We start from the raw sequence: 233,214 nt of genomic DNA on the forward strand, positions 1-233,214 counted from the left end.
ATGTTCACGGTGAAATTAATAAAAAGAATATGCAATACCTGTGATTTGATCATCTACAGTAGACGGATCCCAGCCGAATGGTTGTTGCTGGTAAGCTAATGATGTGGTATAGTGTATGGAGAACAGGAATGGTTGGTCCATATTCAACAACAGAAACTTGTGGTGAGGGCTTCTTGGATTTTTCTTGTATGTACGCATTGCCTGCATTGTAGAATTATTTTCTTGTAGTTTACGGTTATTACAAGCATGAGAAAACAGTTTTTCGTTCTGACGTTTCAGGAGAACACATGCTCCCTTCATCAGACATTTGTTTTCATTTTGACTAAAGATACAGTTATAAATATATATATAAATACAGTTATAATAATGGTTAGCAATTTTTTAAACAAAAAGAATCCGTTATATAATGGATGTTGTCAATGTTACATTGTTGTAATATAGCAACCTAACTGTGAAAAGAAGCAGTCTGTTTTATTTTTATTTCAGATAAAAAAATTGATCACATTATTCTTATGCTTGTAATAACCGTAAACTACAAGAAAATAAAAATACTCCTTGGATTTGTTAAGTGAACAGGTTTTTCATCCTTGTTTATGGGATATGGCACTTTTCCAGAGTTTTGAAACAAGACAGAGTGTGACCACACTATGTGGACATTGTGGAAATTTCTTCACGGTAAATTTCTAGGAAAATTGATGGGCAGACGGGGATCTATTAAAAGGCCTCCACATTCCTCAGATCTAACATCTTAGGAGGACTTTTACCTTCAGAAACATTTGAAGAGAATGGTGCATGTACTAAAAGTCCGTGATATTGACCATCTGAGAGAAGGCATAGTTGCTGCTTGCGATGATGTTGCAACTGCTACATTGCCAAAAGTTCTATGAGTGTGAGAGACGTCAACAAGTGTGCTGGCATGAACATTGACAACATTATAATTTGCATATATCGTACGTGAAAGATATGCTTATAACTTTTTGCTGGCTAAAGATACTTTGGGAAAACCTTCGCCGCTTCATTTCTCGTGAAATTCTAGACTGATTTGATATATCACATCACCCCCTTTCCTTTGAAATTTTTGCGTTGAATTCAATATGGCGGTCAACAAGCCGGACCTGCACTTGACACACAACTAGTGATCTCGCTGTGCCTAACCTATTTCTTTCATGACCAGATAACTCCTTTACATTTTGTAGGGGGTGTTATGGGACTTTTGACTCGTCATAGTTCATGTAATGAAGCTTTTGTGTCACATAGTTACACATATTATTTTGTATCTTCTGATCCCATTGCAGTCCCAGAATGATTTTTTGATATGTTTTTGTGTATGGCATGAGGTACCAAATATATTTTTTTCACGATTTTTGGTGATGCCAGGTTTTGAGATACTCAAGGTCACGTGACAAAATTATATTTTTATCGAAAGGTAAGCTTGTTATATATCACTGGAAAGCTGATCAATTCCCTGTGCAATAAGCTTTATTTGAGCTTCCTAGGCGAAATATGGGTTGAGTTACAGCACATTTAGTATAGCTAAGTGGGCTCAAAAAGGGCAATTTTTGCGAAATTTGACCTTGAATAATTTAACAATTACAAGACGCACGAGACTAAAAATGTTCATGGTTACTAAGTTCCATGCATAGTTTCAACTCCCCAAATTTCATGAAAATCGGAGTTGGGTCAGGTTTTGGGTTGTGTTTATTTCATATGGAATGACTCTAATATCATATTTCCATTGTTGAATTGTGTGACAATGTTAATATTTCAGGTTTCATTATGTATTTTTATGGTCGAGGGATACACAGGGCTCAAAAAATCCCAGTTGCCAGGTCGCCATGGTGACTGAAAATTTCAGCCTTGCGACTGTGATGTTTTGCTGTAATATTGCCGTGTTTTAAATTTGCATGTACGAAATTTTGAAGATTCTAAGTTCAATTTGTAGTACAGTGTAAATGATTTTTTTATCAACATTGTGAACATTCCATGGAATCAGTAACAATTTCTTACTTTGTCCCCCACCACCATCTTCCCGCTTTGTCTTGGCAAGCACTTTGTAATTAAATGCTTACATGATTCAGCCATGTTTTGAATTCTGTGATGTTACTTATGCACAATTGCTAGTAGGTGGTTTTCTGGCACCTGATTTTCAGAGCTGGTGCCTCGCTCTGAAGAAGATTTTTCGAGCACTGGGGATACACACAAAATGAGTCTCATTTCCAAATATTGTCGCTGCAGCATTGCAGTCACAATGGTACATATACATGCAGAATTTTGCTGATTCTTTTCCAATACACAGATATAATTTGCAGAAATTGAAACAGCATTTGTGCATTGTGCCATGTGTTTAATGTTTAAAATAATTTAGAAGCCCACTGCATGCAAAATGCGGTTATAATATGTTTCTTGAGTGTGGGAGGATGGAACTAGCTGAAATTTATTATTAATTTTGTGAGAAAACATCACGATATCATTCAATGGCATGGCGATGGGTGTGACCTCCAATGAAGAATGTGGAAATGTATGTGATGATCCATGGAGCAATGGAAATTTGGTGCATTCGCTTGAAAAAAAGATTGTAGTTTTAAAGAAAATAAAGAGGTAAAATTTCCCATGCATATAGCACTGTGCCATGAAGGCACATTTAGGGATGTGGGTGTAGGCCCCCCACACATTCTCGATCTTGTCCATTTTGGATGTGATGTGATCAGCACCATGCTCTGGCCTCTTTTACCTCCCAGGGTTCCCCCCAGGTACCCATTGATTTGAAGCTGGTGAGCCCCAGAACTGCTTTATGTAGGGACAGTGCGGAAAAATTCTGACCTTAGATCATTCACCCTGGGAATCGAACCCAGGTCTCCCACGTGGCAGTCAGATTTGAGAGAAAAGACAATTCAGCATCATGTCACTTCCCTGCATTTTCCACAATTTCACAGTCATTTCTTCGCAAAATTGTGCCTAATAAACAAGTTTCAGAATCTCTGTTCATCTTTCATAAGTTGTACACACGAGATAAATTTAAATCATGCCATTCCAAAGATAGAGCCAACTAAAGTTGAAGTTTCTCAAAAATTTGGTTCAAAACCATAATTTTTGATACATTTCATCTGATCCCCTGTTATATCAATACATTTTCTTTCACTTTTAGTATTTGATTAGCAAATTTGCAGCAGGGCCCATTCTCTTCAAATGGAACTTTTATGCAACACCCCCTTCTGAAAATATATTGGTACAAATTAATAAAGCCTACTACTACAGTGTGTTTCAAAAGTCATGCAACCCACAATTTGGTTATAACGTGAAAGCATGAGAGATGTTTAAACTGAGTTTTTTGCATTATAAAGCTTCATTCGTTCTGATATGTTTCACCACTTAACATTATCAGGAAATTCTAGAAATCTGTCAGTGGCATAAATTAGCTTTAAATTATTTCCAGAATGCCACTTTTGGGTGAGTAAACTATGTTAGAAACTATCATTATTTGATAACTGGTGTCATGTTAATCTACAGTTGCTGCAGTTTGGGACTGGCAATTGTATACCGGGTGTTTCAATAAATTTTATATCATTTCGTAATTTAATAATGCAAATGATCCGAAAATTCAACAGTATGTGTAGAAACACCTCAAAAGTCAATGTGTAATGTATGTTTTTTACTGGGAAAGAAAAGGTATTTTGTGTCTTAGAGTATGCTCAAACACAATCGAACAAGACTGCAGCGTACATTTGTGAGGGAATTTATCAAAAATGCACCAACTGCAATGCAGATATGGACATGGCACAAAATGTTAAAGAGGATGGCTCTCTATGTAGGGAAAAAGGATCTGGACGTCCACCAGTACCGGACGAGTTTGGGACACATTTGTGCAAAGACAGGAAGTTCATAAGAAGAGCAGGTGAGGAAAACCAGATTCCTTCGATGACAGTTTGGTGTGTCGTAAGGAAACACTTGCGAATGACACCGTACAGACTGCAGCTCATCCAGGCCTTAAAGACAGAGAACAAGCGAATGCTCAAGCTATTCTGTGTCAATATGCTAGAGAAATTTGAGGCAGAAGGCAACTTTGGTACATGTCTTGTTTTTACTGATGAGGCCACATTTTACAAGAATGGCCAAGTCAACAAGCATAATGTTTGCATTTGGGGCGAAGAAAATCCCCATGCCACACTCGAGCAACTGAGAGACTCACCAAAAGTGACTGTTTTCTGTGCCGTCTCCAAGAATCATCTTAATGGGCCATTTCTCTTTGTGGGAAATGTGACTGGCGATGATTATCTGCAAATGCTTCACACCTGGCTCATGAATTCACTCATTGCAAACGAACATGAACATTTGATTTTGGAATAGGACTGCACACCACCTCACTGGAAACTCAATGTGTGGGTGTATCTCAATCAGAGACTGCCAGGGCGATGGATCAGATGAACACTTATGAATAGAGCCTGGAAGTTCAGGCATTTATTTTCGTTAAAATAGGCAGGCAAAAAGGCATTTATAATGTGGAAAATAGGCACTAAAAATGAAAAAAAGGCAAAATAAACCGAAAAAAGGAACATTTGGAAGTCGCTTACTTTTATCTATAATTTCTGGCAACATGTTAAAATCTACATTGGGAAGAGCATTTCAATTTTCTCCATCTTGATTGCACATAACTACAAGGTGTTTTTTTTAATTACTCAACATTCATTGATAGTAGTCTGTCAGAGAGAATGTTTTTGATAATAGAAAATGATATTTCTACTTCGACAGAAGTTATTGGAGCATACATAAAACAAGCTAATGTAGCTGGACGCATTTCGCTAACAGCATTTTCACCTTTTAGAATATCACAAATTGTTTTCAATTGTTTCAAGTCCTCATTTGCACTCGCTACCCGCTTGCACTTTTCCGCAACAGCTGACCCCTTTTCTTCTAGCACTTCCATCATCTGCTGCATAGGTTCCTCGTACATTTTCATGGATGCTACAAGGTGTTTTTTTAAGTTTTGTAATTGTAATTGTCTCTCGGAATGCACCATAATGTGCAAAAATAAACTTGAATAGCACAGGAGTTTTTTCACTTCACGAATTGAAGCCGCTTCATTTTCTGGAAGAGCATCTATCACCTCACTGATTTTTTTAAAGGTTGTTAGCATAATATATAGCTGCTGATATCCAGGTTCCCCATCTGGTGAAGACTGGTTGCGGAGGTAAACTAAGCTCAGATGCAACTTCCTAATTTCAGGTTCGAGAGGGAGATTTCAGAAATATCTTCTTTGTGTTCGAAATCAACCTGTCCACTTCAGCAGTCAATCATATACAAGGATATGTTAACCGAAAGACAATATCCTAACTGAGCATCAAATACATTTTTCTCACACTTTTCTCCTTCAGCAATGTTGAAACACACACGAGTTCAATATTACTTACTAACTAACTAACTCTCTAGCCTTCTTAAACCCGAAGGTTCATGGCTGCAGCAACACAGGCCTTCCATGTTACCCTATTTTGAGCAAGTTCTATATACTCTTTTCCATCCCTACCGATTTCCCTTAGGTCCATCTCAACGTTGTCCCTCCATCTTCGTCTTGGCCTTCCTACAGGTCTCTTACCATCAGGTTTCCCAACAAGAATCCTGTAAACTCCTCGTTCCTCTCCCATTCGTGCCACATGGCCTGCCCACCTAAGTCTTCTTGATTTCATTATTCTAATAATATCTGGACATGAATACAAATTATGTAGTTCTAAATTATGTAACCTTCTCCACTCACCAGTCTCCTCAATATTACTTAAATAAGGCTAAAATTATTCACATAATAAACGAAAGAAAAATAAATGCCAACAACGTTTTTTGGGAGAAAAATAATTTATATACACATTTTTTTAAAAAAAATGGTCAAATTTAATTGAAAAAGACAAAAAAAAAGGCATTATAATTAAAAATAGGCAGTGGGGTCCCAAATAGGCAAAATGAAAAGGCTTCTAAAACATTCGAAACAACATGAGAAACGTATGTCCGGAAAAAATGTATCAATATATGCAGTAGATGAAAAGAGGCATTTTACCAAACTTCCAGGCTCTACTTATGAATAATCATTTGCAACATCCACCTACCTTTGAATTTGTTATTGAAATTTTTTATGCAGAAATCTTATTGAGTTGAGCATTACACCTGTGTAGTTTCCTTTACCTTGACTATGTAGTTACGAAGATATTTACATCTGTAATGATATCAAATTTGTTGAAACACACACTACATTTAGTTAAAAGTACCATTTTAATGGTTTTCACCTTAACACTAACAGGTCCAAATTTTGCCCACCGACCGTACATTTACGTGAAAAACCATAATTTTGCCCAAAATTTGACTTTTATGAACCTGGCAACACTGTCAATGCATGCTAGCTGGCATTAACTTCTTTTATAATCGTGCTGAATTATACTTATGTATACAGTTTAACATGTGGTATACGTATGTCAAGGTGATGAGAAAATAGTACGTATAACTGAGAATTACTTACAAATCAGATTTAGATACCATGTCATATCATTATTAAAATACTGTAATTTTGTCTATTTTGAAGAACAAGATATACATAATACAAGTTATTTCTGTCGTAAAGCAGTAAATTAACGAATCTAAAAGTTTGATTCTTATGTTTTATGTGGATTAGTGTCTACTTCCCGTGTAAATTTTACTTTCTGTTCAAGCCTGTAACTTTTCCTCTCCATGGCCGACCAGTAGCAACTGAAAAGGAATCACTGTTCTGTTTTTATTACTGAACAAGGCAAACATCAGCTATTGGCATCTTTTTAACATGTGTACTTTCGTATCACGATTGCATACAAAAGAAAATGTGTCTCATGTTCTGAAAAACTGAGCCAAATCTTTCTCCTCTGATATCATGCCTCTCCTTGCCATCTCTGTGACCCCGCCACACTGCACTCATTTTTCACTCGAGACAGACCTCCACCATGCCCGCCTATCCTATTTCGTATTTTTCCCATGTTTAACACTGAATTACATGTAAATGCATTACATACAAATACGGTTTAATTAGCACATTTTTAAATTATATTTTACCAGGACCTACAGTAATTTACGTATAAAACAGAATTATGCAGAACTGAGTTACATGCGTAAAGCAGTCTCAACTGTAGTTGTATATATTAATTTGGGTATCAACCTCATTGCAAGTCAGTTATGTATTTGCACCTGATCATTCTGAAAAAACTAGTAAAAGCAAATCTCGGATGGTAACATGCTATCAAAATATATTAAGTGGCTGGTATCATAATAAATAATAACGGAACTTGTTATGTATTAAGTACAACTGTTAAGGGCTTCTTTTGAATGTCCATATTGTTTATTTTTTTACGCAAAAGTAATGAGTAGCGCACAGGAGTAGCTGTAGCTAAGTTACATTTTTCGGAAGAGTAGTTGTAAATGTAGCAGGGTACTTCTAAAATGTAGCATTCTGATCAATGGTTTCATATTCATTGTCCAAATAACTTATACAGAAAGAAAAGAGAGAAAATACTAAAACATAAATCTAAGAACATATGTTTGAGGCAATTCTTACCAAATATATGAAGAACAAGAATCAAGAGAGAAAAATAGTTTTCCTGGCAATGAGCAACTATTAACGAACCATGAGTATACACAAATTCAGGACAATCAAGAGATATATACACTGTTCTAAACAATAAGCACCATTAAATGAACTGCATTATTCCCTTCATTACCAAAATCCCCTTTGTGGTGGGTACGTAAACCTACATTTTAATGAAGGGTGTTCCTGTGAAGGCTGCAGCAAGTTATACTTCAGGTAAGTGTTTAGCTGCTAAGTGAATTTGAACATATCTTCTTTGATGCTGGGATGTTTTTGAAGATAAAACTTTCAGACCATTTTGCTGAAGAACTAAGTAAAAAATTATCTAGTTCCTGTGTTACATGACCGAAAATCCCTGATACTTCTCAGAACATTGAGAGTGATTAACTAATTCCGAAAAAGACACAAATATTGAGGATCAAGATTTTGAGTATACCCTGTCCTAGCTATCTCTGTACCAAGGCTGCCCATGGCAGGAGATAGAGGCAGTGGTCGGAAGTAGCACGCTACTTGTAGCGTCGCTACTGTAGCCAGCTACAAAATTTGTAGCGGTAGCTGTAGCGGCGCTACATTTTGAAAATTGTAGCCGTAGCTGTAGCGAGCTACAAAATTCCTGTAGTTGTAGCGAAAATTTCGCTACAGCTACATTTCTTCTCTGCATTATGAGGAAACTTTTGAAAGTGACCACAGTGTTAAAAAGAAAAATCGACAATAACGCTTACTTTTGGAGGAGGTTCATAAAGACAGTCTATTACATGGAAATACGTATAATCTAGATTATAAATATCTTGATATCGCAGATTATAGGTATCTGCGTAATATATTTCATTAGTATAGAATAAATCTAATATCCAGATAACTAAACTGAACTACCATATATGAATACACTCTGTAAAAGAAAATTAGCATCACTGTATTCTTATTACGGATGTTGACAATTTTGAGTTTCGCATGCATGCATCTTTCCTGCACAACTTGAAATCAATTGATTGAAGTATTGGTCTGGATTCACTGCGTAGTGTGGTGTTATTCTTATGTTGATTTAGTGTTTGGAGTGTCCGCTAGAGGGTGTTGCAATCAGTTACTGCTGCAAGGCTTTGTAATCAATTGTCAGGAATCTGTAAAACGATTGTTAGTAGTGCAAATTGTGACGTGTTTTATGTTGCAACTACATGTTCATTATTGACAGTTTGTATACGTTATCATATTTGTGAAGTGTTCTGGTGCTGTGTAGTGTATTTGAGCGTGTTTTCTCGAAAAAAATGGGCAGAAAGTGTGACATTTCACCACGTAAGCAAGGAATGGTTCTTGCTTTGCATATGGATGGTCATTCTCAGAGAGAAATTGGTCGACAACTTCAAATGCATCAATCCACAGTTAGCCGCTGCCTGCAAAAGTAACAAGAACATGGAAAATCATCACTGAGAAGTCATTGTGGCAGAAAGAATAAGACATCACCTTGACTGGATCGTATGATAAAGGACATGGCACTGAAGAACAGATGAATGAGTTCACGCCAAATTGCACATAAACTTCAAAATAAGGTGGGAGTTAATCTTACTCATGCTACTGTAGTATCCCGACTAAAGAAACAGGGTGTTTCTAAACACGTCCCACGTAAAAAACCCAGACTTACTGACGCACATGCAAAAGCTAGACGTGAGTTTGTCACACGTTATGGTGCATGGAATGATGCAGATTGGGAACATGTGATATTTTCTGAAGAAAAACGATTTAAATTGCTGGGGAATGACAGCTCAATTAAACTGTGGATGCGGAAGGGAGAAGAACTTGCAAAATCTTGTAGTTTATAAACTCAAAAGTTTTGTGGCAGTGTAATGATTTGGGCATGTTTCTCTGCAAAAGGGATTGGCATGATGCATATTTGCACATGGACCGTTAAGGCTGATCAATATCTGGAAATCCTGAATCGGAAAGTTCTACAAACTGCAGGAGATCATTTTTCTGGACAGAATTTGGACTACTTTATTTTTCAAGACGATAATGAAACCTGTCACAGTGTTCAGGTGGTGAATAACTGGTTTCATGATATGAATATTGAAAGACTTTGGTGGTCACCCAACTCTCCTGACATGAATCCTATAGAAAACCTGTGGGCTATGATGTGCCAAAAACTTGGTAATTAGACGTACAGGTCAAAAGAGGAACTTATGGCAGCAATTGTACATGTTTGGAATGAAATTGAGGTCGAATATTGTCAAAATCTCATTCATAGCATGCCTCGAAGGTTGGAAGCACTTAGGAAGGCCAGGGGTGGCCACACTAAGTACTAGTCAATGTATTTACTTACTATCATTTCAAATTAACATATCATGATGCATTTAAAACCTTTGTTCAATCTTTTTACTTGTAAAAATTGTCTTTGTGCAAAAACGTTCCACAAGCTATATTTGCAATAATTTTGATATTAGTTCTGTCAAGTGCATTATGTACGTAACTATGACTTAAATAATAAAAATATATTGTACAGATATAGTGTTTTATATAATTGTTAGGAAAACAAATCGACAAGTCGAATTAAATCAATAAAACAACTGATAATTCACGAGCGAAATGCTGACGACCAAAAATAATGAAGTGATGCTATTTTTTTTTACAGAGTGTATATTCTGGCTAACGGTTACGTTTTTTTAGCTGCATCGCTACTTTGGGGAGAAACAATCCTCATTTGCGGCAACCCAAAAAAAAAAAGGCCTCATTTGCCATAACAAATCCTGTTGATATCCATGGTGTAAGAGGCAGGTAAATCTCTGTGTAAAACACAAATTGCAGCGCAAAAACGAGCGATCCAGTCTCCACTACAATGACAAAGCAATAGTGCCAGCAAGGAATGGTTCAGCATTAATCATTGTTAGTATATAGGACCTCACCAGCAAGAAATTATTGTTACAAGAATGATAGAAATACACTTTCTGGAATTACAATTATTTTCGATATAATATTTTTTCAGAAATTTTAAAAATGCAATACGTTTACAACACTCGAGTTTGCACACCACTTTCCTCAATATATTTTATGATATCGTAAAAAGTATGTATGAGATATTGACTTTTCTGCAGAAACTATAATTTTCTTTAGTTAATATACAGTTTCCAAATGTATGTAATTCTTCTACTTTTACGTCGCTTTTCTGTACCTTTTGCTAATCATGGCAATGAGGATGAATGGTTTATTTTGTTATTCATCTTATCTAGAGTCGCTTTCTGCCACTTTTGGCTAATTGTGAGAATGAGGAAGAATGGTGAATGATGATGAGCAGTGTAGGGAATGGAGGAGCAGGAGGATCCATCCTCCCAACTAGGTGTCTTTCCTAGTTTTTGTTGCGAGTCCACTTTATGCACAGAGACAAGCTAATCCAGACTGGATCTGAACCACTATTGCCTCCCGCCAGGTATCTAACCTGGAGCCCTTTGATTACAAGGTGACAAAGTTTCCACTGTCTCTTCAGGGAAGCATTCCCAACAGGAAACTTACATAAAGCATACCTCCACCTGTCGCTCATTTAGCTATACCAAAGAAGCACCCCCCCCCCCCAGCTATCCGCAAAGTTAGAGCAAACATCTAACGAATTACGCTCGTATAATGATCTACGATCGTATTTTCCAGTAAGTACAACTATCATACTAGGGGCTTTTTTTTAAATATCCATGTGCTTTTTCAAGTTTTTTATCTTATGCAGAAGTAGCACAAAAGTAGCGAGTAGCGCACATGAGTAGCGAGCTCCTTTTTGGACAAGTAGCGGTAGCTGTAGCGAAGCTACTTTTAAAATGTAGCGTTCTGATCACTGGATAGATGGGGGGAGATCATGCGGGCAGAGCGAAGCAGTACACATTACTGGGAGGGCTGATAACTGCATTCACTCCCCCTCCATGCAATCCCGTTCCTCTCATGTGTTAATTGGTGGCGCCATCTCATGTTACTGCTTGCGCAGAGACTCATTTTCATTCACCTGCTCTAGAGATTATTGGACAGAGTGTAGTTTTGCCCTTCTGTGTCCATAAAAGCAGCAGCTTTAAAAAAATCCTGGGGTTGTAGATATCCATCAGACGTTTCCCATGGTCCTTCACAGCACAAGGTAAAGATGTTTCCAGAAACCTATTTTGGAAAGAACCTCTGACATTTTAACATCCTCTGGCATGAACTCTTCAAGTATCTAGGAATAAATCGTCAAGATTTGTGTTACTGCTTTCTATGTTAATTTTTCTCAGTAAAATCAAATTTAAATATGCTTTTAGTTTTTAGAACTCCAAAGGGGGAAAAAAACACATTAAATGCAGATGGATTTAAACAACAACAAAATTCTGAATACCACGTAACGTTATCTGTGGTGTGGTCAAATTATTTTGATAGTAGATAGCCAGTGACAACTCTAATTAGTGAAGGACATTCAAAAATGGTTCAAGAAAACTGAAGTTCAAGCTCTGTACATACACTCCATGAACCATAGACTACACTTAATGATTATCAATGTTGTAAAAGTTTGGAACTTGAAAACTTAACTTCAAGGCTTGAAAATTTTGTACGTGCTTGTCTTCATCTAGTATCTATGCTCAGTCTGTTTGTGTCACTGTTCAAAGACACAGTTAAAGCACCTGTGCCCTACAAGATGGACAAGGCACTTGCAGTGAAAAATACATTTAGCGTTATTGTAGTGTTTCTTTCAAAGTTGTGAGTGGGAACAGTTTTTCACAGGAGGAAGCAAGATGTTTACTTTACCAAATAAACTTTTGCTACAATTATGTGGTCTGTTCACTACTGGTTCACACAAAGAACATACTCTATGTGATCAGAAGTATCCGGACACCCACCTGAAAATAAAGTACAAGTTTGGGCAACCCTCCATCGGGAACACTGGCAGTCAATACAGTGTTGGCCCAACCTTAGCCTTGATAACAGCGTTCACTCTCACAGGCATACTTTCAATCAGGTGCCGTAAGGTTTCCTGAGGAATTGCAGCCCATTCCTCGCAGAGTGCCAAAATGAGAAGAGGTATTGATGTGGATCGGTGTGGTCTAGCACGAAGTCGGCATTCCAAAACATCTCAGAGATGTTCTATGGGATTCAAATCAGGACTCTGTGCAAGCCAGTCCATTAGTGGGACATTGTTGTCGTCAAACTACTCCCCCACAAGCCCTGCAGTATGGACGGGTGCTCGGTCGTGTTGAAACACACAATGTTCATCCCCGAACTGGTCTTCGATGGTAGGCAGCATGAAAGCTGTTAAAATGTCAACGTAAGTTTGTGCCGTGACATTGCCATGTAAAGCAACAAGGGGGCCAAGCCCTCTCCTGGAGAAACAAGACTACACTGTAACCCCGCCACCTCCGAATTTCACTGTCGGCACTATACAGGCTGTTAGATGTCGTTCACCAGGCATACGCCACACCCACACCCTACCATCGGATCGCCACATTGTGTTCTGTGATTCATAACTCCACACAACGGTTTTCCACTGTTCTATGGTCCAGTTTCGACGCTCCTTGCACCACACGAGGCGGCGTTTGGCATTTGTCTGTGTGATGTTTGACTTATGGGCAGCTGCTCGGCCATGGAAACCAAGTTGCCACACCTTGCGCCAAACAGTAATGGTGCTTGGAGTAGATCCTGATGCAGTTCGGAATTCCTGTGTGATGGTGGTGATGGATGATTGACGATAATGCTGTACGACCCTCTTCAACACTCGATGGTCTCTGGAGGTCAACATGGAAGGTTGGCCTGCATGCTTTTGGGTTGAACACATCCCTTCACTATAACATCGGAAACAGTGGACAGAGGGATGTTTAGGAGGGTGGAAATCGCAGACACAGACTTCTTACACAAGTGGCACCCAACCAACCGAGCACGTTGAAAGTCTGTGAGTTCCTCAGACCATCCCATACTGCTATCTCACATTGTCTCTAGACTACTGAGTTCTCTGACCATGTGTTCCATGCGGTAGATGGTAGTACTGTACCGCCCTCTATGATAAACACACGTTTCGCGTGTGTCCGGATACTTTTGATCACATAGAGTATCTTGTAGTGGCAGCTGGTGAGCATTGCATTCTTCTGAGCAGGTAAGCTGAAAAAAGGGCTATAACTAGGGTGGTATTTGAATGGGGTTAGGAGAAATTCTCCAGTTGTCACGTGCTAAACTGAACTCAGCAACGCAGAATCGCTCCACGTGACACCTGTCACGCGGATTAAACATCACATGAATTATAATACGGTCAGGATAAGTGCCTACAGTCGGAGTTACCAAGAATAAACCTAGGAGGATTTGATTCATGCACCTGAAATGACGTGACATAGTACTACGGTGGTTCTGAATATACACATATATTAAAGCACAGATAAATAAACAGTACATCTTGCCCTCATTCTCTATCTCTCTCATTCATACACACACTCCATGGCATATTGCGACAATATGGCAATTACAAAGGTTAGATTCATTAATACTTTGACTATACTCATGCTATTTCTTGACTGCATTGCCGTTTAGTATTTTAAGTATAAAGTGAATAATTATTCCTCATGCGAACCCCTTTTATCTTTTCTGAAGGTATAAATATATTCAATGAACTATTGTTTGCTGTTAACATAAACTCTGGTCTGTAACATTGATTACTCCGCCGGAATAACGATGTCTAGGGATGCCATAGCACTGATTTAAGTTATGCAATGATTTGATTTACGCAGATTCGCGGTAGATTGGCATCATCTCTCTCGCACACGCACATGGTTGGATCTTACCTTCGCTGCATTCCCTCTGACCTGGGTTGGGCGAAAGTGTACCTACAGTTCTGGAAGACGTCCGCACTCCAGTGTTGCCCTTCACGGTTATCCTGGTTGGCGAAAGTGGATCAGTCGGCAGCTCCATCTGGCATCATCGGATCCTGGCTTCACTCGTTCACTTCGCAGGGACGTCCAGGACGGTACACGTACACTGTCGACTCCATACAACAACTTGCGCAATAATAGGTCAGTTCTTCGCGGTCACTCGTAAGTACAGATACGTGGCTTGGGCAATGAGACGAACATACGCGATGAGCTATTCGTGGTTTCACATGGATATCAAATGTTATTAACTTTTACTACTTAGAACGTTGTTTCAGACGATTGACACAGGTGGACGTGTCTGGCGTTATTCTCACATAACCACACGTATGTGCACGGATGCGTTGACGGCGAGGGGGGAAACGACCCCCTGGTTCTACTCTGCTCTACTCCATGGCTCTAAAACACTCACTCGAGGAAAAACAAATCCAGACCAGCTAGGTCGCGCGTAGCTCACACTCAGGTGGCGATTCTAGGCAAAACTGTGTCTCGCTATTCCAAATCATCCCTTTTATTCCAGATTTGAAGGAGGTGACGCCTTAGTCTCTGTGATCAGGTGCTTGTTTATTGTTTCTGGTGCTTTGACCGTTGTCCTCCTATCCTGGTCAATGCTCACTCCGGTCCTTAACCTCTGGTAGCAGCCCCTCGTGCAGAGATTAGGTTAAATCCTCGGCTATTGTATTCGACACGTTCAGAGAGGCCAACTAGTAGGGTTCCGTCTCCCATTGAATCCAGCGATGAATCTTTAATAATTCATAACTCCCGTAGTTTTGTTCTGATAAGGCTCAAATCTTGGAATCAGTACTTTCAAGATGTGGTCTTCCGCTGGTTAAAATCTCATCCAATTCGATCCATTGGTTTAGAAGTTGCATTTTTCTTGCTATTCCCATAAGAATGCATGTAAATCCGAATTCGGGCGAAAAACGGTGGTTGAGCAAGTTAGTGTTGGCTAAGACAGTCGCTAGACACCTTTATTCGCGACGGATTTTAATATTACCAATTGCAATTAATTCCTAATAACGGGCAATCAGATAAATTACCTGTTACTCAATATTTTACCGTTATACAGTCTGGTTGCAAAATTTGGCCCTAAGGAAATATTATGTACATGCATGTTTGTATGTGTATCCCAATGATTCTTAAAAGTTACCGAAGTACTCTATGGAGATTTTTCGAATACCACACTGGCTGTAACACTTCACATTTATAAATGTGCTTAGTTTACAATAGTAAAACAAATCCAAGTGCTATAATACTAAAACGTTAATGCAGTCAGTACTTACCTTATTTGAAGGGAAAATGATTATTTTTAAATGTCTCTTTTTAAATAACCTCTTGAACTGTTTTTTTTCCTGTTATAATATTCTGAAGAATGTTGCTCGTAAACTTCAAGGGAAAGTCAGTAAGTAGGTCACAAACTCATGTGGGATAGCTGTAAATAATAGTGAGTAGTTTCTAAAGGTGGCATTAGGTGGCAGCACAATCCAGCTTGGTGATATTCAGTTAGGAGGTTAGAGTATAGAAGGTTAGGAGCAGGGGCGCCGACTTCTCAAAATTATTGGAGGGGGCTCTGATCACTGAAATAAATTAATGAATGACTCGCTCTTTCCCTTTTTTAAGTTTTGGCCTCAGTGTTCGGAATCTCATAAAAGCCCATGAATTTCTCAAAAATATCAAATTTTTTATTCACAGTTCGAATGCAGAATATTGATTGTCCACGGATGGATAAGTCACAAGTTTCGTCAGCCATAATGTGGCCGCGGTGGCTCAGTTGAAAACGCGTCTGACTACCATGCTAAAGATCCCGGGTTCGATCCCCGGCCGGTTCAAATCCGGGAACTTTTCTAACGTTGAAAGCGGCCCCGGCGCCTACCCAGCGTCGAATAACATGGGTACCTGGGGAAACCTGGGGGGTAAAGGCGGTCAGGGTCGTGGTGCTGATCACATCACCCCCACTCACGGCCGAATCAAGAAAGTGTGGGGCGTTACCCCCACACCCCCTATACGCCTTCATGGCGTGGTGCTAAGCACAGGGGAACACTTTACTTTTTTACCTTTCTTTATAATAGCAAAATATTCCCGACTTTTAACATTTGCTACCACGGAGCGCAAAACAGATCTCCCTAATATATCAATGATCTTGTTCTGAATGTCATGTTAGAGCCATTTGTAGCCCAAAAGTTCCATCCACTACCCTAGTTCATGCACATCGTCTTTTGAAACTGTTTTTAGTAAAAATTTTAACAATACTCATAATTGCATACTTAGTATATACCTAGTAATAAGTCATGTGTTTTGCTGTCTCTGGTCATAGCCCCCACAAAGTTGATGGTTTAGCGATCTGACCCCCCAAATTGATGGTTTAGAACATTTCAAATGTGTACTTAAAGTTAAGTTCATGTGGCACAATACAGATTAAACTTTACTAGAGAAGCAAAATAATACATTAGATCCTCTAAAGCAAAATAATTTGGGGTGCTCTGCCTCCACATCGTTAAGATTGGGGGGGGGGGGGCTCGAACCCCCCCCCAAGCCCCATGGAGTCGGCGCCTATGGTTAGGAGTCACTAGAGAGCAGTGGCGTCTCGTGGCCTCAAATTTGGCCGGGGCTTATTTTTTAAAGAATTTAAAAAATAATAACAATTTGCATGAATTACAAAAAATAGGTATTTTTTCTTCTAGACTACAAAACTGGACTTACTTTTTTTGAAAGAATATAAAATGTAATGACAAATTACATGAATTACAAAAAATCGGGTATTTATCTTCTTCTAAACTACAAAACTGGACTTATTTTTTTAAAGAATTTAAAATATAATGACAATTCACATGATTACAAAAGAAACAGGTATTGTTGTGAAACATACCTTTCTACGAACGTTGACTCCTGTTCTTCTGCTCAGCAAATTTTATTACTTTCTCGTTGAAGCCCTGTATGTTTGAAATGTATTCTTTCTCTATTGTAAGCAAGTGCCAAGGAATTTGGTCTGTGTTATCCCATTGCATTTCTTAAGCAGGTTTTAATACGCTTCAATGTGCTGAAACATCGTTCAGATTCAGCTGTTGCCACTGGAGTTATTAAAACTATGCTTGTCTTTTGTACTGTTTCTGAAAAGGTACCCTCTAAATAATTTTAAATAAAAAATGAATGCAATCTACTGATAGAGTTTATGTTTTTCAACTCTTCACTACAATAAAGAACACGAAGTTCCCTCTTCTATGAAGGGATAATATATCCGGGAAGATGCCTCTGTTTAAAGATTGTTCTCTTTCATTATATCCTCGTAGAGCAAGTTCATGTCGACCATAGAATTTTCAGCAATCGATAATTCTATTTAATATATGCTTATTTTTCCGGACAAATTCATTGTGTCTTGTAATTGACAGCCTATGTCCTTCATCAATTTGTGTTCGAACATCAACCCTGCCAAACTGAGTCAAACATAGCGAATGAAAGCCACCAAAACACTACAGAACAACACGCGAGATCGAACGCGACGGAACGGAACTAGCCCCGAATCAGCACTCAAATCCATTTCACTCTTCCCTCCTCTCTCTGCTAGCATGTGACCTTCACTGTAGCGTAGGTGGGTGTAGGCCACGCCTTCCTTTGCGACGTGCCCCGGAAAACGATAATTGACATCAATGCCGCTAGGAGCGCTGTCGTATCCATTGCAACAGACGATGAATTTACGTGGGTAAAAATCACCTTTTAAAAGACTGTTTGATAGTTATGCGTTATGGTGATTGATAATTACGTTAATACGTCCGTTTTTCTTTAAGGGCTAAGCCCCGGAAGCCCCAAGGGACGAGACGCCAGTGCTAGAGAGCAGACGCACGTATGGTCAGCTCAGTTTTAAAATGGCGACTGTGCTCAAGTAGTACGTTAGAACAGCAGCATGCTGTTGTAATTTTGTGTGTGTGTGTGTGTGTGTGTGTGTGTGTGTGTGTGTGTGAGAGAGAGAGAGAGAGAGAGCAAAAGGGCTTCCTGCAAAGGATATTATTCATGTGGAAATGTTTGTTTACGGTGATAAGTTTTTGTCGCGTAAGGCGGTGCACAACTGAGATGATAAATTCTTGCAAGGATGGTCATCCTGTTCAGATTGCGACAGGCCCAACAAGTCAGCGGGTGGAGATGATGTGAGCTGACAGAAGGAAATTGAATAATTTGCTTAGCTACTTGAATATCTGCCTCATAGCCCCGACTTAGCCCCTCACTTGTTTTGGGCCCGCTAAAAATCACCGTGGCGGCAAACGTTTTGCGGATGATGAAGATGTTAAACATGAGGTGCGACTGTGGCTTAGACAGAAGCCCAAAGACTTTTATGCAGCAGGCTTTGGGGCACTGATACAGCAGAACACCACACAAGATTCCAAACATTACAAAATGCGATGTGACTCTGTGCCCAAACCGAAAAATGAATGCCGGAATATGTTTTGGACACAAAAACAAGTGAAGTATTAAAAACAGTTATCTTAGTTTCTCATCCTTCTACCTCAGTCCAAAGGGGAACGAAGAACTGATGTTCCCAGGAAGGAAATTAACCAGGAAATTAACTTTGAGACTGCTTCCTGCACTTCATCTGACGCGAAACGCTGACCCCTAGGTCTTGTTTGAGAGGACCGAAAAGATGGTACACAGGCTGCCAAATCGGGGCTATAGGGAGGGTGAGACCACACTTTCCACTTGAATTTCTGCAGTAAATCCTGTGTGACACCAGCTGCATGGGGGGTTAGCGTTGTCGTGAAGAACAACAACCCCATCACTCAATCTTCGATCTTTAATGGCTTTTCTCAGCTTCTTTAGTGTCTCACAGTATGTTGCAGCATTGATTGTTGTTCCTCGGGGCACAAACTCACTGTAAACAACGCCTTCGGAATCGAAGAAGATCGTCAGCATGACCTTTCGACAGGTTTTGGCTTTTCTTGGTGGTGGCGAGGCGAATCCTTGTGTCTCCATTCCATTGATGCCCTCTTTGTCTCGGGAGTGTATTGGTGCACCCAGGATTCATCTCCTGCGATGATTTTGCTCAGAAACTGTGGACCATCCGTGGAGTAACGCCGAAGAAATTACAGCGCAGCATCAAAACGTTGATTTCTGTGCCCGTCGGTTAACAAGCGCGGCACCCAGCGAGAGCACAGTTTACGATAACCCATCTGATCACGAATCAGCATAGACACACTACCATAGGATATGTTCAGTTCACTTACAATCTCTTTAATTTTCACGCGGAGGTTAGCAACAATGATTACATTCACACGCTCCGCGTTGTCGATAGTGTTCACAGTTGCAAGCCGCCCTAGACGGAGTTCCTTGTTCACGTTCGATCTTCCCTCTTCGAACATCTGGCACCATTTTGCGATCATGGGGCGTGGCATCGCATACTCACCATTCACCTCGACAATTTGGCGATGGATTTCACTCCGATTAAACATGTCATCCTCACACCTTTATAGATATACCGTTTATCAGAATCTCTTAGAGTGCAAATTGTCTGTAGTTATGAATCCAGTGGGAGAGCCTCCCCGATGGCGCAGTGGTACCATCGTTGCCTTACTGTACATAAAGTGGACTTAAAACATCAACTCAATCAAATTAATCATCATCAAACAAAAAAAAAGCTGACTTAACTTTGTCATTAGAAAGCAAAAGGAATTACTAGAGCTCTTGAAACAAAAAACTGTGATCAATTGAATAAAATTGTGCAAGGTATGGTAGGATTGTGGGAGGGAGACTGGCAGTCGGGATATAGGCAAAGACCCTTCGAGGGCTGTCGCTCCATGGGTTATTATTATGATGATCAGGATTTAGGGGAAGTTAGGGGGCAGCAGCTCCGGGCCTTCACTGGGAAAAAATTGCTTGAGTTTGAGTTTGAGTCCCATTTTTACGACTGAGGCTTCGTTTCTGAGATAGGAGCCTCGCAAAAGGTGACAAAGTGAACGTCACACCTAACTGGGACGAATACTATCACAGATAGAGAGACGGTTCCAAGGGAATCATCAAAGAATCGTATGTGCTCAGTCCGGAAGTCACTATGAAAAGTTCACTGCACGCATGCGCAATGGAGTCCTCAAAGGAATTGGGGATTTCAAGCAACAACAATACATGGAAAGGGTATGTAACGCAGGAAGAATGACCGTGACAATGAGAAATGCGTTAAAGACAACACATCCCGACCTCAAACATCAAAACATGAGCACGGAACACAAAATCCGAAAAGTTCAGCACGGTTGCATACCCCAGTTACACGCGAGGAATGAAGGAATCATGTCATGTGGCATACGAGAGACACATAACTCCACCAGGAGGAGGGAAAGAAAAACACAATATCAGATGATTGCGACAACGTGTATTTTTACACGCGACAACTACGTAATACCCCCCCCCACACACACACACACAACAAACAACAAATGCTACAATGTCTTCCGCACAGACAGTGCGTGTCACTGTACACCAACTGAAGATGTCACTTTCACCACACAAAGCGGGTGGGGAGCAATACCAAGAGTGTTCTCACTGGGATTTTCCGAGGGCGATAATCACAGACGGTTTTCAAAATGTCTGCCGTTCACTTCTACGCAGAGATGACAGCGACGAATCAAGGGTTGTCGAGTACAAGCAAACAAGCCAGGTGCATCTGCTACCGTCGCGGCGGCGACGTTGATGCGAGCAACAAGGTCCTCAGCTGATGTGACAGGTGTGTCGTATACGAGGGTTTTCATTTCTCCCCAGAAGAAAAAATAGAAAGGGTTGAGATCTGGCGACCTCGGTGGCCAAGGCACAGGCTCATCCCTACCAATGAACCTATTGCGAAACACGTCGTGCAGGAAATGTCGTACATTACGATCGAAATGAGCTGGTGCCCCATCGTGTTGGTACCACATTTCTTGTCGCAGTGCCAAAGGTACGGTCTCCAACAGTTCAGGCAGAACCTCACTAAGAAATGCATGATACGTGCGACCATTCGGGCGAACAGGAAGAATGTATGGTCCAATTAAATGATCATGTACTATCCCGCACCACACATTCACTGAAAACCTGTGCTGGTGATGGGCCACAAAAAGTGCATGTGGGTTGTCAAAGTCCCAGACATGACTGTTTCTACTATTGAAGACATCCATTCTGGTGAAAATGGCTTCATCTTCCCACAATACCTTTGCCCCGAAGTGAGGGTTTGTGTCCAGCTGATGCAACAACCATTGGCAAAACTCCATACGAGGGCGAAAGTCACGAGGTAACAGTTCTTGTACTTTCTGCACTTTAAAAGGGTGCATTCCTTCCTCTGACAACACTCGCCAAACTTTCACATGGGACGTGTTTCGTGCCCGAGCGAGCACGCGCGTACTGGTGCCAGGATGTTCTGCGACCACTGTTACACATCTTCTGCAAACTGATGTGTGCGTACACTTCGGGGTCTTCCAACTTCTTGCCGCGGTGGTAACACTGACCCTGTTTCACGCAGTTGACTGTCCACTACCTGAAAGAAGGCGTGAGACGGTAAACGTCTATGTAGAAAGCGTTCTTCATAAAGACGCCTTGCCTCACGGTTATTACCACGTGCCTCCCCACGCATGAGATGCATGTCTGCTACCTGCTGGGTCGTATACGCAGCCATCTGTGTAATAGGGAGCTGGAACTGCAAAGTATCGTTTATGTTTAACACTGGCACACTGCACAAATTGGCCGTATCACCTTACGAACACCACAGACCAATTGTAGCGATACTTGACTTGCCCACTCCACCACGTCAACTTCTTTCAATACAGCATACTAGTACTCTTCAATGCGTATGACAACCTAGAGCGAACTGCTGATCATATCCCAGCACCTGCAACACGATTGGGACGACTGCCGCAGAGAACCAACCCTTCGAGTTCCTCTCGCGGGTACAGCAGTCATGAAGGACAAACGTAGACTACGAGAGCCAGACTTGCCTGCGCAGCGCTTCCAAAACTGGTCTCTTTTACGTCACAGTGATCGCGTGCGAACACTCTTGGTATTGCTCCCCACCCGCTTTGTGTGGGGAAAGTGACATCTTCAGTTGGTGTACAGTGACACGCACTGTCTGTGCGGAAGACATTGTAGCATTTGTTGTTTGTTGTGTGTGTGTGTGGGGGGGGGTATTACATAGTTGTCGCGTGTAAAAATACACGTTGTCGCAATCATCTGATATTGTGTTTTTCTTTCCCTCCTCCTGGTGGAGTTATGTGTCTCTCGTATGCCACATGACATGATTCCTTCATTCCTCGCGTGTAACTGGGGTATGCAACCGTGCTCAACTTTTCGGATTTTGTGTTCCGTGCTCATGTTTTGATGTTTGAGGTCGGGATGTGTTGTCTTTAACGCATTTCTCATTGTCACGGTCATTCTTCCTGCGTTACATACCCTTTCCATGTATTGTTGTTGCTTGAAATCCCCAATTCCTTTGAGGACTCCATTGCGCATGCGTGCAGTGAACTTTTCATAGTGACTTCCGGACTGAGCACATACGATTCTTTGATGATTCCCTTGGAACCGTCTCTCTATCTGTGATAGTATTCGTCCCAGTTAGGTGTGACGTTCACTTTGTCACCTTTTGCGAGGCTCCTATCTCGGAAACGAAGCCTCAGTCGTAAATATGGAACTCACACTTTTTGCTTGTTTTCGTGTGAGGAATCACCTCCCAAGCATTGTAACCGACCTTTAGAAACACCCTGTATATAGTGTGTGTGTGTGTGTGTGTGTGCGCGCGTTCGCGTGCGCGATTTGTAATTAATACACTTACAAGATAGGTCTAAGTCTCCCCCTCCGATTTCCATGAAACTTGGCAGGTGTATAGAGCGGCCCAAAGATTTGTTTCGGCTAAAAAACTATTTTAGGGGGGCAACCCCCCCCCCAAATGTCAAGATGAGGACAAATTGAAGTGGGAATTGACCCCTGTGTCCCCCTCCGATTTCCATGAAACTTGGCAGTGTATAGAGGGGCCTAATGAAAGAAATACGTGTTTTTGTGTTTCAGCTAAAAAAAAACGGTTTTAGGGGGCAAAACCTCCCTCAAATGTCAAGATGATGACAAATTGACGCGGAGATCTGACCCCTGTGTCCCACTCCGATTTCGATTAAATTTGGCAGGTGTATGGAGGGGCCCAAAGGAAGAAGTACGTGTTTTTGTGTTTCAGCTAAAAAATGGTTTTCGGGGCAAACCCCTCCCCCCCCTCAAATGTTAAGATGAGGAGAAAATGAAGTGGGGATCTGACCCCGAAACCACGTAAATATTGCATAGGAAGAAACAGAGGGCATAGGGTGCCTCTATGCACCTGCCAAATTTCATGGAAATCGGAGGGGGACACAGGGGTCAAATGCCCACTTAAATTTGTCCTGATTTTTACATTTGGGGGCGGGTTGCCCCGTAAAACAGTTTTTTTAGCCGAAACAAAAAAATCACGTATTTCTTCCTTTGGGTCCCTTTATACACCTGCGAAGTTTCATGGAAATCGGAGGGGGACACTTAGATAACCTCCCTTGTTAGTCTTACACTTTTTAATTATATAACACTCCATATATTATAATGATCTATTTTAATTTGCAAAACTGTAACTGTAGAACAATTGTATAATTTTTGTATAACATTTCTATCTTGTTAAATGTGTTAAAGGTTTCATCCTGGAATGGAATGTCTCACATTTATGTGTGTTTCCATTTCCAATACATTCGAATGTATACATATTCGTTTCAATGGCATTTACAAAATCACCTCTGACATTTTATGTTAAACAAGTAAGATTTTTTTGTGCACGAGTGTGTTAGCCGATGCGTAGCAAAGTATTTTAGGAACAACACTTGAAAAAAATTCTTGTAGGACTAACTAATGAAAAATTTCTTTGTAATCGAAGATCATAATACCTTTTAAGGTGTGGTAATATTATAATGGGATTGAGATACCAAACTTTCGGATCCGGAACTTTCGGATTCGGATCCAGACACGAAACTTTCGGACCCGGATCCGGTATTTTCGGATCCGGATCTGGAACTTTCGGATCCGGATCCGGAACTTTTGGATCCGGATCCGGATCCGTTTGGCCATCCCTAGTATAAATCCCGGCCTGCGTAAGATTAAAAAGAAGTATCTAAATAAATAAATAAAAACCTCATCTTAACGTTGCTTCCTCCACCATTTCGACTTTTTAATTAGGTCTACATTGAAATTGCAGAAGTGTCTCTTTCCTTATTTCATTACAATTTTTACATACCTATCATCTTCAAATGTCTACATGGTATACAAAGTAACAACTTTGTATTTATTCTACTAATAAATACTAATAAGAAGTAATCAAAATAATCACTAAAATACCGAGGTGTATAGATTGTCATGTAACAGTTATGTGTGTTTGGAAACAGTTACAGAATTACTGAATTGACAATGGGTGGCTAATTCTATTTAAAAATTCTTGTTCCACATATATGTTTTGCCTCAGTTACGTAATCATGCGATTTTTCTTGTGATTAACTTACGTAGAATTAAAAGAAGAAGGGGTGGGAAAGAAAGCTTTGTTTCTTGGGCGTCATAGAACCAATCAATCACGATGAGAATGGTTTAAACTTTACAAGCCTCAGAGGTTGAGCCGAAAAGGCCAATAGAATCTGTAGATGCAGATGAAGTAATGAAAGAAAGTTATGTCACGAAGTATCCATAAGAAATTGTTGTTGTTTTGAAGTCCACTTTTATGTTCAGATAGGCTAATCGGGACTAAACCTACAGTTTAGTATGGAGTCCGAACAAGTGTGCATTGTGCTTCCATCAGAGGAGAGGGCAGTAGAACTTCTTCATTATAAGGCGACAGGGTTATACCATTGGAGAGAAAAAATATATACAGAAAGAATTCACACGAATCGTGTCATTTTATCACCACATTTAATGTATTTTCAACAATTTCCCCCCAAAACCATGCTATTTGAAGTAATACAAGAAGGACCTAGGGTTTAACGAATTCTCGCTAAAGTTTGCAACTATATAGCACAGACGTTTTCGAGTCCCCTAGATATGCTGCACTCTGGTGCCAAATGCAAGAAGTATTGCCGCTTGCATCAGTGTTCGCACAGGGAAGTGAACATCTTCGGGGTATAGTGGCCAACAGCCTCTTAGCTGTCAGCTCTATGCAACACGCACAGCAATTGTGTTCAACGCCCTTCGTGGAACACCGTGGGAGTCAGTGTTACCAACTATCTTGAAAAGTTATCAGACGTGAAAGAGGTAGCGTCAGAGTAAATTGTGTGTATATACTCGTACATCAAACAGTATTTCTTCGAATAAATATACGTATGTGTGCGTGCATTTAATATGTACGTAATTCAAGACATATACATGAGTGTTCACGTGCTCATGCGAACATTATCAGGCGACGAGCCTGGGTATGAACTAATGAAACTTCATTTTTGGAGGAGTAAGTTGGTGCTGACTCGACTGATTTGTTCTATGTTAAGTCACTTTTCTCCTCATTTTGGCTAATGGCGGCGATGAGGTTCAATGGTGATTAGATGAAGGTGACGAAGGGCGAAAGCAAATACACGCACACACTGAAAATACAAACCCCAACAAATTATTATTTTGACTGAGGTTCCAGGCGCAGAGGTTCGTTTGCCTGCAAGATTATAGTTTACAGGGTGTACTGAACAGGATAGAGGTTGACATTTGAGTCTGTTCGAAAAGGTCACGCCATACAAACCAAGTCATCTGTAAAAAAGAGATCAATTTCGATGAATTCCGTTTGTTCAAAATCACTTTCTACAAAATGTAAACTCAGTGCATGTGTTCATCTAACCATACGTGTGCTACTTCTTCCGCATGAGTAACGAAGGCTTACTTCAGAAAACGAATAACAACTTAACAAATAATCTCTTCAAATCTTAACAGATTTTTCAATGTTACTTGATTATTACTTTTGGGCGATGTTTTGTCAAAATAGCGTTTCATAAGCCTGTGGATACTTTATACAGAATGAACAAAGAATTTGTTTTTCCGTGTGTGCGTGTTCACATTCCCAATAACATATTAATTTTAAGCCAAATATTCAGTGTCTGCGATTGGACGGAGCGAGGGGGGATGTTCCTCTCGCCACATTTTGCCACTTGTTGCACCCGCACTATGGCCTCTTAATGCTAAAACCTTTCTACCAAATGAACTAAACTGTCCTTGCTCCCAAGTTTTGGCACCCGATCGCCGTTACTGCAAACATTCAGACACATTTGTTAGTTGTAATAACCTTGTAAGCCAAGAGAAGTAATCATTAACCCCCAAGTTTGTCAAAAACTCATATCATGAAAATACTATGATCAGGAACATGCATTTAAATTACGAAAAAGTAATTAAATTCTTCACCATTGTCTACCATCTCACTTTCTATCACTGTCGTCAAATATATACAATGGAGTGAGTACGTGCCTTGTATTTTTTGCAATCGAAGGACAAAATGTGATGCGACCAATTCACATTTATTTCACTACATTGACATGAAAAATGTTATTATAATTTATGGCTGTGCATACACAAACACTTCCTTGGAAAAATTGTTTCCATCGGAGACAAAGCAAAAAGAAGTGCAGCAAGATGCGAGAATAGATTAATAAACAAAGAGGAAATACACTAAACACAAAAACACACACACACACATGTGATGTGATTATATGTGTGTGTGTGTGAATCAGAGACGTCGTTAGGGGGGCACGCGGGGACACTGGCCCCAGCAAACGTCCACGTGTCCTAGGGAAACTGTTCTGTATTTGCTGGAAATTTTGCTGAAAATTTTACTTTGATGACAAATATTGCAAAATAATTCTTCATCTGGCCCTGCATTGGCACCATGGGCGCCGAAAGAACGACACAAACAGGAAGATTTATCTGCGGGTGGCTGGAACTTTCTGGGTTTATTATTTTAGGGTTCAGAAAAGATATCCCCATGCGTTTCAAATTCCAAGAACAGAATTCTATTGCTTGTCCCTTTTTCGGCACGGGAATGAATGACGTAACGGTTCTTTTCACATGCACTCGACCCTCCTGCTAATGACCTACCCTGCAAAGAAGGAAAAGGCCACTTTCCGAAAATTCGGAGAAACATCGAAGCGGTCGGTTCATCTGTTGCTTTGGTGGACAACTGATATCTGTCAGATAGTTTGAAGTAGGGTTTGTGGTCTGATCGGTGGTTAACTTCTGTAAACACGAGAAGATAGAATCACGAAGTGTTTGTAATCTCGATTTTCTACATCGCGAGTGAAATGTCGAATGATAAGCTGCCAGATTGTCTTCCTCTGGAAACAATGGATCAGGATCGATTGATCGACCAATTGTCCAACACATTGACGTTCTAAAAAGAGAGTCTGACTACCACACAATATCCTGGGTTCGACTTCCAGGGTGATTGAACTCATGTATAATGAAGAATAAGCTACGTTTCAAATAAGCAAGAAAACTAGGTATGTAGCAATTTTATTTACAGCCGCCGTCTGCATGCTCTGTAAGTATTATGTTACAAAATTTGTATATCTTTCGGACTTTCTGTGATTTTTCTTCATTTTGCCTCCACCTGCAAATGCGGAAGTTGTTGCTGCTTAGGTGGCAAAGTTGACTAGACATACAAATATAATTAATCCCTAGTCATACAGCGAATAATAGTTATATAATATAATCATGAGTTATGGAGAAGCAAATTACTCATCAAGCATTTTCTGTTTATATTTGTTGTGCAGTGGTTAACAAGGTGAACTACCATGACAGGGGTGCTGGGTTCGAATCCCGGACTGGGCGTGTGTGTTCTTTATGATGGTCTTCTCATCAATTTCACATCACTCCTTTTCATCTTCATCTTCACGATTAGCCAATAAGTTTCAGAAAAGCGAAGTAAAATAAACCAAATCAATCATTTATATATTTCTACATTACGCCGCTTTTGTACCTCTTGGGTTAAATGCGACGATGAGGATGAATGATGAGCCGAAGGAATGGCGATGGGATGACATGATACAACTATACCTGTCCAATGTCCGAACCTTGGACCTCTGGTATCGTAGCGTGTTATACTCAGTGGAATTCTTATGAAGAAAAATTGTAAAAATAGGGTGAGAAGAAGCAAATTTGTACGATGCATAAAAAGCCATGTTTAGTTCTAAAACCTTCCAATTATCGAGTTCGTGTTTTAAGTCCACTTTATGCACAGTAAGGCTAATCGGGGATCAGAACCACTATGTGCCTCCACCGGGTATCGAACCCGGGACCCCTTGATTACAAGGCAGCGACGCAACCACTGCGTCATCGAGGAGGCTCAGAAAAACTTACAATTAGTCAGTAAAATTAATATTTATGGACAAGGCCTGCGAAGAGTTCTTTCATTCCGTTGCTCGTGGTCATCACATCGAGTCCCATAGTTTCGAAAGCAGAATTTGCTTCCATATCGCTTTCAAGTATTTCCCAAATGGTCCTCACGATGTTGGATCAGCACAGAAACTTTGGAACTAATACAAGCAGGCACGTGCCAGGGAAAGGGCTCGGGGGCTGCAGTCCTTTCCAGAAATCCTACAAATATCTGATTTTAATGTGTAGTAGTAATTAAATTTACTTCATTAACAGTATTAAACATATTGTATATGGTTAGTTGCAATTATACCAAGAAATTCATATTCAGCGCATTTACTCCAACCTTTTCGTCTTTAGATGGCGTCTGCCGATAAGGGATAAGCCCCTTCCGAAATCAAATTCGGGCTACCGGCCTGACCACCAGGGATCGAACCTTAGTAGTGTGTTTTATGCTACAACCAGGACGAGAAATGATGAGTCCCTCTCAGGCAGATTTGCCTACACTTAAAACAAGCTCAACATGCCCATATGAGCTTTTTGCTCAAGTGTGGAACCCCGTCTAATCAAAGATTTTTGTAAAAATGCCCTCGGGAAGTGCCTGTGAAATGATGAGGCCCCTCAGATTGATTTGTCCACACTTACAAAAGGCACTTCTGTCAGATTGTTGTCCATAATCCTGTCAAAAATATGCCCCTCTTGATATTTTTTTGCCCACACCTAAAACTAAGCTCCCCTCACCCACACCCACCCACATACACACCCACACCCACTCACACATATTTACTTCCGGTCCACTTCCGGTCCACTTCCGGTTCACTTCCGGTTCACTTCCGGTCCACTTCCGGTCCACTTCCGGTTTGCCTACTTCCGGTCCACTTCCGGTCCACTTGTGGCCTATTTCTGGTTTATTTATATTGCATCATGTTTTGCAACAAATTATTACCTAATATTATTCAAAAAATTATTAGACATGTGTTGTTTTCTGATTGGCTGGTTATGACTTAAAGTGATGATGTGTTATATTCTGATTGACTTATTGTTTCAGATGTTTTCAATGCGGTCTGTGCTTAGGCTATATAAAGAGATTTTGCATTGCATATCAGCCAGTATTGTGAGAGTTGTTGAAGAGTAAGGGTGTGTTGTTGCAGTGCTGCTCATATTTTTTAAACACAAAAATATTGCAGATTTGTATAAATTGAATTACAAATTTATTTGATTTAATATACAGAATTTTTAACAACCTGTCATAGGTTTATTAAGTATAGAGTTTTGATTTGAACCCCAAGAAATTTTATATAAATACCAAAGCCAAAAATATTAACACACATATACACACACTAGGTATACAAAACACACTGCTGAACCCAACTGATATTTTTATTAAGCATAGAATTTTGATTTGGATCCCAGGAAATCTTATATAATAAACAACAAAAATGCCAAATCAAAAATATTGTAATCAATGCAATAAGAATATAACCAGCCCCAATTGGGCCAGGCATCAAAGGAATTGTAATCCAGACAAATGCAGAACTCCCACAAAAATTTGCCCTAAATGCCACAGAAAATATAATCTGGAATATTTCACATATAAACATAAAGGTACTTGTTCTGCACAGTCATCAACATTGCCCCCTCAACCATCTACATCTGGTCTGAAAAGGAAGCATGAAGCACCTGTTAATGCTAGAGCAGCAAAGCAGCCACGCTATGAACCCATCCATAGCAGTTTTAACGGCCAATTAAGGGATCACCGTTTTGAATCAGAGCCAAAATGTGACATTAAGAATTTTTTGAACAGTATAAATTCTGATGTGCAGGCAATTCTAAATGCACAAAATGGCTCATATAAGCTGTCCCTCAAATTGTTTACACAATATAAGAAGCCAAATGGCACAAAATTTACACAGCCCCACATAACAGAAACTGTAGCTGTATATTCAAATGCAAATTCAGACAAAATAATAAGCAGTTTGATAGATCAATTGAATATTAAACACTCTGAATTTGCAGCAAAAGAGTCTGGATTTAGCCTATGCGGATCTCCACACAAGCTCTATGTTAATATTTCTGAATTCAGCCCATTACAAGGTTCCACATATGTGCCTTTACCTGCTAATATTAAAAACAAAAAAGCTGTGCTTAACATAGAAAATAATGATCAGAAATGCTTTCTGTGGTGTATTTTAGCTGCTTTGTATCCAGTTTCAGATAATCCAAAGAGAATAGTTATTATAAACAGCATGAAAATGATTTTGATGAAGCAATGGAGGGTTTAGAATATCCAATGTCTGTTCAGAATATTGATAAATTTGAAAAAAAGGCCAGGAATATCAATGGCAAACAATTATCTATTAATGTATTTATTTATTCTACTGGCCGTGGCAATTGCTTGATAGCACCTCTCAGAATCAGTACATTTGATGATGATTCTGCTGTTCCGATTGTTCTGCTCTTAATTGAAGGGGATGATACACACCATTATACTCTGATACATAATCTTGAAACTTTAGTCAGAAAACAACTAGACAAAACTCATAGAATATTCAAGTTGTGCCGAAGATGTTTGACTGTATTTGATGGTCAAAAAATGGTAAATGGGGTTCGGGGAAAAAATGCAGAAATTGCTAAAAACAAGTTAATTGAACATTTAAAATACTGTGGGAATCATAAACCTGTTCATATGCTTATGCCTAACCCAAGTGAAAATGCCAAATTCAAAAAGTTTGAAGCCTTGTTGGAACACCCAGCATATATAGTCTGTGATTTTGAATCAAACCTCAAACCCCTTGCATTCTGCAGCCCAGATCCTGATGAATCCTCAATTACATCATACCAGTTACATGAGCCTTCTAGTTTTTATTATGTGATTGTACAGGATGGTGTTGTTAGTAAAGAATATTTATACATGGGAGCAGATGCCATCAAAGAATTTGCAGATAGAATAGAAAATGAGTGCCATGACATAGCATCTAATGTCTTATTAAAATCAAAACCTATGTTGCCTTTAACAGAGGATCAGATTGAAGATTTCAACAATGCAGAAAAATGCCCGGTATGTGATTGTGAATTTTCAGATACAAATATCAAGGTGAAACACCATTCTCATACAGATGGTAAATTCTTAATGGTCCTGTGTAATAGCTGTAATATTAAGATCCAGAGACCAAAATTTGTCCCCATATTTAGCCATGGAGCATCTAATTATGATTTTCATAATTTGATCAGGTACGAGGGGTTTGACAAGCAGAATTTAAATATTTTAGCTGAAAATAATGAGAAATATATTGCCATTAGCAAAATAATTAAAGTTAATGGTGTTCCTATTCACTTAAGATTTCTTGATTCATACAGAATTCTGTCTGCTAGCCTGGCTACACTGGCCACTCAATTATCTGATGATCAATTCAAAATCACATGTGCTTTGTTTCCAAATCAGGACCTGAAATTAATTAGGCGGAAGGGTGTATATCCATATGATTATGTTACAGATTTTTCTAAATTTGATGAGTGTTCTCTGCCACCACAACAAGAGTTTTACAGCAAAATCAGAGGATCTGGAATCACTGATGAAGATTATCACCATGCCCAGTTAATGTGGAACAATTTAAAATGCCAGACATTTGGTGATTATCACAAGGCTTATTTAAAACTTGATGTCACTCTCTTAGCTGATATACTTCAGGCATTCAGAAAATCTTCCATGCAAAATTATAAACTGGATCCAATGTATTTTTACAGTGCTCCGGGCCTAGCATGGTCTGCAATATTTTTAAACACTAAAATGCAATTGGATCTGATCCAGGATCAAGATATGTATCTGTTTATAGAACAATGTATAAGAGGAGGCATGGTGCAATGTTCTCAGAGATATGCCAGAGCAAATAACAAATATATTCCTGATTATGATCCAGCACTGCCATCAAATTATATACTGTATGTAGATGCCAACAGCCTTTATGGTTATGCTATGATGGATAAACTGCCATATGCAGGGCTTGAGTGGTTTGAAGATTTCAATATTGAAGATCTTAAGGATTTTGATGACAGTAACTATGGCCTGTTCTTAGAGGTTGATCTGACAATTCCTGATTATTTACACAACACATTTTCTGATCTGCCCCCAATTCCTGAGGTTGAGTGCTCATCTGGCTCTAAACAGAAGAAATTGATGATGACTCTAGAGCCAAAACAGGGTTATGTCTTATATTACAAAAACCTCCAGTTTCTGATGCATCATGGTGTTCAAGTAACCAAAATTGGCAAAGTTTTGAGGTTCAGGCACTCAAGATGGTTGAAACCATATATTGATACAAACACAGAGCTTCGAACATCTGCAATGAGCCAATTTGATAAGACCTTGTTTAAATTGATGGTCAATTCAATGTATGGCAAAACAATTGAAAATGTCAGAAAACATATTGATGTTAAAATAATTACTGACCCCAGCCGGAGCAAAAAATTGATAGCAAAGCCCAACTTCAATTACTGAAGAATTTATGATGAGAATATGGCACTTTTCAACATGAAAAAAACAAAGATTAAGTTTGATAAGCCTATTTATGTAGGGGCTGTGATATTGGAATTGGCCAAATTACACATGCTGGAGCACTATTATAATGTGTTGAAGCCTTTTTATAAGGATCGTGTAAAACTGATGTACATGGACACAGATAGTTTTGTTCTTGATATTCAAACAGAAGATGTTTATCAAGATATAGCACAGCCTGAATTGTTTAAATATTTTGATACCAGTGAACATACAGAGATTCAACCCCACAACAAAAAGGTGTCTGTCAAGTTAAAAGATGAGACACTTGGTGATGTTATTGTGACATTTGCTGGGTTAAGGGCCAAGATGTACAGTTTTGAAACATGTAGTGGCGCTGTTGCCAAAAAGGCCAAGGGCATTGGCAAAAGTGACTGTGGACAAAGAGCTTGAATTTGAAGATTATAAAAATTGCCTCAAATCATGTAGCACAATCAGAACATCAGAATCCAGAATTCAGAGTGTGGATCACTTGTTGACTACAAATATTGTAAGAAAAGTGGCTCTGGACCCACATGATGATAAGAGATGCATTTTGTCATGTGGCATACATACTTTACCATGGGGTCATTGTGATTTGAAAAGTGGCAAACAATGCCCAATTACAGAGCATGATTTGAAATAAATAAACATGCCTATGAACTTATTTGGGTTCACACAACAGGCTATTATGGACCTGCCAACACCACAACCCTCTTCTGATATAATATCTAAACTAAGTGCTTTGTTAATTATTCATCTGAACAGCATACTTACAGATGTTGATGATGAAACAGGTCAAATATTGTACATATTTAACAATAATTTAAATCATTACCAATTACCTGTAGGTGGTCAATTGCAATTTATTACAACCCCTGAGGGTAATGTCAAGATTTCAGTAGAGAGAAATATTTATAGAATTAAGCACTCAAACATGATTTCTGGCACTGTATATACTGTTTCTGCTGGTGACTGCTTATATATTGAGGTCCCGGGATCATATGACAAGCTTATACCTTTTTTTATAGAATTAAGAATCAGATATTCAATAATAAATAACCACTAAAACAAAAATGCCCAATGATATATTTGGCCATACATGACTTGAAGATCAAAGTGATGAGATTGATGCTTGATGTCAGAGTCAAAAAATTAAGAAGTGATTTACAAACTTTACAAACCACACTCAATGCCAGTCTTCAACTAGAAATTACAAATTTACAATCACAATGCATGGACCCTCTTCTTAAAATTGACTCAGAACTCAAATTATTGATTCAGAAATATACTGATTTGGCCACATTGGATAATTTTCAAAGTTTAGAAGAGGCTGTAGCAGCTCTTCAAGCCAAATTTAAGACCCAGGCCACCAACTCTGAGCAATTGAAAAAGCAATTGGAAGAGCAGATTAATAATGTCCAGACAGCTCCAAACAATTGCCAAAAGCATAAAATCACAAGAAGATTTTGATCTAGTGATTTCCACTCTAAAGGAAGAGATTCAATCACTCCAGATACCTAATCTGGACCCTCTAAACAATGCCATAGCCGAGGTTAAAGAAAAAATTGAGACACTTGAAAATTTTATGAACAACTTGCCATCTTCTGATGCTTTGAGTGCAATAACTCGGAGTGTTGCCAACATTAAGCTGCAACTTGAAACATATGAAGATTTTGGAAAAATTCAAAGTACCATAACCCATCTTGAGGGTACAATAGCAGCAGTGCAAAGTGATTTGACAAATGTACAAGAATCTCTAGAATCCCGATTGCCTGGTATTGTAGATACACTTGTCAGTGTCCAGCAACAGATCACAAAGCTTGAAAACCTAAACACTGAATCTGAGCTATCTCATTTTCATCACTTGATCGATGATATCCAAACAAAACTTGAAATTTTACAACAATCAACACTCACTCAGGCAGATATAGCCCTGCTCCAAAATGCTATGCAAAATGTGGCTGATGCTTCTGAATTAAATAATGTGAAATTGGCACTTGAATCTTTGCAAAATACTGTAACAAATCTGCCTACATCACAGGAACTTAAAAATATTAAGAGAGCAGTGAATCGCATATTGAAATCAGAAGATATCAAGAATATCCAGACAGAGATCAAACAACTTACTCAGACAGTTGCCACTCTACCAACTAATCAACATATTAATGAACTGCATGCCCTGTTTGAGGATATCAGAAGACAGGTCCATGATCTTACTGCTCAAAATTCAAAATTGGCAGTTATTGAAAATTTGCAACAAATTGTAGCTAATATCAAGCAACAGCTAGGGACCATGGAATCCAATCAAGCAAATGCTCTATCTGTTTTTGCCACCCAGCTTCAAGAGATTGTGCAACAACACAAGAAACTTATTGTGGACATAAAAATCAAGCCAGGCCATGATGATGTTGTTAGGACTATTAATGAGCACCTTGAATCTGTAACAAGCAGATTGCTTACAGCAGAAAAAGAAATAACAGGCATAATTGAGAATCCAAAACATACAGTAATTCTTGAATTGTACAGCATCCCCAACAAAGAATATGATTCACCATTTACACCAGGTGGCAAAATATATATGCTGTCCCCTGCTCAATTTTATTACCAGTTTTTTGTTGGGGGCACACTGAGACCAATCAAGATCAAATATTGGCTTCAACCACATGCACACCACTACCCCACCTTATCAATAACAAATGCTGACAACAAACCAAAAATCACCAGTGTAGAGTTAGAGGATTTTACAGATCCCAATACATTAGAAACATCTTTTGCTGAAGATGATGGCTCTCTGGAATTTCATATACAAATAGGAGACAAATTATATTTACAAAATCCTGAATTATCAGCTGCTGAACACCCCATAGTTGCAATATTCTTGTTTTCATATTATGTCTAGACAAATTATTGTTGATGAATTACACAGACAAACCAGACATAATTATAAGAGACTGCCAGTAGTCACAAAAGGCATAGATGATTTATGGCAGTGCGACTTGATTGAGATGGCAAGTGGACAGCTGAAAAACTTAGACAAAATCAACAAGGGCTACAAGTATCTACTCACTGTCATAGATACATTTTCAAAATTTGCCTGGGCTGTGCCACTCAAATCCAAGACTGGAAAATGTGTTACAGAAGCCTTCAGGACAATCATCAATCAGAGTGGAAGATCACCGCGCTATTTGCAAACAGATAATGGCAAAGAATTTTATAATTCTGTGTTCCAACAATTTATTAAAACCAAGTCAATACAACATTACTCGAGTTACAGTGATCTCAAAGCCTCAATTGTAGAGAGATTCAACAAAACCCTAAAAAATCTTATGTATAAACAATTTACACTTCATGGTTAATGTAAATGGATTAATATTCTTCCAGAACTTCTACATAAATATAACAACTCGGTCCATTCCACAATCAACATGAAACCCTCTGAAGTAACTTCATCTGATGAGCAAAAATTGATCAGGACTGTTTATTATCCTAGATACCAGCCAACAACAAGAAAAGCCAAATACAAGGTGGGTGATCAAGTAAGAATCAGCAAATATAAGCACTCATTCAAAAGAGGCTTTACAAGAAACTGGAGCACTGAATTATTTACAGTGGTTTAAGTTAAACCTGGGACCCTTAACACATATATAATAAAAGATCACCGAGGAGAAATTCTCAAAGGCAGATTCTATGAAGAAGAACTCAGCAAAACTAAACAGCCTGACACATATCTCATAGGAAAAATCATCCGCAGAAAAGGGAACAAGTTATTTGTCAAATGGCTAGGACTTCCAGAACACAGCTGGATCGATGCAGACAAAGTGATAATATGAGCACCTGGGATGTTATAAAGAGGCTGCCAGAACCTGAACAGCAGATTAAGAGAAATGGCAAGTTGCTGCCTGAAAATATTAGATGTCTTATTGTTGGGCCATCGGCTTGTGGTGAAACTACACTAATGATTGATAATTTTTTATTGGCACCCAACTGGTTAGACTGGAAAAATAGGCACTTGTATGTCTTCTCTAAGAGCTTGGAACAATTAAAATATCAGCAGCTGATGAAGCTATATGATGGATTGGATATTGCCACTTTTGAATCAGATGTTAAGCCACTCCATGAATGTCTCGATAATTCTGTTGTTGTGTTTGATGACATTATACTGGATAATCAAAACAAGGTTAGAAATTTCTTTACACAGGGGCGACACAAAAACATTGATTGTTTCTACCTGGCACAGACTTTTTCTAAAATTCCGAAGCAGCTGATCCGAGACAACAGCAATTTTATATGTGTGTTTCATCAAGATCATACCAACCTCAAACACATACATGATGAATATGTAGGTGGGGACTTCAGCTACAATGATTTTTCCAAGTTTTGCAGTAGGTGCTGGAACCAGGACAGTTATGGGTTTGTCACAATTGATATGAGTAGTGGGATTGGCTATAGGATGAGCACCACTTACAAGTGTAGAAAAGAAGAGGCTATTTGATTGAACAATCCGATTTGCCTACACTTAAAACAAAGCCAAAAGGGGCTTATACCCCAATTCTTCAGGTGTGATATGCTCTGAATTTTTAAAAATTTTGAATTCTAGTGTAGAAAGGAAGAAGCCTCAACAGATAGATTTGCCTACACTTAAGACTATGCTAAGTTCCATATGATTTTATTGTTTATAGTGTGTTTCTCTGTCAAAATTCCTAGGATTTTGAATTCTAGTGTAGAAATGGTTATCCCCCCTCAGATTGATTCTGCCATGTGTATATTAATATAAAGCTCATGGCTCCTGGGTTCTGAGACCCAGTAGAGAATGGCGCATAGCCCCATGGTTTTTATTGCCTTGTAAACAAGAGGCTCGGGTTTGAGTCCTGATAAAATGTGAAGCCTCCCCTGAAGGCAAAATGTTAATATTGTTGCCTTGTAAACAAGAGGCTCGGGTTTGAGTCCTGACAAAATATGAGATTGAAATATATGTGGCAAAATAATATGTCCACACGTGAGATTTTGAGAATAATTATTGTTAGTTGATATATAATTGATAGCTCCCAGATCTGAAACCTGGTAAAAAGTGTTATACAACAGCATAAAAAGCAAAATTATTCTCTATTGGGGATCACCAAGGCCAAGTTACTGCTGTTGGATATAAAAACACTAGCTCAGCCAAATACTATATATTCTCATTGCAAAACATCCCCGATCAATACAATAAGACATGTGCAGGTGCCTGCATGTTCTTCTAATCTTTTGATCAGTCACATGCCCCGGCCAGGGCAATTAATTGCACGCCTGGGAGATTATATCTGCTGACATATAATTTTCCCCCGAAAGGACACAGTGTAGATTATATCTCTTGCATGCCCATCCATCAGTGTCATTAACTCCAAGGTGAATTCTTAGTTGCCCGCTTCCATGTTTGCCTGAAAGAATTCAGTTGTGTTAATATGTACCTGAGAGGGGCTCTGAATATTTACTGCACATTTCAAAATCCCATTTTGAATTCTATTTTAGTTTTTCTGCAGAATAGGCAGAAGTACTGTGTTATTTGAGCTTCTCTGCAATATGCAGATGTGGTGTAGACATAATTCCTTGGCCTATATGTTCTACAATCAAAAGGCCACAGGTTCGAAACCTGGCAGAGTGTCTGAGCCTCCCTGACAGCAAAATGTTGGTATTATTGCTTTGTAATCAAGGGGATTCTGTGTTTGAATCGGCCCTCTAGAATTGTTCTGTGACTCTCTCATTTCTTACATCATAAACATATGATTTTTCACCTATGAGAATAACACTACATATAGTGTCATCAGGAATTCACAGATAATTTTAATGTTTGTCCTGTCATTCACCACAACTTGTTTTCTTTTTGAAGTGTTGATTACAAACATGGGTCTCTGTGCTTTGAATTCATCTGGTGTGTAATACATATCAGTATTGCCAGTAGTGACCCTTTTGTATGCTGTAAATGCTTCATATAATTTAAGGAAATCATCCTTGGAAATGTCTAAATTATAATTTTCTCTAGGAAATACCTCATTTCTGCCATTTTTAAGATATATGTTCTTGATGTTGCAGTTATCAAATCTACTTGAATTTTTTTCCTGATTATTGTGTCTTCCATTCTGAAACAATACCACCACAAAATCCGGCATGTCATATTGTATACTGGAGAATGAATTTGTAGCATCAAACTCATAAAAAGTACCAGTTGCGGGCTTCTGTACACATTGATATGTATAAAATTGTAAAGGTACTTGTGGATTTTTTATTATATCTGCTTTGTATTTAAGAGCATAACTGGCCTCATATTCAACAACCGGGATTCTTAGCTCCATAGTCTGAATAATGCATTTGCCTTCATCAGGTAGGGTATTGGGCAAAGCTTCCCCTGTAGAGTTTATTGCACTGTACCTCATCAAAGCATTATTATCATTGGCAGCTCTTCTAAATGTGATTCTTAAACCACCCTTCCACATAATATCTTTATAATCTGAGAAGAATCCTGGCAACAGGCGCATGGGGAACAGCACTGCGTGGCTTTTAGATATAATTTTATCACCAGCCTCAAATCCACCTATTTTGTAGTAAGAAGCGTCGGTTTTGGATAATTTTAGTGTGGCCAAAGCTGTGGAGGTAATGCCGGGATAATACACTCTGTTTATAACAACACCATGCTTTCTGATCTCAATTTCAGAGAACAGATGCGGTACAAAATTATCTACCAATCTTATATTTGAATTTGCCGGATAATCTGTTCCATCGAGCTTTACATCATCAAATTTGATGTATAGATCTGCTCTGTGGGGGTGTATAAAGCCATCCCCTACATCAAGATCAACCTCAATCTCTGTGTTGGGTTGATTTAAATTTGCAAATGTCCTCCTGTTTGGGGGGAATGATTGTAGCTCATAACTCTCAATATTTTCCATTTTTTTTGTATGTATTTTTATTTAAATATTAATCTCTATGATAGCAGTTGTTGTGGCTCCAGCAAAATCAACTAATTCTTCTTTTTCATTAGTGACCATCAATTCAATGTAATCTATTCTATTATGGCACACAGGAAAATATAATGTTGGGGATGGATTGTAGATGATGGGCTCCATAAATTCAGAATTAGGTTTGAATGTTGCAATGATGCCAGTTTGTTTGTGAGTGCCTATGGCATTTGATTTGGTGATCATACCCTCAGCCACATTACAGTGAATATTCAGAGTCTCTATGGCTAAGAATTTAGGTATATTAATAGCAGTGTGTTTGATGGCCGGTTCAAGTTTTGTGTTGTTCTCAAAGCCTAACAGCTCTCCTATAGTACCCATATCCACTGTTTCTGTAGCAGATACAATCTCTACTCTGTGAGTGACAGAATTTTGACTTAACACTACACCTCTGGGTAATTGAGCATTTAGAGTGGACAGATTATACTGCCCTGGAGTGATGACAATTTTTTGATCCCCTACTGCAATTTTGTTCTTCTGGTGTGTAATATTAGGGATCAAGTACATGCCATAAAATGCTCTGAGAGCTATTGTTTTGGGATACACTATATCATCATGCAATTTGAGTTTCAATATTGAATTTTGGCTGGTGAGATGGAATACCCCCATGATGTTTCAGATACAACAGGGCTTTTTGAAAATTTTCAATTGATGGTTTATTTATTTGAGACATATATCTAAGAACAGATAAACACAAATGTCCGCAATTAACATCTTTGAAATTTTGAACACGGGCATTATTGTAATAAAGATTAGCTGAATTTAGATATTTTATTAAATTTTCAGGTGGAACACCTCCAAATGAATCAAACACAAATGCCTCATTGTTTAAATATTTAAGATAACAAATCCAGTGAGTGCCCTGATTTTTTTACTTATCCAAATTAACAATGCCACACTCTTTGTTGAGTGGTTGCTCTGGCAAAGAATCAGACATGTACACACCTCTAAAATTTTTGTTGCCCAGTGGCTTGATTAAAGCTTCAATATCTTGGTTTGTAAGCGGCTCTTGTTTTTTTTAAACTTATTTATGGCTCTCTTAACACCTTTGCCTTGTTTCTCCATGACCAGGTTATGGCGCTTCAATTCATCTAATTCTGCCTTATTCTTCTTGGCATCTATTAATGTTTTTGCTATGGCAGCTGATCCCCCAGCCAAGCTCCCAACAGCCCCAAGTGCTGCTAAGATGGCAGGGATGGTAAATATAAATCCCCCACATGCGATTTTTTTCTTGATTGCTGTAATTTTTTTAATTGGGGGGTACTAAGCAACAATTTCATACCATGTCCCTTTGCAATACAAGAATTTTTTTTCTTGCGTTGCTTTTTGGTCAAAAGGCTATCAATAGGCCCAAGAGATTTGAGACCTGCATAAGGTATTTGATACATAACACCCTTGGCCTTCATTCTAGGTTTATTATATACATATTCACAGCCCCCACCCCAGTTTTTGTTTGGTGCTCATAGCTATGGTGGTTCCCAATGCTGCTATTTTTTCACTTAAAGAAGCATCTTTGCTTACAAATCTACCAAATGCAGCCTCTTCTAATTTTTTGTCTGCAACATGTCTCTTGTCAAGATCAGAATGTGTGTTGTATGCTATGTCATGGTCTCTACAAGCAGCATCTAGAGAATTAACACCAGGATCACCTCTGTTTAATCTATGGGCCAATTTTGTGCCTGGACCACAATACTGATAGCCTGGAATATGTAGTTCAAATGGCAGCTTGTTTATAATGTCATTAACCAGGCCCCGACCCTCTGAAATATTCCAAAATTTAGGTGGTAGAGTATTAATAATTTTTATGAGATATCCAATCCCCTTAGTGTCATTCACTATAAAATTAGATAATTTTGTGCTTATCATGTCCATAATTCCAACCTTTTCATTGTAAAAATTGTGGTTCCCAGCATTTTCCACCCCAGCTATCACCAATAACCTATCTACAAGTTTCCTGACATCATCAACCCACACAAATTCTTTAGGCAGGGTGTTGTATTGTTTGATTCCACTGCCAGTCTTGATCTGTGACCATATGGGCTTGATTAAATTATTGTATTTTGCCCCACTGCTAGACTTGACTCTTTTTTGTGTGGGATCATTGTTCTGGTATAGAGCATCTGATTTTATTAATATTTCTTTGTAATATTCATAATCTTGATCTGTATAGCTGCCAGGCCTTTTCCTAGTCATCAGTTCCCACAACCCAGGTGTGCCGGAATATTTAACAAAACCACCTCTTTGTCCAAGATGAGATTCTGAATATACAATCAGATCATCTCCCATAAATGTTATTCTGAAATTGCCAATTCTATGTATGATGCTACCATCACGCTCTGTGTCAGCATATAAGCCAAAGACCTCATCTTTGTTGTCTTTAGGTGTGCTTAAATATTTTTGAGCAAGAAGACCCAATTCAATAGGATCCTGTGTAGCTTCAATTCTTCGAGGAGCAACAGGACTAGGTGTATGAATACTGGAAAGTGTGGTGATTGGATAATCTAATATGTTCCTTGCAGCTACAGGTACAAGCTCTGTGATCAAATTTTGATTTTGCTCTGTAACAGTTTTGATATTTTTACTAATTCACTAATAGCATCAATGATAGGCTGTTCTGTTTGTTTGTGTTGTTCATAAATTCCTCGGTTCTGTGATTTCCATCCTTTAAATCTTTTTACAAGATAATCTCTTAATTTAAGATCATCAATGATTGGCCTTTTCATGGTTATTTATATATGTTTCAATGTCTAGAAAATTGTTGATTTTATTTCTATATTTGCCACTATTGGGTGTTCTTGTCATATCAATTGTGACAAACCCATAACTGTCCTGGTTCCAGCACCTACTGCAAAACTTGGAAAAATTATTGTAGCTCAAGTCCCCACCTACATATTCATCATGTATGTGTTTGAGGTTGGTATGATCTTGATGAAACACACATATAAAATTGCTGTTGTCTCGGATCAGCTGCTTCGGAATTTTAGAAAAAGTCTGTGCCAGGTAGAAGCAATCAATGTTTTTGTGTCCGCCCTGTGTAAAGAAATTTCTAACCTTGTTTTGATTATCCAATATAATGTCATCAAACACAACAACAGAATTATCGAGACATTCATGGAGTGGCTTAACATGTGGTTCAAAAGTGGCAATATCCAATCCATCATATAGCTTCATCAGCTGCTGATATTTTAATTGTTCCAAGCTCTTAGAGAAGACATACAAGTGCCTGTTTTTCCAGTCTAACCAGTTGGGTGCAAATAAAAAATTATCAACCATTAGTGTAGTTTTACCACAAGCTGATGGCCCAACAATAAGACATCTAATATTTTCAGGCAGCAACTTGCCATTTCTCTTAATCTGCTGTTCAGGTTCTGGCAGCCTTTTTATAACATCCCAGGTGCTCATATTATCACTTTGTCTGCATCGATCCAGCTGTGTTCTGGAAGTCCTAGCCATTTGACAAATAACTTGTTGCCTTTTCTGCGGATGATTTTTTCTATGAGATATGTGTCAGGCTGTTTAGTTTTGCTGAGTTCTTCTTCATAGAATCTGCCTTTGAGAATTTCTCCTCGGTGATCTTTTATTATATATGTGTTAAGGGTCCCAGGTTTAATTTGAACCACTGTAAATAATTCAGTGCTCCAGTTTCTTGTAAAGCCTCTTTTGAATGAGTGCTTATATTTGCTGATTCTTACTTGATCACCCACTCTGTATTTGGCCTTTCTTGTTGTTGGCTGGTATCTAGGATAATAAACAGTCCTGATCAATTTTTGCTCATCAGATGGAGTTACTTCAGAGGGTTTCATGTTGATTGTGGAATGGACCGAGTTGTTATATTTATGTAGAAGTTCTGGAAGAATATTAATCCATTTATAATTACCTTGAAGTGTAAATTGTTTATACGTAAGATTTTTTAGGGTTTTGTTGAATCTCTCTACAATTGAGGCTTTGAGATCACTGTAACTCGAATAATGTTGTATTGACTGTCTTTTAATAAATTGTTGGAACACAGAATTATAAAATTCTTTGCCATTATCTGTTTGCAAATAGCGCGGTGATCTTCCACTCTGATTGATGATTGTCCTGAAGGCTTCTGTAACACATTTTCCAGTCTTGGATTTGAGTGGCACAGCCCAGGCAAATTTTGAAAATGTGTCTATTACAGTGAGTAGATACTTGTAGCCCTTGTTGATTTTGTCTAAGTTTTTCAGCTGTCCACTTGCCATTTCAATCAAGTCGCTCTGCCATAAATCATCTATGCCTTTTGTAACTACTGGCAGTCTCTTATAATTATGTCTGGCTTGTCTGTGTAATTCATCAACAATAATTTGTCTAGACATAATATGAAAACAAGAATATTGCAACTATGGGGTGTTCAGCAGCTGATACTACAGGATTTTCTAAATATAATTTGTCCCCTATTTGTATTTTAAATTCCAGAGAGCCATCATCTTCAACATAGGCTGTTTCTAATGTATTGGGATCTGTAAAATCCTCTAACTCTACACTGGTGATTTTTGGTTTGTTGTCAGCATTTGTTATTGATAAGGTGGGGTAGTGGTGTGCCTGTGGTTGAAGCCAATATTTGATCTTGATTGGTCTCAGTGTGCCGCCAACAAAAAATTGGTAATAAAATTGTGCAGGGGACAGCATATATATTTTGCCACCTGGTGTAAATGGTGAATCATATTCTTTGTTGGGGATGCTGTACAATTCAAGAATTACTGTATGTTTTGGATTCTCAATTATGCCTGTTATTTCTTTTTCTGCTGTAAGCAATCTGCTTGTTACAGATTCAAGATGCTCATTGATGGTCCTAACAACATCATCATGGCCTGGCTTGATCTTTATGTCCACAACAAGTTTCTTGTATTGTTGCACAATCTCTTGAAGCTGGGTGGCAAAAACAGACAGAGCATTTGCTTGATTGGATTCCATGGTTCCTAGCTGTTGCTTGATATTAGCTACAATTTGTTGCAAATTTTCAACAACTGCCAATTTTGAATTTTGAGCAGTAAGATCATGGACCTGTCTTCTGATATCCTCAAACAGGGCATGCAGTTCATTAATATGTTGATTAGTTGGTAGAGTGGCCACTGTCTGAGTAAGTTGTTTGATCTCTGTCTGGATATTCTTGATATCTTCTGATTTCAATATGCGATTCACTGCCCTCTTAATATTTTTAAGTTCCTGTGATGTAGGCAGATTTGATACAGTATTCTGCAAAGATTCAAGTGCCAATTTTACATTGTTTAATTCAGAAGCATCAGCCACATTTTGCATAGCATTTTGGAGCAGGGCTATATCTGCCTGAGTGGGTGTTGATTGTTGTAAAATTTCAAGTTTTGTTTGGATATCATCGATCAAGTGATGAAAATGAGATAGCTCAGATTCAGTGTTGAGGTTTTCAAGCTTTGTGATCTGTTGCTGGACACTGACAAGTGTGTCTACAATACCAGGCAAGCGGGATTCTTGTACATTTGTCAAATCACTTTGCACTGCTGCTATTGTACCCTCAAGATGGGTTATGGTACTTTAATTTTTTCCAAAATCTTCATATGTTTCAAGTTGCAGCTTAATATTTGCTACAATCCGAGTTATTGCACTCAAAGCATCAGAAGATGGCAAATTTTTCATAAAATTTTCAAGTGTCTCAATTTTTTCTTTAACCTCGGCTATGGCATTGTGCAGAGGATCCAGATTAGGTATTTGGAGTGATTGAATCTGTTCTTTTAGAGTGGAAATCACTAGATCAAAATCTTCTTGTGATTTTATGCTTTTGACAATTGTTTGGAGCTGTGTCTGGACATTATTTATTTGCTCTTCCAATTGTTGTTTCAATTGCTCAGAATTGGTGGCCTGGGTCTTAAATTTGGCTTGAAGAGCTGCTACAGCTTCTTCTAAACTTTGAAAATTATCTAATTTTGCCAGATCAGTATATTTTTGAAGCAACAATTTGAGTTCAGAATCAATTTTAAGAAGAGGGTCCATGCATTGTGATTGTAAATTTGTATTTTCTAATTGAAGACTGGCATTGAGTGTGGTTTGTAAAGCTTGTAAATCACTTCTTAATTTCTTGACTCTGACATCAAGCATCACAATCTCATCACTGTGATCTTCATGCCTTGTATGGCCAAATATATCATTAGGCATTTTGTTTTAGTGGTTATTTATTATAGAGTATCTGATTCTTAATTCTATAAAAAAGGGTATAAGCTTGTCATATGATCCCGGGACCTCAATATATAAGCAGTCACCAGCAGAAACCGTATAAACAGTGCCAGAAATCATGTTTGAGTGCTTAATTCTATAAATATTTCTCCCTATTGAAATCTTGACATTGCCCTCAGGGGTTGTAATAAATTGCAATTGCCCACCTACAGGTAATTGGTAATGATTTAAATTATTGTTAAATATGTACAATGTTTTGCCTGTTTCATCATCAACATCTGTAAGTATGCTGTTCAGATGAATAATTAACAAGCCACTTAGTTTAGATATTATATCAGAAGAGGGTTGTGGTGTTGGCAGGTCCATAATACCTTGTTTTTCAAACCCAAATAAGTTCATAGGCATGTTTATTTATTTCAAATCATGCTCTGTAATTGGGCATTGATTGCCATTTTTCAAATCACAATGACCCCATGGTAGAGTATGTATGCCACATGATAAAATGCATCTCTTATCATCATGTGGGTCCAGAGCCACTTTTCTTACAATATTGCTAGTCAATAAGTGATCCACACTCTGAATTCTATTTTCTGATGTTCTGATTGCGCTACATGATTTGAGGCAATTTTTATAATCTTCAAATTCAAGCTCTTTTTCAACAGTCACTCTGCCAATGCCCTTGGCTTTTTTTTTGGCAACAACACCACTACATGTTTCAAAGCTGTACATCTTGGCCCTTAACACAGCAAATGCCACAATAACATCACCAAGTGTCTCATCTTTTAACTTGCCAGGCACCTTTTTGTTGTGGTGTTGAATCTCTGTATGTTCACTGGTATCAAAATATTCAAGCAATGCAGGCTGTGCCATATCTTTATAAACATCTTCTGTTTTAATATCAAGAACAAAACTATCTGTATCCATGTACATCAATTTTACACAATCACCATAAAAAGGTTTCAACACATCATAAAACAATTTTAACATGTGTAATTTGGCCAATTCCAATATTACAGCCCCTACATAAGTAGGTTTATCAAACTTAATTTTTGTTTTTTTCATGTTGAAAAGTGCCATATTTTCATCATAAATTCTTCTATAATTGAAATTAGGCTTTGCAACCAATTTTTTGCTCAGGCTGGGGTCAGTAATTATTTTAACATCGGTATGTTTTCTGACATTTTCAATAGTTTTGCCATATACAGAATTGACCATCAATTTAAACAAGGCCTTATCAAATTGGCTCAATGCAGATGTTCGAAGCTCTGTGTTTGTATCAATATATGGCCTCAACCATTTTAAGTGCCTGAACCTCAAAACTTTTCCAACTTTGGTCACTTGAACACCATGATGCATCAGGAACTGGAGGTTTTTGTAATATAAAACATAACCCTGTTTTGGCTCCAGTGTCATCATGAGCTTCTTCTGTTTAGAGCCAGGTGAGCACTGAACCTCGGGAATTGGGGGCAGATCAGAAAATTTGTTGTGTAAATCATCAGGAATTGTCAGATCAACCTCTGAGAAGAGGCCATAGTCACTGTCATCAAAATTCTTAAGATTCTCAATATTAAAATCTTCGACCCATTCAAGCCCTGCATATGGCAGTTTATCCATCATGGCATAACTATAGAGGCTATTGGCATCTACATACAGTATATAATTTGATGGCAATGCTGGATCATAATCAGGAATATATTTGTTATTTGCTCTGGCATATCTCTGAGAACATTGCACCATGCCTCCTCTTATACATTGCTCCATAAACAAGTACATATCTTGATCCTGGATCAGATCCAATTGCATTTTAGTGTTTAAAAACATTGCAGACCATGCTAGGCCCGAGGCACTGTAAAAATATATTGGATCCAGTTTATAATTTTGCATGGAAGATTTTCTGAATGCCTGCAGTATATCAGCTAAGAGGGTCACATCAAGTTTTAAATAAGCCTTGTGATAATCACCAAATGTCTGGCATTTTAAATTGTTCCACATCAACTGGGCATGGTGATAATCTTCATCAGTGATTCCAGATCCTCTGATTTTGCTGTAAAACTCTTGTTGTGGTGGCAGAGAACACTCATCAAATTTAGAAAAATCTGTAACATAGTCATATGGATATACACCCTTCCGCCTAATTAATTTCAGGTCCTGATTTGGAAACAAAGCACATGTAATTTTGAATTGATCATCAGATAATTGAGTGGCCAGTGTAGCCAGGCTAGCCGATAAAATTCTGTAAGAATCAAGAAATCTTAAGTGAATAGGAACACCATTAACTTTAATTATTTTTCTAATGGCAATATATTTCTCATCATTTTCAGCTAAAATATTTAAATTCTGCTTGTCAAACCCCTCGTACCTGATCAAATGATGAAAATCATAATTGGATGCTCCATGGCAAAATATGGGGACAAATTTTGGTCTCTGGATCTTAATATTACAGCTATTACACAGGGCCATTAAGAATTTACCATCTGTATGAGAATGGTGTTTCACCTTGATATTTGCATCTGAAAATTCAGAATCACATACCGGGCATTTTTCTGCATTGTTGAAATCTTCAATCTGTTTCTCTGTTAAAGGCAACATGGGTTTTGATTTTAATAAGACATTAGATGCTATGTCACGGCACTCATTTTCTATTCTATCTGCAAATTTTTTGATGGCATCTGCTCCCATGTATAAATCTTTGTTACTAACAACCCCATCCTGTACAACCACATAATAAAAGCTGGAAGGTTCATGTAATTGATATGATGTAATTGAAGATTCCTCAGGGTCTGGGCTACAGAATGCAAGAGGTTTGAGATTTGATTCAAAATCACAGACTATATATGCTGGGTGTTCCAACAAGGCTTCAAACTTTTTGAATTTTGCATTTTCACTTGGCATTGGCATCACCATATGAACAGGTTTATGGTTGCCACAGTATTTCAGATGCTCAATTAACTTGATTTTAGCAATTTCTGCATTCACTTCCCGAACCCCATTCACCATTTTTCTACCATCAAATACACTTAAACATCTTCTGCACAACTTGAATATTGTATTGGATTTGTCTAGTTGTGTTCTCACTAAAGCTTCAAGATTATGTATCAGAGTATAATGGTGTGTATCTCCCCCTTCAATTAAGAGCAAATCAATCGGAACAGCAGAATCATCATCAAATGTACTGATTCTGAGAGGTGCTATCAAGCAATTGCCACGGCCAGTGGAACAAATAAATACATTAATAGATAATTGCTTACCATTAATATCCCGGGCCTTTTTTTCAAATTTATCAATATTCTGAACAGACATTGGATATTCTAAACCCTCCATTGCCTCATCAAAATCGTGCTCATGTTGTTTGTAATAACTTATTCTCTGAGGATTCCTTGAAACTGGAAACAAACCAGCTAAAATACACCACAAAAAGCATTTCTCATCATTATTTTGTATATTAACCACGGCTCTTATGTTTTTAATATTGGCAGGTAATGGCAGATATGTAGATCCTTGTAAAGGGCTGAATTCAGAAATATTAACATATAACTTGTGTGGAGATCCGCATAGGCTCCATCCTGATTCTTTTGCTGCAAATTCAGAGTGTTTAATATTCAATTGATCTATTAAACTGCTTATTATTTTGTCTGAATTTGCATTTTAATATACAGCTACAGTTTCTGTTATGTGGGGCTGTGTAAATTTTGTGCCATTTGGCTTCTTATATTGTGAAAACAATTTGAGGGACAGCTTATAAGAGCCTTTTTGTGCATTTAGAATTGCCTGCACATCGGGATTTATACTGTTCAAAAAATTCTTAATGCCACATCTTGGCTCTGATACAAACCGGTAATCCCTAAGTTGGCCATTAAAACTGCTATGGATAGGTGGTGCATAGCGTGGCTGTTTTGCTGCTCTAGCATTAACAGGTGCTTCATGTTTTCTTTTCAGACCAGATGTAGATGGTTGTGAGGGCAATATTGATGACTGTACATAAGAATTACACTTGTGCCATTTGTAATATGCCTTGCTTAATATTTTATGGCATCTTGGACACATTTTTGTGGCCTTTCTGCATTTCTTAGAGTCACAAATATGCCGGTGCCTAGACCAATTAGAACTAGATATATTTTTATTACACTGATTGCAATATTTTTGTTTTGGCATTTTTGTTGTTTGTTTATATAAAATTTCTTGGTCCAAAAAAAACAGAACTATGCCAAAACAATAACTAGGCTCTGGTGATCTCCAATATAAAATAACTTTGCTCTTTTATGCTGTTGTATAACACTTTTTACCAGGTTTCAGATCTGGGAGCTATCAGTTGTATATCAACTAGCAATAATTATTCTCAAAATCTCACGTGTGGAGATATTATTTTGCCACATGTATTTCAATCTTACATATTTTGTCAGGACTCAAACCCGAGCCTCTTGTTTACAAGGCAACAATATTAACATTTTGCCATCAGGGGAGGCTTCACATTTTATCAGGACTCAAACCCGAGCCTCTTGTTTACAAGGCAATAAAAACCATGGGGCTATGCGCCATTCTCTACTGGGTCTCAGAACCCAGGAGCCATGAGCTTTATATTAATATACACATGGCAGAATCAATCTGAGGGGGGGATAACCATTTCTACACTAGAATTCAAAATCCTAGGAATTTTGACAGAGAAACACACTATAAACAATAAAATCATATGGAACTTAGCATAGTCTTAAGTGTAGGCAAATCTATCTGTTGAGGCTTCTTCCTTTCTACACTAGAATTCAAAATTTTTAAAAATTCAGAGCATATCACACCTGAAGAATTGGGGTATAAGCCCCTTTTGGCTTTGTTTTAAGTGTAGGCAAATCGGATTGTTCAATCAAATAGCCTCTTCTTTTCTACACTTGTAAGTGGTGCTCATCCTATAGCCAATCCCACTACTGATATGACAAGAAAACCCAATAGTGGCAAATACAGAAATAAAATCAACAATTTTCTAGACATTGAAACATATATAAATAACCATGAAAAGGTCAATCATTGATGATCTTAAATTAAGAGATTATCTTGTAAAAAGATTTAAGGGATGGAAATCACAGAACCGAGGAATTTATGAACAACACAAACAAACAGAACAGCCTATCATTGATGCTATTAGTGAATTAGGTAAAAATATCAAAACTGTTACAGAGCAAAATCAAAATTTGATCACAGAGCTTGTACCTGTAGCTGCAAGGAACATAACAGATTATCCAATCACCCCACTTTCCAGTATTCATACACCTAGTCCTGTTGCTCCTCGAAGAATTGAAGCTACACAGGATCCTATTGAATTGGGTCTTCTTGCTCAAAAATATTTAAGCACACCTAAAGACAACAAAGATGAGGTCTTTGGCTTATATGCTGACACAGAGCGTGATGGTAGCATCATACATAGAATTGGCAATTTCAGAGTAACATTTATGGGAGATGATCTCATTGTATATTCAGAATCTCATCTTGGACAAAGAGGTGGTTTTGTTAAATATCCCGGCACACCTGGGTTGTGTCTAGAGTCAAGTCTAGCAGTGGGGCAAAATACAATAATTTAATCAAGCCCATATGGTCACAGATCAAGACTGGTAGTGGAATCAAACAATACAACACCCTGCCTAAAGAATTTGTGTGGGTTGATGATGTCAGGAAACTTGTAGATAGGTTATTGGTGATAGCTGGGGAGGAAAATGCTGGGAACCACAATTTTTACAATGAAAAGGTTGGAATTATGGACATGATAAGCACCAAATTATCTAATTTTATAGTGAATGACACTAAGGGGATTGGATATCTTATAAAAATTATTAATACTCTACCACCTAAATTTTGGAATATTTCTGAGGGCCGGGGGTTGGTTAATGACATTATAAACAAGCTGCCATTTGAACTACATATTCCAGGCTATCAGTATTGTGGTCCAGGTACAAAATTGGACCATAGATTAAACAGAGGTGATCCTGGTGTTAATCCCCTAGATGCTGCTTGTAGAGACCATGACATAGCATACAACACACATTCTGATCTTGACAAGAGACATGTTGCAGACAAAAAATTAGAAGAGGCTGCATTTGGTAGATTTGTAAGCAAAGATGCTTCTTTAAGTGAAAGAATAGCAGCATTGGGAACCACCATAGCTATGAACACCAAACAAAAACTGGGGTGGGGGCTGTGAATATGTATATAATAAACCTAGAATGAAGGCCAAGGGTGTTATGTATCAAATACCTTATGCAGGTCTTAAATCTCTTAAAACTATTGATAGCCTTTTAACCAAAAAGCAGCGCAAGAAAAAAAGCTCTTGTATTGCCAAGGGCTATGTTATGAAATTGTTGCTTAGTACCCCCCAATTAAAAAAATTACAGCAATCCAGGAAAAAATCACATGTGGGGGGTTTCATATTTACTATCCCGGCCATCTTAGCAGCACTTGGGGCTGTTGGGAGCTTGGCTGGGGGATCAGCTGCCATAGCAAAAACATTAATAGATGCCAAGAAAAATAAGGCAGAATTAGATGAATTGAAGCGCCATAACCTGGTCATGGAGAAACAAGGCAAAGGTGTTAAGAGAGCCATGAATAAGTTTAAAAAAACAAGAGCCGCTTACAAACCAAGATATTGAAGCTTTAATCAAGCTACTGGGCATCAAAAATTTTAGAGGTGTGTACATGTCTGATTCTTTGCCAGAGCAACCACTCAACAAAGAGTGTGGCATTGTTAATTTGGATAAGTAAAAAAATCAGGGCACTCACTGGATTTGTTATCTTAAATATTTAAACAATGAGGCATTTGTGTTTGATTCATTTGGAGGTGTTCCAACTGAAAATTTAGTAAAATATCTAAAATCAGCTAATCTTTATTACAATAATGCCCGTGTTCAAAACTTCAAAGATGTTAATTGTGGACATTTGTGTTTATCTGTTCTTAGATATATGTCTCAAATAAATAAACCATCAATTGAAAATTTTCAAAAGGCCTTGTGGTATTTAAAACATCATGGGGGTATTCCATCTCACCAGCCAAAATTCAATATTGAAACTTAGATTACATGATGATATAGTGTATCCCAAAACAATAGCTCTCAGAGCATTTTATGGCATGTACTTGATCCCTAATATTACACACCACAACAACACAATTCCAGTAGGGGATCAAAAAATTGTCATCACTCCAGGGCAGTATAATCTGTCCATTCTAAATGCTCAATTACCCAGAGGTATAGTATTAACTCAAAATTCTGTCACTCACAGAGTAGAGATTGTATCTGCTACAGAAACAGTGGATCTGGGTACTATAGGAGAGCTGTTAGGCTTTGAGAACAACACAAGACTTGAACCAGCCATCAAACACACTGCTATTAATATACCTAAATTCTTAGCCATAGAGACTCTGAATATTCACTGTAATGTGGCCGAGGGTATGATCACCAAATCAAATGGCATAGGCACTCACAAACAAACTGGCATCATTGCAACATTCAAACCTAATTCTGAATTTATGGAGCCCATCATCTACACTCCATCCCCAACATTATATTTTCCTGTGTGCCATAATAGAATAGATAACATTGAGTTGATGGTCACTAATGAAAAAGAAGAATTAGTTGATTTTGCTGGAGCCACAACAACTGCTATCATAGAGATTAATATTTAAATAAAAATACATACAAAAAAAATGGAAAATATTGAGAGTTATGAGCTACAATCATTCCCCCCAAACAGGAGGACATTTGCAAATTTAAATCAACCCAACACAGAGATTGAGGTTGATCTTGATGTAGGGGATGGCTTTATACACCCCCACAGAGCAGATCTATACATCAAATTTGATGTTGTAAAGCTCGATGGAACAGATTATCCGGCAAATTCAAATATAAGATTGGTGGATAATTTTGTACCGCATCTGTTCTCTGAAATTGAGATCAGAAAGCATGGTGTTGTTATAAACAGAGTGTATTATCCCGGCATTACCTCCACAGCTTTGGCCACACTAAAATTATCCAAAACCGACGCTTCTTACTACAAAATAGGTGGATTTGAGGCTGGTGATAAAATATTATCCAAGAGCCACACAGTGCTGTTCCCTATGCGCCTGTTGCCAGGATTCTTCTCAGATTACAAAGATATTATGTGCAAGGGTGGTTTAAGAATCACATTTAGAAGAGCTGCCAATGATAATAATGCTTTGATGAGGTACAGCACATTAAACTCTACAGGGGAAGCTCTGCCTAATACCCTACCTGATGAAGGCAAATGCATTATTCAGACTATGGAGCTAAGAATCCCAGTTGTTGAATATGAAGCCAGTTATGCTCTTAAATACAAAGCAGATATAATAAAAAATCCACAAGTACCTTTACAATTTTATACATATCAATGTGTACAGAAGCCTGCCACTGGTACTTATTATGAGTTTGATGCTACAAATTCATTCTCCAGTATACAATATGACATGCCGGATTTTGTGGTGGTACTGTTTCAGACTGGAAGACACAATAATCAGGAAAAAAATTCAAGTAGATTTGATAACTGCAACATCAAGAACATATATCTTAGAAATGGCAGAAATGAGGTATTCCCTAGAGAAAATTATAATTTAGACATGTCCAAGGATGATTTCCTTAAATTATATGAAGCATTTACAGCATACAAAAGGGTGACTACTGGCAATACTGACATGTATTACACACCAGATGAATTCAAAGCACAGAGACCCATGTTTGTCATCAACACTTCAAAAAGGAAACAAGTTGTGGTTAATGACAGGACAAACATTAAAATTATCTGTGAATTCCACGATACACTCCCTGATGACACCATATGTAGTGTTATTCTCATAGGTGAAAAATCATATGTTTATGATGTAAGAAATGAGAGAGTCACAGAGCAATTCTAGAAGATTTTTGCACAATGCATTGTTTTAATATTAGATAAACAATTTGAGCCTGGTGTATAATTAAACTTAAACCGGAAGTAAATATGTGTGGGTGTGGGTGGGTGTGTGTGTGTGTGGCTTAGTTTTAGGTGTGGGCAAAAAAAATATCAAGAGGGGCATATTTTTAACAAGCTTATGGACAACAATCTGACAGAAGTGCCTTTTGTAAGTGTGGACAAATCAATCTGAGGGGCCTCATCATTTCACAGGCACTTCCCGAGGGCATTTTTACAAAAATCTTTGATTAGACGGGGTTCCACACTTGAGCAAAAAGCTCATATGGGCATGTTGAGCTTGTTTTAAGTGTAGGCAAATCTGCCTGAGAGGGGCTCATCATTTCTCGTCCTGGTTGTAGCATAAAACACACTACTAACCTTGAACCTTTCAATTCATTGATTAATTGAACTGGTGTTTTAGTCCACTTTATGCACAGTAAGGTTAATCGGGACTGGACCTACAGTTTAAAGTGAGATCCGAACTACTATGTGCCTCCATCGGGAACCGAACCCGGGACCCCTTGTTGAACCAAAGACGAGCGTAATCATTTGAGCGTGTGGGAACTTTGTTTTATCCAGTGCCATCATATATTCAGTTTTCCACACACAAATAAGATTAATTTTAAGAAATTAGACGTGTGCATATAATTTCTTATCGTCATCATTTCCCAAGTGAACAATCAGATGCCATAGAAGACTCTTGCCCGCCCTATAGAATAGTGCTTAACGCGGTCGCCTTGAACTACGAGATACCGGATTCGATTCCGGTATGAACTGTATACATGAGATGCCTAGCTTGAACTCATTACGCACACATTTCATATTTCCACTGTTGCCAATACTTGTAAACCTGGTTTCAGCACTTTATATCTAAAACCACGGAAAAGGGTTTTATCTACTTCTCAATTCTTTTCCAGCAATTTTACAAATCTAAAGGCTAATAATATTGTTCTTGGTGTATAAGCCATTAAGTTAATGAGTTCATTCTGCATTTAGTTTCCCGAATAATGGCTGTGGATTTCGCGAGTCTATATCCGTAGACTGTTGGGGGCTACAAAATAAAATGATGTTCTTTTCCAATTTATTGATTGATTGAGTTGGTGTTTTAATCCACTTTATACACAGTAAGGCTAATCGGGACTGGTTCTACAGTTTAAAGTGGGATCCGAACCACTATGAGCATCCACCGGGTATCGAACCCGGAACCCCTTGATTACAAGGCGACGATGCTACCGTGCGCCACCGAGGAGGTCCTTGCTCCTTTCCTTTACAAGACTATATATATATAATGTATGTATACAGTATAGGCATATATGGTGTATAAATTGTTTGTTAACTTATAAGGTAAGGACGGGGCAAACGGACACCCTAAGGATATATTGCAAAATAACTATCAAACTGTTTATTGAAAAATTACATTTATGGTCGATATAGAAAGTGTGAACATTGAGCTAACAAGTAGTACAATGTATAATTAAAAATAATGAACGTTGTCCTCCAAATTGTTAAATGAATCAGTGTGTGTAGCAGTGTCAGTTTGCCCCGCCATGGCGGGGCAAACGGACATGTGAGAGGGGCAAATGGACACTAGCTCATTTATGGACTGTCATGTCTCTCAGAAGAAGAACACACAAAGTATGGGTCATTTCCATTTGCAACGCACTTTACGTGGAACCAGACAGAACACACTAAGCACTGCACCCAGTGTTGACCCTGCTTGTACACAACGTTGCATACACGGCACATATCTTTTGCGGTGCGTTTAACATGCTTTCCCAGTCTTGTTGTTTGATTAGCTGCAGTCAGTTTTTCTCTTTGAGGCGAGCGATGAAAGAAGGATGGATCCGTTAATAAGTGCGATTCCCCCGTTTTTCGTTTCCTGCTCGACGTCCCAGAAGTTGATGGCAAGAGGTTGAGTTCTTGAAATCTTCCTTGGGATGAGGAATCGTCTGTCGCTAAAGGTTCTGGTGATCGCTGATCTTGACGATTCACTTCATGGACAGTTCCAGGAATAAATGCGTGCTCAGGCAGGCGTTGTGGAATAAATGGATGAATCCCACACGCATGAAACCCATTTACTGCATTCCCCACTGTGGCCGCACGATTTCAAGCCTCTGCAAAAATGCCACCAAAGGCCACTTTATTGATACCTTTCCCCGGATTTCTTCGCACGTGAACTCTACAGCCGTCGTTGTAAAATGTTTTAAGTGGCCCAAAGAACGAAACGTCGAGCGGCTGAAGTTTGTGTGTGCTGTGTGAAGGTAAACACACAAGGTATACCTCCACTGCATTTGAAAGCGTAGTGTGCTGGCCAAATTTCGGAATTTGCACGTTGCTACTCACCCGTCTCTGTAAAGTGATCCGCGGAACAGACAATGTTCTTTCGGCTGTAGCTAGAGGCATGCCATCTTGTACTGCATTAACAGCCCTCTGCATTTTGTCATCTGTCCAGGAACAGCGGTCTGTGGATCGTTCACGATGTCGCACTATCCTGTAACAAGGACACATTATTTTAGAAAGGCATACATCTGAAGGGTAAAACATGTATTACATACAATTCACACATGTCCTTTCGACTTTGAGTTAAATGTAGATCAGTTGCTGAATTACATAATACCTTATAGTATTTAAATGATATGCACTTTATGCATGTCCGTTTGCCCCAACACAAGCCTGTCCGTTCGCCCCGCCTGTAGCCTTGGGCTTTACATTTTCGAAAAAGCCCACCAGATGGCAGCAGCATGTTGCCACAGGCTGTGTATGTCGAGGAGGCAATGACATATCGACACTACAAAGCGCAACTTTGGCGGGACCATCATAATCCAAGCAATCCTTACGTTCCGCACACAGATTTTTACTGTTTAGGTTTTTGCTAGTACAAATATCCTTACCTGGTCAGGTTTTACGGCTGGATTCGCGTTCTTCTTCAAGATTTCAACCGATGTTCAACACACCTTTTCGCCAACGTTCTGGTTCAAATCACAACGCCAACCGATGCAGTGTTGCAAACTTCAAAGCCAAATTATTCGTATTTTTCTTAGGGACTGTCCGTTTGCCCCGGTGTCCGTTTGCCCCGTCCTTACCCTAATCGTTTGATAGAAAACATCTTACGTTTGGGCCCCACCAAACTGATCAACCTAGCTACGTCCCTGGTGTGTGCATGGCAGTTAAGAGAAACATTTGAAGAATGGAACGAGAGAAAGTGAAAGGGAGGAAGAGAAAGAAAGATATAAGAACTCATTAGGGAGTAAAACAGAAAAGATGAAAAGGAAAGGGAAAAGAAGTGAAGGGAAATCGCGAGTGTAGTAGAGAAGGGGATACATATACATGTATGTCGTCTAAAGGTCGTTTACAACGCTTGGGAGGTGATTCCTCACACGAAAACAAGCAAAAAGTCTAAGTTCCATTTTTACGACTGGGGCTTCGTTTCCGAGATAGGAGCCTCGCAAAAGGTGACAAAATGAACGTCACACCTGACTGGGACGAATACTATAACAGCTAGAGAGGCGGTTCCAAGGGAATCATAAAGGAATCGTATGTGCTCAGTCCGGAAGTCACTATGAAAAGTTCACTGCACGCATGCGCAATGGAGTCCTCAAAGGAATTGGGGATTTCCAGCAAGAACAATACATGGAAAGGGTATGTAACGCAGCAAGAAAGACCGTGACAATGAAAAATGCGTTAAAGACAACACATCCCGACCTCAAACATTAAAACATGAGCACGGAACACAAAATCCGAAAAGTTGAGCACGGTTGCATACCCCAGTTACACGCAAGGAATGAACGAATCATGTCATGTGGCATACGAGAGACACACTACTCCACCAGGAGGAGGGAAAGAAAAACACAATATCAGATGATTGCGACAACGTGTATTTTTACACGCGACAACTACGTAATATCCCCCCACACACAACAAACAACAAATGCTACAATATCTTACGCACAGACAGTCCTGTCACTGTACACCAACTGAAGATGTCACTTTCACCACACAAAGGGGGTGGGGAGCAATACCAAGAGTGTTCTCACTGAGATTGCCGAGGATAATAATCACAGACGGTTTTCAAAATGTCTGCCGTTTACTTCTACGCAGAGATGACAGCGACGAATCAAGGATTGTCGAGTACGAGCAAACAAGCCAGGTGTATCTGCTACCGTCGCGGCGGCGACGTTGATGCGAGCAACGAGGTCCTCAGCTGATGTGACAGGTGTGTCGTATACGAGGGTTTTCATTTCTCCCCAGAAGAAAAAATCGAGAGGGTTGAGATCTGGCGACCTCGGTGGCCAAGGCACAGGCTCATCCCTACCAATGAACGTATTGCGAAACACGTCATGCAGGAAATGTCGTACATTACAATCGAAATCAGCTGGTGCACCATCGTGTTGGTACCACATTTCTTGCCAAAGGTACGGTCTCCAACAGTTCAGGCAGAACCTCACTAAGAAATGCATGATACGTGCGACCATTCAGGCGAACAGGGAGAATGTATGGTCCAATTAAATGATCATGTACTATCCCGCACCACACATTCACTGAAAACCTGTGCTGGTGATGGGCCACAAAAAGTGCATGTGGGTTGTCAAAGTCCCATACATGACTGTTTCTACTATTGAAGACATCCATCCTGGTGAAAATGGCTTCATCTGTCCACAATACGTTTGCCCCGAAGTGAGAGTTCGTGTCCAGCTGATGCAACAACCATTGGCAAAACTCCATACGAGGGCGAAAGTCACGAGGTAACCGTTCTTGTACTTTCTGCAGTTTAAAAGGGTGCATTCCTTCCTCTGACAACACTCGCCACAAATTCACATGAGACGTGTTTCGTGCCCGAGCGAGCACTCGCGTACTGGTGCCAGGATGTTCTGCGACCGCTGTTAACACATCTTCTGCAAACTGATGTGTGCGTACACTTCGGGGTCTTCCAACTTCTTGCCGCGGTGGTAACACTGACCCTGTTTCACGCAGTCGACTGTCCACTACCTGAAAGAAGGTGTGAGACGGTAAACGTCTATGTGGAAAGCGTTCTCCATAAGACGCCTTGCCTCACGGCTATTACCACGTGCCTCCCCATACATGAGATGCATGTCTGCTAGCTGCTGGGTCGTATACGCAGCCATCTGTGTAATAGGGAGCTGGAACTGCAAAGTATTGTTTTTGTTTAACACTGGCCCACTGCACAAATTGGCCGTATCACCGTACGAACACAACTGCTGATCATATCCCAGCACCTGCAACACGACTGGAACGACTGCCGGAGAGAACCAACCCTTCGAGCATTTGTTGTTTGTTGTGTGTGTGTGTGGGGGGGGGATATTACGTAGTTGTCGCGTGTAAAAATACACGTTGTCGCAATCATCTGATATTGTGTTTTTCTTTCCCTCCTCCTGGTGGAGTAATGTGTCTCTCGTATGCCACATGACATGATTCGTTCATTCCTCGCGTGTAACTGGGGTATGCAACCGTGCTCAACTTTTCGGATTTTGTGTTCCGTGCTCATGTTTTGATGTTTGAGGTCGGGATGTGTTGTTTTTAACGCATTTCTCATTGTCACGGTCTTTCTTGCTGCGTTACATACCCTTTCCATGTATTGTTCTTGCTGGAAATCCCCAATTCCTTTGAGGACTCCATTGCGCATGCGTGCAGTGAACTTTTCATAGTGACTTCCGGACTGAGCACATACGATTCCTTTATGATTCCCTTGGAACCGCCTCTCTATCTGTTATAGTATTCGTCCCAGTCAGGTGTGACGTTCACTTTGTCACCTTTTGCGAGGCTCCTATCTCGGAAACGAAGCCTCAGTCGTAAAAATGGAACTTAGACTTTTTGCTTGTTTTCGTGTGAGGAATCACCTCCCAAGCGTTGTAAACGACCTTTAGAAACACCCTGTATATGTCTTATATATATAGCCTATACATACCCCTTACCAGGGACTGCGAACCGAATTTGAACTCGAACTGAAACATGCTCCAGTTCGACTTATAGTTCGCACTCGAACCTGAACTGAAATGTTTCGCTACATTCTGGTGCACCATAACCCTCCGTGTACTTTCAGTTTTAGTTCAGTTCCGGAATGAAACCGCATTGTGAACACTTTTGGTTCGCACCCGAACCTGAACTGAAATGTTTCGCTATATTCTGGTGCACCATAACCCTCCGTGTACTTTCAGTTTCAGTTCAGTTCCGGAATGAAACCTCATTGTGAACACTTTTGGTTCGGACCCGAACCTGAACTGAAATGTTTCGCTACATTCTGGTGCACCATAACCCTCCGTGTACTTTCAGTTTAAGTTTTGTTTCGGAATAAAACTTCGTAGTGAACAATTTGGTATTTTGGGGGCTGCCAGATCCGAATATTTGGAAATAGATAAGATCCGAAATGCCATTAAGGCAGTGTTTCTCATTTTTTTTTTGCCTGAGAGTCCCCCTTGACATAATTGAATATTTCTGTGTACCCCCTGAATTATCAATATTTTATATACCTAAAAATTGTATGAAATAAGTGTGAAAAATGACACCAAACACAAACTCATTGCTTCCAATACGCTCACAATAATATGGATACGTAGTTATTACTTCTGAGTGGCAATATGTTTGTAATTCGTATATCTTGGTCGTGTTTGGTGTCATTTTTCATATTTTATAGCCCAGATTTCAATTATAACAAAATAAATGTAATATTGTTACAACATAAAAAAATAACATTGTCGATTCAAATAGTCAGTAGATGACTCACTAGTCACTACGCCCGTCCGGTCCAGTTTCTATTGCGTCATCACTTGTAGGAAGGGAACAGGAAGTATGTAAGATTTTCCAACGGTGCCTTACATCGCATTGCATTCCCGTTCCCAACCAATCACGTGGCCTCCTACCCGACTGCCATGCCATCAAACTGTTTAAATCCAGGTACTATAAATAACCCTGTTCATACAAGATATTAATCAAATCCACATTGGAATCATGTTTTTCACCACAGCTGCAGCGCAATTCAAGAAACAATTCTCATATCGGCATTGTCCAAGAGTGGTGGTCATTGGTTCTGTGGTCACGTAAGAAGTTTGATCGACACACTGTCGTCTTAAACCACAATACATTTTCTTTCAATGGGTAACTGGGGAAGGCAAGTGCAAGGCGCATTTTTCCCACTTTTCATTGTGGTTACTCTTGGGAGGGTGCATTTTTCCCACTTTTATTGCGAGAGCGCACTTTTCCCGGGCGCATTTTTCCCGACACCGGTGGTTTTGGCTGCACCAGCCACCCAGGTAAGCGTGGAGCGGTTGTTCTCAAGTGTAAAGTTTGTAATGTCAGATTTGAGGTACAACCTTTCCTCTCCAACACTTGATGATCTCATGGTCTTGCGGACGTATGCTTTATTCCAAAAGCACTTGCTAGCCTTAAACCAAAATGAAAATTCTTTCAGTTCCTCTATTAGCTCCAGTAGTATTTACGATTTCGTCGAAGAGAAAGGTGAATAGTCGTTGTCTTTCATGCTCACATGTTTGCTGTCGTTTCTCATAATTCTCGTTTGGAAAGACATTTAAAAGATTAACATTGTAAGATTTATGTATGACCTAATTTCCTTTTTTATTCAAAATTTAAATAATAGCTGTTAAAGTGCAAATGTTACATACGAGGAGGAGAAACTCGTACTACAAAATTATGACATGTATGATTTACAATTAACTAAAGTTTGTGAAGCATATTTTTAAGTGCTTTTTCTTTAATCCATGGTTTTTTGTAGGTGTGAAAATATCCATCGAGGATAGATGCTTATTGCATTTTTCATAAATTAACAGTTCATACACTATTTTATTTTAATTTTCTATTTTTAGGAATTCAGAAAACCAAACAAAATTATGTAATTACATACAAAAGAGTAAATGCCATTTTCCATGAATTTGAAAATTTGCTGCCAAAGGAAAATCTAATGTGTATTAATCTTATTGATGTAGTTTTGCGCGAAAATGGACACACTTATGAAGCTAGCCACAGTTCACATAGAATTGTATCTGTTTTATTAACTACAATTTGTTTGCTGTACTGTGATGACATACGCTACTTTCATAAATGTATTTGTTTAACTACTATCTGTACTGTGATGTCATACGCTACTTTCAGAAATGTATGTTTGATTAACTACAATTTGGTTACTGTAATGAAGATACGTAACTTTTTTCACAGTTAATTTTCATCCCATTGTTTGATGCCATTTTGAACTGAATCAACTGAGGTAAAAGTGACGCGGCGGATTCATATAAACTTTTCGTTTTCATTTCACAGATAATTACAAAAAAAGGACAATTGTCAGTACAATGTGAGATACAGTTCTTAAATGAAAATAATGTAAAAGTTACTCAGTATTTTTCTCGATCTCAAACATAGCAAAACGCGTCCAGATCCTCAACATTTGGGTCTGGGAACGGTTTAAGTTCGAGAACTGAAACTGAACTGAAAACTTTCATTCCGGGCCAAACTGGAAGTGAAAGTTCAGACCATCCAATTACAGTTCGGGTAGATATACTCCGGTTTCGTTCCAATTTTAGTTCGAGAACTAAAAACGAACAGAAGGGTTTCATTCCGGGCCGAACTGAAACTAAAACCCCAGATCATTCCAGTTGTGTGGTTCGGACATATGTACTCCGGTTTCATTCCAGTTTCAGTTCGAGAACTGAAAGTGAACCGAAAGGTTTCATTCCGGGCCGAACTGAAACTAAAACCCCAGATCATTCCAGTTGTGTGGTTCGGACATATGTACTCCGGTTTCATTCCAGTTTCAGTTCGAGAACTGAAAGTGAACCGAAAGGTTTCATTCCGGGCCGAACTGAAACTAAAACCCCAGATCATTCCAGTTGTGTGGTTCGGACATATGTACTCCGGTTTCATTCCAGTTTCAGTTCGAGAACTGAAAGTGAACCGAAAGGTTTCATTCCGGGGCGAACTGAAACTAAAACCCCAGATCATTCCAGTTGTGTGGTTCGGACATATGTACTCCGGTTTCATTCCAGTTTCAGTTCGAGAACTGAAAGTGAACCGAAAGGTTTCATTCCGGGCCGAACTGAAACTAAAACCCCAGATCATTCCAGTTGTGTGGTTCGGACATATGTACTCCGGTTTCATTCCAGTTTCAGTTCGAGAACTGAAAGTGAACCGAAAGGTTTCATTCCGGGCCGAACTGAAACTAAAACCCCAGATCATTCCAGTTGTGTGGTTCGGACATATGTACTCCGGTTTCATTCCAGTTTCAGTTCGAGAACTGAAAGTGAACCGAAAGGTTTCATTCCGGGCCGAACTGAAACTAAAACCCCAGATCATTCCAGTTGTGTGGTTCGGACATATGTACTCCGGTTTCATTCCAGTTTCAGTTCGAGAACTGAAAGTGAACCGAAAGGTTTCATTCCGGGCCGAACTGAAACTAAAACCCCAGATCATTCCAGTTGTGTGGTTCGGACATATGTACTCCGGTTTCATTCCAGTTTCAGTTCGAGAACTGAAAGTGAACCGAAAGGTTTCATTCCGGGGCGAACTGAAACTAAAACCCCAGATCATTCCAGTTGTGTGGTTCGGACATATGTACTCCGGTTTCATTCCAGTTTCAGTTCGAGAACTGAAAGTGAACCGAAAGGTTTCATTCCGGGCCGAACTGAAACTAAAACCCCAGATCATTCCAGTTGTGTGGTTCGGACATATGTACTCCGGTTTCTTTCCAGTTTCAGTTCGAGAACTGAAAGTGAACCGAAAGGTTTCATTCCGGGGCGAACTGAAACTAAAACCCCAGATCATTCCAGTTGTGTGGTTCGGACATATGTACTCCGGTTTCATTCCAGTTTCAGTTCGAGAACTGAAAGTGAACCGAAAGGTTTCATTCCGGGCCGAACTGAAACTAAAACCCCAGATCATTCCAGTTGTGTGGTTCGGACATATGTACTCCGGTTTCATTCCAGTTTCAGTTCGAGAACTGAAAGTGAACCGAAAGGTTTCATTCCGGGCCGAACTGAAACTAAAACCCCAGATCATTCCAGTTGTGTGGTTCGGACATATGTACTCCGGTTTCATTCCAGTTTCAGTTCGAGAACTGAAAGTGAACCGAAAGGTTTCATTCCGGGGCGAACTGAAACTAAAACCCCAGATCATTCCAGTTGTGTGGTTCGGACATATGTACTCCGGTTTCATTCCAGTTTCAGTTCGAGAACTGAAAGTGAACCGAAAGGTTTCATTCCGGGCCGAACTGAAACTAAAACCCCAGATCATTCCAGTTGTGTGGTTCGGACATATGTACTCCGGTTTCATTCCAGTTTCAGTTCGAGAACTGAAAGTGAACCGAAAGGTTTCATTCCGGGGCGAACTGAAACTAAAACCCCAGATCATTCCAGTTGTGTGGTTCGGACATATGTACTCCGGTTTCATTCCAGTTTCAGTTCGAGAACTGAAAGTGAACCGAAAGGTTTCATTCCGGGCCGAACTGAAACTAAAACCCCAGATCATTCCAGTTGTGTGGTTCGGACATATGTACTCCGGTTTCATTCCAGTTTCAGTTCGAGAACTGAAAGTGAACCGAAAGGTTTCATTCTGGGCCGAACTGAAACTAAAACCCCAGATCATTCCAGTTGTGTGGTTCGGACATATGTACTCCGGTTTCATTCCAGTTTCAGTTCGAGAACTGAAAGTGAACCGAAAGGTTTCATTCCGGGGCGAACTGAAACTAAAACCCCAGATCATTCCAGTTGTGTGGTTCGGACATATGTACTCCGGTTTCATTCCAGTTTCAGTTCGAGAACTGAAAGTGAACCGAAAGGTTTCATTCCGGGCCGAACTGAAACTAAAACCCCAGATCATTCCAGTTGTGTGGTTCGGACATATGTACTCCGGTTTCATTCCAGTTTCAGTTCGAGAACTGAAAGTGAACCGAAAGGTTTCATTCCGGGGCGAACTGAAACTAAAACCCCAGATCATTCCAGTTGTGTGGTTCGGACATATGTACTCCGGTTTCATTCCAGTTTCAGTTCGAGAACTGAAAGTGAACCGAAAGGTTTCATTCCGGGGCGAACTGAAACTAAAACCCCAGATCATTCCAGTTGTGTGGTTCGGACATATGTACTCCGGTTTCATTCCAGTTTCAGTTCGAGAACTGAAAGTGAACCGAAAGGTTTCATTCCGGGCCGAACTGAAACTAAAACCCCAGATCATTCCAGTTGTGTGGTTCGGACATATGTACTCCGGTTTCATTCCAGTTTCAGTTCGAGAACTGAAAGTGAACCGAAAGGTTTCATTCCGGGCCGAACTGAAACTAAAACCCCAGATCATTCCAGTTGTGTGGTTCGGACATATGTACTCCGGTTTCATTCCAGTTTCAGTTCGAGAACTGAAAGTGAACCGAAAGGTTTCATTCCGAGTCGAACTGAAACTGAAACTGAAAGTAGGTTTCAACTGCAGTCCCTGCCCCTTACACAGGGTGCGAAATCCTGGGGGGAGACAGGAGGGATTTCCCCCACCAACAATCTTGGCCTCAAAAATCACCCCCAACAAAAATTTCCAGGGGGTAGTTTTTGTTATAGCAAACAGAAGATAAGCAATTACTTTTAATTTGAAATATATGTACTTTACTAAGAATAATATCGAAAACACACACAAATTAGTGTAGTTGTGAGTAATAAATGCATTGTCTATCATTAACAAATCTATATCAATACGCACAATAAAAGTAAAGCAAGAAACCAAAACATTAATAACTATGAAATGTAATTGATTTATATTAACATAAAGCAAAAACTAAACAAAAACTTACACATAATAAAACCACTTCAAATATTTCATAATTTATTGACATATTTAACCAGTTACTAAAGGAATTAGTTAGCTGCTTTGCAATATGTGATATGTATAGAAGTAACAAATTAATTTAGTTTATGTAATTAATATTAAAGGTAATAATAATAATAATAATAATATTAATAATTTATTTTTAATTGTGTAATTTATTTTTACTTTTAATAATACACATGTTGGGGAGGGGGGTTCTTAGATTAAGAACTTTCTTCCTCCACCAATTTTCAATGATTTCGCACCTTGCCCCTACATATACATATGGTCTTACGTTTATACCTGCCCACCCTAATCTATCATTGTACAGCTTCTGCCCCCCGTCGAAAATTTCTGGCGCCGCCCCTGTAGTAAATTTAAAAAAAAAAACGTTTGTGTTGTTGACAAGTTCAGACTTGAGTCCACTATTTAAATAGAAACTGGATTCACCTTGCTTCCTTTCTAAAAACATCACTTTGTTGATTTGAGCGAAATGGTGTGTAGAATTCGAAATTTTCATCTGGTCTAGAAATTTAGAATATTTAACGTCCTCAAAATTTCCCCACCTAGTCGGGAAATTGCGATTTCTTTTTCAGTCCCGAACGTCGGGATTCTAAAAATTTCTCTTTCAAATCCCGTCCTGACCAAAAATTTTCCGTCACGCGCTCCCCTAGTTGTGGAAGTAAACATGACTGTAAAGTCTCTGGTGAGAACATTCTCTCGTTAATTTTTTGGACATGGCACTTCATTTCTGTAACTTACAGCCTCTAAATCACAGTAAACAATACAATAAGTTATGGCTCGGAAGTTGATGACCTAAAAAATGTCAAAAAATTTACCTCTAGAATGACCTTAAAATTCTTGGAGAAATTACCTAAAAATAATTTTCGCTCTGATAATGAAAAGTGGATTTTTCATAACTTACACGAGAGTAGTTGAATAATTCGATACAACCCGTTGTTTGGTGTTCCCAACTCCTGAAGCAAAGGGATTAAAGCGATTAAGTGCTAATGTAGTTTTCTTTATTTTTACTTCAAGATTTCATAAAATACACCACAAAGTTTTTCTGTATAAGTCCTTCACCTACTTTCACAATACAGTAGTCGGCCAGTATCTGAAAATGCGGTTGTGTTTCGCGTACATCAGATTACATTTCTTCAAATATTGTGGCTAATTTTATTTTAAAACTACAGTTAAAGCGATAAAAGAGGCCACGAAGGGAGCCTCGAAGTAGGCTTCACACAAAGTATTTAAGCTGGCTGGAGGAGAAATAAATTTACCACAATACATTATTTAATGCGTTGCCAAACATTTCAGTGAAAATAATATTGTACTTTTCCATTGATTGTATTTTGCTACAAGGTCCATGTCAGGAAATTTAAATGTGTAAGTTATGCTAGCAAATGCTTTTAAAATTCACGAAATAACAAGGGAGGAGAAAAACCTCAGAAATGAAGATAAATGCAATAAAAATTACCTAAGAGCCAAAAAAGGCCAAAAAGTGCAAAATGAAATTAATGTTTTCTGGTTCTAACTGAAGGGAAACAGACGGATATCTAGTTTAGCATTGTTTTCAAGGTTCAGGGAAAAATACCATTTGTCATGAAGTCCCTAGTAATAGTATATCGTTACAATTTCACCATTCGATTTATATGATACTTTTTCCAAGTATCTCAGGGAGGTCAGGGCAAGTGTCCCCTGTGACACCCTTCCCCTTGCGGACGCCCTTGGTAGCCAGGTTGGAACGACGGACGTCCAAATGAAATCGTGCCGTGGGTGATTAAGACAGAATTCCTGTTAGCGATGGGATTTCGTCGAAGCACGATGCGACGCGTTGCGTGGGAGAGAGGAATTTGTTCTGCCTGTCTCAGGGCTTGGCAGGCCTTCCGCCGAGAGAAGCGGAGCACTAGGGTTATTTTGGGAGCCCGATTCTCGACTCTCGCCAAATTTGTTGGGGTAAATACGTCACTCGGTAAGATTTCCTGCTCGGGGGAGTGCGAAGGGGGTGTTGGGATCTCTGAGGTCAAACCAGGGGGCGCTGGGAGAGGCGACACTTTCCCAGGTGTTTGATCGCTCCGGTAGAGGGCGGGTCCGCACCTGAGAGTTCTTTCCCCCGCGTGGAGGGCGCCACGTGCTCCCCCACCTCCCCGACGCCCCCGGGCCGTGGTCCGTGGCGGGAGCGAGCGTTCGGGTGGCGGCGAAAGGCGTCGAGGGCCGGCCGAAGCATAGCAGTAGGGAAACAGTGTTCGGGGTGGACTTGTTACGTAAGCCGAGGCGACCCACATCTTGGGCCAGTCTCTCGCCCGCCTCAGACGCAAGGTTGACTTCGTGTGTGCTTGCGGCTTCTTTCAGCGTGAACGTTTAGTGCGGCGAAGTGATTGTTTCAGTTTTTTTTTTTATTGCATACGTTGAAGTGACGTGATATCTTAGGAGTGTAGGAACCTGCAATACATCTGCGACAACAAGGTAAGTCGCATCTGTTCACGCTTTGAAATAGAATTAGACCCCGGGAATTATAGTGACAGTGATTAATATACTTTCTTTTCCAACTGAATTTGCAGCGTACTTTTAAGTCCATAGGTTCTGTGTTATTGGCTAATTGGTTTTGTTCGCTGACGAACCACTGATGGAGGATAAAGGTCAGCAGCGTAGCCAGAATTTTATTTCGGGGGAAGTGGCTAATCCTAAATCAGCAACCGCCATCTAAATGCCAAATAATGAGAAGTAGAAGCCCTGAAGATAAATTTCTCAGTATATTACAACTTGATTGTTTATTCATGCTAACAGTGACGGACGGCGGTTGGGTTCCGAACCTAGGGGACAAGGACAGTCTACTTTCCCTTGATAGATAAGGTTTAGCATAGTACAGGCAAAATTCGGAAGCAACTCCCTCCCACGCCCCCCCCCCCCAATTGCCGTCACTGCATGCTAAGGAAGTAAAATTTATTACCACTATAGCTACACTATTTAAGTTTGATATTTGTAGGATTTCGGGGGGGTTAGCCCCCTGAACCCTCCTCCTGGCTACGTGCCTGATAAAGCGTGCCGAAGCATGATGCTTATCACATCAGCCTCACAAGTTTCTGAATCCTGATATATTATGCTCTGAAATTAGTGCATTTGTAACAAGAATTCACATGGGCCCATTGTACTGTATTTGTTTGTTGATTTCCATTTGGTTATTCTAAGACCATTTTCTCCCCTCTTTGGTTAATCGATGAGGCAGTGGTGTGCCCAATGCGCGTTGGTGGGGGGTCATAACTCCCCTTCATTTTGGCCCAGTGTTTCTAAAAAGAGAATGTCAAAGGCAGGAAAAGATGGCAAAATTAAAGCTAACTACTAAAAAAGAAAGTCCACGTAACCGCCCTTTTCGAAAATGTTGGGCACGCCACTGCGATGAGGTTTTATGATGAAGTGCTATGTTAGCACCATGACACATTGATTGATTGACCTTACCCATGGTCCTGGCTTCGAACAATTACGCCAAAGCAGATCCTTGTGCGTTCAGGAAATACTTTTGCCTTTGATGGTTGAATACGAAAGCTAAGTGGCATGCTTGTTTATTCTGTTGGTGTTGGGTAGGGGCTATTTATCACAGGTGCATCTGAGTAAGAAAATGCAGGAGCGTAACCAAAGATTTTTCCCCCTTCCCTCCCTCACAGAGACATCCAAGAGCCCCTCACAGTGGCGTGTCCATACGTTTTGTAAAGCGTGATATTCCCCCTGATGGGGAAGGGTTCTAGCCCCCTTTGAGATAGTCACCCACTCTCCTGCCTACACAGATGAAGACGCCTCTTGCGTACTTCCCCGGGATGGGAAATTTTTTCTATGTCCCTGAATGAAGCGACTCTATGTTTCACCCAGACTCTAATAAATGGGTACCTGGACACAGCCACTGAGGATAAAGGTTGCCGGAGCGTGATGCTGATCACATCGCCTGCACAAATTGTCCAGATTGTGAATGTGTGGAGCTCTACCTCCATATCCCTTTACATTTATATGAAAATCTCTTACTTTCTAGTGTTGAGTTTTCTGTATGCAGATGATCCAAGACTACAAAGATAAAGAGATGTTGACAAATTTAAACTCTCTGGCCAGCGTAACTACTGGCCTCTTTTAGCCTGTCCTTAAAAATTCAAGGTACCGAACACATTAACTTAAGGTTGATTGGTTGATTTAGTTTATTTTACTTCGCGTTTTGTGCCTCTTGGCTAATTTGGGGAAGAGTGATGAAATTATGAAATTGATGAATGGACATTCACAAACAACCAAGCCCGAGCGGGATTCGAACCCGGGACCTTTGGTGTCGCAGCGCGATGTGCTAACAACTCGGCCGCAGGGTCTGGCACATTAACTAAAGGCATTGTAGCTATCTTTATGTATCAACAGCTGCAACCGCTCACTTTTATCCTTATATCGTGCAACCTCTGTTGATACCCAAGATCCATCTATTAGTATGCTACACTTACAAACTCCATTCAGGTATGTGGGTTAGTATCTTTATCATCAATCATCTGTCCTCATCTCCAAAGGTGGATCCAGAATTATTTTGGAGGAGGAGCGCAGAATATGCCTAAGTCCTTTGGGGGGAGGACAAAATTTTATACTTTAGCTAACAATTCTTTAAATCTTCACACACAAATAGGAGGGACCGCGCTAAATCCGCCAGTGCCCATTTGTATGTCTAGCTTCGCGGTAAAAATTAGCTACTTTAGCCAGCCTCAGTAAACAAAATGCAAGTGACGCGCGCTATGAACTTAAGTCCTTGGTCATCTCATGTTATCTTGTATTCTGCTTCGTGGTTTCCTGTTTCATAGGTCTGGCAGCCTCAACTCTCCATTTCTGGTCCTAACCGCATTGTTCGCAACCAGGGTAACATCATGGCTATTTCTATGTGTAATGTAGAGTCGGGGTAATAGTCGCTACTCATGTGCCGTTACACTTAACAAGCAACCAGCTAATCAGGACTGGACCTACAGTTAGCAATGGGATCAGTACCACTGTGCAATGTGTCTACACACTTGTTAAATCAATCAACTTTTTATAATTATTACTCTGAAGCGACCTAAGGGAAAATGTTTCCAAAATAAATTCAAGTTTTAGAATGACGCTTCCACTCACGGGCGTAAATTAGGGCCTATCTTTGGGGGACGGGGGGAGAGAAGAATCGACAACATTAAAATCGAAGACTGCAGTACTCCATGGCTGGGATCATACATCATAATAAATCTTATATAGCTACTGTTTAAAGTCTGGCACGAACCTAAGGCGTAAAAGTGACGAGGCAGAATCGAAAAGTTTTGCATCCAATAAAAATAGCGTCGAGGGCTATTTTGTTAACGAACTGTTACATTTGCAAAATCATAAATATTACTCTTTATTACTTTGCTTCAGATCACAGGAAATTAACAAGGGTTTCCTCGTAAATTGTAATAAGACCTGAAAATTTTGGGGGGACAAGTGCCCCCTTGCCCCAGCCAAGTTACGCTTATGCTTCCACTGAGCTGTTTACCCTCTCAATCTCCAAATGCGTGCCTCATCTGAAAACACTGTCCTCTGACGAAGCAACAATGCGAGATATTGAATGCAAGCTGTCCTCTTTTTCTTCTGTAAAGAAGAACTGGTTTTTGACAGAGACAGATAATTGGAAAAAGCCGTCGTTACCGCGAGACCTTCATCCATCTGGAATGACCTTGGAACATATAATGCAAATGTAGGCCTCTCCCATCAGACAGCACATGCACGATCCACCATTTCATCTTACAATACTTGTTCTTTCGAGTTGATGCGCTTCTACATTATTATTCATGTTTATTTTTATATCGATCACAGCCAGCCGAAACAGTTGCGTAGAGATGTTTATTATTTGGTAACGTACAGACAGTGAGAGAGATCAGTTCACGGATCGCAATTTTCAAGATACAGATAATAATAAAAATAATCCATGGCGCGACAGCCCTCGAAGGGCCTTGGCCTATCTCCCGACTGCCAGTCTCCCTCCCACAATCCTACCTAAAGGTGTGGAGATCTTCAACCGGTAATGAGATGACGTGGGGTCAGCACGTCGAACCCCCAGCCGTTATCGGAGATTTCCGAGACCGGGTTACGCTACTCACTCGTAGCTCCCCAATTTCCTCAAATGGTGGGTTGCCACCGGTCCTTACACAAGCCGGAAGCCCAGAGAATGAACACAGGCGGACTCGAACCCATGCCGTTCCGCAGTCGGAGTCCGAAGCACAACGCCTTAGACTGCGCGGCCACGGAGGAGGACTTTAAGATACAGGGTGGCCATAAATCTTTATAACATTTCACATTACAGTCACAACTGCTTGGCTTGTGACAAAAGAAAGAGAAACTCATAGTGGTTATCACGACGCCAGGGGTCTCAGGTTCCAATTCCGGCATGGACATGTTCTTGGTGAGTTCCCCTTCATCTATTTCATAATATCATCACTCATCGTCGCGATCAACCAAAAGTGGCTGAGAAGTGACGTAAAATAAGCTAATTAATATAAATAATCGAAGGGCAACTCTCCGCTGTCTCAAGTCTAAACATACGTATGTAGGATATACAGTGTGCTACTGCACAAACTTTCACAACATATGCAGTTCAGTGAGGTAAAACTGCTTTGAACCTTGATAACGTTTCTTTCAACTACGCAGTTGCCACTAACACTAGTCAACATGATTTTTAGGACACGGCAGTGAGGGAATGTTTTTAATAAAACATTTCATGTTCAATTGAAATATGTAATCAGGATCAGAGATTTTTCTCGTGTATATACAGTTCGTCTTGTCTTCCTCCCGCCTTTTTCAAAATATTTTTTATCATATATATGATCATAGTTTAGAAAACCTCTTCCCGCGAACCCCATATGTTGATTAACTCAAGATGATTTTTTAAAAAAATAATGTTTTGGATTTGAAGTTGTAGCCTATAGACCACGGTCTATATATTATAGACTCGCGTACTTTCGACGTGGCCTTTGGCCACGTCTTGTGCTCTCGCATGCTTGACCATCGGCCACGTTGTGAATGCAATTAGGTTATAGATGGGGCTCCTCAATGATCTTAATGACTTTGAAAATGTCTGCATGTTGTATTGGATGATAGGGAACATATAACTTTGAAAAGTTTAGAAAGTAACTTTATGTGTGTATGGGCTCTAATAAGGTACAAATATTCAAACTATTATTGTCTATTTTCTTCATAATGAACTGAGTAAGTAATAACCGTTTCAAGATAATTAGTTGGATGTTTTGCATTTACGAATTAAATTGCGACACTAAATTGAAAATGTTATAATTACTTCTTTTGTCATTTTCACATTTTTGAACGTAATTGGATAATAACTGTTTTCCGTCATTCCCCTCAATTCCTACCTTGCCTCTGTAATAAATTCTGATGCTCGCATTTTGAAATTCGAAGAGTCTAGCATAATTCCCTTACAGTAGTTTTCGGGGTGAAAATAAACATTCTTTAAGTTCCCTAGCAACGTCCGTTTCCATGGACAACAACAGGCACGGCAAGCTCTAAGGAATTGCATGTCATTATACCCCCTAAACATTTAGTTAAAACAAGCACGATGTAGATATTTACGCATTGAGTATAGCAATATATACGGAATTGTATCTGGGCTGAAACTCCTTATTATGTAGATGTCACCCTTGTTTCAGGCACCTTTTCAAAGCCAGGAGTTCATTCATCTGTGTGATATTGATCTGTGAGAAATATAATGTATCTCGACAATTAAGAATTGAAGGAAACAATGTGTGCTGCAAAAAAATGTCCGTGGCAACGGTTGCTAAGGACGTGAGAAAAGGGCATTTTCACCCTTAAGGAAGGGCCGATTGAGCGATTTTTTAATTTTCTCGGCCTTTTGGGACGATTTCATGGGGGGTCGTAATCGGGCATTTTTCGCCTCCGGGGCTTCCTTCACGGAGAACATTTATGTCAGTGAGTCAGTAAGTGGTGGGATTCGGGCTTTATATATATTGGACGTGAATGTAAGCCCCAAATTTTGGGATTAGATTGAAACTTCGGAATCTCAAGATGGCACCCTAACAGCCATGGGAAGTTTCAAGATTTTTATTGTGGTAAACGTGAAGACGATTGCAAAAATATTTGCGATGTGATCTATCAACTTAATGACGAACATAATACAACAGAGTGATGACTGTTCTTTGGCGATTCTAAAACTAGTTTGCAGATTGTCCTCTTGCATAGTGCAATGTTTATATCCATCTTTGGAATTATTGTAGTTCACCCTTTATTATTATAGCCTTTTAAGGCCTTAAGTTAATTTAAAACTAAAGACCTTCAACGGAAAACATTTTTTTTCTGTAATCTGCCATAGACGTCCTTCGTAACAGGCACATATCTTGATCACCAGAACGAAGAATATACTGCGCTTTCATGGTTTCCAGTATATCATAATCTGACTCAGACTAAAATTTCGTTCCAAAATAAAACGTATAAGTCAATCCTTTGTGAATTCACCTGTAGAACAGCTGCATTTTTTTTATTACATAACATCTATTTGAATATTGTGAAGCAAATTTCTTGGTAAATTGATGCACATCATTGAAGAAGAATATTTACACACCAATATTGATCAATATTGTGGACAAATTTTAATTATTGCAATATTCAAGTATCGATATCTGTGGGAATCGGTAAGGATACTGGCATCAATATTGGTATGGGATCAAAGTGGTATCGGCTCAGCACTATTTATTATTATTATTATTATTATTATACTAATTACTCGCGGAACTTGGATCTCCATTTCTGCTTTCGTTAGCTAGACTTTCGCTGGTTTGTCTCATCAGTAAGTCACACGTATTGCTTAAATTGAAATTAAATGTAATATTGAAAATGTGTTGCCAGTTTTAAACGTCAATGGCCGCATTCACCACTTTCTAATCCGTCTTCTGAAAATAAAATGTTTTAAAAGATAACACAGTTTATGAGCATATTTTAGGTGAAATAGCAAACGTGAGTGTTCCTGCATGTATGTCACAAGTAAGTAGACCGCGAATTTTAGGCTTTTAACCTATTTTTTTCCTTTGCAGGTAAATATGAAATCACAAGTTACGTCAGCGTTTCATTAAAAAAAAAACCACCACGCCTAATGAAGTTTTGTAGTGCCTACCTATTTTGCTTGTTAGAACCTTTAGTAGGTTCATGCGTCTAAATCAAACCTTTTTAAAATTCCTTTTACACCTTGTATATTTTTTAAAGTTTTAAAGGATTTTTATATAATAGAGAGGTATTTGTTCTGTTTGGTGAAGACAAATTCAATGACTCATGTGCTTTAAACATACTTTCTGTCGATTTCACTCCCTCCAAGTCGATGATGTTTTTGTCAAAACTCTAAACAAAGCAACATGTTACCTCCACAGTCCAAAGTGCAAACTTGTGATGCGTGTTGTCGCTTTGAGTCAGTTCGTTGCTTTGTGCATTCACGCCTTGCGAAGTCACGTTTCAGCACTCAGGTTTGCACCACTGACTATGTTTCTGTTGAAAGATCATTTTCGGCACACAAGATGATCCTCGCAAAGAAAGAGCGGAGTTTGACTGTGGATAAATGGAAGAGACTGTTATGTATTCGGGGTTGCCACTCTAAACCCATGTTAAAATGGGCGAGGTGAAAGGAAACTGTTGTAGGTGGCAGCACCCCTGTTGTGTCCCCACTCTTTTGATGGGCAATTGTTCTCCCATTTAAATACGTGGGGAATTTGATGCTGAAGATGCTGCTATTACATTAAATTAAAAGTTTAATTTCATCTTAACATCAGAAATTATGTCGGAACATGATAGATGAATAATCAGTGCTGTGAAACTAAGAATTTTAATAAGACGATCGTCAACAACATAAAAGATATGGAAACTTAAAAAAAGCCTTAAAATTTGCACAGCACCTGTCTACGTCACTTGAAATTTTCACAATTTAAGTGCTTTTTTTCTTGTGAATCTGGTAAATAATAATCCATAATAATTCCAAGCGACTGTGCTTTTATTATTGTTATTAATAACTGACCCATTTTTTTTTACGTGATATCATACTTATCCTCATGGCTAGTAAATCCGGTTCTCTGTTTTATACATACACATTTATCGAGAAGAATACATTATTACAAAAAAAATATGTTTTATGTCTCGCAATCTCTACCGCTTTCTTATTTACAGGAATTACAATTTTAAAATTGTTGTAACCAAAGAAAAAAAGGACGAAAATATGAGGGGAAATGTCTGCTTAATACAAAGAAGACATATGTTAATATCAAATTAAGCGTAGTGTGAAAATTAAAATGTTTGTATTTATCGACCCACGGCAGCTATGGACGACCCGAATTACGTACATCAAGTAATACATACTATATTTAGCCCGTCGGAGCTACCCTGTCGTTGCGCTTTAATATATTAATTCTTAGGTTCAGGAGAATGTAATTTTCGGTAACTTATGAATTGCTACATAATCGTAAAGGTTTGCTAAACACATGTTTGCTATCGATTTACACGAGAAATTCGTACCTTCGTTGAAAATAACGTTTGAATAACCATCTTATCGCGCTCTAATGTAAAGCTTAGGGCAACCAGATGACGAACGAAATTCTTTAGGGACACAACAGGGAAAAGTTTGGCAATAAACAGCACCATTTCCGGTTTTCAAAGCGAACTTTCCAAAAAATTCAATGGTACCAGATGCTTTCTCTATTTCAATCTTAAGCCGGCTTTAAACGAAAGCATTTCCTTTAACATCTTTGCTAGCATAAATGTTAAGTAGCATGTATGTTATAGCAGATAGCACTTTACACGAAAGCATTTCATGGAACATTTCGGTTAGCTGTTGAGATTACATTGTATGATACATACAACACGATAGGACATCGAGATACACCATATATGGCGAGTGCACGGTGTTTACAATTGAAACAACTAAAATATTGTTCCATACGTGTACAGTAAACATTGTAAATTATATATTTAATCACAGCCATGCTTCTCTACCTAAAACCATTTAATACGAAGCGTAATTCCTCTCGGCTGAATAATTATCGTGTTTTAAAAATGTGAAGTGATACATTTTTTACATCTCGTGCGGCCGCCATTACAGCTGCACTCGTGACCTAGAGGTCGCTTCTGATTGGAAATGCTACAAAAAATGCTACGGAAATAGAACGGATCCTATCCTTGAGAAATGCCATGAAATATGCCATAATATCTGAAAAACCATAAGATTTTTCACTTTACATGGTCATGGCACAAATGTTAAGAAAAATGCTAAGGAAAATGCTTTCGTCTAAAGCGGGCTTTACGTATTTGTGGATAATTTCCAAAATGATATATACTACAATTAAAAATGTGGCTACATAACTAATATTTGATTGTACGAGTAATAGAATAAGATTTCCTGCGGTTCTATTAAAATTTTCTTTTCACCGATTGTACGTAATCAGTATTTTTCAGGAATTTTGAACCGTTTTGAGGTTTTGTGCAACCGACTTCAGGATTTTTCGAGCCTAATTTAATATTTTGAGAACATACTTTAGGATTTTAGAGCCTGTTTTAGGAACCTGAAAGCACACTTTTTAGAACCTAAAAATCCGAGGCCTTATGATAAGTAGGAATGACGATATCGTAAACTTGATATCGCGATATATCGTCAAGAAAATATCTTCACAGACTATATGATACGATATTTTTTATGTATCGTGATATCGGCGATATATCGTCTCCACGATATATATCATGGCCACGATATATATCGCCGGCACGATGTATATCGCTAAAATATCGCGACGATATAACGACGACACGATATATATCGCTAAAATATCGTGACGATATATTGTCTAGTTGATATCGCCTAGTCGCCCAACATTAGTCATAACTTAATCCGGATCCCACTTTAAACTGTAGGTCAAGTCCCGATTAGCCTTACTGGTCATAAAGTGGACTTATAACACCAAATCAATCAATCATAACTTAATCTGTGTAACATCAGCCCGAATGTATCTGTGCAGAACCTAGCCAGAAGTGTCACATTACCAGCCAGGCGTCGGGCCAGTGTATCGTGAACCTTTCCACCCCAAGCGACAAGTTCAATATTGAATGTTCTTTTAAGGCCGCGCGAGTTGCCTTGAAGCGTTCGCTCAGTGAGTGACATTTCTTCGCTTAAATGTCAACGTCATGGTTAGATCTGCTTGCCTGCCCTCTGCCGTCTCCTTACTCAAACGTGCCATTTCAGGCACACCTGTTGGAACATGACATAAGCATCGCTGGGCTGATTACACATCGTCCTACGTGCAATTTCGTGAAGTGCATGTCACGTTCGGATATCGAGGCGCTGATCAGGAACATGCATGCGATGCACAAATCGTGTGAGAGGCGAGAAGAAAATTGCCAAGCAACTGAAGCGGCAAACACTGTTACGTCACGAAATTACAGACGATACGAAGTACAATTGAACACATGTGTACGCAGTATGCCAATATTGCTTTTGTATGCTCGAGGTAGGCTGTTTCCCCATTCAGTAATCAAGACGGTTAGATTTGTTTTCAGTTGTATAAATAGAATGGAGGTTCAGCCTAGTTCTACTCTACCACCTAACTCAGGACAAAGTTGTGCAGAGTAGGATTATATGTAAAATGCATTAAACCATATGGTTTAGCAGTGGCAGTTACCCCCACTTTTTTGCCATTTGCCCCGACACCATGCTAAACCTTATCTACCAAAGGAAAATAAACTATCCCCCCCCCCCCCCGTGTTGGCACCTTGCCCCTCCATTTTTGGAACCCAATCTGTAGTGTACTATATATACAGGTAATGGACAAAATAATATGAACACCAATGCAATTGCAGAAAACTTGTATTATTAGGGGGTTGCCCCCCCCTTGCCTGAATGACAGCTTGTATCCTACGTGGGATAGACAAATAAAGGTCCTGTACAGTGTGAACTGGAATACGTAGCCACTCCTCGCACAAAACAGTCTCAAGTTCCGAAAGTGTCATTGGAGGTGGAAACCGATTACGCAATTTGGCCTCCAAAATACCCCACAAAGGCTCAATGATGTTAAGATCGGGGGACTGTGGACACCAGATGAGATGTTCTACCTCATCACTGTGCTCATCAAACCATGCATCAACGCACCTAGCAGTGTGAATAGGGGCGTTATCATCTTGGAAGATGGGGCATGCATCGGGAAACAAAATCTGAACCATGGAATGGAGGTGGTCACCCAGGATGGTGCATTACTTCTCTGCGTTGATTCTCCCACGCAGGACGACAAGTGGGCCAACACCATTCCAAGATATAGCCCCCCAAACCAACCATGTTTCACGGTAGGCACTAAGCAGTCAATATCAAATGCTTCAGCAGGAGTTCTCCACACATAAACACGTCCTGTGGTCTGAAATAATGTGAAAGACGATTCGTCTGACCATACCACATGTTCCCATTGCTGCTGTGTCCAATTCTTGTGCTCTTGGCACCACCTTCTTCGTGTCACTGCATTACGTGGAGTCACCAACGGTTTGGGGATGGCAACTCTACCATGAATGTTCACAGAATGCAGCTCCCTTTGAATGGTTTTCGTTGATACAGGGTCCTGGAGGTGATTGTTCATCTCTGCGGTTATCTGGGACAGTGTTGTCTTGTGCTTTCGAGTCACTATTCGCTTCAACACATGTCGATCCCTGTTGGATAACTTTGTTTTTCGCCCACTATTCTCCTTTGCAGACGTTGTCTTTCCATGTTGTCTGTAGGCTGTCAGAACAGTTGACACTGTGCTCCGTGCTACACCAACAAGTGTAGCTGTTTTTGTCACATATGTTCCAGCCACGCGGGCTCCTATGATCATGCCTCTTTTGAAGTCTGAAAGGTCGGACATACCTGCATTTGACGAATAGCTGACTGCTCGCATGCAACTCTCACACCAGCTTCTGATAGACTGATATGTTTGCTTTCATCGCCACTAGATGGTTGAAATCTCTACTGAGTGTTGTTCCTTTTCCACGACGGCGTATTTAGGCCTTTGCAAACCAAGGTGTTCATATTATTTTGTCCATTACCTGTATATACTATACGTATATACAAAATATCGGGTGTTGAAGCCTTGTTCATGCATATATTTTTAAACCAGGGAACAATGATTGGATTTCATTAGTGTCCACGCAGTGTTGTCAGATGTAACGGGAAGTGTAAATGGCGCATAACACACATGTGCGGACATGCCGTCGGTAATTTTCAGTTTAGTTAGGTGGATTAGCTCGGTATCTACGGCGGTGTAAAAAAGAAATGTTCATTTCTACCGATAGCCAATCGGATGAGGCGTCTTTAAGGGGGAACTAGGAAAATCCTTGTTTTTAGAAATTAAGACTGTGCATTAGCAACACTGCTGGTCACCAACATCCTGTGGTAACGTATATAAAATGTGTACATTCTTTGATTGATTAGTGTTTAAGATAGGCTATAGCTCATTTTCAAAATTGAAAATAATCTACAGACATGAATAGTTTTCATTGTCAACGCCTGTTTTCAAACTAATGACCGTTCAGGTCCAGGCATTGCTGGAAAACTGAAGCAATTGAATCGCCAACATCAAGAATCAATTCGTTCGGTATTTGTGGGCATTCTTGTTTAATGGCTGCCTTCAATTCGTCGATTCTTGCCGGCTTTTTACCGTAAACGTTTTTGCATCTGTACACAAAAATTCTAGTGGCTTGAGGTCTGGTGAACGCGGAGGGCATAAGGTACTATTCGGTCCGGATCATCTACATTGAGAACATGGACTCTTCTTGGAATGTAACTCTTCGAATACAAGTGCTTCAAAATGCAAAGGAGAGTTGGTTTTGATATTCTTGTTAACGTGTGTATACATTTTTGGAACACCCTGTATACCGGGTGGGCCACCTAAAAGTTGCACAGCGAATAGTTCTGAAACGCGAAGGTTTACGGAATTTTTGACGTCACCGATATAAATGTGGTCAAGGGGCCCAGTGGAAAGAGCATGTCTGGTCTCTAGTCGCCATCTTGAAGTTCGCCATCTTGAATTCAACTTAAGAATTTTAAATGGGAAGGGGGTGATATGATATATCAAATCAGGCTAGAATTTCACGAGAAATGCAATGGTGAATGTTTTTTCGACGTATCTTCAACCAGTAAAAAGTTATGACTGAATTCTTGTACCAATTTGCTCCTTTTCAAGGTGTCAGAAATTAACATTATAATCTCTTTAGCGCGTCAGTAACGCATCGAGATCAAAGTGACGTCTAGGGAGAGAAGTTCGCATGCCATCGCACACGATTTTAATCGGATACATCCACATCCATGAAACCTTCGCGTTTCAGAACTATTCCAAGTACTCCAAAACTCAGTTCGATATTAACGACCAGAATCCCCCATTAGACACACTCACAGGATGATCACTAGACAGAGAAGTAACCAAGTGCGTTCGTGGAGAAGCAATGCCCTGTTTCAGGGTTGCGAATTATTTTTATTTAACTCTCATCAACTCGCCCACTATATTCATTGCAGACTTGATGATACCTTTAGACCATTACTCATTCCCTAAAACCAGTCAGAAGTGCAATCCTGCCTCTACAGAGAAAAATTTTCGTTACTAGATTATTGACTTCACCTTGTTGAGTTCGGAAGGATTAATTATGTATAAACTCGCATTTGAAGACTCGCACGTATATTTAAGAAAGGAGACGAACAGAGAACAATTTGCATAATCGTCAATAAAACATGCCCAAACTTTAGGCGGAAAGTAGGTCTCTGTAATGAAAGGCTTTGCAAAGCGTGTTCTCCACTGCAGACATTTCATCCTTGGCCAATTCTTCATGCACATGTAATTAAAACTTCAGCTGAGCGCACACATCCACAACTACTAATTTGAGCGTCATGCTGTTGTTCCATGCTTGACATAGAGCCAAGTTCTTAATTTAATTTTAGGCCATGCTATTTAAATAGAGGTAAGAGTGTTGTTCTGGCAGACACCTGTTCCGAACACTCTCTAGATGACATACTTTCGCTTTCCTCCTCTTCCCATCTACATTCTCCTCCTGACCTTAACCCTCCCGGCCGGCAGGTTGCGAAATATCAGGCTCACCTTTACGGGTCTTTCTCTCCGCACAACAGTTTTGCTACCTTGTGTTCTGACGTAAGACGAGGAATGCCTACGAGGTTAGGTTAGGCCTGTTAGGGTAGGTTTCATTAGCATAAATACAATGAAAAATTACTATTTATGCTAAGAGACCTAAACCTAGCTGGCCTAACTTGACAACGTAGGCATCTAGACTAAAATTTAGAATCTTTCTCCCGTGACGTCAGAACACACTGTTGCTCAAGTGTTGTGCAATAAGTGAGACCTCACCTTTACACCGTAGACGGCAGATGGGGCTGGAGACCGACCAGCCAAAAGGGGAGATGGGTCGTTTCGAGTTCACAGTCAAGTTCTTCAACAGGTACACTTCACCAGTTGAGTAGAATCAAGTTCGTGCCAAGTAAAAGATCGTGCAAAGAAAGGTTGTAAGAAGGGAACGGATTTATATGTAATAAAAATGTGCTAAATATGTAAACACATATTTAGTTATTTTCACCAAAATATGGACTTGAATATGGACTTAAAATTGTAAAAAATTACCTTTTTTTAATGATGTAAGACACTGCACGAGCTACATGAAATACAGAACGCTTACATTGGCATTAACTGTAAAACAACACAAAAAGTGTTTTTATTTTGTGTTTCCAAAACAATGAATAACAAAATTTTGTTGTGAGTGTTCGAAGGCGAATTTCCTTCTGTTGTCTCTTAAGATGGATTTATATGGACTAAAACTGTGTTCAATATCAAAAGAAGTATAGGGAGTGTATTTCAAATTTGTCAGTCATTCGTAAGAAATTCACCCAACTAAACTAAACTATCTAAAATACGTAAAATATGAGCTAAAATCTAATACGTATATATACAAGTAGGGAAAATTAAAACTGAATTTTTCGAGTCTACATGCCATGATGCTCAAAGGTAATACAAAATATAACTTATTTCAGCTTCATACATAAATATGTATTAACATGTAAATCCGTTCCCTGGTATGTCAGATTGTCTGGCCGTCTCTTTTCAACATCTTGTTTTCAGTATCAGCTGCAACAGTTCAGTCCAGTTTTCTATTTCAGTGACCACAATTCGAATATCTAAAAATAAACTCGGTTTCTTCCTACGATTGATTCTCGTGCCCACTAAACATAGAGGCAGATCAGGCATAGGAGTGCACGAACCGACGCAGCGCGCTACGACCCCAGCGTCTCAGGTAAGACATGGATGTTGAACTTAATGAGAAAATTGACACTTGAGTAAAAGTGATGTATATGAAAAACCAAAGAAAAAAAGAGAAAGAGGGGAAATTACCGCTTAGGACATTTCCTTTTTCACTAAGAAAAAGCGCGTTAAGTGATCGACCCTCGATCTCGCCGCAGGGATTCGGATCGAAGTCTGTGCATGAATGTTCTTTGTGAGTAAACTGTGTGTTCGTTCATCAGCTTAATCTAATCATCACTCACCCGCAATTAGCCAAAAGTGCCAGAAAAACTACCCTGAATAACAATAATACAAATACCTAGATGTGCACGAATTTTGGCGACACCGTTACCTGGTATTAATGTGCTTCCGACATTTTCATTCGTTTATTTTATTCACACTTCAATCTGTTTGCGGAAATACGTAGTTGATGCAGCGTGTTAAAGTTTATTATTAAAGTACGCAGACTATTTTTATATTAAAAAATCAGTTTTGTATGTTAACGCTAATTGTTGAGCATTTATTTGGAAAACTGTAACTCCAACTGTGCTGCTTTTATCCAATTAAATAAACTTCAGTACATAAAGTTCGCTTGCAAGACTAAACTCTGTGCAGAATGGAACAGATCACAAACTTTCTTTAACGTCTAAACTGGCTTCATTTGCTTACAACGTCTGAATTGCACAGCGTTTATCCTCTAATTGCCAACAATAAAGTAGTTTTGAAAGGGTGCCCTTTTTGTCTCCAGAATTGATCAAAATTAAGCTACAAAGGCACGATTCGAAATGGTTGGGTTGATGAAGATATGTGAGCCATTGAGTTGACAGAGCGTCTGACCTTGAACTTGAGGAATGTGTTCTCAAGTGCAAACTCCTAACGTTCTTTTACTCGTTATTGGTATATTTAATGTCCCCTCTTTTTAACTGCGGCGGGGGAGATGAAAATAAGGAAGTATGTGAGAAAAAAATAGTAGCAAATGGCGAACCAACCGAGCGTGAAATATACAATCACATTTTCTCACTTATTTTATACCTTATGTTAATTATTATTTTTCACTGATGTTTGTTCTATTCGTTCACTTACTGTTAGTGACATAAGTCCATGTGCTTTTATAATTATCCATAGTTGGGTACTCTAGTAAATTGTAAGAATTTTTTTCTATTCTATTCTAAACTCTTAAACCCGAATTATTGAACGGTTTCAGGATAAACCCCAGTCTTGATAGTCAGCCGCGTGTATTGAACCTAAACCTCACGAATATCGACGTCACGTATTTAAGAATTTTACGTTAATCGTGACGATAACAGACAGAATGAAAGTTCACTAAAGAATGTTGGTGAACCTGGCATCAACTAACTGTTAGAAAATCATGATTACAATATCTTTCAAAATCAGCGAGCAAGATTGCCACATAGACTACTGGGTTGTGATATTCTTCCTTCTATGCTTAGACCGTGTGATCTCGTACCACTAGAGTTGGGTGTCTAGGATGCTGACTGATGAGCACAAGATGACTTCCGCGCCCCTTTTTGTCGCCTATAACGAAGGAGAAGACTTCTTGCCAAGGATCGTCTCAGGGAACGAAACCTGGGCATCTCCATACTATTCAGCACTCTTCTGTGAACATTACGAGGTTTCACAACACAAAAATCTGGGCTCTGCTCGTTGGTCCTCTACTCTGCAGACAGTCAAGGGCACCGCTATTCTATGCTGCCCTTCCGATTGAGCACACCATGCCATCTACAGGGCAATTTCAACATTCTTCTCTTTAAATTCTGTAAATTTCATGATGCTTTTCGAAACACACCCTCGTGTAAGTATATGTATGTATGTATGTACATACTATACCGGGTGGCCCATAAATCAGTTGGCACTAGCAGTTATGAGACGCTCGTTTGAGTTTGAGTTATGGATCACCCTGTATGTGTGTGTGTGTATATATATATATATATATATATATATATATATATATATATATATATATATATATATATATATATATATATATAGACACACACACACACGTGTGTGGGAGGGGGAGTACATTGTACATGTGATATGTTGCACTTTATGTCTTCAAAGAAAAACTAAAAAAAATAAGCTGGAGAGCCGCTGTAGTCTAGTCTGACTGCCACGCGGGAGACCCGGCTTCGATTCCCGGGTTGGGTGATCTAAGGTCCGAATTTTTCCGAACTTGTCCCTGCATAAAGCGGCTCTGGGGCTCATCCAGCCTCAAATAAATGGGTACCTGGTGGAAAGCTTGGAGAATAAAGGCGGCCGGAGCGTGGTTCTGATCGCATCACCTCCAAAATTGCCGAGATCGAGAATATGTGTGGCCCCTACCCCCACATCCCGGTGCTATATGTATGGGGAACTTTACCTTTATCTTAGTAACGCGAAACAAAATGAAATTATTTTCCGACACTTCATATGTGATCGTTAGTTGCGCTAATTATCACATTGACACGCATGTTACATCATCGAAAATTCCTGAGCAGGATAAAATGGTGTAGGTTGAGGACAATTGCGTGCCAATCCTATTCACAGAAACGTATGCTACGTCAGGGGATCCACCCATTCGTCCTGACCACCAGATGACCTTCGCGTCGACATAACAGCAGTGTTTCGCAAGTTTAGTGCCTTAACAAGTATATTTACGAGGCAACTTTCTTGGTGCATTCGTAGACTTGATAACGAAGTTTCATTGTCGTTTACAGAACAAATATCTGGCTTTACTATGTGCGATTTCCTTTTTTGAGAATGTCGTAGGCACAATGTAGGTGTAAACGAAGGAGTTGTGCTTTTAAGACCCAAGGAAGAGCATGGAATGTTGAGCAGGACATTTTTCAAGGCACTGACACAAGTTATTAGTGAAAGCACTGTTTCTTTTGGTGTGGCTGGTGGTACAGTGGGTTGGTTAACGAACGAACAACAAGATGTATCAACAAGTTGGTTATTAGATGTCTAGAGAAACTGTCATGTCGCGTGTGTACAAATCTCTAAAAATAAATCAAATCTTCACTAGATTTCATTATTACGTAGCAACTATCTTTCCCAAATCAAAGTTTAATACTCTCCATGAATTGTTTATGCATTTATATGTTCGCCAGTATCGAAAATAAATGAAAATACAAAAAACAATTTCTCAAATCTGACCCCTGAATGCACCCACACATTTTGAGTGCACTATTCTAGTAATCTAAAGTTTTCAAATCTGATTTGTGATGTTTTCCCATCAGTTTAATTGCTTTTATTAAATTGCAATGCAAACGAGTACAATTTTTCTGATTAAGTTTGAAGTATGAGGCCGGGTGAGAACATTAATAAAAATAGTGATTTTCCCCCCCTGAATATTAGACAAGTTACAATTCTATTTAAAATTTACTTCAATACAAGATGAGTGTCTTGAAGTTGGTACTCATGTTGATAATACACCGTAACAATTTTTACTCATGTCATGCACCAGGATATTTGATGCGTGTTTCCCTATCTGTCTTGGTTTTAGATGTGTGTTTTCATACTTAATGACCAACCTGTATACACACACATACACCTCCCCTCCCCCCCCACACACACAAACAAACAAACAAACATTGACTGGCTCGGTGGCCGAACGCGTTAAGTGGTCGACTTTTGAATTCGCCATCGAAGTTCCAGTTCATCCTCATCGTCGCGATTAGCCAAAAGTGGTAGCAAAGCGTCGCTAAATAACAAATATACAAAAATACAAATAGAAACAATGTTAATATATAATTTGGAAACTGAAGATACAATGTCCTTCAGAGCGAGGAGATGTAATAAACATTTCTCCATGCGGTAATGAAATGACTAATCAAATAAATATTTAAAGCAACAGACTGGGATTGGTTGATCTTCCAAACTTGAACACCGCTATTCGTCTACTTGGTTAAACGTCATTTCCTTGTATCAGTCTGACACCGCTGCACTACACCTAGTGTCAAAAAGTGTAACGAACTAGACGGGGCTTGTATCTGCGTGTGTGTTCGATATTAACCTTGGTGGTCCAAACTAATTGCTTATCTTTGCTGTTATATGATCCGTCCTATCTCGGTAGCATTTTTCGTAGCATAGCCAATCAGAAGTGAGCTCTATGTCACGAGTGCAGATGTAGTAATGGCGGCTGCGTGAAATTTAAACAATGTATCACTTCACATTCTTAAAACCCGATAACTATTCAACCGAGAGGAATAACGTTTTCTATAAAACGGTATTAGGTGCGAAACAATGGCGCTGTTTAATTACATACTTTATAACGTACACGGCACACGTGCGAAATAATATTTTAGTTGTTTCAATTGTAAACACCGTGCACTCGCCGTAGATGGTGTAACTTGACGTGTCTTTCGTGCTCGTATGTATTACACTGGTCAACACACATTTTCTGGCATAAGGTTTTCCAATGGTTTTAAGGTAACTCTGGGGTGTTGATTCCAAATCTGATCTCAGATTTGCTCTATCACATCTCATTTGTATGCTATTGGCAAATCCCATTTTCATTGATTTTACCCGGAATTGACCGGTGGTCACTATCACATCAGGTTTTTGAGATATCAAATATTACATTTTCAATAAAAAGAGCACATTTATGATCATATACGAAGAGATAAACAGACATACAGATGAGAATAAGATAAGATAAAATATACAATAATAACGAAACAAACATTTAATGAGCCGTAGCACAGTTGTGACTGCATATAAATGTTCTTCGCTCAAATGACCCAAGTTCTCTGGAAAGTTTGCCAAGTGACTATGTAAGTAGTAAACCTTGATGCTCATCCTACATCCAAGAGCATCAAGAGCATCTCCTCCACAATCTCTTCATAGCTGTCCGCTTTCCTGTTCCCAAGGAAATTCCGCACCACATCAGAGAATGCATTCCAAGCCCTAGCCTCTGCCGCAGGCATTGTTGTAACAAAGTGTGGATCCCTGATGAGTGTTCTTATCTGAGGGCCATCAAATATTCCTGCCTTTTTCTTCTCGGCACTAACACTTGAAAAGGTTGAACATATATAGCTGAAGCAGTCTCCAGTGTGATCAAGAGCTTTGGCGAATTGCTTCATTAATCCAAGTTTTATGTGCAGTGGGAGAAATACAATTTTATTCCTATCAACCAAAGGCTCATTCTTGATGTTCTTGTCACCAGGCGTCAAACTGATTCTTGGTGGCGAGGTCCTTTTAACCCAGTGTTCTAATGTAGCCCTACTGTCCCAGTAGCACAGGAAACAAGGGTATTTGGTGTGACCTCCTTGCTGCCCCAGCAGAAAATTAACCATTTTCAAATCAACACAAATTACCCATCCATGAACATGATATTTCAATCTATCCAGAATTGTCTTGATGTTTGCATACTCTTCTTTCATTCGTACAGTGTGTCCTATTGGGATTGAACCATATATATTTCTGTTGTGCAGTAACATACATTTCAAACTCCTTTTACTACTGTCAATAAAAAGTCTCCATTCACTTGAATCATATGCAGGCAGTCCCATTTTCAGAAGAAGCCCTTTAACATCATTACAATAAACACGTTGACCGTCTGAATGGAAGTACTTTCGCAGTGCTACTTCTCTGTTTCGATAAAAGGAGACACTAGTGCCAGGTCTGAGTAGTCCTTTCTCTTTCAGCCAGGAAGCCAACACTTCAGCAGACTGCTTTGGCAAATACAAATCTCTTATCAGATCATTCAATTCAGTCTGACTAAACAGAGACATTTTATCAGAATCTGCAACAGATGGCGTATATTCGGTCAGATCATCATCCTCATCATCTGTAGAAGCAGGTGAAGCGAGGATTTCAACATCAATCTCTGGTAGGTCCGTAAATACAGGCACAGGTATTTCCTCTTAGTGTTCAACTGGTCGTCTGGCAGATGGGATATCTGGGTATTGTAAGTGGTGTTTGTTCGTCTTATTGAAACCTTTTACATTGACAAGGCAGAAGTAGCAGTCATCCAAATGGTTTGTTGGTTCTCTCCAAACCATTGGCACACCAAACTTCAGCTTAGCATTCTTTCCTTTAGATCATGATTGCAAAGTTTCAACATAGGTCTTGCACACTTTGTCGGGAGCCCAATTTTTGTCTTGGTCTCCCAGTCGTACCTTAAAGTAGGCAAGATACACCTTCTTGACAAAGGTATTGATGTTGCGCCTTTGATCCCTCAAAGTGAAGCTGCCACAGATGTAGCAGAAGATATCTGCGTCATTACGGCAAGTCCTTCTTCCGGATGTTGTAGCCATTGTTAGATCACGACCTCCAGATGAAAAATATGACATAAATGTTGATGTCTACATAAAATCATATTATAAACACACTATCCTACAAATACAACGCCATCTTTTATCACTAAAGCACTCACTGACTCGCAACAACTTGTAATCATAAGTGACCACCGGTCAATTCCAGGTAAAATCAATGAAAATGGGATTTGCCAATAGCATACAAATGAGATGTGATAGAGCAAATCTGATATCAGATTTGGAATCAGCACACTTAAATTAGTCTAAAACAGTTGGAAAAGTCTATGCCAGAAAAAGTATATATTTTTTTGTTGACCAGTGTTATCAGTGGCGTCTCGTGGCCTCAAATTTGGCCGGGGCTTATTTTTTAAAGAATTTAAAATATAATGACAATTCACATGAATTATAAAAAAAGGTATTTTTTCTTCTAGACTACAAAACTGGACTTACTTTTTTGAAAGAATTTAAAATGTAATGACAAATTACATGAATTACAAAAAAAACGGTATTTATCTTCTTCTAAACTACAAAACTGGACTTATGTTTTTAAAGAATTTAAAATATAATGACAATTCACATGATTACAAAAGGAACAGGTATTGTTGAGAAAAATACCTTTCTACGAACGTTAACTCCTGTTCTTCTGCTCAGCAAATTTTGTTATTACTTTTTCGTTGAAGCCCTCTTTGTTTGAAATGTATTCTATCTCTATTGTAAGCAAGTGCCAAGGCATTTGGTCTGTCTTGTCCCATTGCATTTCTTAAGCAGGTTTTAATACGCTTCAATGTGCTGAAACATCGTTCAGATTCAGCTGTTGCCACTGGAGTTATTAAATCTATATTTGTGATTTTTACTGTTTCTGAAAAGGTACCCTCTAAATAATTTTAAATAAAAAATGAATGCAATCTACTGATAGAGTTTATGTTTTTCAACTCTTCACTACAATAAAGAACACGAAGTTCCCTCTTCTATGAAGGGATAATAAATCTGGGAAGATACCTCTGTTTAAAGATTGTTCTCTTTCATTATGTCCTCGTAGAGCAAGTTCATGTCGACCACAGAATTTTAAGCAATCGATAATTCTATTTAATGTATGCCTATTTTTCCGGACAAATTCATTGTGTCTTGTAATTGACAGCCTATGTCCTTCATCAATTTGTGTTCGAACATCAACCCTGCCAAACTCACTCAAACATAGCGAATGAAAGCCATCAAAACACTACAGAACAACACGCGAGATCGAACGCGACGGAACGGAACTAGCCCCGAATCAGCATTCAAATCCATTGCACTCTTCCCTCCTCTCTCTGCTAGCATGTGACCTTCACTGTAGCGTATAGATCGACCACAAGGAAAAAAATCTTGGGACGGAGAGTCCCCGCGCAGCTTTCCCTTCTTCCCTCCTCCTCTGGCCATAAGGAAGCATGGTCCACTCCCCCCCTCCCCTACTCGCGGGGGTACGGTGCACAGGAGTCGCGGGTCTGCGCAAGTTGTTTTGTTCGTGGTTCCACTATAGGTGGGTGTAGGCCACGCCTTCCTTTGCGACGTGCCCTGGAAAACGATAAGTGACATCAATGCCGCTAGGAGCGCTGTCGTATCCATTGCAACAGACTATGAATTTACGTGCGTAAAAATCGCCTTTTAAAAGACTGTGTGATAGTTATGCGTTATGGTGATTGATAATTACGTGAATACAACCGTTTTTCTTTAGGGGCTAAGCCCCGGAAGCCCCAAGGGACGAGACGCCACTGTGTATTATACATTTTAATCGCAAAAGCAAACCGAAATGTCATATGAAATGCTTCAGCCTAAAGTATTATCTGCATTTGCATTTATGCTAGCCAAAATGTTAAAGGAAATGCTTCCATCTAAAGAGGACCTTCATCTGTTTTCTTGTGAGAGACGCATCTTAATTGGTCTCCTTATAAATGAATAACGAATCATACGACGGGTTCAAACGGAAGGGTTCGACACGTAGAGGCACATCTTTAAAGCTGAAGGTTGCTGCATCATTTGGGACGACATTTCCGTTGGCTTAATCCGTGGGAGTTTTCTTCGTGCATAAAAACCATGACGTCACTTGCTTTGAGAAACTGGAGGAGTCTTTTGTGGGCGAATCATGAATTATTCGGGCCAGCATCCGAGAAGGAGTCTTCCTCTGGAGGATGCTGATCTCATCTCCGGAACTGCCGAGTTGGTCAACTGTGAAAAGGATCTCTCGGGAAATGGATGACTTCTGCGGTCATTTTTACATGAATGTTTCAATCAGGAGTTGCATAATGCCTATTCGAATCCACATGCTGTTGTACCTTTCTTCAACCACGCATTGCCACGCATTTCAACAAAGCGATAACAGGCCCACTATGCATTTCTCATGTTCCTTCTGTTATCATCAGTGTCGGCGACCAAGTACCATCATAAACTACAACAGATTGTGTTTAATGGTTTGTATAACATCAAGGCCGCCCACAGATTTTTTCTCAAGGCGGGCAGCAGTTTTCAAAGTGGGGTGATGCTATCTTCCGCAGTTAAAAATTTATCATAAATCATCTCCCGCTCGGATAATTTGCATAGGCATCCCCCACCCAATGCATCCTGTATTTTCCATATTCATACATACAAGAATCTCCCACCTTTCCCCAAACGGAGCAAAGCATCCCCTCTCCATCTATGAATTTCCACTCCATGCACTGAGGGGAGGGTAAGATTTCAAATCTTGCACTTTCGTCATAAAAACCTCATATTTTACGTTTAATTAGCTATTATTGTTGTTTTACAAATCATAAAATTGAAATTGAATTTAAAATACCGGAGCTTTGTTGTTAAGTTCAGGCTTGAGTCCACTATTTAAATGGAAACTGGAAGGAAACATAAACACCTATTAATTTGTTGATGAACAGTTCTTTGTCTTTTTGCACTTTTTCACTATCTACATATATCAGAGACCACTCCCCGTACATGTTTTCACGTTTCAGTTCACCATTCGAATTATATTAAGCTTTTCCCAGATATCTCAAGGCGGGGGGGGGGGTTCAAGTGGCCCCTCTGGCTCCCTTCTGCGGGCGCCCTTGTTTTTCATTTACTTCCAAATCTTTTTGGGCCATTCTTTGAAATATTTGCTTTCTTTTGTTTAATGTATTATACATCTTATTCGCTTTATGTATCGTTATTTTCGTTTTCTTTCTATGCTCATTATATTTGGGTTTCCTATCTGCGGAATATTTAATATGTTTTCTGTGACATTCTTCCTGTCTTAGTACACAGACAACTCGAAATGCATCAAAGTGAATTTGATGCACTTTTAGTACATCAAATTGCACACCTAAACGTGTAATCCTGGATTATTGAAAATTGTCTTGGGGTTTGATGCACTTTCACTGCATCAAATAGACTATCGACTGTGGAATGTGTCTTTTGATACATCTTAGTGTATAAATTGCCCACCCGACGGAATTTAATGCATATTTTTCAATTTACACACTTTGAGTTCTGTGTGTAGGTCTATAATCTCCACGCTAAACCAGCATGGATATTCACGACATTCATCAGTTTTCGTTTTGGGTACGTCGTTGGGATTAGCCAAAAAAGTGAAGAAAAGCAACTCTAAATAACAGAAATCAAATTCAATGGATCTTTTTCGGTACAGTTGCATCATTACAGTATAATTTTTACCGTAAAAGTAGACAATAGCTTCTTGAATATTATTCATAATATACAAATGTGACCCTTATGTGCTTCTTAACATTTTATAAAGTTCTAGAAAACTAACTTTAAGTATTCTATTATTTTCAATTTATTTGATCAATTTCGTCGTATCACCACTCATCTTCGCGATGAGCGAAAAGTGGCAAGCGAAGTTAAATAAACCAAGTCAAACAAACAAGCTGCAGAGGAAACTCATCTCTGTTGACTGTGGTAGTACTGTTAACATTCCTGAATATTAAGGTCTAATGTCCTGCACCAGTCCCGATTAGCCTTACTGTGCATAAAGTGGACTTAAAACACCAACTAAATCAATCAAGCTAATGTCCTGCTCTTTTTGTTTTTAATATTTTACTTGGAATGTAAGTAATAATAGCTTTTAAAATTTGCAACACCTTATAAGATGATCCTCTTTCCTCTAACACTAACTATATTGATGTTGATGCTTGTTTGCTTGATTGAGTTTTTGTTTGAAGTCCACTTTTAGCACAAATAGAGTAATCGGAACTGGACCTACAGTTTAAAGTATTATCCGAACCACTATGTGCCTCCACCGGGTATCAAACCCGGGACTCCGTTTTTGCAAGGCGAGATTATGATTATGTAATTTTGATAATGAAGGATAGGCATTATTATAAGACCCATTGATAATGGCACTGCGTTGTCAATAAGAGTATACACGAGAAAGTAATAACTAAACAGCAATGAATGGTACGCGGTCTAATATCGATGAGCAGCCACAAGGATGGAATGAATTCTGAAGATTCTTAGGTGGACAACCTTTGAAGGTCTTCATTGCTGTGAAACAATATAGAAAGGGATAGGTTCCTCGTGAACGACATAGACAAGAAGAAAAGCTACTTACAGTACCCAAAATATCAAAGTATGGATCACGTACTCCATGTTAGGAGTCCAAGGGTGACAAACGATTCCATCTGGTTGGGTGACAGATCATTTATTTGGTGGCGGAGGATTACCTTGGCCCTTCATGTTGTTTGACACCACTGACGTATGCACTAGCGGGGGGTTTGTGTGGCTACAGCCCCTCCTGTAATGTTGATGAAATCAATTTTTTCAATTGAAAATGAATAGAGTACTCGAAAAAACGAAACTTGTAAGTGCAAGGATTATAGTATTGGGAGAACAGTGCCAAAGAATATTTATACACACTACTACATATGATGTAATATGCATAAAATATTAATCGGAAACTTTATTTTTCGTCAACTGGATCTAACTAACTAACTCTCTTGCCTTCATAAACCCGAAGGTTCATGGCTGCAGCAACACAGCCTTCCATCTGTTCCTATCTTGAGCAAGATCTATATACTCTTTTCCATCCCTACCGATTTCCTTTAGGTCTATCTCAACGTTGTCCCTCCATCTTCGTCTTGGCCTTCCTATAGGTCTCTTACCATCAGGTTTCCCAACAAGAATCCTGTAAACTCCTCTTTCCTCTCCCATTCGTGCCACATGGCCTGCCCACCTAAGTCTTCTTGATTTAATCATTCTAATAATATCTGGACATGAATACAAATTATGTAGTTCTAAATTATGTAACCTTCTCCACTCACCTGTCTCCTCATCCCTTTTATGTCCAAATATTTTCCTAAGTATCTTATTTTCAAATACTCTCAATTTGTGTTCCTCTTTCAATGTAAGGGACCAAGTTTCACACCCATATAATACTACAGGCAAAATTACTGTTTTGTATATTTTAACTCTTAGTTTCTTAGATATTAAACGAGAAGACAAAAGTTTATGAAGAGAGAAGTAACATGCATTTCCTGAATTAAGCCTACTTTTTATTTCATCTTTAATTTAATTTTCATTTGTTAATATTACTCCTAAGTATTTGAGTTTGAAACTGGTACCATGCTCAAGGTCCCGGGTTCGATCCCCGGCCGGTTCAAATCCGGGAACTTTTCTAACGATGGAAGCGGCCCCGGCGCCCACCCAGCGTCGAATAACCCTGGGGGGTAAAGGCGGTCAGGGGCGTGATGCTGATCACATCACCCCCACTCATGACCGGATCAAGAAAGTGTGGGGCGTTAAACCCACATCCCCTATACGCCTTCATGGCGTGGTGCTAAGCACAGGGGAGCACTTTACCTTTTTTTTTACATTAATACCCACACGAATTTTACTTTCTGTTTCACTGGTGCATACTTTTATCATACTAACAAGCTTCTTAGGTATTCCAAACTCTACTAATATATTATATAATTTATCTCTTTTGACCGAATCATATGCTTTTTTGAAATCAATGAATAGCTGATGGACATTTTGATTATATTCCCACTTTTTTTCGAGTGTCTGTAGTTGATCTGTTACGTTCAAATCCACATTGATAATCACCTATAATTTCATTAGCATATGGGGTTAGTCTTGTTAAAAGAATGTTTGATAATATTTTATATGTTGTTGAAAGTAGAGAAATTCCACGGTAATTATTGCAGTTCATTTTATCACCTTTTTTAAACACAGGAACAATTATGGATTTTTTCCACTGTTGAGGGATTTCTTCTTTATTCCATATTAAACAAATTAATTTATGAATTTGACATATTAACGAATTTCCACCATATTTAATTAACTCAGCTGGTATTAAATCAATGCCAGGTGCTTTGTTATTCTTTAGCCTTTTAATAGCATCTTTAACTTCAGTCAAGTTAGGTTCTGGAACTACACGTTCTGCTGTGTGCACTTCATTTACTTCTGATTTATCTCCTACATGGACATTTAAAAGGTCATTAAAGTAGTTCTTCCATCTATTTAGAATATCGCTTGGGTCAGCTAGAAAATCACCGTCTTTATCTTTTATCAAGTTTACTTTAGGTTGCCACCCCTTTCTAAATTCATTTACACCTTTATATAAATCTCTGATATTTTTGTTTTTGCTGTTTGTTTCAATTTCGTTAATTTTGGTTTTCAAGTAATCTCTTTTTTTACTTCTAAACGTGCGGTTAACTTCTCGCTTTATTCTATTATAATTGCTTAGATTTGTATCATCAGAGTTATTTAACCACCTAAACTTGATCTAACATCCTTTTTTATTATTCAATAAATATTCAATGCTTTATCTATTTGACATTGATTTCCTTGTTTTATACAAATTTTGGCGATCTCAAAGTAAATAATAAATATGTGCTGTTATATCTATGTTCCAATACTATCTTTTTACGTATTCATGTAATAATAAATATGCAATATTAATAAATGTACATATTTTAATTAATGTTTAATTTAATTATTTTAATTTAAGCGTTTATATTATTATTATTATTTCTGAGACGAAATATATTTCTAGATACGTGCGTATTTAGTATGTATCCCGCCAGCACACCCATAGAACGAAGCTATTTACTACCGCTTTACAATTCCAGCCCATCCAGAAAAGATCCTGCGCATATCTGTAGATTCAAGTAAGGTCATTCATTCTCTTGGATTCACCAAAACGTTCTCATATTTCCATGCGCAGATGGAAATTTTAAGACTTTATATCAACAGATAAGTTTTCTTAACGAATTTCTTCTCCGGGGAAAATGTGCAACAACCTGTGGACCCACCTGTTACCAATTTTCTTGCGTAATAGGAACTCCTTCCAATTTATACAGTTCTTGACTTGAGACGTCACCAGAGGAAAGACTTGGACTCGGAGCTTGGCAGGGACTCAAAGAAAGCGAGGAGCTTCCTGCGATGAGTCACAGGATTTGGGTCGGCCAAAAGAAAGAGGAGATTCAATGAGGATTTGAGGTTATGGTGACACTAACTCACACAATTCGTTAAAATAGCTCCTCGTTCAAATGTGGAGCTTGGAATCGACTCTTCAAGAAGCCAAACTCTCAGACCATGTTCACGGTTCTTGAGCTAAAACAGAAAACGCGTGCATGTCCAAATTGCTTCCTTAGTAAATCTTGTTTTAAATGGAACCAACAACTTAGATTATGCATCGCAATTAGCAGTGTCTTTAACAAGAGCTCGTTGTTCCAGTGGAGGTTCGTTCCAAAATATTGCAATGCTACCTGGAAACGAATTTCTTCTTAGGTCATTAGACGGTAGCATTTTTTTCAACATTTTTGCTACCATAAATGCTATGCAAATGCTTCCAAAAATATTACAGAGATAGTAATTTACACGGAAGCGTTTCATGGAACGTTTTGATTAGCTTTTACGATTACAATGTGTAAGTTCGAAAGTCATGTGGAGTTACACTATTGTGAGTGCACAGTGTTTACAATTGAAACTACTAAAATATTCTTTCATACGTGTACCGTGTACGTTATAAAGTATATATTTAAGCAGTGCCATTCCTTTGAACCTAAAACCTTTTTATAGGAAACGTTATTCCTCTCGGTTGAATTTTATCGGCTTTTAAAAATGTGAAGTAATGCGTTGTTTACTTCTCACTCGGCCGCCATTACTACATCTGCACTCGTGACCTAGAGCTCGCTTCTGATTGGTTGTGCTATAAAAAATGCTACGGAAATAGGACCGATCCTATCCTTGAGAAATGCTATGAAATATACCCTGGTATCTGAAATGCCATAAGATTTTGCAGTTTACATAGTAGCATTTTGTTCATGGCATAAATCTTAACAAAAATGCTAAGGAAAACGCTTTCGTCTAAAGCGGGCCTTACACAACATTAGTAGCTATCTCCTTTTCATTTGCTAACTTTTGATGTGTTCTTGCGATGGTAATAAACCTATATTTTATATTTATAACAACGTAACACATAGCTTGAAGGTTTTCTTTTAAGAAAAACATCACAAGATATCCTTTCATACTTAAAACATTTCAAAGGATAAATCGTTGCACTGTAAATACTCTGGAGTGATATAACCAAAATTTTGTATGAAAGATAAATTTTGATAAATTTGAACCCCATACTAATCATTGATAACTCGAGGCACAACCATGGAAGCTGTTTTCCTTACTTCTTAAAATGCACTTACATACATTCCGTCTAACGTTCGATTTGATTTTAACCTGAGAAATTATATCGGAACCCAATAGATATATTCTCATTGCTTTAGGACTTTAAAAAAAAGATGATCGTCAACAAGTAAGATATCAGAAATCAAAAACGTTACAATGAGCATAGTATTTGTTAATATCATTTGCAATTATCACAGTTTAAATGCTTTATTGTCGTGAGTTGGTGCGTTAGAGAACAGTTCACAATAATTCCGTATGACTTCAGTCCTACATTTATTTTTATTGCTGTTAGTGATTGATTTTTTAACCCTCGGATGCATGTGTAGGGTCATTTTGACCCCACTGTCTGTTTATTTCCTGGTATTATAATAAAATCTAAACAAATAATTCTGATTTTCTGTGACATCTTAGAATGCTACTTCAACTATAGGAACATGTATAAATAAATTTCTTACAATTTATTTTAAATTATATTTTTAACGTTTTTTTAACAATACCCCTCCTTTCCATGTGTGGGGTCATTTTGACCCCAGCCTGAAAACAGCAGGAAAACATTCATAAAGGGAAATTGATCCTACATATTATGATCAATTATGGCCAAACTAAACTAAATCATCTCAAGGTCAACCACCCACCCTGCCATGACTCACTGCAAAGTGCGCATGCGCATATGTATTTGGCGGGGATTGAGGCCAACTGAGAGAAGTTGGGATGTTCCTGTTCGTGAGCTTTTTCTCAACAAATTCTCCAACCCGAAGTACAAAGCAACTTTTGGAGTAAATCGTTTCAAAGACATCAGAAGACTGCTCTGATCTGATGACAAACATACTGGCGCTGCACGTCTGGAGACTGATCACATGGCTGCATTTCGATATATCTGACACTTTTTATCAAAAACTGTCGCAGAATCATGGTACCCGGCTCCATTCTTACGATTGATGAACAGTTAGTGCCTTTCCGTGGGAGATGCAAGTTCGTGCAATACATACCAAGTAAACCGGCCAAATACGGCATCAATATCTTCTGGTTGTGCGATGCTAATAACTTTTAAGCCAAAGACGGTCTAATCTACTTGGTACGACAGCCAGGAGAGCCAGTTCAAAAGATCCTCGTCAGCAACGTCGTGAAGAAACTGTGCTACACACTGCGGAACTCTGGAAGAAATATCACAACTGACCAATTATTCACAAGTCATAACTTGGCTAACGCTCTCCTGTTACAAAATGTAACCATTGTTGGAACTGTAAAGAAAAACAGACGTGAAATCCCACCTGCACTTACCAATATCAAGACAAGACAGCCTTGCACCTCACAATTCGCCTTCCATGAAAATGAGACCCTGGTAAGCTACGTGACGAAGAAAAACAAGAATGTAATTCTACTCAGCACCATGCATCATGACATACACATTGATGATGATATTCTAAGAAGAAACCAGAAATCATAAAGTTTTACAACCAAACAAAGAGTAGAGAGGACGCCATAGACAAACTGGTTCAAACATACACCTGCAGAAGACAGACACGTCGATGGCCAATGGCCCTTTTCTATAATGTAATCAATGTAGGCGTTCTCAATGCATCTCAATGCATCTCTAAAATACTGTTTCTCAGGTCAACTGAAGTTCTGATAATTGCGAGCGAAATATAACTACCATTAATATGTAGAACAGTGAATTGTCAATACATTGTTATTATTTGGGGGGCTTAAATAATAATAATAAAAGAGTAATTGTTTCCTATGTTATATTCAGAGAAATTATTGATCAATAAACCATATTAGTTGAACTATTTACTCTGTCGTACTTATTTCAATGCATAATTGAATTGGGGTCAAATTGACCCCACATAAAGTTGTAAAAAAAAAAGTGACATGCATCCGAGGGTTAAGAACGTGATAATACACTTTTCGACGTGGATAGTAAAAATGATGCTGTGTTTTATATTTAAATTTCATGAGAAGAACATCTCTTAACATCTTATCTTGTGTTTCACTAGCCGACCTCCGTGGCAAAGTGGTTAGCACTGCACGCAGACACCAGGGGTCCCTGATTCAAATTTCGGCCTGGGCATGAGTGTTCTCTGTGAGTCCCTTTATCATCTCATCATATCATCACTCATCCTCATCGTTGCGATTCTCCAAAAGTGGCAGAATATGGAAGTAAAATAATCCCAATCAATCAATTCCGTTTCACGTCTCGCAACCTCCAGGGCCTTCTTAGTTACAGAAATTATAATTTTGGAAGTGTTTTGAATTTGAATTTGAATTTAAAATTTTGGGTGCATCAGCACTTAGGCTATTTTGCACCCTTCACTTTATACGGGGTCCAGTCCCTTACCATAACGAAAATAACATAACTGTAATGTCGTGTCGTAACTAAAATATTAAAATATCCTGACTTAGGATAAAAGCTTAGGCTGTTAAAAGGCACTCAGCACACATAAGGACAAAACACAGGACAACACACAGAATTATACTGGCCATAGGGCCAGTCGCCAGAGCCTCGTTTATCTGCAAAATACAGTCCAGGGTGTATTACATGGAAGTGAGGTTGACAATTGGGTGTACTACGTGGAAGGTCACCCCGTACACCCCAATTTTGGAAGTGTTGTTTCCAGAGGAGGAAAGTACAAGGGAAAGTACTTAGTTGAAAGATAGCATTGTTAACAATGACATTAAAATTTTCTCAATTTGAAGAGGTCATAGAGTATAATAATAAATATCGTGCACATATAATTCATACCAAGCGACAGGTGACACGTGTCCCTTGAGTATTGAATGAATCGAACGCAGGCTTGTGCAGCCACTACTGTGTGAAATGTTGCTGCTGATTGGCTCGTTCCCAAGCGACATGTGACGCTTGTCGCTTTGGTCTGAAATTTCCCTGAATCCATTTTCTGGATTATTTGTGGAGTTTCTCCGATGTCTACACCCGCCATTGATTTATACACACTCGCAACCAGAAAAGAACATACAACGTAGTATAGAATATACATTTTTGTATTGCCAATTTAAGGCGGCTGAAAAGTACACAAAGAACCTAAAATGTGCCAATTGTTACTGCAGTAACACAATAAAGTGTATACACTGCTAACGATGTATCAAAATACACAAGGGTGCTTTCATCAGCTGATGTTCCGTGTGATGCGCTAAAAGTGAATAAGTTGAGAAAAATAGGACACGATTATTTCGAAGGAACAAAAAAAAATTGCACGTTTAACTATGTCAATTGATGTATCAAAAGTCCTGTATGTAATGCATTAATTTCGTAACTTCAGATGAGTGCTACTTTCGGAAATATTTGACTTGCTACATTATGTAAAATATTTACGAAACACTGTAAATATCGTTTGAATAACCATTGCGCCCCAATGTAAAGTTAGGGATAGCAAAAGAGGAACGAAATTCACCAAGGACACAGCTAGGGTTCAGCCACCACAAGAAACATTCGCCAGTGAACAGGCCCATTTTTCTAACATAATGTCTTCCATGGGAGATACTTTGCTGAACAATGACATCATATTGACTAGAAATCAGCATTGGATTCCTGCCTTTGCAAGGTGGAAGAGTGAATTAAAGATTCTAAAAATAGACGGATGCAACGTCGAGCCATTGAGCAAATCTTACGTTTACATAATCGGTACATTTCCTGGTCAATATCTGTCACGTATATTTTAGCTAAATTCAAAGTTTCTCAATTTTAGTTTGCTGACAGAAACGTTTCTGGCACATTCGTAATCATCAAGTACTTTAATATTAATGTTCACATCCGTTTATTCTTCGCTAAATCTCGCCAGACAGTCTTTTGTCTTAACGAATTCGTAATTGAACAAATGCACAATGTTTTCAACTGCACTGCCTTTTTATACCTAACCTATTCTTAGAGCATTGTATCGCTTTCCAAACACGCTCCACAAAAATAATGCTTGTGATGATCCAGAAAGTGTTTTGTCTACTACGTAATGCCTGAAAGCGTTGAACTCAAAATGGAAGAGAGGTAAGGCTTTAGCTTTCTTCTTTTCTGGACAAGTGCCATCTACGCCTACTTTGTTTTAAGTAGAACCTGTAAGACTACTTCACTCAGCTCCTAGAATGGCAGCGTCACAAGAGCTTTCCACTTTGTACTTCATGATTGTTGTTAAGCTGCAACCTACTTTTAAGTAGTTTAGCGAACATTACCACTGAACAGTTTATATAATTCACCTGTTGGTATAGGTAGATTATGTATATTTGGTGAAAGAGAGTGTAAATACTGGTAGACAATGTTTTGATTGTCTTACTGCCAGAAATCCTTCTGAATCATCTTCTTAAACGTAGCTGCATGCCCGCAAGATCTGAAACGTTATTACTTCTGTAAAATGTGTATAATAAAATCAACACCACTTAGCCTACGAAGTATGGATCGTCATAAATGTTTGTAAAGGATGTCAGGCTATTGACAAAATTTGAGTAATACACACAATAATGATGATAAACATTGGCGTAGCAACATATCGCGAGGCCACAGACGAGATTAGAATTCTTGAAATTTGAAATCTCAATATGAATCAATACAGAATCTTCAGACATTGGTCAGCAAAATATTATCAAATTGAAATATATTCTTTTTCAAATATTTCGTCAGTGACCCGCCTAAACTTTTATTCTGCTTTGTTATATCAGTTTTTATTTCATATTTATATAATCAAGATGGGATTTTTCTTCCCTCATCGCCATCTCTACCTGAAATCACTGATAACATAGCGACGTGGCTTCTAAAATAAGACTGCTACCTTTCGACGTATACTGTATTTAAAATATTAAATACTTTTCGTATTTATTCCAATTGTAACATTTAACTAAAATTTATAACCGGATAAAAACAGAATGTTGTAGTTTTTATCGCTCACAAAATTAGGCTTCTCCGTCTATTTTTTTCACTTCTATTTATTACAGTTTTCTTATAAACCCCGTACTGGACCCGAGGTCCCTTCAGGTGCGAGGCCCCGGGCGTGGCCCACTTCGCCCACCCCTTGCTACGCCTATGATGATAATACCATTGTTTCGATTGTTATTATACAATAATAGGTATTATAAACTGATAAATATAAAGCTTTTTTTAATTCACATTTTTTGTTATTACTAGTATTATTATACAAGTGGGGTGAGGTTTTTACTCGATCCACCAGACGAGTGATATTTAGCACAGCTGTTTTTCATTATTTTTTAACATTTTATTGAGTACATAGTTACTCTACTTTGTTATTATCTTTTACACACCTATTTCAAGAAATAGCTTTAAAATTAAAAGCAAACTTTAGTCACAAAGTTTACGCTGTGCGACATCTCACATAGCTACGCTTCCGCATGTTCTAATTCGTTGTGCTTTAATTTCCTTGCACGTCAACATTGGATGTTGATGCAAATTGAAAGTTACCATTCTGTATCCGATCACTGCTCATTCATAACTGTATCTCTTCGCAGATAACAGGGACTACTCGTGCCTACCGAAAAATGTTCAGCTGTCCTAGACCTTAATGTATGTAATCCGATGACCTGTCAGGAACCAGACAGCGTATTCACGAGAGTCGATTCTAAGAACTAAAGTTAAAATATTTTCCAGAATCCTGAATGATGGAAAGTGTGTTAGTGTTGATCAATGCGTGCCCTCGTTGTTGATATTGCACGATGCTGCACATTGTCAGTTGTTTGTTTTGGTTCTTCAACCCAGATCCTTGGTTTGTTTGCTCAAATTCCGCTACTACGCAAGTCACGGCTTAAAATTAGACCACAGGCTGATTTCCAATTTTTCTTTTCCGCATCCTGACTGGGTGGAAGTAGTTTGATGAGAAACGTGTCTCGTTCTCTCCATCCTTGTCCCCACGTCTGTTGTCTTGAGTACTAAGTTTACACATTGCATACCAACTGGATCTTGTGATCTGCGGTTCTCTGGGCTTTCCATTCATGAACTCTTACCAGGGGTCACACATTGATGGCAAGTCATGGGAGACCTTTGAGGAAAAATGCTATAAACATAATAGTAGTCCTTTTGCCTTCTGTAAGAGTGACCAAATACACACAACGTCGCTTCCACGTAATTCACACTGGACTGTATTTCGCAGACTAGCGAGGTTCTGGCGTCTGGACTCATTGATTGATTGATTGACTGATTGCGCACCCCTTAATTTTCTTTCGCAACCCCTTCAGCACCCCCTTTTCAAAACTCGTTATTACAGAAAACACTCTTGCATTGCCATATTATAGGACTTATTAATGCCATGCCGTTATATTGAGCGTAGAATGTTTTGTATTGCAGTGAGATCCCGGTCATTATACACAATAGGCAAGCCATTGCTCCTTATGTAAATGAGACGCCACATTTACATCTTGCACTGATGCACTGCACTATCTCTACAATGGTCATCGGCTGTTGTCTTATCTTTCGTTATTTTTGTTAGAATTGTTCGTAAGACACAATAGGCCTATATGTAATTGGCCAGCCTTAACAAGCTTTGTTCGTGTATTTCCGATAGCTTAGTGGTAACGTCGTCGGCTTATAATCAACGGGTCCAGGGTTCGAAACCCGGAGGAAGCACATGGTGGTTCGGATACCACTTTAAACTATAGGCCCAGACTCAATCGCCTATCTGTGCATAAAAGTGGACTCAAAACTCAAACAAACTTTGCTCGTTGAAATTATAAATATGTATATGTGGTTTTTGTGGTCAAAGCAAGCAAAAATGAAGCGTCACTAGTAGTGTCCAGTTTCATTTGCATATTTTCATAGAAGCCTACTAAAAGTTCATTGGTATTTGATGCAATGGTTAAAGAATATTTCTTGTTTTCTTTGTTTTCAACATCGCATCCCCTAAATTTCTCTCCGCACCCCCTTAGCGCCCCTAGATGATTAACCCTGGCGCCGCCGCTGACAGGCTAATTGGGACTTGACCTACAGTTTAAAGTGGGATCCAAACCCGGGACCCCTTTATTACAAGGCGAAGACGCTACCACTGCACCATCGGGAAAGCCCTGACGTCTGGACTCTCAGCCGTTGCTAATATATCTATTGCTGCCAATTTACTTATTACAGACTCAGCTTTTGAAGTTACATAATCGATGTCATTGTTGCATTTCTTGTAATTTCACTCTTAGATATTTAGCTTCCTTTACTATTCCAAAATTTTTCCTCTCAGTTTCATTTGTGGCTGTTTTTTAAAAGCTTACCCTTTGGGATTATAAAGTGGGTCTTCTGGATGGCAGTGGTCAATTTCGTCGTATCCTCGAGAGCGTTTATCGCAATACTGGACTATCTTTCCAACTCTGTTCTTCAATTACGTAACTTGTATTACAATTATTACGTCATCTGCATAGTCTATTGTGCTTTTGATTTTCGAAAAATTTCCTCACTTTTCGAGAGCTGGCTCTCAGTGCAGATTCCACAATTCGGGACCTAGAATGGATTTCTGTGGGCATCCTTGTGTTGTTGATTTTGAGGTCGTGAAGTTAGGATGGCAACATCTCTCCATTATTTTAGAGATGGTTCCCGGGCAATCTCAGTGTCTTAATGCCCTGAAAAGATGCGGCCAACTAGGGTTGGTACAGATAGATGTCAATTCAAAGCCTCACAACTGCTTCAAAGTCTCTACCATCTGTGAGTGCCTCTTTTTTTTCAGTTGGAAGAGGAACGCCAGGCCATTTGTACCTTACAGCCTTGCGCCGGAGAAACAACTGCAAACGACTTGATATATCGATTACAAATACACTCGATATAAATGTCGATTGCATCTGTGTATAACATGCCCTCGCCGCTTTCATGTACACAGCGATCTCTTGTAATACACACGAAATAATTATTCCTTCTGAGTCAGCAAATACTGACGTACCAAAAATTGCACAGAGCACTTCAAATACCTATCACTTAACCTAACCTACAAGCTTAAGGAATTACTTTTCAGCCCCAAAAGGAAGAACTGATAGTGGTCGTACATTACATACCTACACTCTTGCATACCTACACAGTGGCTATCAAGACTTACTTCATTACATACCTATATTTGCCCGAAGTAAGATTGGAAAATATCAGGGATTACTGAAATTACAGTAATTGTACTGAGGCAAACTGGCCAAGTTCACCCCAGCATAACAACAATGGATGCTGAGCAAACGTAGGACCTTCCCGACCCAGCAATATTCCAGAGCTGATGAACTCGTACTAGCTCGGAAACCGTCGTGTACTATCACACCTAGTATAGAGAGCCAAAGCAGAAGCAGGCTCAATCGTTGTCCTAGGTGGAACTTCCACGACGTAACCTACCAAACAGGTACGGAAAAACCTTGTCAAGAGAGGCCCTACAGTTTTACGTACCATCCATAATAACAAAAATCCCTGAAACATAGGGTGGAAACGTAACCTGTAAAGTGTTATTAATATTTAATAAAACTTCTTTGGTCAGCAATTGTAGTGTTTTTAATATGGTAACAAGGCTTAATCGTGTTACTGCAAGAATCCAAGTGACTTCAGGCAAATTCTGTGTGTTATCTTTTGTACACTATACAATAAGCTACTGTCAACAATGAAAATAGAAAATAACAGATAAAGAGATTAACTAGCATTCATCCAGTGTTTATCTGTTTTACAGACGAATACCTTTGAATATATTAATAAGAGTCCCGAGTTCGAATGCCGGCCTGGGAACGGGTGTTCTTTTTGAGTGTTCCGTCATCTTCATCTTCGCGAGTAGTCAAAAGTGGACGAAAAGCGAAGTAAAATAAACCAAATAAATAAGTCAATCTAGCATTAATAATATAAACACACCGACTCGGTAGCTGAGAGTGTTAAGTGGTCGGCTTTCGATCTTGCCACAGAAGTTCCCGGGTTCGAATCTCGATCTGGGCATGGGTGTCCTTGTAAGTGTCCTTTCATTAATTGAATCACATCATCACTCATCCACATCGTCGCTGTTAGCCAGAAATTGCATAAAAGCGACTGAAAATAATAAAATTAAAAACTTACGTACTATCCTGCACTTTTGAATGAAAAACCGGGTAACAGTTCCGTATATCGGAAACACATGAAAATAGGATATTTTGTGTTTCGCATGGTTCGTACTTACCAATTGTGTATTGCGGAACATAGTTCAAGGTGTCATTATGCTTTTTACAGGAAAACAAACGCAATTTTTTTACATTCTGAGTGCGTTTTTTAATGCTTTCTTCGCTTACGGAACGCACAATATGGCGGGCACATCTTGACCCATGTTGTGGGTATGCAGTGTTTCAACCTTCTTCACCGAAAAATACCTACTATCGTGTTCGTTAGCGGTGGAAATTATACATTATGCACGGGTAGCTGACGATAGCCCAGGTAGCTGACGGATATCCCCACGAACCATTGATGGTTAGCCCCACGAACCATTCACAGATAGCCCCACGAACCATTCACGGATAGCCCCACAGACCATTCACGGATAGCCCCACGAACCATTTCCATAAGGTTAGGTTAGGTTTGGTTGGGTTAGGTAAGCATAGTAAAAAAAAAAAAGGAGTTTGAAACACTGACAGTGGGTTACGTCATCGAACGTGTGGAGCATGCAGTTCACGTAGCGAAAGCAATGGCAATTGTGCGTTATTTCTCTTGAAAAATACATGATTTCCCGGTCAAATAGATTCCACGATGAAAGAAAATACCTCGACGAACGTTGGAAAGCTTCCAGAAACTCATTTCCGTAAGTAATGAAGAAAGGTGTTTCTGATATGCGGAACTGTTACCAAAAACCGGTATTAAATGTCAATAAAGAACATTGAATAGAATTCTTATACGTGCCGGGCCGTCAGTTTTTGGATGTAGTTTCATAGCTACTGTAACGAGCTTCAACAATGCACACTTACTGTTGAATGTAAAACATTGTTGTGTTCGTCTTAGGCCACATTAACGTACAAAATCTGGAATGTAAAAGAAGTTTCGAACTTAAAGAAAGTAAATATTGAAACTGAACTTCAACTTGGAAAATCTCGGGACTTAGCTAAATTTACTTTTTTCAATACAGCCATTTTCGGGAACGAGTTTACAATACCGGACCACTCTCCAATTTCTATGAAATTTCGCCTACTCGCTAATTGTGAACTCCTAATCACGAATCTGCATGTAATAATTGGCGGTCAAGTATGGAAATCGAGAAAAAAATGAAATAAACTATGTTTTCTTAACGTAACGTAACCCTACCATAAGAACAATAGCTCCACGGAAGACGCCATTTTCCCAACATGAAGAAATCAACAGGTAAGATAAGGTATAGTTCCCTTAGCTAAAATATTAATTTTTCTTTGTATTTATGCTAATGGAACCTAACCAAACAGGCCTAACCTAACCTCGTAGGCATTCCTCGTCTGTCGTCAACAAGATTGTTGTGCGTAAAGGAAGACCATTAGCTAATTAATTGCGAAAGAGAGATGGTTCCGAATTGCTGTGTATGGACAATCACCGTGGTAAATCGCAAGGTTATTTTACAAGTTGTACACGTAAATGTACAATTTTAACAAGTGACCGCCAAATATGAACTACAGATACGTCATCAGGACACCGAAATTAGTAAGTAGGCGAAATTTTATAGAAATTGGAGAGTGGTCCGGTATTGCAAACTCATGCCCATTTTCGTTTAGCATTACTTGTATGAGTTCATTTTGAATTTCACAACGTGAATAATAATTGTGAATCTCATTTTATTGTATACGTCTCAAATGTTCTTGTAGTAATTGGTTATATTTCAAAATTAATTTCACCAAATCTGTGTGAAGTTTCCTGAATTTTCTGTTGTTCTTCCTGTGGATAACGTTTCTCTATGTTCTTGAACAGCTAAGTTATGAGAAGCTAAACATTTTGTTACGCTTATCAACCTTTCAAAGAGATCGCGCCAGTGTTGTTGTTTGCCTTCCTGAATACCCTAAAATCAGACGGCTACCACACGGGTTATTTAAAATGCTAATATATTTGACCTTCGATTAAAATTGTAACGTGTAACTAGAATTTAAAGTCAGTGAAAAGAGAATGTTTTAGTTTCTTTTTCCACCAATTTTTCTCACTTCTATTTATTACATTACAAAAATAGTAATAAATCCCATTGGACCTCGTACCGGGCACTCGCCCACCCTTTGGTAGGGCTCTAGTGGTTAGTATATAGGAGGGTCTATTATGTCGGCGTGTCTCTCTAGTTCGTCATTTTTCTTTTCTGTGCTCTTATTAATCAATCACTGCGTTTCATAATAATCACTGCGTTGCATTCTTCTCTTGAAAGATTGAGATATGTTTATAACTAGTACGGAATGGATTTATATGTAAATATATATTTATGTATGAAGCTGAAATAAGTTATATTTTGTATTATCTTTGCGCATCATGGCATGTAGACTCGAAAAATTCAGTTTTCATTTTCCATATTTTTTACATTTGGCTCATATTTGAGTTATTTCTACATGTTATTTCCATATTTAAGAACATTTCTCAACATATGTACTCCATATTCGCGCAATAACTACATACCCCCGTGTGAACGAAAGAGTTGAGTGAATGTTTTACGAATAACTGACAAATTTGAAATTCACTCCATTACTTCTTGCGATATTGAACCCAGTTTTAGTCAATGTAATTCTATCTTAAGAGATAACAGAAGGAAATTCACGTTCGAAAACTTACAACAAAATGTTGTTATTCATTGTTTTGGAAACAGAAAATGGAAAAAGATTTTGTGTTGTTTTACAATTAAAAGTCAATGTAAGCGTACTGCATTTCATGTAGCTCGTGTAGTGTCTTATATTATTAAAAAGGTTAAAAAGGTAATTTTTTACAATTTTAAGTTCATATTTAACTCCATATTTTGGTGAAAATAACTAAATATGTAATCTATTTACATATTTAGCACATTTTTACTACATAGGGCTATATATCCGTACCCTGTTTAAAACATTGTAGTTACTAAATCTGTTATTACAATTTACTATCAATTGTGATCAATTAATCATTTCTCCCTTTTTGCTAGAATTCCTTGCGTTTGTGTGATAATAACAAGCAGTATTTTGCTAAATGAGGTCTCATCAATACTCAATTTCGCCCATAAACCTACTTCTTTACATCACAAGCAGAAATCTAGAGCTGCACAGATGGAAACTGGTATTTTGTAAACACCAGCGGACTCCACCTATTGGGTTATGTTCATTCCTTCTGACAGTCTGTGTAAACTTGGTTCTGGATTTCTGACCTTGAGTTCTTCAGAAGGATCCTCCATATTTTGCTTCCTCTAACTCAAATCTCAGTAGGTTTACAGCAGCAGTAATATATTAAAAGTTAAGTTTTGAGCGGCAGGCAGGCTGAAGTCCCCCCCCCCCCGCCGTTCTCCGAAATCCTACAAATATCTAATATAAATAGTATATAGTGGTAATTAATTTTGCTTCATTAGCAGGATTAAACATTGAGTTGTAATACTGTATAGTGAGAAATTCACCTTCAGGGCTTCTACTTTCCACTTTTTCGCCTTTAGATGGCAGCTGATGATAATGGATGAGCCCACGAACCCCCCCTTTCCCCTCCCGAAATAAAATTCTGGACACGTTCCTGGACACCCTGTATATTTATAGTCGTAGCTCGGGCGGAGAAAAATATTGTGTTTGGCAACACTGGCAGAGACTGCAGCACCTTACAAATCCTCCTCAACTGGGCAGGCCGATGAGGAAGGCAGATGACGTAACGGAACGACGTCACGGCCATTTCGCCTGTTGCAACATGTATTGCCTGGTGGTATACAAGTTGCACCTACTTTCTCGCCATATTCGGATCGTCGTGAGTCGCTGCGAAGGCTGCCGGCGCTCCAAGGAGAACGGGCCAACTGCAGCGCTCGATGCTTGCAGCGTACCACGTGCACGCCACGTGGGGAGCAGAAGATATGCATTCACTCTCTCTCTCTCTCTCTCTCTCTCTCGCTCTCTCTCTCTCTCTCTCTCTCCCTCTCTCTCTCTCTCTCTCTCTCTCTCTCTAACACACACATACAAACAAACATTTTGAAGCCGTTAATCATGGACACATTTGTTCAGAGGAAACCCGTAACGAAAAAAATTGGCTGAATATGAAATAAACAAATGCACACGCGACGTCGACTGTCCTTCTGTTCTTAGGGTGTAAGCAGTGCTCAAAGTAAGGGTCAGTGGCGTGCCCAGAAATTTCGAAGGGGGGTGTTACGTATACTTTTTTATACTCTGTCCCGGGTGTCTCTGGAGCAAGCAAACGAAAACAAGTCTCTGCGCAAGTAGTGACCCGAGACGGCTCCACCAATGAACAAGTGAGAGGGAACGATATTGCGTGGAGGGGGAAAAGCGACTTTTGAAGAATAGCGTTTCATTGCATTGCAGACACCATACTCCGAGTAATTCAAGTAGTCAACTTCTTCAGGGCTATTAGGAACAGCAGTGTGTTTGATATCCCTGTTCTGCTTGTGATGTACAGTCACGGACATTTCTGCGTTGTTATGAACCTATTGAAAGTCCATGGGTTAGCTACAACTCAGAAGTGTCCATGACTGTACCAGTACTGCATATTAAATGTCATTCAAGGGATTTCACTATCGTTACATTTAAAGTCGGTAATGCAGTGAATATTTAATAGGAAAAGTAGGGTTGTGAATCTTGATATCTGTTCACACGATGAAAAGGGAAAAGGATATAGACAACTGTTAAGGACAAAGTTTAACATGTCGAGTTTCCTCTATGAAATTGCAGTAAACAAGAGTTGCGGTACATGCAAGCCAAACAGCTTCCTCATGTGGCATTCGTAACATGTACGACACGCCCAAGAGGTTACATAAACATTATGTCTTCCTGGAAACTCAATTTGCTGGACAATATAATCAGTAATTGAAGTTGTTGAGAAAAATCCTTTCCTGAATATCAACGATCGCAAAAGACAACCAATGAGATGACTTCGAATTTGATAAAGTTGATTTCTCCATTTCTCAACATACTCTACACATACACTCAAATAATATCTGTGAAGGTACACTCAGGAGCCTATTTCCGTCCAACTACACTGTAAAACCTTGACTGGAGGAATGACATGTATACGACCGTCATTTTCCGCTGGCAAATAACTAACGTAAACAAATGTCCATGTCCGGTTTTCAAGTATTAACGTCCATCACACAGTTAACTGTAATTAAGGTAAGGTATAGGTAAAATACTCCGTGCACATAGCACCGTGTCATGAAGGTACATTTAGGGGATATGGGGTAGGGCCCCACACATTCTCGATCTAGGCCATTTTGGGAAGTGATGTGATCAGTGCCGGATCTACAAATCTTGCCCCCCCCCGCAAAATATTACCAAATATTACCCCCCTCTACCTACCTACCTTTACACACACACACACACACACACATACACATATACAATCTGGTAATACAAATCCACAATACCACCCTTTTTGAAGAAGGTCCTAAATTCCTAGGTATCCATCTGTATGATAAATTACCTGATCACATGAACACAATGCAATCAAGAACACAATTTAAGAAGGAATTATCAAAATTCTTATTACGACATTGTTTTTATTCAATAAATGAATTTCTAAATTTTTAAATATTAATTATAATATAAATTGTCAACAAAAAAAGTTCGATTGTACAGAAAATATTATTATACCATTTATATTATCATATACGAATTATTCACTATATGCTATTATTGTGCCTAAACGATCATTAATTGGCTCTTTATATATTTTGCATTCTTCAACTTTCTTCCATGATGTAAAGTTACATATTTATATTTACATTTCATTTTACATTATAAAATTTTCTTCGCTCATTATTGTGCTCGCCTTATATATTATATGTAATTTTATTCCTATAGTGTATTCTTCCTTTATTTCGATTTTTTCATATAGAAATTCTTCAAATCATTACTGTAATTCTTGTCTAAAATGGTATTAATATTTTATTACTGTATGTATTATTATATGACGATTCCCATACCTATGGACATGGGTCAACGGAAATAAAGAATTATTATTATTATTATATATATATATATGTGGGTGTGGGTGTGTGTGTGTGTGTACATACATATAGGCTATACATACACATATATAATGTGTGTGTGTTGGGGGGGGGGGGTTAATTCTTGATATCATGTTGACAAAGTCACATAATATAAGGACTTAGAAGGTGATTCAAAAGTCCGTTAACACCACCTGTAAAAAGTAAGGGAGTTAGGCTCGGTACAATTGGTCATGATAGAAACAGGCTAGGCTTAGGGGGAAACACATTGGTGTGTTCCAAGCGGACATTCGCATATTGGTGGCCGCCATATTGAATTCAACTGAACTTTTTTTAAATGGGAAGGGAGTGATTTGTACATGACCCTGTTTTCTCACACCTGGAAAATGATACATTTGTTACAATCATGCAGTTATAACTTTTTCCTGATTAAAGATAGGTTGCAGAAACCTTCACCACTGCATTTATAGCCTGATTTGATTCTAGTCTGTCTGCCACGCGGGAGACCCGGGTGGGTAATCTAAGGTCGAAATTTTCCAGGCTATGTATCGTAAAAGCGACTATAGGGCCCACCCAGCCTCAAATCAAATGGTACCGGGGGTGGGGGGTAAAGGCGGCCGGAGCGTGGTGCTGATCACATCACCCCAAAGATGTCCGACATCGAAAATATGTGCGCCCCTACCACCACATACCCTAAATGTGCCTTCGTAGCACTGTGCTATATGCATATGAAACTTTATGTTTACCTATACATATTGTATTCGTTTTGTACCCCTGAGTAACTAAACTTATTTTTACATAAGCATGTACGAACCCTCTATTATGTCAATGGCTGAGGGCCCCCTGAAGGCTTACTTGTCTCCGCCCCCCCCCCCCCCCCCCGCGCTGCGGGGTTTTGCGGCTTATAGATCCGGCACTGGATGTGATCAGCATGCGTGAACAAGGCCAAAAAAAATCCGACCTTTGATTTGTAATTGTACTCAGTTGTTTAAAACCTATACATTTATTGTGGACACAACTGCAATTTACAGTCGTGATCTATCGCTGTGAAGAATGAAATAGTTTGGAAGTATTTTTATGCCTAGATACATGTACCAATGCTGCAACGTAGACACATACATACACCCATAATGTATGTAGTATGTGTGTGTGTGTGTGTGTGTGTGTGTGTGTATTGATAATTTATGGGGGTCTAGACGACAGAGCCTCGTTAGTCCTCAAAATGCAGACCAGAAAATTAACTGGTGGCACTGGGACTGTTTTCTCACACCTGGAAAATGATACATTTGTTACAATCATGCATTCATAACTTTTTCCTGATTAAAGATAGGTTTAAAAAAACTTTCACCGTTGCATTTCTCGTGAAATTATAACAAAACTTTCATGAATACAATGAATGACTTTTATTAGAGATTAGGCGCACACAGGAGATGTACTATACAGAAATTTTCAGGGCAAAACGCAGGCTCGACCAGGACTCGAACCTGGGTTCGAGTCCTGGTCGAGTCTGCATTTTTTGCTGAAAATTTATACGTAATGAATGACTTTGTTTGTAAGTACTTAAGTACTCGTAAAACGATGAAAATACTGGGATGTGGCGACTAAAACTGGTTAGGCTAGGTTAGGAAAAACAGTTGACATATCGTGACAACATCGCCATGGATTTTGTGCGCTCGTGGTATACATTTTAACCACAAGCGCACGCAGCCTTTTGTTTGTGCGCTCCCTTCCTACGGCCTACGAACCACAACATTAACGAGAAACGCGTTCAGAGACTCAGGTTTCACTACTACAAAAGTATATTTCGACTGCTAATGTTTCCCCAATTCCATTTAAAATCAGTTGAGATATACATAATTTTGACATGAAATTTGTTTCTTAAATGTAATAGTATTCTTGTAAAACGTTTCGATGAAACACTGTGTGACTGAAAGTAGTGATTAGTCAGCGATTTGTTTTACACAGATAGTATGAGAAGCAAGTCGATAGAGTAACGGAGCAGCCTTAGTCAGGCACAGTAAGTAATCGACTAAAGATCTTGCTACGGAAGTTTTCACGTGCGAATTCCACTTTAGACATGAGTTTTCCTTCGTCAATTTTATCTAATCATCATCATCCTCATCGTCGAAATTAGCCGAAAGTGGAAGAAAAACGCCGTGTAGGATGGCATTTCAATATTACTGGTCCCATGTTAAACTGTAGGTCCAGTCTCGTGTATGGTGCGAGAGTTGCGAAGAGATATTCCTTTCCAGCGCAATAGTTATCAAAATGGATACCGTAATGTTGTTATTTGTCTGCAAGCATTGTAAAATCCAACACTAGATTACAGAAAATAGTTTTTGTACGTCTCTTCTTCCCCTCTGTCCTGGAATTTCTGGAGCGAGTGAACGAAAACAAGTCTGCGTAATTAGTGACTCCAGAGGGCTCGACTAATGAACAAGTGCGAGGGGACGGGATTGCGTGGAAGGGGAAAAGCCACTGCAGCCACAAGTCGTTTGGAGCAGCACGCACTGATCTACTTCGCCCACTCGCTTTCCCCCTTCTCTACAGTTATGTGAGGCCTTGATCTCGAGACATAGTATATGTATACGTATATGGATGGAGGTCAATAACGTGTTACTTTTCAGGAAGGAAGCTACCATTTTTATAGATTATTATTTTTTTAAATGCTTAAATAGGGGTAGTTTTCCCCGTCTATGGTCTATGACGACTTTTCCGAAATTAACATGTTGAATGCTTCTAAGCACGTCGGTCTGAATGGTCAAGGGAAGGGCTAGTGGAAAAAAAGTGAACAAAATATATTAGATATTCTCTTCGTTCGAAGGCAGTAGCTTGCGATATCAGGTTAAATCGTAAATTCCTACCGATGCATTCCGTAATTGGTTCTTCAGGAGCAACCGTTGGGTCGCTACTTCAGCAAAGCAAACGGAACAGCACGATTTATTTTCTTTCCTAAGTGCAATATCTCCCAATGACGTCAAACGAGAGGGAGGAGAGAGAGAGAGAGAGAGAGAGAGAGAGAGTGAGAGTGAGTGGAATTTCTGCAAGCAACGTTAGCTCCGTTTACCTCCAACCTCGTTTCAAACAATCTAACAACAAGCAGAGACTAATAACGGTATAAAACTGCCCTTGTGTGTATTTACATTGAAGCTATTTATGAATGAATTCCTAAATGTAATACAGTTTAAGAAGGACCGTTGAGAAGTGAGCCAAAAGAGTCAATATTACCGAAATCGCAGAACTAAAAAGACACCACAACCCCTTCCTTTATCATTTTCATCTTCGTGCTTCCCTCTAACTCATTTTTCCTTTGCATAAGAAGCGAAATGTAATATCCTGTACAGCGTTCACCAAAAGTTTCAGGATGACATTATATACAAGGCAACCCAACCCAACTTACTCAGAACGTTGGTGAGTTGTATATAGAGTTAGGCGCAGTTTCAGTGTTGCCAGGTGCACCATGGTTATATGTGAAATGATATAGAATAATAGTAAGATGTTATACGTAAAAAATTAGCACAATTTCGTATTATATCGGTTATTACAAAATACTTTCTGAAAAGTATTGGAGGTTAAATTCTTAAAAAAAATATATAAAACACTAATTTCATATTTCATCATTGGCGAAAATCCGGTGTAGGTAGATAGTGGTTCGGATCCCACTTTAAACTATAGGTCCAGTCCCGATTGGCCTATCTGTGAACAAAGTGGACTTAAAACAAAACTCAAGCTCTCATTGGCGAAAAACTTAGTATATGTCACATCTTGGCCGCTTTTCTGCTTCTATAGGGTAGTAACGAAGATGAGAATGAATGGTGGGTGGTTAGATGAAATAGCTCAAAGAACAATGGAATGGCAAGTTTGGCCATCACTGTAGTAATAAGCCACAGCAAACATAACGCACTACACGGAAGCGAGTATTTCCGGATCTGTGTGTATCTGAGGATGACTCTACAATTGAAAGGTGATATAGAGACATTTTTTTTTTTTTTTTAAATATATTGTTGATTATTTCATATCTTATGCAAGTAACCATTTCTCTACTGAAGTATATTTCACGAGTAAGTACAAGTAAAGTCAGGTGTAGAGATCCCTGCATTGTGTTGTGTTTTCCTCATCTTCTGACGCAATTGGTGGTTTCCTGGCAGGTATGGCGACGGTGCAGCAGGTGGTGGTGACTCATAATCAGACGGGAGAATGGGACAACAGGCTCGGTGAGTGGATTCGCTACCTGTGTGTGCCACGATGCAACCCCATCTGTAAACCACCCACTCGCCTCTAAGCTTCTGCGAGCATGTGCTTGCGCTTTCTGTGTTCAGCTAATATGTGTTGTGTGCACTTTTTGCGCTTTGTATGTTATGCAGTGCCTCCTGTTCAGTATGCTCACTGCAAAATAAATTCAGTTGGTTCTGCCATATGTAAGTCAAGTGTATTTTATGATGTTTCTTTGATCTTGGCTGCGGATTGATTTTTAAAAAGCGCTTTGTTGATAATATTCGGAGCCATACTTTTATTGCATGCAGTTAAAACAAAATATATTTTTTTCTGTGGTCGAAAACAAAGCGTTTAAAATCAAAGCTTGAGTGAAACTGCATGTAAACTCTTCATATATAGTAACATACGAGTAATATCTCCTGTCGAAATAATTTGCATTAAAATATTCATAAATTCAGGTTTAATCTCAGCTCAGTGCTAAGATTTATTCACGACATTGCTAGTATAACCCATACAATGCTTTATTTAAAAAAACAAAACAAAGAACGACATATTATGATTTATTTACATTTTATTATGCTTCCTTATTTACTATCGAAATTATGTTTCATCATATCTTGCTCTTCAAGCAGTGATAGTGTCCGTGGACATATTCACTTGCTCCCCCTGGAAACGACTTATGAACAATTTAATTTGGTTGTTGTGCTTTTTACGTTGGAAAATGGAAAGTAAAAGAAATGTTACTCCCTTTTCAAATAAATCAAAGTAAAGCATTGGCACAATTTCGAAGTATATATCCCTTGCACTCTTTGTGGAGCGTTGTTTGTCCCCCCTCCGGTTAAAGTTTTGTTTTCCCCTACCAGAAAAAGTTCTGTTTCGCACCCCTGGAAAAAGTCTGGATACGCCCATGATAGCGCCAGAGGGGGAAGGGGCACAGTAAACAAGAAAAATTAAATAAATAAAGGCTCTTTTAGCCCAAATATGATTATTTTTGTATGGTATTGAGGTGTATTAAATAAGACTGTCCGTCGGGCTCGAGCCCATCCAATGCCCATCCAATAATTTGGCATATTATTATTATTATATTTGTTGTATTGATTCGTATTGGAGTGCTTATTGAAGTCAGTAAATAGAGATTTACGAAAAGTTAGGATGCATTGATGGTGGGCATTAATATCACAAATATATACATAGAAGGGAGGCTTTATTAGAATTTTTGTGATCTTAGAATTCAAGTTTTTGAGCCCACCCAATGTTTTTGAAAAGTTGGCGCCTCTGACGACAATTGTCTGGGTCTGAGACACATTTTTCCCAACACTGGATCGGTCTTTAAGGAGGTCACTGTGGCTTCCATAAAGATAAAGAATACCCAATCAGGCCCTAGCTAGAACTGATCTCTAGGGGAGGAAGCTCACGGGTTATCGGCGGGGGGGGGGGGGCTTTGTAAACCAAGTTCATTTTTCAAAAATTTAACATTATTAAACGAAGGTAAATTATATGCGTTGGAGATCATTAAGTTAATTTAAAATATAGAATTTAGAATATCATACAAATACTACAGTTGTTTTTTTTTTCTATTCGCGATTAAAATTACCACCTGAGCGCTAGTGTCGCTTCCAATATGGCCGCTCTATGTAGGATAAGTATTTATTTACATTCAGTAGTAGTACATAATAGCAGCGTCTTGTCATTGCTGGTATGGAAGAAACGTTTAAATTACGAGATATTTTTAATTATGCGAATGCGATGTGAATTCCAAGAACTATAACGAAGGTGCAGCTGTGCTGAGAGCGAAGCATTTAATTATGATAAGCAAATACAACACGGAAAACGCAGACGCAACTAATGTATACGCACTGGCTCTTTAAAGCAGTGCTGTTTCATCTGCACCTCGGTTGTAACTGGGGCTCTTAGAAATGATTTGAAAATAAAGCAATTCACCTGTAATTGCAAAGCTTGGCAGGAGAAAAATGTAAACCTGCCGTTGCAGTTCTTTCCCCAAAGAGGCAGGCTAGTTTAATAACAACACAGGATAATAATAATAATAATAATAATAATAATAATAATAACAACAATAACAACAACAACAACAATTTCATTGAGGCTATCTTCAGTCTTCACTGAAAATTGACTTACTGAATGAAACACCAACATTAGCATGCCAATTTCCTTTTTTCTGACTTACCTTTATAATTACAGACATTAATTAATTCTCAAACTATTTTCATCTTCGCACTTAATCGACTTTAACCTGTTCCAAATTACATGTATAATAACTTGTTTTAAATTATATATTCATAAAGAACAATTTAAAACTTACATTCATGGTAATAAAATCATCTTTCGGAAAATAAAGTGAACAGACTCATGTATTTTTCGTAATTTCCTTGCCGCATTTCAGTTATGCCAATCAGTTCTCTTTTTTCCTGATTTATTTACAAATTTAATTTTGTCGATTCCACGGTGCGGAAAACACATGTAAGCTTTTCACTTGTCCTGACCCCCAAAACGATTTAGAGCAAAAACGTTAAGAGCAGACGTTACTCTTTCGCATGTTCCCCATGTTTTGAACGGCTTCAAGACAGCGAAGTGTCCTACATGGAGTGGTTCCTGAAAATCTCACCAGATGGCATATCGGATAATTTTAATCGCGAATCTTCTAAAACATTTCTTGAAGTGCTAATGACTGCTACTGACACCATCCCTTAATACACTCCATGCTATTTTTGATGATACAGATATTTATATCATACATGTTAAAATGTAAAATATTCACTTCAATCATAGTGCCTAACGTACATTCCACCCCCCGGCCGAAGCAATAAAACTCCCTTTCGTTCCCAAAACTTGGGATCTGTTGACATTTGACGCAGATGTGTAAGGAATGTGGATGATGACGTCCAAGTCACAGATTTCTGTCAAACGAGAGGCTGCAACAGGGGCAGGGAAGGTACAGATAACAAGGCTCCCTATGAATTAACTTTCTAAAGTGTAAAGAATCTTAGACTTCTGCTCATAAACAAGATGAACGAACGAAGTTATGAACAAAATAATATATTCTGTCTACATTTTCACTCTTCACCTCAAACAAATTAGAATACAAAATAGATTTTCCTAATTTCAAGGGGCTGGCGGAGTGCCAGGGGGGCTGCCCCCCCCCTGGCCCCTGCCTGGCTACGGGCCTGTACCCAATACAATTTATTGGCAAAAGAACAAGATACGCTGCGAACTTCTCTTAGCGCCTATCTGCTGGCACGCACATTTAACAGTCGTGACGATCTCAATTGTAGTTACGAGAAAGCCACTCTCCCTCCCAACGAAGCGCTGATTAGAATACCGGTTTGTTTCATCGGGAGCAGCAACGCCCTCGCCTGTCCACTTCCCAGATTCCATAAAAAGCGTAAAAGGCTGATCGGAACCAGTTAGTTCGCTTTGCCCACGCGACGGGCGTCTGTCGTCAGAGGGCGTGGGTGTCGCGACCGGCACTGGAAGTGCAGAGGCCGATTGTTCTTCCTAATAAGGGCGAAAGGCTGCGAATTTTGTCATAGAAAGCTTGCAAGATTTTTTCTCTCTCTCTCAGTTCGCTAAGTTTGGAAAGAAAATGTTCTTTTTGAGGTGTAAGAGTGGATTCGTATAGAGTTTACTTGGCCAGGTATCCCACGCACGTATTGTGTCAAATTTCGAACGAACCTAATTACAAAAACTTTATTCACCTTGTAATTTTTCCTTGTCTCACCTAGCAACTTGGCACATTCTTTTAACAACCAAATGAAAATTACCTATTTTTAAAAAAAATCATAATACGTAATATGTTCACATAAAGACTCATAGCATTCACTAGACGTCTCTCAGGGTATGGGTAATACTTCTCCTGAAATGCAATTCAAATTTTTACTAAGAAAAGGGAGTAGTATATTTTCACCCCTTGCTAAGCAAATTTATGTGTGAAATTCCAATTGTTTCTGTGAAATTATCGTCTTACAATCCAGCTTAACAACTCTTTACCTTGCTCTTTACCACAGCACCAAAAACACAGTCTCCCTATGGCAATAGGTTTTGCAACATTTACATATACAGGTAAGTCACTATTCTGTGACACCATCAGTAATAGACCAAAATATTGAATAAACACTGAAATCACATAACAAATTACAGAGATTAAAAATTAACAACAATACATATTTGTCCAATGGGAAAGAACTTGTCAACTTGCATAACGACTGTTTGTAATTTTTTAAGTAGCCTCAATATTGATGCGAAAGATTTATTTATTTTCTGTTTCCAGTACGCTTTCGCTTCAAAACGGAAGTTCCGTAATTCTATGAAAGTTATAAAATCATACGCAGTGATGTATTTATGATTCTTTTTTTGTAGTAAGTTTTTTGAAGCTGTAACGTATGAATGATCGTTTTCAACATAAGAGTACAGAGTACATTACTCCTCCATTAAAAACCTTTAGGTTTTACGAAACGATTTACTGTTAATAAGATATCAACCAAATGTTTTTAGGGGTCAAGGACATTTCTTGTGCACCCAAGACGGTACCCGGAAATTTTGTAATGGCGGGAAGGGGGATATGATAGGGAAATGTATGTGGTATAAATAGATTAAAACAAATATAACATTGTGTTTTTAATATCTTAAAACCAAAATATTTTTTTGCCTATATGTAAATTAACTGAAACAACAAGGGGAGCAGAAACAGTTTTCCTTTTTTATTCACTTATACTTCCATTGTATTTAGTATTACGATGACAAGCCAAGTTTGTTGTCTGGAAATTATATGCACAGTTGCAATAAATAAATAGTGAGAAGATTCATTCAGATGAGATATCCATGTACGTACATACAGAAGAATTCCATAAAATAGACCTGATGGAACTTTTGCAGTTTGCACAACTTCCAACTACAGCAAGGACAAAGAAGGTATGAACCTTATCTGACCATAAACGACATTAGACACCCTAACTTCTCTTGGTTGTTTGAAGTGGCTTACGTTACACGCAATGTTTTTATTTTTGCTTTCCATGGTTCAATGTGTAAATATATTTGTGTCAGTCTATTCGTGTATTCACCCTGGAAATCTGTGTATTTTCCAGACGCTCTACTAGAAGATCTGCAGACGAGCGTATCAAGGCCAGGGTCAGCGGCGGGAGGAGCGATGAACGGGCCATCTGCAAACACAGGCTACTCCAGGACCTACCGCGAGGTTCGAACGGTGGTCTCTGGGGATTCTAAACCCAAGGAAGACTTCCATATCCAGTACCTGACGGCAGCCAACCCCACCACCGTGGTTTCGGAGAGAGCTTCGAGTCCTGGTTTCGACTTGGTGAGTCATTTGAAAAGTAATCTTTATGATGTAAATATATTTTTTTATCAGGTCCCCCACCAACCTAAATTAAAAAAAACGAGCATTTTTAAAGAGACCAGTAACAGAGCTCAAATATTTTCTGCTAAAACTTTGAATGTTTATGTTTTCTCTAAAAAAAAATTATAGCGCTGATATTGTATTATACTTCCCCATAAAAAATTTTAAAAAATTAACTTTGATTTTTCTTCAAAATTGAATATCAGTTTGGCGCTAAATTTCAGCTATTTGCAGTAGAGATAGTGGAAAAAGGTACAGTAGCTTGAAATGTAATGAAAACAATGTTTTTATCCTATATTTTTATCATTTTTCTTAGCTGAGTTATCATAATTATCACAACTGTCTGCAAAGGTAAAAAAATACGGAAGTCATGAAACAAAAATGGCCGCCATTTTCAAACGAAGCCAAGTTTTTATTAAAAAAATGGCTGTTTTGAACTACCCTTGCATATGGCTTACAACAAAAAGTTTTTTTTTAAATGGTAGAGGAACCAGTGCTAGGCCATTTGGTATGGATTTATCCCTTCTTGAAATTTTACTTAAGGCCGCCTTTTAGCGGAATTACAACATCGATTATTGTCGGTAGTGGCGATTAGAGCGGGTGAGGGGGGTAATAGACCCCCCCCCCACTTTTCGCCACTTTTGCCCCCGCACTATGCTAAACCTTATATACAAAGAGAACTATACTGTCTTTGCCCCTCCCAGTTTTGGCACCTTAACCCTCGGTTTTGGAACCCAATCGCCGCCACTGATTATTGTATTAATATTATAAACGGACAAACACAAAGAAACTCCATGGGCAGACTGGGATTCGAACAAAGAGCTCTTGCTTGCGAAATCATAAGTCGAGCACTCAACATTCTCGGTCACTGAGTCGATCGGTACGTATTCTTCTGTGCTACATGGACAAACAAGGGCATGACATATATTATTTATTTCATTGTGATCAGGCTCCTAATTATGATTTCCTTTTTGTAGGGAAGTGAAGCTAATCCTTCAGTCATCTCGTCTGGGAGATGCGGTAGTTTTGGGGGAAATTACTGTCGCTGATCCAAACTCTACGTAACAGAACTGCTTAATTGCATGCCTGGTGATTAAGAGTGACAAAAAAGATTCTGGTATGTTCCGCAATTTCCCCATCCTTGATTGCATAGGCAAGGTCGTTTGCTGGCCGCTAAATTGTTGCAACAACATCAAGGATAATGACGAAGTGCATCTTGAGAGAATGATGAAACCACAGAGATTTAACGAATCCAAAAATTTGACAATGCTCTTCCATTGTCCGCAAAGTCTCTGTCAACGTTATCCACGTGGTCAGAAATGACTAAACAATTTTCGAATATGACAAATAAATTGGTAGTGATTTTTTATTGTGAATTTATAGCAGACTATTTGAAAACATCAGAAGAATTTGGAATGGTTGAAATCTTGGAAAATCGATTTTTTGTCCATTCATTTTTTTGCACACGAAAAATTCCATGTCACAGTACTGAATTCTAGAATGGGTTTGGCGAATGTCACATACACCAACAAAAGAAGATGAATGTTGTTCAACCCTTGCCATTTATTTGTGACCCAACCTGTCATTTTTCTACTCGTTCATATCATATGATGAAGATGCTCCTTAAAGCTAAGTTTCCTTTTAACAAATACTCCAAGGTCCTTAAAATGTTCTATATTATATGATTTAAGTTTACATTATCTATGTTATATGTGTAACAAGATTAGTGTTTCTTGCGTGAGAAGGTCATTGTAACTGACTTATTTAGTTAACTTAAAGTTGGTTGTCATCTAACCACTTCTTAATTACATTTATATCCCTTTGTAGTTTATAATGGTCGTTTACACCATTGATCTCTGCATACAGCTTGGAATTATCAGCATAAAAAACACACTTTCAGTACTTAACATTATCTTACATATCGTTCAAGAATAAAATAAACAAAAGAGGGCACAGTAGAGATCCTTGAGGTACGCCCTTTATTAATAAAACCCGATTTAGACAGAGCGTTTTGATACCTGACTCTAAATAATAATCTGTGTATAAGATAGTTGCTAAACCATTTACAATAAATAGGTGTTGTACAACCATAATGGCTAAGTTTAGTAACCAACGCTTTGTGGTTCGCAGAATCGAAAGCTTTAGACAAATCTGGGTAGATAGCATCTAATTGGTGTCTTGCTAAAAGCCTGAGGGATGTTAGTTAAGAAAACAGAAAGATTCAAACTTATTGATCTCCCTGCAACAAGTCCATGTTTGTTAATAAACGTACTAAGCTTATTCTGAAAATTAAAATAGAGTGATTTAAAAATAATGTGCTCAAACAACTTACTAAAAATATTAGAAATTGAAATAGGTCTAAAATTTGGTACCTTGATGTTTCCTCTCGTTTTAAGAACTGCAATAATTGTTACTTCCTTAAGTGTGTTCTTCGATATTTTCTTCTTGTTCCATGGTTTCTGATATATGCATCCTTCAAATTTTGAAATAAAGAAAAACTCATTCAAAAATAATGTAGGTTATATTTAAAGATTCGTAATTCGTACTTTGAATTTGCATTTCTGATTAAAAATAGTTCAGCATATTTAAGAATATTTCCGTTATGCCTTATTGTCTGAACGTCTTATATTCTGACTTTGTTGTTGTTGTTTTTTGTTGTTGTTGTTTTTGTTTTTTAAGCTTTGAATGGTACCCTAGGCTTCAGCCCCCCTTGCATAGCCCTTGCTAGGGCCTCTTTCTCTTCCAAAGAACCAAATGCGGAAAAGCAATTGGGATACAAAATTCAGAATTTTCTTACTAAATTGGTACAGCATACATGTCCAAGTGTTCATACGACAAAAGTCGCTTTTGATAAAAATGAAAATAATCCATTGATGTCTTTAGGTTTCCTTATTCCTTAAAATAATGTTGGATCACTGTTACACTAACCACTCGTTAATTTAGACTGACGCACCATGCGAATTCAAATACAAATAATGATAAAGATTTGTGCACAAATGTGTACGCAAAATTCCTTTGAAATGAATTTCAATGTACGTACATTTCGGGATATTATTAACCTCACAGTATGTTTTCAGGAAGTTTTCCATCATTTCCTGGATTTTTTTGTCCTTGGCCATTGCGGCATTTCCATAGATAGATTTGACATAAGCTTTGAACTATTCGGTAGTTTTCAGAGCTCAGGGCAGCTGAACAAGCTCAGAACTATTCCATTCCCCTGGTGCCGAGTTGCATTCTCTATTTTTAGACTTTGCATTTCTCGGGGAGAAGACTGAGTCACTGCAGGCGTTAGAACTGCATCCAGAACCAAATGCCTTTGAAGTTGTGCAACAATGAGTAAGGTCGAGGCCAGTACTAAAACCTAACAATTGCTTTCAGCTTCTCAAGACTTACAACTTAATATTTGCATATGACTGAGACTGTGTCACGTGCCAGTTTCACACGACACAATGAATGTTGCAAGGAGGAATGGTTTCTCGGAATCGACAAGAGATGGCAGTACGCTATATAAATAGGAGCGAAGGAGATTATAAAAAACTTAGAGCGGAGAAGATGGATTATATATATTATAGTAAATTGAGAAATATATAAAAGAAGAGTTCAAATACTATAAAAGAAGTAAATAGAATGATGTATATAGTAAATTAAAAGAATTAAGAATATGGCCGCATATGAAACGTTTAGGAAATTTATTAAGTGAACAAATGAATTCAGAAATGTATCTCATCTCAATTTCTTTTTGATTCTCTGACGAGGAGAACATCGTCAGCTTTTGCATTTGTCCATTCCCCGGTGGCGCTGTGTCAAATTAGACGCCCCGAAGCACTTTACGGTTGCGCTTTTTATTAGTCGCACTGGGCCATTGGCAGCGCTCGTTATTAGCGATCCTGGTTATTCCCCTTTGGTCGTCAAATAGGAGGTGGCGCTATTGTCAGTTTAGTCGACCCTACTCTTTCTACAAGTATAGCTTGTATTGTTTGACAAAGAAGCGGGGGGAAAGCGAGCACATAAATAAGATTACGTTTTAATAAAAGAAGAAGAAATTCAAAGAAAAAGAAGAAGAAGCTTTTTCCATATTAAAAGAAGAAGAAGCCTTTTAGAAGAAGAAGAAGCCTTTTAAAAGAAGAAGAAGCCTTTTAAAAGAAGAAGAAGCCGTTTCCATAAGAAAAGAAGAAGCTTTTTCCATATTAAAAGAAGAAGAAGCCTTTTAAAAGAAGAAGAAGCCTTTTCGAGTATACATATACATATATTTTCTCTGTATTTTGTCAAGTTCTCAGAATATAGATCCGCATTTTACTATATCCTCTTGGCTATAAAACGCTTTCTTATTTGGAATTCTCAAACAAAGAACCTATCCCCCTGAGATTAAGATATCTGTAGCCGTGGTAAATAACATTTAAGTACGTACCCACAAGGGGCGTAGCATTAGTGGCGACCAACGTTGCGGCTAGTAGAATTGTGAATAAGAAAACAAAGAGAGAGAAAGCCAAGATGGAGAAAGAAAATAAAGTTGAGGACGAGAACGGAGAAACTACAGTGAAGGAAAAACAAGAGAAAATAGAAGAAATGACCGTGATGAAAATGCTCCAGAAGTTATTGATGCATTGGGATGAGAAGAATAGAAAAGAAAATAGTAGAAAGTTAGAAGAAAAGCTTGACGAAAGGAATAGAAAGGTAGAAGAACACCACAGAAGGACGTTGGGATTGTTTGATAAAAGGGAGAGAATAATAGAAGAAACAACGTCGTTAATCGAAAGTATAAGTTTAGATACAAATAGAAGAATAGAAGAGGAGGTTTCGAATCTCAGAGAGGAAAATAAACAAAGAAACGAAAATTTGGAGAGAAAGCTGGTTGAAAGTAAATCTCAAATAGAATTAACCGTTTCAAGAATAGAAGAAAACGAAAACAATATAGAATTAGCCGTTTCAAGAACAGAAGAAAACGACAGCAAGACAGAAGTAGATGTTTCAAGAATAGAAGAAAACGAGGACAAGATAGAAGAAGCGAAGGTCCTTATAGAAGATAGAAGTTGGAAGATGAAAGAGGAAAGTTCCAATGACGAGCAGGACAGCAAGATAGAAGAAGAAGTTATAAAGTTAAGCGAAGTAAACAAAGAAGAGACAGAGAAGAAAATAGAAGAAAAAGAGGAAAGTTCCAATGACAAGCATGACAGCAAACTAGAAGAAGAAGTTATAAAGTTAAGCGAAGTAAACAAAGAAGAGGAAGATAAGAAAATAGAAGAAGATGAAAGAGGAATAGAAAGTGAGGAAAAATTTAGTTGTCAATGTAACGATGAAGAGATCCATGTCAAAATGAAGATGATAGAAGAAAGTTCCAGTGACGAGCATGACGGCAAGATAGCAGAAGTAGCTATAAAGTTAAGAGAAGAAACCACTCAGGAACTTAAAGAGGTCAAAGAAGAGGAAGATGAGAAAATAGAAGAAGAAGAAAGAGGAATAGAAAGAGATGAAAAATTTAGTTGTCAGTGTAATGATGAAGAGATCAATGTCGAGATGAAGATGAAAGAAGAAAGTTCCAGTGACGAGTCTCTGACGGAGGAAGAAATGAAGCATAAGCCTAGCAGAAGATGTAAACAAAGAAGAAAGAAAAGTAAAATGAGATTTAGATATATTCACGTAAAGACATGGAAGAAGAAGAGAAAGAAATTAAAAATAGAAAGGAACCTGAAGAAAGTTAAGAATATGCTAAAAAGGGTCGACATAGATCAAATGGATTTTGATGCTACTTCGCCAAAGAGAAGGAAGAAGAAGACGAGACGGAAAAGACAAGGAAAGCCTGCAATTGATGAAGATGTAGAACATAAGAAGAAGTCTTGGCAGAAACCAGATTGGAAGAAGAGAGAAATGAAAGTAATTTCTTTACTGGAAGAAAGTTGGAAGAGGAGGAAGAAGGATCTTGAGAAGAATAGAAGAGAAAATAGAAGAAAGAGAAGAAAAAGAGGAAGAGAAAGAAAACAAGATAGTGACAAGCATCGAGTATCTGAAAGAATCGGAAGAAACAAATATGACTGAATAGTGCAAAGGAAGGAGATGTTATGACTTATTTAGACTGGCAAGCAGACGTTTCTAGAATTAATAAAGTTCTCTGAAAAGGTTCCAGTTCACCAGAAGAAAAATTCGTGGAATTATAAGTTTGGGCAAATAATAATGATATATTTGAAAGAAGAAAATTTTAGTCCTTTAATGTTAGTTCCTGTAAGAAGATATATAGATATGATAGTCATCGTTGGAGGAAAATCTATTCTGCAAGCTATATCTAAAAAAGAATAATGAATGCTAATTTATGTTACCAATCCATTGAACAATGAGACTGATAGTGAAAGATCAAACCTGTAAAACAAGAGATGCCAAAGAAAGTAATATGGAAAATGGATGTAAACTTTTCAATATACGAACAGAAGAGAAAGAAGATAGAACAGTTAAGCACAGAAGGAAGTTAATTACGAAGAAAACTCTCAGGAAAAAGGAGAAGATAATATAGAAGATCGAACAGTATCAGTAAAATGAATTCTTTCTAAGCTTAGACGATGAAAAGTCATCGTGTATTTAGAAAAGTGCAAATGAAATGGGTTGTAATCCCAGAAAATAAATATGTCTAGATACATGCTGATATGAAATTAAGGCTGATGTGAAGAATTGTTGTAGCTGATAGAAACACTTAGATGGTCAACTTAGAGAACAGAGAGAGTTCTTCGAAACGGAAAAATCTGAGCTAACTGATAATCTGTAGAGAGGTTGCTGCAAGAAGAAAAGTGAAATGAAAATTACTATTTTGGCAGGACATCGTCAGGTAAAAACTATCTTGGAGAAATTAGACGAGTAGACTTGCAGGAGGTGAACTATTGAAGAATTATATTTTGTATTAAAAAATAACTTGAGAGGTCACGAATATTTCAGGAACGTGGTGATAAGATATCTAGAAACGAAAATAGAAAGAAGAGAGAAATAGAGAGAGGAGGAAAAATGCTGCCTGCCAGGAGATATAATTTCACAGTGAAAGTGAAAAGCAATGTAAGCTGTAGAAATGAGAACCAATGAGAAAAGTCAAACGAGATGTAGAGAAAGTGGAAAAATTTATCTATTTCCAAAAGATTTTTTCCAATACATAAATTTTTATCCTCAAGGAAGGGGATATTGTGTCACGTGCCAGTTTCACACGACACAATGAATGTTGCAAGGAGGAATGGTTTCTCGGAATCGACAAGAGATGGCAGTACGCTATATAAATAGGAGCGAAGGAGATTATAAAAAACTTAGAGCGGAGAAGATGGATTATATATATTATAGTAAATTGAGAAATATATAAAAGAAGAGTTCAAATACTATAAAAGAAGTAAATAGAATGATGTATATAGTAAATTAAAAGAATTAAGAATATGGCCGCATATGAAACGTTTAGGAAATTTATTAAGTGAACAAATGAATTCAGAAATGTATCTCATCTCAATTTCTTTTTGATTCTCTGACGAGGAGAACATCGTCAGCTTTTGCATTTGTCCATTCCCCGGTGGCGCTGTGTCAAATTAGACGCCCCGAAGCACTTTACGGTTGCGCTTTTTATTAGTCGCACTGGGCCATTGGCAGCGCTCGTTATTAGCGATCCTGGTTATTCCCCTTTGGTCGTCAAATAGGAGGTGGCGCTATTGTCAGTTTAGTCGACCCTACTCTTTCTACAAGTATAGCTTGTATTGTTTGACAAAGAAGCGGGGGGAAAGCGAGCACATAAATAAGATTACGTTTTAATAAAAGAAGAAGAAATTCAAAGAAAAAGAAGAAGAAGCTTTTTCCATATTAAAAGAAGAAGAAGCCTTTTAGAAGAAGAAGAAGCCTTTTAAAAGAAGAAGAAGCCTTTTAAAAGAAGAAGAAGCCGTTTCCATAAGAAAAGAAGAAGCTTTTTCCATATTAAAAGAAGAAGAAGCCTTTTAAAAGAAGAAGAAGCCTTTTCGAGTATACATATACATATATTTTCTCTGTATTTTGTCAAGTTCTCAGAATATAGATCCGCATTTTACTATATCCTCTTGGCTATAAAACGCTTTCTTATTTGGAATTCTCAAACAAAGAACCTATCCCCCTGAGATTAAGATATCTGTAGCCGTGGTAAATAACATTTAAGTACGTACCCACAAGGGGCGTAGCAACTGAGAAAGCCAGAAGTTCGGAGGCAACAATTCCTTTGTTGGAAAAAATAGAGTAGAACTGTTACAGTTGTTCTTTGTAAAAATTATGCTGGAAATGTTGCTTTAAAAGCATTTTTAAAATGTATTTCTTGTGTTTCGTGAAATTTATACATGATATTAGTAATTGTGAATCCTGTTCTCGATTCTGCCCATTCATTTGGGACCGGAGATCAGGTTTGACCTTTGATCCGGTAGTGAACTAAGTTCAAGCTTCTATCATGTTGTATAAAGGTAACTGTCGATTTGTCGATCTTAGATCAAATCCTGATCTTGGGTCAAAGAAATACGTTTGGCAACGTGGCAAATCCAGACATGTCGCTATGTGCCTGTGATGTTGCCAATTGCCAACACTGAACAGCAAACATTTTAAAGTCGGTTTCGAAAAATGCATGTATTTAATATTTGAATAAAGAATAAATCTGAGGTGCTGGATGTAGTAAATATTCGAACATGTTGCAAATTTAGTAACATCATGTAAATTAGATACTAAACGGCCATTTATTGCTTGTGCACGTTCCACGTGAATGATTTGTCCATGACAACGAAAGCAACTATCGGTTCTCGGTTGCAAAGGGGAGAAAATATGCTTGCATAAATATAATTTTTTAAACAAATATGTATTTCTTTTTAATGCTAAAAAGAGATATAACAACTTTCTTATACTCGATTTGGAGCTATTGTTCATGTCAGGAGATGTTTATTATATTTATTTTGTGATTACACGACAACATGTTACAGGTGGACCATTAGTTACTGTAAGTAATATACGGAATTTTCCTTGCACTTGAATAGCCTACAAATGTAAAATGTGTTTGCGTTTTCCCGAATGGAAAGAAATATTGAAACAACAATGGCGCTTGTCCTCTCGGATGTAAATTATGCACAAAACAAATAATATTCGAAATAAAATATGTGTCATTTATATATCGGGAGGAGAGAAAGCTTTACCAACTAAAATGCAACGTGCTCGGTTCATAAAGCAGTAGATATATACACTACAACCAAAGTTACATGATCTGTTCCATTCTGCGGACAACATTGAATTGCAATAAGACTTGGCTGGATGCAGTAAAGCGAAATGGTAATATTTTTATACTCCCTCTTCATCCCAACGCAAGTTTTACAATGATACTATCATATCAACAAGAAAATGTAAGCGGGACTATTCTCGGTTTGTATCAACACTCGATTGTTTTCAAGCTACTTTTCTCTGATCGGTCAATTAAACAATGTTACAATATGCTCTTGCAGTCATTTAAGGCAAATTTCAAGAAAAAATACATGGTATTTCAAACAGAAAATAACAATGACACACGATATATGGAAAGAAAGAAAAATAGAAGAAATATTTATCATTGTTCACCTTGTTGTGCATGCTTCTTCTTTATTATTATGGAAACAGGATTTTATGAATTGATTCTCCCGTCTTGCCGCATACGTTCACTTGCAACACATTTTACAAGCAAATATTCGTTAGTACAGCCCATGTTACAACAGCTGAACTACGGTCAATGTCTGCTGATCGGAGAAAAATCGCGGATCAACTTTGATCGCAGATAGCAGGGACTGAATCTCAGTTCAACTTTTATACAACACAAAATCAGAGTTCAGCGTGACTGCAGATCAATTTTACTGGATAATCGAGGATCAACTGTTTTATACAATCGGGCCTTGGTCGTTCAAAAATAAAATAATAATGCTAATAATTATTATAAACCAAAGATTATATTATTTTCCCTAAAGAATAACAAATACTAGTATGAAAGAATAGGAACTTGGCGTTCAAGGAAGATAGTACTTACAATTAACACAAATTATTGCATTCCTTTTCCTATGGCGTAGTGGTGAGTCTTCGCCTTGTAATCAAGGGGTGCCAGGCTCGATACACCCGGTGAAGGTTCATAGTGTTTCGAAATGGACATACATAAAAATGGACATACCCACAAGAACACAAGATTTAATTTGCAATAAAATACATAATTTAGTTGAAAATTGCTGATGTTTTTATTTCGGTACAAAATAATGCACACACTGCGATTAGGTGTGTATCCGACATAGGTTTGTACAATGTCCAACAAAAGTTCACCACGACTCTGCTGGCACAATCTTTCTCTTTTGATGACATTATCGGTGACATTATCGGTGACATTATCACATAATTGGTGCTCAGTTTCGCCATTGACAAATCGACTGACTCTACCTCTTGAGCTCAGGAGTTGCTTGTGATTTGTAACAGGGGTGCCCAGGGGGGGGGGGGATTATGGAGCAGGCTGAGTCATCGAGATTTTTTGGGGGGGGTCTATTTTTGGCCTTCAAATAATATAAAATTCAACATTTATATAGTTTTCCAAAATATATGTAAAAATTTTGCACCTTAAATGCACCATATTTAATCCATTAGAAGAAGAAAGAAAGTGTTTGAGGGTATTATCGAAGGGAGGGAGGTGGGAGAAATATCCACCTCCAAAATATTAAGCCTTATTTTACACGTGGGTTCTGGGGGGAGGTTCTAAATTAAACGTTTGGGGGGGGGGGCAGTATTCAACTCTAGGTCATAGATTATGGCGGGTATTTTAGTTAGAGGTGGATTGAGCATTAAATTGAGGGGGTATCCAATTCTTGTGTATTACTATTGTCTTAGACTGTTACGAAATCTTGTGTGGAGACTGAGAATTAATTTTTTGGAGGAGGCAATATCCACTTCTCAATATTAACGGTAAGTCTAAAATTGGCTTGTAAATTATGGTGGTAAAGGGGGAGATAGGAAGCTTTTGATAAAGTGTTAAATCTCAGGTTGTCAAGGGATTTCTGTAGTAGAGAGAGTTCGAACATTACATTTTGGAGACTGTATTTAGCGACGTTTAAACCCCGAACGTGCCAAATGATAAGCTGAAAAAAACTAATTATCTCGGGATCCTAAGAAAGTTTTGACATCCCATTAAATTAATATTCTTGAAAGCCTGCAAAGAGATGGATATAAAAAAATTTCTTGCTCGCTTCGCTCGCATTTTTGTGTTGCAGGAATGCGTATTTCTTTGGCGCTTTACTGAGGCGAATTTGAAGTTTTATACTATAGATAGGTGCATTACAACAAGACATAAGCGATATTCTCTAAATTCATTAATAGCATCATTTAATGCTTAGTGTTGGTATACTGCTTAATTTAAAGCAGTATAATTGCTTAATTATTGTTATGGGTTACTAATATAATTATATTTACCCCAAGAAATTGGGGGGTGAGTTATTTGAAAGAGGAACCGTATTATATTATCGCCCTGAGCTTTATTTTTCTGGGGATGTATATGGTTTGAGTGCGCGAATAATATAATTTGGGGGGAACGCATGACATGATTTTGGGGGAATTGCGCCATTGGCCTTGGAGGGGATTTGCACCCCTGATTTGTAATGAGTACTTTAACATCCATAACTAAACCAGATGCCTCCAATTTCGTACTCTTTGAACTGTTGACATTTGGTGAATGTTGTCGACTGAAAATACATGCACAGTTCACTTATTCGTAATGCTTTTTCACAATAATAATGCGTCGTTCCTCTTGTATTTGATGACTACTAATCACAATGTTTCTACATTACCAAACCGACAGAGAAAAATAGCGGACATTTTAAATCTTTCGGTCTTGTTTATTTATATCCTTATATGTAGTTCCAATAAGCAGAAACAGTGCACTAAGAACGCTAGAACCCAAACTGCACGAAAGCTTGTAGCAAACTTGAGGTAGCTTGCTTGTAGTTTGTCAAAGCCAGTTGGATATGGTAAGCTGTATATAAGCATGATGCAAGCTTGTTTCAAGCATGCAGCTTTCTGTGACAAGCTCAGTGCAATCTTGTCATGTTCAACTTGCTGCAATTTTGACACGCGGGAACTACAGCCGGGAAGGAATAACCTGGCAGTGACGCCACTCCCTGCTAAGTCAGCGTTGCCAACTACTATGAAAGGAACCATGGCCGAGTAAGAGTATGAGCAGTAAAAATCGCGGTGCAAACTACCAATTTTCAATTTAATGTTAGCACTGCTAGATATTTATTTTATGTTTCTTTATTTTAATTATTTCATATAATACGGCTTTCAGAAAACCTTCTGCATGCGGAATATTGTGAGATGACAGCCACGACTTCATTTCATCCTTCTGCTGTTTGAGGTTGGGACTTTTTTCAGTAACTTGTTGTGGTATGCAGTGGCTTACGCAAGGGGTGGGTTACGGGGTTTAAACCCCCCCCCCTTGAGCTTGTGAAATATTATGAAAAATGCTGTAGGAAAAAAAATTAAATGGTCAAATTTTCACAGTCAAAGATCTGGGACAATAATATTACTTTTACTACTTCTACTACTACTATACTACTACTAATAATAATTTGAATTATTATTTCCATGCAGCATGGAGAAAAGCACAGCATTCCAAACACACGCGTCTTTCAGAGTGATGCCTTGAAAATAAACACGAGTTTATGAGGTTAGGTTAGGGTAACTATGGTTTAAAAGAAAAAAAAGTTGTTTTGTATCTCAGTTGCAACAATGATCAATACACTGCCGAACGCAGGATCTTTTTTTTCGGGAGGGGCTGGAATAATAAATGTGGATAGCACATGGCTTCTTTTTGGAGGGCAGGATGCATAATAAAATATTTCGTATTTTTGGAGCTTTTCAGTCTATTAAAATTGTATTCAAGGACGAAAATGGTAATCGGGATTTACTTTAAAAGAGGTTTCGCATTTACACATTTTGATTTTTTTAAAGTTCTTAATGGATTTTTATTTTAAAATTCTGATTTTCTCAAAATTTCAGTAGGGGCTGGAACACCATCGGCCACCCCTCTACGTACGCCAGTGTTCAACGAACATGTATTTTTTTTGTGTGTGAACAATGAGAATTAACTAAATAAAGTTGTTGGTTCGTTGTAAGAGGCTAATGTATAGACAAAGGCTAGGCGGACAAGAATACAGTCACCAATTCGCCTTCCCATTATATTGTTTACCGCAGCACGTTTGAATGTCTCTCTTTAAAATGTCTCACCTTGTTGACTAGACAATTATTCAAACGACAATAAGCTTAACTATTGTAAAATGTTTTGTTGGTAAGAACAGTGAGACAATCCAGATGTGAATTGTCGGGGACATTTATGCGGGGAAGAAGCCGGAAAAATTCCAACCAATTTCGGGAATCGAATCTGATCTCCCGCGTGATTGTCACTTGTCAGATGCTCTACCGACCAGATCACCGCAGCTCCTTGGATGAGTTCCATACTTTGATTATTTCCATTTATTTTAATATATTTTCTTGTATTTATGGATCTTCTTCACCCTTGAAATGTCTCACCTCGTTGGCCAGACAATTATTTCGTAACAAAGAAACAAAAAAATGCTCCCAGGATTTGATAAAAATCGAATGACTAGAAAGTAATTTCGTTCTAATGTTTTCATAAATACTATATTTATGTAGGTCTCTACTACTTAATAGTAGTAGTAGTGGTATTAGTAGTAGTATTAGTATTAATGTAGCTAATTAATTAATTATAAGTATTATTAATTAATTGTGATTATTATTATTTAATTAAAGTATAATCAACAATGATAATGTGAATTTGAAAAAAAAAATTTTAGAAATAACACCCCCCTTGATGAAATCCTGCGTACGCTACTGGTGGTATGGAGGATTGTCGCACACAATAACAAGTTTGGGGGCAGATTGGAAAGAAGCTGTTCTTCGAACCACAACATAAAATTGTTAGTGTTCATCTCCCCATGATAGCCACCAGAAGTTGTTTTTGAAAGGAAGGAACACTAACTTCGCCCCCTCCACAAATCCACTTTCACCATCGGCATACTAATAAACCTGGGACCCTTTCCTGTTGGCACTTTTACCCCCCCCCCCCCCCCCGAATCTTCGTAATCCAGCCAAACTTTGAGGACAGTGTGGTGTGTGTTCACGAAACTTCCATCCATGTGAATGAAAGACCGGCGGGGTTGCTCTCTGCGCAGTTCTTTAACTTCACGCAAAAATGATCGCCGCAAAGCAACGATGCTGTTTCGTTCAAGGAGTAGCTTCCTGCTGTTTACCCTGTGCTCTTTAAATTTGAATCCTAATTTTCTTATGATCATACGCAACGACCAACGCGAAACCTTAAAATTAACATTTTCTTGCAGTTCCTTCATCAGTTTATGTACGGTGACAACAATGCCTTTCGTGTATAAATCATGGATTGTTCGGCGCACGGCTTCATCAAAAGAATCCAGATTTGTGACACGTTGCTGGGCGTTCGGTCGGTTTTTGCCCGCCGTTGAAAAAGGTTTCCCGCTCGCAATCGCAACACTTTTGTCTTTCTCCTTCAAAATTCTCCACACAGATCTTTCACTGACACCTGTCGCCACGGGCGTTCTGTGAACAGCTGTGGTTTTGTTTTCATCGCAATCAAAATACTTATACACATTGAAAACTATTTCTCTTGCATCCCTGTGCAAGGGCTTACCTTTCTTTACTCCACTGCTCATTGTACAACAACGACAAAACCAGCCAAAAAAACCTCCCTAACAAAGAAACAAAATAGCCTGCAATCCCTCGCTCGTAGCTGCGGTTTGTTAGACTATTGTAGCAGTGTGGGGGTTTGCACGCCTGCATCACCCCTCTCGGAATGATTTCGATTGGTTTGCACGTCACCTTGTCGTCCGCTCTAGCGAATGAGCCTTCGCTTCTGGAAGGAGAGGTGGAGGTGGGAGATGACGTCACTGCCAAGCTATTTCTTCTGCGCTGTAGTTGACTCGATTGAAGCCTGATGCAGGTTTACAGCTTGCCATTTATATGCTTGCAGTAAGCTTCTTCACTTTATTGAAGCAACCTTTCTGTGAAATCTGCGAATTCTCGCATGAACATTTCGTTATGCAGTCTCTTCTGTGACGTAGTGTTACCTGTAACATGCAACGAAGTCATAAGTTCTGGGCGGTGTAGCGTCAAATCATCGCCGACAAAACATCGCCAACAAAACATCGACGGTACAAAACATCGACAGCACAAAACATCGACAGTACAAAACATAGACGCCAAAAACATCGACGGTAAAAACATCGACGGCAAAAACATCGACGGTACAGAACACCGACGGCAAAAACATCGACGGCAAAATCATCGACGCCAAAAACATCGACGGTAAAAACATCGACAGTACAAAACATCGACGGTAAAAACATCGACGGTACAGGACACCGACGGCAAAAACATCGACGGCAAAAACATCGACGGCAAAATCATCGACGCCAAAAACATCGACGGCAAAAACATCGACGGTAAAAACATCGACAGTACAAAACATCGACGGCAAAAACATCGACAGTACAAAATATAGACGGTAAAAACATCGACAGTACAAAACATCGACGCCAAAAACATCGACGGTAAAAACATCGACGGTAAAAACATCGACGGCAAAAACATCGACGGTACAGAACACCGACGGCAAAAACACCGACGGCAAAAACATCGACGGTAAAAACATCGACGGCAAAAACATCGACGGTACAGAACACCGACGGCAAAAACATCGACGGCAAAATCATCGACGCCAAAAACATCGACGCCAAAAACATCGACGGTAAAAACATCGACAGTACAAAACATCGACGGTAAAAACATCGACGGTACAGGACACCGACGCCAAAAACATCGACGGTAAAAACATCGACGGCAAAATCATCGACGCCAAAAACATCGACGCCAAAAACATCGACGGTAAAAACATCGACAGTACAAAACATCGACGGCAAAAACATCGACGGTACAGAACACCGACGCCAAAAACATCGACGGTAAAAACATCGACGGCAAAATCATCGACGCCAAAAACATCGACGGTAAAAACATCGACAGTACAAAACATCGACGGTAAAAACATCGACGGTACAGGACACCGACGGCAAAAACATCGACGGCAAAAACATCGACGGCAAAATCATCGACGCCAAAAACATCGACGGCAAGAACATCGACGGTAAAAACATCGACAGTACAAAACATCGACGGCAAAAACATCGACAGTACAAAATATAGACGGTAAAAACATCGACGGTAAAAACATCGACAGTACAAAACATCGACGCCAAAAACATCGACGGTAAAAACATCGACGGTAAAAACATCGACGGCAAAAACATCGACGGTACAGAACACCGACGGCAAAAACATCGACGGTAAAAACATCGACGGCAAAAACATCGACGGTAAAAACATCGACAGTACAAAACATCGACGGCAAAAACATCGACAGTACAAAATATAGACGGTAAAAACATCGACGGGAAAAACATCGACAGTAAAACATCGACGGTAAAAACATCGACAGTACAAAACATCGACGGTAAGAACATCGACGGCAAAAACACCGACGGGAAAATCATTTTTTGACAAAGTTTTCCACACTAAGGAATTCAAATCTAATCCCGAGTATTTTGAGATGGCTACCCTAAATTATAAAATGAAACGAACAATGCGTAATGAGCGAACTCAAGTTGCCAACATACAGTGCTACCAATGAACAATGGTCATTGTTGTAAGAACGGCCCGCGAAGTCGAAACACGCCCTCTCAATAAAGGCGTTATTATTATTATTATTATTGATAAAATTACAAACAATGAGATTGCGCAGTGAACGTGATTGTTTAGTTTCTGGTAACCATTTATGACTTCTCGCCTGCAGCATTTGTGGTCGGCGGGGCAAGGGAAAGGGAAAGGAAGGCTCCTCCGTGTGAAAGATGAAAAGACCACCGATTGTTGTTATTCCTTGTTTATTAGACGCAGGAGACCGAAAGGACCAATATACAACTTGACTTTTCCCTAGTGACTTTCTTTCGGTTCATGCACTGGTATACAACGTGTGCAAGTAATATAACTGCCCCCTTGCAATATTGTCTTGCCCCCTTCCCTTCCAGACATTTTCCCTGTGTATCGGTACCGCTGTTGTATTTGAATCAAGGGGTCCGAAGTTCGATCCCCGGTGGAGGATAGTTGCATAGTGGTATGTATTCTTTAAACTATAGGTTCAGTTCCGATTAACCCTTCGTGGGTCACACGAAAAATTACCTTGTTGATCGCTCACGGTGCCAGAGACCGGGCTCTTAATATATGTTAAATTAAAGGTCTAAAACGCCAAATCCTCAATTATTACGATTAAATATATATTGTTTTTTGATATAAAGATATTTGCAAACAATTGAGATTGTATAAAACTACGAATTGCATGTTTCAGTTTTAAAAAATAAATATACAGCACAAAATAAATAATAGTCTATTCCAAATACCGAAAATTTCAATGTTACATGTGCACCCATAAAATAATAATAATAATAATCGTTTAAGTCCTCTTTATGCACAGAGAAGTTAATCGGGACTGGACCCACAGTTTAAAATAGGATCTGAACCACCATGTGCTTTCACTGGGTATCGAACCCGGGACCCATTGATTACAAGGTAACACTGTGTTTATTGCAGAGACAATTGGATAAATTAGTTTCTTTTGCAAATAAAGTAACTGGTGATTGAAAGTATTTTTAAATTTTTCACTGCACTCTTACAAATGTTACAGTGATGGGTATCAATGACCATCTGAATCAAACTGTCCATCTCGTGAGTCACTTTCCCTCAGAATATTTGCTCTTATTCCCTTCTGTCCACCTTATCAGGGACGGCGTTCCAGGAGGGCTAGGGGACTGAAGCCCCGCAAAACATCTCTGGCTCCCTTCTCCCCAAGATTATTATAGTAGGTTAGACGCATTTCGACCAAAAATTGGAAAAACTAGAAATTTTCTCACTCAATATTTTCCATTAAAAAAATTCCATTTGGCCAATCATAACTCACCAAACTTGCTACAAAAATTGAATCACTATTTTTAGCAATAGGTGTAACAGGTGCGAAAATATTTTTTTATAAGTAGGAGAACGTCCAACACCTAACGAACCTTTAAGCTTCATTTTCATAGGCGTCCGCGCGGGAGGCACTGTCTCCCCTAATCCTTTACTTAGAAATGCAATGTAATCTTATTGCAGTTATAATATTATACTCCAAGCAACTGCGGGAGAGGGGGTTGCTTATATTACTTTGTATATAATTGAACTATTCCACTCCTTTTTGTAGGAAATTTCTTGTTATTAACACTCACTCATACTTTATTCGTTAGCTGTGAGTTGTGATCTGTGTTGCTTAATGTGGCTGGCGAATAAATGGCTCATACTTGGAAATTAATAAATTATGTGTAGTTGTTTTGAATCTGAACCTGAGAGATTAATTTAAAGTCACATATAATTTAAACAGTGTGATCTTTTCTTTAATAATGCAATACATATATAGCTTAATTGCAAGTAGTCCAAGAAGGCATATTATCTTCGAAAGCATCTTAAGAGATGCAGGATAGAAACTTATTCCTTTAAAGATCCTATCTGTAACAAGATGGGCTTGCTGTGCGAATGCTATGACAGTCATAAATTCTTTCCGTAAATATTTGACATAGGAAATAGTCTCAAATACAAAAGTAACTGAAGTGAAGGCAATAGAAGAGGACTGCTTTCGCAAATGAGAATGGCGGAAGCAAGGGTAGCATTGCCCGTCTAAAATTTTCAGGTTTATTAAAATTTACAAGTGAATGGTACTTTTATTGACCTCTTCGGACCAGAGGAGCAATTTTTATGATTTCACAAATGTGACAGTTGCTTCACAAAATAAAAATAATCTTGGACGCTATTTTTATGGCCTAGAAAACTTTTGAATCCTCCCCAAAAAAGTTAAGCGGCAAGTTCGATTGTGACCCCCTAAAGTTAGATTGCAAGTTACGCTCATGAACTTGGATAGAGAAATTCCTCGTGAAACAAAAAAAAATAGATAATACGTGGCAAAATGATGTCTAAAAGTGGCAGCGATTGGTTTCCAAAACTGGGAGGTGGAGGAGGACAAGGACAGTTTACTTTCCCTTGGTACATAATGTTTAGTATAGTGCGAGAGAAAATGTGGCAAAATGTATGGGGGGTGCAACTGCCCCACCCCCACCCCCACGCCCCCATAATCTCCGCCACTATTTAAATGTGAAAGAACATTTTTCTACTTTGCAGCAAATCATGGGTTACCTTCGTAATGGGATTGGTAACTGGAGGTTGAGTGCTGTATTTATTCCCTCAAATTTAACAGTTATTTAACAAAATAGTCCTGGATAATATTTTTATGGGATGGAAAAACTTTTTGATTATCGATTAGTGCAGTGGCGGCGATTATGTTGGCATGGGGGTGCAGATGCCCCCCACACTTTTTGCCGCTTTTGCCCCCGCATTATGCTAAACCGTATGTACGAGGAGAAAGTAAATTGTTCTCCCCCCCCCCCCCCCAAGTTTTGGAACCCAATCGCCTCCACTGCATTTAACTGTTGATGAATAACACAAAGCTTATAAAGTTCGTTAAAGGCAATTTCGAACGTTTCAACCATTGCAGGCAGTTGCTGAAGGGTTCTTATTTCTAATTCTCTTCCATATCACAACAGTAGTGAGCGGCGGAAGATTGTAGCTTTCCGTAGTTCATAAATTCGGAACTTTCTGAATTTAAACGGCCAAATCCAATTAACAAATCACTTACTGTCCTTAGTAAAGCTTTCCTTTCATTTAGAAATTAATAAATCATAATTTAAATATTCTCTTCACATGTAGCTCTTCTGCTTTCACATGCTGGAATCGAAATGGGCTACTATGACAGTGCACAATTTATTTTCTAACCTCAGAAATGAGGTTAATATACATCCAACCAACTAAATACTGCAATACGGTGCAAAAATCAGCACGCTTGGGGAATGTAGGCATACTCCTAAGACTCCGAAGAGCATTAAATTGCGCAAGCGTGCTGACTTTTGCACAAATTGCAGTATTTTATAGTGGAATTCGAGCCACTTAATGAAATGTACCCCCACCAGGGATCGAACACGGGTACACTTGGTTACAAGGCAGCAGTCTTATTGCCAGACTACCTGGGTGTGGAACTCAATTTTAATATTTCTAATTCATAGTTTGTTAACTCCTTGATTTCATAACGTCGTATTTCTCTCTCTCGGAATTTTTAGCGATAAGGATATATGTATACGGTGCCTTTCACGGCCGAGGTGGCCGTTGGACGGCGGCTAGCGCGTCGGAAAATAAGAGCACATCTGCCGGCATTTAAACTCACAACTGTACGCTGACCTTGGCATTGGACATGTCAGTGCTTCAGTATCCAGACAGCTGTTGTCCAGTTTGCACGTGTTTGTGAAGTTATAAATTGTTAACAAGTGTTTTAGATTGTTTTGTTTTAGTTTACGTATTGCCAGTTTTTTTCTGCAGTCTAATAATACCACGCTATCCATAAAATTTTAAACAACGAATTTTTATATACGACTCTTACGTCACTGCGAATTCTTGTAGGGAAGTTAGAATGCGTTTCGGAGCAGAATTCCCAGATGTTCCTCTTTCACACAGAGACACTGTTCTGTTACTTGAAAACAAATTTAGGACAATAGGGTCTGCGCTTGTTAAGGTAAAACGGCATGTGCTTACTGAGGATAAACTAGACGACGTTGGAACACGATTGAAACATACTCCTCAGAAATCTCTCCAGCGCCTTGCTCAAGAAACAGACATATTTCTAACGTCATAGTGGCGAGCTACCAAGCTTTTATACCGGAAGCCATATATCAGAAGAATTGAAAGAAAATATGAAGAATTAAATTGAAGCAATTTCGAAAGAGGAACTGATACGTGTTAGTGAAAATTTCCTATAAATATGTAGATGCAGGAGGACATCATTTCAAACACCTTTTGTAACACGGTACGTGTTCCTTCTAATTGTAACTGTCAATGCAATTGTACGAGCATATTTAATTACATAGCTAGCGGTTGCAGTTACGCGGATGTTGCACCCAGTTTGCCGGAAGACGCGTTCCTACTTCCCGGCGCCCTTACCGTCGCTCCACGGCCACCTCGGCCGTGAAAGGCACTGTATAATTATGACAAGAATGAGAGAACATTGCTAACACTAATATTGTCGGTACTCGAATGAGGAACTAACTAACAAACAGAAATGAAGCTTAAAGGTTCTTTAGATGTTGAACGTCCTCCTGCTTATAAAAAAATATTATCTCACCTGTTAGACCTATTCTAAAAATAGCGATTCGATTTATAGGGGAATTATACACACTTAGCTGTATGCACATATTCTTCGTCACCGTTTGAACTTTCAACAAAAGAACAACCCCACAACCACCAAATACATCCAACTATTAAAAAATAGTACCAGTATATAAATATATGTGTTAAGGAATCATAAAATATAGTTTTCTCACTCAATATTGGCACAAAATCAATGGAAACTTAAATTTTGCTGAACACAGCAACTTAGACTCTGTGAAATTGTCGTGCGGTATTTTTATGGACACGCCAACTCTCAAAACGCAGGAAAAGTATCGGCCAGTATCTGAAAGTAAAATCCAGCCAGTGGCGGCGATTAGGGGGAGGGCGAGGGGGGCAGTTGCCAACCCATTTTTCGCCACTTTTGCTCCCGCACTATACTGAATTCTATCTACAAAGGGAAATATACTGTCTTTGACCCCCCCCCCCCCCAGTTTTGGCACCTTGCCCCACGGTTTTGGAACCCAATCGCCGCCACGGAATCCAGCGGATACTTTCCGATGTCGATACTATTGTTATCAGCCGATACTGATACGACATTCGGTATAGTCTCAGCCCTAATAGGTATATATTGCTTTTGTTAATTAGTTTCACTTTTTTGCCACATTTGGCTAATCGTGACAATGAGGATGAGAGATATAATGAAATTGATGGACACTCACAAAGAATACACATGGCCAGTGTATATATATATATATATATATATATATATATATATATATATATATATATATATATATATATATTCTGTGCCATTCCCAGAAACAAGTTCTAGTTCCGCCTATGTGTATTTATGTCCAACACAAACTAGTACCAAAAATTACAGCTAAATAAATTCCAATGGACGGAATTCCTTAAATTATTCTCCTTATTTTCTTATGTTCATATAAGGCTGTGTATTTTGAAAAAAAAACACGTTGTTTGTTAAAAACACCTCATGCACAATATACATTTGGGACAAAAAATTCAAGCAACCCTTCTGGTGTGACTGGCAGAATTGATATCAGTTGCAGATTAACAAACCCTGATGTTTGGGAAAGACGATGTTTTGAAGGCTTCCGTCCAGTGGCTGTCACAAGGGGTCTGCAGATACCGCTAGGTGAAGGTGGGCGGGGGAGGTAAAGCAAAGGGGCCCTCAGTCGGTTTCGTACCATAGTCATCAAGGAACATTTCTTCCACATCCACAATATAACGAGCACACAACGTTCCCGTCTATGAAGTTAAGAGCAGCGTGCTAGAAAGCAGAAGGAAACATGACACTTCGCATTGTTTACGATTCCTTTGTTTGAGCTTTGGGGCAAGAATCAGGTGCTAATAATAATATTGTTTTGATGTCAGAAGGTGCGCGTACAGCGCGAAATTATCGAATCAATGAAAATACCGCCCTTGCGCAACAACCATGGCTGATAAGAAATCTAAAAACAAATCGACCAATGTAGGCATGTTTGGTCGAAACAAAGAAGAGCTATAGCTTCATGATGCTATTATCACAACACTAAATCCAATTCATGGAACGAATCAAGATATAAATTTCACCCGGGCGAGTTGGAGTTTTAGCGCCCCTCTACTTTCCACCCTGTTACTCACCCCCGTCTTTCTACTCTGCTCCTCCTACTTTCCGCCATCCTTCAATAATAATAAAACATGACTGCATTATAAATTAACGGTTTTAATGACAAAAAAATAGCGATGTTTTTGGCGTCGATGTTTTTGCTGACGATGTTTTTGCCGTCGATGTTTTTCGTGTCGATATTTTTGGCGTCGATGTTTTTGTCGTCGATGTTTTTGCCATCGATGTTTTTGTCGATGTTTTTGGTGTCGATGATTTTGCTGTCGATGTTATTGGTGTCGATGTTTTTGCCGTCGATGTTTTTGGTGTCGAGGTTTTTGGCGTCGATGTTTTGTACTGTCGATGTTTTTACCGTCGATGTTTTTGGCGTCGATGTTTTTGGCGTCGATGTTTTTGGTGTCGATGTTTTTGGCGTCCATGTTTTTGGCGTCCATGTTTTTGGTGTCGATGTTTTTGGTGTCGATGTTTCTACCGTCGATGTTTTTGGCGTCGATGTTTTTGCTGTCGATGTTTTTGGTGTCGATGTTTTTGCTATCGATGTTTTTACCGTCGATGTTTTTCGTGTCGATGTTTTTGGTGTCGATGATTTTGCTGTCGATGTTCTTGGTGTCGATGTTTTTGCTGTCGATGTTTTTGTTGTCGATGTTTTTACCGTCGATGTTTTTGGCGTTGATGTTTTTGCTGTCGATGTTTTTGCCGTCGATATTTTTGGCGTCGATGTTTTTGGCGTCGATGTTTTTGGTGTCGATGTTTTGTACTGTCGATGTTTTGTACTGTCGATGTTTTGTGCTGTCGATGTCTTGTACTGTCGATGAAATGTAGGGGATGTTTTTGTTGTCGATGTTTTTGCGTCGATATTTTGACGTATAACCGTTCTGGGCAGAGGGCCAACCACGAATTTTTTTCAGGGGGGAGGGCATACGTGCCAATAATAATAATAATAATAGGAACAATAATAATGGCAATTAGATCCAATTTTTGCAAACTGAAAATAATATTTATTTAATACGGCACAAATAATTTCACGGGGCGCAATGGTATTCTGCATTTTACAACTTTTTTCATTGAAATCGTTCGGTACCCAGGTTGGACTCCTGCCGCCCCCTAGCTACGGCTCTGAACTTGATGATACTGAAAGAATAGCAGTCATTGCGAGCGAAGCGAGCAAGAAAATCTTATTTTTTATTTACATAAAATTTGAAATCGAGGGGTGCCAATTGCCCCTCTGTGCCCCCTTCAGGTGCTCTTGGTCTTCTGGAAGAAAAATGCAAGAAATATATGAAAACTATTTCCACTAGAGAACTCGACGCAACTATTACGACATTATTATTATTAGGGCTAGGATTTTTAAGACCTAACAATCACCAAAATATGCAAATTAAAATATGCCCTTATGACCTAAAATTTTACAAAATATGCACTATAATTTGAAAATATGCCCTTATAACTGGACTGTTCCAAACATGAATATCTAAATTCTGAGATATTTTCACATACGTACTATTTGTAGTTCACTTTATGGGCCCTGAGTTGCAATGCACAATGAATACTTTCTCCAAATTTTCAAATAAAAATGAAAAAGATTTTGCTACAGTCCAAAGAAAAAAAACTCGAGTAAAAATGGGAGTAAGAACGAATTCACTTCGAAAATGACTGTATATTTCTTGAAAATGCAAGAATATGCTGAATATGACCGGAAATCCATCAAAATATCCTCTATCATGCAGAAATGGCCAAATATGCTAAAATATGCCCTTAAAAAGGACCTTAATTTTATTAGTTTCTTCATAATATGAATTTCTATATGATCGGGGAACACATCACCCTTACCAAAAAACAAAAATCCTAGTCCTGATTATTATTATTGTGTATAGATTAGGGATGGCCAAACGGATCCGGATCCGAAAAATCCGGATCCAAAAGTTACGGATCTGGATCCGGATCCGAAAATTCCGGATCTGGATCCGGATCCGAGAGTTCCGGATCCGCGGATCCGGATCCGGGTGTGAAAGTTTCGGATCTGGATCCGGATCCGAAAGTTCCTGATCTGGATCCGGATCCGAGATTACCGGATCTGGATCCGGATCCGAGAGTTTCGTATCTCAATCCCATTATAAAAGTACCACACCTTAAAAGGTATTATGATCTTCGATTACAAGGAAATTTTTCGTTAGTCCTACAATAATTTTTTTCAAGTGTTGTTCCTAAAATACTTTGCTACGCATCGGCTAACACACTCGTGCACAAAAATAATCTTACTTGTTTAACATAAAATGTTAGAGGTGATTTTGTACATGCCATTGAAACGAATATGTATTCATTCGAATGTATTGGAAATGAAAACACACATAAATGTGAGACATTCCATTCCAGGATGAAACCTTTAACATATATAACAAGATAGAAATGTTATACAAAAATTATACAATTGTTCTACAGTTACAGTTTTACAAATTAAAATAAAACATTATAATATATGCAGTGTTCTATAATTTCAAAGTGTAAGACTAACAAGGGAGGTTATCTAAGTGTCCCCTTCCGATTTCCATGATACTTGGCAGGTGTATAGTGGGGTCCAATGGAAGAAATACGTGTTTTTTTGTTTCAGCTAGAAAACAGTTTTAGGGGGCAAAACCCCCTCAAATGTCAAGATGAGGACAAATTGAAGTGAGGATCTGACCCCTGTGTCCCCCTCCGATTTCAATGATACTTGGCAGGTGTGTGTATAAACGGGCCCAAATGAAGAAATACGTGTTTTTTTTTTGTTTCAGCTAAAAAACTGTTTTAGGGGGCAAAACCCCCTCAAATGTCAAGATGAGGACAAATTGAAGTGAGGATCTGACAAATGTGTCCCTCCGATTTCCATAAAACTTGACAGGTGTATAGTAGGGCCGAATGGAAGAAATACGTGTTTTTTTGTTTAAGCTAAAAAACGGGTTTGGGGGGCAAAACCCCCTCAAATGTCAAGATGAGGACAAATTGAAGTGATGATCGGACCCCTGTGTCCCCCTCCGATTTCCATGATACTTGGCAGGTGTGTGTATAAACGGGCCCAAATGAAGAAATACGTGTTTTTCTTGTTTCGGCTAAAAAACTGTTTTAGGGGGCAACCCCCCCTCAAATGTCAATATGAGGAAAAATTTAAGTGGGCATTTGACTTATGTGTCCCCTCCGATTTCCATGAAACTTGGCAGGTGTATAGTGGGGCCCAAAGGAAGAAATACGTGTTTTTTTGGTTTCAGCTAAAAACGGTTTTACCGGGCGAAACCCACTCAATTGTCAAGATGAGGACAAATTGAAGTGGGGATCTGACCCCTGTGATCCCCTCCGATTTCCATGAAACGTGGCAGGTGTATAGAGGGGCCCAAAGGAAGAATTACGTGTTTTTTTGTTAGAGCTAAAACTGTTTTAGGGGGCAAAATCCCCTCAAATGTCAAGATGAGGACAAATTGAAGTGAGGATCTGACCCCTGTGTTCCCCTCCGATTTCCATGAAACTTGGCAGGTATATAGAGGGGCCCAAAGGAAGAAATACTTTTTTTTTGTTTCGGCTAAAAAAACTGTTTTAGGGGGCAAAACCCGCCTCAAATGTCACGATGAGGACAAATTGACGTGAGGATCATCTGACCCCTGTGTCCCCCTCCGATTCTCATGAAATTTGACAGGTGTATAGAGAGGCCGTATGCCCCCTGTTTCTTTCTATGCCATATTTACGTGGTTTCGGGGTCAGATCCCCACTTCAATTTCTCCTCATCTTGACACACATAAATGTGAGACATTCCATTCCAGGATGAAACCTTTAACACATATAACAAGATAGAAATGTTATACAAAAATTATACAATTGTTCTACAGTTACAGTTCTACAAATTAAAAAGTTCTGTATCCGGATCTGGCCATCCCTACTATACACCTGATACGTTTCATGGAAATCGGAGGGGAACACAGCGGTCAGATCTCCACTTCAATTTGTCCTCATCTTGACATTTGAGAGGTGGTTGCCCCCTAGAACAATTTTTTTGTCGAAACAAAAAAAAACACGTATTTCTTCATTTGGGCCCTGCAAGTTTCATGGAAATCGGAGGGGAGACTTAGACCTCCCTTGTAAGTGTATTAATTAATTACAAATCGCGCATGCGCGCGCACACGTGTGTATGTATATTATATATATATATATGCATATTAGCAGGTAACAATATGTTATAAGCACATTCTTACTTTCCAAAGAACCGCATGTGGGATGGCAAAACGGATCCGGATCCGGATCCAAAAGTACCGGATCCGGATCCGAAAATTCTGGATCCGGATCCGAAAGTACCTGATCCGGATCCGGATCTGAAAATTCCGGATCCGCGGATCCGGATCCGAAAATTTTTAGGATCCGGATCCTTAGGATCCGGAACCAACCGGATCCGGATTTCGGATCCGCCAGGATCCGGATCTGGCCATCCCTAGTATAGATGTGTAAATATGTATTCTGTTTGTAATGACCGAATTTGCCAATATAGTATCCCTCAGCAATGATCTGTTCTTTTCCAGGGAGGGGGAACCCAGGTGACCCAGCAGAAGAACATGGCGTACAAAAAGGAGGCTTACAAGACGGTCTCCTACAACTACAGAACACAGGATGGAAGTACAGGTAAAATAGCACAACACTTTTTCTAAGTATTTTTTAAAAAAATATTTTGAGCATTCATTCATTCATTTAACCCTTCAAGACGCACGCTCTCCGCTAGTACGCGCATTGGGTAAAAATTACTCAGAAGCAAAATTGCTTGTAAGTCCGAATTATAAGCATTATACTAATATTGTTAAGTTTGAACATTTTATTGTATTATGCAATTGATGAAGACGAGAAAAAAAAATACTAAAACCAGCGCTCTACCATAACGTAAGGACGTGCGCTGGGTAAATTTTACTCAGAAGCAAAATTATTTTGTAAGTCTGGATTATAATTGTTTAAAGGAATTTAAATAACAAAAACCTTTATTGATTACTTTAAGTTTATTAATTTTAAACATTTTTATTGTGTTACACAATTGATAAAAATGAGGAAATATCTTCTTCAAATAGAAAACTGAAAGATATGAGGGCACATATTTGTGAAATTTACCCAGGCAGTGTTTCCACAGCCTTGCGAGTGGAACTAACAAAGTCTCGTAGCTGATTTAGGGCCACGACAGCCTGAAGGGTTCAATGGAAAGGTATTGAGAAAAGTGGCCTCAGGAAATGATAAAAGAGAAATGTGTTTCAAAATCGCCTAATCCCTCCTTACTGGTTAGTTTAACCTACTCAAATATAGCTACATATTTAATTTACACACATTTGAAAACTTTGTATTTACATATATGTGTCCCATTTGTGGTTAACAATGTTATTCCAAAAGTAACTGTAAACAATTCATTCAATTTTTTTCATGTTGAAAACTACCACTACATATTACATGATTAGTTCGTGAACTGAACTCTTGCATAACAAGACTACAAGGTGAGGCAAAAAGTCGGTTACATAGGAAACAAATATGTGCACTCCAACACACACATGACTGAAATATAATGCTTAGAGCTACAGTACATGTTCAATACGGACACCATCTGCTTGAATTCAAGCTTCAATTCGGTGCTCCCTGTTGAGTAAGACGTCTGCTAGCGTGGTGGGAGTGATTTGGGAGATGGTGCCTGTGAGCCTTTCTTTGAGGTGGTCCAGGCCCTTAATTTTCTTAGTAGGCCTATACATGATGCTATTACGTGTCCCCATATGTAAAAGGCCAGGGGTGTTAACTCTAGCGACCGTTGAGGCCATTCACCTATGTAACCTGAATTTTGCACAACCCTGTATATTAAAATAAATACAATTTTTTAAAACCACAATAACTGCATTTGAGAAAATATATACTCGTAATCTCATACCTGGTGTGTTTTTTCGTTTCGTTGAAAATGGCAATCACGATTAATTTTATTTTGCATGCCGGCTCCTTAGCGATTAGCTATGCAGTATCCATGTTTACAATTTCAGCCCTCCATCTGAAAACGATATCTTCGTACGCTAGTGTATGTATCCATAAATATTTAGAAGCAAATTAGAATATGCTTGCTCTGTATGGGCGCCAACTTGTAACTCCCAGACAGGCTCAACAGAGAATCTCCGGGCTGTTATTCGATGTTTGGGTAGTGATGGTGCAAAACCAACAAAAAATACTCGAACGATGAAAACGCAGTATGGGGATTCCTGTATGTCACCTTCAACTGGTTTATGAGTGGCGCAGAAAGTTTAAAAGTGGAGTGTCAGCTTTGGCTGACGCAGCTGGCTCCGGTCGCCCTCGCACTGCAATGATAGTCACGTTCTTCTAGGACTGTAAACGTCTAACTCTGGAACGTTACATGCGCAGAGGACGCAATGTTAACACTGCGTCCTGTTGTGATCTACTTGAGAACCACTTGAAATCTGTAATCAATCAGGTAAAAATGTCGCGATTTGGTCAGTTCTAGTGTGCTCTTGCAGCAAGATAACACGAGGCCACATACAGTTCATGCGACAGCGTAAAAAATTACGGGACTTCGTTTGGAGCATCTACCACATCCTGCATACACACCGTACCTAGCACCGAGTGATTATCATGCGTTTGCCCCCCTTAAGGAGGCACTAGGCGGCAAGAAGTTCCGATGAGGTGAAACAGACGATGCAGGAGTGGTTACGCAGTCAGTCAGAGAATGTTATTTCTATTGAAATCAGGGCATTAGTGAAACTGTGGCACACCTGCATTGAACGTTCAATGCAGGTGTTGGAAAGTTATTAATTGCAATTCTATTGTGCATTTTCTGCCAATTAAAAAATTATTAACCCTAGCTTAACTTACTTACCATAAGGGGGCTGACAGGCCCACACTTTTTTAATCACTAAAATTAAAAAAAAAAAACATTTTGTTATTGAATCACTGCTTTCTTTGTTGATTAAACATGTGCAGTTATTGATTAATTATAATAATTACAAAACAATACCATCATTAATAAAAAAGAATAACCAGTTATTGCAGGAGTGTCACACACGTATTTTACCATTCACTAAAGCTCACAAAAATCATAATATTTTTTTATTAATACTTCTTTCGTTTATAGAGGGGTAGTTGTTTATTAATTATAATAACTACAAGAATTACCATTATCACCAACCATTTTTACACTGTCACTGGCATGAGTGTCTCCAATAACAAGCATTCAAACATGGTGCCTGAGAGGCCCACCAAATGCATTTTGCCTCCTATTTACATTACATTTATGTTTCTATGAACAAAAGTAATACAGAAATATTGTGAACGCCCTAGGGAACAATGTAATTTATTTTCAGTTTTTTATAAAAAATTTCAAGGTAGATAAATCGAAAAAATACAGGTGGTGGGCCTGACAGTCCCCCCCCTTCGGGTAAGCTAGGGTTAAGGTTACTACCATTTGTAATTGGAGACTTATCTCTGTTGAAGTTAAATAAATTTAAATGAGTTAAGAGAGTAAAGAGTTAATCATAGTGTTGGTTGTTCTTAGTTCCAGCCATCACGACGAACGAGACGAGGGTGCAAGCGACATCCGACCCGGCAGCCGACGCTCGGTTGAGGCAGAACCTCAGCGAACTGGACAGCCTTCTGGATGACCTCCACCACGCACAGCAGACGGAGACCCGCACCGGTAAGCGCAAGGACTGGCTTCAATTTGAAGTGATTTGAATTCTGTTAATTAGCGTTGCTTTTATTTCACTTTTGGCTAATCGCGAGTGAGGATTATTGATGATGGGTGTACGACATTTTGGTGCCAGGACTTTTCGGGGCTTAACATTTGATGCCTTTGTCCTTTCTCTTTTGCACAGCCCTTCACATCTGACCTCTGTCCCACAATGTAAATGATAAAGTTGTAAAATTTGTGAACGGACACACTCGTGCACCAGACATTTGTGGATTAAACGCCAGATTACTGTACAATGAAATGAAGAAGCATTGTCAGCAAAACGCAACACATTTTTTGGACTGTGCTGAAGCTAAGATGAGATCTTATGTGTATCTGTCACCTATTGAAATTATTTACAAAACACTACATATTCCGGGGTCTTTTTTAGCTTCCGGAAGGTTCGTTCCACACAGGTTATTATTTCATTTTTGTAATAGTAATAAAGTTAGTGGTTTCTTAGTATATTAACACCTTATTGTGCTATTTATGAAGGCTTAAAGTATTTTGTAATTAACTTATGAATTACAAGAGTGTCTAAAGAAATGAGAGTGTAATGCAGCTAAATGGGAGAAGGTTTAGTCAATGTCTGGAGCACGAGTGTATTACTTCACAAATTTAAGAATTTTATCTTTTGCAGTGTGAACGAGAGCCTTGCACGCTTCAGAGAACACTGCCAGTACACTTTATCACTTTTGGTCTTTCCTTTTAAATATAAAAATCCATCATGTATTAGTTTTTTTTTCACTGTGAGAGGTCTTCACTAGCCATTTTCTAAGTGATGAGGAAGACATTCAGCATATACAAGTCACTGAAAATGAATCAGGTGTCAGAGGTGAAAGGATGTGCAAGAGAGAAAAGTTATATAAAAATGTCTACCACCAAAATGTCCGACTTCCATTGAAATTGATGAAGGGACGCTCACAAATACACCCATGCTCAGACCGGGATTCGAACCCAGTACCTCTGGCGTCGTAGCGCGCTGTGCTAACCATTCCGCCACGGAGGCCGGCGGAGTTTAAAGAGCGAAAGGGGTTTGGCGTTCAGAAAACAAACAAGTTAATAAAACAAAACAAATACGTTACACTACTACTTTAAACTGTAGGTCCAGTCCCGATTAGCCTATCTGTGCAAGTGGACTTAAAACAACAATTCAATCAAATAAACAAAGAAGCGACACAAGTCGTTTGGGAACGAGCCAATCAACAGTGGCGTTTCACACCGTAGAGGCGTGACTTTCCGCAGAAGTCTGCGTTCGATTCTTGAAATCCTCGAGCGACACGTGTCGCATGTCGCTTGTCGCTTCGGTGGGAAATCTCTCTTACGGGTAGGCAAATTGAAAGCTCGAAACGAACTCGCCTGTTGTATAGCATGCGTACCTATTGCCAAGTTTCGGGTGTTATTCGTCTCTTCAAAGCTGTTAGCGTAATTTTACTTTGGTAACGCCATTTCATTATACCAAAGGTTAGGTCAGAGGCAAATTCTCCATGTTACCGCGTTTACCGCCGATAAACCAACATTTCTCATGTTTTTGCACATTTTGCTTTAATGTATGATCACTGGTCGTTATATATTACGCAAGCTATTAAAACAAGCTTCTAAACCAGAATTGAAGTAAATTATTTAAATAACTGAAAGACTGGTTTATGTACGCCACTGATCGTTGTCCATCGCACCCTTCTGACGACCGGGTTGGGAGGGCGAGGGATCCGAAGCAATGGCTATTTAAAAACAGGCGACCTTCCATCGCTGCAAACAGCGTTGGCAGGAGAACACTGCTTCTTCCTTCTGCTTTCTGTGCCGAGCCTGGCGGAGGCAGTGTTGCTACAGTGTTGCGCTTGGCGCAGGGGAAATGTAAAAGGGAAGATTTTATTAAAAATATAGAAATTGCTGGAAAATTTATCATACTTATACCCTGTCCTAGCTAACTCTGGAGCAAGGCGGTGCACAGCGACAGAGAAGGGTGGGGGATTGGTGATCGAGTGGGCAGACCGAAGCAATAAACGTTGCTGAGATGGCTGGTAACTGTAGTCGCTCCCCCTCCACGTAATCCCGTTCCTCTCACGTGTTCATGATTTAGCCGTCTTGCGTCACTACTTGCGCAGAGATTTGTTTTCCTTCGTCTGCTCCAAAGATGACTGGAACAGAGTGTATGTTTTTGTTCTATTTTATCCCTGCATTGGCGTTTTATTTCTATTACGTCTAATTAATGTAGGTGGGTTGTTCTGTATAATACATATATATATATACAATAAATAAGAATTGTTCCTGTTTACCAGGCGTGCGTGCCGTATTTTGGAAACTAATAATAACCCCCAAACAGTAGCAACTCAACAAAAGCCAACATATGCGCAAACACTGTCCAATCCAGCACAGCAGGGAGAAAAAGCTGCTCAAATACAAAAAATCACCAGCAAAGCAAAACATACCGTATTTATCACAGCGCAAGATAACCAAAAGGTTCGTGATATATGGGATAATTTCACTATGGCAATAAATCCAGTCCGTGAGAGGGTAAAAATCGAAGCTATGCGAACCACCCCAAAAACCCTTATTGTGGAGACCGCCACCAGAGAGGACCTTGAAAAAATAATGAATAATCAAAACCTCAAATCCAAGAAACTGAATGTGGAACTCCCTAAAAAACGCAACCCGCTGATGATCATTTATGAAATCCCAATCAAAAGAGAAGAGGAGAATATAACAGAGGAATTTTATGCACTGAATGGTATCGAGGAACACTTGAACATGTCTCTAGATGAATTCAAGACCAAATTCAAGTTTCGGTTTAAAACCGGGCCCAGGAACCGACCAGTCTCGCACAGAGTATACGAGGTGGATCCCGTAATTAGGAAACTTATCCTAAATATGAATAAGGTACATTTAGCCTATCTGTCCTTGTCAATGAAGGACTATTTAGTCGTCCCGGTTTGCCTCAAGTGCCTGGAATATGGACATGTCGCGAAGCACTGCAAAGGGGAGCAACACTGTATAATATGTGGAGCTGAGGGACACTCTAGAGAGGAATGCAGAAAGGAGAGGGTAGAAAAATTATGCATACCCTGCATGAGAAGGAAAAGAACGTGCAACGCCGATATAAAGGATTGCCCTACAATGAAGTTCTTTCAGCAGAGATTAATAGAAAAAACCAATTATGGAATTTAAACAAATAAGAAAGAGAAATAGGAACACCCCTAGCCGCCGACGCCGTAATGCGACAAGAGCGGCGGCATACGCAGTAAGGAAACAGGGTGAACTTCAGGAAATTCTAAAACACCGTTTCACAATAGATCTTCCTCTCCACCTCAATACCTTAATCTCCGGAGAACTACTTTATCCCCCCACCCCTCCCCGCAGCAACTTCTCTCTTCATTCCACACTAACGCCGTTACCTACTCACTATAACTGTCAAAAACCCATTCTTAGCACACCGATACCTGGCCTGAAACCATGTGCCTTCATTATTCCCCCTCAGTTATCCATATCCCCCCCGCCATCGCCACTCTCACTTTCTCCCCCTGAATCAGTCCTACTCACACCACCGCACTCACACTCTGCACAATCCTCGCCAGTCTCCTGGTCTTTCTCACACACCCCATTCAGCCCCACCTCATACTTCTCTCATAGCTATGAAGACCTCCAGAATGGCCCCTGCCCCAATCTATCGTCTCATTCTCCTTCCCTGATTGACCTAGTCGAACCTCCAAGTCGGTCAAATCTAAACCCGGAAGCTCCTCCCTTCCAAGTACAAACAAAATACTTAAATTTTACCGCACCAGTCATAATGAACCCACCCCGACCAGAATTCAAAGATACCCCAAAAACGAACATCAACCCAGCAACGATATACCGTAAATTCGAACTTGATCTACAACTTAGCCGGCTTGAAGAGAGGGATAATTTAATCACTGCGCTGCGTTTGCTGGTTAGATTAAAACATGATAACGGAAAATCCATTACATTCCCTTACCCGGAGGCTGTGGATAAGATGATCCTAAGATGCAGCAACATCCCGGTTAGTCCGGATGAATTGCACGATTTACTAAAACAAACGTTTCACCGAAGGGACCTAAAGCTAGACTTAGAAGAGGTCTACAAAGATTTCGCAAGGGGATATGGAAGAGTTGTCCAGGATGCCACCAAGCCTTGGCCGTCGTGGAGCTCTGTAATAAGACATTGACGAGAAACAAGTTAGGCATACTGCAGGTAAATCTGAATGGAGCGAAACTGGCCACGGAGGAGATTTTCATCTTAGCTAGAACAAACAACGTCGACTTGCTGTTGTTACAAGAACCTTACATTCTAAACGGAAAGGTGATACATGCACCGATGGACGCTACACTAGCCTATAACCAAAACCAAAATGCCAAAACTGCAATAGTAGCACTAAATAAAAACATAAATATGCTCAAAATAGAACAGTTATCTGATTCACACACAAACTGCGTAGAAATAGGATACAATAAACAAAATTTTACAATCATAAACACCTATTGTCAATATAGTCACAGCATCGACAAATATATAGACCACATCAGAAAAGCCTGCAGGGCCTATTCATACAACAAGATCCTGGTGACTCTAGACAGCAACTCTTCCTTACCCCTCTGGTTTGGCAGGGATACGGATTCCAATGGCGAAAAAATGATGAACCTTCTAGCTGAATTAAACTTAAATGTAGAAAATCAACCGGGTAACCCACCAACTTACCGGGGTAGAGCGGGGGCGAGCAGTAATATTGATCTAACTCTATCCAACAACCGCATGAGCCCTCTCATAGAGGGATGGAAAGTCCTGGACATGGTAACAACCAGTGACCACAACGTCATTGAGTTTTATGTCAACCTGGAAGGTGCTCCAAAAACCCACACGATGAGACCACCTACCTACAACTGGGCAAAAACGGACAAGACTGCTCTGCTAAACAACATCGATCTGCCAGAATGCTCTAGATCTGCAAATAACGCAAATGATTTGGCAGAATTGCTCACGAAACAGCTTCAAGCAGCCATAGAGGCATCCACGCCTAGGCACGATATGGACAGACCTCCTAAACCATGGTCAAACAAATTGACAAGGCTTAGGAACAACATGCGCAGATCTCGAAAACTATACCAAAAACCAAACATTCCTGACATAAGAGCAACTTATCTAGAAGACTATAGAAGAGCAAAGTCTAAATATGCAGAAGAGTTGAAAAGCTTCAAATTGAAAAGGTGGCATAATTTTGTAAATAGATATCTTAATAAGGATAAATGGAGTCTGCCGTATAAAATTATCACGAGCAAAACTAAACAGAGAGAGGTGACAACAACCTTAAAAAGATCTGATGGAACCCTAACCAATAACGCACGGGAAACCGCGGAACTGATGCTGCATGGACTCCTCCCAGATGATGAAGAACAAACGGACAACGAGGAAAATGCCGCGATAAGGAGGGAACGTGGACGCTATCCTAACAACACTCCCATAGCCCCATTCACATCTGAAGAAATTGTCCGAGAGCTGACATCAATGAAAAGTAACAAGGCGCCAGGCCCAGATGGCATACCAGCTGGAGTAATCAAGCAAACGCTTCCAAAAACACTACCTTTCATTACAGCCCTCTTCAACCAATGTATTATAGGAAAGGAATTCCCCAGGGCATGGAAGGAGGGACGCCTAGTAGTAATCAGGAAGGAAGGAAAAGAAGATGCTGCGAGCTTAAAATCGTACAGACCCATCTGCCTGCTAAATACTATGGGGAAGCTTTTTGAAAAACTTATAAACAAGCGTCTGCAGGAATTCCTCGCCATGGTAGGAAAAAATGACAACCAGTATGGCTTTACAAAGGGTCGTTCTACGGAGGACGCTATAAATAAGCTAAAACAGGTTGTGGAAAAATCAGAAACGAAGCTCGTCGTAATCGTTTTCGCGGACATTAGCGGGGCCTTCGACAATTTGTGGTGGCCCCACCTCTTCTACACCCTCAGGAAAATAAACTGCCCGGTTACACTCCTCAGATTGTTGGAAAATTACTTCAAAGACAGACGAGTTCACCTCGACTTAAATGGAGTAAAGGTATTAAAAATAACTACAAAGGGCTGTCCACAGGGCTCGGTATTGGGCCCGCATCTATGGAATGTAAACCTTGAACCCTGTCTTCGAGCGCTAGAAAATGACGAAAACGTTGACCAAGTTATTGCTTATGCCGATGATGTAGCGGTGGTGTGTTCGGGCAACTCGAGAGCTCAAATCGAGAATAAAGCAAATCAAGCATTGAGAACGTTGGCATAGTGGTGCAGAGGCGCAAAATTAGAACTCTCGTCCTCTAAGACGAAATACCTTATTGCCAAAGGACATCTAAGTCATAACAGGAATCCTAGCATTAAAATATCTGGCTCAACCGTGAAAAGGACAAAAGAATTTGAATACTTGGGTGTGACACTGGAGGAAGGGATGAGATTTGGGGCTCGCATTCGAAAAATTACCCAAAAAGGCGAAAATACCATGAGCAAGTTAACGAGACTGGCAGCCCAAAACTATAACCTGCCACCAGGCATCATGGATACATACATAAAGTCCATATATGAACAGATTACCACATATGCGTCCTCGGTCTGGGTGGGTGGACTCAAAAATAAGAAGAATGTTAGGGTACTTCGATCCTCACAAAGGAGAATACTCCTGAGAGTGACGGGAGCATTTGGCACGACCTCCACGGAGGCGCTCCTTGCCGTAACTGGTAACATACCACTAGACAAGGAAGTGAGATGGCGAGCAGCCAAATACCAGTTCAGGAAAGGAGATGAACAGGAATTGACGAAATGTGTTGGAATCTTCCTCCCTACCCTACACGATATAAGAGCAAGATTGACAAATGAATGGCAAATGGAGTGGGAAACTGCTGAGAATGGAAGAAGAGTATATAGCTTTGTGCAAAACATCAGATACAATAAACTAGCCAGCAATCAATATTCAAGAGGACTCGTACATCTTCTGACAGGCCATGGCCCATATGGTACGCATCTCTGCCGAATAGGCAGCAGACCCACACCTGCGTGCAGCGCATGTGGTGTGATAAGAGATACGCCAGAACACAAAGTCTTCTTCTGCCAGGCAGCTGGTGAAGAGATCAAACGACTAAGACGGGAACTACCAACCACTGACGTCAAAACACTCTTATGTCCTCAGCAGTTGGACAAGCTTAGAGCCCTGGCGAATGCAGTATCATTAGAAGAACAAAGAAAATTTAATACTCGGCTCCAAAATCCCCAACCGGAAGCGCCCATCCCGGCAAGACACAATGAAGAAGTAAGGAAAATCAGGTTTCAACCGGCAAGGAATTCACACACCAGGAATGTGCCTCCCGCACCGGCTCGGCTGGACGAACAGGAAGCAGAAGAAGACGAAGTGTAAGAAGTGGAGGAAGCTCCGGAAAATGCTTCTAGAAGAAGATTCTTCGCTGTCTCATTGGGAAGGCAGGAAGCCGAGGAGCGTAGGAGAATTCGTCCAATCAGAATGCCTGGTGAGAAACATAAAGACTACCTTATAAGGGTGGCTGCATCCAGAACATCAAACATGTAAATTAATCCTCTAACTCATATAAATATTCTCATCAGACGCAAACATAACACATATCTTTAAATTGCCATGCTAAAGTGCACTTTACACATTTTATCCCTGCACTGGTACTCCAGTGTCTTATATTTCAGTTTCATATCATCACCATATATCTACACTTTCAGCACCATGTTTTCACTATGGTGGAGCTCCAGTGTTTAATATATTTTTCTTCTTCTTCTATTTTATTATGTTCTTTTAAATTTTTATATCTATTATTATCTCATATACAATTTTTATCTCAAAGCATTAAGAAACCACACATACCCGTTCTAAGGAAACTCGCGCGCGCTATAATCACTCTTACCAACTCCAAATCCCAAACTTTTGTACAGATGGGGGCTGGACACCGACAGCGGAACACCTAGCCTCTGGGGTGGAGCATTCTTTGACAACAGTAATTGCAAAACGTAAAAATAAATGGTCTTAAACCAAGAGCTCACCCGCTCTCGGTTGCCGGCTCCTGATGCAAGATGCATCAATAAACAATATATGTAATGTATAGGGCGTGCGAGCTCCAATAACTTCTCACTCACAGATCCTGGAGCCCGGGATCCGGTACATGCTAGATCACCACACATTACAGCATATCACCTAAAATTGTAATACAAACAATATGTAACGGAAGATACTTATTCACGTGGAAAAATGTATAGTATTGTACTGTCTACAAATGTAATGTAATGTAACTCAATTTATTAACTATGTTATTAATCTTGTATTGTTTTCTTTTTATTTTCAGTCTTATGTATCTGCAATTATCAATAAAATAGTAGTGCACAACGATAACGGGGGAACCGTAATTCGAGCTAAAGACGTCCCAGTTTATTGCAGAGGCACTGGGACAAGCGTATGCCCTCGAATGCATACGGGTGGAGGTTTGGTTGTATTCGGGGGTTCCCCCCTTATTGTTGCTGTTTACCAGGTCAAATTTTGAGAATACACCATGTGTTAAGAATGTTTCCCATGAATTTGAGGTGTGTTTGTGCTTTCCTAATAGCTCGCCTGATTTCCACTCCAACTAACACTAGGATGGGTATGATTAAATATTAATAAAAGCAAGGTTCATCTAATTCTGAAGTATTCGCTCTGGTACTTGGCATGGAGTGGCCCGTGCATAAATATGTACTCATGTTATTTAATATTTACTCTAATTATTTCCAATGTTAACACATTTGCTAACTGCTGATAGAGGTGCTTTTGAAGTAAATTCTTTCTTCTTGCCTACGTCATTGGCACTAGGGTTTTCACTTCATAAGTGTGAAAAAAATCATAGATTGTATAATTCTTCCACTGACCTTTTGTATAAATATATGTCTTAGGGAAGGAACTTTTCCAAATGTATTGAAATTATCAAGGGTTGTACCAATTTATAAAAAAAGGTGAGAAAAATTGTTTAGCCAGCTACCGTCCCATTTCACTGACTCCAGTGTTTTCAAAAGTTTTAGAATCAATTATGCATTATCAATTATGCAATTACTTGGACCATAATAACTTAATTTGCAAATCACAGTTTGGTTTCAGGAAGGGTAAGTCAACAGTTCATGCCATGGACTCTTTAGTCAAAAATGTACTTAAGGCTTCCGAAACTAAGGAATTTGCTCAGGCCTCTTTCTGTGACCTGAGAAGGGCTTTTGATTGTGTAGAACACACGTCACTTTTTAAAAAGATGACATGCTATGGCATTGGTGGTACAGATCTTGAATTATTTCATTCATACCTTCAGAACCGTAAACAAATTGTCTGCATAGGAATGAAGAGGTCAAATGTAGCTGAGGTCAAATGCGGTGTACCTCAAGGTTGGGTTCTTGGACCTTTATTGTTTGCTCTCATGAGGAATGATTTATTTACCATTTTGCGTCACTGCTCACACAATACTATATGCAGATGATACTACCTTCTTTAATGCCAGCTCTGACTTTAACACTCTTAAAGCCATAACTGATAATACCCTGTATCATTCTTCTTTATGGTTCAGAGCTAATGGTTTTTTGCTGAATGAAAGTAAAACCCAGCATATGTTTTTCAGTGGCGAAGCTAAGGCGTAAATACTGGGTAGGCTGAAAAATCTGCTTATATATATTTTTTATACAGCAGGTTCATGCGTCGATTCTTGTTGGTCGCAAAAGTATCAATTACTCTTTCCTTGAAGCTTTGATCAATAGAAAGTTCTTTAATCAGTTTTTTTTTTCAATGGCTATTGTACTGAGAGAACTTTATCTTTTATTTTTCATTGAATTACGGAGATATTTTTTTTTACTCTCTTGAGGGTGCTCATACTTCTTTCAGAGGAAGCTGGGAATGTATTTCCAGTTGTACAGTCAGTGTGTCCAAGATTTCGTAGGTTAAGCATCTGAGATCCAAGAAGTCTTGTTCACTTACATTTATTTTACTGCAAATCATCTTAGTATTATATTTTTATAACATAAATACGTACACTATGTGACACACACACAAACACACGCGCGGATGCACTTGAAGTAAATTAACATTCAACAATGCAGCGCGTGAACGACGCACTTTGCACAAGAAGACTAGAAGCACAACAGAACAGGTTTGGTTCTGAGGCTAGCCGCTTTTACCCAGCGAATCGGCAGTCCCCTCCCCTCCCACCTACACAGAGCTCACGCTGTAGCTGCCTTTTAAACGCGAGGCTTAGCCTCACAGTTCGGCCCGAACGCGCTCTCTCTTTCTTGCCTGCCTTACGAGATATATGGAAGGATCGGCGGAACCAAACGTTCGGATTACATAGTTTAATTCGTTTTAACGAACTTTGATTGTTACAGGGTACAAGAACATTTTAATTTCAACATTTTTTTGGGTAGGCTAAGCCTCAAAAGCCTCATAGGAGCTTCGCCACTGATGTTTTTCTGTCTTAGAGACATCCCGATCGATAATGGCTCAGACAGTGTGAAATTTCTAGGTATTGTCATTGATAATAAATTATCAATATTAAATACATAACTGCCAAGCTCTCCAGGGTTACATATTTGTTAAGGAATCTAAACAGTCATGTACCCGAAGATTACGTAAGATCAGCTTACTTTGCTTTCTTTCAAAGCATTATTTCATGTGGAATTTTACTTTGGGGGAACTGCAGTTATGTACAGTAGGCGCCCTCTAGTTCGGCCGCCGGATGGTTCGGCCCGCCCTTACTGATTTCTTTTAAGTTTTTTTTAGTTTTGTAAGCCAATAATATCTCTTAACAGTTCGGTTTTTACTTTAGGCCATGTTGTCGACAACATCACGTTGTCGGTAAGTACTAAGTAGGCCAGATGTAGTTTGTTTCTTGTACAGTAAAATACACTTAAACATGGTTTAAACTGCCATATAACTAATTTTAATGTATTGCGGTACCGTTTATAGGATTTATTGGTCTTTTTGCATTACTTCGGTTCGTTCGGCCTCCGGTTCGGTCCCGAGGTGTACTTTCCTATACTACAAGAAACAGCAGGCGTATAAATATACCCTATGATAGACTCTCAAATTCCCTGAATAGTTATGAAGCTCAAGGACTAAGACTATTTAATAAGCTACCTTTTGATGTGACAAATATGCCTATGAGTTTATTAAAACATAAACTGGATGCCTGGTTAGTTGCTACTCAAGAATTTCTTGAAATTAAAAATATTGTATTTTAGTGCAACTTAATCTTAAAAGGGATTATAATTTTATATTATTTTATAATATATTTCACACTATTTTGTTCTTGACGTTGTCTATTGCTGTACAAGCTTAATGACAATAAAATATTATTATTTTTATTAATGACTTTTTGGCAATCCATCCAGTGCTCACGCGAACAAGTAACTAGCGAACTATAAGTGTTGCCAAAGAGCTAAGTTAAATTGATTTTTTTTATTTGAATTTTAAATTTTGGGTGCGTCAGCACTAAGGCTATTTTCAGTGGCGCAGGAACGTTTCGTTTTTCATTTGGGGGGTACAGAAATTCAACCTTCCAGATATAGATATATATATATATATATAGCTATATATTGTGTGTACTTCACACATATATGTATACCTAGGTAAAATGTGGTGCATGGGAAATTCCATTTTAGACGCGAATATCGAGGTTTTAATGCAAAATTTGCCTAAATATTTTTTCTTTATTTATTTTTATTATTGTTTATTTTTTTTTCAATTTATGACTATTTAAAAAACAGGTTTCAAGACCAGATAACAATTCCAAAACATACAGTTCTGGAGCTTGTTCTGAGCTCATTTTGAATTTAATGGGATGGAATATCAGGAGTTCGTAATGTGAAAATTGCAAGCAAAGCTACATCTATTCATTTTAACACAGGTTGCGATTTAAAGGGGTGAGGAGGATTCCCCCACCTCTAACGTGAGTCATTCCAAATTAGGAATAATCATTTCCTATCCACCAGTGGCGACGATTGGGTTCCAAAACCAGGGGGGCAAGATGCCAAAACTGAGGGGAGGGGGGGCAAAGACAAAATCTTTCCCTTTCTAGATAAGGTTTAGCATAGTGCGAGAGCAAAAGTGGCGAAAAGTGGGGGACAACTGCCCCCTTGCTCCCCCTATTTGCCGCCATTGACACCCACTGAATATGAAAACCATATTTTTAAATATATCGTACTTACAGCATTTCACTTCGGTTCAGTTCATTTTAGAGCCGCATAGCTATATATAAAATATCTTTAAACTATGTAATTTATGGCAGATATGTACCGTATACAGTGCCCTTTAGAAGCCATGTATTCGGTATTTTCTCGTACTTCTAGAAGGTGTTTTACAAGTACTTTTTTATCAAATACGAAAACTGTGCCCTGTCTTTGACGTATGTTAACCGTACTTTTCGAACGCTTGTTGACAGGCGTTGTGTCTTCTTTTTTAAAAAATACTGAATCGAGATGATTCCTGATCAACTCGCAAGACATCAAACTTTGAAGTATTTGTAAAACATATGACATAGTAATTATTTGTAATATAATTAGCTGTACCTTATGATGCTCTTCAAACACTTAAAGTACAATCATTGTACTGATGGGCGTCCGGAAGGGGGGGCAAGGGGGGCCGTGCCCCCCCATGGAAAATGAAAGCCAACCAAAAATTATGTATTTTACACACAATTTCATTTTAGCCACAATAATATGTGTTAATTATTGCATGAACATCATAAATTCAAATTTAAGCAATGTTTTTTTTAGGGAACAACACTATTTTTGGAGAAAATGTGCCTTGTTTGCCCCCCCCCCTGGAAAAAAATACCTTCCTTGCCCCTCCCTGGTAGAAATCCTGCGGACGTCCATGATTGTACTTGCAAAACCGGAAGCCTTCAGATCACAGAGCAAGAAATTTAGAGGAAAACCATATTTTTTTTTTCAATCGTTGGTGGACAATATGAAGTGTCGGCTTGAAGAGTTAGGTTTCTTTACGTATGTAGCCGTATTAAATGCAGATACATACGTGTGTTTTATGGTGACATGTTAATTCCTCGTTTATATAAAAAGGTGAACTTTAATGTAAGCAAAAGCATGTAGGCCTACGCGTCACCAGTCGAAGATATTCACATCTACAAAGAAAATTCAATACACATTCCCACCTCACTCAAAGACCTTGTGAATCCAATCCAAATTTTACCAATACAGCCAAATTGTAAGCTGAATGTGAAAGCGGGTTAAGTGCCATGAACCTTATCTTAACTGATTAGAGAAACCATTTAGAAGTTTTAAACCTGCTTTTCATTTCAATAGACTCCCAGTGCATTGTTTTCATGCAGAAAAATTTGCAACAAAATGGATCAAGTCATAAGCATTACAGTGTCCTTGAAAGCCAACTGGCAAATCATCGAACCTGCAGTGAGTCTCATTTATTTTGTGCATTCAACTGACTAATGTAATTTTCTTACAGTTTGACTTTAGAATTTAACTTAAATTGGTGTTGTGTACCTATGTGTTGCATTCGATATCAAAATTAGATTTTAAGCAATTCATGTCCAATTCTAAGCATACCAAAGTCATAGGTAAATCCTTCCCCTTCTGATAAAATAAAAAATCGCATCATGTTTTAATATCTAGGAAATATTGCTGAACCATTTCAACTAGGAATGGTATCGAGATGTATCGAGAATTTTTTTGCTCGGGACGGGATCGGGACAGGAATTTTTTTTAATCCCGACATTCGGGACGTGAAAAATTTACCATTTCCCGACTAAGTCGGGAAATTTTCGGGACGGGAAATGTTCGAAATTTCCCGAAGCTCTGAAAATCTCGAATTCTACGTCATTTTCAACTTAAGTGATTGTTTTTGCATTTCTGGAATAAAAACAAACAATTTCCGATAAGTTCCAGACACTGCAATGTAGAAAACGTCAAGAATTAACATATTTTAAAAATGACCATTCGGTATTTCCCGACTGCTCGGGATCCCGAAAAGTCGGGAAGTCATTTCCCGAAGTCGGGATCGGGACGGGAATTTTTTTTCCGTTCTCGGTCCCGACTTTTCGGGATCCCGCACAAATCGAGATGAGACAAATGTGTCACCACTCAAACTTTCACAACGTATATATGCCATTAAAACAAATTAACTAACTCTCTAGCCTTCTTAAACCCTAAGGTTCATGGCTGCAGCAACACAGGCATTCCATCTGTCCCTATCTTGAGCAAGATCTATATACTCTTTTTCATCCCTACCGATGTCCTTTAGGTCTATCTCAACGTTGTCCCTCCATCTTCGTCTTGGCCTTCCTACAGGTATCTTACCATCAGGTTTCCCAACAAGAATCCTGTAAACTCCTCTTTCCTCTCCCATTCGTGCCACATGGCCTGCCCCCCTAAGTCTTCTTGATTTAATTATTCTAATAATATCTGGACATGAATACAAATTATGTAGTTCTAAATTATGTAACCTTCTCCACTCACCTGTCTCCTCATCCCTTTTAGGTCCAAAGATTTTCCTAAGGATCCTATTTTCAAATACTCTCAATTTATGTTCCTCTTTCAATGTAAGGGACCAAGTTTCACACCCATATAATACTACAGGCAAAATTACTGTTTTGTATATTTTAACTTTTAGTTTCTTAGATATTAAACGAGAAGACAAAAGTTTATGAAGAGAGAAGTAACATGCATTTACTGAATTAAGCCTACTTTTTATTTCCTCTTTAATATAATTTCCATTTGTTAATATTACTCCTAAGTATTTGAATTTGGAAACTAGTTCAAACGAGTTGTTATCAATAATTAGATTTTGATTATTACCTAACACTTGGTTTCGGCCTGTAAGCATATATTTAGTTTTCTCTTTGTTAACTTCCAAACCTATCTCTTTAGCAGTTTTGAAAAATATTTTAGCATTACTCTTAATTGTATTTATATCATCCCCTAATAAGTCTACATCATCTGCATATGCTAACAACTGAGTCACACCATTTAATTTTAGTCCTTCGTTAGTTTCTTTTACCTTCCTAACAACATATTCTAAGGCAAAATTAAAGAGCAATGGAGATAATGCATCTCCTTGTTTTAACCCATCATGAATTGTAAATTTGTCAGACACATTAATACCCACACGAATTTTACTTTCTGTTTCACTTGTGCATACTTTTATCATACTAACAAGCTTCTTAGGTATTCCAAACTCGACTAATATATTACTCCCTCTGTCCCATAATTATTGTCCGGTACATTTTTGTTTGTTGTGTCATAATAATTGTCCGATATTCAAAATGTGACATTTGTGTATACAGAAGAAGAACATGAAACACGAGAATGAGTCATACAACTTTATTACTCAAGGATCAGTACAAATTGTGCTTTCCATTTGCCTCTTCGTCTGTTATTCCTGTACTACCATTTTGGCATACCGGACTATAATTATGGGACAGAGGGGGTATATAATTTATGCAAATACTTTTCTTAATAACGTTTTTCTGCTTTACATTTTGTTCAACGATGCGAACTATCGAAATACAGAATTTTATCTTGAATTGATGAAACCAGGCATCAAAGGGTCACAATTGTTACTATCGGATTAACTTTGAAATTACAGTAGACGAGTTATTTGAAATATGAACAAGATATACGCTTGGTGTAGTAATTTAAATTTATTGAAAGTAAAATATTCAAATGTGATACCCAAGTTTCTAACGAGATTGTCTCAGACATCAAGTATCATCTCGTTTTGATATTGCAGAGATTTATTTCAGTCTCGTCTCCAAATTTGAGACTTTTCTTGTCTCATTGCCATCTCTATTTTCAAAAAATCTCTTAATATATAGGCTTAAGTACAGTTTTCCGAACACCCTCTGACAAAGTTATAAAAATAATCGGTGAGGTGCAGAAGTACAATGTACACCCCCCCCCCCCCCCCCAATTGATCTGTCGTGTCGCGTCTCGAAAACAAGACGAGGCAGGAATTGTGGCAGTATTTGGTTTCGGAAAATTCCATTAATTCAAAATGAAAGTTCAGTCATATACTCTTCTGATGCAGATTTATATCTTCGAATCGACGCGATCACTTGTTTACAAAACATGTACTCCTCGTTACACGAAGCGGCATTTGTCAGCAACGTGATTTTCTGAAAGTAAACTTTAGCTCATTCCATCGTTCCACACATTTTAAACAATTTTCATCTCCTTAAAAAGATTTCCAGACATAGGTCAATGAACTAACTAGTAGCAAGCACAATGTAGTAGAATAAGTTTACAATGGATTGAATTCCTATGGTAAGGAAAATAATACTTATAAACAATTTACACTTTTTGCATTGAGCTATTAGAAAATGCTAGGTTCTTTTAACAGTAGCGTCTTGCGTCTGTCAAATTATCTGTCTGTCGAAAATCTTATTATTATCGGGGGGTACAACTAGAATCTTCGATTTAGGGGGTACAGTACACCCTTCAAAAATGTGGGGGCCCTTTACCCCCCCCCCCCCGTTCCTGCGCCACTGGACATTTTACACCCGTCACGTTATACGGGGTCCAGCCCCTTACCATAACTAAAATAACATAACATGTCGTGTAACTAAAATATTAAAATATTCTGACTTCGGTTAAAAGATGAGGCTGTAAATGGGCACTCAGCACACGTAAGGACAAAACACAGGACAACACACGAAATTATACTGGCCATAGGGCCAGACGCCAGAGCCTCGTTAGTCTGCGAAATGCAATCCAGGGTGTACTACGTGGAAATGTGGTTGACAATTGTGTGTACTAAGTGGAAGGTCAACCCTTGTACCCCTAAGTTAAATGAAGCTAAAAAATCACTTTGAAGGTGCTAGATTTTCGAAGATGCGATAAAATGTCTTCTTGGGTAATATTAGGTATGGGAAGAGGGCTATAAAGTTTTCACCGTCTAGATCGGGCGGTACCACCCCTCAGTAATCTACCGATGATAGTATAAAATCGATAATGACAAATTTCCTGGGATACATATATTATCATATTATGTCAAGTTCACATCAGCTGATCACGGCGCTCCCAGTTCTGAACGAACAGTGTTTGATATCGCGACAAACATACTTTGGATATGAATTTATACTAAAATGGCTAGATTTGAAGGTAAATTTACCCTCGTGGAACTATAGGAGTATTTCAATATTTTAGAAGTCAAATTTGTGTGCAAAAGAGCCAGGTCTGGCTCCAAACGAGCTAAATCGGTAACAGTGGTGATTATGTCAGACGTTTTCACTTTTAACAATTGTGATATGATCTTGAATGCTCAGAGTTTAATTATATTTTTTCGCAGGTACTCTGACGTCGAACAGCTTAGTTCCCAGCAACAGAGGAATTGATTCTGGTCTTCTGTAAGTAATCATAAGTACAATAATCGTATTTACGTTAAATTAAACAATACTTGTTTTCATGAATTTACACATTAACACTGTCTAAGAAAAAAATAGAATCAAAGAGTCAATTGAGGTAAAATGAGACATTTCTGTAATCTCGAGGAAAAACATACGTATGTATGTATGGACGAGGTTGATTTTCTTTGCCAAGCATGGTAAGGAAAGTTTTGGTAACAGCACAAAGTCACCTTTTTAATCAGGGACTTAGCAAGGGGTAGGCTTTGGGGGGGGGGGGGGATGAAGACTAGGACGCCATGTACAGAGCTTTAAAAGCTATAAAGCTTTTTAAAGAAGACAGAGTCAGAATATGCAACGGAGAAATTTGCACTTTGCCAGAGATATATTCTCGTAATACCACACTGCTGAATTTTTCTGTTTCAAAAAGTAGTAGTAATGTTACTTTTTAAAATACTGAAATATTCTTCAATATGCTAAATGTGCTAAATTTTTTAATCAGAAATACAAACAAACTACGAATCTATAAACATATATTTTATTTACTCTCTTCATTTTTAATGAGTTTTTCTTTGTTCTTTTGTTTCAAAATTTGTAGGGCTTAGATTAAAAATATCACAAACTATGGAAGAAGAAAGTATCGAAGAAGCCAAAATATCTAACTAAGGTGCTGTTTCTAAGATATGTTTATTTATTTTAATCTGTTTCAATTAATGTAATGTGTAAATCTTCAATGCTGCATTCAAGAAGTAGATTAAATAATATTTAACATTTCAGGGAGCTTGAACCTTTCATCTAACTCACTACAGTATATACGACTCTGCTTTACAATTGTGCATTTCAGCGCCAACAACGTATTTTAGTGTATTTCCTGAAATGATGGAGGTTGCATATTCTTGCCACTGAGACTTAGTGTGCGATATAGTAATGCTATTGGGAGGTAAAGAAATTTGATTTTGCGAAATCGTGACGTTTAATTTATATCTCTTGATATTAAGAAGGTAATGCTAGTTAACGTAAAGCTGAATGAGTGCCGAGATATATTTGCTGAAAGATCAACTTTCACGTTAACCATAATATCTCATATTTCACTACATTATTAACGGACAATAATAATATATTATTAATAAATGTACGCGTCTTGAATAATGCTCTGTACGCAAAGTTGAATTCAGCCAGTCCTTGTCAGAAACAAGAATGCCAGTCACAGATTAAATACCGGTATGAATCTTACCACAGAATACTTAATGGAAACTACTACGCCATCCTACGGTCGCTGATGGAACTACAATGACAAGGCTGCTTATTCACCGAGGGCTGCAGCTTCCTTTAAACTAGGTGTTTTTCCTGTAGAAAAATGTAAAGTGCTCCCCTGTGCTTAGCACCACGCCATGAAGGCGTATAGGTCGTGTGGGAGTAACGCCCCACAATTTGCTATTCTCTGTTTCATTTTTGGCAACCTCAGTGAAGCGGTTAGCACAACGCGCTACGACAGCAGGTATTCCGGGGATCGAATTCCGACCTTCGCATGGGTTATCTGTGTGAGTGTTCCTTCGACAGTTTCATTATATCGTCTCTCAATCCTGATCGTCGCGATTAGCCAAAATGTGGAAGAAAAGCAACGCTAAATAACAAAAATAAAAATGTATTAAATTTCTATCCAGCTCTTCTATCGCGACCATTTATTGAAATCTTAATTTACGCTTGTTCGTGAAATTCCCAAATTTTATATTACGGAAGCGAAAATATCATCTGCAACTTTAAAATTAGATAATCATGTTCCTTGCAATCGCTTTTGGTTTCTATTTGTCTCGTGAGAACGATCTTTGCTTTCCTTTCTTTGGTTATCTTTAAGCACACAATAATGTCAGTGTAATGCAGCGCTTGAAGTGGAAAATGTTAGCTGGGTGGATGTTTGGTCGAGTCTTGGGGTTAGCTGAGGATGGTCCTATTGTTTAACATGATGACAGAGACAAGTGGGGGGCATGCCTTGCAAAAATGTTGCTAGCTGGGAAAATACCAGCCCCTCCCCCCCCCCCCCCCGAACTTGAGCACTGGTATAATGGCGACGATAATAAACGTATAAATGCTGATGAAGACTATTTATCTTACCTAGTATTCAAACTCAAAAGTTATTTTTAGTGTTAAATAATTAATATAGGGTAAGTCCGGGATGGATAATGGTCATACGAGGGAGATCGCCAATGGCTCTCACTTTTTCAAATAAACACCCGGGTTGTAATAACTCCGTCTGCGGCAAGCTTTTTGTTCAAGTAACGAATTCTTTAGCAAGTTCAGTACTTATTGTTTCTGTTGAGAGAAGGGCGTGGAAGTCACGCATTCTTAAGAGATAGGGTGACCATACGTTCCGTTTTGACCGGGACAGTCCCGTTTCACAGCCATGTCCCGGTCGTCCCGTCCATATTATTAAAGAGGCACTATTTGTCCCGTTTTATAAAAGTATATAAATTATCTTGAAACCCAAATGTAAATTTGAGATACATTTCAATCTAAAAGATGCATTGTTTTGTATGTGTTCCGTTATTTTTAGAGCAAAATAAGCGTGCAGTTTCTATACGGAATTGCAAAAAGAAATTAAAGTTCCTGCGTCTTGACACAGAAAATGTGTAGTGTAAAGTTTTCGGGGAGATTTATAAACGCTTGATGAAGAATAAAGCTGCTCTCAAGAAGATTGGTTCTTCTTCTGGTTGATCAGAAAGGACGAGAAATGCTATGTAAGTCATACCGAGATTAAAATAGTTAATCCCTTTTGACAACGGGAGATCATTTCCTTTATTGTTTATAGTGTATCATTTATGCGATCCATTCTTTAATAAATAATAACAATAATTGTATAATTAATTATAAAATGATTATAATAGCATTAGGCCTAACCGATTTTTCAGGAGGGGTGGGAATTGATTGATTGATTTGATTATTTTTACTTCGCCTTTTGTGCCACTTTTGGCTAATTTGCGAAGATGGGGATGAGTGATGATATGATTAAATTGATGAATGGACAGTCACAAACATCTATGCCCAGGCCAGGATTCGAACCCGCCAAGCACTCCGCCACGGGGGCCGACGGGAGGGGTGGGGAGTTGATGTCCTTGAGATGTCTTGTTTTTGGGTCAAAATATTATGGTCACCCTATTAAGAGAGAATAGTTGGAAGTGTCAAATGAAGTTAAGTGAACTTTGTATGTTTAACTTACATTAAGTTCTTTTGTTGTAACTCTTCCCTATCTTCACCAGACACTATCGCCATCTCACCCTTATAAATGGGATAGATGGCCCATCATTTTCTAGGAGAGATGGCCAACCCAAAGATGACGTAACAGTACGGTCTTACATTGAAAAGGCATATTTTCATGCAGATTTGACTTTTTCTTATTAAAATGTTGAGGATTTTTGTAAGAATATATTATGGGCGAGTTTCACTAAATCTCTTTTATGAATAATTTCTTGGCAATTTTTCGTTTTTGTAGAGCACTGAAAGAACTATTGCCATTTATCCCGGATTTTACCGTATTTGAATCTTGGTCCTAACTTCATGTAAACATTTGATCTTACTTTTAACTTGTACGTTTCATTGTGGTGTCTTTCTTTGCAGAGACGAACCCGTTCCTTTGGATCACAGCACGCCACAGCGTCATGGGGTGAGCCGCACGGTGCGCACTTACCACTACACCACGCAGTACGAAGGAGAGAACAAGCCCCTCCAGCCGCTGCCACCCCTGCAGCCGCCCAAAGTGGAGGAACTGGACACCGGGCCCTTCCCCTCAAACCGGGTCACCACCGTCAAGTCCTTCAAGTACGACACCGCAGGGAGAAGCGGGAGGACGTCCCCCTATCCCGACGCCGGCCCTCCAGAGGGGGTACCCCCTCGCTCCCACTCCTCATCCCCCTACCCGCCCCCTCAGCCGGGGAGCAAGGTGACCACCACCGTGAGGACGTACACGTACGGAACCCCCGGAGAGGGTGGGCACCCCGGTGACCTCCCGCGCCACACGCCCCCTAGGCAGTCTGGAAGCACGGTGACCTACCACATCTCCCCCCAACCTTTCCCTGACGTCACCCCCAGCCCCAATCCCCCTCGGTCGCATTCTCCGTCACCCTACACTCAGGCACCCCTGGAACCCTCCACCAGGGTCATCACCTACAAGTACTCGACGCACACGACGGGCCATCCAGGAACCCCTCCGCAGCACCCCCCATCCCATCCCGAGGACGCAGGCCCCCGCCCCTTCCCGGTGCCTCCCAGCAAATCTCCAGGGGGGCCTGGGGGGCCGCCAAAAAGGCTGGATGACCTCATGGCTTCGTTTTCAGACACGGTAAGGATCCTGACTTTTTCATGATAGATACTCATTCTCAATATGTGAATTCAACGTTTTGTTGTGTAGTGGATTCAGATTAGGGCCGATACTACTTTGAACCGATGCTAATACCGATGTCGATATTCTCACCGATTCCCACCGATGCTTGGAAATTGTAATCATTAAAAGTTGTTCAAAATATAGATTAATATTAGATTTGTGTCTAAGCCCCGCTTAAAATGAAAATATTTTTCTTAACATTTCTGCTATGATCTAATTCTACCGTGTAAAGTGGAGAAATCTTACAGCATTTTGATTCCATGGCATTTTTCACGGACAGGATCGGTCCTAATTTCCTTAGCATTTCGCGAGCATAGCCAATCAGAAGCGAACTCTAGGTCACGAGTGCAGATATAATGGCGTCCGAGTGAGATGTAATCTATGTATCACTTCACATTTTTAAAAGCCGATAACTATTCATCCAAGACGAATAAAGTGTCCTTGAAAAAGGTGTTACGTACACAACAATGGCGCTGATTAAATACATAGTTCATAGCGCATATAGTGCGCGTATGTAACTTTAGTTGCTTCAATTTTAAGCACAGGGCACGACCATAGATGGTGTAGGTCGGTGTACCTTTCGTGCTGTATACATTATCTAACGCTTCGCATTGCAATCACAAATGCTAACTAGAATGTTACGTGAAATGCTTCCATGTAAAAATACTGTCTACTATTAAAAATGCTATAAGATTTTTGGAAGCATTTACGTTAGCAAAAATGTTAAACTTAATTGCTTCCGTCTAAACCGATCTAACAATAATTTACAAAAAAAATATTTATGCTTTAAAATATTTGAGAATTACGACAGAATTTTAAATTACATTTTATGTTACCACAAAATTCAGTATTTCTCACACAAAACTGAGGCAAAATTTTTAAAAACTTCGAATTTTGCATAATTTCTAAGATGCATTTTTTTGCTGAGACGATGGAAGACCAAAATGCCTCAGAAGTATCAGAAGGTATCGGTATATAAATTTCCACCTGTACTTATGGATACCGATACCACGGCTCAGCTCTAATTCAGATGTAGGAATATTTCAAGGAAATCCCCTCTTTGGCTAGACGTACACCAGATCTGGCACAACACGACGCGACGCAACACGATGAGTCATATGGTTTGTTAGCTAAAATCTGATTGCAGATTTTGTCAATGTTCGATGTGGATCTAGGTCTGTCTTTTATAATGTGGTAAAGCGTGTTACGATAGATTATAACAGTCTACAGCAGAATCAATGTATCAATGTGTGTGATGTGTATGTAGAAATAATATATATACTGTATATAATGTACAACTTATATGTTTATATGTTTTCAATTAAATCTAATTATATATGTAATGTGGGATCCAGGAGTATTACCGTGCAAATTGTCCATCACCATGTTGGTCTACAATGAATAATTTATTGACTCGGTGACCGAGGGCGCTAAGTGATCGAGTTTCAATCTCTCCAGATAAGTTTTCGGGTTCGAATACCAGTATGAGCAATGGTGTTCTTCCTTTTAATTACCAAGTCCATTTTGCCATGTAAGCCCCCCTGGAACGGAACCAATTTTAAGCAAAATGCAGAGTTTCATTTAGATGACTGTAGATCGGAGGCTAATTGCCCTACACAGACGAATGAAGTACCGCTATACGCGGAATGAACCATAGATTTGGACTACATATAATATATGCACCTTGAGTGTATATGTGGATGCGGGGGGAGGGGAGGAAACAGAAAATTCCAAAAGTTCTGAAGAAAAATGCCCCTCTGTCCCTGGACACAAAGTACAGGACATTGTCAAAATACACATGGAAATGATCGCTGGCATGTCTGGAACAAGAAAATAATTGCACTATTATGATATGAACAATACAATACGACTTGTACCCCCTCAAAAGACATGTCTATGCGCCACTGACTCAGTTTCAAAGGAAGCCGCCGTCTCCCCTTTTTTATGGAAGAACAAGACGTGGAAGAGTCTTTACGGTGTAGTATATGTGTTAGCAATAATATAAATTAAGAAAATCGCAATTCCAGAGAAAAATAGCAACATTATGACGTAAAAACTACGAACATGACAAGGTATATTTTAAAAGATAGGTGGTAAACAAGAGGTTAAGATTGAGTGCCCTTTTATAAATTTCATCTAATCACCATTCATCCTCATCTTCGCCATTAGCCAAAAGTGGCAGAAAAGCGAAGTAATCGTTATTTGATCTCACAAAAAACTTTCCAGAATGTTCACGGGGGTATCGAAAAAAGCAAATTTTTTATGATGCTTTTGGGGTAGAGCGGAAAAGTTGCCTCTATACATAAGTAACTTCTGTTCAAAATTTCACCACCCTAGGATAATGTGTTCTGTTCTGGCAAGGGACGTGAAATTTCAAAAATTTAGTAAAATCGGCAATTTTTTTTTTTAAATTTTTTTTTCAAATTTCACAGCACTTTGCGGTAGTGTGCAAAAGTTGCACCTATGTATGGTTAATTACAGTGCAAAACTTGGCGCCCCATGGACAATATGTTCTGTTCTGGCAAGGAGCCTGAAATTACCCAAAAATCGACAAATACACTGTTTTTTTCATTATTTAACCAACATTTATTAAACATAAACCAGAATTGTCATACACTCGCATACTATTAGATATAAGAATTATGAAATAAGTATTCAAAATTAAAAGTACGAAAATGTGTGTTTTGTAGGTAATAATAATGTAAAATATGTGTCTTTAGGTTTTGTACTGTCTCTTGCACCTAAATTCAGGCATGGCCTTTCTCGATTTCAGAGTGCAGCGAATAAATCCATCCCATTTTTTATGACCACACACTTTCTTTGAGGCCTCCGTAACCAATTTTACTGTTCTTTCCACAGCTTGTGTGTGGCATGGGAACTTTGTAAAAGTCCAGTCAATTGGTATTGATTCTTTCAGCATACTTTTCAAATCTTCTGTAGTCACATCATTCAGTATTGGTGGTGGAGTTACTTCGCTGGACGACCAGTCAATTAGTTCGATATAGTCGTTTGCTTCGAAGTTTATTTTTGGAATATCGAACTTTCTAATCCCAACATGTCCAACCGTCTCACATGATTCTCGTGCTTTTATGACTCTTCGAATGCCAAGGGCTCTGATATGTGTTCTCTTATCAGTCAGCATCGCGAGCAGAATGTTTTCTGGAGATGCGAAGTAAGCATTCCGAGAAATCACTGGGTCGATGACGTTGCGGTTAACTTGATCCAAGTATCTGGATGACTGAATGAAATGGTAAAGATGCCGAGCTCCATCCTTAATTGAATGATGGATTTTGATGCGGAACCAAGATGGCACATACACCCTGATAACGAACTCTACTATGGTACGTAAGTTGTCTGATGGTTCCGTGGTGGAAACATACAGTCTTAATATCCTGTTGGCTGTTGTCAACCAGCGGGACATGTTTAGGGGACCTGGATCGCGCTTAGCAAGACCTGGATGACACATGCCTAAGCTAACGGCGAGGGCAATATCCCTCAGATACTTCTGGTCCTTACTCAAAGTGGATATATCATCTGATGGCAAGGTGCAGTTAACTGGCTCAAATGTTACCACTGGAAGCAGCTCACACGCCTTCAAAGATTTTCCAATGCAACCAGTGTAGGAATTGGGTCCGGAGGTGGGACCATCGAGGGACTCGAACAAGTGGCGGAGAGGCAATTCGTTGAAATGTAGTTGACAAACAGCCCATTGCACAGCTCTCCCGAATAATCATTAATTAGTGGTTAATGATAATCTGGAAAATCTGCTGCTAACATAATTGTTAATAAATCATATTTATATCTAAAAGTATAATGAAAAAACAGTGTATTTGTCGATTTTTGGGTAATTTCAGGCTCCTTGCCAGAACAGAACATATTGTCCGTGGGGCGCCAAATTTTGCACTGTAATTAACCATACATAGGTGCAACTTTTGCACACTACCGCAAAGTGCTGTGAAATTTGAAAAAAATTTCAAAAAAAAAAAAAATTGCCGATTTTACTAAATTTTTGAAATTTCACGTCCCTTGCCAGAACAGAAGACATTATCCTAGGGTGGTGAAATTTTGAACAGAAGTTACTTATGTATAGAGGCAACTTTTCCGCTCTACCCCAAAAGCATCATAAAAAATTTGCTTTTTTCGATCCCCCCTACAGATCAAATATTAAAATTAAATTTACACAACTTGTTCACGAACTTGGTCTTCATATGGAAAATACCTGTTTTCAAAATCCCAAACATGGAATTGTTTTTGAAAGAGGAAGAATTTATGAAAAAAAAATCCAGAAATGGGTTCAAAAGACTTAGTGTATCATCCATGGGCTCAGTTTATTTTACTGTACCATGACGCATATTTCCGTTTCGCACTTAGGTCTAGCCATTCGCCAGGCCAGGACGACATTAATGAGCAATCACACATTCTAATATCTACCCGTAGAAGGGATATTTTTGTTTTTGTGAATTTCGACGGGTGGTATTTCCAAAGATCTGACCCCTTGAGACCCTCAAATCTTGCGAATAGCAGATTTCAGTCAGTTCAACATAAATAACGGCTTACCTTCTCAATATAGGGAAAGCCAAAGGCGCGTTTAAAAAAACCTGAAGTAAGTAAAAATGGTAGAACATGCATTCTAGGCACGATTACGCAAAATAGGCACACTAACCCTCAAAATAGGAATTTATAGGCACTATAAAAATGCGTTTTTGGGCTAGAAACACCATGAAACGAACTTTAAGCATTAAAGTCTACGTTTTCCTGCAAAGGAATTAAAAAGGCAAATATCCGCACCCGTCGAAATTCGCAAAACAAATACCCCTTCTACGGGTAGATATTAGAATGTGTGTTTGCTCATTAATGTCGTCCTGGCCTGGCGAATGGCTAGACCTAAGTGCGAAACGAAAATATGCTACCTTGAGAAAGGTTGCTATCATCCTCCTTGTTTTAATAATTAAACGTGCATTTATTATTTATTTATTTATTTCGATTTGATTATTTGTTTCCTTTTATTAATGACTTTTTTCACCCCGTAGGAGCTGGAGCCACATCACACGACGACCACTCGCTATGTAGTTGATTCGACCTCGCCCCCCAACGCTGCCCACCCTCCGCGCCCCCCGAGGGACAACCGCCCAGAAGAGAACGGCAGCGTCGTTTCTGCAAAGCCTCCTCCCTCCAGCCCTGAAAAGGCGAAGTCGAAGAACCTCGCAGGGCCCCCTGTGTACTACCCCCCGGGGGTGGAACTTTTCGCCAAAAAGGATGAACCAGTCAATGTAAGTATGAGAATACGTGTGGAAAATATGCATTTGGAGATGCAATTGCATTAATGTAAGGGAGCTTTCAGACAGAAGCTACAAAATTCACGGACCCCTTCAGTCTGTAAGCAAGCCTTCACCGCGCTAGCGCAAACAGCTGAGCGAGGCGACACGATGCACAGTATTTGCCAACCCTCCTATACTTTGCCCCGGGAATCACTGAAGCGAGCGAACAAAAGCAAGTCTCTGCACAAGTAGTTACTCGGGAGGGCTCCACCAATGAACATGTGCGAGCAAAAGGGATTGTGTGGAAGGGGGAAAGCAACTGCAGTTGCCAGTCTTTGCTGCAGCTTGTATTGTTTCGCTCCGGCCACTCGTTTTCCTCCACTTCTCTACCGTTATGCGCGTCCTTACTCCAGGAATTCCCGGGATAGAGTATAGTCCCAGGGACACGCAAGCGACGAGCTTGCAGCTTGCAAAATCGTGCGGCATTGTTATAGTACAGTCAGGAACACTTCTGGGTTGTAACAAACCTATTGACTTTCAATAGGACTACTACACCCAGAAGTGTCCGTGACTGTACAAGTTATAGTAGGTTCCGCACCCACCTGTACTGTGCGAAATACAATAAAAATGGTCAAACTTTAAAAGATCGGTTTAATCAATATATATATATATATATGTATGTATATATATATATATATATATATATATATATATATATATATATATATATATATATATATATATATATATATATATATATATATATATATATATATAAGTAGACAATGTACCACAAGGTCGAAGCTAGGTGAAACGCCCTTGAATAATCATGATGCTATTGAATAAGTATTAACAGTGGTGGCGACTAGGGGGTGCGTGGGGGAGGGCAGTTGTCCCCACTTTTTGTCACTTTTGTTCCCGCACTATGCTAAACCTTATGTAGCAGGAAAAGTAAACTGTCATTACCCCCTTGTTTTGGCACCTTGCCCCCCCCCCCTTCCAGTTTTAGAACCCAATCGCCGCCACTGAGTATGAATATGATTGAGTAAACTATATCTTCCAATTATTTTGAGGATAGCAAAGCTCATGCTGCATGCATATACATTTTAATGTTAAAACTACATACAATCCGTACACCTTTACTTTCTCATGAGTTTACAAATGGTTTGCAAGCTGTTCTTAGAAACTGAATTGCTCCGTTAAGTTACTCCCTGTGAAGTTTTCATTCCTATCTAGCATTCTCGTCGAAATCATATTTTCAAAGCTTAACTTTGTTTTTTTCTTTCATTGTAACTTGCCATTATTTCACGCTATTTTCATTTTTCAAAGCAATGTCATGTTCTTATAACGTGACGAAAGAATTGAAAATATAGAGAAGTTACTGTAGAATTTTGAAATTTACACATAAGTTCACGCAAGGAGGCGGTTAATTGCTCATACATGCATATTTGTTACACTCATAATGTCATATTTGCATCATAAGAAACAGTAAGATTTTCCTTCCATATTTACTGCTGGCAAGTAGAGGGTGTCCGAGAAAGAATTCCAAGGTTTTGAATTCAAATTATTTTATTACATTCTGGATCATACGTGTCTGTAATGTATTTTATTGAAGTACAATGTTCAAATTTTCGTTACCTTTAGTGTAATTCAGTGTGCGCACCATTTACAGCCAAAGCGATAACACACTACAATCCACACTTGTGTAAGCATATAGCTATAGAAATTGTATCCATGGTTGTGGTTATTCTTTGAGGCGCAGTTGGTCAAGCGACTGAATATTTTCTTGATGCACTGCTTTACGTAGCCCCCAAAGAAAATATCCATTGGCGCCAAATCGGGACTTCGCAGTGGCCAAGGAATGGGACCTATACTGGCTATCCATTTTCTGTGAATCGGTTTCACTTAGTTCTGTGAACACTTTTGTGTGTACAGCTATGTGAGGCTGCTGCTCTCTGGCGAGGAATGTGTGAAGTAAAACTTGCATGTTGTCGCTTACAAATAAATTAACATAGCCTACTCGTGTTGCAAACCCATGAGTTCCTTTTCGGACACGCTGCATGTGTAAGGAATTGACAATTTAATTTACATTAAATTAATGTAATTTCCATTAACGCAATATCTGATTTCAGTACATTTTATTATGTCTTCCTCTTCCAGGCCAAACTAAAGGATGACGGGAAGGGTAAGAACGATGGAAAAGGGGGAGCTGGAGGAGCAGCCGTGGTGCCCGTCTGTCTACCCGTCTGTTGTGCCATGCCTTGTGTCATCATGTAAATAAGAAGGCTCCAACTTGTTGCCATCAGGATAAGTCGCAACCAGACTGGCTGAAAGCAAACTCACGCTTCACGGTGGAGGCCAGCAACTGACCTTTTACGTTTTTCCCCTTTGTAGGGAGAGAGATTCTGACGATTGCTTGAGAGAAAGATTGCAAAGCTGAATCTGCCAGACAATTCCGGGACTCACAAACCAACATAATGGGGGAAGAACAGTAGAAAATTACAGTGCATTAACATCTAAAACAAAAAAATCCTTTGTTATACAGTTTATAAGAAAGATCTGTGTAATAAAATCGCCACACCCGAAGTACACACAAATAACTGGCGGTTCCTTCCAAGGAAGTTACAATTCTGATCATTTGAAAAGGTGAACATAGCCTATTAAAATCTGAGTTTTAATTAAGATATCAATGTGTCTTTGCAATTGTTGCTGTTTTCTTATCAATCTCATCGTGTAAGTCATCATTTATCTTTATCGATACAGCGGAAAACTGAAGCACAATACAATTGTTTTGACCATTAAATCTGTTGTTGAAGTTACCCTTCGTTCTGTTTGCTCTGGCCAAATTAGTTAAAGTATTTTTAATAAGTACTTGCTCGTAAACTTTAATAACAGAATAAAGGCACTCTTGATATACATGCATGAGCAACATACATTAATATTTATTGGTGTTTGTTGTCTGTGTATTGCATTATTTCCTCCAAAACTGAACATTTTTCCTGTAGGATGGATGGATATGTAGTGATAAATTACACTGGGGAACAGTGAAATTGCGGCACAGTGTTTGAGAGCTAATTTAGGGCAATTTCATGCTGCTGAATAATGATATAGTAATATATTTCCTGAATTGGCTCTAATTTATGAAATAAATGCAACTAAACCAAAATGGCGGAAACATAAGACATACATATAAATGAACTTCCAACAACAATTTAATATTTCTTTTTGTGATTACAATCATTATTATAAAAATAAATTTATATAGGCCTATGATCATAATAATTAAGAAAATATGTACACAATGAAGTAACAAACTATATGAAACGTTTTCTATACGATTTCCTGCTGTATTGCTTTTTAGGACAATCCCTCTGTAAGCTCCAACAGTGGCCGGCCATCATGTGGCGATCCCACCGTCCCTGGTACCTTTCTTCGATTATCTTTTTATCCTGATGGAACCTTTCTCCCCGTTCTTCACTAAAACCACCAAGGTTCTCAGGAAATCTGTCAATGTGGCTATGTAGAAAATGTATCTTCACACTCATATTAGCTCCCAATTTCTCAAAATTTTTCAACATATTTCCAACTATATCGGGGTACTTTTCTGCTCTGTGATTCCCAAAAAAGTTTTTGACGATGGACACAAAGCTCAGCCAGGCCTCAGATTCAATGTAAGACATGTAAGTTGTAAAATTGGCATCATTTATAAGTGTACGAATTTGTGGTGGTCCGTCAAAGATTCCTGCATTCAATTTTACAATACTTAGTCCTGGAAAAGTGTGGCATATATATTTGAAACAATCACCACTTGTATGTAAGGCCTTGACAAACTGTTTTATCAACCCAAGTTTAATATGCAGTGGCGGAAGGATTATTTTGTCCCTATCTATCAGCGGTTCATGAATGATATTAGCTTTTCCCACTAATATTTTCCCTTGGGGGCCAAACTTCTATCGTCCAATGCTTTTCTCTAGCACGACTATCCCACAAACATAGGAAACAGGGATACTTTGTGTACCCACTTTGCTGTCCTAGTAAAAAATTCACCATCTTCAAATCCACACACACGAGCCACTTATGTTCAGCATATTCATTTTTTTTTCTAAAACCATTTTTATGTTTTGGTATTCTTCCTTAAGCTTTGTTGACTGTCGGATATATTGCCTAGCAATGCTTCATAAGTTGCCTAGCAACAATGTACAAATAAATAAATAAGTTTCTTAATGGGAATTTCAGCTCATTATCAAATTTTGATATTACAGAGAAAACCGTAGAGTAATTTTACCTCCTACATTTTCCATGGTGTGTTTATTTTTATAACTGGAGTCAATTCAACTGAACCAATCATACAATTGGCAATCACAGCTGTTTTTTGTGCTGAAACTGTTATTAAACTTTATGCCGCAAAATAAAATCTTTTTTTTGTTCCCCAGTGTTATCAAAGGCGATTTTACTAATTGAATGTTAAACCGTGCTATGTGTCCAACTCTATTGCTGTAGGATGATATGCATCTGTATGAGTGTGCGACAGAAAAAAGAAGAGTTCTTACTTGATCCGTGAATGAGTAATTTTCATTTAATATTATGCACTGAAGAGCAATACAACACATGTTTCTGAATGTTGTTTGAGGCGCTTGTGAAACATAAACAAAGAATATTGCAGAAAATGTCTCAGTTACAATATTTTGCTTTAATTGCTTTTATGACTGGTCAACGTTTCTCCGACTAACTATGTAACTTGTAAATATTTCTATTTTGTAAGTAATACGTTGATATATTTTGTAACTATAATATAAATATCCGTGGTACTATGAGGGAAGAAACATATACCAAGTGATCTAACGTGACTTACCGCATTGAGAAGAAAAATACATAATTTAAAGGATTCCTAACTAACCTGTTAAATTTATCAAACAACATAAAGTGGAGTTTGTTACTGAAGGCTTATAACAGAACATTAAAGTGTTGGATTTTAGAACAATTTATTGAAGCTAACGTGCATAAAAAGAGTGTATTAAATTTTTAAATAATTTAAATAAAGTGAAATATTTTGACAAATGATGTTTGTTTTACCCTATTCTTTCAAGTAGAGTTGATATTTTCACACTTTTATTTACCTTAATGTCATGTATCCACTTTTCTAATTGCTTTTACATAGGAACAAATTATTCTTAGTTTTATTGAAGCTATTTATACTACGCTCAATTCTTAGTTCTCCATTATCACATTCAACATTTCCAGTTTTCAATATCTTCGAACTGACCATAACAAACAAAGGGATTCGTCATTGTATTTTTTCAAAAGGATTTATATAGAACAATAAAAATATATATGAATCAGCAGTTTGAAGAAGGGAACAAATCCAAAAAGCTGATTGTTGGGAAATTAAAAAAAACTGCCTATTGTCGTTACTGTTCATTATGGCTGAATCAAAATCGTATAAGAAATCCGTTACATATACCTACTATCCTAATGCGTAGTATTTTTGGTATTGGACTTTAATAGAAAGGAATATGAGGATTATAAAAGTAAGGATTCATTCCCTTCTTCAAACTGATGAGATGCGCATTAGGTATTATGCATATAAATGCTGGATTGAATAAAGAAACAAATATTTATTTGTCACAAAATATCATAGAAATGTTAAGTAGCATACATTATGTTGTGATTTTAACATTGAGGAATCTTGAACTATTGAATACAGTCTCCAAACGTACACAGAAAACTATTGCTCCCCTTCACTCAGACCATCATCCTCCATTGTCGCAGTCGTTCGCCTTGTCAACACCTCTTCATAAAATGGTTTGTATTCATCGGGAATGTACGTGACTATCTTTTCTACATCCTGTATCTTCTTGTGATTAATGGGGATGTGTCCATCATACGCTACATCAGTTGGAATCTGGACTACTGCTGAGTTTGGCTTTCGCAGCAGGAAAGTGTGTTTCACTAGGCCATCGATATACTCAGATGTCGTCAAATAACCTCTTGGTAAGGAGTATTCCACTTGCCTGTATTTAGATATCATAAATGATGTGGTCTTGTCAAGGGACTTTGCTGTTTTTTTGTAGAACTGCGGCCACCAGTTCTTAAAGTCAATGACACTTTCGGCAGATATCTGAGTAACGTTAAAACCTGACTTCTTAGATGTTTTAATCAACTCAATGTACTGTTCTGGTGCATAAATTCTGTCCATTTTTCTGATTTTTCTCTTGGCAGTCCCGAAGTTACGGTCACATTGCAAGAATGAATGACCCTGCACAGGGAAGTACTGATAGATCTTACGAAATCGTCCTGTGGCAACCAATGCCAGGAAAAACCGTACTAATGTATTATTACGGTTTTGGCCTCCGCAGGCATCACTGCAAACGTGAAGTTCTTTGACTACAGGGCTCATATTTTGTATTTTTAACCATAACATACTACAAACTTCATCAGGACCGCGTTTAGCTTCACCTTATTAGTTTTCAGGTCATGAATGCAAAACACGTGTAACCAAAGTTTCCGGAGGTAAAACATTTCTTGTACCGGTATTTTCGGTAATGGAAGATTTTGCATCAAGTCAAAAACAATCGCTCCAACCTCAGGGTCATTAGCACATAGATTCTTGACTTATTGCTGTTTCTAATAAAACTTGTTGGCTCTGTGAAGATGAACAATCTTTTCGGCGACAGCAGCACGTTTTGCATTATCATTGAGATGCGGACTTTTAATTTTTGTAGTTAGCTCTTCGCAAGTGCTACACACATCTATTTGGGGACGTCCAAATCTGTAAGCATGATTTTCATTACAATATTTTCTGTAAAAATCGTATTTTACTAGCTTGGCCAGAGTTGGGTGTTTTTTACAGAAGAGCTCATACAAGGTTGTAATATTTAGGTCAGCACTCAAATATTTTATTTTTCTGTTACTGTAGTTTGTTTCGTGTAAAGGTAATTCTTTAATATGTTCATCGATCATTGCACGAAAATCATCAGGGATGGCATTTCCTCGGTGACCATGCTTCCCTCTATTATCAACGACCAGTTTACCTGACGTAATCAATTAAGTTAACCTAAACAGTGCTTTATTTGTGATACCGTACAAAATTGAAAATGCCTTTTTACACATAGGTACACGTTCAGTGCCTTTCATTATGTGGTAAACAAAAATGCTATCACGCTTAAGTGGAACTGCACTTTTCGAACTCCTACGTGATGGTGATTTACGATCAATGAGTCCCATTAAAAATGTGTCTTGCTCATTTTTCGTTTGAAACCCTCGCAAAGTATTCAAACAGTGTTCCTTGTCATTTACACTGAATTTCTTACTACATTTCTTCTTATAAGAGCAATCCCCATCTCTATTTGACTTTGCAAGCACTGTCTTTCCAGTTCTAATACTTACATACTCTTCACCTCGAAGTATTTTGTTTTTCTGCACTACATAACTATACGTTTCTGGGCGCCGAACACCTTTCCTCTTCTTTTTAGGCGTAAGAACAACATCGCTGTCCGATGAACTAGCAGACATTCCAATAAGTTGCAAACACTTCACAATCGTTTAGATTACTCTTTTAGACCATCACAGATTGTAACTCAGATACTAATTGCACGTTAACCTTGGTAAACACAACAGAAATGTACAATAATATACACAAGGTTCAACAAGGTCTTGCATACCATCGCAACTTGTAACAGCTGTTAGCAAGTGCGATCTCAGCGCCACTAGTGGGAAACGGATGAATCAGTTTGAAGAAGGAAACAAAACCTGGATTCATTCCCTTCTTCAAACGTACGAATATTTTCAAGGGCAATTGCACCATCAAGTGTGTGGTTTTCGGTCCCTTTCTCTAACATCATAGATGCGGGTATATGTTAAGACACGTTTGGAGCAAAAAAACGAATTTCGATTTTTTGGCGCTTGTTCCCTTCTTCAAACTGCTGATTCATATATGTTATGGGCAGGGCCCTCGGATGCATGAAAAGACACGGAAAATGAATGACAACAAAAAGATATATTTCATTTCAGTAACAGTAGTTATGAAATTATTGGAAAGGTGTTGCAGAAACATGATAACTATAACTTTAAACTGAAGGAGTGTTTTTTTAGGGGGAAACACTATTATTGGAGAAATATGCCTCGTTTGCCCTCCCCTGGAAAAAATACCTTGCTCGCACCTCCTTGGGAAAATTTCCTGCGGACGTCTATGTTTGCATGGGTCATATGCACATCAAAATATAATGTGTGTAAAATCTGCACATTATATTTAGAACGTTTCACCGTATCATATGTTAGCATACTCTGTGCCGCTCCCAGAAATTTATTCTAGATCCATGTATGTCCGGATGTTGCTGATTTGCTTCCAAACTGAAATTTGAGTCTAGAAGATGAAAGCGTGGTTTTCAAGAAATCACTGCATCTGTCGCAAAAACCCTTGGAATAATCATCCTCAATACATTGGTCAGTATGATTAAATAATTTAGAAAAATTTCGGGAGGGGCTTGAGCCCAACCTGCCTTAGATGACCCTGAAGGAAAAGGGGACGGCAAAATATAGACATTTTAATATGAAAACTGTTTCGTCGTAAATACGTATGTTTGAAAACTAACTAAAGACTATGTAATTAACTTACATAATATGGTGATATGCACTGCACAGGGACGGCGCGACGGGTGGGCAAACGCCCACCCAAACAAATTCAAGACGTAATTGTTTAGGAAAATATGAATGCTTCAATAAGAAAAGTATATTCTTGTCTTGACTCCGTGCACATTTTTGGACAATCGTTAGAAAATTACTATATTGATGAATAATACCTGTCAAATGTATATCTTATTTAAAACTTGAAACATGATCTAGTTAATACTACTGTGGCTAGAAGTAGTGCAATATCTGGCTATAGCCAAAGTGCACGTTTTACGAGGTGGAGAGTACAAAATCGTACAGAATGGAACAAATATATTAAAACAACCAAACACGTAAATAAAAACACGTTACTTCCTTATCCTAGCGTTTTGGGTAATTGATGTTTTATTTCGATAGTATGATAATAATCGGAGGGTGGAAACTTCATATAAACATTTGGGGGAGGGTGCAAGATTGACAACAATATTTTTTTAAAATGTAAAATACCTTACTTCTTGAGGAATTTGAAGAGCAGAAAGTGCTTTGCTCCCTAAAGTCGACGCTTATCGCGATAATTGTAAATAAATGGAACTTTTTCCAATGGTTTTAAAGCGCTATGAACAAGAGAAAAATTGCTACGTAAATACCACGATTAAATTTGATGAATTTTTTTGGACTCAATTACTCTCCACAATATGTGTAAAAATATTTATTTTCCCAAGCGCTATGCATGTTTCTATTGAACCCTATTGAGCATCTCTTTTTCTGCATTGGCCAGATGAAGATTTACTTCAGTAAATGATCGCTTCGTTAATGGCATCGATATTCATTTTGCGCAAATTCCTTTATTTTTACCATTTAGCCTACAGTGATATCTTCTGTGGAAATTCCCGTTTTTATCTTGGGCAAGTTTAATGCAGAATGAACAAGAAAAATGTTTGTTACTTGTGTGTTTTAAAATTTTTCCAATAAGACATTAATTAAATGCAAAGAATCATATGCACTTATCAATTTGCAAAACCCCCGTGAGCCAAGTAAAAGGACCATTCAATAACCTTCATCCAGGAAGCAGCATGCTTTCCAGTTAGAAATTCATAATATTGTTGACTTGTAATAGTGGCAAATAAAGAAGGGCAGTTGAAACTTGCGCAACTGTAAAAGTCGAATTTTGGCATAACTTGCTTTTCTCATTTAAAACGCCAAAATTACATTTAGTTTTTGTTTTAAGTAATGGGGACTGGACCTACAGTTTAAAGTGGAATCTAAACCACTATGTGTCTCCACCCGGTATGCTAAAATTACGATTGAAATATTTTTCCTGCTCGGCGGCTTCCCAGAACTTTGAGGGGTCAAGACAGCCACATAGCCAGGGGGAGGGCTACGGGGACCGAAGTCCCCTACCGAAATCCTAGAAATATCTATTGTAAATAGTGTATAGTAGTAATTAATTTTACTTCCTTAGCAGGATTAAACATCTTTGTAATAAGTTGAAATATAGTGAGAACTTTATCTTCAGGGCTTCTACCCTCCCAACTTTTTCGACTTTAGATAGCAGCTGTAGATAAAGGATGAGCCCCCCTCCCCTTCGAAATAAAATCCTGGCTACGGGCCTGGACCAAAACCTACCAAGTGGTTTTTCAATAGGTGACGGCATCGAGTCCCTTCGCCACCTTTTTCTAGAGTGGAGTGATTAGAGAGAATTCAGATGAGAAATTTGATTAGAAGAATTTGTGAAAAGATATTGCGCACGCGCGCGTGTGTGTGTGGGAAAGTGAGAAGGGAGAAAGCAGAGGAGAAAGGTAAGTATAGAAAAAATAAGATAATGTACACCAGCAAAAGGAAATGGGGAAAGAAATACAAACGAAGTCAGGGGAGGAAAGAGAGAGAGAGAGAGAGAGAGAGAGAGAGAGAGAGAGAGATAATGCATGTGAAACTCATCTATACTTTATATCTGCTCGCCCTAATTTATCAATATATGGGACCTGCCCACCCGGTCAAAATTATCTGGCGCCGGCCCTGGACAATTGGAAATCATTGATATTTTACCGATGAATGGATCTTCTTCAGTACATTATTATTTCAAATAACATTTTGTAAAAGTTTACACACGTATGATTAAAGTTCGCCATATTAATAAACATAGCTTTCAAAATTTATCCTGAAAGAGCGCATTAGTTCTAGAGAAGAAACTCCAATATTTTATTAAGAAAATGTGAATATGGCACATTGTTGACATTGAACGTGAAATAATTCCCGCTCAATAATGTCATACTTCATAGCAATATTAGAGAAGGTGTATTGTTTCAGTAATTCTATGCTGATAAAGATTGCTTTATAATTAGGACCCATGTTACTTTAAACATAAACTTTTTAATAAGAAGTTACCTAATTCTTACATCCGTCGTGTGGCGCGTTGTGTAAGCGTTCTGATGCAATAAACAATTAAAAACAATTTAATTGCATGTGTCTCGTAATATTTTAACACTGAAATCGTTTCTGACCTCTATTTATTAACTTTTATCTGGAAGAAAATGTTTAGCATAACCTGTTACCTGAACAAGTGGTAAAATACAAAATTGTGACGCTCTAGAAAGTTGTGAATGAAATAGTTGAAAGCGGTAAAATAATTGCTTTAAAAGGATTTGCACTATCTTTTAACATTTTTATCACTTGCAATTTATTAGAAACGCAGAATGTATACAGGGGAATAGATTTTAAATCTCGTTACCTATTTTTAAAATATAGCTTCAGGTTCACTGGTAGGTTTTCTATTCATAATATTCACATCGTACATTTGTATGGAATTTATTTTTATTGTTTTCTACATTATTGGATCAGTATGTTGCGCAGAGGTGACGTACATTTTCACATGTAAAACTACACCATGTAAGTATTAAATTACGTGAATACATCATCGGCCATAACCATAGCCTCCGCGTTGACCATAACCTCCCCTGTAGCCACCGTAACCCCCGATACCATGGCCGCCATAGAATGGCCTGTAGCCTCCATATCCACCATAGCCTCCATATCCGCCGTAGCCTCCGTACCCGAGTCCTCTGTAGCCTCCGTTTCCGAGACCCCTGTAGCCTCCGTATCCAAGACCTCCATAGCCTAACCCATAGCCGCCTCTACCGCCTCCATAGCCGCCATAGCCTCCTCTATATCCGCCGAGATAGTTTCCACCATAGCCTGACAGATAGCCTGCGTCAGCGACAGAAGCAACCAGGATTACGGTTGCAATCAAACCAACCTGAAATACAATGATTAAGAATTATCAAAGACAGTATGCATTTTGCAGGAGTCTAGCTTCATTTAGGCCAGCCGCACACCGGATCCGACAGGACGCGAGGAGTCATTCTTGTCGCAAACCGTCTTAGGGAAGGTTTAACATTAGTCTCTTAAGGGCGGCCGCACACCGGACGAAACATTTGACTCGAATCATGTTGCGACGGTTTGCGAGAAAACAACGACGAGCCGTGGAATTTGGTCTCGCGTGGAGAAAACGATCTGCGCATGCGTGAATCCATTCTCTTCAGCCACAGACTTCTAATGACCGAAAACGGTGGCAAGAAACCCTATTTGAATAGCCCCTGTGGCCCCACAATAAACATCGCCGAAGTGCAAGAGCAGTAGCAGTATGTACGTATATAGTTTAAATTCAAAACATACACATTGATCCTGCTGTAAACTGTTAGAATGCATCGTTACCCGCTTCCCAAATTATAAAAGACAGACGTAGACCTACTGCGAACATCGACAAAATCTTCAATCAGACAAATAAATTATTCGTCGTGTTGCGTTGCGTCTTGAAGTATTACCATCTACGATAAAATATTGTCTTCCCATGATAAGGGTTTTAGAGGGTTAAGACCATAGCCTCCAGATGATGACGTTGTCACGGACGAAAACGATCAACGACGATCGCAATGACGGGATCGCAAACTGTCACGCACGCAATGGCAGTGCCAATTGCCAAGGACGACGTGACTTCCGGTCGGACGTAAGTTTGTATACCCAAATATACTGTAGACAAATGAGGCAAAGGCGAAGAAAAACGCACAACCACTGATCGGTCGCACGGCAGCTGCTTAACTGGTCGCGACGAACGTATCGACTCTACTGTCAACTCAACCTCTTTCACAGCGAGCGCGGCTCTGCTCGTCTTACCTACCTGCGAGACTTACTATGGCCGTTACGCGCGCTTATTCACGCATGAGGGTTGACCTTAGCTTTATGTAAGACGCAATTCATCTGCGTAATATATATATGTATGTTCATATAACTATAACTGTGTGTTATTTCACTCTCCACTATAGATAGCCTTTCAGTAACACACACACAGAGAGCTGCAAATTATGGTAATCCTAGCCTGCCTCAATCTTCCAAATACCTTATGTTCTAATTTCACCTCGGCTAAAACTCAGACGGCTAAATGGGATACTCTGACCCCTCTCAGGTATGGACTTGGTGAATAAAGCATTGAGAACTTTAAGGGTGTTGTTGGTGAATCATAAAATAAATGAACGACTCTTCTCAAATTTTAAGATTGGCAACTGCATCTTCCGGGAGGTTACTTTGACCTTTCTTTTCATTCATTTTTATCCAGAAGATGGTTTATTTCCAATACATATGAAAGCTTACATTACACTCAAGTTACAATTTACAGTCCATGAATATCCTTAAATTTAAAAGAAATACAGAATCCCCTGTTCGTTAGTATTCGATTCGATGAATCCAGGATTCTAATTTGCTGCAAGTCTCCACGGGGAAAATCCAAATATGTATATGTGCAGGGAATAGTTACGTGTGTATGTGTGTCGCTAGGAGGAAGCCGTACCAGGGAAGAGAACCCTGTCGTTTTTGCAACCGTAGACGAAGCTTACGGCCTACCATTCAGTAGCAGACAAAAACTTTCGTACGTGCCCCTTCCTACAGTATGGCGACCAAAATTTGTCACGAGTATCGATGTTAATACGGGCAGGATTTAAGCAGAATAGAATCTACGGGCTCCACTGAGTACTTGGGACTGAGAAACGTTAGTAGGCAGAGATTGCATCAAGATACACGCCAATGATGACATTTTTCATTGAAAAACGAGACATATTGCATTACATGTCTACTTTTGCTTCCTTGCCCAAATAAGTCTACGTTGAATAAATTTTGAAGAAGGCCAAAATAAAGTTCGGAGATCTGAAATTCTATCATTTATCCGTAAGAATGAGAATATATGGGTCAACAGTGACAAATACATGTCCAATAGGCAGGCGTCATTAACCTCAAAGGATTTCGGCCGATCCTAACCTGTCGTCCCATAACATTATAAATTTCGAAGTATAAATTGTGCTTGGCGAAATACAGGTATCTTTATTCCCAAGTGTCATTAGATGTTCATATCGTAGAGCCGACGCTGATCGAATGCGTGCAAACTAAGCTCCGAATTTACTGGTGCAAATTCTCAGAAATGTGGCTGTAAAAAGTGTAGGAAGCATTTTTGAGGAAAAGCGGACAAACAACATTTTCTGAATGTAATTGATGTGCTGATTACGAATATTTTGTTTGCCACTCTCGATTTTGATGTTATGTGCTTCAAATCACTAAAAAACAAAATGGCGGCCATACGAAATGAGCTCCAAATAACTTTTGAAGGAACAGAAACAAAATAGTGATCTTGGTGTCAAACATTATGTTTTTGGGTATGCTGAATCCCAATATTATGTTTTCTAATCTGAAATTTGAAGCTATTTGCTCCAAATCGCTAAAAAACAAAATGGCGGCAATACGAAATGAGGTCCTAATAACTTTTGAAGAAGCAGAAAGAAAATAGTGTTCTTGGTGTCAAACATTATGTTTTTGGGTATGCTGAATCCCAATATTATGTTTTCTAATCTGAAATCTTAAGCTATGTGCTCCAAATCGTTAAAAAACAAAATGGCGGCAATACGAAATGAGGTCTTAATAACTTTTGAGGGAGCAGAAAGAAAATAGTGATCTTGGTGTCAAACATTATGTTTTTGGGTATGCTGAATCCGAATATTATGTTTCTAATCTGACATTTTTGAAAATTATTGTTATTTTTTTCCTCTTTTTTAAACAAAAGAACCACAAAAATGACTAAACCTAAAATATTTTTTTTCTTTTTTACTTTATTTCAGAATGATAGAAACATAGAACCATGGATCCACTTATAAATTTGAAAAGACTTGCACCTGTGAGCCATCATCTTCAGATGTTTCTAATCAGTTTCTCCAGAACATTGCCACAAACAAAGGATTTAGCTATTCCAAATATTCAAGATACTCTCGTCAAAGCTGAAACACTGGGCCAGGTAAAGCTAGACACCTTCGTGAAGGAAAGGATGATGGCCCCTGGTAAAAGTCACTCACAAGTCAAGTTAAGTGATCCTCTACATAAGTCAAATGCAAAGACCTTCAAGTCCATCTATGAAGTTAAATTGGTAGTAAGTGGCAAGGAAACCATTTTGAAAACTGACAGGAATTTTCTCCAGCGCCTCGTAACTGTCTATGAGGCAGGTCGTAATGTGGATCTAAATCGCATTTTGTGTCATGAACTAATGCCAATTCCAATCTCCCTTGCGAACACAAACGGAAGTCTGAGAACAGGAAACAAAGCCATTCTAGCTGATGTGATGACCAAGGATGTAATTTGTCCACCTGATATATCAATTCCGTCTGAGTCATGCTTTATAATAGATGGTCAAGCATTAGTTGTTGCACTTGGAAAGCCTGCAGGAGTTTTTAAACTTTGGTCAACTGGCAGATGTATTTCTTAACCTTGTTGTTTCTATGGGAAGAAGCTTTAAGAGGATTGATGTCACCTTTGATCGGTATAACGCAACTTCAATCAAGGCTGGAACAAGGGATAGGCGCTTGAAACATGCTCATTTAGTAAGGAGAGTAATAGAAAATGGATCCGTACCAATAACCAACAAATTCGTTGACTTTCTTGCTAACTCGGAGAATAAAAAAGATTTGGCCTGTTTTCTCTCTAATCATTTGATCAACAATGCTCCTGAAGACAAAATATTTGTGGTTCCCGGTCGACTTTACAAGGAGGATGACGTACGAACAAACAATCGTGATTTGTCTATTGAAGGATTGCAGGCAAACCACGAAGAGGCGGACACGCGCATTGTAGTTCACTGTCTTAATTCTGGTGCTGATAACATTGTTGTCTCAGCACGTGATGCAGATGTATTAGTGCAATAAGTAGATTAGCTGTACGAAATTGTGGTTGCGAGCAGGACCATACATTCCAGTACATGAAGTCAGGCAGAAGGTTTCATTTACGGATCCTGTCTTCGAAACTCTCATCCCATTCCTCGCCATAACAGGATGCGACACAGTATCCTACATTGCTGGGATCAGTAAGAAGACAGCATGGAAAATATTTAACACTACTAAATCTTGGTGTAGACGAATTGAAACAAGAAACAGCACACAAGGCAGAGAAGTTCATATGCAAGTTGTATGGTGTACCGGATGCAAGCAGCTGTGATGAAGCCAGAGTAAAGCTGTTCAGCAAAGAAAAAACACCACAAGCACTGCCCTTCCCCCCCCCCCCCCCACTACCGATGCTCTATGGTTACATGTACAACGGATCCACTATCAAGCCATGGTGTGGAGGCAGTCGGTCATACCAAAACCTGTGTTACCGCCACCTACTACCTTGGGATGAAAAATGGTTGATGGACAGCTCCTTCCAAAACTTCAATCGCTGCCACCAATTCCACAACCCTGCTACGACATTGTCACCTGTGGATGTTTGGGTGGTTCTATATCCGCTACATGTTCCTGCAGGAAAGGTCAGCTTGTATGTACTGCAGCTTGCAAATGTGCAGATACTGGCACTAAGGAGTACATGAATATTCGTGACTAGAAAAATGTTATACAATTTTTGTAGGCAAAATAAGGTTGAATAAGTATAACGTGCGGATTTATCATACACTGGTACTGTTAATATTTCAATATGGTCTTATGCTTTGAATAATATTATTATTTTGCATCTTTACTTCAGAAATGTTCTATACTTTTTTCTGTATTAAAAACCTACTGCTACACTGTTTTATTCCTAGTTCAAAAGTATGGATACCAAACATTGCATGGATGCACGTAGCCGCCATTTGCTTTTTTAGCGATTTGGAACAAACAACTTAAAATTTCAGATTAGAAAACATAATATTTGGATTCAGCATACCCAAGAACATAATGTTTGACACCAAGATCACTATTTTGTTTCTGCTCCTTCAAAAGTAAATAGGAACTCATTTCGTATGGCCGCCATTTTGTTTTTTTAGCGATTTGGAGCACATAGTAAAAAATTTCAGATTAGAAAACATAATATTTGGATTCAGCATACCAAAGAACCTAATGTTTGACACCAAGATCACTATTTTCTTTCTGCTCCCTCAAAAGTTATTACGACCTCATTTCGTATTGCCGCCACTTTGTTTTTTTAGCAATTTGGAGCACATAGCTTAAAATTTCAGATTAGAAAACATAATATTGGGATTCAGCATACCCAAAAACATAATGTTTGACACCAAGATCACTATTTTCTTTCTGCTCCCTCAAAAGTTATTACGACCTCATTTCGTATGGCCGCCATTTTGTTTTTTAGCGATTTGGAGCACATAGCTTAACATTTCAGATTAGAAAACATAATATTTGGATTCAGCATACCCAAAAACATAATGTTTGACACCAAGATCACTATTTTGTTTCTGCTCCTTCAAAAGTAAATAGGAACTCATTTCGTATGGCCGCCATTTTGTTTTTTAGCGATTTGGAGCACATAGTTTAAAATTTCAGATTAGAAAACATAATATTTGGATTCAGCATACCAAAAAACGTAATGTTTGACACCAAGATCACTATTTTCTTTCTGCTCCCTCAAAAGTTATTACGACCTCATTTCGTATGGCCGCCATTTTGTTTTTTAGCGATTTGGAGCACATAGCTTAACATTTCAGATTAGAAAACATAATATTTGGATTCAGCATACCCAAAAACATAATCTTTGACACCAAGATCACTATTTTGTTTCTGCTCCTTCAAAAGTAAATAGGAACTCATTTCGTATGGCCGCCATTTTGTTTTTTAGCGATTTGGAGCACATAGTTTAAAATTTCAGATTAGAAAACATAATATTTGGATTCAGCATACCAAGAAACGTAATGTTTGACACCAAGATCACTATTTTCTTTCTGCTCCCTCAAAAGTTATTACGACCTCATTTCGTATTGCCGCCACTTTGTTTTTTTAGCAATTTGGAGCACATAGCTTAAAATTTCAGATTAGAAAACATAATATTGGGATTCAGCATACCCAAAAACATAATGTTTGACACCAAGATCACTATTTTCTTTCTGCTCCCTCAAAAGTTATTAGGACCTCATTTCGTATGGCCGCCATTTTGTTTTTTAGCGATTTGAAGCATATAACACCAAAATCGAGAGTGGCAAACAAAATATTCGTAATCAGCACATCAAATACATTCAGAAAATGTTGTTTTCCCGCTTTTCCTCAAAAATACTTCCTACAGTCAGAATTTTCGAAAATTGTCCCAGTCTATATACTTTTCCAATCGATGCTCACTTGTTAAGCATTACGTAATTTGCACAGCGCGACTTGCGACATTTCCAAAAACTAAAGACTCATCAATGTCTATATTCACAATCTCAATATCAAAGTTTAACTAATTTCCACGTTGCAGCAAAACCAAATAAAATTGTATAAGGGGAACGATTCATCTCTGATAGTAAAGATTAAACTCGAATCATTCCTCGTTGCAACTTGAACCTTATTGAATACATTATACTTAAAAGAACAGATTCGATCTTCCCATTGTTGCTAAACGAAATCTATGTCAATCTAAATCATAAACATTTTCTACCGTGAAAGAACACAGATTTACATATCCAATATTAAAGATTCGGTCAGAAAATTAACATATAGATTATTACATTAGGCTGCGTTTACGCTTCTGTTACAATAAAGGAAATATTAGTGGATTATATAAGTCTAGTAATAATCTTTCTATTTATCAAAAATTATGAAATATGAAATATTAATAATCAAATAATAAGAACCAACTAATATAAAATAACCAAGAATAATTAACGGCACATGGATATGAGCCGTGAGGTTCATATCAACGTTAGGACTGAGCGCTGCGGCCTGAACCTCCAAGATGGTCTTGCTTGATTTGTTAGATGCTGTGTGCGGCTGCCCTTAGAAATGAAAGAATAAAGCGGTTCACTAAGTATACAAGGAGTCGCTGCTCAACGCCGACAAACTTTCACAGCGTGTAGAGGACATCAAGACAAAACTTTTTTTTAGTTATGTTTTGCTCGTTAAGGCCCCATTTTGACGCTATGGGCCCTCGAAAAATTGTATTTTCTATCCTGTGTATGCAACCACTTGGCGCAGATTCAGAGTTGTCATCGTTGATAAACGATAAAACAATGTTTGTGCGCTATCTTAGCTGTGTAACTAAGAAAGGCATTGTCTGGAGTGTAAATATCTCTGAACAAAATACATTAAAACCTCGTTAATGCGGACCCCGATAAGCCGGACTTCGCTTAATCTGGACAGGCAAAAGAGGAAAAAAAAATTGCAAGGTTTTAAATGTGGCTTGGAGTCAACAAGAGAACTTCCCAAAGAAAAGGCAGTCAACCACTGATGAAATTCTGTTTCCCGCAGACTTTGTATTGTACTGTATAGTGTATTTAGGTCTATGCCCTTTAAATACACCATAATAAATGTGTTTTCTTGCTATAAACGGAGTTTTTTTTGCACTTTCTACTGTTCTTTTAGGTTATTTCTGTTAATCCGGACTTTCGTCAAACCGATCAAGTTATCCCCCCATTAGTCCGGATTAACGAGGTTTCACTGTATGTGAATTTCCTGTGAAATGTTTAAAAATATATAAAATAGAATTTGGAACATACGAAGGGATAGTGATACATACATTAATTAATGGAGGTCGTGTAAGGGGTGTCTTGATAGGGCACGTAAATGTCAACCTTACTTCCAAGTAGTACACCCTAGTAATTGCAATGTTGCAGGCCAACGAGGTTCTGTCGCCTGGATCTACGGCCAGGGCTGCTTTTTGTCCTTATATGTGCCGAGTGCCTCTTTACAGCCTCAGATTTAAACTAGGTAAGGATGTTTTATTCCTCACAGACGTGTTGATTTTATCTACGGTAAAGGGCTGGGCATAATATAATGTGACGGGCGGAAAATAGCCTAAGTGTTGACAAACCCACAATCTTAATTTCAATCGATCAATGAAGTACAGTTTCTGCACTGAAACTTTTGCAGTTAAATTCATATTGCTTCTAAGTTACTGTAAAGTAAACTATTGATTGATTGATTGATTTGGTGTTTTAAGTCACTTTATGCACAGTGAGGCTAATTGGGACTCGACCTACAGTTTAAAGTGGAATCCGAACCACTATGATACCACCAGGTATCGAATTCGGGACCCCCTGATTACAAGGCGATGACCGTACCACTGCGCCACCGGGAAGGCTCTAAAGTAAACTATAATTGGACTTTTCTTAAAGTTACATAAAACATTTCAAAATTGGATTTTACAAATACAGTGAAACCTTGATAATTCGAACTTGAGGGGAAAAAGAAAAAAATCGTGGTATCAAGGATTTCGACTTACCAAGCTTCGAGTTATTGAGGGCCAAAATCGCCGACTTCGAGTTATAGAGGTCTAAAGTTTACTGACCCTTCTGAACGTCATCGTAGTGATGACTATATGCCTATATGCCTATAACGTAATGTTGCATCATTTTAAGTTAATACGTATACACAGTGCAACGTACGTAGAAATAAATTTTATTGAACAAAACTTTGAGCTGCACTACGTACATATATATTTTTACGCCGCAGGTTTGGTTCTCCCAGAGGCATTGTGGTAACGTCGTCGACTTGTGCTGAAAATGTCGTAGGTTCGATATCCGTTGGAGGCACATAGTGGTTCGGATCCCACTTTAAACTCTTGGTCAAGTACCGATTAGTCTACGTGCTTAATGTGTGCTCAAAAACTCAACCTCAAAACTCAAGCTGCAAGCAGGTTCGCAGTGGCCTTCTCTTCTTGTTGAACAGTTTCTATACTAGGGTAGTTGTAGTTTCCGGCGCAAACCCTCCCCTTTCACCTAACTGTTGTGTCGATGGGAGAAACAGGCGGCGTGATTTGTCACTTTCAGGGTTGCCTTTCCTATAGTGAAACCACGAGCAAAACAACCTGCGCAGACCCGCGAGTAGGGGAGGGGGAGAGTGGACCATGCTTCCTTATGGTCCGAGGTGGAGAGAAGAAGGGAAAGCTGCACGGGGACTTTTCGTCCCAAGGTTTTTTTCCTTGTAGTCGATCTATACTCGCTACAGCAGGCACTCAAGACAGCCAATTCCATATTCCTGGAATCTTCCCGCGCTCTTACACTGTAGGAGGCCGAGAATAAAGCCGGCCCTGTTTTAACACCTGAATGCTTTTGTAGCTAGGATTCCGTCCCAAAACGGCCCGCATTTTTGTTTGGGTTGCTACACCTACGGTCCCTTTAATTGCCTGGGATGTACACCGTTTAACAACGTAGAACATCTCATCCAGTCAGTTCGCTCCACATTTATCCAATTTCGTGATGCAACCTGGAAGATGGCGTAAATTTGCGAAGACGTTGACACCCCCTGCTGTTGCATTGCTTCCTTTGCCGCTCGGATTCGTTCAAGATCTCAAGATTCAAGTGTCTCTAACCTTTGTTGTGGAAATTAAGGGCCGTTTTTAATAAAAGTTATTTTTGAAGTTAAGCGAATTTTCAAGTCAATTGATTAGCTTTATTTTACTTCGCTTTTTGTGCCACTTTTGGATAATTTCCGATGATGAGGATGAGCAATGATATGATGAAATTGATGAATGAACACTCACAAGCCCACACCAGGATTCGAACCCGGGACCTCTGGCGTCTTAGGGCGATGTGCTAACCACTTTTTTTATATATCAGTTCTTTATTAACTATCTGTATACAGTATGGCTAGTCACACTGGTAAGTTCATTCATATAAAAAATATGCATCCAAAAACACATTCCAATATTGGCACTAATCTTCATTGCAATCTCCTCTGCAGTTCTTTCACTCTATCGCTTATTTTCTTCCACGCTGTACTGTTTCCATTACTCAACTTAGGAATGCCCTGCACAAATTCACCAAACATAGTCAAGGTGTCAACACATGGAAACATATGCTTCAAGTCCTTTTCAATTTTCTTGCTGAAACAAGTTCTTTGGATCCACTTTCTTCAAAATCATCCCTTGCTGACCTGCATAGATCACATTTGTTTATTTCGTGGAAGTGTACAGATGCCTTCTTTTTAATATGGTGCAGAGTATTTCTTAACATTACCTTCTCCACAGTAAATGGTATAAAACCTAATTGTTCCTCTAGTGGTAGTTTCACCATATCTATCAGAGGCTCAATGTTAATGTTATCAGCACTTCCAAAGTCATGCAAATGTGTCTTTATTGTTTTATTTTGAGGTGTTTCATCAGTCCTGTAATATTTGACATGTTTGTCACAACACTCGCAGACAATATTGCCCATTGCACTATCACTAAGCTTAATGTCTTCCAGCCAATTGCTACTATGTACCAACAATCCACATAGGACTATCATTTTCACCATCAATGTTTTTCACTCTGGTGCCTTCTACATCCATAGCCATTTCATGTGCTTTCTTTAGTTGTAGAAACTTTTCATTTTCTTCTTCCATTGTAGTCACTAGAGTTCATACAGTTTTATAATCTTTCATTACTTGCGATGCCATTCTTACATATTTAGTAGTGTTGTCGAATAACGGAATATTTTAGGCGATCAAATTATTAACATAATCGCATATATTAACTAACTTCAAATTTAAAGAATCATCAGAGCTTATAACGGAACAAGAACAGTTGTACAGTCATGGACACTTCTGGGTTGTAATGATTTCATTGAAAGTCCGTGACTGTACAACTTTGCCTACATCACCACTCCTCCACGGGGCCGACTTTTTCAAGTCAAAATTGGGCTTTAGGCATTTATAGGAATGTATAGTTCATTTATTCACTTATAAGAACTTATAGAACATTTTGGCATTTTTAGGTCCTATAGAATTTCAGTAGAGGGATGCTGTGTATGAAACGCAAAGTTCTCTAAATAGTAGGGTAAAAGAAGGGATGTTCGCCATGCTGGGAATTTCGCGGTACTTGTGTTTTTTGTAATCGTAGATGGAAAGTATAGGTTGGAAACACTCACTGATGCCTGTAAAAAATCAAGTAACATGTGCCTTGTTTCCACTGAAAACTACAGTGTGGTGAGCGAACTAGCAAGCAAGCAGCACAGTTTGGAATGCGCAGTTGCGTCTACACAGAAGACAAAGTAAGGTGACCAATTTCAACGCTACGGTAGAAATTGTCATTTCGTGGCAGGTAAGAATTATTTTTCTTCCTTTTAATTATTGATATCGTAACCTCAAACTGTAAGAATGTCGTGAAAATATTTGTTTTGGAAAGCGTGCATGTACAAGAAAACATAAGTTGTTTTCTTTCGACTATGAATTTGCTGGTAAATTCGCCAGAGTAACAGAAAATGTGTCGAATTTCCCTTCTTACAGGCGACCTTTCGCACACAACTTGTTCACAATGCATATGAACATTTAGGCCTATGTTTCTTAAACATGTTTGTATTGTGTCTTTTTAAGCAGTTTTGTATTGTCATTCGTTGGTCCTTTACACTTTGTTGTCTGAGTTATTGGCAACAACTTGGTATTTCATACACTTAAACTGACGATAAAACGATAAATAAGTTATATGGAGAATTTCCCAGCATGTGGCGGGAATTTCGCCACTTTTTTCTCATTTTAGTATTTTTATAATACGTCATAAGTATTAGTAAGACAGTATGTATGTTATATTCCTCATAATCCACAATGACTACTTTTTGTATCGTATAAATTTTGTCCTTCTCCCCCAATTCGTTTAGAAGAAAAAAATGAAAAGCATTTTGGTGGCGAACTTCCCCTGCTTTACGTCTAGGACGTAGTAAAATAAATAGGTATGGACCTAGAAATCCGTTACACGGTAATATTACACGTACGTTTTTCATTAACATTTAAATTAAATTAACTTCAGGGTTTTTCGAAAACAGAACGATTGTAGACTCGAACAACCAAAGAGGGTTAGCGGCCTAAATCTGTGAGCATAAAACGATAATAATATTTCATTTAGACGCAAATGTGAAATTAACATTTTACTAATGTCTATACCATTGTTTGCAATTTTCAAGGTATTTGTAATGCAGTTAGCTGAAGGAACAGTTACTTTTTACAGTGACAGTAACTCGAAGTAACTCGGTTACTTTTTAAAATGAGTAGCTACAATCGAATACCAGTTACTTTTGTCAAGTAACGAAATAAACATTTCCATTTATGGTCACTGTTTCTTGTGTGTTCTCATCGAAGGAAATTTTAAATTACTTCGAATTTTCTCAACTTTGCATTTTAGTATTTAAACATGTGGTGTTATTTATAATTTATTGAAAATTAATTTTAACTTTAGATGGTTAACAGTGAAGAAAGAATAAGTTGATTGCCGTGAAACGTGTTAACGAGTTATAGTTTCTCTAGAAGAAAGACGTAAAAGTTACTGGCAGTTATTGGGAAGTATCTGTGAAGGAGCTACTTTTCAAAGCATCACTGTATCTGAGCTCCTTTAGAGCAAAGTAACTGATATGGCCCAGGTATTTGTGTATGGCTACTGGGTTTCAAGGACGCCAGCAGGGGGCAGAGTAAGATTTCACATCTTGCCGTTCAGTGATAGAAGCTTTCTTACCTTTTATTATTATTATGATTATGTAAGTCATAAAATTGAAATTGATTGATTGATTTGCTTTACTTTACTTCGCTTTTTGTGCCACATTTGGCTAATTTGAGAAGATGGGGATGAGTAATGACTAGAGCCCGGATTTGTACGTAAGTACATATTTTATTCCTTTTTAGATATATAGCTACCTTGAACAGGAAAATGTCAACGAATTATATAACTGACATGATTTTGCATAAGTTTTATGTTATAACTCCATTAAGCCTTGTTTCCATGATTATGAAAAACTAAATATGCTGACCAAGGCAGTAATTTATTTTATTAAAAACATAAACTAAAACGTAACGATTCAACCTTCTAGCAAGGTCTTCATCAGACTCTGTATCAAGTACAAAACTATGTATGTTAATGTTTCAGATATACCTCCAGTTTTTAATTAAATATGTTCTCTGTTCAATGTCTGGTTTTCAACTTGTTCTAATAATATTAATCTGCCTAACCATATCCTCTCACACGTACCCAAGGCAGGATTGACAAGGCAATTTACTGGGAAATTTTCGGGACGGAAAACGTTTGAAATTCCCGACGGCCGTGAAAATGTCGAATTCTACATACTGTTCATCTTCAATTGATTATTTTCTTGCACTTCTGGAATGATAACTATTAATTTGAAGAAATTTTAGACATTTGTAGCGCAGGAAATACCAAATCATTTGAAATTTGGCGATTGTTCGGGACTAGATTTGGCGATACATCTGCTAGACCAGTGGTTCCCAAAGTGTGATCCGCGGCTGGCTTACAGGGGCTCCGAGAACTGTTCCAATATTTTCACTGAAATATATTATTGTTCCAAATTTTTGCCTTTTTAGTACTTTTTACAAGTAAAAAGTTCCTGAATTTTAAATATGTTTACATTTTTTAACTAAGGCAAGCAACCTACCCACACTACATGAGCGTTGCAAGTGTTAGATAGGTCTACGTCCTGACTTGGGAGCCGCGGAAAAATCTTGAAACACTAGGAGCGCCGTGAAAAATTTTTGGAACCTCTGGTCTAGACGATATATCGTGATATTGGAAAAAAAATCTTCCAGACGATATATCATCACGATATTTTGACGACATTTAGTGTATCGGCGATATATATCGTCTTCACGATATAGATCTGGCTACGATATTTTGGAAATTGAATGCTTGTTGTAATTTTACTTATGGCATGTGCTCGATGGTAACATAATAAGATGGTATACATACTTTTTTGTTGTTCCAGTCAGGGCACGATATATATCGTTGAGACGATACATGATGCAAGAATGATATATATCATGGGAACGCGCCGGCACGTGCGCATATCCTGGAGACGATATATCGCCGATATCACGGTACGAAAAAATATCGTATCGTATCGTCTGTGACGATATTTTCTTGACGATATATCGCGATATCTCATTTCCGATATCGTCCATCCCTATTCGAAACCCTGAAAAGTCAGGAAGGAAACAATTTCCCGAAGTCGGAATCTGACATTGACAATTCACGCTCTGTCATTTTTTTTCTGTACGCTTCAGTGCTTATAAACATGGATCAGAGGTATAACTTGACAAGTTTAAAAACAAGACGCTGCAAATAGCTGTTGCGCATCTCTCACCACATTTCCCCACTCCATTCTCCGCAGCGAGGTTGGTTCGCAGTGTTGCAACCTGGAGGGAGCGGAATGGTCTGAGGATTTTCAACGAAATTTGTATTCGCTTTTTCCTGGGCTGTTTTCTACTTGTCGGAGTACAGAAATTCAGCTGACCTTTCGCCAACGACTCTTTTTCCTTCTTTTAAAACTTGGGCTCCCCGATGGCGCAGTGGTAGCATCGTCGCCTTGTAAGCAAGGGGTCCCGGGTTTGTTTCCCGTTGGAGGCACATAGTGGTTCGGATCCCACTTTAAACTGTAAGTCCAGTTCCGATTAGCTTTACTGTGCATAAAGTGGACTTAAAACAACAAATCAATCCAATTCTTTTAAAACTTGAGAAACCATCCATTTAGATAGTCCCGTGGCGGCGCTTGTGGACCCGACAAAATTATACTTAAGTTTATGTAACTCCTTCTGATTTCACAAATATGTTGCAACATTGTAAACAATTTATCTGGCCTGTTCTCTAAGAGGCTTTCCAGAGCAGAGTGTGGATTTCGGTGGACCCGAAATGATTTGATTTTTGCATTTCAAAAATATGCAGCCAAGAGTAAAGAGCAAGAACATTTCAATGCTTTAAAAAAGAACACAGGCAAGCATGTTATCAGATTGCCTTCTCGTAGCGATTGCTGTACGATAGACAAAAGAACCTCCACCCCACTCGCCTTTTAAAATAAAAACAGGCCACTGCTCGATGTCGCATTCAGAAAATGAAGTCATTCGCCCAGTAGTTTATTTTCGTTATAAACCTTAACGCGCGTGCGTAATACTACAGTTTATGATCCGCGCACCGCACGCATGTTCAAAGACCAGATTAAATCAAATGAACCACATAAACTAATATGAGCCGGCATCGTCAATGTACACAGTAAAAATAGTTTTTCATATTTGTTTTAGCTTAATTTTGCTGAGTTGGCACCACTGGTACTCTCAAGGCCAGAGTAGTACGTAGAAGAGTGGTGAAGAGGATGACGTAATAGGAAGTGCTCCGCAGCGATCTGCGCATATCGGGACTTAACTTGTCAGGCTATACCATGAAGGTGAGCAGATTAAGTGGTCTCTGCTTGATATCTGTGCCCCCCATCGTGAAAAAGTACAAAAAACAAAGAACTATTCACAAACAATTTATAGATGTGTATGGATAGGAAGCAAGGCGAGTCCATTTTACGTAAATAGTGGGATCAAGTCTTTCATTCTCAACAACGCCAAAATATTTTTCACTCCATTTCAATTTTATGATTTGTAAAATAATAATATAAAAATGGATGTGTGTGTGTTCCGGTATAACGTAAAAATAATCGAAAACGACCGATATTAGTGTGGAATCCATAGTTTTCGGGGTCGCTATGATGAATAGTGACACTAGGAATGCCGTTCAACTCCACGTTCATCACCTATCGGCATGGGATGTGAGAGGGGATGACAAATAAAATGTCAAAAATAACCTACATTAGTCTCGAATCCATAGTTTTCGGAGTCGCTAGATTAATTGGTGACATTCACGATGACATTTGAGAGAGAGAGAGAGAGAGAGAGAGAGAGATGGAGAGAGAGAGAGAGAGAGAGAGAGAGAGAGAGAGAGATGGAGAGAGAGAGAGAGAGAGAGAGAGAGAGAGAGAGAGAGAGATCACGATCAACAAGTCACAGGGACAGTCTTTTAAGTACTGCGGAGTGGATTTAAGATCGTCATGTTTCTCCCACGGACAACTTTAATAGAAAATTGGGATAAATAAATACCCGGGCAACGCCGGGCAATCACCTAGTAATAGATAAAATATAAGTTTATATGACTGGGGGGCAAGATGTGAAATCTTACTTTGACCCCCCTGTGAAAAAAATCCTGCGGGCGTTGCACGAACCTATCAGTAACTGTAACTGGAATATACCAATTTGAGGGAAACTCACCAAAAGTCGTAGCATGTTGCAGAGCAGAGAGCTTGTTTCCTTTCACAGGGATCCTAAACGTTTGCATCAGCGTTTGTCCCCAGAAGCGTTAATATACTCAGTCAGGTGTGAGGGCTAATGCAACGGAAACATGGCATCGTGAGTTTTAAGAGGGAAAGTACAAAGCGAAGGGGGAGGGGAAGAGAAGGGAAGCATCGATGGGGAGATAGAGTAAGGTGATCTACCGGAGGGAGAGGAAGGTGTGGATGGAGGCAGCCCAATTTAGGTCACGGAGCCTGTCAAGCGTTCCAACACTGCATCGGTCCGACTTCCAAGACACGATAACCTTTCAGTCAAAAAAACAAAATAAGGAACGAAACAATGTTGCTACGATTGCTCCTGTTACCGGTAAAAGATAAGGTTTTCAATGCTCTTTTGTTTTATGGGGTTCGTGGCGTTGTTTCCATTCCTCTTCAGAACCCATGCCACAACTCACGCCCTGCACGATTCATTCGAGTGAAAAATCGAATTTCTGCTGCCAATTAGGAAACGTAGCCATAAACAATTCGAAAGAAAAGGTTGAGTAAACAGTCAAGGTTTGTTTATTGAAAGGGAAATTTCTTTCGTAACAGCAGCGCTAATCCTCCTTCATCTAGCTCAAGATTAAAAACTAAGTTACATATCTCCTCCCCTCTACTCCCCCCCCCACTCTCAATCCTAATCTCGCAAGAAACTATATTTCATTATGCACATACAGTAGTTCTTTAAATTACGTATATACACTACCGACAAAAAGTTTAAGACCACCAGGAAAAAGTGGCAAAAATCAGTAGAAATGAATGTATTTCGTAATTAATGTACAATAAACAGATGTAAGAATCTGCTTGGCAATGTACAAACATAGGTACATCCAGTATACATACTAATGTCATCTCATATTTTGCTTTCATCAATGTGTCTGCCATGGGCCTTAATGACAGCAACGCAAACATGTGGCATGCGCTCCAATATTTTTTCCAGATAGGATGGTTGAATGTTATGCCAGGCATCGTTGATGAATTCCCATAGCTGTTGAGTGTTGCTGGGTAACTTCTTCCTGATGTCCCTATCGATTTTGTCTCATAGCAGTTCAATTGGTGAAAGATAAGCAGACTGCGGTGGCCACGTCATGAGAACTAATGCCCCTTCTGTTGCCTTGCGTTCCAAATACCGCGTGCATAATTTGGATGTATGTTTGGGATCATTATCTTCTTGAAAAATAAATCCATTACCAACAAGACGACGACCAAAGGGGATGGCATGGTGCACCAATATCTGATGATTCCCTTCTTTTACCAATGTTCCCTGCATTTTATGAAGGCCCCCATCTGGTTTCTGACAAAACATCCCCACACCATTACACTTCCACCACATGTTTCACTGTGGGAACAAAACACTCTTCTTTCATTCTCTCGCCAACCTTTCGACGCACAAAGGTTCGCCTATTGCTGCCAAATAATTCATATTTGGATTCGTCGGTCCAGAGTACCCGTTTCCAGTTATCCACAGTCCAACCAAGGTGCCTTTCAGCCCAGGCCAATCGTTCCGTCTTGTTCACACGTCGTAACATTGGGTTCCTAGCAGGTACTCTGCCATGCAGCCCTTCTTCACGCCACCTATTCTTCACCGTTGACGCAGACACAGGCATCACTCTGCTGATATTCAGGGAAGCAGCGATGACTGGTGCTGTTAGGCGCCTGTTCCGTTTGCTAGTTACTGTAATATATCTATCGTCAGCTGCAGACGTTACACAAGCTCTTCCACTACGTGACCGGTCAGCATAACTGTTGGTTTTACGGTATCTGTCCAATGCACAATGAACATCAGTCTTGGAAATATTCAGTTTTCTTGCTATTTCGCGTTCCGAATAACCTTCATTTTTCAGTGGACATATCACAGCATGCTTTTCAACCGAAATCGCCTGTTCCTCACGATGACGGGCCATTTCACACAGCTCCACTTACCTTGCACACTTCACACACAATAATGGGCTCGCAATGTCGCCTGCATGAACAGCAACTGACCCTGAGCCACTGATAAGGATGCGCATGAGGCTGGCTACCATACTGACCGCTTTCACGCACACAGCTGCAATGTTGCCAGCTTCAGCAACGTTTATGTCACTTTCCATTTTGTCAACCACATGCTACACATTCGGCAAAATATTGGTTTCGCGTCTTGCGAGGTTCAACCTAGACTACATTGCATTTTCCATGTCTATCATCGTCACGTCTTTCTTGGACAGGAACCGTTGGTTCCATACAACATTCCATACTGATTTTTTGGCCGTTTTTCATGGTGGTCTTAAACTTTTTGTCGGTAGTGTACATATATGGCATTTGCCTCGAACAGGCAAAACGAGCCGTATACACTCGAAGCCCAGTAGCCTAGTACACGTATGGCCGTAATTTGTCTGTGGTGATGGGCCCTCAAGTATTTATCGTGAAGTGAAAGACGCAGTGAATTTGAAACTTCAGTAATCGTAGTTCATGTTAAAATGTAGTTTAGTCTATCTTACCAACAGTGATATTTAGGAAGCGGAAGTTGATAACCTTAAAAAATATAGGTATATGACCTATAGAATGTCCTAAAAAAATGGGAAAAAATGACGAAAAAAATTCAAAGAATGACCATTAAATTTGTTAGTTTCAGCAGAGCGTATAGAAGAGAAAGTGTGTGCACTTCGGTTTCTTCCCGTAAGCCAAGTGAATAGAGCGGTGCCCCACCGAAACACTGGCAGCACCTTCGCTTGCGGCGAGCGTCTTCTGCTTGCAGTGCGGCCGCGCTTTATGTAGAGAGTTGTGTTTTGTTGTATCAGAATAACATTGTGTACTTTTATTAAAGACAACGTTATTACGTTATTCACTTTAGTGTCGTTAGATTTGTGATTGATCCGTTGTGACTAGTTTGTGTTGTGTTCAACGCATTATTATTGTGTTTGAGACAGCAGCGAGCGAAAACTACAAGATGCCTACGTGTTTCGTACCCGGCTGTAGATCTAGATATGACCGCTGTTCTTCAGGTAGTAGACATTTTTTTTAGGCCACTAAAGACAAAATGGGAGTGTGCCGTCCCTAGAACAGATAAAAAAAACTAAGTCATAATTGCTATGTGTGTGATATTCATTTTTCCTCTGACCGTTTAGTGAAAGTGCATTCGTTCATAGTGGATGGCGATACAGCAGAAATTCCACGACAAAGGTGGAAATTAAAACCAGAAGCTGTTCCTCATATATTTCCTAATCTGCCCAAATACCTCTCTAAGACAGTTAAGAAGCGAAAATCTCCCATGAAAAGGCAATCCTTGCGGACAGATGATAATAAAGTAAGTACTCGTCGCAATGTATCATTAAGCTTATCAGTAGAGGATGATTTGCTTCACACTGCGGATGCTAGCAATACAATAGCATTGCTAAAGAAAAACTTAAGAATCAGAAACGCAATTAATTAGAACGCAGAATAAACTAAAGGTCGCACAGGCTAAAATAAATTTGCTTGAAAAAGGCGTTAAAGACAACGGTCACACAGTCGAAACAGTTCGCGTCTCTTAGCAAAAATCAAAAAATTGTAATTGATACAATCTTAAAGAAATGCCAACTGAAAAGTAAGACAGGAATGAGACACAGTTCTGAGTTTATACTGGAGTCTCTTCTTTTAAAAATTAAGTCCCCAAGGGGTATAGACACTGTTTGCATCACGATTTGCTACCTTTGCCTTCTGAAGATCACTTAGAAAAATTGGTGAAGGGTCTTATATGTCCTTATGCAATCAATTTACGTACCAGCAAAACTTGCTTTACTTTCGGGCGGAAACTGTGAATACAGGACTGAATCTCCTCTGACGTCTTTTGTTAATCAAATGCGAACTTTGGCAAGAGCAACCGAAAATAAAAATCTTTCGGTGAAGAAGCAAGCTGAAAATGAAATAAGGGAAAAATTTCCATTGTTGAAGATGAAATTCAAATACCGAACTGAGAAAACAACATACCGAACTTAAATGAACAAAGTGTTGGTAAATAATACTTGGCGTATCATTTGGCAGGATACATAGTGCGGTATATTTCCAAAGTGACGGATTGTAAAGTGTGTACAACTTTTCTGCACGGGGAACCAAGTAATGTACCTGCCCCACTTACGCTAATCCAAGCCTATGGTTCGGACGATGGCTGTAATACCTTACCTATGTATCGAAAAGTGTTTATGATGTTCTGCTACGAGTGGAAGAAGTTGTTGCAAAAAGAATTATCATGTGCTAATAATTTATGGGGTGATATATTTTTTGAGTGTTTGGACAATTTAAATATAATTGCTGTAAAAACTACGGAATTAGGATGCTGTGAAGATCATGTGCTGCGTACGCTATCTAAACTCGTATTTCACTATCTGAAATGTCTATTTTTCTTCCGCACCAAAGAGATAAGAAAGGAATTAAGTGCCTCGAAGACAGCAAAATCATCTCGGAAATTCTCCAAACTATCCAGCTGCTGAGCTCTTCCCCAAACGTAAGTAACATGCATTTTTGTTTCTAAAAGTAAGTTATGTAAGCAACGCGCCGTCTCAAACGTCACCACTGCCATCTAGGCGGTGGACCACGGCAACTCGGGGAGTGCGCACACTATTTCTTCTATACGCTCTGGTTTCAGGTTAAAATGAAAAGGAAATTAAACAAAATGCAATCCTGCTTTTAAAAAAATCAAATGATACGAAATGCACATTCAATTAAAATATGCAACGAGGGTACACCTGGTGGTTTCTTCGATACAACAAAGACTTTCACCAGTTCAGCATTTCTTTTGCTCGTAAATTGCAATCCAGCGAGATATATATAGGCCTATGTTCACCTTGGTCAAAAAACTAGAGAATATTAACAAAATGAAAGAAGTTACAAAATATGACGAAACAATATACAGAATATTGCGAAAAATGACGGAAAATGTCGAAAATCGGGGAAAATGACCTAAAAACTGAAAATTGGCAAAAAAATGCAAAAAATTTAAAATTACCTTCCTTGGGTTCTAGACGAAGTATAATATTGTATATATTTAATGGGCATCGTGTCCGAGATGTCAGAAAAAAATAACATTTCATCAACTTCCGCTCCCTAGTGATATTCATTCACTCATTGTTTTCTGCGCGGGGGGCAGGTCTTTCCTTGCAACCTCCTCCATGCTGTTCAATCTTGAGCTCTTCGCTTTGTAGCAGCGTAGGCCCCATTTATTTTTGTCAATCATTTGGTGTCTTCTTCTTCCTCGGATTTTCTTTCCCTCGACCATTCCTTCAATAGCATCTCTTAGTTTCTTCTCATCCAGTGGCCCAACCAATTTCCTTTTCTCTTCATGATTATCTCCAGTATTGATCTCTTTTCCCCAACTCTTTCTATCACTGTTTCATTTTTCATTTTGTCTGTCCATTTCACCCGCTCCATTCGTCTCCATAGCCACATTTCTAGAGCTTCCAATCACTTTCTTTCACTTCTTCACTTGTCATTTGTTAGCTATATTTGTGGCAATTCAGGACATACTAATTTTACCCCTCTTCCCACTCGAGTTCAATGCAAGGATACTTCCGCAAATATCGAATGAAAAATTTCATCATGTGCAATTCTCCATTAAATGTTTTCGCCGATTCATACTAGAAGTGCAACACACATATATAGTTGCCGTTGCGCACATACCAATTTTCGTTTCGTCTCCCTCTCTCTTAGCATCACGTGTTCTACCCTGCTCGCCAACCTTCGCCATTGTTGCCATATTGTCATTCTATTCCTGGACACACTCGCGCAAACATCATTGAAAACTATTGAATAGCGCTCCAGCTCGCGGTTCACACCATTCGGCAGGGACGGTAATGTGGCAATATAGCATGGCGTAGTGTTTGCTTCTTTTATGCAGTGCATGTTCATTGGGTAGCTAGTAACTAGTGTTGCCAACTGTAATAATGAAGCACTATTTCTGTCACGGAAGGAGAAAGGCCGTTAAAGTGACGGTGAGTTTTGTTGGATTGGAAGCACCATATTTTTATTTTATACTAAGTATTTGACCGGTTTGACGTTGTGTGCGTGTATTGCGTGTGTGTATGTGAAAGTGTGTGTTTGTTAATGAACGTTAAATTCCATAATGCCTCCAGTTCTGTCAAAGTTGAAATCAAAAACCTTGCATAGCCAAGCTCGGGAAATTCACAAATTGTTCATATTTCATAATTTTGGAATTGTTCAAAAGAAATAAATTATGTGGCTCCGTGAGCATTTCAACTCTTGGCTCGGGCACGTGTTCTTCTAGAAATTGCATAGAGGAGGCTGTCATTTTTGCTGCTTAATGCGATGCATATTGTTTTCTGTGTTAAAATTGCCATGCTTTGATGGCTGATAAGCCAAAAAAAAAAAAAAATGCCGCGCAGCTTATCGTCTAGTGGCAGTATATGTACTTGATATTGTTGTGGAAATGTACAACAAAGGCAACAGACTATCGCCGATCACAGAGAGGCAATAATACTGCTCGAGGTGGAGTGTTGTGGTCCAATTGTTGCAGTTTAACACGTTCGCATGTTATTAGTTCTCAAAGCAGTGGTAGTGTCGATCGTATATTATCTGTCGTTGCAGTTCCGTACTAGTGTAGACGGGTTTAGGGAGTGAACAATTAGAACGCCACCAGTGTATTAATGCAATGGAAAATAATAAAGTGTTTATTTTGTTTGAAATCGCTCAAATAAGGAATCACTATGAAGAAGTCTTCTTTGCAGCATTTTTGGTAATTTTACGTGTGTGTTAGTCCATATTTTGCGAATTTTTAGTCCATATGTATGTAGCTACATACAAAGCAACTTGGTAGTACATATTAATCCTAGTCCTGGTATAATGCATGACGTTTAAAGCTCAACTTTAGATAGACCTGAATTCTCTACTTTTCTTGTTGTACGTAAAAGCTGTGCATCGGCGCACTGCAGCGATTTTTCTATCTGCTCCATTAGCAACACTGCTTCTTGAGTTGTGTCGCGCATCGCACGGCAGAAACATATGTGTTGGGCTCTACCTTCGTTTTCTTTGTTACAAACAAATGTTCTTTGCACATTATATGTAGGAGGAGAGTTGCATCTACATTTCACATTAGTCAGCTGCTTCTACCTGCTTTCAGGAGCAAAAGCTTGTAGGTAGTGTTTACCATAAGGATTGTCAACCTGATGATCGTGGGTTCAAACCCCTTCGGTGGCAGAAAATTTTCGTAAGTTTTAGACATATCCCATTGTGTACATTGTCCACGCCGTGTAAAACGGAATGATTCAGTTTGTAATTAACGATGGGGGGAGGGGAAATAACAAAATCTCCATTTCAACGAACAGAGAAGTGGAGAAAAATTGGATAATTCTTATAAATATTAAAATTACATTCATGTTTTTAGTGGTATAATAGCAGGTAAAATCAAAGATCTTACGTGGAAGATTTTATCTATCTGTCCTGACTCAACCAAAAAGCATTTCACAGCCATCTAATATCTCCAATACATTTCAAAATTTATTGAATGTTTCATGTCGATAATTTGATCAATGCATCAATTTTTGACGCAGAGACGATATTTTCTGCAACTACATCTTCTCTCCTCTCGTCTCCAGTCTCTTCTGTTCTTCTCATCTCCTTCTTCTCTCCTCTCCTTCTCCTCTGCTATTATCTCATACCGCCCTCCCTCCATTTCTCGCCTCTTTTCTTCACTCCTCTTATCTCCTCTCCTGTCTTAGATTTCCGACTCCACTGCACTCTTCTCCTCTTCCTTTCATTCTTCTCGTCTCTCTTTTACTCTTTTCTCCACTCCCCTCTTCTCGTCTCCTCCTCTCCTCTCCAAACTCCTCTTCTCTCATCTCGATTTCGTTCCTCTCTTCTCTCCTCTTTGCTCCATTTTCCGCATCTCTTCTCGCATGTTTTGCCTATCCCCTCATTACTTCTTCTATCCACTTCTGTCCTCCATTTTATTCCTCTCTTTTGTCCCCTTCCATTTCATCTAATATTTTCCTTTGTGTAGACTCATCAGCAATGAAGTACTAGAAAATCGATTTCTTTCTTTCAGAAAGTATTTCTCATTTGGAACGAATGTAATACTGATATTTGTTTCTAGTTTTATACAATAATACTTGGATTTATTTATTTCGCGGATTTTATAAATAGCTATTGTACATGTGGCAACCCTGAAATTTAGCCTAAATCTACACGCAACCCAACAACGCCTTGGGTAAGTTGGGTTGCCTAGTTTAAAATGTCGTTGTCCTAAGACTATTGAGAAACACAGTACAAACTACCATCAAAATAATGAAAATAATATCCATGTTTTAAAAAACCGTAAGCTAATTCGTTTCAGTTTATATCCACCCTCCCTCTCTCTCTCTCTCTCTCTCTCTCTCTCTCTCTCTCTCTCTCTCTCTCTCTCCAAACATTGTGATATTGTTTACTATAATAATCGATAATAATACACCAACCCGGGTTTGATTCTCGGTGGAGGCACAAATGGTTCGGATCCCACTTTAAACTGTAGGTCCAGTCCCGATCAGCCTTACTGTGCATAAAGTGGACTTAAAACAACAAATCAACCAACATTACAGTAATGTTATTTTATTTATGGTAAGGGGCTGGACCCCTTATTGTGTGACGGGTGAAAAATAGCCTAAGTGCTAACGCACTTATTAATGCGTATTCGAGACAACGCTCTCAGGAAATTCAAACGTACGAACAACGTTGCCGATTGGAACCACTACAAAGAACTCCGAAATTTTACGACTACCGTTATCCGACTGGAATTAAATAAGAAGAAAACATGGCTTGAACTAAAACAGTGGGGCGTGCTGGATAATAAAAATGTCAATGCGAACTTATCCTCACTTGTGAACGCAGCACACGAGCTGGATGCTCTTAATCATTTTGGGCAAATTAGCAATCTATCTAGTATTCCCACTTTACTAAAAACACAACAAATTGAGTACTTTGAAAGCCGTAGCTTTACCGATGAAAATAAATTATTTTGTTTTAACACAGTAACCGAAATTGATGTGCACAAAGCAGTACATAAAATTAAATCAAACAGTGTTGGAGCAGACGGCATAAACACTAAGATGTTAAAGATTGCACTCCCATATGTACTGACTCCATTAACTCATATAATCAATTATTCTTTTTCTAAAGGCGTGTTTCCAGAAACATGGAAAGAAGCGCGAGTCTTGCATCTTCAAAAGAAAAAAGAGATCAGTTCTTTCGATGACTTAAGGCCCATAAGCCTATTGCCAGTACTCTCTAAAGTACTAGAAAAATTGTATTTTCGCAACTAATATGTTATGTTGACGCGAACAACTTGTTACCTACAGTTCAGTCTGGGTTCCGTGCATGGCATAGCACAGAAACAGCTTTAACAAAAGTTACAGATGATATTCTTTGCGAAATTGACAACCGTTGTTCTACACTTCTCGTATTACTGGATTTTAGTAAAGCTTTCAACACAGTCCAACACGGTTTGTTAATATCTAAACTCAAATACTATCAATTTGACTCTGTAGCCATAAGGTGGTTTGAATCATATTTACTTAATAGAAAACAGAGAACATTCCTTCAAAATGCACCCTCTCAGATCTCCGAAGCTGTAGTTTTAAAAGCAGGGGTTCAGCAGGGATCAATTTTAGGGCCTCTCCTTTTCACCCTCTACACCGCAGACTTAAATAAAGTTATAAAATTGTTCACACCACATTTCTATGCAGATGATACACAACTGTATTTTTCAACTAGACGTACAGCGCTAGAAAGTAGTATTTCGTCACTCAACATCAGTGGCGGCTCGTGGTGAACCAAAATGGAGGGGCGATAGCTCACAAATTTGCTTTATTGATTTGCTTTATTTTACTTTGCCTTTTGTGCTACATTTGGCTAATTTGCGAAGATGGGGATGAGTGATATGATGAAATTGATGAATGGACACTCACAAACATCCTTGCACAGGTCGGGATTCGAACCCGGGACCCCTTGCGTCGTAGAGCCATGTGCTAACCACTCCACCACGGGGGCCGGCACAAATTTGCTCTACTAGTAATGTGAGTTTAAATGATGAATTTCGTATAACAGCCAACGTGATAAGAAATTGATACGTTCGTGTTTTCCGAATATCATGTTTTACACGTTTGCACATATTATAATAAATTAATAATTATTTAACAGTAATACGAAGAAGGTGGAAGAAGAAATAGAATTCTAACAGATTTAGTCGTTTAACAGAGGGGAAAATTCAGAAGAAAGGATATTAATTTTTACACAACTTGATAAGCACAATGACGAAAATTTACGTGCATTGATCGTGAAAATTTCTAGTAAAAAAAGTTACACAGAAAAAGTTTCCTGTCGAAAATGCGAATTGATATGTGAAATAGGGCACCAAAATAAATATCTCACTGGACAGGTGATATCTGCGTTACCAGAAGCTTTACAGTAAAAGCTTCAAACTTACCAGAAATCTTCTTTAGACATGCTTGTAAGTAATGCTTTTGGCCTTGAATACGAAATTTTCAAGTGAACTCACTTCTTTGACACTTGTTCTAGATTCAAATTCGGCCTAGGTTTTTTATGTTTATTTTTTCATCCAGACTTTTCAGACTTCTGGTAGAAAAACTTCGCACCAACAATTTCTCCATACTGTTCATCCCGACGGCGACAAACGCACAACTACAGCACAGCACACAACTACCGAAAAAGCTTCACTTTTCCATGGAAAACTAAGAAACAACAAGTGTCAATACTATCGTCTTCCCATCCGGTAGTTTTATTGCTTCGGGGTTGCCAGACAATTTTGCCAAATTTTAAGAAATTTGTAGTTTACAGGTTCCTCTAGCGGATCTTGGTGAGTTTAGATTTTATTTAACATCCGCCTTGAAAAGAAATTGTCACATCATCAGGAATTTTTTAAAACGAGCTAATCAAAACATGTATTTAAATCTACATGATGTACTCCACATCATTGTAATCCAAATGTACTTTTCACTAAATTCAGAAAAAATGCAACGCATATATACGATAATTTTGCGTGTGACAAGAATCTATAGCCGACTTCCGTGGCTAGCATACCGCATTACAAAGCCAGGGCTCCTGGGTTCGAATCCCGGCATGGGTATGTGTGTTCTTTGTGAGTGCCCCTCTATCAATTTAATTATATCATCACTCATCCTCATCGTCGTGATTACCGAAAAGTAGCAGAAAGCGACCGTAAATAAAAAAAATGAAGCAAGAGTCTGTACATTTTCAGTTACCGATATTTTCTTTCCTCAATGGAAATTGCGTTATTTATTGCTCTACTCTTATGTCATAAGTGAATAAGATTATGGAATACAGAATGATTTTTTTCAACGGTTGGTAATTTTCTTTCTTATGTTAACTTCATTGCTTCTGGCAACTCTTCATTGTTTACCGTTCTCCGGAGAGGGGTCAGTTTCGCCTAGGGGATGGGTTTCGGACGACAAACCCTCCGTCCTCCCAGCCACAGATCCCGCGCGTGTTATTCAGCCAGTTCCCTCGCCTCTTACCCCTCGCGACCGTGCCTGAGAATGCTCTACGTCTCGTAAAGTGCGAGGACGGCGCCCCGCCACTTTCTCTTTAAGTTAGGTATTCGCCCGCACGGTGGCGTGCAAACTTCGCAATTGTCGCGGAAGAACCGACTAACCAACGATCTATAAGCAATGGAATATTTGCAATTCAGACAATGTAAAAGCTAATATATAAATGTTAATGTAATGTTTGTTCACTTGTGGTTACACTCGGCAGTGCGGCGTCCGTATCGTCCTTATGAGCAGCCGCCCCTGCTCAACACCGATTTAAATAATATTTACACATGGTGTACATCAAATGGACTTAAGACAAACCTTGAAAAATCACTTTATATGCTAATTGGAACGAAGCAATCGCAAAAAAATCTATTGTTGAGCCAATTGAACTTAAAATTAATAATGAAACCATTCCATGTAAAAATTCAGCAAAAAATCTTGGCTTGATTGTTAATGATACGTTGGACTGGACGGACCACATCAATGCACAATGTAAAAAAGCATATTTTATTCTGAGAAACCTCTACCGTTTCCAAGAACAACTACCTGCAGAATGTAAACTTAGACTAGTTCAATCTTTAATTTTTCCACTATTTGATTATTGTGACACTGTGTATGGGTCCAAACTTGCGAAAAAACTCAGCAGAAAAATTCAAATCGCACAAATTGCATGCATCAGATATACTTTTGGCCTGGATAAACGCGATCACATCCTTCCCATCTTAAACAGATATGATATTTTAACAATGGCCAACAGGAGGCTACTACACTATCTATCTTTCATTCATGATCTGCAAACTGAACGTAAACCCGCGTACTTATTTGAAACATTATGTAATCGCAACACAATTCAGACACGGGATACGTCGTCACAACGAACTTGACATTCCTCACCATTCGACTATGCTATATACCTCATCCTTTTCTATATCTGCCCCGAAAGCATGGAATGCACTACTAACAAATGTTAAATCCATAAAACTCAATAAGAGTTTCAAAATTAAATTGAAAGAAATGCTTCTACAGGAACAGCAGAACAGTAGCACAAACTAGAAGTGAACTGGCACTCAACAAACGAAAAAACACTCATATTCTATAACTGTAACTATTGAAATTTTATTAACATCTTCAAATTATTATTATTATTATTATTTACTTAAATGCAATCTTATGATATCATTCACACTTATATTTTTTCTTTTCACATTTGTATTTTTTTTAAAAAATATTTTCTTGTTCTTTCTTATGACTAATATTACTGAAATGAGAATATTCGTAATTGTAGGTAATGTGAAGCTTTTAATTTCTCTTTAGTGTAATCAAGCTTTCCATCTGTACTCAGATATCGAGTGTCCCACTTAAAAGTGGTACGACTCACTGACTGCTTTTTATACTAGTTGAATTGTTTTTTCATATGTAAATACTGCAGAGTTTCAAGACATGTGTCATCATATAATTACATTTTCACATCTTATGTTAGGTTAGGTACACTTACTGTGTAAAACTGTAAAACTGTCTGGTTTATAACAAATGCTGAAAGTGCCATCCAGCAGCATCCAGGCATCGCTGCGCTCGCAGTACAATGTTCTGAGAAACACGTCGTAATTCTTCAGGGGAGATGTTATTTATCTCGTTTGTGATGTTCTCTTTCAGTTGGTCTATCGTATGAGGGTTATTAGCGTACACGTTTCCTTTCAGAGCTCCCCATAAATAAAAATCACAAGATGTTAAGTCCGGCGATCGCAGAGGCCAAAGGTTTTTGCTGACAAGCCTGTTTTCGGGAAACACTTCACTTATACGGGTCATACTCTGGTTGGAGGTGTGGGCAGTGGCACCATCTTGTTGAAAGACGCCGTGTCGTTTTTCATTTTCTGCATAGAACGACTCAAATATCTGCAGATATCTTTCGCTGTTGATAGTCTCTTCAAAGAAAATTGGTCCGATAATGCGTGTTCCCAACACTGCACACCAAACGCCTATCTTCTCTGGGTGAAGAGGTTCCTCATGCACGACATGTGGGTTATCCTATGACCAAAATCTACAATTCTGTGAGTTGATGTAACCAGAAAGATGAAACCAAGCTTCATCTGTCACGAAGAAGAGCATAGGATCCAAGTAACCATCAGCAATCAAAGATAACATCCAGTTGCAATAAGTAACTCATTTAGCTTTGTCTGGTTCTTTCAATTCATGCACTACGGTCACACGAAATGGTCGGAAATGGAGCTCTTTTAGTACACGATGGCATGTTGTGCAGGATACACCCAACTTGTTGAGATAATCTTCGTATCGATTTCTTGGGGCTTCTCAATATATTACTGCGAATTCTGTCCATTACCACCGGGGTCTTCACTGTGGGACGCTTCTTCTTGAAAACATTACTAACGGATCCTGTAGTCCTCCATTTGTTATACATCTTTTGAATTTCATTGGTTGTGGGAGGCTTCATACCGACGTATTTCACCACAAACATTTCTTTAGTCTCTTTAATGGACCCTGTCTTTATGTAAAATTCAACAATATCTATCCGGTGTTCAATTGCAAACTGCACCATTTCTCCGCAAACTTTTGCACAACAATCTCCGCAAACAATCACTTTTAAACTGTCGAACGCAACTCAACAATATTCAACAATTACGTGTGACTTCAAGTAATGCGATATTTCAGTGTAGGCAACTACATTAATCTGATTCCACCCATTTATTTGTGAACGCCAGAATGAATGTTAGGCGTACCACTTTTAAGTGGGACACCCAGTATTATCATATTATATTATATATACTTATATTTTCTCATGTAGTTCATGACAAGGGTTAGGTAGCAGAGCAGCCTACGGATGAACCTCGCCCGCTAAATAAAGGAATTATTATTATTATTATTATTATTATTATTATTATTATTAAAAAAGAAACATGAAGTTACGGCAATTAGGCTAACATTGACGAGATAGGCAATTGAATCTCCCTCTAAGGCATCCCCTAATAAATTGGCCTGCGCACGCTTATGGACACCATACGACAAATAGTAGAGTAAACACAGTCCATGTTTTTTTCTACTTCCTGCACTGTGAAATTCGACTGAGTTAAGGAATAAGTGGGTTAAGTAATTTGCATGATAAACAAGGAAAGAAATTACACACGCTACAATTTACCACAGTTCCACAACTTACTCAGAGGAAGTTACGTGAGTAAAATTTTGGGTGCCACCCACATTGACACACTCTTCGGCATGTGGAATGGCAAACGGAAAATAAAAAGACAAGAGAAGCTGTTGAAACAAGCACGCTGTCAAGCAGGAAATGGTTGTTTCGAAAAGTCACGTCTTGCTTTCATCAGTTCAGGATTTATGCATTTAGCCAACAAGCTCTAATCGCTGCTTTGTTCTTTTGGGAGTTCAAGTGTGACGTCAGTATTGAGCTGGAATTTGTTTGAAACTCGTGCACTTCAGCGGTTGTTTTTATTTTCAGTTAATAAGTTTATCCTTATTTGTCAAGTTCAATCACCCATGAAATTGTAGCACTTTAAAATCTCCCATGGAAGAACCAGCATGGAAGAAATGGAATCCCTGAGAAGGATGTGCAAGTTGTTCAACTCAGTCTCTAGTAATAATCCTTGTATCAATCTATTCAGATTTAAAAGTTATTGTATTCTTTGAACACTGTTTTTAACCCGGACACAATGAAGATTGTTATATTATATGATAATCCCACTCTGAATTACATATTGTCTTTATTTTTATCTATTTTTATTTATTTATTTATTCAAAATACTGTTTCAATTTCTACGTCCTATGTTTTCCTCTTTATATGTGCAATTTATTATTCAATATCTCTATTACATTACTACTATTTGCATGTACTATCAGGGTATATAAGCTGATTACCTCTGAAATACGTTTATAAGTTCCTTGTAGTTTGAAATGTCATATTCTTCACATGGTTTTGTATTCTTTAGATTTTAGTTTCTTGTTTACTCAATGCTTTGTGAACACTGTAATTGGACATGTGCCTGTGTGTTCGAAATAAATAAATAAAATATACCAACGGATTGAAAACTGGTTGCTCTTTTCACATTTTAGAAAGAGTTAATATAACTTAATGGGCATTTTTGTTTGATTGATCGCATTGACAACAAGAACCTCATAAGTAATCAAGAACCTTCCATATTGGAGCTTTAAGCTAAATTATGGTGGCCACACGTCCCATATAAACTTCAGGATATTTCTCTGTTATTAATATTAAATCATGTGTGTTGACTTATATTAATATTATTGACTTGTATTAATATATCTTATTTGTACCGTTGCAGGAACGTTGTTAGGGGAGGGCCAGGGGGTCCTTTCCCCACCAGTTGCAACTGTAGCCCCCCAAACAAAATTTAGATATATTAAAGATCATCCCAAATTAATACTACATAATATTTTCCAGTAAATTTGTGGCAGAGGGATTCTCCAATAACTGATAATGTTCTGAGATTTTAAAATTTCACCCTGCTTCAACTTCAGAGCTTTGTGTTCTTGCAAGTATCTTGTCTCGAGTCGCTGTGAGTGTAGTCAATGTAGGGTTACCAGATCACTGTTAGGAAAAAATAGGACATAATGTGACAATATCCCAAAATGTAGGACTTTAAGTCAAAATGTGAGACACAAAACATTCACAATAAATAATACACATTTACAGAACATGTTAGAAAGAAATTTAAAATTTACACTTTTCAGCTTTGAAACAATATGATTTCTTAATGAAATCTTAAATGTAAAATTTTCAAACTTGTAATCAATACTACAAAATATGATTCATACTACTTGTTTTAACTGATACTTCTCAGAGAAGTAAATTTTTATCCAAATTTCAGTTTTAGTCAAAATATATTGATGAGAGACTGGACAGTCAAACTCTAAAATTATAGTGAACCCCAGTACCAAATTTTTTACAGACTTTTTTAAAAAGATATTTTTCTCATGACTTCGTTATAATGGTGGAAATAAAATTACTCTCTCATTATGACCTGGAATGGCAAAATAAATATTCAGCAATTACCGTAACTTGAAATGGCTCCAGAAGTGTCATCTAGGCTATGTTTTAGTTCAATAACTTTGTTCTCTATACCCCCTGCTTTGCAGTCAAAATATTGAATAACAATGAGAAAAACCTTTTTTCATCAGTATAAATCCTAAGGCAAAAGATTCTGCTAAGGCATTTAACAGTAATATCGTCAGATTGTGGCCCCAAAACTTCGTTCATTACTTGGTTCCCTTTTTGTTCTGGGAAACTTTTATTTTCTTTTTTTTGACAATAACTGAACCAAAAATAATTTCACTATTGAGTTTGAAAGTGCAGTCCATTGGCTTTTAACTTGCATGATTTCTCTTTGTTCAACAGAAACACGTATTTTCCTAATTCATATTATGTGGCGCTCAAAATGTAGGACATTTATAATATTTTTCTAATTCCTCCCGGACGCCGGACATAAGGCTAAAATGTAGGACACGTCAGGGAAAAACCGGACGTCTGGTAACCCTAAGTCAATGTGTATTTTTTTCCTGTGTGGGGAGAGTTCTAGAGAGTTGTAGTGCTTTTCCATTTTTAATGAATGAATTTTGTAAAACTTTTTACATAAAAATCATACTAACACCTGCGCCATTATATGTATACATATAGTTCTTTAGCTTTCGTTTCTGGTAATAGTTTCATTGGAACAAATTTCAGATCCCCCTCCCCCAAACTGAATAATCTAGCTACGTCCATGACCGTTAGGCTAATAGAGATGCGGGAGTTGACGTAAAACGACGAAAAGGAAAGGATACATCTGAGGTGTTCAATGAATATACCATCCCAGCATTCTAGTAAAGAGACTGATGAAATACACGGAGAAATTCAATCATACCATTTGTAGTGTTGCCCACGGGACGAGACGGGACAGGCTTTTAAAAATTCGAGACGAGACGAGATTGACCATGTGTCATGAGACAAACGAATATTTTCGAGACGAGACAGCATTTCCAAAGTCTCGTCTCGTGGGCAACACTGACCATTTGCCTTCAGAATTGGAATACACGGCCTCCCGAATTCGATTAAAGCCCTTCTTCTCCAAAAATCACTAAAGTATTTGAAAAATAACAACAACGCATGCGACGTCTCCAGGTAATTTTGTTTGGATAATCTCGGTTAGGTCTACTTCGGTGGCAAGGGCGGACCCAGGTTCAAGTTTTGGGGGTATTAGGTAGAGAGTAGGGGATTCAGGTTGGATAAGTTTGGTTATTACAAAGTTGAAGTCAGTCTTTTCAATTAACATACTCATAAAGCAAGAACTGACATATTACACATCGAATCAATCCATAAGATTATATTTTATTTAAAGCCTCTTTGATGCTTCATGTTGACCAGGGCATTCACTTGTTTATCTCAGTTGTCTCAACCTCTGAGGTATGTAAACAATGCACAGTTTTGTGCTATGCAAACCTCCTGAGGTATTCAGGATATAGGAAGTTCCACCAGCCTATGGAGTCAGCGGTTTGCATAGTGGCAGTAAAAATCACGATTCGGCATGGAGGAAGGTCTCCATGGCCTGGGTGATATAGAGGTGAGACAGACTAAGAAGGGGCTGACTTTTGATTGGGATTGAGGAGAGAGAAGAGCTTAGGAAAGGAGTGGAGCAAAAGTGAGGCGACGCGCTGGTCAACCTGCAACGTAGCCTACAGAGGACTTAGTTTATTTTATTCTTCAAAATTATCTTCATCCTTCAGATAGACAGGTAATTATCCTAACCCAGCCATGATTCAGGTTCAAAGGTTCATAAAACCCAATGAGTGACCATTGTCTTTTCTAGTTGTTAGATTTGCTTCTTAGGGGTTTAGTTTTAGTTGTGCCTTTCGCACTGCCAAGCGTTAACTCGTCATGTTAATGACGAATGCTCTCATCATCATCGAGGATGAAGGATGAGTAAGCTACATCACCCATTGATTAATTGGTTAACATTCTTGGTAAGATCCCACGAACTTCACAGTTCGTTACGTGGTGGAGTGCTTCGGCTTCTCATCCATTTCTTCGGAAATGCGATGAGAAAATAGTTCGTTACGACATTGTATGACTCATTAAAAGAACTGTATTAAAAAAAAAAGTAAAGTGCTCCACTGTGCACCACGACACAAAGGCGTACAGGGGGTGTGGAGTTAGGGCCTCACACTTTCTTGATCACGGACGAAGGTGGGGGTGATGTGATCAGCAATACGCCCTGCCCGCCTCCCCCCCCCTCCCCCAGAGTTTCCTCCGGGTACCCACTTAAAACGATGCTGGGTGGGAGTCGGAGCCGCTTGAACAGGTGAAAAAACCCGGGTTCTCCCCTCGCCGGGGATCGAACCTGGGTCTCTCGCATGGTAGTCAGACGCCCTAACGACTTTTTCTTTTAGGAATACCCCTAAGCGGTAGTATCCCCCGTTTTTCACCTTTTCCTCAATTTTTACATTTCTCGGATTTTTCTCTATTTTCAGCTTTTCTCATTTGACAAACACAAATATCCATGTCTTAATCGGGATTCAAACCCGAAACCCCTGGCGTTGCAGCGCCCTGTGCTAACCACTCCGCCACAGACGTCGACAAAGACTGAGTTACCGCGGCTATGTAATATAAAATGTACAAAAATTTAGATTATAAGACACAGACAGCCCTGTTCCAAGAAAGAAAAGTCGAGTCTTTTGTTGTCCTTTGAAATCTTCTGCATTATTTTGACAAAACTTGGGTTGAAAAATCAAAATGAATGTTGAGTAGAATCAGTGGTCTGAAGCGTTCTTCGCCCATGCGAGACCTTAACCAGGTTTTGAGATGAAGTGTTCATTTGAAATCAACATCCCTCAGCTCCACCCTCACGATTTTTCCTCGGCCACCCTTACAGTCCTCACATTCACGAGTGTTTTCCTATTTCGTCTTTTCTCATTTCTCATTATGCCTTATCAGCACATCAAAACAGGTTGATCGCCAGTAGTCAGTTTAAGGAGAAATGAGATGTCCCCTTTCGGCTTTTCCCGTTTCGCCTCTTCCCGTTTCACGGTTGTCCTACATCTTCTCTCCTCTCGTCTCCAGTCTCTTCTGTTCCCCCTGCATATAGCACCGTGCCATGAAGGGGCCGCACACGTTCTCGATTGCAGCCATTTTGGAGGTTATGTGATCGGAACCAGAGGTGGTCATTTTCGTTCAACCTCCCTCATCCTCACACACCCTCACCCTCTCAACTCCTCGGAGGGTGAGGTCCTCAAGAGGGTCGCCCTCCGGAGGGTAACCACCTCTGGATAATGAGAACGTTGATAACCAATGCGTAGTTAGAGATCGGTTGGTTCATTTGAACTCTCCAGCCTAACTATTGCCTATTTTTGTGGGAGTAGGAAAAAGTTTATTATCCATTTGCCTTGACTTATCTCACCCAACAGGTCGCTAGGTGCCGGGGCTTGCCCCGAGTTGATATTTTCATGGAGATGAGGCCTTGCTCGAAAAGGTATATTATCCACCTCTGGTCAGAATCACTTTCCGGCCGCCTTTACCCCCAGGGTTGGCCCCAGGTACCCATTGATTTTAGGCTGTGTGAGCAGCCCCAGAGCCGCTTTATGCTGGGAGAAGGTCGGAAAAAGTCCGACCTAAGATCACTCACCACGGGAATAGAACCCTGGTCTCCCGCGTGGCAGTCGAATGCCCTACCGACTTCTTTTTAAGGAAAACCCCTAATCGGCAGCCTTCCCCACACAAACTCATATCAATTACTCTTTCTCTTTTTCATTCAGGACAGACGAACACAAACATCCATGTCCCAACCTGGATTAGAAACCGGGACCCCTGACTCTGCTACGGAGGTAGACTCTCGAGCAGACCAACGCGGTTCCACACACTTGTACTAAACATTTGGGAAATTACACGCGTATGCAAATATAAAACACACACACACACACACACAGATACACACGCTTTATGCAATTAATTACAACAAGTTACACATCTCCAAGATGAACACAATAGGATAATCCAACAAGCTGATAATCCCATTCTAAGTCCGATGGCTCAGTGGTAGCATCGTCGCCTTGTAATCAAGGGGTCCCGGATTCGATACCCGGCGGATCGGATCCCTCTTTAAACTGTAGGTCCAGTCCCGATTAGCCTCACGGTGCATAAAGTGGACTTAAAACACAAAATCAACCAACCAACCAATTTAAGTCTTTCTTTCAAAACGGAGTCGTTCGTTCAGACGCTTCCATTTCAAATCTAACGGGGAGCTTTATTTCCTGCTTCCAACATCTTCAAGCAAGTTTCATTTTTGCTTTGCTCTTGTTTGACGAGTTCGACCAAACTAAATGTGTTAGGATGATCCTTCGTCGAAATGGAAAGGCACATTTATTCCCCAATAATATTTACTGCACAACTACTTGAAATCAAAAGTCTAGCTCTTAAACAGTATAATTGTGTAAGTTAAGCCATGTCTAGCATTGTTAGCGAGTTAGAGGAAGAGGGGAGCGTTGCTACGTAGGTATAGTCGCCGGCAATAAAAATGGGACAATTATATCCTAAAATACTCGCTTACCCGCGATGCGCTATGTGTGTTGTCTAACTCCACGGCGGTGATAGAAGCTGCCATTGCAAATTTGTTTGCCTTGCAGGGAAGCGAATATTTCAGGATCTGTGTGTCCCATTTTTATTGAAAGTGACTGTACAAATATTGTTGAGTGGAAGAGGAAAAGTTGGCGAAATATAAATGAATAATAATAATAAAATAATAACCCGTGACGTAATAACCAGTAAGCAGGGGCGGCCGCTCATAAGGACGATACGGACGCCGCACTGCCAAGTGTAATCACAAGTGAACAAACATTACTTTAACATTTATATATTATATTTTACATTGTCTGAATTACAAATATTCCGTTGCTTATAGATCGTTGGTTAGTCGGTTCTGTATTCATTCTTCCGCGTCTCCGCGACAATTGCGAGGTTTGCAGGCCACCGTGCGGGGGAATACGGAACTTCGAGAGAAATCTGGCAGGGCGGCGTCCTCCCACCTTAGGAGACGTAGAGCATTTTCAGGCGCTGCCGCGAGGGGTAAGAGGCGAGGGAACTGGCGGAATAACACGCGCGGGATCTGTGGCTGGGAATGGGCTGGGAGGACGGAGGGTTTGTCGTCCGAAACCAACCCCCTAGGCGAAACTGGCCCTCTCTCCGGAGAACGGTAAACAATGAAGAGTTGCCAGAAGCAATGAAGTTAACACAAGAAGGAAAATTACCAACCGTCGAAAGAAATCATTCTGTATTCCATAGAGCAATAAATAATGCAATTTCCAATGAGGAAAGAAAATATCGGTAACTGAAAAAGTACAGACAGGTGCTTGATATTTGTTATTTACCGTCGCTTTCTGCTACTTTTCGGTAATCACGACGATGAGGATAAGTGATAATTAAATGATGGAAGGGCACTCACAAAGAACACCCATGTCCAGGCCGGGATTCGAACCCAGGATCCATGGCTTTTTATAGCCACGGAAGTCGGCTACAGCTTCGTGTTACTCACAAAATTAGATTTAATTACATGTTTTGATTAGCACGTTTTGAAAAAACCCTGATAGTGCGACAAAGTTTCACAATTTCTTTTCAAGCCGGCTGTTAAATAAATTTGAAACTAGTCATCTAAACTCACCAAGAGCCGCTACAGAAACCTGTGTACTACGAATTTTTGAAAATTTGGCAAAATTGTCTGGCAACCCTGAGGCAATAAAATGACTGCATGGGAAGACGATAGCATTGACACTTGTTGCAAAGAGAATACTCGATTCTCTTTGCTTGTTGTTTCTTCGTTTTCCATGGAAAAGTGAAGCTTTTTCGGTAGTGTGCTGTAGTTGTGCGTTTGTTGCGATGAGCTATGTGGAAAACTTGTTGGTGCGAAGTTTTTCTCCCAGAAGTCTAGATGAATAAAATAAACATAAAAAACCTAGGCCGGCCTAGACCGAATTTGAATCTAGAACAAGCATGTCTGAAGATGATTTCTGGTGAACAAGCATGTCTGAAGAAGATTTCTGGTAAGTTTGAAGTTTTTACTGTAGAGCTTGAGCTTCTGGTAACGCAGATATCACCTTTCCAGTGAGATATTTACTTTGTTGCCCTATTTCATATATCAATTAGTCATGTTGGACAGGAAACGTTTTTTGTGTAACATTTTTACTAGAAATTTTCACGTTCAATGCACGTAAATATTCGTCATTGTGCTTATCAATTTTCCCCTCTGTTAAGTTAAAAAACAAACAACTAAATCTGTTACAACTCTATTTCTTCTTCCATCTTTCGTAATCTTCGCATTACTGTTAAATAATTATTAATTTATTATAATATGTGCAAACGTGCAAAGCATGATATTCGGTAAAGACGAATATATCAATTTCTTATCATGTTGGCTGTTATATACGAAATTAATCAATTAAACTCACATTACAAGTAGAGCAAATTTATGAGCTGTCGCCCCTCCACTTTGGTTCACCACGAGCCGCCACTGCCAGTAAGTACCAGTGTCTACCTACCGACTACCTGCCTCACTACCACAAGAGGTGGGAGATAATCCAATCAGTTACGGGATGACGTGTGGTCAGCGCGACGAACCCCCAGTCATTGTAGGTTTCCACGACCGGGTTATGCCACTCGCTCGTACTTCCACAATTCCCTCACGATGGTGGGTGGCCATCAGCCCCTTACGCAGGTCGAAATATCAGAAGACAAGTTTTTAGGCTTTCACCAGCAGACTAGAACTTACCAGCGTGCAATACCCCGACTCCATACCTGATGCCTTACACAACACAGCGTGGCCACTGTGCGGGATAATTACAAATGAATACTGTTCGGTACCCGGCGGAGGCACATAGTGGTTCGGATCGCAATTTAA

At 38.9% G+C, this 233,214-nt stretch overlaps 2 protein-coding genes across 3 annotated transcripts; one reads left to right on the top strand and one right to left on the bottom strand.

The window, feature by feature from the left end:
- Positions 1 to 69,172: 69,172 nt before the first annotated feature.
- Positions 69,173 to 186,713, top strand: LOC146000506 (uncharacterized). 2 transcript variants are annotated; one of them, XM_083138237.1, is made up of 9 exons: positions 69,173 to 69,645; positions 118,551 to 118,616; positions 123,717 to 123,946; positions 151,490 to 151,589; positions 154,486 to 154,626; positions 171,979 to 172,036; positions 175,646 to 176,366; positions 181,439 to 181,678; positions 183,827 to 186,713. In XM_083138237.1, the coding sequence occupies exons 2-9, from the start codon at positions 118,553 to 118,555 to the stop codon at positions 183,941 to 183,943; spliced, it is 1,671 nt and encodes a 556-aa protein (XP_082994363.1). In that variant the 5' UTR covers positions 69,173 to 69,645; positions 118,551 to 118,552; the 3' UTR covers positions 183,944 to 186,713. The 2 variants fall into 2 exon arrangements, with proteins under 2 accessions (XP_082994363.1, XP_082994364.1); XM_083138238.1 differs by lacking the exon at positions 118,551 to 118,616 and having other exon boundaries at positions 69,174 to 69,645.
- A 6,467-nt stretch (positions 186,714 to 193,180) lies between these two features.
- LOC146000116 (uncharacterized) lies at positions 193,181 to 209,794 on the bottom strand. The gene is made up of 2 exons (XM_083137463.1): positions 209,746 to 209,794; positions 193,181 to 193,526 (listed from the first exon to the last, which is right to left on the bottom strand). The coding sequence occupies exons 1-2, from the start codon at positions 209,758 to 209,760 to the stop codon at positions 193,185 to 193,187; spliced, it is 357 nt and encodes a 118-aa protein (XP_082993589.1). The 5' UTR covers positions 209,761 to 209,794; the 3' UTR covers positions 193,181 to 193,184.
- Positions 209,795 to 233,214: the final 23,420 nt, after the last annotated feature.

This window comes from Lepisma saccharinum, chromosome 16, assembly GCF_977018435.1.
Source record: "Lepisma saccharinum chromosome 16, izLepSacc3.1, whole genome shotgun sequence".
Classification (NCBI taxonomy): domain Eukaryota; kingdom Metazoa; phylum Arthropoda; class Insecta; order Zygentoma; family Lepismatidae; genus Lepisma; species Lepisma saccharinum.

Excerpts from the sequence above, each read along its gene's own strand:
- LOC146000506 (XM_083138237.1), top strand. The coding sequence starts at position 118,553 with ATGGCGACGGTGCAGCAGGTGGTGGTGACTCATAATCAGACGGGAGAA. Across the intron at positions 151,590-154,485 it reads AACACAGGATGGAAGTACAG|TTCCAGCCATCACGACGAAC; the intron begins GTAAAATAGCAC and ends GGTTGTTCTTAG. Across the intron at positions 172,037-175,645 it reads GGAATTGATTCTGGTCTTCT|AGACGAACCCGTTCCTTTGG; the intron begins GTAAGTAATCAT and ends CTTTCTTTGCAG.